Below are 264,822 nucleotides of genomic sequence, written 5' to 3' on the forward strand. Positions count from 1 at the left end.
GTCAGAACCAAACGGACAAGATGGTACCAGGGAGCAGGCGTAAACAGGTCACGGAGGGAAGCCAAGGTCGAAACTGGAATACCAAATGCAGTACCAGGAAGGAGTCTGGTCACAAGAAAAACACTGGGACACTGGTGTACTGGTTTGGGATCTTATACTTTGGCAACTGCCTAGTGCCCAGGGATTCCCTTTTACAGGGAGTCCCTGCTAGTGTGCCGGCTTCCTAAGAGGAAATACCAGAAGCTGGGACACTAGCAGCAGGCACTGGGGAAATCCCACCTGCTGCCTTACGCTGACCTAGCCCCAGCGCTGCCGGATCTGGTAAGTGAGAGCCAGGTTTGGCTGCGCTGTGACAGGGGTGTTCACTGAACACCTCACAGATGGCTTGCTAGGGATTTTATGATGACATTTTTGGAAAAGTTGAGGTGCATGGACATCTGATGCCTTGACCCAACAACATTCCTCAGGACCATATCCTTTCCAGTCCACAAACTCTGGAGTCCAAAATCTGTTTTACCTCATACTCCTTCTGATGATCCACTGGAATAGCTAAAGGAGGGTCACAGGGTGTTGAAAGTCTATTTAAAACCAGTGGTTTCAAGAGAGGAATGTGAAGACATTCAGTACCCTATGCATGCCATGTTGATCCGAGAAACACTTGGCTGTATATGAAATGGCCCAATGAACCTGAGCTCGAATTTCATTGTGGGTACCTTCAGTTGTAGATGTTTGGTTGACAACCAGACTCTGTAGCACTCAGTAAAGGAACCCTCCTCTTCCTGTCCGCAAACATTTTATACCTTGAAAGACTCTGCACAAATTCCTCTTTTTACCTCTCTCCAGATATTAAGGAGCCACCTCGCCATGTCATGGACAACTGGGAGTAATACCGACTGAAGGTCTGGTAATTTCAGTAACACAGGGTGCAGTCTGTACTTGATGAAGATAAGGAGAATGAACCATTGTCTAAGGGAACAATTTATTGTGGGCAAATTCAACCCATGGCAATAAGGAAACTCAAACATCTTGACTGGCCAACACGTACATTCAGATAAATTTCTCTGAGGGTGGTAGGCTGATGAAAAGCTCAGGTTAACCTCAAAACATTTACATAATGCCCTCCAGTATTTGGAGGTAAATTGCACCACATGATATCCTTGGGAAACCTGTACAGCCTGAAGATCTCCTTTATGAAAGCCTCAGTTAGCTTGGGAGCTGAAGGTAGGCCTTTAAATGGAACAAAGCAATTCACCTTAGAGAACCTGACCACTACCATCCAAATGGTATTGAAGCCTTGATATTATGGCAGGTCTGTGACAAACTCCATGGAAATATGGGTCCAAGGATGATCAGGCATGGACAATGGATGCAGAGGACCTGAGGGAGAGTGAGATGGGACCTTGTTTTGGGCACAGGTAGAACATACTGCCACGAAATTCTTAACATTGTGACAGACCATCGACCACCAATTTTCCTTAAGATTAGCTCCAGAGTTCTTTTCACATCTGCATGACCGGTGAAGCGTGAACCAAGTGGCCATTGAAGCAGTTTTGCATGGAGTTCAGGTGCTATGAATGTCTTCCCTGGAGGAATTTTGACCTTGGTGGTTACCGCTACAAAGCAAGCTGGGTTCAGAATAGGCTTATCCTCTTGCACTTCGTCCTCCTCCGCGGAACTGAATGCCTGGGACAATGCGTCTGCTTTGATGTGTTTGTTGCCTGGCCGGTAAGTCATCACTAGATTGAAGCGGTTGAAGAACAGCATGAATGGTCATAGGGTAATTAAGGTTCTTTTGTTCGGTGTAAGTCGTCACAGGGAATTTTGCCCCCTCCAAAAGATTTTTCCTATTCCTGCAGGGCCAACTTGATGGCTAACAATTCTTTATCCCCGACTGTGTAGTTTTTCTTTGAAGCTGAAAACTTGTGGGAAAAGAAACCACAAGAGTACCAGCGAAAGCACTGCCCCAACACCGACCGTAGAGGAGTCTACCGCTAGAAAGAAAGGTTGTTCACAATCGGGTAGTATCAGGATGGGGGCTAAGGTAAAACACAGCTTCAAGCAGTCAAACGTCTCCTCTGCTCCAGGAGGCCACACCCGGTTGTCTTGGCCCTTCTTGGTGAAAGCGGTGATGGGAGCTTCAACAGACAAATATCTCCTGAGGAACTGCCGGTAAAAGTTACAGAAGCCCAGGAAAAGTTGTATCTCCTTTAACCCCACCAGACAGGGCCAGTTGACAATGGCGTAAAACTTCTCAGGGTCCATTTGGAGACTAGAGCGCAAAATTATGTACCCCAGGAATGGCAGCTCCTTTTCATCGAAGGATCATTTCTCTAACTTGCAGAAGAGCAGGTGCTCCTGAAGTCATATAGAAAACGAACAAATAGATCCTGCACCAGTATGCAATAAATAATTAACAATTAACAGACCAACAATTGACATACAATCAATCAAACTTAGAGAAATCCATTATGTTGGTGGTGCTCCCAGGGAAAAGTATAAATCATACTTAAATACACAAAAAACCTCAAGATTGAGGCTAAACAAGAAATTCCCTACTTGGGGCACACTTTATAAAACATAAATGTTGAAATGATGGTATAATTAAAACTTAACCTTTAATTTAGTTATAAATAAAATATATAGGGTATATAAGAGACTTAAATTGTTAACCATATATATCAGTCTCCCCTAATGAAAAGTGACAAATTACAAATTTTTAATTTAGGCGAAAAAAATGTAGATTCTTACAGATAGCACTCTATAATTAGAGAAATCTGGGGGGATTCAATCCTCCCTTATTGAGTGCTATGGCAGCATACTCCTGTTGCAAATATATAGATAAAAAACTGCGTGTAGTCTAAATATCCAGAGTGTCTCAACAATTCATACTAAATAATCACAGAATTTATTGCACTTGACCCAATAACATATGTCTGCTTAAATTGCACCTTGCCCGGTAAAAAAATTGCAGAGGCAGGTTTAAACTAGGCAAATCCTGAAAGCCTGCAATCAATGCAAAAAATAATAATGAACAATCTCATTCTCTTCAAATAAATTATTGCACTTTGCCCAAATATCATGCACAAACAAACATCATAGGTTGCACATATATAATACATTACTCATCACTTGTCTCTTTTGTGATGTATCAGCAAAAATGCAAAAAGATTGGTAAATAGGGCAAAGTACGGCACTATTGCCCCGATCACCTTCTACTGTTAGAGGTCTTCCCTGAGCAGACCCCAAATGAGAGAGGGATCCTGGACAGCGCCGATGGAGAAAGAGAAGGTAAGTGGAAGGACACTGTCTCGTGTGCGGTGTTAGGCTGTCCCTGTTGCCATGGCAGCGCAGGGATAGGATTCGCCACCGAGAAAGTTACTATCCACCGGAGAAATACCTGAACAAGGAGATGGTCAGATCAAGAAGCAGGAGTGGGCTGCCACATGTAGCTCCCCGCTGTGAGGAGGAGTGAGTGCCGTAGGCGAAAAAATTTAGATTCTTACAGATAGCACTCTATAATTAGAGAAATCTGAGGGGATTAAATCCTCCTTTATTGAGTGCTATGACAGCACACTCCTGTTGCAAATATATAGATAAAAAACTATGTGCAGTCTAAATATCCAGAGTGTCTCAACAATTCATACTAAATAATCACAGAATTTATTACACTTGACCCAATAACATATGTCTGCTTAAATTGCACCTTGCCCGGTAAAAAAAATTGCAGAGGCAGGTTTAAACCAGGCAAATCCTGAAAGCCTGCAATCAATGCAAAAAAATTATAATGAACAATCTCATTCTCTTCATATAAATTATTGCACTTTGCCCAAATATCATGCACAAACAAACATCATAGGTTGCACATATATGATACATTACTCATCACTTGTCTCTGTTGCGATGTGTCAGCAAAAATGCAAAAGGATTGGTAAATAGGGCAAAGTACGGCACTATTGCCCCGATCACCTTCTACTGTTTGAGCGGACCCCAAATGAGAGAGGGATCCTGGACAGCGCCGATGGAGAAAGAGAAGGTAAGTGGAAGGACACTGTCTCATGTGCGGTGTTAGGCTGTCCCTTTTGCCATGGCAGCGCAGGGACAAGATTCGCCGCCGAAGTCATGACAATACTTTGCATACATGCTTACGATGACTCACTATGTCCTTAGAGAAGATCAGGATGTCGACCAGATACACCACTACGTACTTGTATAACAGGTCGCGAAAGCTGTTATTTATGTACTTTTGGAAAACAGTAGGGGCATTGCTTAAACCAAAAGGCATGACCAAGTATTCGTAATGACCATCCCGCATGTTGAAGGCCATCTTCCACTCCACCCCTTCTCAGACCCTGATTAGATTATAGGCCCCATGGAGATCTAATTTGGAAAAAAACCTTTGCCCTTTTTATACAAAGAGCTCTGAGATTAGTCATAGTGGATACCAATCCTTGACGGTGATGGCATTCAGACCCCAATAATCAATACATGGTCTCAGCCCTCCATCTTTCTTCTTAACAAAATAGACCAGCATCTGTGGGTGATTTAGACTCCCTGATTAACACGCACTAAAGGTTCTCCTTTATGTATTCAGATACTGCTTGGGCCTCAGGAAACGAGAGGGGAAACACTCTTCCACGAGGAGGCATTTTGTCCAGGCAGTAAATCTATAGAGCACTCCCACTCTTGATGAGCTGTGAGGGTTTTAGCAGCCTTCTTACTGAATACATCCCTGAAGGACTGGTATGGAGCTGGAAGAGGGTCCTCTTGAGAGATAGACAAACTCTGGATGACACAATGTGGAGGCCTAATACATCTGATGGCACTGACCTCCCCACGACAGGATTTGGGGCTTACTCGAATCTAATGTGGGAGTGTGCTTGCACAGCCACAGAAGACCCAGGAAGACCCAGGATAATCAGAATCTTGGCCTGATGGGAGTATGTAGAAGCATATGAACTGCCGATGGAGAGCGCCAACTTGCATGGTAACTTCTGTTGTTCAGGAGTGAATGGTAGTTGTGGGTAGTTTATTCTCGTCCACTCCAATGATACAGAGTGGCATCCGTAGTGGCACTCTAGAAATTCCTAACTCCTGAACCTTCTTCGCTGAAATGAAGTTCCCATCGGCGCCGGAGTCCAAGAAGGCCTTGAGAGTCTCCAGGATCTTTCCTAACAACAGTGTCACATCAATCTAGAATTGGAAAGGAATGCCCTCTTTTGGGGTGTGATTAAATGCACCTAACCTGACCACCCCTCGATCAGTTAGGGCTTCTCGTTTCCCAGACGTTTGAAACAGCTGGCATGGAGGTGACTCGGTTCGCCACAGTACAGACATAACTTTTTCTTGAATCTCCTTTTCCTCTCTATGGCATGGAGACAAGCCTTTCCAATCTGCATGGGCTCTTTTGGAGACTCAACTGGAGCTGTGAAACGTGGGGCCAGATTGAAGCTGAAGCTCCAAGACTGTTCCCTCTCTCATCCTCTGTCTGTGGTGAAGATCTACAAAGATACACAAAGATATTCGGTCATCCAGAGATGCTGGTAATTCTCTGGATGCCAGTATATCTTTGATTTACTCTAACAGACCTTGCATAAATGTGGCAACCAAGGCTTTGTTGTTCCACCCTAACTTTGAGGCAAGTTTTCGTAATTGAATGGCATATTGTCCAGCAGATTGGTTGCCTTGCTTCAACTGCAAAATCGCTGACACTGCGGAGGATACTTGCCCGGGCTCATCGAAGACCTTCTAAAAGACTGCTAGGAAATCAGTGCTGTTATTGATGAGTGGGTCACTCCTTTCCCATAATGGAGAAGCCCATGCCAATGCCTGTCTGAACAACAATGAGATAACATAAGCCACCTTTGTCCACTTGGAAGGAAAATTCACCAACTGGACCTCGAACTGAATCGAGCACTTTTTCAGAAATCCTCAACAGCCTTTGGGGTCCCCATCATATGTCGAGGGATTCAGAATCTGTAGTGGTGCGGAAGCACCTGTAGCTTGAATGGCCAACACAGGAGGTGGTGCTGGTTGTACCGGAGGTGGCTGAGCTACACGAACTCATTGCATGTGTCTATAGGCACTGAATAATCTGGACCTGGCTAGGAGGTTCTCCAGCAGATCTCGAGGTGAGAGGTTACCATTATTTTAGTTTCACCTACAGTTACTATAGGGCAATTGGAGTAGAATTCGTAAAATTCTACTCCAACCCCTAAGTTTTTAGTAATCAGATTGCATTTCCCATAATTGTAATGGGAAATGTGATCCGACCATAGTTACTAAAAATAAATTGTAAAAAAATACCAGGGAAAGCCCTGTGATAATAACGCCACCTGGTGTTTGCATTATCCAGGGTCTCCCCTGGTTACCGGGCTCCTACTCTGCTCTAAAAGGCAGAGCAGAGCCAGGAGCTGGCCCCAGTGATCAGCTGTGTGGTAAGTGGCGTAACTATAAATTTTGCTCCCCCATGCCAAAAAAGTTTCAGGCGCCCCACCCAAAGATCAAACACACCCAAAGACTACGTTTAAGGTTTGTGGTTACATGATACAGCAACGTGCCTTACACATTATGACACACTAAGTAATGCCACTTATAACACAGTGTGCCACACTGGAATGCCCCTTACAACACATTATGCCACACATCAATGCCCCTTACACATCCCACACAATAATGCCGCATATAACACATAATGACATACAGTAAAGCGCTTATAACAAATTTATGCCATGCTGTAATGCCCCTATTTCACATTATGCCACACTGTAATGCCACATACAACATATTATGCCACACAGTAATGCCCCTTACACATTATGCCACACAGTAATGCCCCTAATAGCACATTGTGCACACAGTAATGCCAAATACACATTATGCCAAACAGTAATGCCCATTACATCCCACCCTGACAGATCTACTTCACCAACCCTCCTTTCTGCTCCTGCCAGTCTGTCACCTCAGCTCAAGACAGGTTGCACAGTTTTTATGTCCGTGTAGAACCAGATTATTGGGAACATAGTTTATAACCTGTAAACTGTGTATCAAATTAGTGCCCCTTATACAGTGCCCTCTGTAGTTGTGCTCCAAAATGCAATACCCCCTATACTAGTGCCCCTTATGCAATGCCCCCTGTAGTAGTGTCCCTTATGCAATGCTCCCTGTAGTAGTGCCCCTTTTGCAATGTCCCCTGTAGTAGTGCCCATTATGCAATGTCCCCTGTAGTAGTGCCCATTATGCAATGCCCCCTATAGTAGTGCCCATTATGCAATGTCCCCTGTAGTAGTGCCCATTATGCAATGTCCCCTGTAGTAGTGCCCATTATGCAACGCCCCCTGTAGTAGTGCCCCTTATGCAATGCCCCCTGTAGTAGTGCCCCTTATGCAATGCATCCTGTGGTAGTGCCCCTTATGCAATGCCCCCTGTAGTAGTGCCCATTATACAGGGCCCCCTGTAGTAGTGCCCATTATGCAGGGCCCCCTGTAGTAGTGCCCATTAAAGTAGTGCCCCCTGTAGTAGTGCCCATTATGCAGGGCCCCCTGTAGTGCCCCTTCTAGTAGTTAGCTCCCTGTAGTGCCCCTTCTAGTAGTTAGCTGCCTGTAGTTAGCCGCCTGTAGTTAGCCCCTTGTAGTTAGCCCCTTGTAGTTAGCCCCTTGTAGTTAGCCCCTTGTAGTTAGCCGCCTGTAGTTAGCCGCCTGTAGTTAGCCGCCTGTAGTTGCTCCCCCCCTCCGTGCGCACACAAACAAACACACACACACAAAAGAAAAAAACACAAACACTTACCTTTATCCCCACTCCAGTGCTGCTGCTGTCCATACCCCGGCGTCCGCTCCTCGGCACTATGGGAGTGACGTCGTTACGTCACTCCCATAGTGCCCTGCAGGACCCGGAAGATGGAGGGAGCTCCGTCCTCCGGCTGCCGCCGGGGGTTTGAATAGGAGCCGGGCGCCCGCTGGTAACACACTCAGCGGGTGCCCGGCAGATGGAGGGTGCAGGGGGTGCGGCCGCACCCCCTGCACCCTCCATAGTTACTACTACTGCCCCCGTCGCCCCAAGCTACCCAGCGCCTCCAAGCCACCGCGGGGGCTGCGGGGGCAGTAGTTATGCCACTGTGTGTGGTCTAGACCGCAAGCTGATCACTGCAAAAAAAAAATTCATTTACCTGACTCCATGGACCGGTGGTCGGGGCTCCGGTGATGACTCCCCTCCAGTCAGCTGGTCTCCCATGCTGCACTGCGGCCCGGGAATCAGCTGACCGGGTCATGGTGCAGGATGGGAGATCAGCTGACCAAAGGACATGGAAGACATCACCGGAGGCCGGATCATGCAGGTAAGTGTAATTAAGGGAGAGGGGGGGTTGCGAGGGGTCCGCGATCGCGGGGGGCAGGGCTTAATGACGTGATGGGGCTTAGTGCCGGGGGTAGTAGCAGCGGTGGCTGGTCGACGCATGCGCGGGGCACTGGTCACAGTATTTTTTTTTTTAAATACCGTGACTAGTGTGCCAAGGGGCTTCGCAGGGACAGAGCTTTCTTGCAAGCTCTGTCCCTGCAAGGGATTTGTAGTAAATCCCTATGATATTGCCTGAATTCGCAATGCGAATTCAGGCCCTGAATCAGAGCCGGACTCTCTGACAGAGCGCTCGCTCTGAATCAAGGCCGTCCTTCTTCATTTTTTGAGCGGCCTCCTGGCCGCTCGTATAGCTGTGGGTGACCACCCACAGCTATAGCGAGCGGCCAGGAAGATGGTCGTGATGGTCAAGACCATCGCGACCATTGGGCTTGCGACGAGACCCTTGTGGTAGGGTCTAGTTGCCGCAAGCCCTGGAGTGTTTTCGGCTCTCTCTTGTGATGTCAGAGGGGCCGGCCCCAGATGGTAGGTGTTCCCATGGGAACCCCTCTGTCTGGGCAGCCACGCCCCCGGCATGCCCACCAGAGGAGGCGTGCTGTCACTCACCATCGACAGCACGCCCCCTTTGTAGCAAGACCCGGAGTGATGGCTTGCCCGTCGCTATCCGGGTCTCGTTCATGTGCACGATGGAGCCACCTCCGTCGTGCGCATGTGCACTGGGCCAACATCGACCCGCTTGCGAGCGCTCAGCGCTCGCGAGCGGGTCTGAATTAGGCCTTCAGTTGGTAATATCACACTACAATCTGCATTACTAATGCAGATTGTTGTAAATAGAGCCCTTAGCCAATATTGCAGAATTATTTTGTTCTAAGGATCTATTGATTGTTCCTGTGCAGCCATTTTCCCTTCCCCATTTCCCCATCATTTGTATTACTTTCAACAATTGTCAGTTTAGCAATAAGCAGAGCCTCCCCTGCCATACTCCTGAGATTTGATATAAAAATTATTGGAATAATACAGAGAAGATATTTATAACTTATAAACATCTTCTTTGTTTATTGTAATAATTTTCATAGTTAACACTCACTACCTTTGTGGAGCTCCCTGGGACTGCAATGCTTCTGTATAGTCAGGCACTGCTTGCAGAGCTGGGGGCGGGGTGGGACCACACCACAGGAAGTAAGCTGCACAGAAAGAGAGCTAATAGAGGCATGCCTCTGAGTATGGGGTGTGTGCCTTGAGCACTGATGGACACCTTGGATTTTTTACATGACCAGGAAGTGCATTGCAGTGTTTACAGATCAGAACTCAGTCTGCAGCAGTAAGAGAAGACACTGGGCCTGATTCAGACCCGGACGCTATTTGCGTCCACTCGCTGGCTAAAAGGGGACGGCTATTTAAATCATGTGCTCGCACTGCATCGCATAAAGTCGCCCACTAAGTAATAGCGAGCGGCCGCACTATGCGATCGCACCTGTATAAAGACGCCCCTTTGCCACTCGCAACACACGACATCTCCGACAGTTGTAGGATTAATCGGGAACATTGAGAGCCATCGGAACTGCTCGCAGTGCTTGTGGTAGCCTTTTCCCACCACAACATTGCGAGCAGTTCTGGCTAGAATACAACCCAGTCACGTGTGTAATGACGCTACATTGCTAATTATGCACACCCATTACACGCATTCTGACGGTCGGGCACGCCTGTGTTCGCACATCCACACCCCCATTTTCAAGCCCCTTCCCCTGTTACCACCCACAAACGGCACTATCTGTCACTCCCATCGCAATGAAAAATTGCTCAATGCGAGTAAGCGCAACATAGCGTCCAGGACTGAATCAGGCCCACAGTGATACAGGTAGGAAAATCAATGGACACTGAAGCTTAGTGTAGTGAAGGGAGAGTTACAGTGAGAAGGGGGTGAGACAGGCTCCCAGCACTCAGATCCATCTCCATGTGTGCCTCCCCAGCCATTGACCTCACCGCACATCACTGAGCTAAACATGAGGTACAGCACTACTTTTAACAGTAGGGGGAAATGGTCATCTATAACAAGTGCCATAAGTCATAATTCCATAGCATTTACATTTTTCTGCTTACATTCAGAAGCTTTGTGACTTATTTTGTGAAGTATATAACTTACTGTATGTATATAGAATGTTCTGTGCTTCTCACTCTTAGGACCTGATTCAGAAATGCATGCTATTGCTAACCCACTGGTTAGTGGACATCTCCAATGTTTATGGGTCTGCGCAGGTGCAGGACCCACTTCACATCTGCAGAACGGGTCCACTGATCTCCTCACAGTCCTCCCTCCCTGACTCCCTGATTGATATGCTGCAGTATTTCGGGGGTGGAGCAGGAGCGTGGCTGGCCGTCGCTCCCAGAAACAGGGACGAGTTGCCCCCGTTATCTGGGAGGAATGAGGCCAGGGTCTGCATTGGCGGACACAGATTTCCTGTCCTCACATTGACCAGGCACCAAGCAGGCTGAGATAAGTTTCAGCTTACGCAGCCTGACCAATGGAGCAACCATCGCGACCATCACTCACCATGTTTGTGATGGTGATCAGAGGCAGCATCTGTGGGCGCTGCTCTCAGATTGCAAATGCAACATGGAGGTATGTATTTTATACAGACACCTCCTGCTGCATTTACATTTTGTTGGACGGTATTGCACAGCCGCTTCAGTGCAGCTGTGCAATACCGTCTGTCTCTGAATCAAGCCCTGGTGTGTAATGCAGTACTCACAGCGTTCAATTCAGCTGGCACACATTCTTGGGCCTGTAGCAGCTTTGCTCTAAATGTGTAGTTAACTTGGCTGTGTTTGCTTCCTTTGCCACTACTAGCAAGTCAAACTCAGGTGTTGTTTTGCAGCATCACTGTGGCGATCTCTTCATCATCTACTTGAATTCCTAAAGACATTAGCTGCTGAGATATAGACATAATTCAGTCAATGTAGTCACTCATACTGCTGCATTCACATATCTTGGTATTATACAATACACTCCTCAGATTAATTCTTCTCATTAGAACCCCATCCTCATATTCTGCCTACAGTGCTGTCCATATGTCTTTTGCTAACACTTTGGCAAGCAAGCCCAATGGCAAAATGTGCGTCAGACTACAGAGAGACCCGCTGTGCATGGCAGGCTCTCCACTTCTACTCAGCTAGACAGGGATCCCCCACCAGCTAATACAGGTAGTTACAATCTGGTTGCTCTCTCATTGCTTCCACTGTGTGCAGCACCTTGCATTGTATTTATGCATTAAGGTGCCTTTCTCACATGCTGCAGCAATAGCAGAGGCAGCCACTACTCTATATTTCATTTTAAGCTGGTTACACACCTGAAAGATATATCTGCAGATCGACTGATCTGCAGATATATCTGCAGATGAAGGTTGTTCATACACACTGAACAACCATCACAGATCGTGACACCTCCACATTTACAATAATAGATTCCTCTATAAAGTTATCTTCAGAGGAGTCCATTTCAGTATTCTTATAACTTGATGCCATTCAAGACCGAACACCAAAAAAAAGCTACAATTGTGTGGGTGTGTAGACACTCCGGGTGCTACCATTCCCTGGCAGCTGGTGATTACCCTAGTCCTACCACCAAAAAAGGACTATAAGAAATACTATACAACTATATTGCAGTGGGTAGTCACACTAGCAAATTCCTTAATTACATACACATAACTGTACCAAAGATTAACTTTTCTGATGATAGTAGCTATAAATTGCATTTGGGATCGGTATGAATGACATAGTTCCAATGTCTATGGTTGGTTCAAATCCCGACGCTGGAAGACCGGCAGCAGTGAAGATCCCGATAGGTAAGTAAACTAACTATACCTAACCCTCTCCCCCCTAACCCTAACCCTCCCTTAGGGGTGTCTAACCCTAACCTCCACCCTAGTGCCTAACCTTAACCCCCCTGTAAGTGCCTAAACCTAACTAACCCCCCCATCCCCGCAGCCTAAACCCAACCCTCCGGGGGGGTGTCTAACCCTAACCTCCCCACTGGGGTGCCAAACCATGACCCCCCTCTTCCCCTAGCCTAACCCTATCCCTCCCAGGGGTGGTGACTAACCCTACATCCCTCCCGAGAGCCCCTAACCTAACCCTTCCCCCGCGGCTGTCCGCACCCGCCGTGCGGCTTACCTTCGTTCAGTATGCCGGGCATCGGGCTCCCGGTGTAGGGATAATGATAGGCATCAGGCATCAGGACTATCATTAGTCCCCTGTCGGGGTTGCACAGTCGGGAAGCCAGAGGTCGGAATTTTCGACCGTTGGCTTCTTGACTGCATACCATTGCATTTATTCCAACAGAAAATGAATGACATTAAAAGAAAATTTACAATTAAAAGATGATAAAAACTGTGAATATATATAAATTACCCTTCAACAAGGGAATAAAAACAGAAGGAAACAGATACATAGTCCTAAGGGGTCAAACACAAAAGGGTCCCAATGCTTAAACAGTTCCTGGATCACCGGTGTGGCTCTAACGCATTTTGACTTTCTGGTCTTCAGTCTGCGACCTCGTTCGCAGAGCTGGGATCGCAAATGCAACAGGGGTGTCATACACCTCCTGCTGCATTTGTATATTAGCAAGGACGGAATTGCAAAGCTGCTTGCTTGCAGCTTTGCAATTCCGTCCTAAGCTGAATCACCCCCCTAGTCCTTTTCTACAATTTGAAGTATTACCCTCATAACCTGTTCCTTTGTATCACTAGTATGTTTTTCAAGGGTGGAGACTATAGCAGTGTTGTCATTAATTTTAGCCAAAGATGCATCAAGGACAGCTTTATGCATGACAAGCTTTTTGTCTATGAGGGGAGTCAAAAAGGCCACAAACTCTTTAGCATATTCAGATGGGGGAATGGGGAGGGGGGATGTTTAGCCACATCTAAGGAATCTTGTTGGAAAAGTCCCAGGGATGGGAAGGGTTTGTCCACCCTAGGGGAATGAAATTTATGCTTCCCAATTTTAGTCTGTTCTAGCTTTTGTGTAGACTTTTTACCTACAGGTTTCAATCAATATTTGTCCATCATTTGGACATGTATGAGAGAAAAACAGGTATTGTACAATAACATAAGTTATGCGGGCCATACATCAGAGCCGCAATTCCCCAATCCTCCGACTCCAATCCGATCTGCTGGGCATCGATGATGGTGATGGGAAATCCGTCTGGGAATTGGGGAAATTCTGCATGTAAAATTCCCTGATTTTGCTGATCCTGGTCATTTTTTGGTAAGGAATGGTAAATCAGTCACATCCCCCAGGCATCAGGGGATCAGGAAATGGCAGCAATCAGATGCATATGTATGGGCCCCTTAAAACAAAAAGAAAGACAAAGATTCTTTAAAGGTGTATTAGTTACACCTTGATCACCCTGTAATCAGGAAGGTGTGGGCCAAACAAGTACAAGATAACCAATAAAAATTATATAACACCCAAAATGGTATTAAAGAGGTGAACAAACTGATGCAGGAAACCCTCTGGTCGCAACCACAGGGTGGTGGCAAATTCAAACTGAAAATAATACAAAAGACTGGGTCTGCACTTAAACAAAATACCCACTAGGTGGCTACAGTGAGTTAAAAATACTTTGGAATAAAACAATAGCAACGAAAAAAACAACACTACAAAACCAACAAGTGAAAATAATACTGTTGCAAGAATGAACAATATGAGATGGGTAACATCTCTAATGCAAAATACTTCAAATATTAAAATAAAAAGACAGTAATAACAATATAGTTCAATAATATAGAGCACTCTGAAAAGTGAAACTATGGTAAATATTAAAAGAAAAGAAAAGGGAGGTACCACACCTAACAATTAGCTGAGCAATATGGGTAAGCATCACAGTATGGCTCACAATTCCATGGCGTAAGGTCACATTAGTAATGATGTCGGAACATTTCTATGTATTCTAGAAGGAAAGCTGGTGAAGTGGAAGACAGGTGTAGCCAGATGCAGATTTGTAGATGTGAGAAAGTCCAACTACTGGGATACCATATCACCCATGAGCCGCCGCAGTGGAAAGATGGCGGTAGAGTGGAATTAAGAAAGTAAAAGTGTCATCCATCACAGCCTACTTACCTTGAGCAGGCTGCTGCTGCTCCTGGGTTAGAAAACCATGATCGTTCGTCCGGCTGCTGATAAGCAAATGCAGAAAGTTCAAGGCATATGAGCAGTAGAGCCATTCTGTGCAGGTTTGAACTCCTCCCCCACTGTTAAAATGTGCAGAGAAAGTACACTACTGGCGAAGGTAACGAGTATTAATCAGCAGCCCAATTTTGACATATATCCTGCCCAGGACTAAACTAGGGATGTGCACCAACCCCCGTGTTTTGGTTTGGGATCTGTATCTCCTTCGTGTTTTGCATCTGGATTTGGTTTTGCCAAAACTGCCCCTTGCGTGTTTTGGTTTTGGATCTGTATTTTTTTTTTTTAAATTGATAAAACTGCTAAAATCACATAATTTGTTTTTTTTTTGTTCCTACAGTATTATTAACCTCAATAACAATAATTTACACTCGTTTCCAGTCAATTCTGACCACATCACAGCTCACAATATTGTTTTCATCCGGTTTAGGCCCAAAATTTGCACCAAGCTAGTTGGCTGACTAAGCTAAGCGGCAGCAGTGGGTGGCACAAACACGTGATAGTTCAACTTCCAACAAGGCACATGAGGAAACATAGGTTTTCATTAATGAAGAGAAATATATAGCAAATCAGGATCTGCGCTTCAGCAAGATGGCACAGTCACTGTCAGAGGGTAATCCCTACAAATACCCCAACAAAATAGCATATACAGTAAAAGAGAAGACACTGAGCGCAAAAAATAATATGGTCTAAAGTGGGAGAAGACAAACTAAGGTGTATGGACCTATTAACATTGTATCCTAACACCGTGGGTAAATGTATCACTATTTCAAGTTAGAGATAAAATGTGTCCAATCCTAGAAATGTCCTCTTGCAGTATTTATTCAAGTAGGAACTTCTTATAATCCCACACAGAGCGAGCCCTAGCCCATTTGGTGCCCTAGGCAAAATTTTGAGTGGTGCTCCCTAGCAGATAATCTCACCACCAATCTAAGACCCCCCATTTATCAACGAAGCATAACCCCTTTAGCGATCGTTAAAGGAATTATGCTTTCTTTTCTGGATTTAACAAACAGCGATAATCAAAGATTACTGCTGTTTGTCAAGCATCGCTCTTGCTATCTTTTAGATGGCGAAAGTAATACGGTCCCCATTGCCTGCAATGAGACCCAGTGGTACCTTTACGGCTTCTGTGAAGCCTTTCGGCCACTGCCGGGTCCCCGTGTTATGCACATGCGCAGACGGACAATTTTGCATGCGCATAACACCAGAGTCCTGACGCTGGCAGTGTTAGGCAGCCAGCAGCCCAGCGGGGGAGGACTTCACGGGACCTAGCTGGAGGGTTAAGTATTGGTAAATTTTTAGTTGTTATCACAGTGATACTAAACAAAAAATTGCGCTGGTGTTTACCATCATTGATAAATGGGGGCCTAAGTGTTTACTTGGACGCCAAAAATATCACAGTGGCATATATATATATATATATATATATATATATATACATACATACATACACATACACACACACACACACATGAAAGGTGCAATTAAAAAGCATCTGAATATATATATATATATATATATATATATATTTGAGTCATTGGTCCTAAACACCTGTGGTGTCTGTGACACATGCACACACACACACACATATATACATATATTTACACACACGCATATATATCCACATATCTATCTATATATCCATATATATATATATAGGTCCAATCGGTCCGGCAGTCCCGTTTCCACTGATTATACTGCCTGCGTGCCCTCCTCAATGGTGAATGTAGACAGCAAAAATAGGCGGCACTGCAGGTCTTATTAAGCGTTGAACTTATATCATATCTATCTCTCTGTCTGATTTTTTTCTTTCCCTTAACACTGTGCAGAGGATACCTGACAAAAATCTCTTTCTCTTGATAAAAGGGGATAGAGTCTTACAGTCTCAGCAGGGAAGCAGGGATGGGAGAGGCTCCCGTGGAGGCTGTGGATGGAACAGCACAAGCTTCATTGTATATTTCTAGTTTGCAAGATCAATCTGAAGACTCCTCTTCCCAAGCCAGGAAGGCACAAAGGGTTCTCACCTCTCAACCCTTCCTCAGTTAGCTCTGACTACAGTCAGCCTCGTTCTCCCCACTGTTGTCTCCTCCCTCTAGGAGGAAGCTTAGGATCCTGCCGGTCACATGACCGGCCTGGCCATCCACTGCGCTGCCCGATCAGAGAGCTCCGATTGAGGCAGCACTTGGGGAGAGAGTCTAGGTAGCTGCGCCGGCTCTGGGGTAGGTGGGAGCAGTGGCTAGCGGCAGGTGGCGGCGGCAGCAGGGGGGGGACAGACAGACAGGCAGAGCGGAGCCCTGGATGGAATGCCCCTAGCATTCTGAGTCGCCCCTAGGCATTGGCTTATATTGCCAATGCCTAGGGCCGGCTCTTATCCCACAGTGTAACGATAGTAGAAGTGATGAATGCTTCAGGCTCCAATTATGGAATCACATGAAAAAGAAAAAAATGGAACTCCCATAGTGTATTACCACCATTTAATATCAACATATAAACACACAGATGAACAAAAATAAATGAATAAAATCCACCAGAAATAAGGATTCAAAGCGTACCAGATATGGTGGGTGTAACAAATTTACACCTAATGTCGCAAAATAGAAGTCCAGCACTCCCTGGGACCAGGAACATGTAGTTTTCTATAGCAGCAAATGTGTCCCTACCCCCTGGAATATGACTTCAAAAACCTAGACACCAACATGTTTCGACTCAGACATGGAGTATTTTTCAAGGTGTAATGTAGTGGTGGATCAAAGTGACTTAAATACCCAGCACTGATCTCCTTTTGGCTGGTATGTCAAAACATCTTAAAATAACACATATCTCCTATCTAAAACATTGATAGTTGAGAATATGCATAATGGCACAAAAGTGCTCATACCTTAAAAGTTTTAGGGGTCTATGTACTAAGCAGTGATAAGAGACAGAGTGAAAAGTGATTAGTAAGTGATAAGGTGCTTAAGTAATTAAGTAATTGTCAGAGCTTCAAGATAAATATAGTCATCTCCCCAAAATCAACTAATAGATCGGGAGCCTGAACAAAATATTATATATAAAGTGTAATACAACAAAAATAGAGGAACTCCCGGTTCCTATTAAAATCTCGTACAGATATCAGACCACCATTTTGGAAAAGGGAAAAGTGCAAATGCAGGCAATAATATACAACAGAGACTAATAAGTTAAAAATCACACAACTAGAGTGTTTAAAACCAGTCTTTTACTGGTTTTAAACACTCTAGTTGTGTGATTTTTAACTTATTAGGTGATCATAAGTAGGGAAGTTTAAAATATCATAAAAACCACTTAAGTTCGAAGTCCACATTCAGACCATTGGGTATAAGGGTTTTCAGATCAAAAATGTACCTCATTTGTGCCAGACAAAATTCCTGATCCTTCTTCCGCCAATGGCCCTCTACTGTTTTGATCCCTATAATACTCTCTATAAAATTACTAGAATTGTTGTGGTGTTCCTTAAAATGAGATGATAGAGAATGTTTATCAAAACCCCTCTTAACATTCCGTAGGTGTTCCGCCTATCTATCTTTCAAAGATCTGGTGGTACGTCCAATATATTGGAATCCACAAGTACACTCTATAAGGCATACACAATTTTTACAACTGCTTGTGATAAAATCGGGAATTTTATATACTCTCCCAGTTTTTACTGATTTATATATCTTCGCAGGTTGTTTAGTAAACTTCCTACATACTACACATAATCCACACTGGTGGAAGCCTTTAGTTTTAATCCTACCAGTTCTTTTAGGTGGAACAGCACTTTTTACAACCATATTCTTCAAGTTAGGGGCTTTTCTATATACAAATTTTGCTCGGATGGGGATAACAGGTTTTAAAACGGGATATCTAGTTAGTAGGTTCCAGTGCTTTTTAACACATTTTCTCTATCTCCTTATGTTGGCCTGAAAAAGAGGTAATAAAAGGTAAGATCAAATCTTTAGAGGTTTCCTCTAGATGTTGTTTAGGTTTTAATCAAGAGGCCTGAGGGAATTAGAGTATGTATGTAGTTGAAGGCAGGGACAAGAAGGATTGATTGGTAGTAAATTTTATTTCATTTTTTGATTCCAAAGCAAATTTATGAGGGAGGAGGGGAGAGCATGGGTGAACAATATGTCCCATGTTTTTTCCAGAAAATCAACTTGGTGGTTCAGAATATTTTTAAAAATTAAAGGGGCATGCAGGAGATGCTGTCTATGGCCATAAACATTTCTGGACATTTATGCATTCAGCAATAGCATGTCAAGGATTGCAACAAATGTTTTTATTACTCAAGAGGCCTGAGGGAGTTGGAGTATGTATGTAGTTGAAGTTGTAGTTGAAGTATGTTTAATTAAATTTTTTTTCAAAGCAAATTTATGAGGGAGGAGGGGAGGGGAGGCATTTATAAAAAATATTTTAATCATTCACATTAGTCCTTGCCCCAGAAGAATCCTTGAGCGCTATGCCTGCTGCTGCTACTGCTGGGAGTGTATTTTCATCCCAAAAGGGGACCAGGGAGACTAGTTGTACTTTAAAAAACAATTGACTGTTAAACAAACCTTTACAAAGGGGAGCAAGTATGACAGCAGTCACCCAGTTGCATAGCGGATCACTGATACCATAACATGTATGCTGGTATTAGATGTGTGTCCAATATCCACCAATCATGCTGTGGGTTTTGGACAGTTAATTGAGGTCCTGTGTCCCCGCTACTAAATCCCATCAAGATTCCACTTCACTAGAAAAGCAATTCCCAATCTGTACAGGGACATTAAAAAAAAAAACATAATTAGTGGCCTCCAAAATGCCATTGTACCCACTGTCAACTTAACCACAGAGCAAATGCATGATTTAAGATAGAAGGTTTAAGTCATATGGACACCGGGCCTGATTATGTAAGGATCATAATTGCAAAGCTGCACACCGGCGATCCTTGCAGATATGGTAATGCAGCAGGAGGCATCAGGCCTCCTGTGCATTACTTAACTGAGCTGCGTTGTTCAATGCAGAATGGGTCTGGTGCCTGATTCAGCAGTGTGTTCACAGCTGAATCAGGCCCACAGATCTGAAGAGATGCAAGGAGCTGTTGGTAAGCAAATTGTCAGCTCAAGTGGCACATGATGCAGCATTGGCTTCTCCTTCAGTTTCTCCAGCAAGTGCCAAGAAAAAACTATACTTTCCCAAAAGAACCACTGGTGATGCAGATGAGTCAACACAAAACACAAAACTTTTTGGATGGATGCACTGCAGATGACATAACAGGGAGGAGATTCCTAGATGGTTAAGGTTCCTACCTCTACTTACTCTGGCTTTACAAAGGGTACAGATGACTTGACAATTGTTGTACAGATTTGGGTAGAAATAATTCCACACATAAGAAGTGGATTTTTTTGTCTTGTGCCCAGGCTTTTCCTTATCATGGGCAATAACTGTTGCTTCCACTGGTGCCTGATTTACACAAACAACATCCTCATCAACAACATCCTTTTTAGCGTCAGCTACACAAATATCCTACTCATCCTGGTGCACTTCCACAGAAGCATCATTGATTTCTATGTCAGCATATTCACTTGTGCTTGCATCATCATAAGAGGCAGAACCACCAGTCATAAATAAAGGCCTTAGCCTTTCCTTGCCACTTCATGTGGTGAAAGGCATATTGTCAATTTTATGTCTTTCTGCAGCTAACTTTCCTTTGATGTTTTTTTCTTTACCATTGTAAAAGATTGGTTCTTGATTTTAGATGCCCTTACATAAGCCCTATATGCCCTTGGGCACTGGCTTTAGTAGATTATGTAGATGGACTAGTATCCATCATGACTGGTGGCACTGACAGCAGCTCCAGCACTAGTATGTGGTTCCTGCTCTTTTCTCAACTGATCGTTCTCCATATCAACAAACACGAATGAAGTGGGGTACAGCACACACGTCAATTTGTACCAATTTTAAATATTACACTGTGATATCAATGACCTACAGTGTCACAATATTTCTTAGGAATAAGAAAAGAATAACACACTGCACTGCCACTTAGTGTCACAAGATTATTTATGAATAAGAATAACACACTGCGCTTCCACTTACAGTGTCACAAGATTTTTTTTATGAACAAGAAAAGAATAACACACTGCACTGCCACTTAGTGTCACAAGATTATTTATTAATAAGAAAAGAACACACTGCGCTACCAATTACAGTGTCACAAGATTTTTTTATGAACAAGAAAAAAAGAACACACTGCGCTGCCACTTACAGTGATGTCATTATGTTTTATATATAATGCTATAATATTATTTAGCACTTTGCTGTGGTCTTGTAGTCAGCATGCATTTATTCTTGATTGAGGAAAGAAGTGAAAAGTAGCATTTTTTTATTTTAATTTTATGTTATTAAATTGTAAATATTACACTGCGGTTCCACTTACAGTGTCACAAGATTTTTTATGAATAAGAAAAGAATAACTCACTGCGCTACCACTTAGTGTCACAAGATTTTTTACGAATAAGAAAAGAATAACACACTGCACTGCCACTTACAGTGATGTCATTATGTATTATATATAACGTATGTTATTTAGCATTTGTAGTCGGCATGTAGGTTAATAATTTATTCACGATTGAGGAAAGAAGTGAAAAGTTGAATTTTAGACTGCACTACCGCTTACAGTGTCACATGATTTTTTACGAGTAATGCCACGTATCCAGTACGCAATTAAACAGAGCGATTGAACGATAACGACACCGTTATCATTCAATCGCGTGTTAATCGGCTGCAAATCGGGCAGTTTAATGTAAAAAATGACCAGCAATGCTCGCGTCCACTGGTCATTTTTGACATCTATCATCGCCCGAACATGCTGGTCAACCTGACAACGTCGGCAGCTGCAGCTCTGCAGCGTGGGAGTCAAAGGACAGGCGGCGGGGCCGACCAGGGATCAGCGACGGGGAGCGGCAAGTGGAGCAGGTGAGTGCACAGACGGGGAGCGGGGGCTGGACTCCTCCTGATGCTCCACTGTCTCTTTGCAGCCTGTCTTCAAGCTGTGCATGGGCGTGCAGCTCAGAATTAGACCCAATATGTCACAACTGTCTTAAAAGTTTGCATTTTTAAATATTTCTAAGCCCATATATTTGATATGATGGACCTTAAGGGTGACACTAATACCCCTTTCGCACTGCCAGCAATAACCTGGGTTATTTCACATGAACACGCAGCAACCCGGGGTATTGCTCAGTGTGAAAGGGCCCAGTTGAAAGTCTAGTGACCTGGCATTTCAACCTGGATAATGGGCAGGGTTGAACACATGTTCAACTCGGCTTACGGTGCAGTGGGAATAGATAATCTGGGTCAATGCGACACATGTCCCATTCACAGCATAGAAAGAGCCAGCGCTTGAAGATGATCTAATCTCCAAGTGCCGGCTTGGCATGTGACGTCGGTGACATAATCGACCCTGCAATAAACCGGGTTGGTCCACCAGTCTGAAAGGAGTCTCAGCCGGGTCACGCCCAGGATGGACCAGTGTACAAAATCCTGGGTGCGACCTGACAATGCGGTGTGAAAGGGGTATAAATTGCACTCAAATAAACAATTACTGCATACTACTGTACCTCTCCATATCACTAACACTTATAGATATCTTCTCCCAGTCTTTACTACTCCCAGTCTTTACTACCCATCTAGTATACTAAGATTGTAAAATATTTTTTTACTCTGTAACCTAATAACTCCAAACAGCCTTTTCCCTTGATACCTACCCTTCTACATACTTTAAACTGTTACTTTGCATTAAAATCTAAACCAGTCACCACCTCCTTCACACAGTTACCTTATCTCAATCACTCACATGCTAATAATAAACAGATAAACTGAGTATTTACTTAGAATTCAAGCAATAGTAAATCATCAAGTAGTCCAGAACGGGATGTAGTCGACGTCCCGACAGTCTAAATATCGGCACCGAAATCCCAACAGCTTGGGATCCCAGCACCAGCATACCGACTGCCGGTATCCCGAAGGTAAGTATCGGGCATTAGGGTTAGGGTGTGGGTTTAGGGTTAGGCACAAGGGGAAGGGTTAAGGTTAGGGTTAGGCACTAGGGGAGCGAGGGTTAGGTTTAGGGTACAGGGAGGGTAAGGTTAGGTTTTGGCATAGGAGGAGGTTAGGGCTAGGCACCGCGGAGGGATGGTTATGTTTAGGGTGCAGGGAGGGGGAGGTTAGGTTTAGGGACTAATGGGGAGGTTAGGTTTAGGCACCGGGGAGGAGGTGTTTGGTTTAGGGTACGGGGAGGGGGAGGTTAGGCTAAGACACTAGGGTTGAGGTTAGGTTTAGGCACAAATAGGGAGGGAGGATTAGGGTAGGGGTTAGGGTTAGTGCTAGCATACTTACATATGGGTGTCGGGATTCTGATTGATGGGATGCCGCTGTCGGTATTCTGACCAGCAGCATCCCAACCGCCGGCAACCCATACCCAACCAATCCAGAACATGTAAGTGGTTACTCTTGCTTTGAAGCATTTTCTGTATATGTTAGACCTAGATCTTTAAGAATCTAAATTATGAGAATTATCCTGCAATTCATTTAATAAGCATCTCCTCAGTACTAGGAGTCTCTCTATTTCTCTTATATATTTTAACTGTAGTTTATTCTTCATATTTCACGCACTGCTTTTTTTCCATTTGTGTCTAAGCTACATTCAAATTGTACTTGTATTGCTTTTTAACCTCCAATTAGAGATCCATCACAGTAGTTAAGCATACTATTAGATTTGACTAATCCTGCAATATCTCACTTCTCTCAATGCATATTTCCACAATGTATTTGCTAGTGGTAATGACTCTGGTGTCAGGTGTTGGTTTTCTTGTGGACCCGGGGTGGATACAGGAGGGGATACAGAATCAGAACTGTAGAAAAACTTGGGTTTTTTAATAAATGGAATTATAGACATGAAAGAACCAAGTCCAAGGCAAAAGTGGAGATGGGTCAGAGTCAAATAATGAGTGCAGCAGCATATAATAAAATCCAGAATGAAGGTAACAGGAGTGGAGCAATAATGTTTAGGTATGTCCAGAGGGAAACAAACTGTAGACAGGGGTCGATGCGGTAAGAAGGTAGTCTAGCTGGTGAGTGGGATTACAACAGTAGTGGGAGGAGGAGTTGCTGGTAGGTGCTGGGAATCCTGAGGCTACCTGAAACCGGCAGGGAGCTAGGCAGAACCGATGTCAGCTGCGTAGAAGAGCTCAGATAAATGTGACCAGACTCGGCTGATACACGTTGCACTGGCAAAGTAAGGAAGCTGTGAACTCCCTTAAATCCCCAACAGCAGAGCGCGATTGGCCGGACAGAACAGCTGACCTTTAGGGGATTGGTTCCCTAGGTCACATGGCCCAATGCAAGATGGCGGCGCTCATAGAACTGCAGCTTGGGAACGCTGTGCAACACTCCCATGCTGGCATGGCCTACCAACAAGGAACCACCAGATGCACCCCGTGCCAGTCTCCTTACTCCAGCACTGCCACCGGATGGCCCACACCAGAGCGCCCTAATGGGCAAAGACTGCAGACTTACCGGTAAGGAACCCCTGGTTGTGACATCTGGTATATGACTATATTGTAATGTCACCTCTATGGGTTTGGCTAACTTTCTGGTGAGGTGTATGTTGAGTGCAAATACCTTGTTTTCAGTCGATAGAAGGGATAATGGCAGTGCTAATAGCTCTCTAACCTTGTTTATTGGAAAATTTAATTACTCAAGCTAGATTTTTTTTACATGTATAATAGTCTAGAACATAGGAGCCAACTTGGTTGGGGGTGCATGTGTCCTCACTCCCATTCCCCACCCCCATCAGCCATATGACTAATAGGCATGCATCAGACAGTAGCAGCACAAATACGGTTGGTACTCAACCACCCTCAGCACCCACAGCGCTGGTACTTATGGACTAAAAAGAACAATATAGTTTAAAGACTTGAAATGTGTTTCCTCACTTCTATTCTACTTTTTTTCATATTTTCATAGAATGAACAAAAATACATTACAGGACAGGTTATAAATAGAACCCAGCCAATGTTAAATAATGTATCTAAAAATATCAGTGCTCAGTGTTACAGATGTAAAATGCTTTGTTGATATTACAAAACATTCCTTAAAATAACTCCATTCGCTGTAATATACCAGGAAATATCGGAACATATTCAGTGTCTGCTAAATATCTGTCATATTTTCTAGTCAAGGACTTGTGTGCTAAGTGCTCAAAATATAATATTTCTATATTATCTGACATGTTTGCTGTATAGAATCCTAGTTTCCTATCAAAGAAGAAAGGGAGAAAACAATATATATATCTTGAAAAGTGAAGGAGTAATGTGGAAATATGTTGGTGGATGATAGAAAACCACAATCTGTTACCATATAGGAACACTTAAAGAGCACAACACACAATGAAATAACATATTTTGACAGTGGGTAGAGTTGTTTGTAGGTCTGTTTTTTCGCTGATTGAACTTGGGGGGTGATTCAGCAAGGATAGCAATGGCAAAGCTGCACGCAGGCGGCTTTGCAATTCCGTCCTTGCTAATATGCAAATGCAACAAGAGGTGCATCACACCCCCTGCTGCATTTGCGATCCCAGCACTGCTACAGAGGTCGCAGACTGGGATCACCATCGCGACCATCATTGGTCGCGATGGTGGACGGCGCCGGGCCACCGGCCAGCTGAGTAAGCCTCAGCTTACTCAGGCTGGCCGGCTTGCAAGCCCAGGACACTTTGTCGACGCAGTCTCTGGCCTTGCCACTCTTGGAAAACTGGACGGGAACAACGGCCGCCTCCACACCACCACTTAAATGGCTCTGCCTGTCAATCAGGCAGAGGCATCGAAGGGGCTGCGTGCCACTACCCATTCTGCACACGCAGATTTCCGATAATCAGGAATCTGCGATCAGCAATGCATTTGCGTGCACTGCTGAATCAGGCCCTTGGTTTGCTGAACAAAGATCAATTCATAATTCAATTGCATGAGTGTTATGCAATCTTTCAGCATTTTACAATTTTTCATTAGGGGTAACAAATGACTTTACATCTTCTGAACAAAACACAAAGGCCCTCATTCAGAGCCGTACGCTCTGAGCAGAGCGCACTCTCTGAATGAGGGCCCGCCCTCCATAAAAATGTAGCGTCCTCCTGGACGCTTGTATAGCTGTGGGTCACCACCCACAGCCTATACGAGCGTGCAGTTTGATGGCCGCGATGGTCGTGACCATCGAAACTGCGAGCCGGAGCCTGCGGTTGAGGTTTTCAACCGCAAGCCCCGGAGTGATTTTGGCTCTATCAGAGCCAAAATCACTCCCACTGACATCACTAGTGATGTCAGTGGGCCGGCTTCTGACGGGAGGCGTTCCCGTGGGAACGCACCCATCAGGGAGGCACGCCCCCGGCACGCCCACCAAAGGGGGCGTGCTGTCAATCAACATCGACAGCACGCCCCCTTTGATCAGACACAACGAGCGAAGGAAAGTCCTTCGATCGTCGCGTCTGGCGCATGCGCACGACGGAGCTCCCGCCGTCGTGCGCATGCGCAGAGCACAACATCGACCCACTTGCGAGCGGACAGCCGCTTGCGAGTGGGTCTGAATCAGGCCCAAAATCTTTTCAGCTCATATTAAGAAAAGGAAATTACATAGAGGAATAAAAGTGTTTGTACAGAATTGATATCACAAATGTAGGAAAACCTAGAAATAAAAAGACTTTATTTAAATTAATGACACTAGTAAAACACAAAGACAGCACTCTGATACTTTTTACAGTTGATATTGATTACACTATGAACAACTATTACTATACAACTATATTGATGATGTAGCCGTTTTTATAACCTAGTGAAAACGCATGACAAAAGCAAATGTATTTCTCATGCGTTTGTATCAACATATTTTGCAGCTCAAAGTTTCTTTGCAAGCCAGCCTTTATACCCGCACTGCATGCAAGAATATAAATTTGGATTTCTCCTTCATCCACTAGGGGACACTGGAGGCTTCATGACAGTGGGGTATAGAAGTGTGCTAAGTGGGAGCTGGCACTTTAAATTTTAGAAGTGGGACTAGCTCCTCCCCCTCTATACCCACCTACAAGCCCAGTCTTAGATTGTGCCCGAGAGGAGCTGGTAGTGTTACCTACTTCTCCTACGGGTTTCTATAGTTTTATAGTAGCGCTACAAGCAATGAGGAATGACAAGCAGCATGTGCCCCTGCCTGTTGCAACTACTTGCAGTTCGCCTGGGGTCCCTGACTACAGAGACCACTGTCTCTGGGGGTACTGCATGTCACTGCACGCAGCGCGCAGTGAGGTCTCCCGTTAATCTAACCGCCGCTGAAAGCAAGGCAGTGTGTGAGTATTGCACCTGGCTCCTCGATTAGCGAGGTAACCAGGTTAAATAGTATCAGAGGCGTTTTTTTACACAGAAACAGATGCTCAGATTAACATAGATGTCAGGCACCATACAGTAGGGGCTGTGTGGGGTCTCCCTCACACAGCACATTACTACTTTGAAGTTGAGCGCCATAGCAGGGGGGGGCGGACCCTAACTCCGGAGTCCTGCTTCTGCTGAAGTGTGCTGGCAGCCATTACATGGAGGGACACTGTATACTGCCGATGCTGCGCTGAGACTGAGAGCCAGACCTGTTCTGTAAGTGCATAGTGGGGTTTAGGCTTGTTAGGAGAGCATTTAGGCAGACATTAACTACTGTTATTCTCAATTAGTTACTCGTTAAAGTGCCTAGCGTATTTAGCACTGCTGGAAGCGCTTTTGGGGGCAAGTGTGATACTCCTTTTCTGCCCTTCTCTCCTGTCTCTGCATATCTCAGTCTTGACCTGTTAACCCTTTCCACTACACTTTACCGTAATTTATGTGGTGTTTGTATGTACCATGGCTGGAAGGGGCTCTAAGGATCCTCAGATGTCATTTACCTGCACAAAGTGTGCAGAAAAGTTTACACAAGGGCAGTCATCTAAGTCCATATTGTGTGACAAGTGTGATCCAGACCAACTGGCTCAAGAGTCTCCACGGATGCTAGAACCGCCGTCTTTGGCTGACCAGTTTACATCTGTTATGTCACATCTCTCTGATGAGCTGGAGGCTTCTCGGAAAGACAGAGAAGTTTCCAGGTCAGCGACAATAGAAGAACCGGCATGTGCGCGGTCCTTAGCTACGTCTATGGAGGGGATCTCAAAAGCCATGTCATCGGGACCCTCACCGCAGGTCTCCAAAAAGAGACTGTTACCCTCAGTTCTCCATTCGGATGACTCGGAGGAGGAGGAGATGCCAGCTTTAGAAGGGGGTGAACATACTTAGGATTCGACTGAGGAGCTCCAAGAGCAACCTGAGCCTGTGTCAAAGGCCGGCTACTTATTTTCCTATTTCAGAACTAGATTCTCTTCTGGTTTCAGCTTGGGAACATCCAGGTAACATTTTTTCGATGTCCTGGTGGTTGTTATCTTCCTATCCTTTTCCTTCAAATAGCAGAAAATCTTGTGACTCCTCCTACAGTAGATCCTTCGGTCTCTCGTCTATCGAAAAAGACTATTCTTCTGGTTCCTGGTGCCATGTTTTTGAAAGAGACATCGGACTGGAGAATACTGTCAAGTCCATTTATACAGCTGCGGGTGTGACTTTGCATCCTGCTATTGTAAGCTGCTGGACTAACAAAGCTAAGAGGTTTGGGCAAAACGGTTAGCTGATGGGATGAGAGACCAGCTCCCGGTGGAGGAACTTATTCCTCTAGCAGAACATACAGGGGAATCTGCAGCCTACCTTGGAGAGGCATCCAAAGATGTTTGTAATTTCCCCTCCAGAACTTCAGCTCTGGTTTTTTCAGTGCGCAGGGCACTTAGGCTTCGTCAATGGCAGGCAGACGCGGAAATGAAAAAAGCTGCGTGTCGCAACTCTCGGATGGATTGTGGATGTGGCCCATATTTAGGGAATTGGCTAGACCTATGCCAGAGGCACGGAGTCTAATGTGCCGGCGGTATTCACCAAGGACCCTCGCATAAAGGTATGGACTTGGCTGCGTCCGACACACAGGTCACGGCCCTCAGGTTAGGTTCCCCTATACAGGTACTGGTGAACACAGGATGAGGTGCAGAAGAATAAACGTAGTCAACAGGCCGGGTCAAAACCAACGGATGAGACGTACCAGGGAGCAGACGTTATCAGGTCACAGGGAGAAGCCGTGATCAGAACCAGATATCAGGAGCAGTACAATGGGTCAGAGAAAATTCAGAGTCACAAACAAGCCAAGGTCAAGATCAGGACAACAGGTAAGTACTTTGGAACGCTGGAGTATGGTATGGAGCCTATACTCTGGCACCTGTCTGGTGCCAGAGACTTCCTAAATAAACTAAGTTCAAATTCTCGCGCCAAACGTGACTTCACTTTGGTGCGCCTGTCACTTTAAATCCCCCTGCAGGTCGGTGCGCTCGCTACTAGGAGAGCCGCGGCCGCCCGCACTTCCAGCCAGCGTGAGGGGGACCCGGAGCGGACATCACAGCAGCAGGCACCGGGAACTCCCTGCCTGCTGCCTACTGCCAACGGAGATTCCAGTGCTGCCGGACCCGGTAAGTGGTAGCCAGTGTCCGGCGCACTGTGACACTGTGGAAGCGCTTTCCTTCACGAGAAGTGTCTTATTTAGGGTGGAACATGATAAGTGGATTTCTCATCTTCCGTCGGCTCCTCCGCCTCCTAGAAGGCCCTACTTGGGACCCTCGTTTCGGTTCTTTAGCTCCCCGGGTCATTTCCGTGGTTGATCCAGAGGTGGACCTACTACTTCCTGTGGTTCCAGAGGTCATGGCAGATTCGCAACAACATCTGCTCAACAGGAGAGCAAGTTCACTACCAAACCTAGTGCATGACGGGCTTCCCTCTCACCTGGGAGACCCCAAGGTGGGAGCGCATCTTCGGGACTTAAGAGAAGTATGGACGGAATCTTGTACGGATGCTTGAATACAGGATGTCATCACCCAGGGATACAAGCTCAATTTTCAGATTCAAACTCCCCCTTGGTTTTTCACCACAGGTTTACCAGTTTCCAACGACAGGAGGGTCGTCTCACAAGAAGTAATCAACAAACTTCTATACACACGGGTTTTGGTCCAAGTTCCCAGGCATCAGATCGGACAGGGTTTCTACTCCAGTTTGTTCGTGGTTCTGAAGCCGGATGGCTAGGTCAGACCTATTCTGAACTTGAAGGATCTTAGGGCCTGATTCAGACCCGCTCGCAAACGCACAGTGCTCACAAGCGGGTCGATGGTCTCCCATTGCACATGCGTCGCCTCCGGCGTGCGCATGCGCGAGACCCGTCCAGAGATGGCAGCTCCATTGCTACGTGTCTCGCTACAAGATGGGGCAGCTGTCGATGTTGATTGACAGCTTGCCCCGTTTTGTAGGGGGGAGGGGGGGTGGCTGCACAAATGCAGGCATTCCCTTAGGAATGCCTGGTGTTTGTGGGCAGCCCTACTGACATCACTCGTGATGTCAGTAGTGGACTTCCTGCTCTATTAGAGCAGGGAGTCCACTCGGGCTTGCGAGAGCTGAGACCCTACAACAGGGTCTCCTCGCAAGCCCGATGGTTGTGATAATCGCCAGGCCACTCGCAAAAGCTGTGGGTGGTCATCCACAACTTAGCGAGCGGCCTGAAGGAAAAAAAATAAAAATTCCCGCCTTGATTCAGAGCGAGCGCTCGCCAGCAGCGAGCAGCTCTGAATCAGGCCCTTAATCCCTACCTGAAGATTTTCAAGTTCAAGATGGAGTCCCTTCAGTCTGTTATTGCAAGGCTGGAGGAAGGCGAATTCATGGTATCTCTAGGTATCAAGGACGCCTACCTTCACATCCCTATCTGGCCGCCTCACCAGGCGTTTCTGAGATTCGCCATTCGGAACTCACATTTCCAGTTTCAGGCCTTACCCTTTGGCTTATCATCAACCCCCAGGGAATTCACGAAGGTCATGGTGGTGATGATGGGTCTCCTTTGGAAACAAAGGATCACAATTATCCCTAACCTGGATGATCTCCTTCTGAAGCCTCATTCCAGAGAACAATTACTACAGAACATCACAGTGACTCACAAGCTCCTCATATGTCATGGGTGGAACCTGAACTTTCCCAAGTCTCATTTGCAACCAACACAGAGGCTCCAGTTTCTAGGAATGAGCCGGGACATACTATGTCAGTGGGTTTTCCTTCCTCAGGAAAAGGCAGCCTCCATTCAGGAGATGGTGAGGACGGTCCTTTGACATAGTCCGGTATCAGTGCACATCTGCATTTGACTCCTGGGAAAGATGGTGGCAGCATTCGAGGCCATTCCTTATGGACATTTCCACTCCAGAATGTTTCAGCTCGACCTCCTCTCCCAATGGTCAGGATCCCATCTTTTCCTCCACCAACGTATGAGGTTAAGTCCCAAAACTCAAATATCCCTTATCTGGTGGCTGAACTCGTTGCACCTATTGGAGGGCAAGAAATTTGGTTTGTGGTATTTGACTCTCCTCACCACAGATGAGGGTGAGGGGCAGTGATTCGGGAACACCACTTCCAGGGCCGCTGGACCTCACAGGAAGCGAGTCTGCCGATAAACATCTTGGAATTACAGACAGTGTTCTACACTCTTCAGCCAGCACATCACCTGTTGCGGGGCCGAGGAGTCAGAGTCCAGTGGACAATGCCATGGCAGTGGCATACATAAACCGACAGGGCGGCACCCAAAGTCGTGCGACAATGAAGGAAGTAAGCTGCATTCTACTCTGGGCAGAAAATTTCATGGTGGTGATTTCAGCAATTTTAATTCCAGGTGTCGACAATTGGGAGTCAGACTACCTCAGCCGGCAGGATGTGCACCCAGAGGAATGGGCACTCCTATCTCAGGTTTTACGACAACTTGTCCAATGGTGGGGTCTTCTGCAAGTCGTGGAATCCAGACAGAATCATCAACTGCCTTTGCATTGCTCTCAGACGAGAGACCCGGATGCAGTGGCAGTGGACCAACTTTCAACACCATGGTGGTTCCGTTTTGTCTATCTGTTCCCATCTTTTCCTCTTCTCCCTCGAATACTTGTCCTCCATACTTGGTATTTCACTCGGATAGGGCGGAACTCCGTACGAGAATGGAATTCCTTCCCAAGGTGGTTTCGGCTTTCCACATCAATCAACCGATTATGGTATCAGTTCTTCCACAGGATTCACCAAATTCAAGATCCTTGGATGTCGTTAGAGCTCTTCGGATCTGTGTGAGAAGGGCTGCAGCTATACGTAAAACAACACTCTGTTTGTCTTATATGATGCTACTCGTCCGGGTTGGCCATCTTCCAAACAGATGGTTGCCCGCTGGATTCATCTGACCATCAGTCAGGCATATGTGGCCTCCTCCAAGGAGCCTCCTTTTTCTATTACAGCGCATTCCACTCACTCACTGGGTTCCTTGTGGGCGGATGCTTGTGGGGTTTCCATGGAGTTGCTTTGCCAGGTGGCCACTTGGTCTGGCCGGCAAACCTTTATCCATTTTTACAGATTTTACATGTTCTCATCGCTCCCCCGCCGTGATGGGAGCTCTGGGACGTCCCCACTGTCATGAAGCCTCCAGTGTCCCCTAGTGAATGAAGGAGAAAAATGGATTTTAGTACTTACAGATGAATCCCTTTCTCCGATTCCATAGGGGAGACCGGATACCCACCCTGCACTGTTCCTTCCTGCCATGGTTGTAGTCATTATAGGTTATGACTATTTGAAATAACAGTAACACAAAAAAAACATCAAAACTTTATACACTTTCCGTGTTGTTGTTGTTGTTATGTGTACTTGCTTCTCCTCCTCCTCTTCAGTTTGTTTTTTTCCAGCTCTCCTTGGGCACAGTTTTCTAAGACTGGACTTGTAGGGGGGTATAGAGGGGGCGGAGCTAGTCACACTTCTAAAATGTAAAGTACCAGCTCCCACTTAGCACACATATATACCCCACTGTCATGAAGCCTCCACTGTCCCCTATGGAATCGGAGAATAGATTTTATCAAGTACCAAAATCCTGTTATTCCTCTGTTGAGTTGCACGCATCTATGCAGCTGCACCACTCCCATCTACCAATGTGGAAGTAGCCATCATCACTATCAGTGCGCATTTCCACAAGCTCTAAAGTCAGGGGCAAAAGTAAGATTTTTAAAGGGGGGTTTTCAAATCCACAATTTTGGAACAAATAAAAATGTGTGTAAGTGTATGTATGTGTAGTGGATAAGTTTAGATGACCAATGGGAGACTGTGGTGTTGCAAACAAGTAAAATTTTGATTCCAGAGTTGAAAAGGCAGAGCCAGTGTAATGGCTTCTTACATTAGGCAAATACGGTTCAGGAACAATTATTTAGCTTACATGAGACAGCAGTCAAAACGAGCAGAGTATTCACAGCAGTTATGGTTCAGATTGTCCATCATAGAAAGAGCTGCTAAAGGAGCAATCTCTATCTCACATTTCCACTGACCAACTAAACCTACCAGGTTTTCATACCTTAGTTGGTCTTAATTGAGGTAAGGGTGTGGTTCCTCCCTGGCTATAGGGAGGTTGACCCTTTCCTCAAAATGTATGAGAGACCTACTCTGTCACATACCTCCCCTGTTAAAGGGCGAACCTAAATCACCCACGCCGGTGGCCCGACTCTCCAGCCCAGGTCTGGACAGAAAATCTGCATTCATTTGTAAGTGTCCTCGTCTGTGCCGGACTTCAAAAGAAAAAGGCTGGAGTACCAGGTGCCACCTTGTCAGTCTTACGCTAGAATTTTTCATAGACTGTAACCATTTTAACAGTGCATGATCAGTAACCACAGTAAACCTGAACCCTCAAAGATAATATCTCAATGACTCAAGAGTGCATTTTATAGCAAGGCTTTCTTTTTCTATTACAGAATATGTAGTCTCTCATGGGAACAACTTTCTAACAAGATATAGAATCGGGTGTTGAATGCCATCAAACTCCTGACACAAAACTGACCCCAAGCACACATCTGAGGTGTCTGTTTGTAAGACAAACGGCTTGATAAAATCTGGAGACTTTAAAACCGGGCCTTTACACAAAAGATGTTTAATTTTGGTGAACACAGACTGACAGTCTCTAGACCACTCAAGTTTATTTGGAGCAGAATTTTTCAAACAATCTGTTAAGGGAGCCGCTAAGGTAGAATATTGAGGTAAAAACCACCTCTAATAGCCTGCTAAACCCAAGAAGGACCTTAACTCTTTCTTGATAGTCGGAACTGGGGCATCAGCTAGTGCCTGTACCTTACTCACAAGGGGCTTCAGACACCCACTGCCCACCACATACCCTAAGTACTTGGTTTTATTTTTACCTAGAACACATTTCTTCAAATTAGCAGTTAAACCTGCCACTCTCAAAGACTGAAGAACAGCCCTAAGCCTATTAACATGGACATTCCAATGCTAACTATATATGACAATATCATCCAAGTCTGCTGCAGCATAATTCTGATGAGGATGAAGCACCCGGTCCATTACCCTCTGAAAACAGGCCGGGGCACCGTGCAAGCCAAAAAGCATTGTTTTCCACTGAAAGAGTCCCAACAGAGTAGAAAAAGCAGTTTTCTTCCTAGCTTCCTCTGTTAGCTCAATTTGCCAATATCCCTACATAAGATCAAGGGTAGAAATATATCTGGCCGAACCTAACCTATTAAGCAGGTCATCGACCCTTGGTAGGCATCAATTTGGACACTGCATTAACTTTGTGGAAGTCTATGCAGAATCTTGTAGAACCATCTGCTTTCGGGACCAATACAGTGGGGCTACACCAGTCGCTTACCAGTCAATTACCCCTAACTTCAACATTTCTTGTATTTCCCTGATTACATGCATTTGTTTTTCCCTTGGAAGCCTATAGGGTCTTTGTCGAACTACTACTCCAGGTGGGGTTACAATGTCATGTAACACTAATTTGGTCCCAGGTTTATCAGAAAAATACATCTGAGAATTCATTATCAAGGTTCCCCAAGGGAGGCTTCAGCTTGTCTGAATTCAAAGGTTCAAGGAGTGGAGAGACCCCATCGAACTGAGGAATCTGTGGACCAAGGTCATTATGGCCACTACCAGGGTCTACAAAAAACACCTGTTGATCCTTCAATGCTTTCAACAGGTTAACATGGCAAATCTGCCTACCTGTATGGGAGTCAGGTTGAGAGACTTCATAATTTACTTCACAAACCTTTCTAATTACTTCAAATAGTTCTTGCCACTTTGCTATTTATTTACTTCCTTGAGTAGGTAACAACAAAAGGACTTTATCCCCAGGTGAAAAAAATTTGAGTTCAGGCATTACGGTTATAGAGAAGTTTTTGAGCCTCCTGTACATTTACCAAATATTCCCGGGCCAATTGACCTAGTAGGTCTATGCGATTAGGCATCTGGACCACATATTGAAGGATGCTTTTGCCCTCTATTGGTTGTTCTTCCCATGCTTCCCACAGAAGGTCGAAAACACTCCGTGGCTTCCTCCCATAAAGAAGCCCAAAAGGGGCAAAGCTAGTAGAAGCCTGGGGCACTTCTCTGATTGCAAATAACAAATAGGGTAGAAGCTCATCCCACCTATTTTCTGTCTCTATAAACCTCTTTAAAATAGACTTCAGTGTATGGTCGAATCTTTTGACAGAGCCATCTGTTTGGGGATGATATAATGAGGTTCTGACAGATTTAATTTTTAACAACTTTAACACCCCCTGCATTAACTTAGACATAAAGTTTGTCCCTTGGTCGGTAAGAATTTCTTTAGGTAATCCACCCCTGGAAAAGAGCTCTAATAACTTAGTCATTACCTGTTTGGCTGTAGCGACCCTTAAGGGAAATGCCTCCGGATAACAGGTGGCATAGTCAACCACAACTAAAATTAATTTATAGCCTCTAGACAGTGGTTAAATCGGACCCAGTAAATCAACCCCTATTTTTTCAAAGAGGACCCCTACAATTGGGAGAGGGATCAGCGGGGTAGGAGACGGTTGGTTCACTGTTGTCTTTTGACACTCTGAACAAGCAGAACAGAACCGTAAGACCTCAGCATAAACACCTGGCCAATAGAACCGGGAGGTTATTCTCCCCATCGTCTTATCCCATCCCAAATGACCACCCCAAGGAACTGCATGGGCTAAAACCAGAACCTGCTTTCTGAAAGGGCCCAAGATAACCAACTGTCATATCACCTCCCCCGTTTGTTTGTGCTTATCTAGTCTATATAAAACTTCTCTAAACAACACAAAATGGGGATATTTTACTTCTGTTACATGTGACAAAAGGACACCATCCACTGAAATAACCTGTTCAAAGCACCCTTTTTAAAGCAGGATCTTCCCATTGGGCCTTTCTTAAATCAGGTTGAGGCGCAAGGGGAAGTGTTAAGAACTTTTCATTAATACTACTTAATTGAACCTCAGCATTATTCCGTGAACTACGAGGATTGGGCGGGCTGCTAGACACCGTGTTCCTAGACCTCTCAGCAATACCATAGACATCAGCATGCATAGGCACATTAGTAACAACAGGTTCATCAGAATTATCAGATACATTGACATGAATAGGAACATCAGCATTTACAGGCACATTGCGAGCAGTAGCATCATGGGAAGAGACCTTTTTTCCAAAAAAAACATCACAAGCAAGCCAGTCTCTGTGATCCCTTCTCCTTTGTTTCTTAGAGTTAGGAGCTTTTACCCGAGATAGAAATAAATCAGGGGAGAAGGGAAAAGTCTCTATAAAGGGCTGTTGCAGGCACCTGTTCCTCCGGCAGAACAATAGCCCGGAAGTGAGGCCAGTCACAACCTATTAGCACGGGTGTCACGACCAGGATTTCTCGGCATGCCGGCTGGCAGGTAATACCTGTGAGGATGCTAGTGCATTGGCTGCACGTAGTCATGTGCGGGCATACTGTCACTCTGGTCTGGTTAGGCCTGGTGGTGTTTCCGTTCCGTTCTGGCATGGGTGCCGCCATCATGCCTCCGGACATGTGACCTAGTTGCCCTATCCTGGTGTGTCACATGCTTTCTCTAGCCTGTCACAGTGTGGCACTGGGTATTTAAGGGAGTACAGAGCTTCCTTTCATGGCCAGTGCAACGTGTTTCTCAGCACAAGCTGAGAGAGAGTTCCTGAGCTTGTCCGCCTGCCTGTTGGATCTCTGCCTAAGCCTGCTTCGCCTAACCTGCTCCTTACCCTGCTGGACTTCCACTGCCTTCTCCCACTGCCTCCTCCTTTTGCCTTCCCCATTGCCTGAGTACCTGTGTCAGCTGTTACCCTGCACCTTGCCTCCACTTGCACCTTCCTCTGGACATTACTTCTTCAGCCACAATTCTTTTCAGCCTCACAAGACCTGGAATACTGGATTACCTTCTATTAACAGTACCTGGACTTTTTCCCATTGCCTCACTACAGTTCCCAAGTGCACTTTAGTGCTATACCCAGACTTTTTGTTTTACCACCTTCATGTCTGTTAAGCCACTCATTAAAAACTCCACGTTTATTTTTAAATCTGCTTCAGTTTCTGCTCCTATTACCACCCCGGGTCCACAACAAAACCAGAACCTCACAAGGGGCTGGTAACCAAGGACACACACCCACATGTAGTTTGGCAGTCTTTCCCCTGATTATCAAAGGAACCATGGCAACAGGAAAGGCCCGAATATCTCCATGCACACAACAGATTCGGACTAGTTTGTGGGGCAACAACAAAACTGGGGACAACAAATCCCTTTGTATCAGTGTAGTAGCAGAGTCAGAATCCACTAAGCCCTTGACCAGTCTATTACCGACTTATATACGTACCTGTATTCTAGGCAGAAGAGGGCAGGTCTCTATAGCTGTAAAGACACCAGAAAAAGAGCAATCCACCTGTGGACATGCCCATTCTTGATGCCAACCTTAGCCACAGAAGGTACACACTTGAGCTGGAGTTATTGGGGAAGTCTGGACTCTGGACCTCCAACTTCTGGTAAACAGGCGGCCATCACCTTCATCATAGAATGACTGCTGGGCCGAAAACCCTCTTGAAGAGAAGAAGAGAAGGGTGAAGCTGTGGGCCTCAATTTCCCCGAAGCCTTCGCATGCGAGGGGCACTGGTACCTATCCGAATTCATACATGGGGTACCTTATACTGAGCGCAGAAACAGACAAATCTCAGGTGCACAACTCCAAATTATTAATAATATATATAAATGCAATAAAATTTTGCAATCAATAGAGGTTTTTAGCATAATCATGGCCAAGGTTATGGCCCTACCCACCATATCCAGGTAACCTCTTTCTGGTAGGTCCCTAACATACTAAGGTTCAAATCCAGAGCGCAGGACCCCCCAAAACTGGCCCAGCTAAGTCGCCCCAGGGCACCACCACAGTAAGAAAAATGCAGTGTAAAGAGATAGTTAGGAGCAGCTGCAACTGCATATAAAGAATGAAAATAAAAAAGTAGGCGGGTAGGCCCATAACCTTGGCCATGATTATGCTAAAAACCTCTATTGATTGCAAAATTTTGTTGCATTTATATATATTTTTAATAATTTGGAGTTGTGCACCTGAGATTTGTCTGTTTCTGTGCCTGCAATTAGTCTCATCAGGTAGCACCTCCCATATATATATATATATATATATATATATATATATATATGTATATATATAGTCAGGTTGTGCAGTCCAGAAATCTTTCCCATATACTCCATTTAATGTGCTTTACTGCACTTCTGAGGGAAAGGAGTCGCCCTCATTCAGGACTAGCACCCTTCCTTATTGGTTTAAAAGCATGGAGTATGGTAGTGTATATGCACACTGTATTAGGCACAATTCTAGGTAAGTCCTACAAGTTATATACTGTACTGCAATTTTGGTTAATTTTTGGGGCGTGGGTCCCCCTGGATTGCGTTGGTAGGTCTGTCTCAGGGCACTGCATTATAACACATTTTCCTTTATAACACATTTTAACCCTTCACTGTGTGTCTAATATATATGTACTTCACTTTTTTATTTTCATTCTTTATATGCAGCTGCTCCTAACTATCTCTTTACACTGCACTTTTCTTACTATATATAGTCAGGTTGTGCAGTCCAGAAATCTTTCCCATATGCACCTTCTACTGAGACCATGCCCGCTGTGGAGAAAGACGGGGAGACTCCGGCGTAATTAAAAAAGAAAGGTTCTCCATACCATGCTGCGACAGCAAGGGATTTTCTACTAGCCGGACAGTAGAATCCAAATTCTCAACTCGCTGCAGCTGGACCCAGCAAGCAACTTGGGCAGGGAGAAGTGCAACAAACTGTTACAAAGTGACCAAATCCACCAGTCGGGCGGAATTATGTAGGTCTGGCTGTAGCCATTTGACTGCAAGGTCGGCCAGTTTTCGGGCCAGATTGCATGACCTTCCATCAGGACAGGGCCGGCGCAACTGAGCTGCTACTGAGACACTTGTTACTGCTGCCGGTTGCCGCTGTGCCGGTCACACTGTATGACAGGCAACGGCAGCCTACTGTAGAGAAAAGTGCGGCTGAGCACTTCACACAGTCCCATCCATGGGGGGTGGGGGGGGGTAGGGGAGAAAGAGGCAGAGGGCTGATTAACTAAAATGATCAGCCGGAACTGAAGCCGCCGGGGTGGACTGGCAGCTGAGCTTCTGCTCCTCCTCACGCTTGTAGTAAGCAGGCAAAGTCTGCAAATCATTTGTCACTTTACAAGTGTATTCAAACATTGTTGATTACACTTGAATAGTGACAAGTAGTTTGCACACTGGAGCTCATTCAGAGCCGCTCGCAGCTGGTGGCCGCTCGCTCTGAATGTGGGCGTATTTTGTTTTTTGGTCTCCGGCTGCTCGCAAAGCTGTGGGTGACCACCCACCGCTTGTGCGAGCAGGCTGTGGACTGTCGCGACAATTGCGACTATCGGCCTTTCGACGAGACCCTGGGGTAGGCTCTAGCTGCCGCAAGGCCGAGTGGACTACCTGCTCTAATAGAGCAGGAAGTCCTTCACTGACATCAATAGTGATGTCAGTTGGACCGCCCATCAAACGTTCCTAAGGGAACGCCTGCGTTTGTGTAGCCATCCCCCCCTACTGACACACAAAACGGGGCAAGCTGTCAATCAACATCGACAGCCGCCCCGTCTTGTTGTGAGCCCCGTAGCGACTGAACTTCAGTTGCTCAGCGGGGCTCGCACATGCCGCACTCTGCACATGTGCAGGACACAAACATCGGCCCGCTTGCGTGCACACAATGCTTTCGATCGGCCCTGAATCAGTTCCACTGTCCCTGCTTGCTCCCAGCGTGAGTCCCGACCTCGCAGTCAGAGAGAATGTAGAGAAGGAAGACAGCACTGCAGCAGCTAGCACAGTAACTATTTTCTATTATAAATGTATGGGTGTAATGGGCAGTCAATAATTCAGTGAGGAGGGGGAGGGTGAGCATTACCTGTCATTGTATGTGTGTCTATTATACCTGTGCCCGCAGGGGCTGTGTTCTCCCTATGCTTTATCTATCGGATGGCTATGAAATTTCAGTCACAGGGTCGCCCTATTTAGTGATGCATTGTTTGACCAAGTTAACTAAACTAAATCTCTTCAATTGCTTCTGGAGAAAAAATATTGTCAGTTATTTTTTTTACATAAACTTCATGGCTTATTCGCATTGTCTTTACTGCCTAGTCTGTGCGGAGTACTGTTTTCATTCCCTTTCCCAATTACTATGTCTTGCTTACCTAACCTAGCATTTCAATTGGGATGGGTAAGGGATGCCAGCACTCAGGATCCTGGCAGTCAAAATCCTGACACCAGCATCCTGACAAGATTAGGATACCTACACCTGTCAGTCGGTATCCTAACTCTCCCACTCTCCCTACCCCTAACTCTCCCTCCCCAGTGCTTAAACCTAACCCTCCCCCCTAGTAGTGCCTAAACCTAACCTCCCCCTTCCCGCACCCTAACCCTCCTCCCTAGTGCCTAAAAGTAACCTCCCCATATCTGCACCCTAACCCTCCCCCCTAGTGCCTAAACCTAACCTCCTCCTCCCCGCACCCTAAACCTAATGCCAGGTACACACTAGAAGATATGGACATATCAGGCACATCAGCCAGTGTGTACCCGATATCTCACTGACAATGCGTGCTCCCGCACTTCGTCAGCAACATCGCCCATCAGACCTACATGCAGGTCCGATGGGCTATATCGTCAGCATGACCCCCGCCATTGCTGCCGGCATCGACATTTATTCAAAGTATTTTTATTTGGCAATCTAGACACCATGGGTAATAAACATGAAATGGTAGGAAAGACTGCGATGCAATGGAAGAACAGGATCACATGACTGAAAGCGCGTGTCACATGATTTGCTTCAATTCTGCCCTAAGATGACTCTCCATTGACATCTGAGCCCTCTACAATTATTTGGATGCAGCTGCGGATCTGGTCTCTTATCAGTACTACTGTGTCATGTATTTAAGGGGCACTACTTTGTAGCGTAACGTCACTAAGGGGCACAACTATTTGTCATAATGTGCAGAAGGGACACTACTATGTCGTGTAATGTGAATCGGGAACTACACGGTGTAATGTGAATAAGATTGTGCTGCGTGTGGGGTAATTTAAATTGTGGGTCCGAATGCGTTGTCAAGCTCCTTACTTGTAAGACCACAGCTTTTCAGGGGGCACTGTACCTTTATAGAATATGTGTGGGAGGGCGCACATTTATAGTTTGCAGGGGGTGCTGAACACCCTAGCACCAACCCTGCATCAGGATCATAGGACCTGAATTTCCATGGTGCGCCTCTGGATAGAGGCCAAACCGATCCGCTATGGCAGCCTTCACTCGTCATATATTTTTGCATCTTCCAGGGAGAGGTCAGTATATGCAGCTTGGGCCTCCCCCATTAACAGAGGGGCAATCTGTATGGTCCAGGAATCTTTGGGCCATACTTGCAAGGTACCAACCATTTCAAAAGTGGTAAGAAAGGCCTCCACGTCATCTGAGGCCTGCATTTTGGGGAGTACTGGAGCAGTTACCACTGCCTGCTGTTGTTTAAAAAAGTCCAACATTTGTAGCAAAACAGTTTACATGATGGTCTCTTTTGGATCCCTGGCAAAGGACCCACTTTATCCCACTTCTGAAACCTGTAGCATGTAAGTTTAGATGACCAATGGGAGACTGAGGTGTTGCAAACAAGTAAACTTTTTATTCCAGAGTTGAAAAAGCAGAGCCAGTGCAATGGTATCTTACATAAGGCAAACACAGTTCAGGAACAATAAATCAGCTTACATAAGACAGCCGTTCAAACAAGCAGAGTATTCACAGCAGTCATGGTTTAGATTGTCCATCATAGAGAGATCTGCTAAAGGTGCAACCTCTCTCTTACATTTCCACTGACTAACTAAACTTACCTCAATTAAAACCAGCTAATGTAAAAAAAACCTGGTAAGGGTGTGGTTCCTCTCTGGCTACAGGGAGGTTAACCCTTTCCTCATAATATGGGAGAGACCCATTCTGTCACAGTATGATATATGTGTCACGATCCGTATGGGAAGTACCTCAGGTGAGGACAAAAGCCAGAGGGTTAGGGAACAACAAGGTGAGTGACTAAGTCTCCCTATTGTGACCAAACCCAGATTTGGCTAGACCTGCCCAGAGGCACGGAGTCCTTTTCACTTGGTGGTCTTCACCAGTGACCCCTCCAATTGGGATATGGGTTTCGCTGCACCAAGTGAGCAGGTCGCAGCCCTCTGGACAGGTACCTGGGAGTGGCAGGAATACCGGTAACTCTATTTACAGGAAACCAGCACAGAGACTAAAAAGGTATAACACTAGAAACCAGCATAAGAGCTTAATACTTGAAAACAGGAGGTCACCATATGAACTGATCTCCTGTATTCAATTCATACTGTGACCTCCTGTGTTCAAGTATTCATTTCATACACTGACTTCCTGTGTTCAAGTATTCAGTTCATACATGGATCTCCTGTATTCAAGTATTCAATGTATGAGCTAAATACTTGAACACAGGAGATCAGCGTATGAACTGAATACTTGAATACAGGAGATCAGCATGGACTGGGAATTGCTAGAGGTTCAGGTGCTGACTTGCACAGAGAAATACTGAGAAATGTGGATACAGGCATGTACTGGGAATTGCTAGAGATCCAGCTGAGAGCTAACTAGTAATTAGCATGAAAGCTGACACCACAGTAACACAGGGAGACAGCTGGGGAACCGAACAGCACAATAATAACAATGCAAGAGCTTTTACATGAAACACTGGAGTTCTGTGAGAGAGCTAAAGTAACGTGCTGAGAATTAGCATGGGAGCTAATGCAAGTAACACTGGAGAACAGCGAGAAGGCTGAAGCAATACACTGAGGAATTAACACAGAGAAACACTGGTGCATATCACAGTCACTGGAACAGTAAAGTTGAATAGCAATTCCCTGTTCCTGCAGTCAGGCTAGATACCCCTGGGTAGCTGATCATTGGATCAGAGGATCAGCTGAGTGACCACAGGACTACCATTGGGAGAGGCTAGTCAGGTGTTATGGATCAACATGGTAGCGCCCATGCCCAGCACCCAGGGACCAGGACACATGCACAGAAGCCCTAGCAGACCCCAGGGAGAATACTCAGTCACCACTCACCTCCACTCCCAGCGACTGAACACCTAAGCCCAAGGATGTCGGCACAGAGGTGAGTAGTGGCCGATCCCAGGCTGCATCCGGACAATATGTAAGTGTGTGCATTATATATATATATATATATATATATATATATATATATATATATACATACATACATACATACACACACACACATTATATATATATTTTGATAGAAGCACTGGAGAAGTGTGGAATGGCTTCTATATCTGTCCCAGATTCCTGTCTTATGTATTTTAAAACCCCCAGGAGAAGTCTGTTGGATAAAGCAGACTAGAAGTGTCAGCTTCTGTGAAAAGCCGGAATGGGTCCTGGGGGTGTGGATGTGAGAAGAGGGAGGGCTCCATCCACAGGCCACTCCAGGTGTTGGGCCTTTCAGTCTGGTAGCAGGCTCATTAGGGCTTGCACCTGGAAATGGCTGATTTATGCTGGGTTTAGTTAGGGCTGAGTGTCTCATACCTGGGAGAGTAGACCCGCAGGTTAGCTTGCTGTGAGACACTGTTGGCTACAAACCAGAAGGTACTGTGGACGGGGATTTATTTAGTGTTCTGTTAGTGAGGGAACTTACTGGCTATTTAGTGCCTAGCCGGGCTGGGGTTTATTTTATGTTTTGTTTCTTTGATTATTGATATTGCACAATAAAAACTGGCGCCGACCAGCTTGTACAAAAATCCATGACTGGAGTGCTATTTCCTGGCTGCTGTGTTTAAGGTGGTCTCCATCTACCCCAGGAGAGGTACCCCCTACCCCGACCTTATCACAATATATACACACACATATACATACATACATACATACAGTATATATATATTGGATAGAAATACACACAGTATGTATATATACAGTATATATATATATATATATATATATATATATACACACATACATACATACACACAGGATATATATATATATATATATATATATATATATATATTTTGTGACAGGATCACCAGGGATCCGCCCACGCAGGGAAGAAAAAGCCAGCTGTTAGCTCACTTAATTGCTGCCCAGTGGATTCAGTCCAGGGAGGACAGTGGCAGACCAGTCAGACAGTCCAGGGGGGACTGCAATTGGAGACCAGTTTGTGCTAGGAAGCCACTGGTGGCTAGGAAGCTGGGGTTCAGACCTACAGGAGGTAAAGAGAACCCTAAAACTCTAAAAGACTGAGTTGAGACTGCAACTGTGAGGCTGTGGCAGCCAGCCAGCTAAGTCCAGGCCAGAGCCTGTGTCAGGACAGTTGATAATTATGAAGCCAGAGACCAAGTCAGGCCAGGCTAACTATCCCAGTGTTATTCTGCAGGAAGCAGAGACAGACTTTGGACTTTATTTGCAGACTAGCTGCCCAAGCTTAGTCAGGGGCAATGAAGTGAGTCAGTGCCCTGAATGGGGGCTAGGCGGTTTTTATTTTCTTTCTATGCTCAGTAAAGCACTTTTATTTTATTTATAAGCTAAAAAGCTGTGTTTGGACACTGATTCAAGCACCACTGACACCCATCTACCAAGTTAATTACCCCACGATATCACAATATGTATACATACACACAGGTTTAGGCTAAGGGAAGGAGGGGTTAGCGTTAGGCGCCCCTGGGGGGAACTTAGGGTTAGGCACCCCCCCGGGGACTTAGGCAGCGGGGAAGGGTGAGTTAGGTTTAGGCATTTAGAGGGGGGGGATTAGGGTTAGGCACTGGGGGGGAAGGTTAGGGTTAGGCACCCTTAAGGGAGGGTTAGTGGGTAGAAATAGGTAAGTATATACTTACCTTTGATGATCGGGATTTCCTCCTGTGCCGGGATGTCGCTGTCAGGATTCCAACCGCAGGGCATGGGTCTGGCGGTAAATCATAAAATCATACCGATTCCATATATATATAACACACACGCACAGAGTATATTGTAACAGGGGGTATAGAAATGAGGACTCAAGGCAGGCAGGTACTCGGTAAAGCAGTGTATTTTAATAGCAGCAGACACTGCACTTTAGCAGGCATAGCCTTAGGCCTGAACACACAGGCATATAACACAACTAAACAAACAGTAGTAAATGTCCCAGTGCTTAATAGTCAGTCCCTGGCACTACAACACTCTGGCCTACTAAACTGGCCACTAGCCAGTGCCATTGCCTAGCAGTGGGCAGATGAGAGTTTTGAACTCTTCCTGTTCTCCATTGATGACTCATCCCTTGCTGTTGCAAACTGGACAGGCTTCACTCTAGACTTGGAAGCCTTGGAAGGAGCTGATCCCACAGGAATGTGGGCAATTCAGGTGAGAGACAACCCCTCTCACCACAATACTGTGTTGAGAGACAACAGCTGCGTTAACACACAGTAGTGAAAAACATACAAATAGAACAACATAACATCTGACAAACTATATAAGGGAGATAACCAGGAAACAAACTTATAACTACTACATAAGAAACATACCTATAAGTATGTCCAGGATACTAATCGTAAAAGACAAAAAGATATCCGGCGCTAGACAAGCAGGAGGGTCAAGTATTAATGCAGCAGTAAGGATAAGAGGTGATTGTCAACCCCACTTGAAAAGACAAAACAATGAATTACTGCACTCTAATACTTATATTGGGACACTAGTAAACACAAATATTATCAGAAAAATTATAATTTGTATACATGTATTAATAGAAGAGAACTATAAAAATGATAAACATGCAAATATGAAAAATAAAAAGTGCAAAATAAAAATTACATGCATCAATTGTCATAAAAACCTAGCCAATAATGCAATAGGAATACATATTCCTTAAGCTGCCCACACACATAGCGATATTTTACCCGATCTGGCCGATTCCGACGCATTGGAACGACAGATCATGTAAAATATGCCAAAATCATGAGGAAATCGTGAGTCCCCACTCACGATGCGATGCCCGTCCCCGCAGGTTGCACATCGCATCTTCAGATTTGCCGTGCTGTAGGGCAGGTCTGACAATCTCAAGTCAGGATGCACTGGAGTAGTTAGGAGGCACGATAGATCGTGTGTCACATTGGCAGCTTTTTCATACCAAATCGTGTGTAGGACTGCCAGGGAGCTCACGGGGAAATCGTGTACATCGGCTGATCGGGAACACATCGCTATGTGTGTGGGCACCTTTAGAGTGAGGATGTGAATATCCAACATTAAAAAACAATAAAAACTACAACCAACACAGAGAGTTGATCAGGCTCTCTATAGATTGTGAATTGTGGAAAGTAAAAATATATGTCCCGTATAAAGCAGCTGTATCTGAACTATTGTAGCTATTAGTAATGGATATTCCAGATGGTGGTTAGATTGTATCCATATAGCTACTAATGTTGCAATTAACTCAGTTGTATTTCCTTTGAGATTCACTCTGCACACAAAAGCACACACCAGCTCTCCTTTGGATTATTATCCCAAGTACTGGAGAGTAGCCCGTCACCATAGATTGTCAATTGAACAGGCTGAATGGCTGGACAGGCAATCAAGCGTCCTTTCAGCCTATCTAGTGTAAAGTCCCGTACATATATAGACTGGTGCTCAAGAACGTGATTAGTGCACAGTCACTGGTAGCCTGTATGAAATGGTGTACCTGTAATAGCGGTCAGGGCACTGTGAATAGAGACGGCTTGAAGATGCAAAACGCCGTTTGAACCAGGCGGCTTCCATTCCCTTGACACCTGCAGCAGCGTGGATGGGATGTCAGCGGTCAGCGCTCACTGGTATCAGCACTGAAGTTGCAATCGGCTCCTATATCCACACTGCTCTAGCCGTCTGGTGCTGCGGTGAATAGAGGCTTGTTTTAGTCACTTGCCAGGTGGCCAGATGGTAGTGAGAGATGGACGGCTGGGCGCTGAAGGCAGATAGAATCTCAGATTTTTCCAAACAGAGGGAGCAGAAACGAGTTTCAGCTATCTCTATAGCCTTTTTCAAGCTAATTGTATTCACACCACATCAGGGGCTATATGAAGATGAATTCTTTAGCTCTCACAGAGCAGGCTAGAAAGAGAAGAAATGATGTAAATCATACTAAATAAAATATACAGATAAATGGTCAAAAAATGTATACATCTTCCAACAAGAGATTAATGATGATAATACTGATGTTAAAAAATACTATTAGAGGACCAGAGCAACCCGTGCTTCCCCACTGATAGGAGATAAACCATAATAAGCTATAATTACAGAGAGCAATCAAAAGACAACATCTCATTTAACGCATGTGGGGGTCACTGTATTGAGGATGAAAATCCATTTAGCTCCTAAGCCTTAGCCTTATCACCACCCCTTGGAGAAGGGGGAATGTAGTCAATGATTTTATATTTCAAGGTGGCCAACCCATGGCGTAGGTCTCTGAAGTACCTGGTCACCGGTTGGTCTCTTTCCCGTCAAGTGCAGCCCTGATGGCAGTTCAGTGGAGAGCCATCCGCTCTTTGAACTGCCTGGTCATCTTGCCCACATACATTAGGCCACAAGGGCACCGGATTATATAGACTACAAATTTTGTAGTGCATGTTAAGTTGTGTCTTGTATGATATCTTTTCCCAGAATGAGAGTGGACATACGTATTGCCTACTTCCACGTAGTGCGGGCTTGCGCAGACTTCTTTTTCATAAAAAAATAAAAAAAGTATGGAGGTCTGCTCCCCTTCATCGACTACAGGGAACTGAATGACATCACCATTAAAAACTGCTATCCTCTCCCTAATAGAGTTTTTTGACTGAATTAGTGGAGCCGCCATCTTCGAGAAGCATATAATCTCATACGAATTTGGGAAGGAGACGAGTGGAAGAATGCATTTAACAACTGCGACGGTCATTATAAGTACTTCGTTATGCTCCCGCAGTATTCCAGCACTATGTTTATGAGATCTTCTGTGATCTGTTGTACAAACATGTTGTTGTCGTCTATCTTGATGATATTCTCATATTCGCCAATGATCTGGAGGAACATCGCCGGCAAGTAAAGGAGATTCTGACACGTCTCCGTTCAAATCATCTTTATTGGAAATTAGAGAAATGTGTCTTCGAAGTCAAGTTTATTCACTTGCTGGGATATATAATTTCAGGTTCTGGTCTCAAAATAAATTCAGAGAAGCTCCAGGCAATTCAGGAGTGACCACTTGCTAATACTCTCAAGTCTGTTCAGCACTTCCTATCGTAAATTCATAAAGAACTTTTCCAACATCATTCTACCCATTGCCGCTCTTGCCTGGAAAGGTTCCAATCCATCTAGATGGTCAGAGGTAGCAAAGGAAGCCTTCCAAAAAAATCAAACAGAAATTCACTTCTGCTCCTGTCCTTAGTCAACCTGATGTCACACTGCCATTCATCTTGGAAGTTGATGCTTCTTCCGTAGGAGTCGGAGGTGTGCTCTCTCAACGCGCTCCTGATGGTCTTATTCACCCATGTGGATTTTTTCCAGGAAATTAATTCCAGGTGAGTGCAACTACTCTATTGGGTATCAAGAACTTCTCGCTATTAAGTAAGCCTTGGAAGAGTGGTGCTATCTTTTAGAAGGAGCTGTACATCTCATTTCTATTCTGACAGACAACAAAAACATTTTATACCTTAAGACGGCCCATTGTTTGAACCTGAGCTAAGCCAGATGGGCTCTTTTCTTCTCATGCTTCAAGCTTAAATTGTCTTTTCGTCCAGGGGTTCAGAACCGAAAGGCTGATGCCCTCTCTCGCTCCATGGAGCAAGTCAATGAGAATACATCCAATGAGAAGCATCTCATCATTGATCCAGTGACCTTCTCTGCAGTTGGAGTAGAATCTTCACCACTTGTTGGGAAAACCCTTGTCAAGCCCGCATTACGCAAGAAACTATTACATTGGGCTCAAGCTTCCCGCTTTGCAGGTCATGCCAGCATACATAAGACCTTCGAGTTCATTTCCAGATCTTACTGGTGGCCTTCTCTCAGAAAAGTTGTCCAAGATTTTATTGCCTCTTGTAACAAATGCACCACCATAAAGTGCCTCTACAGTGTCCTGCTGGACAGTTGCTCCCTCTTTCTGTTCCACATCAACTGTGGACACATCTGTCGATGGACTTCATTACAGATCTTGTGATTTCAAACAAGTTCAACACCATCTGGGTGGTAGTTGACCAGTTCACCAATATGGCTCACTACATACCCCTTAACCGGTCTTCCATCAGCTCCCAAGCTGGCTCAATTATTCATATCTTCACACTCCATGTACTGCCTCAGGCGATCATCTCTGACCGGGGAATGCAGTTTGTTGCCAAGTTTTGGCATTCCTTGTGTTCTTCACTTCAAGTCAAACTAAATTTTTCCTATGACTATCACCCCCAGTCCAATTGTCAGACGGAAAGAGTCAACCAAGACCTGGAGTAATTTCTTCATTTATTTGTATCCTCCTCTTAGGACAACTGGGCTGAACTGCTTCCTTGGGTGGAATTTTGTCACAACAATCAGTACCATTCTTCATCTGGTTCCACGCCCTTTTATGCCACCTTCACCCTCGAGTTCCTGAGTTTCAGCCTCTTACTGCCGCACAGGTTCCAGCTGCTGACCGCACCTTGCAGCACTTTTGCAAGATTTGTAAAGAGATCCGCTCCTCCCTTGTAAAGGCTTCTTAGTGGTACCAGAGGTTTGCTGATAGGAAAAGGAGAGCAGTTCCCAGTCTCAAGGAAGGTGATCAAGTTTGGCTCTCTACACGAAATCTGCAGTTAAGAGTGCCATTCATGAAATTCGCACCCCGCTATATTGGACCATTCACCATTGACTGTGTAATCAACCCAGTTTTATTTAAATAAACAAAAAATGGCAGCAGCTCAATCAATCTGGCAGTACTTTTAAGGTACATGAAAGGGAGAGGTCATACCAAGTAGAAAAAGGGAGGGTTATCCCCCTATTGTTCCTCAGCACACTGAATTATACCTGCAACAATATATGAAGACTATATGGTAATAGACGTGCTAGGCCACGTCATTGCTTCTCTGTCACTAGCAGTCCCTAGTGAAAGAGAAGCTGCGACGTGGCCTAGCAGCTTCCCATGTATTTGCAAATGCATGCAACTAATATCTCTGAATTTCTATTACCATATAGTCTTCATATATTGTTGCAGTCATAATTCAGTGTGCTGAGGAACAATAGGGGGATAAACCCCTTTTTTTTCTACCCAGTTTCATTTAAACTCAAGCTACAGCCCTTCCTGAGGATACCAAATTCCATCCATATTTCTTTATTGAAACCACTCATACTCAACCGGTTTCATTCTACACTTCCAAAGGCAGCCAAAGTCCAGACTCATCGTGGAGTTGAATATGAAGTGGCAAAGATTCTGAACTCTAGAATCCGTTATGGACATCTCCAATACTTAATTGACTGGAAGGGCTATGTCCCAGAAGAACGTTCCTGGGCTTTTGTCTCTGATATCCACACTCCTCAGTTGATCTGAGCGTTCAAGTTTCCACAGAAGCTTAAGAGGTGTACTGGGGTCACCCAACAAGGGGGGGGGGGTGCTGTCATGCTCCGGACACCTAAAACCACCTTCTTACCTATCTGGTGCCTCTCCAGGCTAGCACAGATGTCCGCTCGCGCTGTGCATCACTCCCGGATAGCACAGAGGTCCAAGGTACTCTGAATCTGAATGCTCCCAGGGCCTGATTCACTATGGATCACTATTCTGCTTATATGCACGCTACGCAGTTGCTAATATCAGTGGTGACATGTAAATGTTTGCATTCACATTGCAATCGCAGCCTGACATAAGGATGCCCACTTCCCCATACTCACATCCGTATACTTGGCCAACATAGAGAAACAATCGGTAACATTGGACAGTTAATGAAGCTCAGACCTCACTCAATAATTACTTACTTTGGCGCATGCTATGAGGCCTCAGGCGGCGTCTGGTACCGCAGAGGCTAATTTATGCATGCCCATGCAACGGCGTTGAAACGCACTGGAAGGTCTGCATTCGGCTGACAACCCCCCGTCACCACCCACAAATGGCACTTGCTGTTAATCAATCTCTGCCATGGGTCTGCATATCCTCTGTGATCGCTGAATGCAACAATCGACCGATTGCGTGCATATAAGCAGCTCCTTGCTGAATCAGGCCCCCAGTCCGTTATATCCAGTTCCTATATCTGGTAAACTAGTCTCCAATACCATCTTGCACACCAGTCTGGTTTTACCACTGATACATGTTCTTACACCCACCATCGTTTCCAGCGTATACCTCCAACCATAGGTGCATATTCTGCTTATATACACGCTACGCAGTTGCTAATATCAGCGGTGACATGTAAATGTGTGCATTCGCATTGCGATTGCAGCCTGACATAAGGACGCCCACTTCCTCTTACTCACATCGAGTAACATCAGACATTTAATGAAGCTCAGACCTTACTCAGGAATTGTTTACTTCAGTGCATGCTATGAGGCCTCAGAAGTGTATATATAAGGAGGAAGTGGGCGTGTATATAAGGAGGAAGTGGGCATCCATTCTGGAATAAGGCTGTAACATAACAAAATGTGGAAAAAGTGAAGCGTTGTGAATACTTTCCGGATGCACTGTATATATGTATATATATGTATATTTACGTATATCTATCTAAAGGGTTGGGTATGGGATGCCGGTACTTGGGATCCCGGTAATTAGAATCCAGACGCCAGCATCCCAACAGGGTTAGGATACAGACAACTGTCGGTCAATATCCTAACCCACCCCCTCTCCCTAACCTTAACCCTCCCTGGTGCCTAAACCTAACTTCCCCTTCCCCTGCACCCTAAACCAAACCTCCCCCCCTTAGTGCCTAACCCTAGCCCTCCCCCTAGTACCTAACCCTGCTACTTACCTTTGGGATGCCATCGCCGGGATTCAGGCGCCGGAATCCCCACATTCTGTATTATGACCGCATCCCTATCTAAATATGTGTGTAATATATTCACAATTCCATGGCCACACTCCCTCCATGGGGGGCCCAGGGAAGTTGCTGTACCAAGATTTCTCTTGGCAGTCCTGATGATCCCATACATGTCTCTCACAACAATGATATACTAAGGGCCGTATTCAAGTTGACTGTGAAAAGTCAGAATCGGCGATAAATTATCGCCGATGATATAATTTTTGCATTTTTCAATTTTCCCCGTATTCCATTTTTTTGGTGATACTTACCTTTTCGCCGGCTCTCATTTTCGTTGATTTGTAATTAAACACAGGGATAAAGCGGGCACGCGCCCAATACTTTACCCCCCAAAAAACTCTGATGTGGAGCGAAAAGTCCAGCACGGACTTTTCACTCCAAATTGAATACCCCCCTAAGTATGAAGTAGCATGGAAATTGCTCACCACAGGTGTGTGTAAGGGAGGGGTTAATCTAGACAAGAAAAAAAAAATCTTGTTTATCTTAACCCCTCCCTTACACGCACCTGTGATGGGTCAATAAACAAATTATTCCATTTCGTTTATCACAGTCTGAAGACAAAAATAAGCAGGTATAAAGAAGATGCATCCTCGATATTCTGTTAGCCTATAATGTATTAAACATTTATTTACTACTATTATTGGACTTTTGAATTTGACAAATGAAAAGGAAAGTTTTACCGCAAACAATATATTAAGATTAGTTATATAGAACCAGATTAACAAGCTATAATTGGTAAACTGTTCTGCAGTAATTGTCCAATATTTATAAAGAAGTTAAAAGAAATAAAATATACCTCAGTGACGTGCATTCCATATAGTGATACGGTAGTATTAGAAACAATGGAAATCCAGCCTGAACTATTTAGGAGAATAAATGTCTTTCTATTTATGACACATTCATCTCTTTTTCCAGGGCAGAGATTATGATCAGGTACAAAGTACAAAACCACTCTATGTTCCTGGAAGATATGACTTGCTTAATTATATTCTACTCTTGTTGGTCAGTGATGACGTGATTCCGGCCAGCTGATGATATGAGAGCATCTTACAAGTGAGAAATGTATCATAAGTCCAGTAAAAGAATTACTATGAATGACATCATTATAACAACATACGACTGTTTCATTTAACTATTTACTGAAGAACTCCAAGTATAATAATACAATCTTATTTTGTTTTATGAGCACAAGCATAAATAATGCACCTTTTTTTTATAAGACACAGATGTCTATTTATTATAGCAAAAATTTTGGCTAAAGGTATCAAAATGATAACAAATTCACTATTGTTGCTACTTACCAAAAAGCGTTTCTTGTCTCTAGTGAAGCTGCTGCCTATAGTAAATACTGCATAATGCCTTCCAGAGAGGATGATAAGTTTAGTGACCAAGCTGCAAAAATACAAGCTTTTCGACGCTTGCTACCGTGTTTCCCCGATAATAAGACACTGTCTTATTTTTTTTTAATGTTCAAAAAAACACCATAGGGCTTATTTTCGGGGTAGGTCTTATATTAATTAACATTGACAGCAGTGCCCCTTATGCAGGCCCCCCCCCCTTGCAGGCCCCCTTGTAGAAGTGCCCCTTATGCAGGCCACCCCCTTGCAGGCCCCCTTGTAGAAGTGACCCTTATGCAGGCCCCCCCTTGAAGGCCCCCCTGTAGCAGTGCACTTACCTGACTCGCTGCCGTCCGGGATGTCGCTCTCACTTGCGCGCTGACTGGATCTAACATGATCCAGCAGGCACGGCCGCACAGAATCCTCAGCGGGCAGGTGACGTCATGACGTCACCCGCGCACTGCATGACTGGGAACGTTGGTCTCTGCAGCGTTCCCAGCTCAAAATGAGATTCAGGTAGGTCTTATTTTCAGGGTAGGGCTTAATTTGGATCGGGTTACAAAATTAAGGGTAGGGCTTATTTTCGGGGTAGGTCTTATTATCGGGGAAACACGGTATATAGAAACTGCGCAGTCCACATTGAGCTCTATGGAGACAGCAGGGGTGTATCTAGGGGTCTGAGCGCCCCTGGCAAAGTAAGAGACTGGCGCGCCCCCCCCCCCCTCTTATATTCTAAATAGGAATGGTACATTGCAAAAATAAAGGTTTGGCCTCATGGGCACGTGGTGTGGCCACAAATTAGTGCCAATTCAAATTATGCCATATAGTAATGAACCTCGTTCAAATTACCACACAGTAGTCTCCTTAATCACGTTACACCACACAGTAGTGCCCTTTATTCACCATATGCCACACAGTAGTACCCCTTATAGAACCATTTATCTCCCAATGTATGGGCGCAGCTAGAACATGGTAGGGTAGTAGGTATTACACAGAGCAGAATCTTTGCCTCACTTTTTTTTTTAATAGAATTACATCCACCTGTTTAGTGATTTAGTTTATTATGCTAGACTACAGATGCTACATAATGCTAAACTACGCAGACATACAACAGAATATACTGAAAGAGTGTCTGTGCGTGTGGAGAACACGCTGTATTAGGGAGGTCATTAGCAGAGAAAAGAGCAAAAACAGACACACTCTCAGTCACTGGCCACATCCCCTACAGAAACAAATTGCAGCCAATTAGCGCCTCAGGCCATGTGCATTACACACCTCACTTCTGCCAGGACCAGAGCCTGATTTAAGGCTCCGAGGGGCACTTAAGACAAGGGGGCCCCTGTGAACTACAATAAAGTAACTGCAGTCCTTGGTGTAGTCAGCCCCTGGGTGGGAACAGACAGCCCCTCCACCAGGTGTCTGGAACCTGTATCTTATATCTTAAGAATTGTGTGTGTATATATATATATATATATATATATATATATATCTAAGGCACATACATTAACCTCCCAGGATACAAATACAGGAATAGGGGGGTTGACAAAGATAATTGTGGAAACAGAGGGGAGAGTTAGGACATAGCACAGGAACACAAACAGGGGCACAGATGCCCATAAACCCCAGGGTGGACAGAGACAGAGGGTGAGAATAATACACACTGGGAGAGGGGGTTTGCTAATACTACTAACACCTACCTATTCAGTGACAGCAGCACCGGGGAGGAGGTGGAGTAGAAGTCCAGGAAGTGCTAAACTAGGCAGCTGCTGCAAAGATCCTCACAGCATGCAGCCACATGAATCCCAGGGGGCGTGTCTATGCAAAGATCCTCACAGCATGCAGCCACATGAATCCCAGGGGGTGTGTCTATGCAAAGATCCTCACAGCATGCAGCCACATGAATCCCAGGGGGCGTGTCTATGCAAAGATCCTCACAGCATGCAGCCACATGAATCCCAGGGGGCATGGCTAGCTGACTCGCAGGCAGCTAGTGCCTGGAAGGAACTTTTCAATTTTCATTGCCATCTTCTATCCTCTGGCCCGGGAAATGAAGCACCCAGCTAGCCAGCAGGGGAGAGGTCAGGGGGCGTGGCATGCGCACGTTACGTGACGCCCACCAGAAGAGCTGTGTCTGTGTATTTCTGTGCTGTGCTTCCTGGCAAACAGAATGCAGTGAACACATATTCCCTTTATGGGAACAAGTAGTATGTCCTGTCCATCATCTCCTCTCTCAGTGTGGATGCTGTGGCCAGTGCAAATTAGAATAGTTTATTTGTTTTCTTGAAAAGGTATCTGCACTTGCCGCTGCCAGCGATTGACATAGACTGGGACTACCTAGCCCTGGGTTTAAGACGGGTGAGAGAGAAGGGCCCAGTCTAACATGCCCCCTGTGCCCGCCCCCTAATCCGGAACTCTGGCCGGGACACTCCCACCCAGCACTCTCCCAGCCTGATAGGGGAGATGACGTACACAGAGCAGAACACTGGATGGCTCGTTCTGCTCATCACTCGTGGCAGCGGACACTCGCCCTACTGAATAGGATGCTTGCAGGATCCCTGGCCGTGGGTGATACCACCGAGTGGCGCCCCCCCTTGGCCAGCGCCCCTGGCAAGTGCCATCCTGGCCAAGGGGTAGATACGCCCCTGGGAGACAGCAATAATTGATAAAAACTGTGTTGACGCTGGAAATATCAGTATTTTCTCCAACATTAATCCTTTTATAAATAGATTGAAGTGAAAAACTGAAGTTCAGGCCTTTCACAGATTTTTAAATAGACCCCACAGTTGTGTGTAATTTGGATATAAAAATGACATCTATTCAAGAACATAAAAGTGGTAAATGAGTAGATGATCCAGGGAACAGTGCAGTGTTCTAAGTATAAGACAGCATATCTTGGAGGCTCCCGTTGTCTGCTAATGTTAAACATATTAATTGTATAATTGTGTCCATTTAGGAAAGTGTTGTGTAGAAAAAAATGAAGTGACAATTGGAAATGCTTGAGATTTACTTCCATTTGCTACTACAGTTTTTCTTTGCTCCCCTTTTGTTTCAAATATGTAATATGTATTAGGGATATTGGTCGATTGTCGCCCTTTTATTGTCAACCATTCAGAAGATTGACACCAGAAGAACTACACATTCTGAAAGTCAACAGTAAAAAGGTCGACATGGTCATTAGGTCAACCATCATTCTGTAGACATTTATTTAGGTTGACAGAGTTAAATGGTTGACAGTCAAAAGGTCGACATTTACCATGTCATGTTGATATATGGGGTTTTTTTCCATGATTTTTAGGTTTAGTGTCAGGTTAATATGTAAAAAAATGTTTTAGCATTTTTGTGACGACATGTTAAATGTTGACCTTTTGACTGTGTCGGCTGTTTAACCCTGTCGAACATTTAAATCTGTCAACAAGCCCGGGCTTCGGTAATTAGTACACACTCCCCCTCTCTGTGCCTCTGAGCATGACTACACATACACAGAAGCAGCCTCACACACCCAGTAGTGTAGGTACATGGTGGTGGCAACGAGTTACCCACCCACGAGAAAGAGGCGTCAGTAACAGGCAAATGCTGGTCAGTCTCTGCTTGCAGTGTCCCCCTAAGCAGCAGCACAATCGACATGCTACTGCAGGGCCGGCTGCAGGGTTCGGAGCACCCTGTGCCGGCCCTCGAGATGGCGCCCCAACATCGAGAAAAATTAAATTCTGCATATATTTTTTGTGTCTTTTGCATGACCTCCTCATACCCGAGTTGAGAAGATCCAAAGAAAGGATCGATCTGGATACTCGTTCTATCCTCGACCACCAACAGAAGGGATGTATCAATATGTATTAACATATATATATGTATTTTCTATAATGCGCCTACTTTAGGAGTCCCATAAATTCTAGTTTGATATATTGTACAAAACTTTGGTGAAGGTTCTTTTGGTGAATCTAAGTTGGGCAGTCTCTTTTTGCGCCAGACATCAGGGATACATTTTTATTTATTTATTGAGCCCGGATACAAAACCGCTGAGATGATCAGGAACACAGAAAGCACAGTACACGGCATAAAGTACCGGCACACAGGAATACCAACAGAGTAACAGGAACCAGCATTCACACGAGGTAGAAACTATCATCAGCAATGTGGCACCGGTACAGATTAATAAAAGATCCTGAACCAATGAAGTGCGGGTGCACAGACTGATTGACAACTGACAGCTGGGACACTGCAAGTCAATCCGGAAGACCCATGGCCATTCAGCGTCTGGGTCTCCTAGCAACCGCAGGCATCGTCCCAGTTTGGCATCCATGTTGCCTGGCGACCGCAATGGGATGGGAGGTAGTTAGAGCCTGCGGTCAGAGGATACGGCATGATGGTAACAAGCTGTGACGGCGGTTTGTGAAATTGACCACTACATACCTCTCCATCATTTCCACAAGCTAGTCTGCCGTTTTAGGGTTCCCATGGTTCACCACTTGCGCAGAACTGCAGGTAAGGGTCATAGATATCGGTCCATAACAACCGTTTCCACAATCTATGGCCCTGTGTCACAACTCTCGGATGGTTAATGGACGCAGCCAGTATTTTGGGAATTGACAAGACCTATTTCCGAGGCGCGGGGTCCAATGTGTTCACCAGGGACCCTTGCAAGAGGGTATGGACTTAGCTGCGTTCGACACACACGTCGCGGCCCTCAGAATAGGTTCCCCTATACAGGTGCTGGTGTACTCTGGATGTAATGGAGAAGATTCTCAGCGTAGTCAACAGGCCGGGTCAGAACCAAATGGACAACAAGGTACCAGGGAGCAGACGTGTGCAGGTCACAGAGTATAGCCAAGGTCAGAACCAGATAACCAAACGCAGTACCAGGTATTAGACAGAAGCAGGTCATAAACAAGCCAGGGTTAGGAACAGATTTGCAGAGGCTGATTGCAGGAATCCTCCTATCAGTACAGCTGGTGATTGCACTGAGCTGGAATACAGCAGCACACAATCAGGACACAGGAAATGTGTCACATCTGTAGCTGACGTATGGGACGTTGTGGGTCTTAGTTGTGGGAGGAAGCGGAGTCGGGGGGCCTGGATAAATGTTCTCCTCATCCACAGATCTTGGGTGTTGGCAAGACCTGGGCAAAGGTGCTGAGTCTAACCCACAGGATGGTGTTCGCCAGTGATCCCTCCAATCGAGATTTGGGCTTAGCTGCACCCAGTGAGCAGGTTGCGGTCCTTTGACCAGGTACTGAAGCCCCGTGGGAATAGAGACACAGATAACCGTGGCCCTGAGACAAAAATGCCTGGAGCAAGGCACTAAACAGTATCACCAATAATGAGGTTTAGGATGTAGTTTAAGTACTTGACATGGAGATCACTAGGAATGTAAGATACACAGGTAAAGATGTAACTCACGGTTGCACGGAGGGTCACCAAAGACATTTGGGCACACAGGTGGAGGTGGAAACACACTGCTGCATGGAAAATTCACCAGAGACATTCGGGCACACAGGTGGAGGTGGTAACACACTGCTGCTTGGAGAATCACCAGTGACGGGAGGCACACAGGTAGAGATGGTAACACACTGCTGCACGGAGAATCACCAGAGACGGGAGGCACACAGGTAGAGATGGTAGCACACTGCTGCTGCTGACACAATGGATCAGGAACCTGGACCGGGAACTCAACTAAGGCACTAGGAGACAACTGTTGTCCAGGCAACTTCCTGTAACCTGTGGGATTATAATATACCCAGGGGAACATTGTGATAGGTGCACAGCATCAGCTGACCACTCACCTATCCAGGGACGAAGATACTGTTACATGGGCCGACTCTCATGGCGGCGCCCATGTCAGGAACTGCGATCCCCGACACCGGACCACCCGCATGCAGGGAGAATACTCAGCTTATCCCCCGCTGCCGCGCCAGCCGCTCGACCGCCCGGGATGTCAGAGGAAGCCGGCGGGACGGTAAGAGAGAGCCGATCCCCGTCTGAACCCTGACAGTAACCCCCCTTTCAGGGTGGGCACCGAACACCCATCAGGCTTATCCGGAAATCTCCTATGGAAGTTCCAAATTAATCGTGGAGCGTGTACATCGGAGGCTTTGATCCAAGCTCTTTCCTCGGGCCCATAGCCCTTCCAATCGATCAGATATTGGAGAGTATTAAATCTGTGCCAAGAGTCTAGAATCTTTTCCACCTCGAATTCAGTACCCTGCAACGTTTTTACTTGAGGCAACTAGGGGGAAGATTTTTGAAAACGGTTAAGCACCAGAGGTCGTAGAAGGGAAATGTGGAAAGGGTTCGAAATCTTCATTTGGGGAGGAAGTTCCAATTTATAGACTACTGGGTTGATCACCTTGAGGACATGATACGGGCCAATAACACGTGGAGCGAATTTCATAGATGGTACTCTTAATTGAATATTCCTAGAGGATAACCAAACCCTGTCCCCAACTCTCAGCAACGGAACAGCCAAACGTTTCCTATCAACAATTTTTTTATAATTTCTTGAGGATTGTTTTAAGGAATTGTGAATCTTACTTCAAAGGACTGAGAAAGACTGGATATCCTTGTTTACCGCTGGAACGTCCATTGGTGGGAGATCCTGGAAATTCCAAATTCGAGGATGCCTCCCAAAGACCGTAAAGAAAGGAGTGGACTTAGAGGAAGAGTGGTATTTATAATTGTGAGAAAATTCTGCCCAAGGTAGAAGATCAACCCAATCATCCTGGGAGGATGACACAAAGAGCCTAATAAAGGTCTCCAGCTCTTGATTAACTCTTTCTGTTTGACCATTCGTCTGTGGGTGGTAGGCCGAGGAAAATTTCAATTTAATTCCACATGTGTTGCACAGGGCTCTCCAGAATTTGCCCACGAATTGAACACCCCTATTTCTTTTGGGAGACTGTGCAATCTGAAAATATCTCGAATAAAAATTTTAGCCAATTGGGGAGCTGATGGAAGACCAACTAGTGGGACAAAATGCACCATTTTTGAAAAGCGATCCACGACCACCTATATCGTGTTATGCCCCCTGCACCGAGGTAGTTCAGAAATAAAGTCCATTGAAATATTGGGTCCATGAAGCAACTGGAATTGGTAAGGGGCGTAGAGGCCCAACCACCTTCCTACGAGGTGTCTTATGTTGAGCGCATTTAACACAAGATAGGACAAGTTCCCTGACATCCTCCTTCATAGTGGGCCACCAGTAGGACCGAAGTAGAAATTGATAAGTCTTGGTGATTCCGATGTGGCCCGCAAACAGGGACGCATGAGCCCAAGTCAATAATTTTTTACGTAAATTAGAGGCCACAAAAATTTTTCCAGGTGGCGGAGATAATACTTGAGTAGGAGCGAAGACAATTGGATCAAAAATGGGATGAACCTGCAAGTAATCCTCCTCCTCCAACTTGGTCACAAAAGAGCGGGATAATGCATCGGCCTTCTTGTTCAAGACACCTGGGCGAAACTGAAGTTTTAAGTTAAACCTGGAAAAAAAAAAAGCGACCATCGAGCTTGTCTGGCGTTCAGCCGATGTGCAGTTTGCAGATAGATCAAATTTTTATGGTCTGTGATAATAGTGACTGGAAATTTAGCCCCTTCAAGGCGATAAGGCCATTCCTCTAGTGCTAATCGTATAGCTAGAAGTTCTTGGTCGCCGATAATGTAATTCTTCTCTGCGGGAGAGAACTTACGGGAGAAGAACCCACAGGGATGAGTTTTCCCATCGTCAGCGATATGAGACAATACCGTCCCCACTCCAACAGAGTATGCATCCACCTCTATTGTGAATGGCTTCTCCAGTTGAGGCTGGCAGAGAATTGGGGCTCTGGAGAAGACAGTTTTTAACTTTTGAAAGGCTTGGACTGCTGGAACAGGCCAATTGGATGGGTTAGCTCCCTTTCTCATAAGGGAGGTGATGGGTGATACCAATGTGGAAAAGTGAGGAATGAACCACCTGTAATAGTTTGCAAATCCCAGAAACCGCTGAGTGGCTTTTAATGAAGTAGGCAAAGGTCATTCAGAGATGGCTTTTAATTTGTCAGGGTCCATTTGAAGAATCTTTCCGGAGATTATATGTCCCAGAAAAGGCACCGCTGTTTGATCAAAGATACATTTAGATAGTTTCCCAAAAAGACAATGATCACGAAGGCGGGACAACACCTCCCGTACATGACGATGATGACTCTGCAAATCCCCAGAAAAAAAATCTAAATATCATCGAGATAAATTACAGCGAATTTATAGAGAATGTTGCGGAAGATCTCATTGACATACCGTAGCCTTGAAATATAGCAGGTGCATTGCAAAGACTGAATGGCATTACAAGGTACTCGAAGTGCCCGTCTCTGGTATTAAACGCGGTCTTCCACTCATCTCCAGCCTTTATTCTAATTAAAATATAAGCACCACGCAGATCTAACTTGGTGAAAAGCTGAGCCCCTCGGACCTTGTCAAAAAGTTTGGAAATTAGAGGTAAGGGGTACCGGTTCTTTATGGTGATTTGATTTAAGCCCCGATAGTCTATACAGGGACGGAGCCCTCCATCATTTTTTCCTACAAAAAAGAACCCAGCCCCGGCAGGAGAAGAGGATGGCCGGATGAATCCTTTAGCAAGAGTTTTTTTATGTATTCTGGCATGGTGGCGGTCTCTGGAATGGACAAGGGGTAAACACGGCCACGTGGAGGAATCTTCCCAGGAAACAAATCAATGGTACAATCCCATGGTCGATGCGGAGGAAGTTTATCCGCCGCTTGCTCACAGAACACGTCAGCAAAGTCTTGATAGACCTCGGGTAAATAGGACTGAGAGGGGTTTTTAGAATTCTCTAAACAGGAGGATTCCCCAGCCATGTTGGTAACCATTGTTTGGTTACGTACGGGAATTACCTTAGTCAAACATCCCTGAAAACAATTTGTACTCCAGGATAGGATTTGCATTTTATCCCAATCGAAAACAGGGTTGTGTTTTTTTAACCAGGGCAATCCTAACACTAACTCATAGGAGGATTCAGGCAACACAAAAAACACTAGCATTTCCTGGTGCAGACATCCTATTTTGATAGATACGGGATGGGAGAGAAAATAGATGCCCCATAATAGTTTTACCATCCAAACCGGAGAGTAACAATTTATTAGGTAAGGAAACGACTGGGATACATAGAGTTTGGATTAACTTTTCTGAAATAAAGTTTCCTGCGGCTATGGAATCAATTAAGGCTTTGATCCTTCTTGTCCTGGACATATGGGAAAGCGACACTTGTAGAAGGCTATCTGATATTTAGGATAACTTGAGAATGACACCCAACTGAATGCTCCCTACTTCAGTCAGGGTCTCGTATTTCTCGCAAGCAGAGGACAATTCTTCAATATATGGTCAGGTGCAGCGCAGTAGATACATAATTTATTTTGGAAACGTCTATTACGTTCCGCAGGAGTGAGTTTGGATCTATTGACTTGCATCGGTTCCTCCTCACTAACCGAAGAGGGCAATGGCTGACTTGTTGAAGGAGAACGGGCTGGAAAACTTTCACCTCTTCCTCTACTAGCCCACCGCTCCTGGTGACGAAGGTCAATTTTGATGCAGAGGGAGATGACATCAGCGATGGATTCTGGCAAATCTCTGGAGGCCAGTTCGTCCTTCATCCTCTCAGAAAGTCCATGAAGGAAGGATGCCTTAAGGGCCTCCCCATTCCACTTTAATTCCGATGCCAGGGTCTGAAACTGGACAATGTACTGACCTACGGATCGGGTTCCCTAGCATACACGAAGTAGAGCTGCAGACGCTGAAGCAGAGCTACCAGGTTCATCGAAAATTCTTTTAAATGCTAAAACAAATTCTTCATAGGGGAGACCCAATCTAATGCAGCCCCAGTTAACAGTGAGATCACATATGCCACTTTAGCCCGAGAAGTGGGGAAGTTCTGGGGAAGGCATTCAAATTGGATCTCGCACTGATTTATAAATCCTCGGCACCGTCTAGGGTTGCCGTCAAAAATCTCCGGAGTCGCTAGCTGAAGGCGGGGTTTGGTTATCGGAGCCCCCTGAGGTAGAACCAGAGGAGGGGGAGCAGGAGCTGCTGCCGGGGGAACCAGGAGAATAGAGGCCAGCGAGGTTTGAATAGAAACCAGCTGTCTCGAGAGTTCCTGTAAGTACTGAGCCACTTGCTGTTGGGCCGCCTCTTGGTTGTCCATCAGAGAGGTCAACTCTTGAAGGGACCCAGTTCCTTGGAACCCCGCAGCCTCCATTGTCACATCTGTAGCTGACGTATGGGACGTTGTGGGTCTTAGTTGTGGGAGGAAGCAGAGTCGGGGGGGCCTGGATATATGTTCTCCTCATCCACAGATCTTGGGTGTTGGCAAGACCTGGGCAAAGGTGCGGAGTCTAACCCACAGGATGGTGTTTGTCAGTGACCCCTCCAAGTGAGATTTGGGCTTAGCTGTACCCCTTGAGCAGGTCACGGTCCTTTGACCAGGTACCCAAGCCCCGTGAGAATAGAGACACAGATAACTGTGGCCCTGAGAGAAAAATGCCTGGAGCAAGGCACTAAACAGGATCACCAATAATGAGGTTTAGGACATAGTTTAAGTACTTGACACGGAGATCACTAGGAATGTAAGATACACAGGTAAAGATGTAACTCACGGTTGCACGGAGGGTCACCAGAGACGTTTGGGCACACAGGCGGAGGTGGAAAGACACTGCTGCACGGAGAATTCACCAGAGACGTTCGGGCACTCAACTAAGGCACTAGGAGACAACCGTTGTTCAGGCAACTTCCTGTAACCTGTGGGATCATAATATACCCAGGGGAACCCTGTGATAGGTGCACAGCATCAGCTAACCACTCACCTATCCAGGGACAAAGATACTGTTACATGGGCCGACTGTCATGACGGCGCCCATGTCAGGAACTGCGATCCCCGACACCGGACCACCCGCAGACCACTGCATGCGGGGAGAATACTCAGTTTCTCCCCCGCCACCGAGCCAGCCGCTCGGCCTCCCGGGATGTCAGAGGAAGCCGGTGGGACGGTAAGAGAGAGCCGATCCCCGTCTGAGCCCTGACAAACTGTAGATATAGAGCCAGATGGCAGTGATGGTTTTCTGCACAAAGAAGCCACAGGATAGAACTTAACACTAGGAAGTAACTCTTTGCTCTGTCACCAGTGGGAATCTGCTGCCAGTCCCTGATAGGCTGCTGAGGTCAGCTGAGGCAGGAGCACTCCCACTGGTAGAATGCTAGCAGCTGACATAGTGCATGATGGTGATGTCAGTGACTGGTTCTCAAACAAGGTAAGGCAGAAATCCTGACCTGCAGCAAATGGCAAGGCATGTCACACAATTTGTGCAGAGTGTGACACCCTGTAAGAGTCTCTGGCTGTAGCCACTTTTTAGTGAGATGGATAAGGTCATGCATTTGAGAGCAGGGAGGTTTATTTACTTGGTATTTCCATGGATGAACTCGTTGTGCTCGAACAGACATTGTGAAACCCAAACGAGTCAGATGTCATGCTCTGGAGTGTAATGCCCTGATACTTACCTCACTGCTGCCTTACCCGTCTTTTCCTGAGCTCCTACGGTCACCACTTGGCCTCCGCTGACTGTGGCTGCACCCCACTCCAGCTCTCCTCCCCATTGAAGTCCTGCTATCTCCGGTGCATTGGCGTTGGAGCTATTTGTGACACCTGTGGAAGCATTTCCATAAAGGGCTGCTAGATACCACACCACCTCTTTTGCGACTTTGTGTCCTTGGTGCTGAAGTTCCTTGATCTCCTTAACATCCAACTGCTGTTGCCTCTGGGCCTCATCAATGGCCAATTGCTGCACACTGGAGCCTGTAACAAGGCCTTAACTATGTCCTCCATGTTATTTCTTGGTGCAGTTGAGAAGTACATTATATCTGGCTTTACCAATGGCCGTATTTGAGAACCACTGCTCTACACAGTTCCTAAGGTTGATTAAAACCTAGTGAATCCCCCAAGCAGGCCTATTATTTCTGCCAATGGATCACTTTATCAGCTGATTTCCATTTTCTTTTTTACTCCTATCTGAAAACGTGAGTTCAGGCTGAACCAATGATCTTGAAAGACACAACCACCCTGATTAATACATTGGAATCTCTTCCACCAGTTCCACCTAATTGTTTACTCTGTTGTGTGGTGTGGTCAATCTATATACCTTATCAGGACCCGAACACTTGTCAACTAGAGTCAACACTACGAGAGCGCAGATGTGGGACTTTTCATGGATATTTGAAATTGTCCCTAACAAGAAATCATTTTTATTTTGATGGTGGCTAATTTTTGCAATTGGTGGGATGTGCAATGGGGTCAAATGTAGCACCATCGTACGCCAACACCTTCATGTTCCAAGTTGAGTATGAGGTATTCCTGTAATCCTGATATTAAACATATATATAGTTCTTGCATTTAGAATACATAGATGACCTCCTGGTGCTATGAACAGACACCAGGGAGGAGTGATGTGATTTAATTGATCAACATAATAAGATAGACAGGCCTGTCAAATATACGTATTCAGTAAACGAATCAGTCAATTACCTTGATGTTAGGATCAGGAATACCCTTTAAAGTTGAAAAAGTTTCCATCCAAAAACACTTAAGGATGGTCTCCGCTACTCACAATATTTGCCAAAAGAATAAAGAGTGACCCAAGTAAATTTGTGGTGAAGCTTAACATTATGCTTGAAAAATTTGTTCAGCGGACATATGCTCATGAAAGATTACAACCTGATTCTTAGTTGTACAGTATTGCACTGCCACTGCATCAAAGGCTGGGTAATACCATACAGCTATTATGCTAATGCTCAGGAGGCATCTAAGGAGAAAAGACACCTCCTGCCATCATCGCAGATCCGAGTGCTGCAGTCGAAACCCATCGTGACCATCAGTCATCTGAGTAAGCCTAAAGGAACTACTACTGACCACCGGAACGCCTCTGCATTGGCTAAGAAATCTGTGTCAGAAGACACAGACCCTGGACTTAGCAAGCCTAAAAACCAGGGGAGACGCCTTCATTTGTAAATCAAACCACATCGCCGCCCCCTTCAATCATGCTGCAGGTGTGGGAGCAGTGCGAGCGATCTCACAGATACTGATCGGCACATGGGCAGTACAGATCCTGCGCATACGCTGATCAGTAACCATCGGAGATGTATGCAAACCATTGGGTTTGCATAGATCTCTGAATCAGGCCCATAATCAATAAAACATGTAAAGATCTGTGGCCTCTGGTTCAAACAAATCCAGCAAACGATTATAGGTGTGCTTGTGTATATGTCACGACTCTAGGGAAAATGGCCACCTGTGATGGAACTGGCAGCAGAAACTGAGGTGGTCTGAGATATGTCTTCCTCATAGGACGGCACAAGGCAAGGAAATCACGTCCCAGGGTAAGTAGACAAAGGCAGACTGTAGTGAAGCAGGGACTAGGTACAAGATGGTCCAGGTAAAGCACAAAACTTTATTTGATCATAAGTTGATAGAAGACTTTAGCAATAGGAAGTCTGAGCCTCATACAGAGGAGCATAAGCAAGACTAAGAGCTGAATCCGGAAGGATGAGAATAGGAGTTCTTGAGGCTTGGTAGTAACTGAAGACTTTGATTCAGATGCTTAGTACTGGACTCAGAAGGAAACAGCAGGAATCCGTAGTCTGGAGTACCGAGCAAATCCTCAGCTAGACAACTGCAGGAGACCTTGTTCTAATACTGAGAAACATTCTGTACTATTGTGGCTATTTACGCATTTTAAAGAAAAGAATTGATTATTGGTATTAATAAAAATACTAAAGTCTATACGGCTCTACTCTCTTTTTTATCCTTTTGTGTCAAACAAATCCAGAACTGGTCTCTTTAAAAAATACTTAACTAATGCATTGTTATAATAGAGGTCGCAACCTCAAGAACAGGCTTATCAAGGCCAACATTACATCATTGGGTAAATCATCTCCCACACATTTTCTTACACATTGTAGACTAGGGCCCGTATTCAATTTGAGCCGAGTTAACTTAACACGGCCTGGACTTAACGCTGGCTTCGCCTGTTCTCCAGGCATTAAAGTATAGCGCGCGTGCCCGCGTATCCCCGTATTCAATTTGAAAGTAGGCGAAAACGGGACCCGGCGATACTTGGATCGGCGGTAAAAACGGGAATTTTCGGGAAATAATCCTAGGACCCCCCTAAAGATGTCCAGATGTACTGTCCCTTGAGGATCACTATGGGTACCCCCGTTTTTGCCTGCAGAAGAAAGTTGGGGTTTTTAATTAGCCACGGCTGGTGTTTTTATACCCGACATTGAAGAAGTGATGCAGAAGAGCATTTAGCTTTTTTTTTTCATTTTTAAAAGTGGTCCCATCAAATTTGGGGTACATGAAAATGGGTACTAGCATATTTTTAAGTCCCTAAAGGTATTTTTTTAAATTCTGCAAAAATACACCTGCCGCTACTCTGCGCAATAAAAAAAAAAGTCACCTGCCACATACTTGGGGACCCCACCAGTATTAATTTCGTTAGTTTGGCTTTTTGTTTGACAATTTTTTTTTTCTTGTCACCCCAAATTTTTTTTTTTTTTTGGGGTGTCCCAATTTTATTTTATTTTTACATTTTGTTTGCAACATTTCGTTTTTAAGGGGGCATTCCCAAAAGTATAGGCTATTTTTTTTTATAAGCCTGCACCCATAAACCCCAAATCTAAACTTTATTTCACTTGCTATAGTTAATTAAAAAATTATCCCTTTTTTTTTTTAAATGACCCTTGACCCCATTTACAAAAAAAAACGGGAATTTTCGGGAAATATGCCTGGGACCCCCCTAAAGATGTCCAGACATGGGGGGGATCACTATGGGTACCCCTGTTTTTGCATGCAAAAGAAAGTCGGGTTTTTAAATAGCTTTTTTCCTGCCGTGGCTATTAGAAATCCTGACTTCCTTCAGGAGATAAAAATGGGGGTACCCATAGTGATCCCCCATGTTTACACATCTTTAGGGGGGTCCCTAGAATACTTCCCAAAAATGCCCGTTGATTGGCTCTCGGGACTGCCAGCTCCGTGGATGTGCCGTCAGCTGGCATTCGGGAGCTATGAATATGTGTTGCAACACACATACTCATAGCTCGTTCGTGGGTCGTGTAGTCGTTTTTTTTTTTGCCAAGTACGCGGATTACTGCGGAGACCAGCGCCAGGATATAGGTGAGTATGATTTCTTATTTGCAGGGCCATGTTTTTTGGATATTCTACGTGGAGAAGGGGACCGAACATCTGGTATAGGTAAGAATGTGTGAATGGGTAGGTATGTGTGTAATAAAGTTATACTGTCACGGTGTGTGTGTTTTGTCTTTTTTTAACGATTTATTTTAAAGTGAAATTACAGGTGCCGCATGTCTGCTGGCACTTGTAGTTCCACAAGTGCAAAATGGCAGACATGCTGGCACTTGTAGTTCCACTGTAAAGTACAACAGTGTTACATTATTTGGCCCCCCCATTACCCCATACCCACCGCTCCATGGGTATGGGGATGAGCCCCAGGCTTCAGAGTAAGCCTGTGGTGCTCGGGAGAGGGGGGACCCTTTTTTGGGGGGTCCCCGACTCCCCCGAGATCACCGGCTTGCACTGACCGACTTGGGGTGTAATGCTTTGGACCTGGAGCCCTGGTGATTGGGTCTCCAGGCTGTGGCATTACACCCCAGTTGGTTGGGACTGGTCTTAAATATAGGGGATACCCCACGTATTTTTTGCCCCCTATATTTAAAACCAGCACTAGTCCCTGCAGCCTGGTATTGGTTTCTAAAATACAGTTCAACCCTACACATTTTGTTCCCTCTATTTTTAGAAACCACCACTGGCTGGCAAGCCTGGGGCTGGTTTGGCTTTTGGGGGGGGGGGACCTTATGTAATTTTTTTTGTAAATTTTTACTAATTTTTTTTACAGCTTAAAAAAAAAACGGGAATTTTCGGGAAATATTCTAGGGACCCCCCTAAAGGTATGGAGACATGGGGGATCACTATGGGTACCCCCATTTTTTACTACTGAAGGAAGTCGGGGTTTCTAATAGCCACGGCAGGTGCATAAATGCGACTTTGCATAAGGTTATGCAGAAGAGCGTTTAGAAGGTTTTTTTGGGCAAAATGACTAAGGGCATCAAATTTGGGGTACTTGAAAATGGGGTTCAGCATATTTTAAAGTTGCTAAAGTGATTTTTAAAAAATCGTGAAAAACCCTCCTGTCGCAAACACCTGCAATCAAAAAAATACTTGGGGCATACTTGGGGACCCCCCCAGAGTAAAGTTTGCTATTTTTTTAAGTTTGTGCCCCAACTTTTTTTTTTTTTCGCCCCCTTTTTCAAAGTCAAATTTTGGGGTGCCCTTCATTTTTTAAAAAAAATAAATTTTTGACACAGATTACCTTTGGGGGACTGTCTGAAGGCTGCACGGGAGTTCCCGAAATGTTGCACCCCAAAACCCCAATTCTGCACTTTTTAACGCCTGCCATTCATAGGCGATACTTTACCGCCTATTACATTGAATTGACTTAACGCCTAGGCGGAAAGTCGTTCAAATTGAATACGGAGGAAAACGAAAACAGGCGATAATGACGTCATCGGCGGTAAATTACCACGAATCTGGACTTAATGCCTCATATACGGGCCTAGGTTGCTTACGCTGTCCCAACTGTCTCACAATATTTCCTAGAAGGTCTTTTTATTAATCACCCCATTACGGTGAAAAAATACAAAAGTAGGCATTATGTCACATGCACAACTAGGTATGTCATTTACTGCATTACTTGCCCTTGTGACAGTGTAAGGAGAGGATGGCTCTCCACAGGTCTGCCATCAGGTCAGTCATCCAAACAGGCAACAGTGATAAGCCAGTAACCATACATTTTGCCCAGGCAGGGCATAGTCTAGCTACTCTGAGATACACAATTATAGGCCACATACCCCTCCCCTACCCATTTGCTAGGGGTGGCGACAGATCTAAAAACTTATTAAGACTAGAAAGCAGGTAGATTTGTCTATTAAGGATCCTGGTTTCGAGAGGGCTGAACAAGACTTAGGCTTAAAGTGTTTTTTGTAACTAAGTATTATTTACTAATATTTTTAGCTGGTTTATCTCCTGGAAGTCAGATTGCCCTTTCATTTAGTAGTTTACACAAGTATTAGAAGCAATGAATGGTTTCTATAACTTATTACGTTCATTTTGAATGTGTTAACATATTATTCAATTTAAAACCCCATGATATACTGTGCTGTGAACATGACAGGTTTTGCAAATGTCATTGAGGCACTAGCTTATTTCACATGGTGTAATTTAATGCTATTCATTAAACCTGTTGTTCTGGCCTCTATGGTGACCGGTTTCACACTTATGACATCTCAGACTGGCGGCTCCAACGAAAAACGGAACTTCCTGTTTGTACACATGATGATTTCAGCCTATATATGGAGAGTAATTTGTTTTTGAATTTGCTCCTAAAAGTGTCATAAACACTGAAACGTTGGAATAATGTTTTTAGATAACTTGTGTAACAGGACTGGATTAGGGGTCCCTCTCCTGGGGTAGATGGACTCCCTCTTCACACACACAGCAGCCGGAAAATAGTACACCAGTCTGGGTCTCGTGCTAACTGGTCGGCGCCAGTCTTTATTGTGCCAAGTAAAAGGAAAAACAAAACATAAAAGTAAACGCTAGCCCGTCTGGGCGCTAACTAAACAAGAGGTTCCCTCTCTAAAGAAACAGTGGGGCCTACTGCCTCCACCATCAACACAAGCACATGCACATGCACAGACCTTACAGGTAGTTTCACCGAGTGTCTCTGAGCCAGCCAGCGTGCTTGCTCTCCCATGTATCAGACACTCCCTTACAATTAGACACAGCCTATATCAGCCAGTTCCAGGTGCAGAGCTTAATGAGCCTGCTAACAGGCCAAAAACCAAAACCTGGAGTGGGTTGTGGATGGAACCCACCCTCTCCTCACATCCACACCCCCAGGTCCCAAACCGGCTTTTCCAAAAGCCGAAATTCAAATCTGCTTTAGTGCAGACTTTCTCCTGTGGGCTTTTTAGAACACATAGGGCAAAAACCTAGGGCAAATGTATCTACCACTGACCACTTTACCAGTAATCCTATCACACTTGAAATATGCAGTGTTGCATACTGAGAGTCACCACAGCTACTTAGCCACTACTGATAAATGGACCCCTTGGTCTTTACAATCCTATTTCTCACAGTAGAGATAATTAAGGTTTTATGCATGTTGGTATACAATCATAGAGTTAATTCTAGCACCCTGCACCAGTCACAACTAGGGATGTGCAGGCTCGAACCGAACGGAACCGAGTAGAACCGAGCCTGCACATCCCTAGTCACAACCCGTGCAGTTCCTCTTTCCTGTTTGGTGTGTCGCTCTCTGCTCTGTTGGTTCTAGCACACACAGCTGATGCAAAAAACTACTGAAATACAGACTACAGTGTACTAGAAGCACCAGAGCAGATAGTGACATCCTAGACAGCAAAGAAGAACTGCACAAGTTGTGACAGGTGCAAGGTACTAGAATGAACACTAAATCATTTACTGCTTATTCAGTCACATCATCTATGGCATCACAGCTCCAAGTGCCTAATTGAGAAAACACTAAGGTGCCTATTCATCAAAGTCATTTGCCCAATTATACAAGAGGAATCATTACAAAAAGGGGTGTGGTACAAAAAGCCGAAATTCTGAATGTCAGCTTTTTGTACCACACATGCTAAGTAGTACCCAAGCCACCAGTGCTCCTTGTCTCTAAGATTATGGGCGGGATGCAGCAAAGCATATTTTGTGGTCAAACCTCCGAAAATGCCGTTTTCGGAGGTTTGGCCGCTTTTCGCATACACACCTAGCTCCGGAATGCGATACATTCTGGAGATTGGATTGGCTGGGCATCGCCATCTTTAGATGGCGTTACCCAATTGAAGCCTATGAGCTTCTATTCACATTTCCCCCTGAGAGGCATCCAATCATATACGTATAATCAATAGTATGACCTTGGTACAGATTATGGACCTCATTCAGAGCCGGACCCTATTTGCACTCGCTCGTTCAAAAAAAAGGGGTGGCTATTCAAATGAACCGTTCGCTCTTTGCGGTCTGTTCACGCCTCTAGGTCTGAACGAGCGAACAAAACATGCGGTCGGTTTTTGGAAAACTACGCCCCCTGGCCGCTCGCATCCTACGTCATGTCCGCTATTTATTAGATTAATCGAGTACATCGACCAGCGTATGAACTGCTCGCTATTCTTGTGGTTGGTTTTTCCTACCGCAATCTTGCGAGCAGTTCTGACTATAAAATAACCCAGTGACGTGGTCAATGACGCTGCTGTATTAATTATGCACACCCTTAAAACGCCCATTTTGACCTTTAGGCACGCCTGCGTTCGGATCTCCATTCCCCGTTTTCAAGCACCTTGGCCTGTTACCACCCACATACGCCTCCTCATGTCACTCAAAATAGCAGGCATTCGCTATTTAGCGAACAAACGATTTTCGGCCGCAATGACTGGTTCGCGCATGCGTATTAAGATCCGTACGCATGCGCAGTTGTGCAAACATTGCTCGGAACGAACGAGCGGCCGCTTACGAGCGGCTCTGAATCAGGCGCTATATTCCCACATTGTCCCCATACTTGTCTAAGCATTTGTTCCAATGGTACACAAAAGCATCTATCCCGGCATATTGGTTTTGTGAAATTCTGCGAGTTGCTTCGGTACCCAGCATGAACACTTTCTCCTATACTCCAGTTGCTCATGAACGATGTTGTGCACAGTACCCACTGAGATGTTCAGTGCCAGGCACGTATCTATAATGGGTGCAGGGTGTGTGGGGAACACGGGCCCCAGGGTAATGGGGGGCCCCGCACCGCACACCCTGCACCCATAAAATTACTTACCTCTCCAGAGTCCAACGTTGGTGCTGGGGTCCGGCGCTGTAAAAATTACTGGAAAATGGCCGCTGCGGCCATTTTCCCGTCGTTTGTGCATGCACAGTACAGGGAAAATGGGCGCCATGGCCATTTTCCCGGTGACCAGTGCATCCTCTCTAGACTCTGGGCACACTCTAGGCCGCACACAGCTCAGTGCACTGCCCGCCGCCGGACAGAGGAGGGGGCCAGTGTCGGAGACTGCACACGGGCCCCTCCTCTCTAGAAACGCCCCTGTTCAGTTCATCAGCAATATCACTAACTCAAATGCATCTGTCCTCCTGAATCAGACCTTCAATGCGGCACAAATATGCCCTTTAGGCAGAAATTTGATCACGCTGCGCATCTCAATGTGTGAAAATGTTTCCACAAGCCTTGCCATCTTACAGCTGATGTTGGGACAGTATGACTGATATGAGGCGCAGTGTAATGGCCGTTAGGGGAAGCAGTTGTCTACCTGCTCTGGCCTGGCAGGAAGTAGAGCACATTACAGTGAGAGATCTTGTTACCTTACTTAGTGAGCCACCCATGTATATTTAAAAGAAAAAGACTGAATATACCATAATAAAAGCATTACCACTTGAATGATTCAATTTGTTACCTGTATTTGTACTCATATTTAAGAGTGTTTGTAAACATATAACACATTTTTTTAGAATCAGTATTAAATAAAGTACTTATAAAAAAAATTGTTAATGAATTATACGTTCCTAGGTAACTTTACTTAAGAGGCAAGCACTCTACCACATAATCTAATTAAATATATTAAAAATCTGCTGCTGTTGCTATACAGGCCTTGTTAACATTCATTTCAAGAGTCTGCGACAAAGGGTTTTTAGGCCAAAGCAAATGCTTAGTCACGTTTGCTCTGTTTTTCACTTTAAGCAACTATAGTAGTTCAGAGCCTGCAATGGTATTTAACTGCTTGGTAGCTTGAGAGGACAAAAACAGCATCTTTGTGCATCATTGTGCTCGTCACATCAGCATAAATTGAGTTACTTTTGTGATGAAACTATCGGTTGAACCTTTCTGTTGAATCAACTCGTCTAAAGGCAGCCGCTTGTTTTGTGATCTAAAAAATAATGGATGATGTGTTGGCTGCTGCTGGTTATAGATGATGCAGTCAGGCAGGGGTGTTACTGCTGATGCTGATAGGAAGGGGGTGTTACTGGTAGTGATGAGGATGAGGAGGGTGCTCATTCTGGCAGATAGGGGGTGTTAATGCTAGTAATAAGGATAAAGAAAGTGCTGATGCTGCCAGACAGGGAATGTTATTGTTAGAAATGAGGATTAAGGAGGTTCGGATGCTGTCAGGCAGTGGGTGTTACTGCTAGTGATGAGGATGAGGAGGGGGCTGATGCTGTCAGGCAGGGGATGTTACTGATAGTGATGAGGATGAGGAGGGGGCTGATGCTGGCAGGTAGGAGGTGTTACTGTTAGTGATGAGGACGAGGAGGGGGCTGATGCTGGCAGGCAGGAGGTGTTACTGTTAGTGATGATGATGATGATGAGGGGGCTGATGCTGGGAGGCAGGAGGTGTTTCTGGTAGTGGTGAGGATAAGGGGGCTGATGCTGGTAGGCAGTAGGTGTTACTGTTAGTGATGAGGATGAGGAGGGTGCTGATGTTGGCATGCAGAAGGTGTTACTGTTAGTGATGAGGATGAGGAGGGTGCTGATGCTGGCAGGCAGGTGTTACTGTTAGTGATGATGATGAGGAGGGTGCCGACTGCCTAAATACCGGCAGCCGGCTTTCCGCCTGTCTTATCCTGGCATGGGTGAAATGCCGGGCGTCTAGATGTAGACGCCCGCATTTCCCCGACGCCGGGAGACCGGCGCCCGGCATCACGATCGTAGTGATGCCGGGCGCCGCGAGCGGAAAGCCGCGGGGGGGGGAAGAGTTAGGTTTAGGGCTCCCGGGGGGGACTTAGGATTAGGCACCCCCCCGTGAGGGTTAGGGTTAGGCTAGGGGGAGGGAGGTTTAGGGTTAGGCAGGAGGTGTTACTGCTGGTGATGTGGATGAGGAGGGTGCTGATGCTGGCAGGCAGGGGGTGTTACTGCTAGTGATGTGGATGAGGAGGGTGCTGATGCTGGCAGGCAGGAGGTGTTACTGTTAGTGATGAGGATGCTGGCAGTCAGGAGGTGTTACTGTTAGTGATGAGGAGGGTGCTGAAGCTGGCAGAAGGTGTTACTGTTAGTGATGAGGATGAGGAGGGTGCTGATGCTGGTAGGCAGGAGGTGTTACTGTTAGTGATGAGGATGAGGAGGGTGCTGACGCTGGTAGGCAGGAGGTGTTACTGTTAGTGATGAGGATGAGGAGGGTGCTGATGCTGGCAGGCAGGGGGTGTTACTGTTATGATGAGGATGAGGAGTTTGCTGATGCTGGCAGGCAGGAGGTGTTACTGTTATGATGAGGATGAGGAGGTTGCTGATGCTGGCAGGCAGGAGCTGTTACTGTTAGTGATAATGAGGATGAGGCTGATGCTGGCAGGCAGGAGGTGTTACTGGTAGTGATGAGGATGAGGAGGGGGCTGATGCTGGCATGCAGGAGGCGTTACTGTTATGATGAGGATGAGGAGAGGGCTGATGCTGGCAGGCAGGAGGTGTTACTGTTAGTGATGAGGATGAGGAGAGTGCTGATGCTGTCAGGCAGAGGGTGTTACTGTTAGTGATGAGAATGAGGAGGGGGCTGATGTTGGCAGGCAGGGGGTGTTACTGTTAGTGATGAGGATGAGGAGGGTGCTGATGCTGGCAGGCAGAGGGTGTTACTGTTAGTGATGAGGATGAGGAGGGGGCTGATGCTGGCAGGCAGGATGTGTTACTGTTAGTGATGAGGAGGGGGCTGTTGTTGTCAGGCAGGGGGTGTTACTGCTAGTGATGAGGATGAGGAGGGGGCTGATGCTGGCAGGTAGGAGTTGTTACTGTTAGTGATGAGGATGAGGAGGGTGCTGATGCTGGCAGGCAGGGGGTGTTACTGCTAGTGATGAGAATGAGGAGGGTGCTGATGCTGGCAGGCAGGAATGTTACTGTTACTGATGAGGATGAGGAGAGTGCTGATGCTGGTATGCAGGGGTGTTACTGAGTGATGAGGATGAGGAGAGGGCTGATGCTACTAGGCAGGGGGTGTTTATGCTAAAAATTAGTATGAGTAGGGTGTTGATGCTGGCACGCAGGAGGTGTTACTGTTAATAATGAGTATAGGTAGGGTGCTGAAGCTGGCCGAAGGTGTTACTGATAGTGATGAGATGGGTTCTGATGTTGCTAGGCAGAGGGTGTTACTGTTAGCAATCAGGAGGGTACTGATGCTGTCAGGCAGGGGATCTTACTGCTAGTGATGAGGCTGAGGGGGCTGATGCTTTCAGGCAGGGGGTTGTACTGCTAATGATGAGGGTGCGGAGGGTGCTGCTGATGCTGCCAGGCAGGGGATGTTACATCTAGTAATGAGCAGCTTATACTGGCAGTGAAGAGGTGTTACTGCTAGTGATGAGGAGGGTGCTGATGCTGACAGGCAAGGAGTGTTACAGCTAGTGATGAGGATGTGGAGGGTCCTGATGCACTCGGGTGCTGTTCATCCTGTTTGCTGCTTCTGCAGTCACGTGGGGCCCCTTTAAGTTTCCATTGAGAGTAGCTTGTGGTGTCACATGATGGACATGATATAATGTAACCACATCAAGGAGGGAGGCAGAGGGGAACCAGAGGCTACAGAAGGAGGAAAGTACGAGCGGAGAGCCGGAGACTGAAGCATGTAGCCAGCACACTGCGTAGAGAAGACCACTGCAGCACTCAAACCAATTAAAGCAGCCACTTAGAATGCTGCAATACTTTAGGTGTTGTGCTCGGTAAGGAATCTGGAGAAAGCTAAAGATTAATTTAGCTCATAATTACTACTCTTACAGAAAACCCAACAGCTATCCAGGTAAGAACCAGCCATACACCATTGTATCATATTGCGCAGAGCTTCCCTATATAACATTGTAAGCAGCAGCACTCACACGTACATACATACTGCATATACTAACTTGACTGAGGGCCAAAAATACACACGCACGCAGTAAAGGGAAGCAGAAACAGTGTACACTGAGTTACATGAGAACTTTTACTAGTAAAACACAATGCTGCTACCATGTTGAAAAGGAGAAGTGTCGCCAAGAGAGCCCATGTTACTGCAACGCAAAGTCCGATTAGCCAGAACTTTTGGAGAGAGCAGAGAAGCGTCGCAGTGCACAGCAGAGTAGGAATAGGGGGAAAGTAGGGAGCAGTGCACAGCACAGCAGTGATGGGGGGAAGTAGGGAGCAGTGCACAGCACAGCAGGGATGGGGAAGTACAGAGCAGGGAGTAGTGCACAGCACAGTAGGGATGGGGAAGTAGAGACCAGGGAGCAGTGCACAGCACAGTAGTGATGGGGGGGGGGGTACAGAGCAGGGAGCAGTGCACAGCACAGCAGGGATGGGGAAGTACAGAGCAGGGAGTAGTGCACAGCACAGTAGGGATGGGGAAGTAGAGACCAGGGAGCAGTGCACAGCACAGTAGTGATGGGGGGGGGGGGGGGGGGGAGTACAGAGCAGGGAGCAGTGCACAGCACAGCAGGGATGGGGGAAGTACAGATCAGGGAGCAGTGCACAGCACAGTAGGGATGGGGAAGTAGAGAGCAGGGAGCAGTGCACAGCACAGTAGTGATGGGGGGGGAGTACAGAGCAGGGAGCAGTGTACAGCACAGTAGGGATGGGGAAGTACAGAGCAGGGAGCAGTGCACAGCACAGTAGGGATGGGGAAGTAGAGACCAGGGAGCAGTGCACAGCACAGTAGTGATGGGGGGGGGTACAGAGCAGGGAGCAGTGCACAGCACAGCAGGGATGGGGAAGTACAGAGCAGGGAGTAGTGCACAGCACAGTAGGGATGGGGAAGTAGAGACCAGGGAGCAGTGCACAGCACAGTAGTGATGGGGGGGGGGGGGAGTACAGAGCAGGGAGCAGTGCACAGCACAGCAGGGATGGGGGAAGTACAGATCAGGGAGCAGTGCACAGCACAGTAGGGATGGGGAAGTAGAGAGCAGGGAGCAGTGCACAGCACAGTAGTGATGGGGGGGGAGTACAGAGCAGGGAGCAGTGTACAGCACAGTAGGGATGGGGAAGTACAGAGCAGGGAGCAGTGCACAGCACAGTAGGGATGGGGAAGTAGAGACCAGGGAGCAGTGCACAGCACAGTAGTGATGGGGGGGGGGGGGAGTACAGAGCAGGAAGCAGTGCACAGCACAGTAGGGATGGGGGAAGTACAGAGCAGGGAGCAGTGCACAGCACAGTAGTGATGGGGTGTACAGAGCAGGGAGCAGTGCACAGCACAGTAGGGATGGGGAAGTAGAGAGCAGGGAGCAGTGCACAGCACAGTAGTGATGGGGGGGGGGAGTACAGAGCAGGGAGCAGTGCACAGCACAGTAGGGATGGGGGAAGTACAGAGCAGGGAGCAGTGCACAGCACAGTAGTATTGGGGGGGGAGAACAGAGCAGGGAGCAGTGCATAGCACAGCAGTGATGGGGAAGTAGAGAGTAGGGAGCAGTGCACAGCACAGCAGTGATGGGGAAGTAGAGAGTAGGGAGTAGTGCACAGCACAGTAGTGATGGGGAAGTAGAGAGCACGGAGCAGTGCACAGCACAGCAGAGATGGGGAAGCACACAGCATGAAGCTGTTTCAGCAGCAGCAGCACAGTTATTAGGGGAGACACACAGTAGCAGCAGGCGGCTGCTCGGGAGTAGAGGGAGAAGCAGAGGCACAGCATGCTATTGGACAGCAGAGGGAGAAGCAGCAATATTCCCATCCAGCACAGAGAGAGGAGGAGCAGCAGCCACTTCCAGCACAACACATGGAGAAGGAAGATACACCCACCTGCAATAGCAGCAACGCCACTCGCTCACCTCCAGCACAGTCATCATGCTCAACACCTAACTGCTGGCAGCACCCCACACATCCACTCGTTGCCTGTCACTCCTACCTGGATGTATGGTACATTTCCCCCAAACACGCCTGGAAAAAGGGGCAACAGCTCATCTCAGGGTGAGTTATTTATAGGGAAAGCCTCCCGAATATGCCTGTATACTGTGTTCTATGCAAACCATTAAGACTATAACTAATTGAGCAGCATCGACATTTGTTTTCCATGCATACACCCATTAATGCGATTGTGCATTGCGATCCCATATATAGGCAACCACGCCCCCCTTTTGTTGTCCATTCGATGAGTTCGCTATGAGATGTGTTACATCTATAGTACATTTATAAATTGGTCCTTTCGGGATTGCACTAGTGTAATAGTAAGACCCTTACATGCTGTGTTCCCATACAGCACACACACCTCATTGATTTGTTTCACCAAGGTCAGTGCTACTACATGTGAGTCGGCATTAATGGTTATTAGTGCATATACCATATACAATGTTCGGGTGCTAGTCAGGGAATGGTGCTGTTGGTGGGGATATGAGGCGTAATGGGAGCTGGGACCAGGGCTGGGTGGCTATGGAGCAGTGAGCTGTGAGTCTCTCACTTGCCCCAAGTTGTTGCGTTTGTTTGTTGCTGCGTGTCTCCGTGGGTGGATGCGACTCCCATAGCTTATTGCGTGGTGTAATACATATGTGCTGTATGTGTGTGCAGGATGTTGTGGTGACTAGAACTCGCTGCATGCTGACAGTGTTTGTTATGAGAACTTAGTTCTCCTTTCTCTGTGTCCGCATTCCAGCTCATGTTGCGCAGATAAAATTCAGACTGATGTAAACAGAGAGGAGGAGCTGGCAGCAGTGTTGCCAACTCTGAAATGGAAAACAAGCAACCTATAAGTAAAAAACAAGCCCAAAACAAGCCCAAACCAATCCTAAAAAGCCCAATTTATGGTGTAGCTTTCTCCTCACTCTACCTAGTTAACTTCCTTTATACCCCCTCTTCTCTAAGCTAAATATTTTAGTGTATGCACAGCCTTATCTGCCTATATTGCTTTTGTCCCTCTAAATGTGCCTCCATATTTTTACCTCCCTCTTTTCATACCTCATTCCCTTGCCAGTCTTCAGCTGGGTGCACACTTGCCAATGTGTGTACCCAGCGATGCGATGCCCGACCACGCAATATATATTGGGTGGTCGATGCATACTGCAACAACTGCAAACGTCCGATATGTCAGGCACCTGCTCCATCCACTATGCCAGCGTCGGCATCTGGGTCATTCCATCGGCCGACGGAACGACTCCGATGGACGACCCACAGGAGTGCGCAGTGTCTTGCATAGTGGGTACACATTGGCCGATTTGGACGATATGTCAGCCCAAACAGCAGGATCAGGCGACATATCGTCTAGTGTGTACCCACCTTTTCTTTACCTGCCTCTTCTTCTCCACATTTCTCTCACCCCTCTTTTTTACCTCCCTCATTCCTGTCACCTGTCTAATTCCATTATCCCCTCTTTTTAACAGCCTCAGTAATTTTAACTCGTCCCCATGTACCTGCCTCATTTCTATCATCTAGTTTACCTCTCCTTCTTGCCTGCCCCATACAACTTCACCCTGTCTACTGCCCTCTATTCCCCAGACACAACCTTCCCCCCTCCCTCAGTCACTACCAGTGCAAAACACACACACACACACACACACACACACACACACTTACCTCTAGGGGTGCCTCTGCAATGCATACAAAAAAATAAGCCCAAAAACAAGCAACCTTAAAAAAATAAGCCCAAAAACAAGCAACAAGCTACTTGCAAAAAAAGAAGCAACTTGCAAAAAAAGCAAGCCCAATTCCGCTTGTTTTAAGCGGACTTGGCAACTATGGCTGGCAGCCGAGTCCTTCCTGTGAGCCCCTCCTCTCATCATAGCTCCCTGGTAGCATATTGGGCTGTGTCTGCAACCTGTCAGATGGGAGGAACGCGTGCTCAGCTCAGTATCCATGTCTTATTTACGGCACCTTCAGCTCAGGAATCCTATCACTGAATTCTTCCTGCTTTTCATTAATCCCATAATCAGCAATACAAATATAGAAGCAGACCCAAACTGGTTTCCTTTCCTCTACTACGCAGAGTGATCAATGCATCTATGTTTTGGTAACATATATACTTGTATACAAAAGAAAAATTGCTACAGTGATACCCCTGTATATAAATAGCAAGTCTTCTATTTACTTGACTCTGTGCTGTAAAGGGTATAAAATATGTAGAGAAAAAAAGCGATATCATTATGGGGCCGATTTATCAAAAAATATTTGTGGCTTATTCCCAGAAAACATCCCCCGACTGCATGACAGAGGTAGCGCAGCAGATATCTCCGATACCTGCTGCGATCCCGCCATTCCCGCAACCTCCATGGAGGTTATGGAGGATGCGATGCTGCTGTATTTACCAACTTTTGTAATGTGATGCATTCCCGCCATCTGCGTTTTTTAGGTTTAGGCACTTACCGGAGGGTTAGGGTTAGGCACTAGAAGGGACGGTTAGAGTTTGGCACTTACCCTGACTGTTAGGGTTAGGCACTTACCGGAGGCTTAGGATTTAGCTGCATACACACACAACGATTTTTTGAACGATTATTGTTAAACGATATCGTTTAACGATAATCGTTTGAAAAAAATCTTTCACTTTCTGAGTGAAACGATGAACGATTATCGTTCATACGCGTTCACGTTTGTAGTTCAGTCAGACTTGTCAACTCAACGATTTTCATTAAGGGAATATGCAAAAATCGTTTGTAGTTCAAAAAAAATCGTTCATTACACTTTAAAAAATCACACAACGATTTTGTTATCTTTCTGTCAGATTATCTGTCAGATTTTTTACAGTGTAATGAACGATTTTTTTGAACTACAAACTAGTTTTGCATATTCCCTTAATGAAAATCGTTGAGTTGACAAGTCTGACTGAACAAACTGTACAATCGTGAACGCGCATGAACGATAATCGTTCATCGTTTGACTCAGAAAGTGAAAACGATATCGTTAAACGATATCGGTTAACGATAATTGTTCAAAAAATCGTTGTGTGTGTATGCACCTTGAGAGTTAGGCACTTACCGGATGGTTAGGGTTAGGCACTAGAAGGGACAGTTAGAGTTAGGCACTTACCAGAGGGTTAGGCTCTAGAAGGGACAGTTAGTTAGGCATTTACACTGACTGTTAGGGTTAGGCAACAGAAGAGAGGAGGAGGGATAGGGTGAAAATTAGGGTAAGGTAATTATTGACCATTGTTTTGTCAGCCTTTTGTACCCGTCGACATTCATACATGTTGACCTTTTGTCCCTGTCGACCTATATTGTCTGACTAACATCTATTTTCTATCTAGACATTGTCTACTAAATTCCTGTCTATCTTTTATACCAAAACCCTTGCAAACTGCAGTAATTCTAAGCAACCTTACTTTTTTGGTAATTATTCTTATCATTGCAGCCCCACCTCTTTATTGCTGTGATTAGTGGCATCAGGCAGCGGATCAGGGCCATGGACCCTAGACCGCTCACTTCATTGGGGATCTCGGTGGCTGGCCTACTCTCTCGGGAGCCCAGGAGAGCTCCTCGAAATTCATGATAATCCTGGACATTCTGGGAGAGTAGGCAAGTATTAACAATGGGCTTATTCAGTAATTAGATTTTATATGATAGTGGTTACTCTATATACTTTATTTAGCCTTTTTGCAAGGCCTGTTTTTATGGATTAATATATTGCAATCGGGAACACGGGGATGCAATTGTCTGCTCTTGTGTCATCTTCTATATAGAAAATCTGAGACTGTTTACTAATTGGTGAGTTGTAAAGCAGCATTGCGTTCTGTAAGCACCTGGAATACTTGCAAGATGAACAGCACAAACCTGTCAACATATTTTATACAAGAAGCATTGGGTAGCCTCTGATGTATAAACAATTCAAGTAGCCTTTCCCTATCACACAAGCACTTTGACTTTCGGAAAGCAATGTTGATTTATTTGTGAGTTTTATTATTGAAAATAAATGATGCTAACATATGTCAGGGAAATGGTTGGTGGCGTTGGCGATAGATTGTCAGCTTAGTTTAAATGAAACCAATGCTTATAACAGGAGTAGGAAATGTGTAGCACTCCAGCTGCTGTGGAACTATACATCCCAGCATGTTCTGCAACAGTGTTAGCATGCCGTAACAGGAAAACTGTTACAAGGCTTGCTGGGATGTGTAGTCCCATAGCAGATGGAGTGCCACACGTTGCCTACCTCAGGCTTATAATCAGGTGGGTCAGAGATTCCTGAGCAACTCTTTCCTGTTATCTGCTCATCACTATTCCTGAGCAACGTATTTTTACAATCTGTAAGAAATACATGAAAAACGAATTTAGACAGGAACAGAAAAACAAATGGCAACAAATTAAAGTAGCAATGTCAGTTAGGGGTCCAATACGCTGAAGAATTTTTAGAAACGGGTCGTCATCACTGTTCAACCTTTTCCGCCACATAAATTCACATTGGTTTTGTTCAGGTTTGTTTTGTGCTTAAATTTTGTCTTTCCCCACATTTATTCCACTGACTGTGTCCAGATTTACCCGCAAAGATAAATAATCTTCATCAGATTGGCTCGCCATTCGTCAGATATTATCGTAGTGCCAGGACGAATATACTGTCTATTTCTACCGTCAGTCCTGGTCCTTCTATCAAAGAAGGATTCTTTAGCAAAGCAGTTGCACAAACCTCTCTCATGTAACTATTCCAGTCAACCCAAGTGTGTCTTGTTTATGTGTAGTTCATGCTCACAAATCGAAATTGTTGTGTCCTTGTGACTCCAGGAATACACGAAAACTATAGCCATTTTGAAGCTGTGAACCATGTATTAGAACATAAAGCTATTTCTTATTGGCATCCACATTTAGAACATCTCCATCTCTCTTCCCGTTAATCCCGATGTCATCTCATGACCTGAGGAGCAATTTCTTTACGCATGTAAAACTCTTTTTTTGTTGTAGGGAACGTATGGCCATTTCCTTACCTCCCAACTGTTGGATTTCAGCGAGACAGTCTCGTTTTACAGGCGCTGTCCCTCCCGCTTGTGGGGGGTAGTTGGGGAGGACACTATCATACCGCTGCTCTGGATTGCTGAGTAGTGGTGCCTGGATGACGCACGCATTTGTGCATCATCCATCTATACTTTGCTGGCACTGGAAGAGGCTGCGTGGCTGTCCAGGAGCTCCCTGAGTGCTGGGCAAGCCCCCAGCATGATGCAAACGGGGGTGTGACTCGTGGGTTCGACATTTCCCGTGAGGCCATGCCCCCTTGCCTATAGGCCACAACCCCTATCTTTGGATGTGCTATTTTTTAACACGCGCTTTTCGGCGTGCGCAAGTGTCCCTCCTACCATGGTTGGGAGGTATGCCATTTCTCTGTCTTTAACCGTTGTCAATAAATCAAGGCAATTCATTGCAGAGGTGAGGTATAGGACTGGCTCTATAATGAAAGTGTGGTTGAGGAATTGTTCGGGGATGTGACCGCATGACATCACTGAACCATATCGTTAACGATATCGTTCAGTGTGTATGCTGAATCGTTTGCCCAGGACAGCTCTGGAGTTCAAGGCCAAACACTAGACGATATCGCTCATGGAGCATATCGTCTAGTGCAGTGGTTCTCAAACTTGGTCCTCAGGACCCCACACAGTTTACGTTTCCAGGTCACCCAGCAGGTGCACAGGTGTGTTCATTACTCACTGACACATTTTAAAAGATCCACAGGTGGACCTAATTATTTCACTTGTGATTCTGTGAGGAGACCTGGAAGACATGCACTGTTTGGGGTCCTGAGGACCAAGTTTGAGAACCTATGGTCTAGTGTGTATGAGCCTTCAGACTTTGCCCTGACCAACTGCCGTTCACTTCCAACTGTCACTGGTCTCACCCCCTGACACTGCTCATGTGACCTACTCAGGATTATGGGCTGAAGTAATATTTATGTGAATGTTGCATACCAGTTATGTAGATAGAAACTAGGGTCTTAATTGAGGCACTCCATGAAAATGCAGCACATTAGTTTACCAAGTCGTAAGCAATTTACTGACGTATATATCAAAGCAGCAAAAGGACTCCCGACTGCTTTATCCCGGCGTGGGATAAATGACCGGCGTCTATATCTAGACGCCTGTCATTTCCCCTCATCCGGGAGACAGGTGCCCGGCATCCTGATCGAAGGGATGCCGGGCGCCGCGAGCGGACAGCCGCTGGGGGGGGGGGGGGGTTAGGTTTAGGGCTCCCGGAGGGAACTTAGGGGTAGGCACCCCTTAGCTTAGGGTTAGGCTAGGGGGAGGGAGGGTTAGGGTTATGCACCCCCGGGGGGAGGTTAGGGTTAGGCACTCTCCCGGGGGACTTAGGTTTAGCCAGCGGGGAAGGGGGGGTTAGGGTTAGGCCCTTAGAGGGGGGATTTAGGGTTAGGCACAGGGGGGGAAAGGTTAGGGTTAGGAACCCCTAAGGAGGGTTAGGGGGGTTAGGTTAGATTAGTTGATACTTACCTTACCACGATCGGGATTTCCAGCGCTGTCGGGCTTCCGCTGCCGGGCTCTGCTGTTTTGTCGGGCTGCCGCTGCCAGGATTCGAACTCCCGGCCATGCGGCAGCCGAACTATCATACCGATTCCAAATCAGGTATAGTAAATTGATTGAAAATGTTCAAGAGTTATGCTTTTATTGTTCTGGTATTTGAATGAAATGATAGTGTAATGATGTTTTTTTTTTATTCCTTTGGTTACCTGTAAGATCTTGGCTCAGGGTAACTTGTTGCACGCCAGGTGCTGTGGAACCACACATACCAGCATGCAATGCCACAATTTTAACGTGCCCTAAAAGCAAAACTGTCGCTGGATATATTGGGATGTGTAGTTTCACAGCATCTGGAATGGTACAGGTTATCAACCCCTGATCTAGGTAATTTGCATTCATTTACCTATTTTGTTTGGTGCTGACAGTTTACATTGGCATGTAAGGACATGGTTACTACAGTGAATTTGTTAAGGGTGACATGTACTTGAACTAATAGTTTCCATGTTCAGCTTCAAATGTTTATTCCAAACACTTTTTCAGCAAAGCTTACATCCCTCCCTAAATCTCCACTTTTTTCTTCTACCCCATCCCTTTCCTTCTCCCCAGTTCACCCTTTAGTTGTTCTCCACTCCTCTCCGTATGTAAGCATTCACTGGCAGGGCCCTCCTTGCTCCAGCACTACCCTTTCTTCCAGTGCTCCTTGTCTCTTGTCTTCTAGTCTTTTTCAGCGACTCTGTGTGCTTGCCCTTCGTTGGGTACAGGCTCATTGAGTGATTCATGTCTAAATGCAATAAGTTTCCCTACCCTCACCTCTAGTCCACATCCTACCTAGTTCGACTGTTTATTGCTCTGTTTTGTTCCAAGACCTGTCAATTTACAATTAATGTACCATTGTGTTATGTATGTTTAACTGTTACTGTGCATAGGGGGCAATTCAGACCCGGACACTAAGCTGCGCTGTCTCGCAGCCAAAAGGGGCCTTGTATGCAAATTCCGAGATCGCACTGTCTGGTGTAAGGACGCCCTCTGTCTTAGAGAGCGACGGCAGAGCGAACGCACACTGGACTAAAGACACCAACTTTTCTTTCTTAACACACGTCATCTCCAGGAAGTGTATGATATAATCAGAACCATCGAGAGCCATCGGAGCTGCACGCAGCGCTTGAGGTAGACCATACCTCGCCGCAAGCACTGCAATCACTGCAGGCTTAAATGCAATCTAGTGAGGTGTACAATGACTCTTCCATGCTAAGTATGCACACCCATAAAATGCCATTATGATGCCTAGACACGCCTGCATTTGCAGCACCACTCCCCCGTTCACAAGCACCTTCCCCTGTTACCTCCCACAAACGGCACTGTCACTCAAAGTAGCGTCCCGTCTGTGTACTACAAGCGCACGATTCCCGGATGCAGTGACTGGTTCATGCATGCGTATTTTGCTGCATGCGCAGAAGGGCGACAATCGCCCATAGTGTGCGTCCGCGGCTTAGCGACCGAGTCTGAATCGGGCCCATAGATCCTATTACGGTGTTGCAGAAATTATGTGGCACTTTAAAAAGAAAGGATAATGATAATAATAAAATAAAGAGGGTATCTCAGGGATGTAATATAATATACCAGAGGTTCCCAAACTCCGCCATTACAGTCCAGGTTTTTAGCATATCCATGCTTGAGTCCAGATAGTTACTGAGGCACTAATTAAGTTGCCTGTGCTCAAGCATCGATATCCTTAAAACATGGACTGTAATGGCGGCGTTCGGGAACCTCTTTACTAAACTATAGACTCAAACATGTATTTTAAAAAATTATTTTGTGCAACTTGCACAAGCAGTAAATTTATTTTTCAAATTAAAATTATTTTTTAAATACAAAGGATTAAGGGCCTGATTCAGCAAGGACTGCAACTGCTAAAGCGTACGCTCCAGCCGTGGTTTTACAATTGTGTTAATGAAAGGTTAATTTGTGGTATTGCCAAACACCTTTTTACTTTATTAGTATTTTGTTACATAGCACAATTGTTTACAATGCTGCCTCACAGCACTGGAGTCATGATATCATTCTGATATGTGTGGAGTTTGTATATGCTCACCATGTTAATGGGTTTTCTCCAGGTACTCTGGTGTCCTAGCATGCTCCAAACATACTGGTTGGTGAATTTGCTTCTGAGGAAATGACCCCTGGTTTGTATGCATGTTGTAGGGTTTATAGATTGTACTCTCCACTGGGGCAGATGCTCATGTGACTTATATAATATTGTTTGTGAGTCTTAACAAGAAATAATTATAAAGTAACAAAAATTAACAATACTGTCAATATTCAAGCAATTGTCACAGATCATGGTGGAATGTACCAGTTTAAAGTACCATTCTTAGTGTTAATTCTAGCTCCTTGTACCTGTCACAACCTATGCAATTCCTCTTCCTGCCTGGGGTGTCGCTCTCTGCTCTGGTACTTTTAGCCCACTCTGGTCTGTATCTCAGCAGTTTGTTGCATTAGCTGAGTGTGCTAGAAGCACCAGAGCATAGAGCAACACCCCAGGCAGGAAAGAGGAACTGCACGGATTGTGACAGGTGCAAGGTGCAGGGTGCTTGAATGCCATCCTGCAACCACCCCAGCCTCTCTTCCACTGCATATAATAGGTTTCTCTCATTACAATCGTTGAATATTTGGTATTAAGGTTCCACTCTTATGATACCCGGAAAATGTATGGGAGAAAATAAGTGATTTGCATCAACATAACCCGTCCCCATTGCAAAATGCTTTGATTCACATCATTGCGGAAGCAGGACAATAAATCCATAATTTGCAGCAGATTGTGGCATCATGGCCCTGACCACAGGATCAGGAAGGGTGGCCTACCTGAGAGATCTTCCACAAAACTTGGAAATGTTTGCTTGGACAATCCAGGAAAATACACAAGCATCCTAATACCACTTGTTGTATTATAAATTAACTAGTATGATGGACCCAGTATATGCCAGGTTTCTGCCACCCTGCCCAGCCCCATCCGCCGTTCTTGCCCTCTCTGTTGGATGCACAAGTAACGTTTAACAGACGTAATGCAACAGCAAGTTTGAAAAGTAGTTCTGGATGTTGGAAATAGTTGTATATGGACACTGCCTGATTCATAGTTGTACGCTATGTCTTTGGACGCAGCTGCTGTATGCAAATATGCTAATGCATGCGCAGTCCAGCCACCATCGGGTTTGCTTACAAGTCTGAATCAGGCCCCCAGTTAACAAATCTCTAGAGAGGGATGACAGTAACACAAATATAATATGTCTCTTGAATGTTCAAGATAATAGAATGAACTCTGGAACACCGTGGAATACCAGGATAAAAGCAGAATGACAAGCGCTGTGGTAATTGTCTCTGAAGTATATAGCAGACAGGCAGAAATACAGTGTGACAATTAGTCTCTGGGATGCAATATAATATGAATAGCAGGTTGAAAATATGGTAGTGTGAAATATAATGTAAGATGAATTTAATAGAACAGGGTCTGTAGTGCTGGTTAGTTTAAGGGTAATTGAAGTCTTATGGGTAAATTTACTAAAACTTCTAAACGGACAAGTGGTGATGTTGCCCATAGCAACCAATCAGATTCTAGCTATCATTTCTCTATTGCATTCTAAAAAATGATACACAGAATCTGTTTAGTTGCTATGGGCAACATCACCACCTGTCTGTCTTAGAAGCTTTGTGAAATGTACCCCTTAGCGTACAGGTAAAACAGAAATACATTTTGATAGAGAATGCCTGAAAGTATTGCAGAACAATAGAGAATCAGAATATCAGGCTGGCTGAAGACAAGAGATGTCCAGGTCAAATGCAGGCAGAAGCAAATCCAATACACAAACAAGAGGAATTCATGGAAACATGTCTGGAGCAGCCAGGGCTGGTGCAAGATTTCTAGGCGCCCTAGGCAAAACTTTACCCTACCGTCCATGCTTCCCCCAAAACCCTCTTCTAAGCCATATACATAAAACCTCACCACATGCATTTGACTAAGTCTTGGGCGCAATATTTGTGTGGGTTCTGTGGACAGTGGGGCCCACCAGGCATTTCCCTGACACCCTGGTTGGCTAGTCTGACACTAAGTACTTGTAATTTGTATCTCTGGCACTAATCTGAGGGTAGCTACTAAACACTATTGGACTAGATTTATTTTATAAAAAATGTGACCTTTACTCCTTCATGGCTTAGACTAATAATGTACTTATTACTGTGAAATTTATTAAAAATAAAATACATAAAGAAATGGGGTGTGTGTATCACCTAAATTGTAAGCTTCACTGTAGGGTATGCTACAAATTTAGAAGCAAGACTTTCACAGGGAGAGTGTGGTGTTGTGGGCAGGGCCGGTTAACGGGGGGCGACAGGGGCGATCGTTCCTGGGCCCCCACACGTAAAGGGCCCTACACCCATCGGGGTTAAACTGGGCCGGAGGAGACGGAACCATTTCCGTCTCCTCCGGCCCACCTTAGCCCGGCGCCGCAGGCAGGCTCAATGGGCTATTTCCCATTTGCCGGTTTTGGCCGGGCGGCAAAAAGCCGCCCGGTTTTTAGACGGGTGTGAAATCTAGTAAATGCAGGGAATCAGTGGGTCCTTTCAGATGGCACGGCTACGGCACGTTCGCCGTCCAACAGTCAGAAATATCTACTGTGCAGGGCGGTGCCATGCCATGCACGCCAGTGGTGTGCTGCGCAAGCCCAATTGGTTGCCAAAACACCCCCCCCCCCATAAAAAGCAGCCCAAAGCCGCTGCTTGTGAAAGGCACGCAGTGCCTGCAAAAACCCGGCCTGTTACCGCCTGGTTCTTGCCTGGCCGGCCAAAACCGGCAAATGTGAAACTGGACTATTTGAGATTGTAACCAGCGGGCACCTGGCTCCCTCCCCACAGCAGCAGCCGGAGCCTGGAGCTCACTCCTGATCTCCGACTTCCGGCTCCCGCAGTGCACCATGGGAGAGACGTCATGATGTCTCTCCCATAGTGCAGAGGAGCAGCCGAGCGAACTGGAGTCGGACGGCAGCGGGTCTTATGGTAAGTACAGTATTATTATAATTTTTTTTTTTTTGTGCTTCACTACTGGGGGTAATACTCGGAGGACATCACTGCTGGGGGCAATACTCAGGGGACATCACTATTGGGAGCAATACTCGGGGGATATTACTACTGGGGGCAATACTTGGGGGGCATTACTACTGGGGGTAATACTTAATCCGGCCCTGGTTGTGGGGTAACCTATTCAACCACCTGGTCAGCATCCATTAACTTCTTACTACTCATTCCTTTACAAATTTGGGCCTGATTTAGAGTTGTTCACAAATGAAGCATTTTTTGCCACTGCACATGCATCAAGGTACATAGTCACACTCTGCGAGTTTTTATTCACAGTGTGATTGATGGGCTGGGAGCATTTGGGGGGAGGCAATAGGGACTGTTGGCTAAAACCGAAGTAGCGTCTCGACCATTTTGGTAGCGTGTCACACCCTGCGTTTGCAATCCGTGTGCAGGAAACATGGCTCCGGTGTCTCAGTTACTGCAGCCATTCTGGTGACCATAGACTTCCTGAAGGAGTCGATGTTTGCTTGATCTGTGTCCAATGCTGCGTATGTGTACGCAGTTGCGGGCAGCTGTGATGGCCCAGGTGGGCGTCTCGGTACAAGTTCCAGTCACTGCTGCATTAGCATATTTTTGCACACCCACAGCTGTGAAAATCGCAGCTGTGGTAGTATTAGCATATTTTTGCACACCCACAGCTGTGAAAATCGCAGCTGTGGCAGTATTAGCGTACAACTTTGAATCAGGCCCTCTATTAATGAATTCCTCCCACAGCATCCATTAACCCATTCCAATAATACCTTATTGATTCACTCTCCCAGCACCCATTAACCTACTGTATTCATCAACCTTGTCTGCACCCATTAAATTTCTCCCACCCAGAAACCATTAAACCCTTTCCAAGCTCCCAATAACCCCCACTCAGCCCCTATTTATTCCCTCCACCGCGCGCGCACCAATGACTGATTAAGCCATACCCTCTAATAACCAATACAACCCAACCACTTGCTTACCACTGTCTGAGAGGCTGTCACTGTCAGTGTGCAGTTTGCACTGTTAATATTGTCAGCTCCTGCCCGGGAGTTCGCTTTTCTCCACAGGAAGTTGAAGAGAGTATGAGAGAGGAGAGAGCACCCGTGCTGTTACACATCACATCTGTGCTGACAGGCTGGACGCGGCAGAAACATAGCAGCACTGGCAGTGATGGAGGTTGGGAATAGCGGAGGCTGCAAAAAAGTAGACCTGCAGATGCCGCCAGCGTCTTGTGAAAGAAGGATGTCTTTCAGAGACATCTTTCATATTTTTTCTAAGAACTCAGCGGCACCCTCCAGTCGCCGGCTCCCTAGGCAGCTGCTTAAAGGCTATTTCACACCTGCCGGTTTTCACCGAATACCGCAAAAAATTTACCAAAGCCAGCTGTTTTTTTGCCGGCAATCCGTTCCTTTCACATTCAACGGCTGTGAGACGTTTTTAATGTTGTGGTTTTTTTCTTCATGTGTTGGGCATGCGCAGCAGTGGTAGATGTGAGAACCAACACAGCATTGTAATTTAATCACTCCAGTGCTGTACATCAGAGAACCAGGGTTGCAGCAGTTTTGGTGGTAGGAAAGGATATTATATAAACACAGTCAGAATATCTTAAGCTGGGTACACACTAGACCACAGGTTTTCAAACTTGGTCCTCACGACTCCAAACAGTGCATGTTTTTCAGGTCTCTTTACAGAATCAAAGTGAAATAATTAGCTCCACCAGTGGAACTTTTAAAAAGTGCAAGTGAGTAATGAATACATCTGCATTATTAATGATAGTATTGGCTCTGCACATACCCGACAGAAATCTGCCATTCTATTCTTGATCAGGATTTGTGGTACTTCAAGTGTATTATTTTTTATATTTGTAAAATCATTAATATAATAATATTACATTATAGAGAATAGTGAAGATTTGAGTATCAAAATGTTTAAGATATGGCACTTTTTTCAACCGAATAATGAGCAACTAGGAAACGCAGTTCCATCATTGCTACTCTTTTTTAAATATTATCAAATGCTTTCATTTTAATAAAAAAACTTTTTTTTACCTTTTTATTACCAAATATATATATTGCACGGAAAGTCTAGACGTATCAGTTCCTCAATGAGATGTTACTTCCTGTTTTTGTTGAAGGTTTAAGAATCGGAGATCCTGTAGTAACTATTGTATAGCAGATATCTTATATAGTGCATTTTAATGCTGAATTACAGAAATATATATAAATAAAATATATACTGTTTACAAAAGACTGAAGGGGTGATTCAAAGGTGGACGCAAAGCAGCAGCAGCTGTAACTTATGTCACAGCCACTACTGCAAAATTATGCTAATGCTGCTGCCTATTGAGACGCCCACTGTCTGCAGCTCTGATCGAGCTGACATCGGGCGCACCATTAGACTTCTAAGCAACCCTATCAGTGTTCTCCCCAGGCGCATCGCAGAAACAGCCTACTGCCCGGCAATTTCCCCCACCACATTCCCGGTCACACTCGCCAACTCCTACTGTCTAACGCTGGCCTCTGAAGCGACCGGAGGCTAAAGAAGCCTCCAATCGCTTCAGAGGCAAGCATTTCCAGTGATTCACTGCGCTGGTGACGTCATGACATCACCCGCGACGTGAGGAGCATGTCCTGCACGCCTGCTGGATCTATTAGATTCAATCAGAGCGAGGCAGTGGGAGTGGGAGCGTGAGCGCCGAGCATGTTAAGGAAAGTTCTGGGCTGGGACCAGTCTGGGGGCACTGCATAAGGGACACTATTTAAACCTGGGGCACTGCATAAGGTGCCAGTCTGGGGGCACTGCATAAGGGACACTATTTAAGCCTGGGGGCACTGCATAAGGGGCCAGTCTGGGGGCACTGCATAAGGGACACTATTTAAGCCTGGGGGCACTGCATGAGGGGCCAGTCTGGTGGCACTGCATAAGGGGCACTATTTAAGCCTGGGGGAACTGCATAGGGGCACTACTTCAGCCTGGGGGCACTGCATAAGGGACCAGCCTGGAGGCATTGCATAGGGGCACTTCTTCAGCCTGGGGGCACTGCATAGGGGCACTACTTCAGCCTGGGGGCACTGCAAACGGGCATAGCAAAACTACAGGTGGCAATGCATAATGGGGAAAACAACAGGGGACACTGTATAAAGGGGAAAACTACAAGGGGCAATGTATAAAGGGGAAAACTACAGAGGCAGTGTATAAAGGGGAAAACTACAGGGGGCAATGTATAAAGGGGAAAACTACAGGGGCAGTGTATAAAGGGGAAAACTACAGGTTGTAATGTATAAAGGGGAAAACTACAGGGGGCAATGTATAAAGGGGAAAACTACAGGGGGCAATGTATAAAGGGGAAAACTACAGGGGCAGTGTATAAAGGGGAAAACTACAGGGGACACTGTATAAAGGGGAAAACTACAGGGGGCAATGTATAAAGGGGAAAACTACAGGGGACACTGTATAAAGGGGAAAACTACAGGGGGCAATGTATAAAGGGGAAAACTACAGGGGGCAATGTATAAAGGGGAAAACTACAGGGGGCAATGTATAAAGGGGAAAATTACAGGGGGCAATGTATAAAGGGGAAAATTACAGGGGGCAATGTATAAAGGGGAAAATTACAGGGGGCAATGTATAAAGGGGAAAACTACAGGGGGAAATGTATAAAGGGGAAAACTACAGGGGGAAATGTATAAAGGGGAAAACTACAGGGGCAGTGTATAAAGGGGAAAACTACAGGGGGCAATGTATAAAGGGGAAAACTACAGGGGACACTGTATAAAGGGGAAAACTACAGGGGGCAATGTATAAAGGGGAAAACTACAGGGGACACTGTATAAAGGGGAAAACTACAGGCGGCAATGTATAAAGGGGAAAACTACAGGGGGCAATGTATAAAGGGTAAAACTACAGGGGGCAATGTATAAAGGGTAAAATTACAGGGGGCAATGTATAAAGGGGAAAATTACAGGGGGCAATGTATAAAGGGGAAAACTACAGGGGGAAATGTATAAAGGGGAAAACTACAGGGGGCAATGTATAAAGGGGAAAACTACAGGGGGCAATGTATAAAGGGGAAAATTACAGGGGGCAATGTATAAAGGGGAAAATTACAGGGGGCAATGTATAAAGGGGAAAACTACAGGGGGCAGTGTATAAAGGGGAAAACTACAGGGGGCAATGTATAAAGGGGAAAACTACAGGGGACACTGTATAAAGGGGAAAACTACAGGGGGCAATGTATAAAGGGGAAAACTACAGGGGACACTGTATAAAGGGGAAAACTACAGGGGGCAATGTATAAAGGGGAAAACTACAGGGGGCAATGTATAAAGGGGAAAATTACAGGGGGCAATGTATAAAGGGGAAAATTACAGGGGGCAATGTATAAAGGGGAAAACTACAGGGGGAAATGTATAAAGGGGAAAACTACAGGGGGCAATGTATAAAGGGGAAAACTACAGGGGGCAATGTATAAAGGGGAAAATTACAGGGGGCAATGTATAAAGGGGAAAATTACAGGGGGCAATGTATAAAGGGGAAAACTACAGGGGGCAATGTATAAAGGGGAAAACTACAGGGGGCAATGTATAAAGGGGAAAACTACAGGGGGCAGTGTATAAAGGGGAAAACTACAGGGGGCAGTGTATAAAGGGGAAAACTACAGGGGACACTGTATAAAGGGGAAAACTACAGGGGGCAATGTATAAAGGGGAAAACTACAGGGGACACTGTATAAAGGGGAAAACTACAGGGGGCAATGTATAAAGGGGAAAACTACAGGGGGCAATGTATAAAGGGTAAAACTACAGGGGGCAATGTATAAAGGGGAAAATTACAGGGGGCAATGTATAAAGGGGAAAACTACAGGGGGCAATGTATAAAGGGGAAAACTACAGGGGGAAATGTATAAAGGGGAAAACTACAGGGGGCAATGTATAAAGGAGAAAACTACAGGGGGCACTGCATAATGGGCACTTTTGACTGAGAGCCAGTGGGGGAGCAGCCTGAGACCTGTCGGGCATGGATCGTCATGCAGTTCTGATCTGCGCCTCTGGTGGTGACCACTGGGACACTTGCACATAAGTTAAACATCAGGTTCTTGCGTCCAGGACACTGCAACCTGCGGGTGTGGGCTGCACCCGCAGGTTGTTTCAGCGGGGTGCTAGTAATGAGCAGAGAGATTGTGTTGTGGAATTGTCGGCTATGCACAGTTGTAGATATGCTTCATTGAGAAAGTCAACAGACAAAACGTGTCAGCGGCCATCTGGGTCCAAGGGCAAAATAGCCGTACCACCATCATTTGGTTGTCTTCATTTTCCACCTCCTATAATTTGGCACATTGCCGCATTGCAGACTTTGTTTACAGCCGCAATTCTGGATCACTGATGTCTACAAAATCACTGCACACTAGCATTCTGAAAGGGAAACTACTATTTAGCTGGCTGACCACTCTGCCGCTGTAGTGTAGGCTCTGCAAAAGGCTCTTATCATGGCATTTGGATACATTCCATCCATAATTGTGGAAACAGTGTATCTAATATAGAATTCTTTTTCAAGTTGATATATATGCTGAGCGAGCAAAATTGTCTGTCTGAAATGCTTTATGAGTTCACAAGTTATTTTTTTAAATCTATTATCAACATTAGATAACGATAAATTAAGCTGTGCTTAACTCCTAATTGGTATGGTTAGCTGTGGACACAAGGAGAAATTCCCACTCTCCTAATTCTGATCTGAATAAATACAATATATATAAATCAATGTACTTATTTACAGATCCAGGTCTTTATATCAAAAGCTAATGTTGATAATAGTGTCTGCGCTCAACCAGTAGGTTTTGAGTTTTATTACTGCTGATGCAGTAATGTTTATAGACTTTGTCCATGTTCTGCAATGTTCTGTACTGTCACTTTCCTTCCTGTGTTATCTGTTCTTACAGTTTCTGTTACTGTACTTTGTAAGGTGCTGCGGACCCCTTGTGGTGCCATATAAATAAAGGATAATAATGATGTCTATGAAACCAAGCATATGGATGGGGCAGTCTGGCTGCAGAGCTTCATACAATTCAGGCAAATGTAATTTGTGCAATTTAATTTTGTGCATGCTAAATGGGAACAATTACAGCCGAGTCTATATTAGCTACATAATGAATAATTTACAATGATTCTACAAGCCTGCTTTATTCTCTTATATTAAAAGTTCATGTGAAAATGAACACATTAAGGGGCCTATTCATCATATGATAAATGGACCATTGACCATGTGGAAACGCTAGTTTCCATATATTTAGGATACCAGGCCATTCATCATCGGGTCCAAATAGGGCCACCTGAAATTGTTATCGTAGCCCTACTGCTTCCTATGGGAAGCAGTTCTGGGGATGCGAAGAGCGATCCAAGTGGATCCCTCTGCTGCCTCATCACTGGCGCCCCGCCAGCTTTACGCAGGCGTGACCTCAGGTCATGCATGCGTAGAAGCGCCGAAGGAGGAGAGGTAATTCTGTAGCTTTTCGGAGCAGCCGTCCCCACACTGGAGCAATGATGAATTGCTCCAGTGTAAAGTATCTTCCGCTGCGTGGTGGATACTTATTCATCAGAATCCATACAGCGCTCACTTTTTTATGTTTAACACGACGTGGCGCACAGAGGTAAGATGTATGCGGATGCATCTGTATCTAACCAAAAGTTACAGGTAAGGAAACAACCAGGGGTGTATCTATAATGGGCGCTGGGTGTGCGGGGCACACAGTTCCAGGGGGGCCCCGCACCGCACACCCTGCTCCCATAGAATTACTTACCTCTCCGGAGTCCCACGTCGACATGGGAGTCCGGCGCTCTAAAGACTACTGACATGCGCAGTACAGGGAAAATGGCCACCGCGGCCATTTTCCCGGTGAGCTGTGCATACTCTATAGACTCTGGGCACACTCTAGTGCCCAGAGTCTATAACTCGGGCGCTGGCTGCGCACAGCTCGGTGCGCTGCCGGCCGCCAGACAGAGAGGAGGGGGCCCATGTCGGAGACTGCACACGGGCTCCTCCTCTCTAAAAACGTCCCTGGAAACAACTCAGTAAATTATGCACCTACATTAATGAAGCAGTTAGCATCCATCACCATTCGGGACATTTAAAAGTGATTGGCTCGTGTAATGTTTGATAGTGTTCCCGATATGTCAACAGTAGTAGTGGGCTATTATTATTATCCTTTACTGATATGGTGCCACAAGGGGTGTGCAGCACCTTACAAAGTGTATTATCAGATACAGTACAGATATACAGTGCAAAAAAAACAAACCATACAATTCAAAGCATTGCAGAGCTTAGGGGGATACAAGCCATATAAACATAATTGCATATAGCGTTATAATACCCACAAAGGCAGCGCTGACAGCTTCCAAAGCTTCTGCCGCTTTTGGGAAGTGAGTGGAGGACATGGTATAAGTGAGGAAAGGGAAAGCACATAAAGAAAGAGGGCCCTGCTTATGAGTGCTTATAATCTATAGATAATAGAGCTAGGGGTATATTTACTTAAGTGAGCGTTTTTAGAAGTAGAGATGTTGCCCATAGCAACCAATTATCTTCTAGAACACAGGTTCTCAAACTCAGTCCCAGGACCCCAAACAGTGCATGTTTTACAGGTCTCCTCACAGAATCACAAGTGAAATAATTATTTCCATCTGTGGAACTTTTAAAATGTGTCAGTGTGTAATAAATACACCTGTGCACCTGCTGGGTGACCTTGAAAACGTGACGTGTGGGGTCCTGAGGACCGAGTTTGAGAACCAGGTGCTACTTAAATGTTAAGTAGAATGTGATTGTTTGCTATGGGCAACATCTCCACTTCTAATAACTCTCACTTTAGTAAATATACCGCCTTGTCTCTTTTCTTCTTCACTTTAAACTAGGGATGTACAGGCTTGGATAGGTTCGAGTTTGCACGCCGAGTTCCCTACTTTAAACAGCTTTCCTTCCCATACAGCCAAATATGTTCATTAGAACTTGGTTGTGTTAAGCATCAGGGGTCTTCGCATCAGACATTTCTTTATTTCAGTTTCAAAACATTGCAGGGATGCCTCCCTGGGATGATTGCTGCACCTGTTGTGTTCACCTGATCTACTAGGCCATTGGCGAGAGACCACTCTCTATTTAAACTAGATCCAGTGTTCAAACCATTGCCTGAACAGTGAGTTCATACCTGGATAGTTCAAGGCTCCATGAGTTCTCTATATCCTGTATTGTGTACTCCGTGACTTCCTTATTGCCTCATCGATTCCAGCAAGTTACCATCAATCGCTGAATATTGCTCATCTGTCAGCTTCACAGCATTCACACTGCTACAGACCATCAGCGTTCACACTGATCTGCCGATTTCCATCTACCGCTGTATTCCTATACGGTCAGCGCTGCAGCTTCCACACTGTGCACAGATTCATTACTTATCTGCCACAGTTTCGCCAGTAATACAGCTTCCACGCTTCACCATCTTGGAAACATCCACCGCAGGGCTCTGTTACCTGCCAGACCTGCAGTTCACATATTGCATACAAGTCAGCCTTATCATCTCACTCCAGCCTGCCAGTATACTCTATTTACCTGTGAACTGTACACATCCTCGGTTTATACCATCATACCGCTGGGACATTGCTTGTTGTTCTGTTCTACTCTTTGCTCATTAATTATCCAGGTATATAGTATACTACCCTGCTAGTGGTAGTGGTTTCCCTGCATTGCGTGCTGTTGTCTTGAGCTGCTTTAGAGAAGGGTGCTGGTTCCATGGCTGTGTTTCAGTGTGAGGTGTACAATCTGTGCACTGATGTGTTCAGTAGCTATATTACTTTTCCTAACATTAGGTTTCTGAGTTCTGCACTGGTTCCAGTTCCAGGTCTTGTGTCAGAGCTGTGCCAAGGTTACAGCTTTCTCAAGTTGTATGCTGGATACATAAGACTCCGATTCCTGTTCTGAGTTCCTATCTACCAGTACTATGCTATTCTGAGTTCCGGGGTCACCCTTGTGGTCGAAGCATGTTCCTGGCCTGGTATACATCTGTGGTCACTTGGGAGAGGGAGTGTCCAGTTACCTGGGAAATCACCCCTGTTCTAGTTTAACATCCTTGCACATCACTAGTCTGTGGTTTCTACACTTGCAATAGTGTCTAGCCTTCTGTTTGCTTATGAGCCAGAATGGATCAAACCATCTCATTTCACAAGCACGTTGGCCAGACCCAGGGGCCCCGAGCCAGATATACAAAATAAGCAGACTTTGACAGGTTGACCTTAGATCATGTTCCCATAACTATAGCTACTGGCTAATATGAGCACCTATCAGAAAAGACAGGAACTCGTGCTCCTACATGATGACAGGCCTGGATTTATAAAAGCACTGTGCATAAATGACAGTGCACATTATGTCTGCTCATACCAAAGTACATGTGACCACAAGCTCACAAAGCAAAAAGGATGAGAAAAAGGTAACAACTCAGGGGCAATTGCAGGATTTTTACACTGGGGGAGGGGGGTTTCTAATATATAATTACATACTGACATATGTATGTGTGTATGTATGTATGTGTGTGTGTATATATATATATATATATATATATATATATTATGATATGTCAGTTTGATATATATATATATATATATATATATATATATATACATAAAAAGGGAGTTGTCCCTGAAACGTCGATTTTCATAACGACTTGTGTCATGGTCATTTTTTGAAGCTGTCCAGTCTCACGAGTGCCGTCCTGATATATCTGTATGTTTAATCTTTGGAAAGGCACCGGAGCAGTTATAGTGTATTTAGGAGTGCCGGTTATCTTGGACATATATATATATATATATATATATATATATATATAATATTTTATGAGGGTGAGTCAAAAATTATCAGCACTCCAGTTATATTAAAACTTCTATTCGCCGCACTGTCTTATCAATGCTTTCCGTACTTGGTCACTGTCACCCCAGTCACTGCTGTGCAGGTTTGAGCGTGTTACAACATGTGTTCATTTGTGACTGCAGTGCACACACGTCACACATACATTACACAAACAGACTTTCCTTCATTGCATCTGCATGTTGTAGATGGGGATGGGAACAGGCACCATTTCATTAAGCCCCTCCTCCAACTGCAAAATGCTATGATTTGCAGGTCAGTCAGCTAGGGGCGGAGCCAATTGTGTTTCTAATGGAATCGCATCATTGGTTCCTCCTCATTGAGCTGCGGAGGGCAGGGCTTAATAACATGGTACCTGCTCTCGCCTCTGTAATAAAGTGGGGTTTTTGGGTACACAACCCCCCCCTTCATGCGCTATTGCAGTGGTTCTCAAACTTGGTCCTCAGGACCCCACACAGTTCATGTTTTCCAGGTCACCTAGCAGGTGCGCAGGTGTATTCATTACTCACTGACACGTTTTAAAAGATTCAAAGGTGGAGCTACTTATTTCACTTGTGATTCTGTAAGGAGACCTGGAAAACATGCACTGTTTGAGGTCCCGAGGACCGAGTTTAAGAACCTGTGCACTACTGTAATTTGTAGGGCTTAGACCTAAGGATATGCCAACCAGCGAACTTAATTTTTCTGGGTAGCATTAGTGGTGGAAACCGACGACAACGTTTTTGAGTGGATTTATTGTTAGGACAGATTTGAGCATTGCAGTGATAAATACTGCTCATCTTATTGATAAATAGTGGCAACAGTGATTGTCTTAAGTGCCACTCCAGAATCTCCGTCAGAATTTTCTTTCCACTCTCAGCTGATAGCATTTCTCTTGGAAAAATGGTATAGCATTCTTCCAACAAAGTTACAGCCAGATGTGGAATTTATGACACCGTAAATTAATACTGTTCTGGCGGCTCATGGTTTACTGATGTGTAATTAAGACACTTTGTTATGGCACACATCCACGAGACGACTAAATTGAGCGATTGAACGATAACGATATCGTAATCATTCAATATTCGTTTGAAAATTGTTTGCACATCGTTTGAAAAAATTTCTATAATGACCAGCAATGCACGCTCCCCGCTGGTCATTTAGACATCTATCATCGGACAAACATGTTGTACAACCTGACAATAACGTCAGGTTGAACATGTTAGCAGATGATTGATGTGCCTACACTGAATGACTGCTCGTTCAGTGTAGGCACGGCGTTCAGTGTTTGTACACTGACAAACGACTGCACGATTACAATGTCTTAATCGTGCAATCGTTTGCCTGTCTTCTAGTGGATGTGTGCCTTTAGTATATCTTTTAATTTAGTTGTTTACCTGTACTATATTATTATTCTCTTAAGCTATTTTGCCATTGATACCTAATCCTATTGTTAGTTTCAACTTCTCGCAGTCTCAATAGTTATAAAGCTTGAAAGTTTCTTATCTGGTTTGCTACCCTCTACATGTTCCCATTTATTTCCTGTTTTCTAAGTTTCTTAGAATAGATGTACTTCTGAAGTGGTTTCTGTATTTTTAAAGTATTTTCTAAAGTTTTTATGGGTGTGTTTTTGTTTTGCAGAATACCCTAAGCATGTTCAGTGTGTTTATATGCAGAGTTAGTTTCACAGTAAAATTTCAGCCAGTCAATAAAAGCGATAAAAGGTGAAATACTTCTAGTTCTTCACATATCATTGGAACAGGTGACGTGTTTATGAATGTCTCTTCTTTTTGACTCAAACATCATTGAAAATGTAACCCGTCCACAATGTAATCAGTACATCACTGAATATTAGAAATTAAAGTTTACTACAAATGTAACTTAGAATGGATAGCCCAGTTGTCGGCATGTATGTCCAATTCAGAAACATTATTTTCATAGTTATTAGTATAGTACCTTTGCATTTAGATAATATTACAACATTCCTTACAAATCATTCACTAGTGGCCTTTACCCACCATCATTTTATACTCGTAAATGTTTATGTACATGAGTTGGTATTATGGTCACAATGACATCTATTCTTGAGCTTCACCAATAGAAAAAGAACATGTATACTATAAAGAGTGCACAGTTTTCATAGAAACTTGAAATACCTATTGGAGCCAATATGTATTTTTGTAAATTATCTTAATTACTTTTTTGACAATCTCTACATGTGAGAATATATAATATCTATATATTATATCTATATTATATATTCTCACATGTAGATATTGACAAAAAGTAATTAAGAGTATTTACATTTAATTCAAATATTGCGTGTTGGGCTAATTTTAGTTGTTCCCTCATATAATTGCATTTAAAAGTAGGACCTGATTTTAGTGTAGTACTGTAGTGCCTACTCCTGTTTAAAATTATTTTTAATTATGAACCCATTTTTTGTCGATGCACTTTTTGAGATAATCATGATCAAAAATTTCAGTTTGAATTTGGAAATTGTTTTTTCCTCACAAAGCCTATTTGTGTTGTATATCATAGGAAAGGGCAAAAACACAGTAAAATGAAACCACTCCCACCTCTCTAGGTTAGTTAGGAGAGCTGCTTTGGTGATTTGAAAATATGCTGGATGTGCGTTTTTGACAGATTTTTTAAAACTTTACATAGCCATATTTTGGAAACGGCATGATATATTTAAATAATATTGTGTATTTTTTTTTAGACTACATATATACTCTCCATATATCAAAATCTGAGCTGGTGAGGTAAAATCAGTGTGCTGATTTGACACGGAATGACTCATTGCTATTATTGTATTGGCAATTTTGCGGTTTTGAATTGTAATAATTGTACTCCTGTCTTGGCCATTTTATGAACAGTTTTTTTTTTCCTGTGTATATAAAGGGAAACTGGTGTTCCCCATAAGGTGTGTATCTTTTGTGTATTGAAACAATTATGCATGTTTATGGTTGTGCCATCTCAGTGGAAGGTTATACATGGACTACATCAGGCCAACCTGTGGCTTTCTAGCTGTTGTGAAACCACAAGCCCCAGAATACCCTTCCACCAACCAGCTGGTAAAGCGTGCTGGGACTCGTAGTTTCATAACAGCTGGAGAGCCACAGGTTGGCCAGGACTGGACTACATGATTATGTGACATTTTCATAGTCTAGCAAGAAATCCATGCTTTAAAACTTAAAATATATCAGCAGAGAAAGAAAAGTAGTGTTTGAGGATAAATATACTTTAGTCCACATGAAAGCACAATCATTTATTGAGTCCAGGTTGCAGGCTAGGTTCAATTTCAACCATATTTGTAGCAATATCCCCAACTAGATGTAGTTTAATATTTTCTTCAAATTTGAACAAACCCCAAGCTGTTCAGACTAATGTATATTTCTATTCAATGTGAACTAGAAATCTGTCTGTGATTTATAATGCTGTAATGTGAATTGGCTCATTGAAGGTAAACTGTGCCTGAAATGTCACAGATTCATTTTTCTAATTTTTTCACATTTTGCTAGGTCATTCATTTTTTTATCAACGAGATACAGTATAAGGTTACACAGAAGCTCTGTGCAAAAAGTAAATCCTGAGTAATTTCAGCAACTCACAATCTGTGATCCTGATACCTAAAAGGACTTCAAATCTACCAAAATGTACAGGAGTTGGGAGATTAGGGAATGGGTTGTATGGGGAGAAAGGGCAAATAGTGAAACTAGGTCAACTCCAGACATAGTAAGGGAGAAATGAGACCAAAATCACTGATATTAATTAGATGAAAGCCCCAAAATTCAAAAGGATTTCAAGCTTCAAGTGACCCTCAACCTGATCTGCCCATTGCCTGCACAACTGTAGTTAAAGATGTTCTGATGGAAGCTTGTAATGTACTCCATATGGAAGGTATTCCATATCTGACTGACCATAGAGAAAAGTAAGGGTTGAAGTCTTTCCAGGAGACAGATAGTTGGCATATGGTAGTGCTGAGAAATTTAGGAAAGACAAAGGGTGTCTGTATCTAGTGCACTGAGAAATGAAAATATAACTTTTATTCTAATTGTTAAAATACAAAGATTACTATAACATATTGAGGCAGCATATATTAAAATATAGCTAGAAGATATGGTACAAATAGACAAAGCAACACAGCGAAATGGGTATCGTTGGCTTTGGCTGTGACTCTCCTATCAGACCCTTTCCCTCAGATATATAATCTGTAGCTAGAAATAGCTGGCTATTCCTGACCAGAAACTGCAAATATTTCCCTATAATATCTGCAATCTGATGGTACAATTAACCTCATTGTCAATTAGATACACATGCCTCTCTGTTAATATTGCACATAATATTTGTGTATCCACTACAATATCTACATTTATTAATACAACTATATTGATATATAAACGGTTCTTTATTGTGCGGTCATAAGAGGTATATGTGGATTACAATGTTTTATGAGATCTAATGAATCCATGTTGTACACCATGATCATTAAAGATTAAGGACCTCATTCAGAGTCGGTCGAAGCGGCCGCACGGTCGTACGGAAAAAGGGTCCGGATATGCAAATGATTCCCTCGCAAGTTGCGTCCCTAAGTTCGGATCGGTAGTTGGCCGACCAAGGGGAGGAAGCGGTCGGAAGAAAAAAAAATACGCCCCCTTCTCGTACGCATTGCACGTCATCTCCGGGCATATAAGGATTAATCGAGACCATCAGGAACCATCGGAACTGGTCGTAGAGCTTAAGGTTGACCATACCCTCTCTTAAGCTCTACGATCATGTCAGTGTAAAAACCTCCCATGTCACATGTGCCATGACGCTACTTTGTTAATTATGCACTCCCATAATCCATATGCACTCCCATAAAACGCTGTTCGCATAATTAGGCACGCCTGCGTTCGGATCTCCACTCCCCCGTTTTCAAGCACCTTCCCCTGTTACCACCCACAAACGCCTCCATCTGTCACTCAAACTACCGACCTGGCTGTGTTCAAGGAGAGAGAAGTTTCTGATCGTAGCAGCTAGTTTGCGCACGCGCATTGCGAACTTTACGCATGCACAGTATAGCGAACATCGTATGCGTACGACCATGCGGCCGCAACGACCGACTCTGAATGAGGTCCTAAGTGTGTAGGCACCTTTAGATTCCACACATGATTTAGAGATAGATACACGATTTGCCAGATTCTGACGCAACGTGACGGCAAATCTTGTAAAATATGTCCAAATCGTGAGTGTCCACTTACGATCACGATGCCGATGCGCGTCCCCTCAGGTCATATATCGCATCTTCAGATCTGCCGTGCTGTAGGGCAGATTTGCCAATCTGGGACATGATGCACTGGAAAAAAGTTAAGGATGCACGATAGATCGTTTGTCACATTGGACACTTTTTACACAAATCGTGTGCAGGATTGCCGGGGGAGAGTTCAAGGGAAATCGTACATGATGTCGGATCGAGAGCACATCGCCAAGTGTGTAGGCACCTTAACAACCACTACATTTTTATTGAAAACTGTTTTTCTACAACTGCCATAAGTATGTACTCAAAAAACTGCAACATGTGTATCAATAGTTTTGCTGCAATGATTTCAAATTGAAGATAAATTTAAACACCATTTCTCAGAACAGTTGAATTGAAGTGATTTACAGTGCATCCGGAAAGGATTCACAACGCTTCACTTTTTCCACATTTTGTTATGTTACAGCCTTATTCCAAAATGGAATAAATTCATTTTTGTCCTCAAAATTCTACACACAATACCCCATAATGACACCGTGTAAAAAGATTTTTGCAAATTTTATAAAAAAAAAACACTAAGAAATCACATGTACATAAGTATTCACGGCCTTTGCTATGAAGCTCAAAATTGAGCTCAGGTGCATCCTGCTTCCACTGATCATCCTTGAGATGTTCCTACAGCTTAATGGGAGTCCACCTTCAGTTGATTGGACATGATTTTGAAAGGCATACACCTGTCTATATAAGGTCCCACAGTTGACAGTGAATGTCAGAGCACAAACCAAGCATGAAGTCCAAGGAATTGTTTGTAGTCCTCCGAGACAGGATTGTCTCGAGGCACAAATCTGGGGAAGGGTACAGAAAAATATCTGGTGCTTTGAAGGTCCCAATGAGCACAGTGGCCTCCGTCATTCGTAAATGGAAGAACTCTTCTTCTAGAGTTGGCCGGCCATCTAAACTGAGCGATCGGGGGAGAAGGGCCCTAGTTAAGGGAGGTGGCAAAGAACCCGATGGTCACTCTGTCAGAGCTACAGCATTTCTCTGTGGAGAGAGGAGAACCTTCTAGAAGGACAACCATCTCTGCAGCAATCCACCAATCAGACATGTATATTAGAGTGGCCAGACGGAAGCCACTCCTAGTAAAAAGCACATAGCAGCCCACCTGGAGTTTGCCAAAGTGCACCTGAAGGACTCTCGGGTCTGATGAGACAAAGATTGAACTCTTTGGCGTGAATGCCAGGCGTTATGTTTGGAGCAAACCAGACACCGCTCATCACCAGGCCAATACCTACAGTGAAGCATGATGGTGGCAGCATCATGCTGTGGGGATGTTTTTCAGCGGCAGGAACTGGAAGACTTGTCAGGATAGAGGGAAAGATGAATGCAGCAATGTACAGAGACATCCTGGATGAAAACTTGCTTTTGACCTCCGACTGGGGCGACTGTTCATCTTTCAGCAGGACAACGACCCTAAGCACACAGCCAAGATGTCAAAGGAGTGGCTTCAGGACAACTCTGTGAATGTCCTTGACTGGCCCAGCCAGAGCCCAGACTTGAATCCGATTGAACATCTCTGGAGAGACCTGAAAATGGCTGTGCACCGACACTTCTCATCCAACCTGATGGAGCTTGAGAGGTGCTGCAAAGAGGAATGGGCAAAACCACCCAAAGATAGGGTGCCAAGCTTGTGGCATCATATTCAAAAAGACTTGAGGCTGTAATTGTTGCCAAAGGTGCATCAACAAAGTATTGAGCAAAGGCTGTGAATACTTGTGTACATGTGATTTCTTAGTGTTTTTTTTTTTTGCAAAAATCTCAAAAAAACTTTTTACACGTTGTCATTATGGGGTATTGTGTGTAGAATTTTGAGGACAAAAATGAATTCCATATTAGAATAAGGCTGTAACATAACAAAATGTGGAAAAAGTGAAGCATTGTGAATACTTTCCGGATGCACTGTATGTTTATTAATTAGCCACCTGTATTCATAGGGTATATTTTATACACAATACCTCCAGTGTACACATTATTATACAACTACTGCCTAATAAAGACCAACCTACATACAGTTTTGAATTATAGCTGTTCATGGGGGAGGGGGGGGAATCCAATTGCGGAGTAAAAAAACCCTGTGTCTTTTTTTCTCGCAACTCCAGAGCAAGTCTGATTTATTTTTATTTTTTTCCTAAAATCACTAAAACAAAATAAATGGTAATTCTGCACTGGTGTGTATATAATTAGAGAAGCATTTATTTATTAAAACAAATCAGATTAAAACAAAAACATGTATATAAAATATTTTTTTGCTAGTACAGCAATATAAGTAACATGACCACAATTGTACAAAAAGTATACAAAAATAATGAGAAAAAAAGGCCAAACCAGGATAAAGAAAAAGTTGTTAGCGTCCGTTGTCTGAGATCCACACTTAGAAATGTAATAGACTTCATTGTAGCTACTTTGGCAAGGGTTCTGTGCCAATTAAGTGTCAGTGAATGTAACTTGTGGATATATTCGCATATATTGGTGTAATGACCATATTAGAAGTTATTTCATGATATAAAGCAGATCATTTAGCATGTGTAAATACCTTTGGTGGATTTGTTGAAATTAGACCCAATTGTTTAATACTGACGGCATTTGCCTTGATGTCTGGGACCTCTGTGAGCTGTGGATGTCCTCACAAAGCGCACTTGTTCCCAGTGTGCATAGTCAGCAGCAGCTCCAGACAATATCTCTGTCTGAGCCTGCTTGTAGTGCCGGGCATGCAGGTAATTAGCCTCCATGATTGCCTAATAGCCGTCTACAGGGTGTACGCTGACCTGCAAAGGTCTGGTCAGTTGTGCCCAGGTATTACAAGTCCCTCTGTAGTGACCGGCTTTAATGTCCAAAGGGTGGATATATTCAGGAACTCTCCACTGCTGTTGTTGCTTGGCTTGCGATGTCAGGGTCTGTGAACACTGGAGGAATAACCGAAGGTGTGGAGCAACTACGCGTTTTGGTCACTCCAGTGATCTTTTTCAAGTTTTTAATAATTGGTGTAATTAGATTACAATAATACAGACCAATAAAATACTTTTATATGTGGTAACTGGATTTTTTGCAAATACAATTTTGGATCTAAGGACCAGAAATTCTACAAAACTGACGGACATAGTTTTTTTTAAAATAAATATCCAAGGCTTACATCATACCCTATACAAGGTGAGTACACTACATAATCTTGTAGAACTTCGTATTGTGTTTATTGATTTGCACTATGGACGCAAGTTATGTGTTATGAGGGTTATAAAACCATATAAATCACGTGAAAATGTTACATACCGGTGGGATAGGTATTTTGCATCTCTCTGTGCTGAGAGATTGACATGGTAGGTGTTTGGGTAAGAAATTGGTAGGGCAAGGCAAAAGTATTTAGGACTTGTGGTGCTATGTACAATGTAATTGATGGTCCTAACCTCAGACCAGAGGTTTTGGGACAATTCCATCAAATATGAAGGAAAGAGACTAATTTGGGAGTAATTTTTTCCAGTAGAGATTAGATGAAGAGAGAGAAAAGTATTAAATCCCATGGGGATCATATACTATCTGTACTAGACTTTGAAAGCGCATATGGTGGCTCTCAAAAAATTGTGACTAATAGAATCCCATTTACTCTGAGACAGGCAATACACCCTTCTCCTGTTACCATTTTCATTCATAAGAGAATTTTTCAGGGTTAGAAAGCACATTTAAGTTACTATTTAGTGTGGCAATTAGCTGTTTGGGTGTGGAGTGGAAAATACATGCTGGAGCTGTATCAAGCCTTCTAAAGAGTGAAGGTGTTACTTATAACAACCAATCTGCTTCTGGCTATGATTTTATAGACTGTACCTGATAAATGATAGGTAAAACCTGATTGGTTGCTATAGGCAAAACCTCCACTTGTCATCTTTAAATGTTTGATACACCTCCCCTAAAGTGACTCTAGTATTGTTGCAGATTTGAAAAAAAAATGGTTGAATTTATGTGGCAACTGAAACCTAGTCTATAAGTCTGAGAAATCACACTGGCTCCCCAGACATGTTAGATTGAGGGGCCCATTTATCAAAGTGAATTCTTTTACCTTAAATACTAAGTATTCCCCGGATGAATGAAGGAGGGACTGCACCAGGTATTGGAGATACCTGCTGCGATCCCTCCATTGCCGCTGGCAGCCGCCTCCCCCGTAGGTTTCTATGGAGGATGCGATGCTGCCAAATGTATCAATATCGGGAATGCGATCTGAAGAAAGCGTTAGGTGCTGTAGTCTGTGGCAACTTACCGTATATCAGCTGGCGGAGGGATCTCACGGAACCCTCCGCCGGCAATGAGAGACGCCCATGTGCAGTCCGACTGCCCTCCGGAGACATCGAAGGGATGGGCTCCTTTCGGAGCCCGTCTCCCTGCATGTCCCGGATAACACATCCAGCAGATAGGATCGCATTTTGCAATGCGATCAGGGGCGTTACTGGCATGACCTGATCGCATTGCAAAAGCGATCCTTGATAAATGGGGCTCTAAGTGTCTGTAATTTGATTTCAGCCATGACGCAAAGTATCTGGTGTCAGGTCCAGAGGAAACAGTGAGTTATTGCATAGTTGCAGATAATGTTTGAGCAAATAAATTCTGGTGGCCGTTTAACAAATGTAGCATTAATAAGGCATTGTTGGAAGCGACTTTAGCTATATCAGTCTTAGGTACTAAAATTATAGATATTGTGATTACATCCATTGAAAAAGACTAAGGGGTATATTTACTAAAGTCATTGTTTTTAGGCGTGGAGATGTTGCCCATAACAACCAATCATATTCTAGCTATTATATTCTAGAAGGTGCTAGTGAAATGTTTAGTAGAATCTGATTGGTTGCTATGGGCAACATCTCCATTTCTACAAACTCTCACTTTAGTAAAGACCCCTATATGATTTTCCAGGTTTTGTCACCAGCAATGGAGTACATTGTGCGAGGTGAATGGCTTTCTTCCTTCAAATGGAGATGAAGATTACTCTGCTGTATTCAAGGCTTCCTAACAGTCCACCAAGATACCAGTCTCTTGGAGACTGCATAGGACATTGATTAGCACTGGAACAAGTTAGGATGACATGGCAATGGGTTAATTTACCCAAATGTAATTAGGTCCATGGATGAGATCGTCTAATAGTAGATGAAAATTTGGAATAGTCCAACAGCGCTGTTGGACTATTCCAAATTCTCTTCTTTTTATGTTCACTGGTAAAGGCGTAGTGTGCTTTTTGGAATAGGACATAGCAGCAGTCCAGGGTGCTAGTTGCAACTACCCTTCTTTGTATATTGTAACAGTAGATGAAATTGACTAAAAAACAAATTCTGTAACATTTAGTATGAAAATGTATAGGTGTTTGAGTTTCTAAACTTGTGATTTATATTTGAAATTAAATTCTAAAACATTTAATGGGTACTTTAATACAAATGTATTGTACAGTATATACTGTTAGGACACTAAAACAAAGGCTGTGGAATCAGTGCACCAAACCCTCGACTCTTTTACTACTGTGAATCCATAAATGGTAAGTATATATTTTCATGCATTCTATCTAGACTACAATTTAAACCCTAAGGTAATTAAATATGCTCAATAGATGAATTCAGGAAGGTTCAAATAGTAGTTTAGGTAATAAGATAGTAGAAGAATACATGTAAACTAATAATTTTCACTCTAGGTCCGGCGCCAGTCCTAGAGAAAGGGGACTTTTGCGTGTGCCCGAAAAGGGGGCATGGCCAAGGAAATGGGGGCATGCCTTTATGACTCGTCCCCTTTTCGTCACTCTTGGGGACATGCCCGGCACTTACGGACATGCCGGGCAGCCCCCAAGCGCTGCGGTCACTGTAAATGGATGCTGGGCACATGCGCCCGGCATCCATTCACCAGCGGTGACCGCTGCACCACCTTTTTCCCCATCCATGGGACACTGCGGCCTGCGGGAGGGGACAGAACCCGCAAGCTGTTTCAGTGGGGTGCCACGCCGGAGGGCAGGGTGCTTTCTGCTTTTTAGAAATAGGGCAGGGCGCAGCACCCCAGTGAAACAGCCTAGCGGGAACGCTAAACTATGACAGCAGGATGATTTAATTCTATTGCAGTGTGACTGTAACAGCATGAGGTAATAATAATGGCATAATATAATCTTTTGCCACACTCTTCTTTGGACAGAAATAGTCCTTAAAATGTTGAGGGGAATAATTGAATAACTTTATTACTTGATTACTTATTATTTACTGTAGCGTATATGATACTATGGTAATTAAATGCAATACATGATTTCACTTAGAAGTCATTTTGTGGACATGCATGCCGAAGGAAGCATAGAGTTTGGACTTGAAAGATGCCTTTAAAACACATTTTTAATGTACACATCATAACGGTACAGTCCTCTACATTTAGGAGTATGTATGTCTAGAGAACAGGGTCTTAGATTAATTAGCTAAGTTGCTTAGGTCGATTGTTCATTTCACTTGTTGTTCCGTACTAAAACCACCTTGGTCGGGATGGATCAGTGATGGGAAAATAGCCTTGTCAGCAGGACTAACTACTCTCCCTACCAGTAAGAAGTGCAGAATGGAGTCTGGTGATGTTCCACATACTGGACACCCAATAATGCAGGCTTTTTCCTTGGTGAACATGTTATGAGGAACACATTTAGTTTGACATTACAGAACCGTAATCTTGTCCATAAATGGATACAAATTCTATGCCTCCTCTTGGTATCAAGTCCACTTTAAAGTTTGTAATGAATGAAGTAAGGGAAGGCAGGACCCTGAGGGATATTTACTTTGTTTACATTTGCACCGATTTGCACATTTTCAGAGTGCTAAGTGTCTAACAGTGGATAAAACATCATAGGAAAATGAAGTATAATATGTTTATTTACCTGTACAGGATAAAAGTTCTGCACAGCAGCAAGTGGGCTTGTTTGTTAAGTGGACAACTAGGTATACTTGCTGCTAGAGTATTCACATTAGTGCATTCAAAGTAATTCTTGTATGTTTTACAAATTAATGAATTAGCCAATAAAGTTTTGTCAGTATAAAAATCGGGATTGGTGAAATACCGCCGGAGGCATGTCCAGGGTTCAAATCTCGACGGTGGAAGACCGGCAGTGAAGATCCCAACAGGTAAGTATTTCTACTATTACTAACCTTACACCCCCTAAACCTAACCTTCCCTTAGGGGTGTCTAAACCTAACCCCCCCTTCCCCGCAGCCTAAACTTAAGTCTCCTGGGGGGGTGCCTAACCCTAACCTCCACCCGGGGGTGCCTAACCCTATCCCCCCCTTCCCCTAGCCTTACCCTAACCCTACTGGGGGGTGCCTCAACCTAAGTTCCCCACCGGGAACCCCTAACCTATCCCCCCCCCCCCCTCCCTTGTGGCTGTCCACACCCGGCTTACTTTCGATCGGCATGCCAGGCGTCGGGCTCCCGGCGTAGGTATAATGACAGGCATCGGGATCTCGACGCCTGTTATTAGACCCCTGCCGGGATTAGACAGTCGGGAAGCCGGCGGTCGGCATTTCAACCGGCGGCTTCCTGACTGCATCCCTAAAAATCCTATTCCTTTTATAATAACAGAATACAATGTTCTTGGTTAAATAGATAGGTAAATTTTTTTTTTCTAAACCAGATGCCATGTATTAGTAGGCAACACTGACCACTGAGACCTAATTTGTTTGTGCAGGAATTCTTACAAAAAATGTCATTAGTACTACTGGGACTTTTCATCAGTTTATTCTTTCAAATCTCTTCTCATTTTCATTCTTATTCATTTAGTTATAATGTAGTTTCCTACTTCCTCTTACACTATGTAGAAGTTTTGTTTGACAAAGGCTGCCTAATGCATTCATAAAAATATTGGCCAAGCAAAGTACCTATTAAGTGATTACATAATGCGTCATGCCTTCAAAGACTCTTTGTTCTCCATCTTGTTTTCATGATTTCACATTACTGTTGAAATATTTCCTTGTTGTTTACATTATAGCCGAAGAATACTAAAACCAGGCTGTTTTGTTTTCTGTATAAAGGAACTGCAAAGTTTGATGGAAACATATTAACAGTAACACAATAAAGTTGTTTCGTAACTTGTTTTGTAAGTAGAGATAGAAAGTACCTGGAAGAGAACCTTTTTTATTGTCTGATTCATATAACAGCAACATCCTCTTTATTTTATTTGCTTATTATAAGAGCACAAAATAGCAGTGTTTGTTATATAGCTGGAAGAAGCCATGTACATTTTAATAAACAAACATGTAAAACAGGATGGAGGACAAATGAGTGCTAGAATTTAGTTTCATTTTTAAAATTTAGTCCTATATGAAAAAAAACAAGTGATAGTCCTGTAAATAAAATTCTGTCTTTACATGGTATCCTATGGTGTGCTAATGGTGGCTGAAGGGGAATTCAGTTACATTGCTGACAGTTATCATGTCAACATTCGGAATGTCTAAACTAGAATGTTGACACCTGAAATGTCATCATGTGAAATGTGGACATTCTCAGAATGCCTACGATGGGAGGGTAATGCATAGGCACTGAGTACAGGGTGATTAGGCACTAAGGGGATGGTTTAGGGATTAGAGTTAGAGATAGGCAGAAAATAGTCACCAAAACAACCATTCTGTATGACAGCTGCACTGGAAGTAATGGTTGCATTACTGACAGGACCGGGTAAATGACCGTTGGGCTACCAGAGACGTTAGGCCAGCACTCTATCATGTCGACAAGTTATCCATGTGGATATGACGCATGTCAACATTTCGAACATGTCGACATTCTCATGTCAACCTGATGCATGGTCTCATAGCTGTTCTGAGTGTTCCAGCTGTGAGCAGGTCACCCCTTATCAAAATGTTTCCATCCACTTAAACCAGCAACTACTGAATCTGCAGAAAAACAGACCAACAACCGGTAAAGGTTGTTCCTATTTGTTTAGCAATGCTGCCTTTGCTGAACAAATAGGATATATGTGTTACTGAACACTAGGCAGTGGCGTCACTAGTGAGGGGTGCAGACTGTACCGGGTATCGCCCTCCAAGGGGGTGATTATCAAAATGCTGGCTCCTCCTCAGGGAGCTGCAGACTAACATCACAGCTCCCCATCACTAAGGAAGAACCAGCAGTACAGGGAGAGTCTCTGGGGGCAGCCTGGCATCTCTGGGAGTGCTGGGCAAGCCCCCAGAGATGCCAGTCCACGTCCCTTTTTTGTCCGTGCGTACCTGCGGCTTACTGGCCGCACTGGGTGTCGGTGACCCGAGTGCCGCAACTGACATGAGGTAGCATGTTTTAACTATAATTTGGGCTTTACTTGTTTAAAGTAGAAGTATAATTTGGATTCTGAGGCTATGGAGCACTATTTATCCTGGATAAAATATCTGATCTAGTTCCTTTGTGAAGATAGTTTTTCAGGCTTATAAGCTGACACTTCATCAGATATTTTTTTCCTTCATTGAAAGCCTTTGATAGTGCTAAAAAAAACACAAAGTGCACTCAAAAAATGTGTAATGACACATAGAAAGTACTCAATCAAAGAAGGGTACCACCAGCACCATAAGCTTTATTTCTAAGGCAAGGTCTTCAGAACTCTCTTTGCTCTAATGCTAGGGGGATCCCAGCCTAACGACCGCAACAGAGGCGGGCGGTCAGGATGCAAGCGGCCGCCCAGTTTCTGAGCGACCGCGTGCATCCTCCGACTGCCTCTGAATGAGGCCCCTTGTCCCTTAAGGTATAACAATCCAAACAAAATAATAAAAAGGGAATAAACTCTCTTTTTAATCTTTAAAACAAGAAAATATATATATATTTTTTTTACGGTTCCAAGTCTTCTATTAACAACTTTTTTGAAAAAGATCTTTGGCACACGTTTGAATCACAAATGTTAGTAAGAATTAATTACATTTCTGAACAATTAGAAATAATTAAAATAAATTTAGTCAATTCAGTCTTAATGAGATCACTCTTAGCTGACATCAAGGCAGTTGCTGAACCAGATGGGACATGAGATGTCTGTGATACACGTATATCGCTGTGATTGCACTCGCCGCACTAAACCGCTGTCACTATGCAAACTGCAACGGCGCAACTCCAGCTACACAAACTGCCACTTGTCAACTGCCACTTGTGCACAGTATTTTTTACAAATTATAGGAGTTTAAATGTTGCTGCGGTTTGTCACACCCCACCTAGTTCACTGAATGTTAATATTTGCAACAAGTTAATACAGCGACTCACACTCTGGGCCTGATTCAGAGGCGCTTGCAAAAAGCGAGCGATTGCTCTGAATCAGGGCGGGCATTTGGTTTTTAAGTTGCGGCCTTTTGGCCGCTCGTCTAGCTGTGGGTTACCACCCACAGCTTATGCGAGCGGCCATCGGGCTTGCGACGAGACCCTTGTGTTAGGGTCTCGTGGCCGCAAGCCGCAGAGAGTTTTCGGCTCTAACAGAGCCGGAAGCTCTCTCACTGACATCACTGGTGATGTCAGTAAGGCCGCCCACAAACAGCAGGCGTTCGCTTGGGAACGCCTCCGTTTGTAAAGCCACCCCCCAGCCACGCCTACAAAAGGGGTCAAGCTGTCGATCAACACCGACAGCCGCGCGTGCGCACTGGCCCACTATCGATCCGGTTGCGAGCGCACAGCGCTTGCGAACGGGTCTGAATCAGGCCCTCGGTCCTCAGGACCCCACACAGTCCATATTTTACAGGTCACTTAGCAGGTGCACAGGTGTATTTATTACTCCCTGACATATTTTAAAATATCCACAGTTGGAGATGATTATTTCACTTTTGATTCTGTGAGGAGACCTGGAAAACATGCAGTGTTTAGGGTCCTGAGGCCCGAGTTTGAGAACCTATTAATTAATAAGAATGATGCCAACATCTTTGATAAACTGGACTGTTATGTATTGTGAATGCTTATTGTATTATATGTAAAATAACCTGCTGTTGTACCATACTTCTGCTTTTTTTTTTATTGTGGACTTCACGGTACCTAGTCAGAAGTAATACAGTATGATCATTTCCTTTGGCTTTCTATGGCTTTATGACTTAGTCATATTGTTACTGCCAATATTTCTCCTATAAATGGACACGTGATTTATTTTTATTTTTTTTAGTCTCTTTGTATTGAGTTTGTAATATATAATCAAATTTGTATATGTAATGTTTGTATGTACCACTAATCAACTGGTCAGGAAAATTTAACTGAATATAATGTGCTTAGTACTGGCAGGGTGTAGCTCAAAACTCTTCCTCTTTTAGTCTCTATATATGTTCCACATACTGATCAGAAAACACAATGCCTGGCACTGCCTTACGTTTGTTCCTGTTCAGCACTGCTTTGTCATGCTTGGCATATCCACTAAGTCAATTTTTGACTTGCATGGCTGCCACCACATTTCCCAGATATTTTGTGATATCTGTGGTATCTGTTTTTCTGAGGGCAAATGCTATAACACAAACAGCTTTGAGACCAGTACCTTACATCTTGCAACAGTTCAGAAAAATCAATGAGATCTTCATAGCCATGATAAAACCATGCTTCTTGAGATGGTTAGGTACAGAATCCTGGCGGTTGGGATGTCAGCGGTCACAATAGTGACAGTCAGAATCCTGATGCCTACAGGTAAGTACCCCTAACCTAACCCACCTTACCAGCAGCCTAACCCCCCCCCCCCCCCCCTTCACAGCCTAGTGCTACCCGATCCCCCCTCGCAGCCTTAAAGCACGTGAATGCTAGCATAAGCATGAGAGGAGATAAGCACCCTGTTTTTTATTGTAGCAGTACTGGTTAGAACTGGGTTTGTGGTCGCAGTCATGTTATTGGTATTTGTATTGAGTCAATCAGAGTTTGACAGCCTATCAGGGACCTGTTTAGGCGGGCTCTGTTTAGGGTTATCAGTGCACTGGGAGGAGTCAGCTTCCTCTTTTCCAGTTGTGATCTCCTCTGGGATAAGTACCTCAGTAACTCAGTGTCATAATATTTATTCATTATTCTTGCCACTGCTTGTTTTTACCTTCATTTACTATCCCATATATATTCTGCCTCTCCTATCTTATATCTCCCTCCCTCTGCCGGCTCTTTCCCCTCTGCATTTACTTGATAACCCCCCCTCCTGTGCCCCATCCATTATGCCTCGTCCGCGCCGCAATGCTCCCCCCCCCCCCCAGCGGCTGGTCGATGCAGCCAGGCCGCTTGCGGCGCGGGCCCCGGCGTCCTCGCGCCTTCACCGTCGGGCCTCCAGGTTTGGCTGGCCCGCGGTGGGGGCCCGTCTTCAGGAGCCTCTCAGTCTCCAGGGTTTGGCGGCGGGAGCGTGTCGCGGTCACCGCGGCTCCCGCCGTTGGTCCTGCCCAGCAAACAGCGGCGGCCATTTTATATGTGCAGGGCCTTTAGGGCCTCTAGCCTTAGCAGCCGCCTCTCCTCACACACGCAGGGCACGTGCACTGCACCCGCGCGCGTGTCCTTCGGGCCGGCGGCACCCGCCGCGCCCGGAGCATTTGTTAGTGCACCCGCTCTGTCCCCATCCAGCCGGCAGGCATGGCTGGTGCGAGCGGGTGCTGCATCAGGCCCCCCTGCTCACCAGCCGCTTCCACGAGGCCGGGCAGCGCGGTGTCCTCAGACACTGCGCTAAGCCCCGCCCCCACAAGTAGCGGGCGCCATTTTAGGTGCCTGAGCCCCCATAGCCACAAATGGCACCGCGGGGCGCGCGCACTGCACCCGCGCGCGCGTCCTCCGGGCCGGCAACACCCGCCCTCCGGGCCGGCAACACCCGCCGCGCCCGGAGCATTGGTTAGTGCACCCGCTCCTTCCCCATCCAGCCTGCAGGCATGGCTGGTGCGAGCGGGTGCTGCATCGGGGCCCCCCCCCCCCCCGCTCACCAGCCGCTTCCATGAGGCCGGGCAGCGCGGTGTCTACAGACACTGCGCTAAGACCCACCCCCACAAGTAGCGAGCGCCATATTAGGTGTCCTGAGCCCCCATTGCTGCGAATGGCGGCGCGCACACTGCACCCGCGCGCGTGCCCTCTGGGCCGGCGACACCCGCCGTGCCCGGAGCGCTGGTTAGTGCACCCGCTCCTTCCCCATCCAGCCTGCAGGCATGGCTGGTGTGAGCGGGTGCTGCATCGGGCCCCCCCCCCCCTGCTCGCCGGCCGCTTCCATGAGGCCGGGCAGCGCGGTGGCCTCAGACACTGCGCTAAGCCCCGCCCCCACAAGTAGCAGGCGCCATTTTAGATGGCCTGAGCCCCCATAGCTCTCAAATGTCACCCTCCACTGCTCCAGGAGCGGGGAAGGTTTTTTGCTGCTGACCCCTGCCAATGGGCACCCCCTTTTCCAGGGGTCAGCTACTTGCCAGCACAGCTGGGTTGAACTATTCACCAATGAGCCACATTGCCGTGGACAGCCATCATAGTGATTCAAACCGCAATACCCCGTTAATTAGGTATTGCCCCGCCCGCTGCACATTGGTCCCCATATTTTGGTCAGGGTTTTAGCCAGCGGACACTTCCGCCTACCCTTCCTGTCTTTTCCCAGCGATTTATTAACCCTCAATTGCCCCATGCTCTGGGCTATTATGTACTGCAGGTGCTACACCCTTCGTGTGATCAGTAGTTTCTTTCCACTTCGGCCGTACATAACCCTTACCCATAATTTATTTAGCAGGTGCCCAGGGACATTTTTTACAGCCGAATCCCACCCGGCAGGCCTTCCACCACTCCGCACCCCATCCAAATTCATCCACATGCTCCTCTGTCTGCCCGAGCCGGAACTCCCATCCCTGTTGCTTTTCAGCTTCAATTTTGTCCATTACTAATGTTGATGTCCCCAGTTCGCAGAGCATAGTGTCACCAGCGTCTTTGGCTCCTGCTGCCAATGTCACGGAGGACGTTCCGGCTTTATCGATTCAAGTCGTGGTGGGCACATCTCACAGCGCGGGACAGGAATCGTTTTCCACGGTCGGGGCCGCTACCTCATCGATGTCTGGAGCAGGTGAGATCACTTCGCCACATAACACTGCCACGTCATCACACTCTGAAGTCTCATACGATTCATCTGGCTCAAGCGAAAAACCGCACAGGCTCACGCGCACAGAGCACAAATAGGTTCCGTAGTTATGCAGACAGCTCGGTTCCGGATGCATCAGGCGATGCAGTTCATTGCTCTAATACTGCGTTTTGTGGGGGTTAGATAGGTTTGTTAAGAGGTTTTTTATTGAGGGTTTCGTTTGCCCGTTGTTCGTCCCATTTTTTGTTTAGGCCAAAGGAACATTAAGTCAGCTAGGGATTACCCAGTGGTTGTGAGGAAAAAATCGTTTCCCCTTCGGGTGTTGTTCCTAAAAGGAGGCCGGTAAATTCCGGTTGATCCAACACCTGTTCTACCCGGAGGGAGAGTCCGTTCACGACGCTCTAGATCCAGGCGAGTGCAGCGTCATTTATCAATCTGTTGAGGATGCCTCTACGGTGGGTGCACGAATTCGGTGAGCCCCATTGGCAAGGAGTGACAGAGTCCGTTTTCAGGCTGATTCTTTCAGATACATGGGTTTCAAAATTGATGCGTCATATTGTGTGGATAAGTGTTTGCCAATGGTATTCTCCATTTCCTGCTCCTTTTTCGAGTATTTCAGCTCTTTCCTACAGTGGCGCATTCAGCCAGGTTCAGGGCAGTCAAGTATAGCCCATTATTTAGATGAATTCTTATTGGTAGAGAGGGCCACAGCAGGCATAATTTTTCTGGTGTGACAACCTGGGGGTGGTTCAGGCCATTAACGCGTTCCGGAAGTTGAAAACGAGTTAGCGGATACTTTATATCGTGTCCACAGCTAGCGATCATGGTTTACCATGACATGCTCATGTCTGGCAGAGCATCAGGTCGGCATCGGCAGACTCACTCTGGAAGCGCTGGCGCCGGGTACCCTAAGGTCCTATACGGAAACGTGGAACTCTTTGCTGGCTTTCATTAACAAAATAGATCAGGGTAAGAGTGTTGAAGGTAACAGTTTGCAGTTCAGTGGTTTTGGCATGAACAAGGACGGTCAAAAGCAGCAATGTCCGGTGCTTTGGCAGGCACTTCATATTTTTCACAATTGCGTGTCTTGGTAGACCCAAATAAGTCATTTATTTTTTCCAAAGCTCTGAAGGGTTGGGCGTAAGAACAGGCGCATTCAGACAATTCTCGTAGGCCAGTAGGTACCAGTTTGTTAAGGAATAGCGGCTTGGCAGCGGCAGGTGTGGTCCTTGGAGATTGAGGCGATGTTATCAGTTTGGCGTTTGTTTTGGCATTTTTCGGGGCGCTGCGTGTAGGTGAACTGGCAACTGCTAGTAAGAAGTCAGTGCGCACAGGAACTTTGTTGGAGAATGTGATTATGATATCGGACTCGATTTTTGCTGAAAATTCTGAGATCAAAGACCGACCAATTAGGTGGGGGATATTGGTAGTCAATTACTGAGCATCCGGACCCGAGCATATGCCCCGTGGCCATAGCTAAGCTTTACAACCAGCGTCGTCCGCGAAGGGGGTTGCAATGGCTAGTTTTTAAGCGATTTTTAAGCATTATTTGATAGCCCTTGATTTGCCGGTGGACATTATGGCGCACACTCATTCAGATTTGGTGCGGCCACTTGTGCAGCAGCAGGGGGTTCTTCAAGCGAGGCAATCAAGCGATTGGGTCGGTGGAAGTCTTCCGCTTATAAAGGTTATGCTAGAGGTGACAAGCTGCCTAAGTAGATAGCGCTTCAATGCGAGTTTGTTTTTTGGGAAACCCAGTGCCTTAAGCTACCTGCCGCTAGGGGGGATTGGAGCTCTTTTCACCTTTTGCCCTCAATGAGGTTTTGGTGTTGTTCACCTCCATCTGGGTCACTCAAACAACTCAGTTTTCCCTCCCTGGTTGGTGGTTAAAATGCTATGGTGTTTGAGCAATACTGTTCCTTTAAAAACTTTTTCCTTACAGGTCGTGGTAGGGTACCTGATAGGGTGTGGATTGTGGGACATTCATATGTGTATTGGGCTGGCAGGCACCCCCTTGCTCGAGAGACCCCCTGTAATGTCCGCTGGAATGGGGTGCGCGGTGTCAGATGGAATGGCTTTTTGACTCTTCTCTGGGATTCAGAGAAAAAATGGGGTGCCCCAGACTGCTTGGTCATCCATCTGGGAGGCAATAATTTGGGCACGTGTAGAGGTGTAGAGTTCATCATTGCTATAAAGAGAGACTTGCAAATAATTGCTCAGCATTGGTCCCAGGTTCAGTTGGTTTGGTCTGAAGTCATTCCCCGTAGATTTTGGAGAGGAGAACAAGGAGGTGCAGCTTGAGAGAGAGGGAGGAGACAACTGAATGCTGCGGTGTCTTGTTCCGTGGAGAGTCTCGGGGCGTGCTATCAAACACCCCCGTCTCCGTTATGAAGAGGTTGACTTCTATAGATCAGATGGAGTGCATTTGGTTGTGGAAGGTTTGATCTGGTTTGTATCAGTTCTTTTGGCTGGTATGGGCAGCAGTTAGCGGTCCTAGTTAGCTGGTGGCGGTACGTCGTCAGTGGACCCCGTATTTGGCGGAAAGCAGTGCTCCTCGGCGGCTCAATTTAGTGCAGCTGAACTTGGCTAGCATCCCCCCTTTGAGGAGGCGAGTCGGTCGCTGCCTTAGGGGAGTACCAGGTCTCCATCTTATGGAGGGATCAGCACTTTGCTAGATTAAGGGGAGATGGTACTACTCGAGATAGCTCGCACTTGGGGGTGGAATCTCCACCCCCATCTTAGTAATACATTCCGCTTATGGGCTGTAGCCGAGTTAGCACTGCTTTTTCGCCACCATGCTCGATGCTATTACAGATCAATTACAATTCAATTAAATAAATTTGGCTGCGACCTCTTTATTGCAAATCTATTCAGTTGTCAGTGTCGTTATTTTAGATGTTAAGTTTAAGTTAAGTATGGTGAAAATAATAAAACTATGGGTGACTTACCCTCCCCTAGTGCCTAACACTAACCACTGCCCTAACCCCAAACCTAATACTTACAGTCGGGATGCCGGATTCTTGAGCTGGAATCTGGACTGCTGTCGGGATTCCAGCGCAGAGATTGTCACCATAAGGAGGCATCTAATAGAGAGACAACTTGTTTTCCGAAGTAAGGTTTATGACAGGACCCCAGTATACAGTTCCATTACTTACATCTTCTGTACCTGTCCTTCATCTGCTACTTTCAAGAGCTGGGGTCTAACAGCTTGCACTATCATTGTGTGGTGATTTTGCCTGCCAGAATTTACTGCTAAAGATGCAATGAGGCATAATCTTAGAGAAGATTATTAGAGTTCCTGCAACAAGCTTGCCTCATTTACTTCTGGCAGTGATGGCACAGGTGGCCTGATTCAGATGTGGGCGCAATTCCAATATTTACACAGATTGAGCCATTGCGCATGTGTGTAAGTCACACTGCGCACGCACAGTGATCGAATTGCGATTATCCTTACATAGAGGATTCACTCACAAAGTCAGCATTTGGGGAGGTAACAGGTGGTGGTTAAACAAAAGCAGGCACTGTTTTCTGGGCATCCATAAATTAGCAACTGCATTCTTGCTTGCAGCAGGAAAGTCCTCTCCACGTCTGAAGACCCACTATCAGCCGTGTGCCCTGTGCCAGCTCTGCCCCTAAACCCATGACATTATAAAGGCACCCTGCATGCCACATGCGGGTATGCACCACTCACATACCTCTAGTTATGACTCTGCCTGCTATGTCTGTGAGAGCGGTGTGAGAGGGTTATTGGAGGGGGTCCTCATCTCTCCAGGGATCCCTGACTAGTGGTCAGGTGTAATGCTTTGGCCGGGGGACACGGTGAAAGGGTTCCCTTACTGTGGCATTACACCCCCCGCTAGAAAGAGTCCGGTACTGGTTATTGAAAATACAGGGGACCCCTACTCATTATGTACCCTGTATTTCCAAAACCAGGCCCTGCTCGCTGAGCCCAGTGCTGAAAAGTCTGGGACTGGTTGTGCTTTTAGAGGGGGACCCCACGTCAATTAATTTTTTTTATTTAACACTTTACAAGTTTTTTACACAGATACATGCCCGGATCTCACTGATCGTTGCATGCCTCTGTGTCTGAAGCAAGTATGGGGGGAAGTGGGAATACCTGTCAAGTGAGTGCTGCATTGTGCAAGTCTGAACGACATATCGTTTGTCGTTCGGTAGTGTATACACACTGCTTGATAAGAGGGGAATCATTAATGAGATTGAATCTAGGGTGTTTGCTCAGCCTAGTCTAGTGGGCTTTTAATTTCTAAACTCAAGGAAACAGTGGTTAAAAGATGTGTTTACCTCTTTACCAAAAATACCACATATCAACGATGGCCATTTTGAATTTGAGTTATAGTCACAACTACTGTAACTCTTTATCACTTTACTAATCCATTTTGTTGTCCTTGTGTTTTATCTTTTTATTCTCTCTTTGTAATGCAGGTGTGTGTGAGAGGGTAAGTTAGCACCCTTCACCTGATCCGTGAGCATGTGCTCCCCGCTATAAACTGTACACGTCTCTGGGCCTGATTCAGAGGCGCTCGCTATTTGCAAGCGCTCGCGCTGAATCAGGGAGTTTTTTCTTTTTTTTCCGGCCCCCGGGCCACTTGCACAGCTGTGGGTGACCACCCACAGCTTGTGCGAGCGGTCTGGCGATGGTCGTGATTATCGCGACCATCGGCATTGCGAGGAGACCCTAAGGTAGGGTCTCGGCACTCGCAATGCCGAGTGGACTTGCTGCTCTAATAGAGCAGGAAGTCCACTACTGACATGACGAGTGATGTCAGTAGGGCTGCCCACAAATGGCAGGCGTTCCTTCGGGAACGCCTCCGTTTGTGCAGCCACCACCCCCCCTACCCGCCTACAAAATGGGGCGAGCTGTCGATCAACATCGACAGCCGCCCCGTTTTGTTGCGAGCCCAGGAGCAAGTGAAGTTCTCACTTGCTACGGGGCTTGCGCACGCGCGTGGGCACTGGCCACCATCAAACCGCTGGCAATCACTTTGCGCTCGCGAGTGGGTCTGAATCAGGCACTCTGTTTCTGCATTTCTGGCAAAGCACATAGGTTTACCCAACATGGGGGCACATTTGCAGAGGTGCAGCAGCATATAGATGGCAGAAGTTCGGCACATTGAAGCAGTCCCTAGCAAAATATGGACACAAATGAAAATTGTGCTTGATGATTGACCCCTATAAAATGTTTCTGCCTCTGCACACAAGTAAGTGCTATTCTACTTTCTGGAGGTGGCTTCTGAGAGTGTTGCCTGGCACCTGCAGACTATTCAGAAACACTTGTGCAAAACTAAGGTGTTTATGTTGTGTGCATTGGGTGCACTTTGTAAATTGGTGTTTCCAATCTAGTTTATATTCGTTCTATAAGTAATTGCAAGTCTATAAATGTTTGCAATTGGGGCGACCTTTTGTAGACTCCTGTAACACTTCAATGCCTCATATGGTTAAAACATAAAAAATAACATATACATTTTTTAACTCTATAAAGCTAACGAAGAAATTTTAGTTTGATTCTAAAAAAGTAATTGTTTTCTGTATACCAGTGTCTTCACTTACACACTGTAGCTTATTGTTTATCCTAAACTGATGGTGGGTATTACAATTGTATGCTGTGGCTTTGTGGAGCTAGGAAGTGGAGTGAGACATGTGCCATCTGTGGGATACACTGCCAAGCTGAGAATAAGCAGGAGGATGGTGTGTAGTCTGGAGATACAGACCTGTTGTTTATTTTAGATGTAGAATAAAATTAAATGTGGAGTAAACAAAAAAAACTGTGATAAAGCTGCAGTAACTGCAAGTGCTTATGGACAGATGGGAGTTGATACCATATAAACTGCATGTGGGGGTTGATAGGCATTATAGAGGCACTTGGAGAGGTGTGAGGGCATGTGGTGCTTCTGATAGGCATATAAAGCATATGGGTTGGTCTAAAGACCTCTGGTTGGATCTGAGGGGTATGTGGGGAGGACTGAGGACATGTGGGTGGATTAGATGGCATTTAAAGGGCACTTGGGGAGGTCTGATGGAATGTAGATGGGTCTGAGAGGAATGTGTGGGGCATTTGGGAAAAGCTCATGGCATTCTTTTATCATTTAAAAAATAAATGTTACGATGCGACATGGGAACAGTGAATAGGAGCCCAAATTTTCCCAGTGATACATGTGAGCATGGTGCTATAATTGGAATACGGCAATTTAAAAAGAGAACATGTTTTTCTAATGCCCTATTGAGACAAATATAAAATATGCTTTGGTGAAGAATAATAAAAAAACTACTGTATACCTGTGAATTTGACACATCATCGAGTTTAACATGTCTCTATGGAAATCATATATGCGATCTTTCTTTTTAACTTCAGCATCCCATCATTGACCAATTGCTGCTGCTTTCACTTGTGCAACTTCTCTAAAATATGTCCCTTTCTGATAAATGGTGCAACCAAGATCTAAATTCATACATGTACAGTGTATCTCAGATTGATTACTTTTAACTCTCTTTTGGTTTCCCATCCACAAACCGTTTGCACTGTACAATTACGAATTTCACTGCCAGGCTTGTTTCCATCACCAGTCACAGAACCTCAGCTGACCCACTTGGCAAATCCTTATGCCAGCTCTTTATTTATCCCTAAGGATACGATTCAAAGTATATTCTTTTTCCTAGAAGTCCATGCCTAATTTTGCCCCTACACATACAGCCTCATAAAAGTACTTTCCCAAACATCACCATACTTGGCCCAAAACCTGTCGTTTACCACCCCTTCTTACTAATTCACATACACAAGTTGTGTGCCCCTACACTGCCACTTCTAGGGGATTGCAGACCCCCCCCCCCCCCCTAAAATACAAAATTACTTATCAACCATCACTAAATATTTCTTTGCTAGAAGCCATTTAAATAGTGTTCCAGCAAATAACTTTCCCAAACTGTATTCATTGTCTAAGTTATAGTTGCTATAATGGTTGTTTAATCATGATTCTGTGGCAGGCTGACTTCAAGTCATACTTTCCAACTTTATAAATATCTCCGGGAGAAGCCCAGAAAGCAGATGCAGGTGTCAGCTTATGGGGTTTGGGCCAGACTGTGTACATCAAATGCCGTGAGTCATGCATCTGAAGAGAGAGGTGGTCCGAAATAATGAGATTATCAGAATTGTCATACTGACCCCGCATCCTCTCTATGAATTGCAATTCCTGGCATTATTCTCCCCATCCTGTCCACGTCACTAGAAATTGGGTATTATGCAGAAGGGCTACATGGAGGTTCTGGGAGAGTAGGTAAGTATGCTTAAAGTGTGTATTTCACCTGGTTTTAATCGGCCACAGACCCTGTGTCCCCCTTATTAAAGGGATATTATAGCAACCCTAGGGACTTCTTTATCAACAAGTTTTATCACTCTCAACGAGTGATAAAACTCATTACGTATGATAAATGGCGCACCAGCCAATCAGCTTCCAACTGTCAATTTTTGAACAGATGACATTTGGGATCTGATTAGCTGGAGCACCATTTATCATATGCAGCGAGTTTTATCACTAGTCGAGAGTGATAAAACTCGTTGATAAATAAGGCTCCTAGTATTAAGCTGGGTACATGCTAAACGATGTGTGTATTCAGTGATGCGATGAGTGACCCCTTCCACCAACGGGCTGACATATCGCGTCCTCTACCTCGCCTATGTAAGAATGTTATTACAGCCCAGAAGATGCGCTACTTCAGTCTCAAGTGGAGATTTAATTAAAATGTGTACAACTGTGCATCACCCATACTTGCATACCAGAACATGCCCAGTGACAAACAGGTGTACATTCAACTTTGCACCAGGCTCACATTATTTTCAACACACTTATAATATTTTATCTTTATCATGGCATATCGCATAACAGGCTGCAACTACTTATTAAGAGGACTATTTTTAAGCAGTGATTACCCTCTTCTCTACTTCTTCCTGCTTAACTAGAGGGAAAAAAGCAGGTAAACCACTGTTTCTCCTGTGGTCCCTCTACTATTACATGGTCAGTTTTCTATGGAGATTGCAAAGAGGTTCAAGTTATAAAATTGTAAAAAGCTTAGTGCCCCATTTATCAACGAAGGCAAATACCAGCGGAATTTTTAGTTTAGTATCACTGTGATACAAATGAAAAATCCACTGGTATTTACCAATACTTACCCTTCCGGCGAGGTCCTAAGAAGTCGTCCTTCACTGAGCTGCTGGCAGCCTAATGCTACCAGCAACGAAGCTGCGGTGTAATGCGCATGTGCCACGGTCCGTCTGCGCATGTGCATGACACGGGGACCCGGCAGTGTCTGGAAGGCTTCGCCATCAATGCGGGACCGCATCACTCTTGCCATCTAAAGATGGCGAGAACGATGCTGTGACAAACAGTGGTAATCTTAGATTACCGCTTAAGGCTGGCGCCAGACCACATGTGGTTAAAATGGCGCCATTTGGTTAAAACGTGTTACCGGCACTGGGCTCCTTGTAATTTAAAAAATAAATTTTTATTGTATTATGCCGCGGCCCAGTCCCTCTCCAGCAGCCACGGCAGTTATGTGTGTTCACCTCCCCGGTGCATGGCACCGGGGCGCTGTATCGAAGTGCCGCAGCCCGATTTACCTCCAGCGTCTGCGGCAATGAAGGATGCCAACCCTCGGTGCTCTGCACTGGGGGGATGGTGTACAAAATGTCCCTGCAGCCAGGATGTGGTCAAGGGCTGTAGGGTGGAGTGCCGACTACTGGGGACCGGGATGCACGATTTGTCATTCCGACGCGTTGAAATCGGGCGAATCGTAAAAAATATCGTCTAGTGTGTACGCACCTTAAGCCTTGCGGGTGCACTTAACACAAATTTCTGTTCTCCCCTCTTGAGGTGCAAACAGAAATCCGCATTCAGTGCACCCCCTCAGGGCTTACTTCAGTCAGTAATTGAATAGATGTGGGCTTATAAATTGGGAGCAAAAAAGCCGTGCTAAGTCCCATAAGTAATTCGATCACTGGGGATCTATTGTATAGTTCCAATTGGTGTAATAATGGAATTGTATTCTTATCCTTATGCTGCATTGACCTGGAAATAGTGAAAAAAGTGCTTTGCCGGGCTCAGACCTCTTAATTTGCGCATGAGTGTCCTATATCACTGCCATGAAGCCTTTTGACTGACCTTTACTCTACCAATAAAGGTAATATCCAACATTGTATAGACCACCAGATTTTGCAATACATCGCAAGAGGACATATTTCGATAAATTACAGCAGTACAACATATATTGCTGTAACAAATTGTAAGCATAACTGCGATCAGCATGACAATGAGAAATAGACTCCTATGCCTTTTAGAAGGAATAGATATACTAACACATTAAAAAAGGAATGAGATTCGAGTGCAGCCTAATCATTATTCAATGAGTTGAATAGGATAGTATTTCTGATATATATGTTAGTTTCAGTGTCTTTCACCATAACTGTTGCTACTTTGTTGCATATGTTTAGCATTTAAAAAAATGTTTGTAATGCTTCTAAAAATATGATTACTTATTTAGACTAGCCGTGGCACCAGACACATGTAATAATGTGTACTTCCTCGTTTCAACATTCTGCTACTCAAGATTGGGTTTGTTCTTCAGACGTCATGTGGCACTGCTGGAGCATTACGTGTCAGGAGCTCCTTCCCAGAATACTAATAAAATAAAGTTAGTAATTGTTGTCATGAATAGTTGTTAAAAACGTTTGTGAACCACTGGGAATATGTTACTAGATACAGTATTTACTACACTTTTACAGTCCATTACATAGATGTAGGCTTCACAAAGACATTATTTTAGGGCTAATGTTCCTGTTGTTTTACTTTTTTGCTAATGCTATTTAAACATTAGGTCTATCAATTTTTGATGCACAACATTATTATTATTATTCAAAGGTTTTCCACTAACCTGGCGTGGTCGCATCGTTTGCTATCATACCAGGCAGTGTGATAACTGACATACTTGCAAATGATGTGACTGTGAGAAATGCACAGTGGGCAACTTACGGAAGTAAAGCTGGCCACACACACAGCGATATTTCACCCGATCTGGCCGATTCCGACACATTGGAACGACAGATCGTGTAAAATATGGCCAAATTGAGAGTAAATCGTGAGTCCCCACTCACTATGCAATGCGCGTCCCCGCTGGTCACACATCGCATCTTCAGATCTGCCGTGCAGTAGGGCAGATCTGACAATCTAGGACACGATGAACTGTGAAAGTCTGGATGTAGGAGAGATCATTTGAAGATTGGACACCATGTCGTGTGCAAATCATGTGGAGATCGTGTGCAGAGCTGCTGGGGAGAGTTTCAAGAGAAATCGTATACATCGGCTCATCGTGAACCAGCTTTAATCTTCCAGCAGGTGCCAATTGCAGAGGGACCTCCTTGCCCCTCTGCATCTCTGCACCCTCCCACAGTGTCTGCCTTTCTACCAATCACTGCTGATCAGTCAGCAGGGCAGGCCCCCCACCCGGTGGCTACAAAGAGGAGCAGCCGCCCCTCAGCCCCCCCAGTATGTACCTGGGGAAATCAAAGTCACGATGGTTGCAAACGTGATATATTGATGACCGATATAGTAAAAATCAACGTTGTGTTTCAATTTTTTTTTTCTTATTATAAAGTCTTGTTGGATAAGTATTAAATAGATGTTCTTGACCATTTCGGAGCACTTTTTACCCCGTAGTGTCTAGAAGTTGTCCACTGAAAGTAATTCTTAAGCAGTTTAGGACAGAGGGTTTCAGTTTGCTGCATGACCACATGCATGCTACATCTATTACACAGCAGAATGGGCAGTCTTTTGCTACAGGTGTTGCCACCCGATTACAGATTCATTTTTATCCTCCTGGATCTTGTGGTATTAGGGATTCCCTCTTATTGTCAGTAACCGCCTGTTACTGACTCCGCCCAATGCGCTGTGGGTGTGTAACATTGCTGCTACCACCAAACTCCTACCATCGGCGCTTCAAACCTCTTACTTACACCCAGGCTCTTACCACCGGCACCTGGAACCACCACTGCTGCGTATGCGTAGAAAAGCTGCGGCCACACCTCCTGATTGGTGTCGGCTCATACCTACTGATCCTTCGCAATGGACCAGACTCTGCACTGTAGCTGGCAGAGGTCTTGAGCTTGGAGACACTGGGCTCAATCCGGATAACGGAATAGCGTTTGGCGCAATTCTGTTGTTGCAGGATTCAGATGTAGTCGTTTGTAAAGACCAGATGTTTATTGCTCAAATAGGCCGGGATGTACTAAAGGAAAAATGCGGTAAAAACACAGTTTTCGGGGGTTTTACCGGATTTCCATATGTACTAAGCACCGGCCACCCTTTTATCAGTGCATAGGCTTCTATAGGGTAAGCTGGCATTACCCTATAGAAGCCTATGGGCTTCTTACTGTACCCCGTATCCGTTGCTTTGCCACCGCCCAGCAATGGTCCCCACTCCCCTGACTCTCCATGGTCACCGGCCGTGCTCCTCCTGGGTCCTCCACCTCCTCCTCCTCTTCCTTATCTTCCGGGTGCAGGGAGGAGAAGGAGCCTGGGACTTCCTGCACAAATCACCAGCAGGAAGTTCCCGGGGCTCGGATGGGGCGGGGTTCCACGGAGACCCCCTCACCCGGCGTTGACTGCTCCGCAAAGGGCAGCTTATCGCAAGAGCTGTCCTTTGCGACACTAATCGCATATGTTAGTACATATGCGATTTAGTAAGGTTGTGGTGACTGCCGGTAAGTACACCGCAACCTTAGTACATCCCGGCCATAGTCTTAAAAAAAGATTCTTCCCCTTAGCTTAAGGGGGTCAGCATACAGATGTTTCACAGCAGTACAATCCCTCTTGATGTTCAAAAAGATACCCGCAAACCAGGCTCGAAGGGCTTCTTTTATGTTACTCCAATACACATTACCACAGGGGGTAAGTCCGCCCTGTAGTTTTTACCCAATCAAATTAAGTGCATGTGCCTTGCATGCTCAACTTTAACATTGTCCCTTTGGACAGTGGGGAGTGGTCACTCCTGTGCCTAAACCCACCCGCAGGGCTCGTCCCCGTCCAGGCTCCATCATGTCTGGGTTGAAAAAACGTTCCCTCCAAAACGTACTTCCAGGAATCTGCTAAGGGGGACTTGGCTACCTCTCCCGAATCTGGGCTCCAGGACAAGGCAGACAAGACCCGCAGCCAGCAGTCTCCTGGTCACAGAGGGGAAGCTCTTTGGAGCTCTCAGAAATTAAATAGCTGGCTGCATGGAATCTGTACAACAGCAGCATCCCGGCAGAGGAGGAAATCCCGATCGTCAAAGGTAAGTATATACTAACCTATTTCTACCCTCTAACCTTCCCTTAGGGGTGCCTAACCCTAACCTTCCCCCCCCAGTGCCTAACCCTAATCCCCCCTCTTAGTGCCTATACCTAACCCCTCCTTACCCTAGCCTAAACCTAAGTCCCCTCAGGGGTGCCTAACGCTAACCCCCCCTTCCCTTAACCTAAACCTAACCTCCCTAACCCTAAGTCCCCCCAGGAACCCTAAATCTAACCCTCCCCCCCTCGCGGCTATCTGCGCCTGGCATCCCTTCAATCGGTATGCGGGGCGTCTGGCTCCCGGTATATGTCTAAAGTCGACAGGCGTCGGCATATCGACGCCTGTCTTTAGACCCTTGCCGGGATATGACAGTCTGGAAGCCGGCTGTCGGGATTAGGTCCGCCGGCTTCACGACTGCATACCGGCTGTATTGGCCAACTCCCCATGCACCTCCTCATACCACTTTCAGTCATGAGGTTCCATGGGAAGGCAGTTCATTTCCTGGAAGGGTCTGGGGTATTCAGCAACCCACACAGAGCCCTGGATCCCCTGAGGCTTCCAGGGAATCAAAGGTAAGAGCAATTTTACATTAAATTATACAGTTAAAATACATACATTTAATTCTACTATATAAAAGTGAAAATTTGTTCTTCTGTCTCTCTATACAAATCCACAGTTTAGAAGCCAAGATTGTGAAATTTTACATACGAGCGTATTAAAACACGGCGGAGGCAACTAAAAAAATTTGAAATCGAAATTAATTACTGTTAATTTTTAATTAAAAAACACAATTTTGGCTGTACACTCATTGTGGGGCCTCACGGCATATGGGTATGGCCTCGGAGCAAGCGTATGGTGTTGTCATGTTTTGTCATGATCTTAATGTTTATTATCGAAGAGAGCTTTAGCAGGCTTTACCAGCATTCTCAGCTGTCTGACTATACCAAATTACGCAACAACATTGACTTTTCTTCGAACTGTGTCAAAATGATGACTTTGCAAAGACCCTGCTGTACTGTGAGATGCCAAAATATTACACATGGAATGTTTCTGGAGAAGTTTTTATGTTCAGAAAACAGGAAGTCACTGTAGATGGTCATCCTGGTATCAGAGCAAAAGAAGCTCTTAGCCGTGTTTACGGAATGGGTATGCCCTTCTGCTCCACGGGAGGTTTCTGTCCTCCCTGAGCTCGCCTTAGGACACCTGCGTTACGGTTTGACAGGTGTACCGCCCCAGTCAAACTCCAGCAGCCCGACAGGAGCAGAGTCCGATGCAGCGGAAGCCCGACAGCGCTGGAAATCCCGATCGTGGATAGGTAAGTATCCACTAACCTAACCCTCCTTAGGGGTGCCTAACCCTAACTTCCCCCCCAAGTGCCTAACCCTAACCACCCCCTTCCCCGCTACCTAAACCTAAGTCCCCCGGGGGGGTGCCTAACCCTAAGTCCCCCCCGGGGGTGTCTAACCCTAACCCTCCCTCCCCCTAGCCTATCACTAACCCTCCCGGGGGGTGCCTAACCCTAAGTCCCCCCCCCCCGGGAGCCCTAAACCTAACCCCCCCCCCCCCCCGCGGCTGTCTGCTCGCGGCGCCCGGCATCACTACGATTGTGATGCCGGGCGCCAGTCTCCCGGCGTCGGGGAAATGCGGGCGGCTACATCTAGACACCCGGCATTTCACCCTTGCCGGGATAAGACAGTCGGGAAGCCGGCTGCCAGTATATAGGCAGTCGGCTTCCCGATTGCTTCCCGTGTTTACACTGTACATCCCACAAATTTTGAATGCTTCTATCTCTGAAGATTGTTTTACACCGTTATAGGTCCTACTTCCTTTGAAAACCTTAGGACTTTTGATGGGGAAGTTTGTCACACTTTTCGTGATGCCTGCCTAAGTAGAGGTTGGTTGGAGGATGATGTGTAAACAAACATTCTTAAAATCCCGGGCAACGCCGGGTACTCCAGCTAGTATATAAATATATTTGACATTTTATTTAACCTAGGTGTGTTACCAGCGCTCAGTACTGGGCTATACTGAAACAGCCCTGCAGTACTGGGGCACTGGGAGAAAAGCTCTGCAGCCTGGGACCATGCCCTGACTGCAGCAGCTTAATCTTTCATATTCCTCGGGGGTTGCCCTCTCAGCGCCATGGTTTCAGAGAGCTGACGCTCCCTTTTCCCCCAGCATGCGGCCACTCTGCCCTGTAGTGCTGGGGCTCCCGGACCCTAGCGTGGAGCACTCAGTGGCTCCTTACACTAGTCCACTGGGGGTTAACTACTAAGCGCCCGCAGCCTCCGGGCTGGGTGGCACCTCCACACTGTACTGGAATACCGAGTGTTGGGGGTCCCGGCCCCCAGTAAGTGGCCACTCATAGCCCTGCAGTCCTGACTGCAGTGGCCTCCCTGGAGGGCTGAGAGCCAGCGGTCGCCGTTCAGCCCCGAAGCCCTGGACCAAGTCCCGGCTGCAGTGACTCCGGTCCCACCGGTGCAGTGCACCAGGGGTTAACATGCCTCATTGGCGCAGCCGCCGAAGATGGTCTGGGGCTGCGGCGCTTAAGTACAATTCCCAGGTGCAGCGCACCGGGGGTTAACGCACACTATTGCCGCGCTTGCTGGAGTAGGTCCGGACCACAGCATATCAAACATATTAAAGTAAACATGGCACTGAGCGCCGACCATATTTACAATAGGTGGCTAGCACGGATAGTATATGCAAATAATGCATAGCAGCATCGGGGTTAACCACTTCAGTGCTATGGCCGCCATTAACCACGTGGGGGGGTGGGGCAGGGTGGGAGGTGGCATCAGGACTGGGGACCCGACCACACCATCTGTCACTGTTAGGCGCTATCTTCCGGTTACCTCTCAACTGCATACAAACTGTGCTTTCTCGAGATGCTTGTAGACACTTATTCCATTAAAAGTAAGGCAGAATAAAATTTGTTTTAACTCCTGTATGAATTTTAAAGCATCCAAATATATGTATATGTTGCTCTAACTACAGCTTAAGTAAAAACAGACACTTTTAAATTATTTTCTGAGTAGGCCTCTCATTTGTACAAGCAATTGATTATTTCAAAGTTGTATATATAAATATATATGCATATGCAACATTGGTAAGGCTAAATAGAGGGGATGGGGATGAGCAGATGACTTTGTTTATCCCGAGTCCTTTTTACTAGTAAATACATATTGTAAACTGGATTGTCTTCAGGAAATCTGCTCATTTCAGCCTGAATTTCACATTATCCACATATTGCAGTTTTCAGAATTTTCACTAGGAGGAGACAAAGATCATATATTTGATTTATTGTTTGCAACAGTAAACCTGCTTTTTGCATTTCATAGGAAGAACAAGGATTTTTTTTAGCAGCATGTCAAACATTGATGTGATTCAAATGTTATCACTTATGAAAACATAATGATTTGGGGCGAGATGTAATAGGGTCTGAGGGCCTGATTCAGAGGTGCTCGCTATTTGCGAGCACTCGCTCTGAATCAGCTTTTGCGAGCGGCCTGGTGATGGTTGCGATTATTGTGGTAGGGTCTCTGTTCCTGCAAGCCTGAGTGAACTTCCTGCTCACGAATGATGTCAGTAGGGCCGCCCAAAAACGGCAGGTGTTCCTTCGGGAACGCCTCCATTTGTCCAGCCACCCTCCCCCGCCTACAAAACGGGGCGAGCTGTCGAACAACATTGACAGCCACCCCGTTTTGTAGCGAGCCCCCGAGCGAGTGAAGTTCTCACTCGCTCCGGGGCACGCGCATTGCGCATGCCGCGCATTGACCCGCTTGTGAGCGCTATGCACTCGCGAGCGGGTCTGACTCAGGCCCTGAGTTTTATAAATGTGCGAGTAAAGAGCGATTGGTACAAAAAAGAAGAAACTGGAATCCTTTAACAGCGCTACACCTAATAGGAGAGCTGCTCACTGTCAGATTTTTAGTCTACCCTTGACTAATGAAACTTTGAGAACATTTTTTTCAAAAACTGACACAGGCCCTACCTTTTTACCAAATGGTCACTTGCTCTCAGGGTCTTAATGATGGTGAAAACAGAGTGTGGTAGTGATGATACCTATGTAATTATGTCTGGTACACTAAATAACAACCTTATGGAGTGTACACTATTTATTGACATAAACATATAAGTATAAAACACAAAAACATGACACACATGTAAAAATTACGCATATAACACATAAAAGTTCAGCTCGGTGACTCTGATGTCAGGTGGCCGCATTATCAGAATTCAGAAGATAATGGGCAAGATGTTAATTCTGCAGAGGTGGTCTGGCGTGCCAGAACGAATGTAAGCCGGGGCGCCCGTGTTAGCCGCTCGGGGGGGGGGGGGGGTTAGGTTTAGGTCACTTAGTGGGGTTAGCATTAGGTTTTTTGGGAGAGGTTAGGGTTAGGCACTACTTGGGGGGGTTAGGTTTAGGCACTAAGGGGGGAGACTTTAGGTTTAGGAACTAACGGAGAGTTAGGGTGCGGGGTGGGGAGGCTGCAAGAAGGGAGGGTTAGGGGAGAAGGGGGGAGGGGAAGTATACTTAACCAGCCCCTGTCAAGATACCAACAATCGGGATGCCGCTGTCGGTATTGTGACAGGATCCATCCTGACAGCTGGCAATACATTCCGTGATACAGACATGGGCTGGGGAAGAGGGGTGTGTGATAGACACGGGCTGGGAAAAAGGGGGAGGTGTGACAGACACAGGGGCTGGGGAAGAGGGGTGTGACTGTCTAGGAGAGGGGATAGTGGGCCCCAAAAACATGGGTGTACCGGGCCCCAAGATTTCTGTTGCTGGCCCTGTACCCTGTACATAGCAACTCACTTTTAGATTTCTCAGCATCCGTGGCCACCTATCTCTATTTCTGTGCAGATTTGGTCTTTCTCTGCTTTTGTTTCTTTTTCTTACTCTGCTCTTTCAGCCTCAGCAACACTGACAGGAATCAGGCGTCCCCATATGTCAACTTATTCTCCTCTGAGCTCTGACTGACTCTTAATGGTTAGTAGCTTATAGTTTTCACAGATTGCTTGTGCTGATCGGCTCTCCTGCCATGAGACTGCTAACTGTTATGCTGGGTACACACTACACGATATGTCGTCCAGTCCCATGGATCTGAGCGACATATCCAGTACATCGTCTAGTGTGTACTCATGATAAGCGTTGGCGATAATGCCCATCAGCCCTACTGCAGGGGCGACGAGGGATGTCATTGTCATGCTGCATAACACAATCCAATACCCCCTCCCCCCCTGTCGTAGCTGGCATCGGCAAGTGTGTATGCGCTTACCACATGCTGGGTCCCGCCGACGGTCGATGTTGCGCTGGGTACACATAGTCTAATGTGGGTCTTGACTGCCATGGCAACCTCTGCCTCACTTCCCAGATGGATTGTGAGGCTTGAAGTTCCTTGCAGCTGCTCTGCTGTTGTGAACAAGAGGCGAAGGTAAACACCAGCATTTTCGTTTAGTATCACTGTGATATAAATGAAAAAACCTATGGTAATTATTAATACTTAGCTCTCCAGCGAGTTCCAGCGAAGTCCTCCTCATCGGCGAGGTCCTCCGCTCACCTGCTGGCAGCCTAACGCTGCCAGCGACTGGCTCCTGTGTAATGCGCATGTGCGATAGTACCTGGAGGGCCTTGGTCCCCATTGCCATCTTAGATTAGATTACCGCTGTTTGTTAAATACAGAAAGGATGACATAACCCCTTTAGCGAGCGCTAAATAGTGGAGCAGCCCACATTGATCCTGAGCCTCCACCAGGTATATTCCATTAGCATCTTGCGTAAAAACATTCCAGCTGGGGGAGATTTATCAAAGTTTGGAGAACGAAAGTGTAGAGAGAGAAATTACTAACCAATCGGCTTCTGTCATTTTGCAGGCTGTTTGGAGAAAGACAGGAGCTGATTGGTTGGTTGGTAATTTATCTCTCTACACTTTGGGCGGGATGTATTAAACGTGAAAAACCCGTAAAACCCCTAAAAATGCAGTTTTCGGGGGGTTTACCGCTTTCCGCAAATGTACTAAGCACCGGAATGTGATGCCTATGGGCTTCTTTTCGGGATGCTCCACATTGGGAGGGATCCAATCGGAGATCTGCTACAAAATTGTACAAGTGTGGAGGCATACATTGAGTGTTGAATATGCGTCCAGTTCTCCAGTAGGATTGTGTTAACAGTCTGGTCTAGAGTTGGAACCCAGGAGGATTGGATAAGCGTGTACCCAACTTAAGTCATAGAGCATCATTTCAGAAGAATGATTTGCTTTATCCATTAATTTTTAGTTAAAAAATGCAGAAAAAAATAAGGGAGGTGTCTGAAGGAGTAAGGGTGACAGGCCAAAATTTGTTGTATAGTTCCACAGGTGTATCTAGGGGTCCAAGCGGTCCTGGCAAATTAATGGACTGGCGCCCCCCATATTTTGTGAATAATTACACTCTGTACTTATGTCTCCCCAGCCCCCATGTTTCATCAGCCAGCACCCTTCTGTCTCCCCAGCCAGCACCCTTCTGTCTCCCCAGCCAGGTCCCCTTCTATCTCTCCTGCTCCAGCCCCCCTTCTATCTCTCCAGCGCCTGGCCCTCTGCAGTCCACAGATATCTATCATATCTTTTATCTTCTGGCTGCGGCGTCTGGTCGGCTCCTCAGTGCAGCGATGTGGTGTGCGTGACTTCATGAAGTCACGCTCGATTTGTTTAAAAAAAAAAAAAAAACTTTATGCATTCCTTGAACCAGGCAGCCGCCAGCAAGTAGCTGCCTGGCCCTGGTCATCTGTGAGCCAGGGGCGTACCTGGGAATCCATTCCTGGCAGTCCCATCTTAATTGTACCTCCTGGCTACGGGTGGCATCAACAGAAAGCGCCCTTCCTTCCTCGACCGAGGCCCCTGGCGATTACCATCCTGGACAGCAGGTAGACACGCAGTGCTCTTCAAGTCCTACATCAGATACCCCACTCATCAGGCTTTTTGAGGTAATTATAGAGGCTTTCCAGCAGTCCACATTAATTATAAGTACATAAACGGACTCCAGCCACAGTTCCAATGTTGGGAAAGGGGAAGGGACTTAACATAATATTAACTACATGGATCCCCCCTTTAATCATTAAAAGCTATAGCATTATACATAAGCATTTAATTTAATAGCGGCAGACAAATAACAATACAAAACTATTTAGTAAATTACTGTTTATCATAATGTAGCTTTGGAGGGCGCATGCTGTTTCTTTTTGACAATACAAATTAATGGGTGGTATGAAGGCTTATGTGGGCTTTAGTTACTAACAAAATGTGACAGTGCAATAACTGTTTAACAAATGTGACAGTGAAAGCAAATGTCTTGCTGTAGTCTACTCTAGCATAATCACTAGTAACAAAGTGGCATATTTTGTGCTTAAGTGTGAATTGGTTATAAAAAAAAATAAAAATAACATTGCAATGAAAAAAATATACTATTCATAGCTGTGTGAATCTCTAAGCACATCATGTTTGTAATAGGACCACGTCATCTTAAGTTTTGACTTGAGGCAAACCAATACTTGTGTTTTGGTTGTTGAACCTATGTTTTTGTGTGAGTGAAGTGGGACAGCCCCTCTACCTCACATCTGTATTGCTAACACATAAAGTTGTCAGTAGGGGATTTCTATTAAACCATTTTCAAAGTGAAACTTGTTTTTTGTCTGTGTTTTATTTTTAATTACGCTTGTATAGGTCATAAGAATAGCCAAGTTTAGTAATATTACCACCTTTCTGCTTTGACTGTATTTAAATACTGCATAACAGTACAAAGCATTAACCCTTTTCATTGTGTCCTTTAGTAGACAGTGATACTGCAGGTATTTAGTGAATACTATTGCAAGTTTAAGCTAATACTATCTCATTTAAGTTATGTTTCTAGACCTGCTAAACTGATTTTCTCACAGCATGGTCTCCACAAAATTAAAGTGTTAAAGTGTATAGGGCATAAATATTTATATATATGCATGCATAGCACACATAGGGCTATATTTACTAAATTAGAGTTTTTTTTAGAAGTGGAGATGTTACCCATAGCAACCAATTAGATTCTAGCTATTATCTTCTAGAAGGTGCTAGTTAAATGTTAAGTACAATCTGATTGGTTGCTATGGGCAACATCTCCATTTCTGAAAACTCTCACTTTGGTAAATACAGTATACCCCTTATGGTGCATACACACGATCAGATTTTTTCTTCAGATATGGACGATAACGATTTAAAAATCGTTCAGTCGTTCATATCTGATGGAAAATCGTTCATATCTGACATGCCTGAACGATGGACGATCAACGATGCGCGTTCCCGTTTGTCAGATAACGATATCTGACATCTGATGGGTTTGCAGTCAGACTTGGACGATTCCATTCATTTTAATGCAGTCAAAAATCGTTCAATCGTTCAAATCGTTCAAATCGTTTAATCGTTCAGTCGTTCATCTGACAAATCTGACAAGTCTGACAAATCTGACCGTGTGTACGCTCCATTAGTGTGCCGGAAAAACATATACTTTAATTTGGTACATAAAACACAATAGTCCTTCATAAACAAGTCAGCGCCAACAAATCCACTCCTTCCCAAAGAATTGCTCTCTGTTTGACATAGCTTAAGCATGTAGTTCCATACACCAGCCAGATAACATCACTATGTACTGTAGTCCATATACTGCCATTTTATCTTCAAGATGCTAAAATTAGTTCTTGCTACTAAAATTTGCCTAAAGTTATGTGGGAAATACAACTTTAAAGCTGGGTACACACCAGACGATGTTGTTCCGACGGATCGGAACGACAAATCCTTGAAATTGTGTAGTGGGTACCCACTATGTCTACCGATGCACGCTCCTGTGGGGTCGTCAGCCGCATCGACAAGTCGGCCCTACATGCAGCTCAACCTGACGATGCGACTGAAGACCCCATGCAGCAGGATGCGGCAAGGGCCAACATATCGGGCGGTCAGGCAACCGGATCGTCTAACGTGTACCAGCCGTGCGATATGTCAGCCCGTTAGCAGTGGGGTCCATCGGATCGTTGGGTACACTTGTCGTTTAATTTTGAAACAAATGTAACTAAACACATTTTCAAAAGGAATGCTATAGAACGATCTTTTTGCACTTCACACGACTATATCCACCTATCCAGCTCCCACTTTTCACACCTCTCCATTATTTTCCTTGAGAAATTTAGTTCACTTAGAAATGTGAAAGAAAAATGGAAGAAAGTATGTAAACTTTCCATAAAGCCAATTCAGTGCTGCTCTATATATTAATGACCGATTTGACTGTAAATAGCTGATGGTGAATAGGAAAAAGTAAGTACTGAGAAGTTGTCCCAATATTTGCAGGAATATGCACCTTGACGATAAGTGCAGGTCAGTGAAAATTGTATATATTGTACACAGAGCAGAATAAGGTGACTCGGGACCTGAGATGGATGCAAACATGATATGTTGCAGTTGGCCGATGTTTTAAATACTGCGTATGCATTGGAGTCGCACGGTGCATGCATCCCAATGGATTACCATTGTCGCTCACAGAGAGGATTTACACACAGAGTGACTGATAGGCAGGGACCGTTTCTGTGAGGTAATAGGGGGTGGTTAGAGAAAGGCGTGTCACGACCGTTTTGAAGGCATGTCGCAGCTTGTGGCTGCCTCCTCGTACGCAGATTCGCTGGCTCTGGCATAGTGGTTCCGATGGCCATTCTGAGTAACCTAAAGCTGGCCACACATCTAAAGATTATCTGTCCAACCAGCCAACTAGTTGATTGGTTGGAATGAAAATCTGGTAAGGAATGGGAGTAACTGATGATCAGCAATTTGCTCCTAAATGCCAGAAAACAGATGAAAATGGTCGTTAGAGAAGCTTGTTAAATGTTAGATCAAATTTGTTCAAACAACAGTTTTTGTCCATTTTCCGGCGTTTGGGAGTAAATTGCTGATTGTCATTTGCTTTCATACCTTACCAGATTTTCATTCCAACCAATCAACTAGTTGGATGGTTGGATGAAAGGTGGTCTAGTGTGTGGCCAGCTTTAGAGTTTCTCAGAAGCTTTATACTCTTAAGTTTGATACTATTAAGTATATAGTTCGTTTTTAAAGAATTGTTGAATTAGAAAATATTAAGACAAGTTAATTCTTTCATGCATTAGAGAATTTTGAATAGAATTATTCATTAGAGAATTTTACATAGGATTGGCCTTTCCTATCAAATGACCATATATACCCATTATTAGTGTATTTATAAGTAAATAGACTGGAGAAACATGTAGAAGAATATTTGGGTTTTTGGCCATATTTGATAATTAGTAATTGGATATAGGGGGAATTCAATTAGACCCAATAAATTTCCAGGCAAATAAAACAGGATTTTTATTATACACACTGGACCCATGATAGGTCACGGATCCTATGTGTTAACGCCAGAGCTTGCATGACGACTGATAGTTATCGGGGATTTTTTTTCGGAGCCTGCTGAGCTTTTGAAAAGAAATGCCCGATAAGCAGCTGTCAGCAGCCCAGCACACTGCTGTATCCTGGGCTGCAGCGGGACCAGAGAGACTACTGCCACTGAGCATCATCATGCTCCTCTGCTCTGCCTGTGCGAGGGTGGGAGGGCGCAATCGCACTGATCGTGCCCCCCGGGACACTCACAGCGTCCCGCTCCTCAGCGCTGCGGGGCTGCAGAAAATAGTATTTTCCTTTTCCCTAAAGGGGGCTTGGCCATGCCTCCCACGATTAGGCCACGCCCCAAACAAGAGCTGGCTGAATTAACACGGGGGATCAATTAGCGGTATAAAGTACCGTGGCTAATTGCATTCCCCCCATCTTAATATATAATTTTGTCACCAATGCACATATCTGCCATATTAACAATTTTAAAAGCGGTAAATATTTTTTCTTGGGGACAGTATTAGACATCTACTGTAAAATGTTATGCAATATTTTTTTTTTTTTTTTAGTGTACAGGCTATTCTCCTCATATTTTTCTTTTTTTGACATTGATTTTTGCTGAAAAATGTATTGCACCTGTCAAATTTCTTTCAATCGCATGGCTGTAGTATTCAGAACTTTGCAGCGATAGCCGCTTTAATTTTTGCAGCAAAGATTTCATGCCAGTTGAATATGCCCCTAAAAAATTTTACATTTAGTTGTGTAATATTTAATCTTATTGCTATAGTTACATTATATGTGTTTTCATTTTTATTACAGCAACATATGTGAGCATAAGCCACAGGCATGTTTTTATTCATTACCGTGTTAGGGTGTTTTAGAATGCAATATGAAATATTACGCTTATTTAGTATCTTTTGCGTAATGAGACCATTTAATATGAAACGTTTTACTGTCGTCCAAATTGGTGGAATTCTGAGTGACCTGTCCTGTGGAAACCAGGATGCCTAAGAACCAATATACTGGCTTATTCAGTCCAGTCTGTCAGCTCATTAAGCAGATGTACTGTGGCATTATGTGTTATTTGCCCCTCGATTCTCTGGGAAGGCACTCAGTAGGTTTGACTTGTAAATTAATTAAGTAATATTTTTTTTTTATTTATATAGCACACATATTCTGCAGCACTTTACAGAGAATAATTGGCCACTCACATCAGATCCAAATGGATACCGCAGGTATTCGGAGTCCGTGTGCCCGCGGTAATCCATCATTGGTCGCAATGTCCGCGTAATTTTTTGTGGGCAAAACCTCGCGGCCAATTGAATATGCCACTATACGTTTGTTCTGTAGTGTAGTAGTATTTTATATTATTCTGGTTCATTGACTTGGATTAATATATTGGGGATGTAGTCAGCATCCTGACGTACGGGATGGCAACGATCGAAATACCGGTGCTGGAATCCCGACAGTGTCGGGATCCCGGTACCAGAATCCTGACCGCTGACGTCCCGAGGGTAAGTATCAGTGGCTAGGGGAGGGTTAGACACTAGATGGAGGGTTAGGGTTAGGCACAAAGGGGGGAACGTTAGGTTTAGGGTTTTGGAGGGGGATGTAAGGTTTAGGCACTAGGGGGAGAGGTTAGGGTTAGGCACCAAAACGGGAGGGGTAGGGAGAGGGGGAGGGTTAGCATACCGACCAACAAGTGTCGGTATGTTAACCCTGTCGGGGGTTGGGATTCTGACCGCCGGGATCCCGACTGCCGGCAGCCCATACCCAACATATATTGTTATGGTATAACATACCTTAGACAGTCCGACATCTCTGTCCTACACATTTGTCTAAAGCTGGATACACACCTAGACGATGTCGGCTCGATATGTCGTATCCGGCCGAATTGGATCGACATCTTGGCCGCATCGCTCAGTGTGTACGGCCAATATGCGCTCTCCCGCGGTCGCATGCGGTATCATCTGGTCGGGTGTGTTGCACGTCCAGTCAGACTATATCGCATGCGGCCCCGTTGCAGGTAATGAAGGACGAAACGAGGGATCATTCCGTCCTTCATTACCTCGCTTTAATGTGTTCCCGAGGTATGATATATCGGCCCGATATATCGTACTGGTACACAACGCTCAGTGTGTACTCGGCATTAGGGTCTGTCTAGTCAAAACATTGACCAGCTTTGAAAATGTGTTGCCTGTCTGAACTGTGAACTGTCTGTGTTGGCCTGTGCTCTCTGTCTTATTACACGCTCTGTAGTGTAGAGGATGAGTAGATGACTGTGACAAGAAAAGAGGACAGAACATTCCCAACCTGTGTTTCTGTTTTCAGATCAACATATTGGTTGCTTTCCAAGACTCTTTTGGAAATATACCAACTTTCCATGCCATCACAGAACAACAGTATAATTTTAGCATCCTTCTAATTTTAAAGGGTACGTACTTATTCAAATATAGATAAAGATAATGGATTTAGAGTTTAGTGTGATGTATTTGTACCTGTTTATTATAGTCAGAGCTGAGTTGCAGTAATATCCAGAATAGACTGCACTCTTCTCTGTAATGTGGAAAGCTTCTGTGCAGCTACAAAGGAGGACGGATCACCAGCTGTATTATATTACACTCTGACCGTTTGGATATTGAAGGAGACATTGTTAGTTCCTAATAAGTTTGGCTTACTTTGTGTGAACACATAATATTGAGGGCACTGTGCCTGTTCCCAGAAGACTAGTATAGATTTATGGTGCACACTTATGTAGTCTCCTATATCCAGTAAGCACCGTCAGGAGAAGACTATTCTGGTTCAGAATTATCATGATATTTAGAATTTTTGTGGTTAAATATTTAGTATTGCTAAGATTGTACTCTTTAGAAATCTCACATAATGGTATAATTGTTAGTTTATGCATTCTGCATTATATGAAGCTTGCAGATTTTCCTGGTTCAATTTTAACATCAATAAATAGTTTTAAAATATTTGTACTGTGTTGCAGACTTCTGGGATATTTTAGTATATAATACTTATGTATTTATGATTGATTTTAAATAAATCAATTTCCACCACCTCCTGAGCAGGTGAAAAGTTGGGAGAAATCCCTATTTCAAAGTAAAAATGTCAGGACTTGGTTCAGAGCCACTGTGACACTTAATGACTAATTAGGCAAAAATAACTTTTTAATTAGCTTAAATTGTCCAATAATGACATGTCATTTTTGGGGTGATAAAGTGCAAAGTGCAGGAAAATGGGTTAATGATGTGGGACAGGTATATGTATGAATGGAACGTGTTTTTAAGATTGCAAGTGGGTGTTAGACGCGTATTTTGAAGGTTTTTTTAAAAGTGTATTTAAATGACACATATATATACTTATACTGTAGGTATTTTTATGCACCCCCAATTTAAAAAGAATATTTATTTTGCAAAAGCAAACGCTATGAGCAAAATTTGCATGCGAGCGGTGTGAAAAATTTTCGCATCATCATGGCTCATTTAATTCCCCCCTTAAACTGTAAGAGAGAAAAAAATGTCTACTCAAATTGTGAAGCATTACAGTAGCACAACAGTAGTATTCAGGCCAGTGTGCCTTGGAGGTATGTGGAAGAAGAGCTAAATGGGGCTGGGGGTTTCAAGTATTCGCATACACCTTACTTGCTACAGAGTGGGAGGAGCCTATGGGTCACATAGCAAGCTGCTTCACAGCAACATTGATCAACTCACTTTTTTAATGGTGAGCAGTGTCACCAGCAGGTCGTGGATATTCTCCAGATTCATTTCACTATGTCTTTGGAATGGTAATAAATTATTTTTTACTATTTGCAGGCATCACGACATACGGTACCTCTTCAATGGACCGGTCTTCCCTCTCTAATGCATGTAGGACACTAGATTGTGGATTGCATCAAGCAATGGAGAACGGATTGTGGACATCCTCTTTATTCCATGACAACAACACATGGAGTTTTAGAAAAAAAGAATACTCACTTAATAGTTATCTTCAGAGGAGAATATCATATAAATAGTAGTGAGCAACATTACCAGGTATGGCTATATTGTTCATAATTATTATTTGCCAGTACTTGAAATGATATACTCTGTATATTATGTAATATGCATCAAAATAGCTGGTCATGTGATTGAATCAAGGCAATTGTTATATTTCATTGCATTTTTAATTTTGTGTGATGAATGAAAGGAATACAGTGATTATTATACACTTTACAATTTCTTGTGGGAAATAAAATATTGAACTTGCAATTTATTTCAATGTAAACATATGTATTGCTTCCCCTTCACCTCCAGTGTTTTGTTTAGATTGCTATTAGTTGAGTTATGGCTAATGCACACACTTGCCTTAATTGTAACCTATTCCTCTCTGGTATAGTGGAGTAAACAGCTGTGAGATGGAGCATGTCACATCATTAAGTAATAACTGGGATAGTGTACACTGTCAGGCTTGTCTGAACAACAGGACTGTAAAGATCTTGCACACCACAATGATGTTTGGGCACCTGCCTGCTGTTGTCAAAACCTCCACTGCCATACCTGTTCTGATTTGTGGTTACACATGCACAAGCCTTCATTACCAGAATCTAAAAAGTGCCTATAAATTTAATGTTCGTTTTTGGGGCTAAAGATCCGAAAAGCGTAGCCTGGTACATCATAGAATTTTACAGTCCCCACTGAAACCTGTGATGTCTGCTACAATACAATCTTAATACATTCAGGTAATAATGTATGTTAACATTTTCAGAAAACTACTATTTTCAGAGGATTTTCTGCAAAAGATGCTTAATTCATATGCCCCAATATTTTATACAACCCAAAGCATAAATGTCCAGCAGTACCCAAAAGCAGGCATGCTGTGTGTCTTACACCTACAATGCCAAATGTCCTTTATATCCAATGTCAATCTTCTATCAACACAGCTATTTGTATTCAGCATGCCCTGTGTCCTAGCTTCACATTCGTACATAGATAATTTGCATTGTTTTCAAGTTGTTTATATCCTGCAGGTATCTGGTTGCAACAGGTTGTTAGGGCAGCCTGACGTTGTAAACACTGCACAGATCATGGTTTTTAGGTTGTCTAGTTTCCTTTCCAGCAAGTTTTATTTTAAAATAACTAGCCCAATTATTTTCCCAATGGAGCACCAAGGAACAAACAAAGCAGATATATAATCCTCTCTGCTGTTACTGTCCTCCCTAATCCAAACCATATATGCTACAGAGTGCCTGGTGGTGGAGAGTAGACTGATTTCATTCCCTTTAGAAAAAAGAAAAATAGATGTGCTTGTAATTTGTGTTTTTATAATATTTTTTATTCTTTGGGCTATTATTGAAATAGATTTTGGCTTGTTTTAAACCAGCCTTGGCTATTTGCTGATTACAAATACAGCAGTCATCAGAAACATCAACAGAATACAGTACCCGTATGTATGGGGGTGTGGAATATTTTCATTTGTTATGTCGACACTGATGAAAGGTCGACACTGATTAGTATGTCGCTAAAACGTCCCTGGTGGTCTAGTGGTGACTTACCTGGTACGGCGAATCTGGTGCCTCCAGCTATCAAATGATGACGACTTTGGCGGATCCAGCGGCATTTCCAGCAGTGAGTAAGGGCCTCATTTACAATCGAAACGAAATACCAGCGGCAATTTTCGTTTAGTATCACTGTGGTACAAACGAAAATTTAACTGGCATTTAGTAATACTTACCCCTCCGGTGAGGTCTGGCGAAGTCTAGGTCCTTGGCGAGGTCCTCTGCTGGGCTGCTGGCAGCCTAACGCTGCCAGCGATGGGGCTCCAGTGTTATGCGCATGTGCGACGGTCCGTCTGTTTATGTGCATGACACGGAGACCCGGCAGTGCCTGGAAGGCTTCGCTGAAGCTGGAAAGGCACCGCTGGGTCTCCATTGCGGCAATGGGGTCCGCATCGCTCTCGCCATCTAAAAGATGGCGAGAGCGATGCTGTAAAAACAGAGGTAATCTAAGATTACCGCTATTTACTAAATACAGAAAGATGGTATAACCTCTTTAGCGAGCGCTAAAGGGGTTATATTTCGTTAGTAAATGGAGCCCCCATATCCCTAACCCCTAACTCTCCCCCTAATGCCTAACCTCCCCCCTGTAGCCTATCCCTCCCCCTCCAGTCCGTGCAGAATGTCAACATTTTACATGTTGAAATTGTGTATATGTTAACATTCTGTACATGTCGACATATTCAATGTCCACATTTTAACAATGTCAACATAACTGTCTACATTGTGTTGACATTATGACTACATCTCCTATGTATAATCAGAACTAATAATTGCACATTTACAACAGTAGACATTTTAATATTTAATTATATTTATATTAGCACATCATTTAGTAAAATAGTTATTTTATTTTGAGATATCTGATCTTATGCCGCTAAGGCTTTTCTTAGTGGATGAGGTATAAAAGCTGAACATAAAGAACAGGAAAGCAGTAGGAAGCATGTTGGCTTGTGGTGATGTTTGGCAGCAGCATAAAACTTGTTGGGAAATGCAAGATATTTTTAAATTACAACTAATTCCAAATTATGGAACACACATGAAATCACTTAAACTATGACGTGCTGATTCTTCTCAAAGTGAGATACAATATACACTGTATGAGTACAGATTTCTTTGCTCGCATTCTTTCGCTTCTGTTTGATGGTGGAACAGCTAAGAGCCATATTCATGGTAATAGCGTACGGAAGGTTTATCACTATAAAAGGTTTCTTTGGTGGATTTTTCATTCTCCCCCCACCCTCCCAGCTATTCACATATAGTTAATACACTTTTATGGGGGTAATTGAATTTGACAGGACGTGCCAGCGACCATTGCCGTGATGCTCCTTACATCTGCCTGTCGATACAATACTAGTTTTACAGACCATTTCTGTAGAGAAAACTTAGCGTTGTTGCTGGCTGCTATGTGCTGTTCCCAAAAGTACATTGCAGCCATCAGCAGGGCCGTAACTAGGGTAGTGCGACCAGTGCCACAGGGCACTGCAGGGCAGGGGGCTCTGTTTGCACCTGTCAATTTTCCTGTTTATTATAATTCCTTCTTGTAGCTTCCTCCTCTTTTATCCCCAGCATCTCCTGGCTGCCCCAGGAGTACCCCTATCTCTTCCCTGGCCCTTCCCCATGAAGCTTAAGGCCCTTTCTCAGGTGCACTATCTTACGTCCCTATTTAAAAATGGAAGGGGGGGGGGCGGCGCCCAATGCTCTCTCTGGCACAGGGCAAAAAAACATCTAGTTACAGCTCTGGCCATCACGTGTAACGAAGTCACAGTTAACATTTTTCAGAAAATCTATTGCCAAATTGTATTTGTTTACACACATTCTTTGTAAACCTGATTAAAGATTCATTGTTTTTAAAGACTTATTATATTCATAACTAAAAATTCAATTTTGGGTGGATTTCCTTGATCTCTGCTAACGGCAATGTTTTGTTGATAGGCAATACATTGCCTTGTCTCAGCAGGACTGAAGAGGTCATCGCCGGACTGTGACCGATGTAAGTAATATTCTAGATTAATGTAGAAACATCAAAATACTTAATACCGGCACTGAGCTACATATACTAGTATTGCTTAACAAATGGCTCTGCTGTGGTTTTAATAATGGAAATACCATACTACAAACAAAAAAAAGACAAAAGCTTTGCTGAGCAGATAATTAATTAATAATCTACATATAAATGGTTAAAAAAATATTGTTTTTGTTGGGGTATATTTAGACCGTAGACAACAAATGAGTCGGCTATAATAAAATAACATTTTATAAATAATAATAGTCATCAAATTGCCTTGATGGCAAAAAAAAAATGTTGTAAAATTTGTCAGCTATATTCACATAGAAGTCTACCTTTGTAATTTTTAGGGGAACATGCCCTGTTAATGAAATGTTCAAAGGTTCCAATACAGATGCGTCCTCATACACCATTGCAGCAGACTCTGATAGCAACTCGTGTCTTATTTGGACGAAAATGTGTCCTAGTCGCAATACAATGCGAATAGGACGCACCATGAGACTATGTATATCTATGTGCGACTGAGTCTGAATCTGTATACGAAGCGTTACGCTGCAGTGGCCGCTGCTTTTTCTTTATGTAGCACCCCTTCTTTTACATTTCTTTTCAATATTTCATTTACAGCTGTTCCTCTTAATTTACAGCTGTAGGAATAATTGTCTAAATGTTTAGAACATGGCAGAATTTAACTTTAAGAATAAAAAATACACTGAAAGAAAATATAAATATATATATTAAAAATTAATATGTACATATATATATATATATATATATATATATATACACACACACACACAGAAACACAACATGTATGGATTCGCAAAAAACAACTTGCAATGTATATTACAATGCTAGTTGTACTCATCATAAGCTCACTTAGAACGGAAGTGATAATACCAACACTTTTCTAGTCTGTAAAAAATATAACTGATGCATAGTTTGTGTGTGTGTATATATAATATAATCTACATACACAGGTTTGCATTTGAATACAATACTTAGCTTTGCTAAAAATATATTTGCAAGCTATTAAAACTACTAAATTTATATATAGACCAAGAGAGAGAGAGATGTAAATGTAAAAGCGATTTGATGATTTTATGTTTTATTGTTGAAGTGATTTAATATTAAATTGTTATTTTATTATAGCTGATTTATCTGGTGTCTACTATCCTATTAATATGCCAGACTAAAACAATATTTGCATAGAGTTTATTTGTAGATTATTAATTAATTGTTGATCTGCTCAACACAGGTTTTCTTCCTTTTTGCAGTTTTAAAAAGTCTTTTTTTTGTTTTGTTATTGAACTCCACCCAAAACTGAATTTTTAGATGTGAGTAGAGTGATCCTCCCCACTTTTATAAACCTTTGAGTACTCGTTATCATGATGGCCAATTTTTCAAATCAGCTGCATAAAAAACACCACATTTTATCATCAGGCACCACTGTGGGAGCATATATTAACTGGGGCACATTATTAACTGAGGCATTACTGTGGGGGCATATCATTATCTACAGGGCCACTGTGAGGCATTGTAATATTTTGCTTATATAGACTGGGAAGAGCCCTCCAAAAATTCCTCCACAGGCTGCTAGTAGACCTGGTCAGTTCTGATAGTTCTGCTCCTGAGCGGAGGTACATAGTAAGTTTTTTATTTTTATCAGTAATCCCATTGTTAGACCCTGCAAACAGCCTATTTTAGCAACCTTACACCACAAATTGGTAATCGCATAGAACAATAGTTTACAACAGGTATAATATCACAAGTTCTGTCATGGTATGAAAACTTTTACATATATCATTGCAACTGTTATTATTAGTGGTTATATACATTATATGTTAATTTTTATTTTATATTGAGGAGCTTCTTCGTATCGTTATCTCCAGGAACATACATAAAAATGCACCCTTTCACCTCTCAGCCTTTTCTCCTTATGTTTTATGGGGTTACCACTTTATTAAGCTTGCTAAACCCTTCCCAATTATAAGGGGTACCCTTTCTGAGACTGCCGCCATTTGTTCTATTTGTCGGAGCCTCTGGACTCCCTCCGGATGCTTAACCTGTTAACCTTTCTCCTTAGCATGGATAATCTGACACTGCAGCTCTAAGGTTTTCAATTATTGCTGCTGTATCTACACTCTGTTGCTGCAAAGACACCTGGGCAGCCCCAAACATGATCATCAGCGGTCTCAGAGATCAGGGAGGGTGTTCGGCGTATATGTCCGACATTCATTATGAAGACATGTTCCACAATACTCATGTTGACACTGATGTCATGCATATTTGCCGACATTTGACTTCTCCTTCCCGGGAGAAGCCCGGGGAGGAGAAGCAGGTGGGAGATATTGTGGGCGGGGCCGGACAGATTGCATCATTAAGTACTGCCCCCTCATGGCAATTTGCTGCAAACGCTACATATATAAATAAGGGGGCGGGGCCAAATGACGCAATTCTCATAGAATCGGGTCATTAGGTCACAGCCCCTACCCGCCTGTCCGCAAGAAAATTATTTTTATTCTGCCCACTTCACTAGGAAGTGGGCAGAAGGTAGGAGAAGTGCCTACCCTTCCTTAGGCATGTATGATGTTGTGTCGACATTGAGTGTCAACATACTGGTTCTTTGGTCATTCCCTAATATTGGCTCTAACAACAACTCTAACGCTAACCTGAATGGAAATGTCGACGTTAAAACATTTTGAAGGCATCAATGTTGACATTTTAACGATGTCGACATCATCACTGTCGATCTTCTGCTGAATGTCGATGTGTTAAAAGTTACAGTGACTCCCACTCCCATACACTCCCACCTACATACTTTTATTTTGAATGAAGGGGATTTTGTTAACACCTTAAATAAAATGGAAACTTCCAGTGTCATCAGGTCTGGCATGTGGTTTCCGCATACTACCAGCCAAGAAATACAAAGCACCAGAGCGTACCAACAAGCAACTGAATTTAATGCAGCCCACTCACTGCAGTCAACATTATACCCAGGGTTGCAGTTGTAGCCTAGAGGTGTGGTGCTTTTGTTAGCATACCAAGGCGGATATGCAAATCGTAATGCATGCATTTATAAATGTTGCATGCTGCATAGTTTTCATGCTTCTGCAGTATTTTAACAGTAGTACAATATAAATATATATATAATATACCAAGCAAAACCGGCAGCACTCAGGGATTTCAAGAAAGACGGCTAACGATTGATATTCAGTCAAGTCGACGTTTCAATACATAGGTATTTTCATCAGGACACAACAAAATATAAAAGACACTCACCTTAAATAGTGCTCCCCATCACCAACTGTTCCATGTGCTTCCTGTCCGCTTCCGACCAGAGACACGCTGGAAGGCACATAGTGATGACATCACCACAGTGCACCCGTCACCAAGACAACGAATATACCCAATAAATACACATGCAATACGCAACACCAAATGCACACCATGGTTTAACGGGAAGCAATCGGGAAGCCGACTGCCTAAATACCGTCAGCCGGCTTCCCGACTGTCATATCCCGGCAAGGGTGAAATGCCGGGCGTCTAGATGTAGACGCCTGCATTTCCCCGACGCCGGGAGACCGGCGCCCGGCATCCCGATCGTAGTGATGCCGGGCGCCGTGAGCGGACAGCCGCGGGGGGTGAGGGTTTAGGGCTCCCGGGGGGGACTTAGGGTTGGGCACCCCCCCGGGAGGGTTAAGGTTAGGCTAGGGGGAGGGAGGGTTAGGGTTAGGCACCCCCGGGGGGACTTATTGGTTAGCACCCCCCCGGGGGACTTAGGTTTAGGCAACGGGGAAGGGGGTGGTTAGGGTTAGGCACTTAGAGGGGGGATTAGGGTTAGGCACTTGGGGGGGAAGTTAGGGTTAGGCACCCCTAAGGAGGGTTAGGGGGGGTTAGGTTAGTAGATACTCACCTATCCACGATCGGGATTTCCAGCGCTGTCGGGCTTCCGCTGCTCGGAACTCTGCTGATGTCGGCCTGCCGCTGACGAGAATCGAACCGCCAAGCGGCCGGCGGTATTTCATACCCTTTCCGGTATAACAGTACCACTTCACAGCATAGTGCATTATATTACATTAACAAAACACGCCAACAGCATCTCGTGGTAAAACACCAACATACAATGAAGCTGTCGTATAAACAAATTTTAGACTGACATACTAATAATATAAAAGCAATTTATAAGAAACATTGAAAGCTATTAGGTTCATTCAAACAGTCAATCTATCCAGCAAAAAAATCCACTTGGCCTCTCTCTGCAAGAGAATTCTAGACCTGTTACCACCTCTAGCCAGTGGCGGAACATGGTCAATAATCACATTCTTTGACCGCTATGTGCCACATGATTATTGACCCATACCTCCCAACATGACCCTCTCCAGGAGGGACACAGTGCTCTGGTCCTGGACTTCCCTGGTAAGAGGCGGGGCAGCAGAGTAGTTCAAAAATCAAATAAGGGAACCACATCAACTGCCACCCCAAATGCTGCCAAACATCACTGGCTGGGACTCACTGGCAGTTGGTGTGACTCCAATATTTGAATTTTGGACTGTACTGCAGCCCCACCTCTGGAGCCTCCACCAATCATAAATTACCAGGGAAGTCCAGGACCAGAGCATTGTGTCCCTCCTGGAGAGGGTCATGTTGGGAGGTATGTTGACCATGTTCCGCCACTGACGAGAGGTGGTAACAGGTCTAGGATTCTCTTGCAGAGAGAGGCCAAGTAGATTTTTTTGCTGGATAGTCTGACTCCTAAGGGTTTGAATGAGACTAATAGCTTTCAATGTTTCTTGTAAATTGCTATTATATTATTAGTATGTCAGTCTAATATTTGTTTATACGACAGATTCATTGTGGTGTTTTACCACGAGATGCTGTTGGTGTGTTTTGTTAATGTAATATAATGCACTATGCTGTGAAGTGGTACTGTTATACCATGGTATATCAATCGTTTGCTGTCTTTCTTGAAATCCCTGAGTGCCGCCGGTTTTGCTTGGTATCTGTGCCACACCGTGCATGTGTTGTGCTTGGAAGGCAACGGGGTAAGAAGCGCTTTATGTTTTAAGTGAGTGCCGGATTCTATCTTGGATCTATCTAATATAAATATATATATATATATATATATATATATATATATATATATATATATATATATATAGGAAAAAAGCAGCGGCACTCACAGGACCTCAAAATGTGTCCAACGTTTCAGTCCAAAAACTTTTATCAAGAACACAAAGTGAGAACAGTAAAAACATACCTTTATAGAGCCCATGTGTTTGTGTACTGAGAAGCGTGTTCGTCTCTCCTTCCGGGCGCCGAGCGACTGACGTCATCGGCATGCGACCCGCGAGAAGACGGAAGCGTCCTGACGTCAGGTGTAGAATGCCGACGTCCTGACGCTGTCACCCGTTTATATAGTCTTCCTCAGGCATTCCACACTTATATATTTTATACTGATATATATATATTATATACTGATATATTTTGTGGATAAAAGCGCTATGTTCAATTCATGTCAAATTTATTTTTAACTGTAAATATCTCAGTTTTTTCTAAATGTAACATAACACTTTCATCCACTTGCCTCTTCAATTGTTATACTTCCCCACCCTCCACCCTTCATCCCCTGTATTTTCATGTCTTTAAATGACAGGTAGGTGATAGATGCCAGTATTGGTTTCTATATATGATGGGAAATCTTTATATAATGTGTACGTTGTCCCTTAGATTTATACTCCAATAGTGAACACCATTGGTCCTTTTGTTCATTGTTCAACAGCGGGAATTGGTTGAACCAGTTTCGTAGGGTCACCATCCAATAACTGGCTGACATTTTTGTTTGTCACCTAAATTTACTGACTTTACCAATAATCTAGAACACATTTAAATGACAGTCCTATTTTGCTGTGTAAATAAAAAATACATTTTCCTTTTACGTTCTGTATCTAAAATAATAAACATATCTAAAAAAATATATCTTATATTTTAGGTAACTTTATAAACTATAATTTTGTTTTTGCCTTAATGTAACAACTGTCTAGTTTTGAAAAATATATGATTGATCTTTTAGTAAATATCCATTTTGTTCTCTGTGTTCTTTAGACTCTGGTGAAATGTAATTATCAATTCATAACACTGGTCAACAACATTTGTTATTGTTTTGTTTCCTAGATTCATTTGTTTTCTGTATTGATTTGCATGTGGTGAGTTCAAAAATAACCATTAAAAATTGATTTACTAAAGTACTAAAAATACCTACTCTATATTTGTATAATATAAATGAAGGTACATGAACCTAAAATGAAACAAATAAAGAGTAGACAAACATATTTTTAATAATATGTTTATTAAAATGAAGTAAAATTGTGAGGGGGAAAAAAAAAATCAAAAATAGTATGTGAGAAAAATATTTATTTTCATAAAAGAAAAGTAATATTTTGCTCACATCTTTCAAAAAATGTCACATTGTCCCACTTGACTCACTGTATACTCTTCTTCTTTGTCTGCCATTTGTATTCCACATCAGGATCATCTCCTGTTACAGCCCAGCAATAATCTGCTAACATTGTAAAGTTCCATTTGCCTTGATATCCCTTCTTCATCGCAGAGGTGTTCTGATGGAATCTGTTGCCATGCTCACAATTTACTGCACCTCAATTGTCCAGGAAAAAGTCCAGATGACCCCTTTTTCCCTCAATCCCAATTCCAAAATTAGTTCCTGGATCCAGAGATTGAAGTTCGGTAATCCCTAAATCCCAGGATTACAAAACAATTTCAGAATTGGAATCCCTGCTCACAAGTTTTTTTATACAGTAGTTATCTGCTGTATTCCCCAAAGAGCTGGTTGTTACAAGTTGTAATGCATCCCAAGCCATTTTCTCTTGACCCCAGGTGATCTGGTCAATGTGCTTTTTCCTTGAGGATCTTTCATGTCTGTAGGCCTTATGAAAACACCATACTTCACAGCCCTCTAATATGGTCATAATGATAAATAAATAACCATGGTCTAAAAAACAGTTTACTAAAAAAAAAAACGTATTGAACCATAGAAATATACTATAGTTAATATAATATATTCATATATGAGGGCTTAAAGTATAGTGAATATAATTGTTTATAATGAGTTCTCACCACTAAAAATAACTGCACATTTCTCTATAACCAGAATATTATGCTAATAAATGCAGTTGCACTGCAAATAATAGTACCGGAACTAATTTTTATGAAATATGAACTTTACGCAGATTTCGGTATAGATCAGTGCTCGAAGTGTGCCGGTATGCAACGGTATGGCATACCGGCACTTCAAACACTAAACGTTTTTTTAAAACTAGCACACTTTGTAGCGCCCGCGGTCATTACTGCAAGAGTCCAGCCTGCATGATGTTCATGCTCCTAACAGGTCCCTGAAACAGTAGGAGCGGAGGTGCTGTCACTCTGTAGGAGCGGAGGTGCTGTCATGCTGTAGGAGCGGAGGTGCTGTCACATGCCGCCGGGCAAGACCATGGTGCTCGGTGGCATGCAACAGCATTACAACACCTCACCTCCTACTGTTCCAGGGACCGCCGAGCATGAACATCACGCTCCAATGCCTGTATCTAAAGCAGCCTGGAGGGCTGGGACCAGGCGCAGTGCACTTCAAATGTCCCTCCCTAGCTGGATTCACCGCTCCTGCCTCCTCCTCAGAAAAAAAACAGAGAGCAACCGAGGTTAGTTATTGAAGCATTAACAGGCAGCAGGGAGTAGAGGGGGAGGTTAGGGGTTGTTATCGATGCAAGGAGTAGTGGGGGGGATTGTTAGTGGTGCTGAGAGTAGTGAGGTGGGGTAGTGATGCTGGGTGTAGTGGGGGGTTGTTAGTGATGCTGGAGGTAGTGGAGAAGGGGAGATTGTTAGTGATGTTAAGGGTAGTGGGGGGGTTGTTAGTGATGCTGTGAATAGTGGGGGTGGGTTGTTAGTGATGCTGTGAATAGTGGGGGGGGATGTTAGTGATGCTGGAGGTAGTGGAGAAGGGGACATTGTAAGTGATGTTAAGGGTAGTGGGGGGGTTGTTATTGATGCAGGGAGTAGTGGGTGGGGAGGGGTGGTAGTGGTGCAGGGAGTAGTGGGGGGGGGTGTTAGTGATGCTGGGAGTAGTGGGGGGGTTGTTAGTGATGCTGTGAGTAGTGGGGGGTTGTTAGTGATGATGGAGGTAGTGGCGAAGGGGAGATTGTTAGAGGTGCTAGGAGTAGTGGGGGGTTATTAGAGATGCTAGGAGTAGTGGGGGGTTATTAGTGATGCTAGGAGTAGTGGGGGGTTATTAGTGATGCTAGGAGTAGTGGGGGGTTGTTAGTGATGCTAGGAGTAGTGTTGAGTTGTTAGTGATGCTAGGTGTAGTGGGGGGGTTGTTAGTGATGCTCTGAATAGTGGGGGTTGTTGGTGATGCTGGAGGTAGTGGAGAAGGGGAGATTGTTAGTAATGCTAGGAGTAGTAGGGGGTTGTTAGTGATGCTGGGAGTAGTTCGGGGGGTGGGTTGTTGTTGGTGCTGGCAGTACTGGGGGAAGTCCCAGGAGGTGTCCCCAGGGATGTGCAGCCTCTGCTTTCTAAAGATGGGCTTTGCATAAGAGGAGATTGCACGATATGCCTGCTCCTGGTGAAATCAATATAATTTCCATGTGACGGGTAGAAGCCAGTCACCAGGAGACAGGAAAACAAGACAAGAATTGCAGACAGGACTGAGGGCCTGATTCAGAGCGCTCGCTCTGAATCAGGGCCGGCCCTCTGTTTTTTTTTGAGCGGCCTCCTGGCCGCTTGCATAGCTGTGGGTGACCACCCAGAGCTATAGCGAGCGGCCATGATGATGGTCGCGATGGTCAAGACCATCGGGCTTGCGACGAGACCCTTGTGGTAGGGTCTCGTTGCCACAAGCCCAAGAGTGCTTTCGGCTCTAACAGTGCCGAAAGCACTCCCACTGACATCACTAGTGATGTCAGTGGGGCCGGCCCCAGACGGTAGGCAATTCCCCGTCCCGCCCACCAAAGGGAGCGTGCTGTCACTGAACATCGACAGCACGCCCACTTTGCTAAGAGACCCGGAGCGACGGTTTGCCTGTCGCTATCTGGGTCTCGCGCATGCGCACGACAGAGCCGGCTCCATCGTGCGCATGCGCACTGGGCCACCATCGACTCGCGAGCGGGTCTGAATCAGGCCCAGACTCCCCCGTTTCTCCCCACAGGACTGTGTGTGATCCTGGAGCCATACTGGACCTCTGGATCAGGCTGCAGGTCAGTCCCTTGCTCTCTATCCCCATTGCACTCGCATACTACACTACAGCCAGTCAGACACCAACCTGCTGTATTGTGTTAGACCAAGCCCTCATGCAGAGCGGGTAGGGGTGCGCAGAGACTAGGTACAAGGGGCTTTATACTGCCAGCTGACTTCTCCTTTCACCATAATTGACCACTGTCACTATAAAGATCATTACTCTCTATGGTAATACAACCTCTTTACTCTCACATTTAAAATGTACAGTATGTATTATTTTAGCTGGTGTACCCTGCTTTTATAGAGGCTGATCCCCTATAGTGACAGCTGCATAGTTTTGTCCATCATACAAAAGATCTGCTGGCGGGCCGCCAACTGAATACTGGCGTAGCGGGAGACATCCATGGATGGAGAGACAGCGCCTCCATCATTTCAAATCTGGTGCTGTCCGCGTGGTGGCATCACTTGTAAAGGGCATTACTGTGTGGGGCATTACTGTGTGGCATTGTGTATTATGAGGGGCACTACTATTTTTTGGTATAAGGAGTACTATAGTGTGGTAGACTACACTGCTTAAAAGGGGTATGACCCTTGTGAGTGGCCACACCACCTTTACCGCCGTGCGCATAGTTACAGCCTTAGATTTTCCATACCCCCACTTCAAAATTCCCACTTCAACCACTGGTATAGATATTAAATTGCAAAATATATTTATTGTTATATGTGCCACGTGGATAAACCATCCATAGATTGTGGGGATCAAAGTTAGTAAGGCAGCAGGAAGCAAAAGCTGCCGTATAAATTCCAAACAGTCAATTACCTCTTACAGCTTGTATATGTCGGCTGGTAGCTCCCTTATCCAGGGGCTCTGTGCTGGCATTAGTGAATCGGGGCAATGTCATACAAGATTCCGGTGTGTGCCGAGTAGCAAGGGTAGAGGACACTGCTGGAGCTGGTATTTTCAGCACGTGGTGCGTCAATAGTAAGCGCCTCAGCCGCCAGCTGGAAGCAGTGAAAGTCCTCCCTCGTGTGCTGGCTGAATGATTTGCAAAGGATACATTGTATATAGTTCCAGATACAAAGTATCACTTACTGCGGCAGTATAAATAATATTGTGGCAGTGCAGAAACTACTGGAGAAAAAAATAGGTTACTCCTTACCTCTGACGCGTTTCTTTTTTTCCGTCCAGCGGATTTCTTCAAAGGAAATGAGTATATGTTGGGAAACGCCCAACCTTCCTATATATGTGCATATGGTTTCAATTAATTAATTGGCACGTGTTCTAAATAACACATCATAGTAACAAACCATAGTTTTTGTTTTAAAATAACATTTGGATAACAAAAATCAATTTAACATACTGATAGGGGTCAAGGAGATTATTGTCTAAATAATTAATCAAAAGCAATATGTCTAAAAAAAGACTAAGGAGACCATATATTAATAAATATATTCCATATAAAATTAAATATATTAATTCTATCATGTATAAGGCTAATAATGACCTAATTGGAAAAACAACTACAGTAACAATCTCACTAAATGTGGAAAAAATTATTAATATGTAAAAATATAGTTCCCAACTATGCAATGATATATAACCCATTTAGTACTAGCTAAAGGGGTTATGTCATCCTTTCAGTATTCAAAAAACAGCAGTAATCTAAGATTATCCGTTTCTCACTGCATCACTCTAGCCATCTTTAGATGACAAGAACGATGCGGTCCCCATTGCCGGCAATGGGGACATGGCAGCAGCCTTTCTGGCTTCAGCGAAGCCTTCCAGGCACTGCCTGGTACCCGCCGGGTTAAACAGTCATGCACATGCGCAGACTATAGCGCATGCACATGACATAGACGTTGAAGGACCCAGCCAACGAGGAGAAAGTCGCTGGATCTCGCCGGAGGGCTAAGTAATGATGCATACCAGTGGAATAATCATTTGTATCACTGTGATACTAAACAAAATAGGCTGCTGATATTTAGGTTCCTTAATAAATGAGGCCCATAGTATATAAATATATTATAAAAAAATAAATGAAAGACACATACATATACAGTATATATTGAATAAGGATACCATGTTATTTTTCTCTGCTGGTAGAATACTTCGTTTTACAGTAGTTTCCCTTTGATGTTTTTTTGAAATGGTGCCTTTTTTCTGATTTTTTTTTTTTTTTTTATTGTTTTATTAGCTAAGCAATCTTTGCAAGTATAATATTCATATATTACAATACATGGAAATTTGCAGCCCTGACTGCTAATATGTGCTACTATATTTAAAAATTCATCCTTTAATACATTTTGCCTACTTTTAATAACATTTGTTATGTTCAATCAAAATAATTGTTTCATGGTTTTAAATTAGGTAAGTGAATTAATGATTTGGTACAATGAAAGGGTTAGGGAATGTTATGAATGGATACCAAGACGATAGAGTTGAATGCTAGCCCACTTGATCCCTGTGGTTTTTTATATCCTGTAAATAAATAGTATGTCAACAAACTGCTCATATAAACATATGTTGTGCTCTGACCATGGCTAGAATGCTGTCAAAGGTTTTTCTAACAAAGTGAAAGTAAATTATTGGAACTGCTTTGTTGTTTTGTCTGTGTGCTTTATATTATATATGGGTACTTGTGTACTTTACAGACTCACTGCAGGGAGAACCCAATGAATGTTTGAAATGGTACTTGTGTACTTTACGTACACAAGTACCGAAAGTTGTCCCCACCTAAAGAAGAAAGTTGTCCGCTCGCCATGCTTTGGGCTCGGTGGCTCGCTACGCTCGCAACAAGGTTATATTCCCCCTCTATGCCCACTTGGATGGTAGGGAATGACGCTGGACACTGGCTGATGATGTCAGGGTCCTCTCCGTGAAGGGGATTTAGACATTACCATGATTGATAATAATAATGAGTGTAGGACATCTGGGTTCTCTCTGCAAGGAGTCCGTAAAGTACACAAGTACCTTTTAAGTCCAATTAAAAGTATTAAATGGAATGCCGGTCATATGTTGTTGATTATTTATATATATATATATATATATATATATATAATATTTGGTAGGTAGTACTGTAATTGTCAATATTTTACAAGCCTTAAATCTATTAATACAGGGTGTTTCACTCAGTATTGGCCCAAAGTTATTGTTATAACTTTTAAAGTAATTGATGTGAAATGTGACACAGACCTGCCATGTTCTATGAGAAACATGAGGAGGTCATGGCATGTGTTGAGTGTTCGCTACTAGCATCAAGCCAGCTGTTCACACATGTGCGAAGTGAAAGCCAGCTGTTCACCACCCTAGTCAGCAGCACAGTCCAAAATTCAAATAGGGGAGCCACACCAACTGCCAGTGAGGATGCCAGTGAGGATGGCAGTTGGTGTGGTTCCATATTTGAATTTTGGACTGCACTGCAGCCCCACCTCTGGAGCCGCCACTGCTAGTCAGTAGGTATTCCTGCTTCTGACATTGGTGTTGTGTAGTGAGGCATCCACATTCATTGTGTCTGTGTGTTACGTGCAGATTGTGAACCTTTATCGACTAAGTTTTCCAGCAAATCTGGACAATAAATACGCATTGTTCAGCTGTGTACCAGTTCATATCAGCCTGTAACACAATGACACGAGGTGGGGCTGTGTCCAATTTCACTAAATTACGTCAATTACTTTAAAAGTTATAAGAAATACAATAGCAAGTGAAACACCCTGTAGTTTGATCAAATATATTTTATTTTTGTTTCTTGTAGTAGTATTTTTCCCATGCCTATACTAAAATAATTGTGTGTTAAAATAGAGCCATTTGTAACTATGGGGTCTATTTACTAAGCAGTGTTAGGAGACAGAGTGAAAAGGGATAAGGTGCCAGCCAATCAGCTCCCACCTGTCATTTTTTCAAACACAGTCTGTGAGATGGCAGTTAGGAGCTGATTGGCTGGCACCTTATCACTTTTCACTCTGGCCCTGATTCAGAGCCAGACCCTCTGACAGAGCGCTCGCTCTGAATCAGGGCCGTCCCTTCTCCTTTTTGGAACGGCCTCCTGGCCGCTCGCATATCTGTGGGTGACCACCCACAGCTATAGCGAGCGGCCAGGAAGATCGGGCTTGCGACGAGACCCTTGTGGTAGGGTCTCGTTGCCGCAAGCCCTGGAGTGCTTTCGGCTCTATCAGAGCCGAAGGCACTCCCACTGACATCACTTGTGATGTCAGTGGGGCCGGCCCCAGACGGGAGGCGTTCCCATGGGAACGCCTCCGTCTGGGCAGCCACGCCCCCGGCACGCCCACCAAAGGGGGCGTGCTGTCACTCACCATCGACAGCATGCCCCCTTTGGTACGAGACCCATAGCGACTGCTTGCCCGTCGCTATCCGGGTCTCACGCATGCACACGAATGAGCCAGATCCGTCGTGCACATGCGCACTGGGCCAACATTGACCCGCTTGTGAGTACTCAGCGCTCGCAAGCGGGTCTGAATCAGGCCCTCTGTCTCCTAACACTGCTTAGTAAATAGACCCCCATGTTACATAAAGCAAAAGGGCAGATGTTCTGTGAAAACTGAATTTTTATAATTTTTTTGTGAATTTATCAACACTGCCATGCTTTAGCAACTCAAGGCCTGATTCATCATGGATTGCAACTGCAACAGCGTATGCAGATCAGCCAATGGTGTGTACTGTTCATGCACCGAAGTGCGCTTCGCAGGTTAAGATTGCGATAGCACTGCGATCACGCGCACAGACAAAGTCATCGCAGAGTGAGTGACGGAACGTCAGTGTTTGGGGGTGGTGACAGGTGAGTTGTAGGAGAAACGCAGATGTGCCAGTCCGTTTGAACGCCGTTACATGGGCGTGCATAAATTAGCCACTGCGACGGCATACACAGCTTGAGTAGTCACTGCGTGCAATGAGACTTGCAATTTCTGAGACAGGTCAGACCTGCTGTAATTCTGCGTGAGGGTCTAATATTACCGATGTATATGCAGGACAGCTAGACCTTTCGGATGTGAGACAGCGGCGTCTCTACGCTGGCTGAGCGGTTGCAAGCATTATCATATTTTCGAAACAGAACTTCGTAATGAATCAGGTCCTCAGACAGTAATAGGACCATTAATAAGACATTAGTATAAAATTGCTAGGCGGAGCAGTTGGAACAGAATTTATTGCAATGAATAGTGCTTTGTGCTATGCTGATGCCTATTTGATTAGTTTAGCCTTATTAGCATTAAATAGCTCGGTATTCATATGAATACAAAAATATATTCTTTGTCATTGCTGTACTGCACTACAGTGTTGTACTAATTAAAAAGCGCTATATAAAACTCATTGTTTTTCAATTAAACATATCCCCTTTTAAAAAGGAATATGTTTTGGGATGCTGATCTAGAGCATTTCCACTGCTGAAGATCTGCTGCAAGCTGCATTGGACATGCTTATTTTCTGGTAGATAGCATTTTCCAAGGCCTAGTCTACACCTTCAGCCTGAATAAGAACAGTGACACTACAAGTTAGGGCCACAATGTAACATTATCTTTTCTTTTCTTAATTGCCTTTGATTTAATGTTTTTATTTTTTATGTATATGACTTTTGATGAATGTATAGAAAGTGTGCACTTTACATGATTCCTGTACAGTAGTGTGTGAATGTTATGTAAATGATGACAGGCCTGCCAGTGATGGGGGAAGTGTCATGTTGTGAGAAGGACAGTGGAGGCAAAGAAGAAGCTTAGACTGGGTGTTAGATAGTGGTTGGAGCACAGCCTTCAATAGCACAGAGTAGAAATGTTGGTCTCATGCCAAATGGAGGCAGGAAGATAGTGTTGTAAAAAGCATCTCTATATAAATATTAAGTTCTTAGATTCAAATTTTTTTTTTTTTTTGCTTTTCGTTGCGGTAATGTTGGAGATTTAGTACCACTTCTGTATTTCCTCTACAGATTAAATCTAGTTTGTGTTCTATGCTCATCTCTTAAATTGATATCCTGTTTTAAACTTAAGTACATTAAACACTATTTTGAAGACTGCTTCAATGTTGTGGTTTTTTTTTTGAGTTATAACGAAAACAGCCAAGCAGCCAATAGGATGACTAGTTTAATTAATTGTTTCAGATGAAATTGCACTATATTTGTGCCCAAACAGCTGAAAAACAGATGTTCATTTTGACCAGCAATTACGTGTTATAACTATGGTCTTGCAGTGTGTGGTCACTAGCTGGTTCACATAAAGTCAACAGATCCATATGATTTCGTAGTATGGGAAGCCACTAGATCAAGATCTGCTTCATGGGTTCTGAGGCAGGGTGACTCAAGTTGTGAAGAACTATAGTATTTGCAAGTTTTCTGCTCTTTATGGCAACCCACTCAAACTGTGCCATTTAAAGTAAATTAAATATTTATTCTAGTTTACTAGAATAATTGCTTTGAGGTCAGTCCATACAGGACCTTGGAAACTGCAACCACTCAGCATAAAAGCCTTCATACATACAGTATATAAGTACTAATGAAGACATTCTAACCCTATTGCATATTTCTTGAGTATTTGTCTAACAGAGACATTTAGAGACAAATATATAAAAATTGTCTTATTTTAGTTTTTTCTATTAGAATGTACTATTCTGCTTGGAGTACTCCCCATTCACTGAGGCTGCTATTCTTTATCCATTAGCTCATAATGCTTTATATCCTACCAAAGTCCTCCTGTCAGTCTTATTTATGAGTGCTGCTAATTCTCATGTTTCATATGGTTAGGGACATTCTGATCGGCATCATTAGGTCTGGACTGCTGAGGCTCATTGGACCTGATTCTGAATAACACACAACATGAATGCGGCCACATCTCCCAATTTTTGCAAACTCTGCATGCAGCCCACATACACAACTTGGTCCAGCTACATGAAATCGGACTCGTACCCATCTCAGTCACTTCTCAGCAATGACTGGTCTTCTAGTGTTCATTCTAGTACCCTACTCGTAATCAGTGAGGAGGGCATATATTAATTTTGAAGGGCAAAATTTTATACATTACATATTTCTACAGTAGCTATAGTGATACAAAATGTTTGAAATGTTGCCCTTTATAATTAAAATATACCCTCCTCACTGATTACGTTCTAGGTGCTAGAATGAACACTAGTCTTAACTGGGTTTAATGTGGGTGGCAATGGGGTTTTTGCACATAATAGATGCGTTTTGGAATTATCGTGGATGTGTAACTAGAGTTGCAACCTATTCTAAGTTATGCATATGGATTGAGCACATCTCTTTTAGTCCCATCTCATGCACTAAGCATGGGTAAATGTAAGTGCTGTTACTAATGATGTTGGCTATGCTCATGGTCAGAGGACTGGTGGCGGTGCAATCACATAGATGTAAACGACTGTGAATAAAGGTGGATAGTAGCCTTGGGATCTATGTAGGCATCCAAAATTGGTACCATATTACTTGCTATTCAGAATCAGGCCTAATGTATATTGCAAATAGATGGCAGACCACTTTTCTTTAAGCTGGTCACACTCTGACCTGATACTTTCCAGACCAAGTCACACACATTGGTGTTCAATCATTCGACAGAGGGTGAAGCAAGTGGGGTTCTATTGGTGCAGTTGGTCCACAGGTTCTGGCATTCCCAACAAAGATCCCATACATTTTGATAAGATTCTCAGCATTAGGTAGAAGCTAATTGGGTGCTATGGGTTTCTTCTCCACTGGTCCATTTCTCCATTCTTTTCACTGCTTGACACATTAACCCCTGTGTCTAGAATATGCTTTTCTCTTTACAAGTATCAATTAAAGTGAGGTTGGATGTTGGATGCGACAGACATGCTAAGTCTTACCAGGAGAGGTAGCAGAATATATATTCATTTACATTTAGTGATTTTTTTTTTATGGTGGTTGTTTGTACATACTACAAAGTTCTAAACTACAGTTGCTTCATCTTATTAACATGAGAGTTTTCTGAACGATATAATGGTTACGAGTTATTTTCGGAAAGTGATCTGTATGTAATAATTAATCTCATAGAAATTACTTGTGTGTTCACCATGAGGATAATTTACAGTATTAGGTGGGTGGGGGAGTTAAGATTACTGCAAAGACACTAGGCAGAAATGTTTGCTACTTGTCTCTTTTAACAGTATTTCATGAGGGGAATTTTTTTTTTCTTTTACTGAAGTATTAATGGGGTTGTCCACTTTTAGAAAACTTCCCGTAGTCATGGGCTCCCATGTATTTATAATTTCAAATTTATGGGACTCCCTCACTAATCTAGTTAACTATTTAACCAGATAAATATACCTTTTTTGGGTATTGGTAGGTGGTTTAATTTCCCGCACTGTATTTATATTTGGGCAGAAGACCTGACTGGTCCTAATTCTAATTGAGTCAGTAGTTAGGACAGGTCTTGTTTGTCCATACCACTTTTCAGACATGGCAGGCAAGTAGACAGTGCACATGTACTACCCCTACTGTTTTCACCATAACCACCAAATCACATGCTTAAATGATGCGCTCAAGACATCATGCATCAGCTGAAGTGACACTTAGATAGTGCAGTGCAAATTACATATTCTGTCTTTGAAACCCTTAGCTTCAACCAATAATGGCAAATTCATTATTATGACCATAAAATATCAAGTGAATTAAATTTTCCAGAGTACATATTGTACTCAAGGCTCAGATTTCTGTGGATCTCTAAGAAACTTAATTTGTAAAAATTTTCAAGTGAAATTTATGTTTTAAAAACCTGTATAGTTTAGCACCTGAAACTTTATAGAACTCTAGACAGGTTCTTATACAGTGTAAAACTTGGTTACATCATCGGAGCACTAAGTTTTATTACTTTATACTGATCTGATTAATGGAGCATACACACGGTCAGATTTTTCTTCAGATCTGAACGATAACGAATTGAAAAATCGTTCAATCGTTCATATCTGAAGGAAAATCTGACATATCTGACATATCTAGACAAGGAAAGATTGCGCTCTAATGTCTATGCTGGGACACCGGTCTCTCACATTATTAAATTAAATGTCAAGTTTATTGCATAGGACTAAATTAGCCACACTACATTAATCATTAAAAAATATTATATAAAGAACAATACATAAGGTATAAATTAGAGTTGATCAGACTCTCATTTAAAGGCCATATACATTATACAAACACTAATAAGACAATACAAACAAAGGTGATTCTTGATAGTCAATCAATCTAGTGTTGACTTCTATAGTAATAGTAATACTCTATAAAATATTCAAATAATATCAATAACAATACATAAAGAAGAGTCACTAACCATATTCCTATTAATAGCATTAACAGTAATGCCAATATTAAAACAGGTTGAGTCTCCCATATCCAAATATTCCGAAATACGGAATATTCCGAAATACAGAATATTTTTAGCATGACTGAGAAAGTGAAAACTTTGCTTTCTGATGGTTCAATGTACACAAACTTTGTTTAAAGCACAAAATTATTAAAATACAATATAAAATAACATTCAGGCTGTGTGTATAAGGTGTCTATGAAACATAAATGAATTTCACGTATGTACACAAACTTTTTTTTGGAACACAAAATTATTGAAAATATTGTATAAAATGACCTGCAGGCTATGTGTATAAGGTATATATAGAGCATAAATGCATTCTGTGTTTAGATTTAGGTCCCATTCCCAAGATATTTCATTACAATATGCAATTATTCCAAAATACGGAATATTCCGATATCCAAAATACACCTGGCCCCAAGCAATTTGGATATGGGAGACTCAACCTGTATTGATAATAATCAGAGTAGTATTACTATTAATAATAATAGAAGAAATAATAATAATACTTAATATAGAATCAATAACCATTCAGTAGGAAAGTGATCTATACACTACTGGTTTTGGATCTTAAATTTGATACAATTGTATCTCAAAAGAAAAAGTTCATAGGAAAGAGGAGAAATTGTAAATAAAATTAACCCATTTTTGATGGAATAGTGAGGGAAATGGAGAATGGAATATGGCCACTGACCCAGCCAGACAGCGCATGGGGAGCGATAACAGCCCTCCTTTATCTTCACCCCACAGATTCATCATAATATCGAACAACACAAACCTAAATAAATGGATAATATATTGATATGTAAATCTACACACACATAGACATACACACCTACATAAAGGTGTAGTACATATAAATGAAAAGAACCGGCAAAGATAACACATTGGATATATGCGGAACCCAAAAATATATATTAGGAATCCAAAACATGTATTCCAAGCAACATCTAAAAGGATATAACTAAATATCAAACCATAGTATAGCATGTAGTAAGAAAGAGATCCAGCTACCTTACTCCGGAGATAGCTATTAGTGTTCAGCCGGTACATCACGCTGGAAGTTTATTTGCCACAAGCAGCCCTCTATCTGCAATATGTGGGCCGTTGATAAAGGTGTATATACGTAGGGGATGTCAATGAGATTTCTCTGACATACCACTTGCACTGACTCATTGTACAGGACTCATTTTCAGTTTATAGAAATCTGACTGCTGTGTTCATGTCGTGAATTTCAGGTTAATGGTATTACTCCTGCTTTTCTATCTATGAAAAGAAACATTGTCACTTAGACCTGAATTCTAAGGATCTCCAGGTTTATTATTGCTACTTTTTAGTGCATTCTTATATAGATATAAGTCAACACTAGATTTACTATCAAGAATCACCTTTGTTTGTATTGTCTTATTAGTTTTTGTATAATGTATATGGCTTTTTAATGAAGTCTGATCAACTCTAATTCATACCTTTATGTATTGTTCTTTATATAATATTTTTAATGATTAATGTAGTGTGGCTAATTTAGTCCTATGCAATAAACTTGACATTTAATTTAATAATGTGAGAGACTGGTGTCCCAGCATAGACATTAGAGCACAGTCTTTCCTTGTCTATTTTATTTTATAAGGTTGACAATAACCTTATCTTCACTGCTGAATTAGTGTCTGATCCCTCTGCCTCACTAGCGCTGGGTTTATATATTTTTCTTATATCTGACATATCTGTCAGATGAACGATTTGAACGATGCGCGTTCCTGATGGTCAGATAACGATATCTGACATCTGATGTGTTTGCAGTCAGACTTGGACGATTCCATTCATTTTAATGCAGTCAAAAATCGTTCAAACAGTTCAAATCTTTGGTAAAATCGTTCAAATCATTGATCTGACAAATCTGACCGTGTGTATGCTCCATTAGTCTGGATTTTCATTCTTTATTATTGGTTGGATACCATGATTAATCCATAACTAGATTTAAGATGGGAAATTACTATTATGTTATCCTAGAGGCTGATTGAATTCCATTCACTGATTATTTTTTAACTTTCCAGTAATCTGTAAATGGTTGTTACTAATTTAAATAGTATTATTTTTAAATGTATTAATATGTAAAATAAGTAGCCTCTACTGGTCATGTAAAAAATGTTGCTAGCCACAACATTGCAGTTAATTGATAATTTAGTGGGTATCCAATGTACGTATGACTCACAACTAATTTTACATTTATGGATGAGCTTTATGGACATTTTGTTTGCATCTCTACGTCTGACCTCACATTTAGTTGGAAACCATTATTTGACTCAGTTCACATCTACAAACTTCAATATAGCCTCATTTCCAAATTGTACTAGATAGCTTTAGTTTCAGTTCACAGCAATTACATTCATGAACGGTTTGATTTTCCCTTTGAGAAATTGACCACACTGTCCACATCACTAATTGTTGTTACATGTCAACATTTAACAGAGCTGAGTCACTGGAACCTTTTTTTGTTCTATGGTACTTATCAAATACATGGTGGTCCATAAATATGAAACACCCTTATAAAAAGGAAATGAGTAAAGATATATTAATTCAGTGTCTACACATATGATAAGGGAAAACTTTTTAGGGCATGTCACCAGTATGGCGGCCACCTTTAAGTTAAGGATACTGCCTTTGAACCTCTATATACCCCTGCCTATACCTTCTAATATCCTACCTATAAACCTCTAAGGATGACGCTAATTTGCGTACGCAGTCATACAGTAAATAAAGACTCCAGACCTAGAATCTGTGGTTCCAAAGCACAAAGTATTATTCAAGTAAAAGTACAGCAGTTACACGCTATGATCCTCATATAATCTTAGCGCAAAGAGATTATACAGACCCAAGTACAATTATACATACGCAGCGCTCTCTGGTCCAGATGTTAGGCATCAGCAAGAAACCCCTCGTCAATCAGCATTCAGCACAAAGACTAGGAACCCAGGGTCAGAGCGCACATATTTATACCCCCCCAGAAATAAACAACACAATAGAGGTTTGTTGCTAATACCATTGGTCCTAAAGGAGAGGGCATATGTTACAAGGCATTTAACAGGTTGATTCAAATAGACACAACCCAGCCTCTAACAACTGGGGGTCTCTGGTTTCCTGCCTCATGCAACATCCTAACAGTTGTTCATATAATGTACATTTTGTTGCTTGAAGTCTCTGCGGTCCATAAGTTGAGAATGCATGATGCGATCTCCACACCGATGGTACCGGAATACTGTTGAAAGAGTACTCATCAGTACGATACCAATCACGGCTTACTTATCATGTATACAACCTTAGTTACCAAATAATCTTTATTTCACAGCATTTATGCTAAATGAACAAGCTTAAATCTTATACTTTAAAGCTTATTAAACCTTTTATGTGAATATGTAATGTGTAAGTATGCGGGGTGTGATGTAAAGACGCTAGTTAACTTGGGGCAGGTGCGTGCGCATGAAGCTAATAAACAGCGTTTTCATACAGGATCTTATGCATTCGCTAATATTCGACTAGTTAACAGCGCAATTGTGCGTATTAATGTGTGTATGAGAAATGGTGCACTTAAATCTCACTTAAACTAAGTGAACACCTAGCAGTGTGGAATGCTGAGCCTTATAGTTCCATGACTTGCTCATGCCCCAGCAGCCCCCACCCTTTTCAGGCTCCAAAATACTGGTCTTTGTTCTCCCAGGGCCTGTGTGGATGCAAATTAGCACAGCTACAAGACCCAAACCTCAGATAACACTCTTGGCTTTGAAGGTATTTTATTGTAGGAAGCCTGCTAATGTAAGGCACTACAAACGACCCTCTTGCTGTATTCGAGCAGGGCCACCTGGAGTGAGAGCAGACGTTATGTCCATGAAGCTTGTCTTCACAAGCTAGTTGTCACGTGGCCATTTGCTCTGTTTAGCTAATGCAATCCAATTTTGACATACTGTACAGCCATTTCTGAAATATATCCTTTAGGGGAATTATAATAATATACACACTTTATCCAGAGCACCCAAACTACGTAAAGTCATGAAATGGGCTTTTGATGAATCGCCGTAACTTATGGCGACGGTCACAGATGCAATCGCATGATGCTAATAGTAATATCGCCACATGTACTAAAGTGTGAGTTTATCTAAAATGACGCTTAGGTGGCCATTCGCAAAATGGCGTCTTGCAGTCTCATTTTAAACTGATCTTGTCTCAGCCAATTTTCCAGCTTCGACAAAGTCGACCATCTTGGATGCAACTCTAATTTTTTAATTAGGAAGGTAGTCATGTGACATCAAACAGAAGCAGAATGTCATAAAAAAATCAATGGTGTTCTTCATTTTAACATCTTTATTCATTCTTGAGTTTTAACATAAAGTTTATAGGATATGTTCGTAGTTCTGTCCACCATGTTGCAGTGTTAAGGCTATTCTCTTTTCCCATTACTGATGAACCTTGACCAACATGTCTGGCTGAATCTAAGCACAAGCTTCAAGTATTCATTGTTGCAGATGATAACGATCTTGTATCTTCACAACATAAACACATTCCTTCAGGTAACCCCACAGAAAGAAATCCATCGGAGTAAAATCTGGAAATCTTTGTGGCCACTGGACTGAACCTCTATAGCCAATCCACCTCTGGGGAAACTACATATCAAGATATTCCCTGACAATGAGTCCATAATGAGTTGGGGCACCATCTTGAGAAATTAGGATATGACCCGCCCTCTGATAACAATGAAGACAAAATCTCTTCATCTAACATTCTCTTAGCAACGTACTGCTGTTAATGTTCCATCAATGGGGAATCATCCCACAATATGGGTACCCCACAAACCACACCATACCAACTGTTTTGCTGAGGCAATAACCCTATAAGCATCCATCCAATGAGGTTTTGTCTCTGACCGGTACCTGTGGTTCTGTTTGTTTACTTTACCATTGATGAAGAAATTAACAATACCTGGTGTGGAAAATGAGGATTCAGTTGAAGTTGCTGTGTTACCAAGTGTGCAAACTACACCCGACAGTCTGGGTCATCCTGAGTTAGGTGTTGCAGCATCTGAATCATGTAGAGGTGCCATTTATGTGTAAACAAAATTCTCAAAATGGCTGTACGACTAACGAGACAGACTATGAGTGCTACGTTGTTCGCTCTTTTGTTGTTGCTTCTTCATCTGTAACAGTTTTTGGTTGTCCATTTTTTGGTTTATCTGCAAGTGATCTGGTTTCTTTAAATTTGGCAAGTAGTTTGGCAATGCATTATGAGAAATGGGTAGCCTGTTTGGGTCAGCTTGGTTGAAATCATTTGCAATAGCATGTGTGCTTCATTCTCCAGATATCAAGACAATCTCAACACATTTTTGTTAGTGCCATTGTCATTAATGTCACTACCAAAACTCAGTTAAAACTTGAGAATGAATAAAGATACATTAAAACTAAGAACACCATTGTTTTTCTTATGAAATGCATCTGTTTGATATGTCACATGACTACCTTCTCAATTAAAAAAATTAGAGTTGCATCCAAGATGGCAGACTTCAAGATGGCTGCTATACTGGTGACATAGCCTAAATTGTTTCCCCCCACTCCTATATCATATGTGAAGACACTGATTTCCTTACTCATTTCATTTTTAAAAGGGTATTTCCGCACTCATGGACCACTCTGTATTATGCTGAAAGGGTATATTATTTATTTTTAGTTTATATTTATAAATATATTGATTGAAATCAAATCCATTAATGTTGGATTATTGAACGCCTTATCCATTATAGACATTGGATTCTATTATTGTGAACCCTGACAGGCATTGGGTTTTCAAGTAAATGTCCAAGTCACATTTACATCCGACTGATGGTGAGTGTGTGTTGTATACTATTTACAGCACAGATATATTTTATACTTTACTTTCTTTACCCTGAGAATCTTAAGGCATAAGATGGAAAAACACTGTACGGCAACAACACCCAGTTTTCCATGTTGCTCACGCAAGCACTATAGGACAACGGTGCGAGTTTATCCAATGCCTACTATTTATTCATCAAGGGTGAGTTTATATGTACTCTCTTTAAACATAAGAACCAGTATGTTACACATCATATTGCATTTTCTCTTCCAAATAATCTGGCAAACCTATTTGGAGAAAATATAATTTGAAGAAATGATCCAAATAACCCATCCTCCAAGGATTAAAGATAGCGCCAGAACCACCTTCCTTATCCTTTAGACTACTTCTGATGAGCCCAGATCCTGCTGTTTCTGGTTGCACATCTATTGCCCCATTTGTTTCCCAAAACGTACTTGGTGCCAGTCACCCACATTTCCATTATACGTTATTTGGAATGTTTAGTCTCGTTCTCTGAAGGAACTCATCGAACACACACTGAAAAGAAAGTGGAATCCCCTATCATTCAACTATCTGTATTTAAATATTGGAATCACAGAGACTGAATTACTCAACATGGGAAGTGTCTTTGATAACATCACCACATTTGAAGCTATCAATGACTCCTTGAATCTAAATCTCACCTTCAGAAAATGGTAAAATCTTCTTATTTCTGAAAGACATATTGGAAAATAGTGACATTACAGAAATATGTTGAAGTCGAAAGGATCCCAAGGGGTCTAAGGATCCACAAGCAAGTCACTTTTCACATCTGATGATAGCACAGATAACCAGTTCAATCTAGATTGGGATGGGATCATCACTACACCAAACATGTTTTAGAAGAGGACAATAGGTAAGGAACAGGTTGTTACTACTACAAGAAAAATTATCACTAGCATTCCTGCTTAGAGTAAAATGCGACAAAGAGGGACAAGGGGAATAAATCTTTCATCCACCAAAGAAACAACTATGACAGCGTAAGCAATATGAATTTGAACCCCACTCATTTCTTCACTCAATATAGCTTTGGCATTCGCACCTTAAAAAACATTTATCTGTTTAATGCATTTATAGATGTCAACACGTCAACAAATACAGCATCACAGAAACTGGTGGCATTTCAGCTCTGTTCTTTGGGCGTGCCAAGGCCAGTGGCCCTGTCACCGTGAAAACACCTGCCCTCCTGAGTAACCTGAGGGTTACTCAGATGACCAATGTTCATGCAGATGATCTAATGCTGCTGCTTTGGATACAGCAGTGGTCTGCAGTTTTTCAACTACAGACGCCTCCTGCTGCTTTTACATATTTTCACACAGGGGCTGCATCCAAAGATGCAGCTGCTCTGCATTTAGTGTACATATCTGAATAGGGCCCATTGTTATCAAACTCGCTGACAAAGGGGGAGGGGTAGTTACAGATGTGTTCTAATACACCAGTGGTGGGCTCAGGTGCAAAAAAAAAGCCATCCCGCGGGAAAGGCAGTGGGTGGCTGGGGGTAGCAGTGGGTGGTGGAGGGAGGCAGGCAGGGGCAGTGGGTGAATGGGTAGACAGTGGGTGACAGAAGGCAGAGAAAGGCAGGGGGAGTCAGGTAGGAGGTGGATGAAAGGAGAAGGCTGTTGGTGGCAGGGGCTGACTGGGGAGGCATTGGGTGGCAAGTAGAGGCAGTGGTGGCTAGCATATTAAAGGCAGAGAGGTGCCTGCGGAGACATTGTCCAGAGAAAGGAGTGATGATGGAGGTACCAGGGGGCCTGGGCCCATGCCAGTACTGAGTGGCTGGCTTGGCTATGAGGTGGCTGACAGGCAGGGGCCCTGAGTTACACACTGACAGTCACATGATTTCGCATGTTTACTTACTGCAGAGGGATGGAGCTGGCTCGGCACAGGTTGTGAGATGGCTAGAACTGCAGTCAAGTACAGGGACGTGACCTCATCCTCAGCGTCACGAGCAGGACCACCTCACTCTGAGCAACACCCAGTCATTCAGGAGACAGAGAGGAGGAGCTGGGAAGAGATGAAGGGAGGTCCGCCTCATCCTCTGGCCGGACCGCACCATCATTTAGTCATGAGCCGCCCATGGAGCAGCAGCATGGCGGCGAAATAATTCAGATAGCCTGACTCATAAAGCCACTGGCTGCAGGCCCGCTTCATAGCAGCGGGTCCCGGCTGCACTGCCTCTAGTTCCGCCTTATGTATTACACTATTGCTGCGGTTGCGCCAAAGAGCCCTTCTTGACGTGCCAGATTCCATTGATTTCTGTTTGCGCCAAGCATCTTTTTTGTTTCTTTTTCACCCCTTTAGTTACAAACTGATGCGATAAACTGCTTAACAAGACTGCTTTGATTAATTTGATATGCAACACTTGTATATCTGTGTGCGACTGAGTCTGAATCTGTATAAGAAGTGTTATGATGCAGCGACTGCTGCTTATTTCACATCAAGGTCTGTGTTGTGCTTCGTATATAGAAGCAATCACACACAGATATACAAGTGTCACAAATCAAAATAATCAGTGCAGTCTCATGTAGCAGTTTGTCAAATCTATTTGAAACTGAGATGCATTTTCAGGTGAAATAGACACTTGTAACAAGCAGAGTCACAGAACTTTGTGGCTCACTTGCCACAGGTACCTTGTGCTGCATGGCGTATTGCGGCTAGGTGTATGAGGACACATTTGTTTCCTGGGAACAACTATAAAGAAACAGTGGCTTTTAAATTCTATGGAAACATATCAGAGATTGAATCATGACCCAATCATATCAAACAGTTGTAAATAATACACTATTTTAAAGAGAGCACTAGATCAAGGGATCCTACTGAAATCAGAGTTTGAATACCTTTACACTATCTACCACGTATTCCATATTTCTACATCTTGCCCAAGCTGCACAAAAAACAGCTAAACCCTACAGGTTGACCAATAGTTCCAGGCATTGAGTCTCTGACTTCGGGACTATCCAAATATGTAGTCATATTGATTCCACCCCTAGTGATCACTCTTACATCTTATTTAAAACACACTATGGAAATTATTAACATTCTCAGAAATTCAAAAGACAACTATGACTTCTGCACAGTGGATGTTGCCTAATTATTACAGGACAATTATTTTAAACTTCTAAATTGATTATCTACAGATCCAAGGTACCTTCATGGATACCAGGATAGTACCCAGTTTATTTATGGGTCATTTTTAACACGTAAACATATAGAATAATCCCTTTGAGGTGAACCTGGCATTATGGCGAAGATATATTGAAGATATAATTTTTATTTGGAAAGAAGAAGAGGACATTTTAAAATCCTTTTTATCCTATCTCAAAACAAATGCGATTAATCCTTGGTATGAATCAACCATCGCCAAAAACAAAAAAATATTTCTGGATCTAAAAATTTACTATGAACAAGAAGAAATAAAACTGAAAACACATTTATACCTTTGATTCCAGCAATTATCTAAATGCAGTCGATCTGTCACAAACCCCAGTGGTTCAAAACATTTAAGGATCTTGTCAAATTGAACATTAAGACTGATTAAAAAAAAAAAAGAGATTATAGCTCTTTTTATTACAGAATTTCATGATAAGTCTACAATAGTCAAGATTATTAGCAAACATTGTCCTATACCTCTATGTGACCCTATACTCAAAACCCACCATCCATACAAACTACAAGTCCTCTTCAGAAAGGCACCCTAAGATTAAGAGTATCTTAGCACCTACAGTTCCTATGATGCTTAACAAGTCATGAAACAATTGGCTAAATATCTAAAATATTTTTTCCCTTGTACATCATTCAAAGGCATGCAAATGTGGACAAAAAAACAAGAAGTACTTGGCACCAGTTACTCACATTTCCTTGATAGTAGATTAATAAAATAAGTTGGAATTGGATTCTAGAGTGCATCTAGAACCAGAGAGAAAGTCTCTTTTTGGGACCAAGCAAACTTAAGGTCACATGAATGTCCTGATATATGGAAAGTAATGGAAAGCACAAGCTTTGAGTGCCAAGATAGAGGCTTCTCTTTTACAACCCTTAGAACAAACCATATGCTACAGTATGTGACATAATTTGAATTGTGCAACATTGTGAATTATCACAGATAATTGTTTCTGCAGTCTTTGAATGGCTTTTATCTTCTAAATCTTATGTGTAAACTCAACATCAGTAAGCATACACATCATTTTCTTTTTATTTGGAACTTTGTGTTCTTGAATGTCTCTAAAATGATAGCATTTAGGTACCTTCTTTTGGATTTGATTTATACATACTCCTTTGAATGTAATTCTAGTTTATGATTTAAGAAAACACCTATAGTTTCTTATTCTCTGTTCTGTTTCATCTAACCTGTGAAACCTCACTGGCTTACTGTCACAGTACCTACATGACTTAGATGAAACTTTTTTTCACCACAATAGAACTTGCAAAATGTATAGTCGGCTTTTCATTACTAAATGTTCTTGAGACTGACAAGTGTTACTACTGGGATTCCGCTAGTTCTACTTGGACACTGACATTCTCAGATTTACTGGTAAGAGCAACACTTGTAATTTCATTGAAGTCATAATGGTTTGCAGACAGAAAAGAGTCCACGTTGACTTTACATTTTGTCTGTAGAATGTGCTTGTTAAAATGCATTTAAAGGATTTGAAAAATGTACTATTCGTTCCAAGACTGAATTATGTATATGTGGAGATGGTGAGGGGAATCTGTACTGAAACAAGGAGCATAAGGTACTAGCAAAAACCTTGGCATTTCCTACATCTGGTAAAACTCTGTTCACACTGTATATCTTGATTTTGATATATTGAATGTTACTATATTGCCTTATGTCTTTGTAACTTGTTAATACATGTATTAACAGCATGTTAGTGTTATTATAGTTGCATAAGGAATATAGAGAAATTCTTCATGATATACCTATCCTGTTAAAGTCTCTGTGGAAAACTGACACATAATTCAGGCATGCTAAAAACTCTATGAAGTACATTAGCTGCCATTCCACTTACTGGGAAATACTTTAGTTGATGATTAATTCCATAATCATGTATATAATACTTTCTAAAGTGGACGCTATCTTGTTATATCATGTTTCTCATCTGGTGCGGTTGCTTCATTTTGTAATATTTGTTGCTGAAAAAGTAAAGATCTGATAGTATTTAATATAACAGTGTGTAATATTTGATGGCAACTTCACTGCAGACATCTGTACATGTCCTAGAGAGGAGAGGACAAAGCGTACCTGTCCTTTTTTTTTTCTTTCTTTTTTTTATCCTTTATTTATATGACAGTACAGAGGTCTGCAGTGCCTTACCAAGTACATGTGCACACATGACAAGAACAAAGTGCAAAAGACTTACAGTACAAATGATTGTAGATCATGGAATACTAGTTATATAAAAATGTTTGCAATTATAGTACCTAAAAAGCAGCATCGGCTGAACCCAAAGATTGCTGTTTATTACATAAAGGAAATCATTGTAAATATATTTCAAAGGTTTGAAAGAAAATGTTGCTGTATCTATTTCTTACAAATGTAAAACTAATACATCAGTTTAATTTGTCAATATGAGATGATCAAATAAATATTAATGGCTCACAATAAATGTTTTTCAAACACAGAAAATGGATTAAATTCCAGTACAAAAAATGATGTAATTTTCCAAGAGTTCACCATTAATTAGGTGTTGCAACTCAAAGAGATATTTAACAATATAAATGTAACAGTTTTTGAAGGAGCAGATGTTCACCCAGCCTTGTCCTCTTGCCAATGAAATAATGACATTTCTACAAATTATACCAATTCCCAGATCTAAAAAATATTAGTAAAAATATGTTCTGGACATATGCTTTTTGTTTCCGGTACACAGACAACATTTTGTGCATATAAGTAAATCTGTAATTTGATCTATTCCTGTGATTTTATTCTTTAATTTACTTAACGGTATACTCCAAGCAAATATGACTTTTGTCCCTGAATTTATTCCTCCTTTCAAGTGGAGTTTCTGGGGCTCACCAAAAAAGTCATATGGTTTGGTAGTTAGTTGGACTTAGTCACTGTGACACACATACTTGTATACCATGATCGAGTTCCTGTGTATTCACTGATAGCATGACTGTAAACAATAGTCTGTGACTGTTCTTCTTATGTCTTTTAGTGGAAGGATTTTATTTTGCTTTCCAAAAAGTGAATGTAAGTTTTGATATCAGTAGTAAAGATATTTTTCCCCCCTGGTTTGTAATATTTGTATTATGCAGTTGTCTGTTCTTCGCTGCTATTTGCTTTGCCTCCGATGTGCAAAATTGTGGAAATGTAGGATATTTCAAATTATAATTCTTTCTGTGTATGATATGTATATTTGTACCTCTTTTAATGGTAAGTGACACTTGTGCCTCTTTCTCTGCAAGTCACTTTGTTAATTTTTGTGTTTAATAATTGATAATTTTTATTAACAGGAAAAACAGTTTTTGCTACAGTTTTCACATGAGGTGATGCTCCCTGTTTTTTGGTTTTCCTGTGTTTGTTGTATCGTCGTCTGTCATGCTGAGTTTCTATTTCAGCTGGTTATGAAAGGGTGATTTTCATGAAGGTTCCACTATTTGAATAACGATCATAAAGATTTAGCCTCTGCATCTTCCTTCCCTCAATGTAAACATGTTCCTCTTCATGGTACAGTGGGCAGCATGCATCACGCATTGCATTTTGAATGCAATGCATCCCGCCACTGATTGCATGCATAGCTGCACATTTTAACTTCGTATTCATGAAGATTTGCAATTAAAACCACCAAAGGCAGCTCTTCTACTAAGAGCTATGCTTTGCGGTGTGAGGACATCCGGGTTTATGACCGGGGAGAACGTCTGTGCATGCATTGCCTATTGAGACCAGGCTGCGGAAAGTTCTGCTTTCCCGATGGTGCTGCCTATGGGGAACAGGCTCCGTAAAGTTCCACTTTCTGGAGCTTGATGCATATTAGGAATGCATTTTTTAAGGTTTGACCACATTTTTGAAGATAATGCATCCCACACAGTATATGATAAGGTGTCTGGCATGTAGGCTTGTATGTTGCTTCTATTGTATTGTTCCAATAAAATTTACATTGGTTACTATACTTGAATCATAGATTTTGGGGTAAATTGTAAGAATTAGGGATTGCAACACTGCCGTGAGGCTGAATGCACATGTTTCAGAGCTACATCTTTAACAGGCAGAAGGTTTGGATGCATCCTATGCTGGAACTTTGGTACTTGGCAGTGATATCAAAGCCAAGTAGGGGAAGGCAGGGCTAGTTGTTATAGAGGCAAGTTGTTACAATGACTCTAAAACCACGCCCACTTTGCACCGCGACTCCTGTGTCTGGGAACAGGTTTGAACATGTTACCGTAAGTGGTCAGTGAAACGACGCTAACGCAGATGTGTTTATGTAATAGGTACCTAAATTTAAAAACCTTGTTTTTCTGGTTCCAAAGTAATATTTTTCACCTAGATTTGAAGTCGTTTCTTGGCTGGACTGTTAAAAGGTTTATCATTCATTTTGTTAGAATCACAGACCATTAGGGTATTTATTATCATTGTTCTAATCATGAATTGAAGCACGGAAATAGAACTATGGCCATCTTCGTTATCTGACGTCACTTAGGGCAAGTTGTTACACAATATTGGAGGCAAGTTGATCCTCCCATTAAAGACCAACTAGAACTAGGCAAATATAAGAAATAAAAAAAAAAAGAAGCAAAACTACTAAAGGTTAAGAAATCTATACTCTGGAATGAAGGCAAAAATAAAATGACTAAGACGATGACTTCAAAATCTAAAAAAAAAATAAAGTAGCCAAAACATCGTTGAGTGTTTACACCGACTCCCAATGTGTACAGAGAGTGATCAGCCAGTAATAGTAGTATATTTCTCAGTAAATGCTTCTGATGTCATGAGAAGCTATTTTTGATAAGTCCAAGTACTTTGTATGTCCACCCCCTTTCCTATTACAGAGCTCACAACCTGAAGCACATTTATTCCGACTATAGAATCAAATTATCAGAGAATGTTACTACTGTGTATTTACCTAAAAATGTTTTCTTAGACATACAAGTATATGAGACATTGATTTCAAATAGCGTAAAAAATAGCAGAATCAGTGAACGGGCAAAACTTTGTATCTCTAGTTTTGTTTTTTTGAACAGAACAACAGTGTCATTTCCTAGGCCGCAAAGAAGGGTAGGGAAAGTACACCAGTACTAGAACTCGTTTTGGTTACCTTCCATGAAACAACACAGGGCCTGATTCAGAGCCGCACGCAAAAAGCGTGCGCTCGCTCTGAATCAGGGCGGCCGTTTTTTGTTTTTTTTTAAAACGGCCTCCTGGCCGCTCGCATAGCTGTGAGTGACCACCCACAGCTTTTGAGAGCGGCCAGGGGATGGTCGCGACCATCAGGCTTGCGACGAGACCCTTGTGGTAGGGTCTCGTTCCCGCAAGCCCCAGTGAGCTGGAAGCTCACCACTGACATCACTCGTGATGTCAGTGGGGCTGCCCCCAAACGGCAGGTGTTCCTACGGGAACGCCTCCTTTTGGCCAGCCACCCCCCCTGCCCGCCTCCAAAACGGGGCGAGCTGTCGATCAACATCGACAGCCGCCCCTTTTGGATGCGAGCGCCGGAGCGAGTGATTTCTCGCTCGCTCCGGGGCTCGCACATGCACTGCCCGGCCATCGACCCGCTTGCGAGCGGGTCTGAATCAGGCCCACATTACGGCTTACATACAGTCAGTGCAGCTGCCTTCCTTATCACAATGGACCAAGCATATTTAATGTAATAATTTCAGTTCCACTCCTCTCTTAGTAAACTTTCACAATAATGTATAACATAACTATAAGAAGCATAAACTATTTTTTTTTTACCTACTAGCCCATATCCTGTAAGTAGCGTCCACTAACAATAGCCGTATGGGAGGTTTGTTTGTCTGGGAGGGGTGTGCCTGGCGGATCTGTTACATGTTTCCAGATTAGAGTTTGAACTTTGCTTTTTGCTGGGGAAAGTTTTAACAACAAGAAAATAAATTGAGAGAATTACTGTAGTGAATTCAGGTACTAAGGAAGGAATGTAATCTTATCAGTCACAAAGTTACTCATTGATCTGCAAATTCAGTCAGAGATATTGCTTCTTAAGTGTTTGAATGCCAACTAGAAACATGTAAAGGCGCACATCCACTAGCAGATATTAATGGACGACTGAACGATAACAACATCGTTATCGTTCAGTCATCCATTAATTGTGCATGAATCGGGCACTAAAATGTCGGAAACAAGCAGCGATGCGCGCTCCCGCTGGTCGTTTCCGAAATTAAATCATCGCCCCAACATGTCGGTCAATCTGCCGATAACGACAGATTGACCATGTTCGGGGATGATGGAGGGTGCCTACACTGAACGATATATTGTACAGTGTTGGCACTGCACAATTTAATGAACGATAACGATATCGTTATCGTTCAGTCCTTCACTAGTCGACAAGTGGTTGTGCGCCTTAACTCTAGCATGTGGCTACATTAATTATTTATTAAACATGGTAATTAATAGAATCTTTAAACAATTGCTTATCGATTTGTGTGCAAGAAGCTTTATTAGTTGAAATTTGTAGCCTTGAAAAATTTAGAAGGGAAATGCCGGGCATTTAACTCCCTCTCTTACCTGGAGCATAAGTCCCTCTCTTACCTGGAGCATAAGTCCCTCTCTTACCTGGAGCATAAGTCCCTCTCTTACCTGGAGCATAAGTCCCTCTCTTACCTGGAGCATAAGTCCCTCTCTTACCTGGAGCATAAGTCCCTCTCTTACCTGGAGCATAAGTCCCTCTCTTACCTGGAGCATAAGTCCCTCTCTTACCTGGAGCATAAGTCCCTCTCTTACCTGGAGCATAAGTCCCTCTCTTACCTGGAGCATAGCTCCCTCTCTCCCTGCAACCACCACTCAATGGATTAGAATTCTTGCTGTTGTCTTTTTTCCCCTAGCGTTATACAGTATTGAGTAGTTTACACCTAAAATCTACTACCTCTTTAAGAAAATAATGCATATTAGTGTGTTCTATTGTTATGAGCTGTTCAGTTTTGTTACTGAGTGTCAAGCTTCTTTAAATTAGAGTAGGTAATGCAAATGCACTTTGCAGGTAAATGTATACTGTATCGGTTGTATGTATCCATACACTAAGGACATTGACATTCATACACAAATTTCATTGGAAATTACTTGTGTACCAATTTTGAATGTGTAATATTTTGTCCTGTGTCAGCCTTAGTTCAAATGCTCTGGTATTGTGCACTTTCCTGTTTGTGATACCTCTTGACAGAAATCAACAGTGGAAAATTCTGTTAAGACTGTGAATATTGTGTTTCTGTGTCCTATGTGAACATGTTTTGGTTTTAGATTTTTATATTGATATTTAATTTTAAAGAATACAAGTTTTATTATATGAACATATTTGTCCCTTGAAAATGTATTTTATGCAATAAAAGTTAAAACTTTAAAGTACAATTGATTTTCAGAATTTATTGAAATTCCAGCTACAACCCTTATTGTTAACAGTTTTGTTGAACAGGCAGTACAGTATGTTCTGCCTCACTACAGTATGGAGAACCTCGTTGTATTGCTGTCACCTAGTGGAAACATTTAGAACTGCACTAACATTTGAAGCAACAGCCCACCTATTCCCATAGAGGAAAGATGAGTTGTATTCCTGGAATTGGTAAATAAATTCCAACAATTATTAAATTACATCCATCATTTGTCATAAATCACTGACATTAGTCATAAAAAGTCCACTTCAAAATCCATTCCGCTTTCAAGTATTTACAGAATTCACATGAAGATAGCTTGAGTCATTTGGAATGTGATTGAGAAGGAAATTTGATATATAACTCATTGTCTGACAATGACTGCCATGTGTTTTATTAGCATGTAGAGATGTATAGCAGTTTTCTGCTCCTGAAATATACTGCATTTGTTACACTGATATTTCATAAGTATAGTATATAACCCTTCAGAGGATGACCTGCCTACTGAAGTACACACTTTTAAACTAATTTTTCTCATAATTTAAAATTTTTGAAGGAACAATTAAGGCAAATAATGCGTGAAAAATAAAACAAATTAGGAATATTTTCTAACATTTTTGTGAAGCAGAATGATTGTCTTCCAACAGTTAAGAGATGATTGAATCATTTAAAACAGTTTAAAATTCTATGAAATTTGTCTGGTTATAGGTCAGTGAATTTTCTTATGGTGCGATAATGCATTTAAGCCATTTTGATTTTGTGGTTTAAAGTTTGCAGCTCACTTTCATATTCGCAATTCTTAAACTTAAAGATTTTATAGTAAACTATAAAATGTTAACTGTATTTCAAACCACCTTGGACATGTCTAGTCCAGGACTGGCCAACCTGTGGCTCTCCAGCTGTTGTGTTACTACAAGTCCCAGCATACCCTTCCAATAGTCAGCTCGTAATATCATGATGGGCCAGGCCTGTTCTCCTTTATCCTTTACTCTATCTAGTTTAAAAATTTGCAGTTAAATTTAGAGTAAATTCAGTAAGGCTGTTTTGAAAATAATTTTCAAATAATTTTGAGCATTTGTATCAATATTTTTGTGAAGATCAGCCAATGACTGGGTGCTTGGCAGGAGGACTACTGATGACATGAATAGGCATCATTAATTACTACTGATCAGCTTATTAGTCATGAAGACCTGATGAGAATCTCTCATGTGAAAATGTTTTAGGCAGCATCACTAGGTCAAGATGGGCCTTTTTCAGAATGATTCATTTCTACAAAAAATAAAAGGTAGTACTGAAATCAGTAAACTAGGGGAGTTTTGTGTATTGAAGCTTTTCATTTGCTAATATATTGATACGTATACAGAGGTGTTAAGCTCTGTGGCCAAAATAATTTTCCATATATTTTTTTTCCATATTAGCATTATAGAGTTTACTCTAGGGTGAACACGGACAGGCCGCCGTCCGAGAAGAGGGGCACATCTGTATGCATCTGAAACGGGTCTGTGGCCACTCCAGAAGGGGGCATGGTTCATGTCATGCCCCTTGTTCATCACTCTAGGGGGCATGCTCAATACTTATGGAGGTGCTGAGCTGTCCCCAAGCTCTCCCCTCACTGTGAATAGATGCCATGCGCATGACATCTATTCACCGGCCAAGATCACTAAGCCGCAACTTTTCCCACATGCAGGACACTGCGGTTAGGTGATCAGGCCTGGTTGCAGTCATCATTCCAGTTCATCCCAAAGATGTCTAATAAGATTGTGGTCAGGGCTCTGTTCAGGTCAACTTCCACACCAAACCTGGCAAACCATTTTTTGATGGACCTCATTAGCTGTATGGGGGCATTTTCATACTAAAACAGGAAAGGGCTTTCCTCAAACTGTTGCCTAAAAGTTGTAAGTGCATAATTATCTAGAATCACATTATGTAGTGATAAAGAGATTGGCTGAATGTAGAGCATTTCCAGCTTGTACACCTTCTAAGCATGTAGACCAACAACAGAGAGTTAACTAAATAACTCTACTTCCAGGCACTTATATAGAGTAATAATAAAGAATAAACACAAGTTTTAAAATTCATAGAGCGTATATGCGACAATAGCTGCTCCCCAATGAGAAAGTCTGTATTACTCAAATATATAGAAATAGAGCACTAATGAAATAATAAATGACTTCACACAGTGGGTGTGCATTATAGCTAGTGAGCAAAGACACAGATCCATCTATAAAATGCAATTAATTGTATATTAACACTAATATATATGTGTATATACAGTATATGTGTGTGTGTGTATATGTGTGTATATATATATATATATATATATATATATATATATATATATATATATATATTATATAATGTGGTGAGAGGGATTGTCTCTCACCTGAATTACCCACAAGGGAGGCTAGAGTGAAACCTGTGCGTTCTGCATTAGCAGTGGAGGTGTGGAATTCCAGGGTTTCACATTTACACAGACCCAGCTGGAATAATCACTGGAGCACAGGAAGGGTTTAAAACTCTCACACACTTGATGCTCATTGTCCTGATGCTGAATAGCAGCCAGGAACTAGGGACATAGGGCCTGATTGAACCGCACACAAGCGGCTGTGCAATTCCATTCATTTAAAATGCAAATGCAAAAGGAGGTGTCCCACACCTTGCTGCATTTGCACACTACCCTTTTAGTTAAACAATCTTTAATATTTTTCGGTGACAGACTATGACGGAGAGTGCTTTGTAAAAGCTGCTATAATTACCTGCTGCTACCGTATGTATCTTTCATTTTTCTTAATACAAATGCTGCTTTTTGACTGAGACACCTATGAATGTATCTATATCAATTTGGTTTATTCTTGTTGATTTTGTATTGCATTTAATGTATGTTTTATTTTTGTATTTATTTCTTTATGATTAAATATTTTAATTGATCTCTCTACCCCAGCACAGAATTTTGATTTTCTTATTGTTTTTTTGTGAGGTGGGCAACACTTCTTATTATTCTGAAGCAGGTGTATATAGAGCTGTTATCAGCTAGTAGTTAAAACGGGCGCTGAGATTTTTATATAGACCAGTGGTTCTCAAACTCAGGGCCTGATTCAGACCTGGATACTATTTGCGGCCGCTTGCTCTCAAAAAGGGGCAGTCTGTGCAAACATACACTCACTCTTTGCGGTGTAAGAATGCCTCTATGTCTTTGCGGGTGAGGGTTTATTGCGCTCGCAAGTGTTTAAAGATGCCCCCTTGCCACGCGCAACAAACGTCATCTATGGGAAATGTAGGATTAATGGGGACCTTCGCGAGCCATCGAAGCTGCTCGCAGCACTTAAGGTAGACTTGGCCTCCCGCATGCAGTGTGAGCAGTTCATGGAAATATCATCCAAGTCACATGTTCAATGACGCTACTTTGCTAATTATGCACACCCATTAAACTCTGTTCTGATGGTCGGGCACACCTGCGTTCGCACAAGCACCTTCCCATGTTACCACCCACAAACAGCACTATCTGTCACTCAAAATAGCGGCCCAACTGCGGGCTACGGGTGAGCACTTTCCCATCGCACTGACTGGTTCTCGCACGTGCATGGTGAATTATACGCATGCGCAGATTGAGAAAAATCACTCAGTGCGAGCGAGCGCAGCATAGCGAACTGGTCTGAATCAGGCCCTCAGTCCTCAGGACCCCACACAGTTCACTTTTTCCAGGTCACCCAGCAGGTGCACAGGTGTATTCATTACTCAGACACGTTTTAAAAGAACCACAGGTGCAGCTAACTGTTTCACTAGTAATTATGTGAGGAGACCTGCAAAACATGCAATGTTTGGAGTCCTGAGGACCGAGTTTGAGAACCTGTGATATAGACCATAGTGTTGTAGTGCCAGGGTCCAAGGGCTGTGCTGGGAGAGCATGCCCAAGTTGTGGCTGCAAGCCACTGCTGACTGATTAGCACAAGGAGTGCTGAGACTTTTATGTTTGTTTAATTACTTTATGTTATGTGCCTGTATGTGTGCAGGCCTAAACTCATGTGTGCTAAGGTGCAGTGTTTGCTGGTGCCAATAAAAGACACTGCTTTACCGAGTACCTGCCTGTCTTGATTACTCATTTCTATACCTTGTTACATGTGATGGCCCGCACGGGAACCTCTGCACTGCTTTGTCGCAGCGCATACGCCAGCCGCTTCTAGCATGGCAAAGGAACTGACAAGGCAGAAAGTTCGGTATACGCGAGTATGGTTGGCGAACCAGAAAAAATGCAGTTATATTAAGGACATTGTGTAACCTGCTTTACACTGTAACTTACTGTGCAAAACTTTGGTTTATGTGTACTGAAAAAAGAAGTTATGGTGCATACACACGGTCAGATCTGTCAGATGAACGATGAACTACGAACGACTTGAACGATTTTACAAACTATTTCATGAACTGCGAATACGAACTATGAAAGATTTTTGACAGTATTAAAATGAATTAAAATCGACCAAATCTGACTGCAAACACATCAGATGTCAGATATCGTTATCTGACAAACGGGAACGCGCATCGTTCATCGTTGCAGGGACGCATGTCACATTTTCTTTCAGATATGAACGATTTTTAAATACAAAGCTGATAGAAAATCTGACCGTGTGTATGCACCATTACTTTGCTTTGTTTTTTCTTAGGTTCTTGAGATATAACAAATGCTGATTAGTATCTTCACCAGATAGTATTCTGTCTAATTAAGTTCACCAGTTGACTGAACAAGAGCAAGGTACACATATTACTGAGGTCTAATTAAGCACTGCAGTGCTGAAAGTGAAAAAGCCATTTTTTTTAATGTGTTCTGTTTAACCCCTGCAATGCTGAAAAAAATATATATATTTATTTTTTCTGTTAAACGTGAATTACAATTGCTTTGCTGAAGAAAGATATATTTATTTGTGTAAACTAGGGATGTGCAGGCTCGGATTAGTTAGGATTTTCCTGCCAAATTCTGATTTTTCCTGCCAAAACTTGGGTCTCAGAGGCAAAACGTCATCTTTCATGGACAAACATAATCATTCCTGGACAAAAGTCCATGAAAGATGATGATTGTCCATGACAGATGACGTTTTGCCTCTTTCTGAGACCCGTATTTTGCAGGGAAAAATCTATCTGAATTTGGCTGGAAAATCTGAACTAATCCGAGCCTGCACATCCCTAGTGTAAACTGGCTTGTTATCTAAAAGTACCTACACTTGTACATACCCCTCCCACTATATAAATGGAGGAAGTTTTTTGCACTATAGTAAATTTGCTGACCTGTCACCAAAAGACGGAGGAACAAATGTTAAGGTGCCCATACATCTGCGACGGATCACCACGATGCAGGGCTGCGATCGGAAATCTCCGATCGTCCACCATCGATGTTCTGCGATCCGTTGCCGGATCGCAGACATTTCACATGTTAAGTGTCCATGATTTGACAATTGCGATAATTTTTTGATCGCGATCGTCAAATCACCGAAATCCAACATGTTGCAGCATCGTGGGATCGCGGCCATCCATCTCTGATGTATGGGGCCCATTAGTTAGTGACCCACTCAATGGGCACAACAGGTGCTGTGCATCTGAAGAAAATGTCTGCCTCAGGTGACCTGTGTATATGCTGATATTTGAGAGGATGGCACAGTGTTTAAAATAGCCAGCAGATACTTGGTCTGATAGACTTGCCCCCTATCTCACTGGTGAGGCTCAGAAAGCCTATACTGATTTGTCCTCTGCTGATGCAGAGAAATATGACTTAGTCAAAAGTGCTATTCTGGCCAGGTCAGGTCTCACTCCTTCTGGGAAAGCGCAGCCCTTCCATGAATGGGCCCTATTACCAGGGGTCCCTATTCGGAAGGTTGTGGAACTCGCCAGACAGTGCCGGTGTTGGCTCCAGCCAGAAACCCGGCATGCTGCTCAGATTGTAGAGATGGTGGTTGTTGACCAGTTTATAAGAACCCTAGGGCGGAATATGCAGCGCTTGGTCATACACATTTATCCTCAGAATTTAGAGGAGAATTAGTTATAGTATTGGAGTGGTATGAGACCGCAGGAAATATAACAAAAATGGCAAAAAAAAAACAGGAAATGAACGACCTGTTAAGATGGCACCCCATTGGCCTGTGACCCCGACCGTCACCCCTCCTCAAGGAAACACAGCTGGAGACACCAGGGTAGTTTTCTATGAGTGCATAGAGCCAGGTCATATAAGGTGGGATTGTCCCAGAGAAACAGAGCCTAAGGAGTGTGGGGTTGCTAGTATGTGTGCTACGTACCCCACTTTTTTCACGATGATACCCCTAGATTCCAGACCTCCATTAATGTGGGAAACTGTGTTACTAAATGGCTGAGAACTCCCAGCTATTATAGACTCAGGGAGTGAGCTAACCCTGATCTCGGGGGCTGTCCGGCCCAGGCCAGTGGAAAATGTGCCAGTGTTAGTTGAAGTACTCTGTGTTTATGGATCCACAGAAAACTTTTCACCTCACCATAAAAGGGCGCGCTTGTGAGGTGGTCACTTTCGTATGAGGTGGTCTCGATCGGTATGCTGGGCGTCGGGCTCCCGGCGTAGGTCTAATGACGGGTGTCGGGATATCGACGCCTGTCATTAGTACCTTGCCGGGATTTGACAGTCGGGAAGCCGGCGCTCGGCATTGCGATTCTTGGCTTCCCGTTATTATATACACTATTTAATTGTTTTTATTGATCAGTGCTATTAGTGAAGTGTGCAGTAGAAAATAAACTGATGTATATATGGCCATTAATTATTGCATTTAATAATTTTAGTTTGATATACTTTTAAGTCATGTTTTTTTTTCCTTTGTTTAACAAAGCTTTTTTTTTAAATTATATGTCCGATGCATCTGTTCATACATATGAAAAGCGTATCTGACTATAATTTGGTATTTTGATATCTCTCATAATTGGTGTTACAGAGCTGTTATAAAACGGAAGCAACTTTTTTAAACATAAAGGGGCTGTGGCTGCATTTAACATTTTTGCAAGTTAGCATATCTTAAAATGTGCTAACTGTTCTGCATATGCCCAGAAAAGAGACTGCATGCATATGTACGTATGCAGATATGTGTGGATAAGACACATTCATACGCTTGCGACTGGAGAGGCAGGGGAAAAGGGGCGGACAAATGACAGTATGGCCATGCTCATGTAACTGCACAGATGTAGACATGCACAGAGCCGCGTATATTAATATCAGACCTATCATGAGGGTGACCAATGGTATGGGCAAATGATATGATTATGATCAGCACTACCAAACTGCGTATGAATGCCTGCTTAACCATGTGTTTTCCATAGATTAGATAGAGAGCTGTACCTGCTGTATTAATTATTATTTTGTTTACATTTTATTGAAACATAATAGTGAATACATATTTCAGAAGAAAAAAAATTGTTAAGTAATATGAGTAGAAGTACATTTGACATATGTCTGATCTATACTGTGCACATATACAGTAGGTGCCAACTTTCAGGTATCTTGCAATATGTACATCTCTTGGCATATGGTCAGAAATGTTCTTTTATGTGTGGTCTTTTGAGAATAAATTGTGTCCAGCATCAAGCCCACAATGTAACAGGCAAAGAAAGCTAATGAAAGTACCATTATGAGATCTGAATTAATATTTTGCTATTCAAGGGAATAAAATACAGGGTTAGAATAAACAACTTATTGACCAAGTTCTTGTTTGTTATATGTGAAATATCTTTTTAAGCAAATCACATAATCATGATAAAAAATAAACAGTGACACAGAATGAGAAATTCATCCGTTTATGATTAATACAGCCCAAAGCTCAGGATACCATAGCACGTTATGACAAGCTCCTGGCAACAATTTAATAAATGTGGATCTTAATTCTGTGTTAACTCATTCAATAGATATAGCCTGCAAAGTTTTGATCCCTTATTTAATATCACAATCAAATATTAGCTTAGCTCCATGACTAAAGGAATTAGAGTATAAATGGGAGATCTATTGGGCTCTAGAGGCCATGGCCAAGTAAATATCGGTGCCCTCAGTATATGCTGTGCTGCCCACAAAATAGAGCATGGTCCAACCATCTTGTTGGCATGGCTGCACCTCTTCGGCAGAGCAAGTCTGACTTCTTTGCAAATTATGTAATTGCATACACTACATTTAAAGCACAAGTGAAGCACAAGACCTGTACATCATACAATACAGGGGGGCCACTAAGCCCTAAAATTTAAACATATTTGCCGACCTTTTGGCTTCTTACTCCAGGGGGGGGGGGGCAGCCAGGTCAGCACTGCAGAAGGCGTGGCATGGCTGAAGTCAATGGTGCCGGAGCCGTGATGATGCGACTACGTAAGTAAAATCCAGTGTTAACCTGACTTTCCACTGCAGTTCTTTAAATAATGCCCTTCGTACATGTATAAATCGTCAGATCGCCTGAACGTTCCGCCCACTGTAGCTGTCGCTATCGACAGCTACAGCCTGGCGATGCCCTATCCCCACAGCAGGGACAGCCGACTCCAGGGATGCACGCGGGATCTCGCGATACTTTCGAGATCCCGTGCATGCTCAGTGCAGCCGGCCGGGATTGAGACACAGCGCATCAGTACTAGGCTTTTGCGCTATGTCCTCAGGCAGGGATCGCCGGAAGGGGGAGTTAACGCTCCCCCTCTCTGGCCGATGAGATGTTAATACATCTCATCGTCAGTGTTTCCTGCTTCGCCTCGGTAAAGAATACAAGTGAAGTGAATACACTGAATAAGCATAGCGGACCTATTGTGAACTCCAGAAGGTTAGTAAAAATTCTTTAAACTGCTGTATCTGACATGCGATATTGCTGCTGATTGTACTTGCACTTGTCCAGTGGACGTTAAAGTGGGTATGACCACACACGCAATCTGAGTTTTTAGCAAATTGTTTTTATGACATTCACAGATCGCAGCAGTAATATTCCTGTGTTTGTGCGGTACTGACAAAATAAATTTTTATATGTGTGTCCAGTTTGTAAGTAATATGGATTGACTTATGTGAATGACTGAAATGTTCTCTGTAAAGTGCTGCATAAAATGTGTGCGCTATATAAATAATTATTAATAATAATAGCAATTGTCCTGGCTGCCAGACAGGTTTGTAATGCTGCTCTCCAGGATTTTGTCTCACCCCTTTTAAAAGACTGTATAGGGGGTGTATAAGTAGAAGCACAAGAAGCAATATCTCTGAGGTAGATGGAATAGATGGGTGGATAAACTATGGAGCCCCAAGAAAACCGGCTACACAGATCATAGCTTAGGGGTACCAGTGAATGTTGCTCTGGGTAGGGTAAATAATAATTATTCCTCCTATCTGGAAGCTCTGCTTTACTGCATAGGTTTAGAAATCATTTTGAAATAATCTAAAAATAGCACAGAATCCTAGATTATGGTTCCTGATTGGAACAAGTCTTACTAGAGCAGAGGTTCTTAAACTCTGTCCCGAAGGCACACTAAAGCTGGCCACACACTAGACCACCTTTCATCCAACCATCCAACTAGTTGATTGGTTGGAATGAAAATCTGGTAAGGAATAGGAGTAAATGATGATCAGCAGTTTGCTCCTAAATGCCAGAAAACAGATGAAAATGGACGTTCAGACAAGTTTGTTAAATGTTCGATCCAAGCAATTTGTTCAAACAACAGTTTTTGTCCATTATCCAGCGTTTGGGAGCTAATTGATGATTGTCATTTGCTTTCATACCTTACCAGATTTTCATTCCAACCAATCAACTAGTTGGCTGGTTGGATGTAAGTTGGTCTAGTGTGTGGCCAGCTTAACAGTACAGGTTTTAAGAATATCCATGTTTGACCACAGGTGACTTAATTAGTACCTCAGTCAATTTGATTTAACCACCAGTGCTCAACCATGGATATAACTGTTGAGGTGCCTTGAGGACCACATTTGGGAACCTCTCTATCAGAGGTTAGTTACTATTGAAATTACTTTATATGGTGATGGGAAAATTACCAACTGCTCTTATGTTGGAGTGATAAAGGTTTACATACAAACTCTTGTTGGCAATAATTTAGATTTGTCAATGCAATAAAAAGTTTATATTGCTATCCCAGATTATATGATCTTCAGACCAGGGATGTCCATACTTTTTCGATATAGTGTTGTCCCGTGCTCTATTTCCTTGTACAGTTGCATTGAATATAGGGCCTGATTCAGAGGCGCACGCTATTTGCTTGCGCTCGCTCTGAATCAGGGAGTTCTTTTTTTTTTTTTATTTCCCGGTCTCCAGGCCGCTCGCACAGCTGTGGGTGACCACCCACAGCTTGTGCGAGCGGCCTGGCGATGGTCTCGATAATCGGGCTTGCGGCGAGACCCTGCGGGAGGGTCTCTGCTCCCTCAAGCCCGAGTGGACTTCTTGCTCTAATAGAGCAGGAAGTCCACTACTGGGGTGCCTCGGAACACTTGCAGGGGTGCCTCAGGTTGGTGATCCAGCAACACATCTAATTCTTTATGCTAAATGTAATGTAAATATGTGCACAAACTGAAGCACAAACATGTCCACCACTATATAACCAAACCTAAGGATGACAGGTAAGCACAATTTACTTTGCATTTTTTTCTGAATTTCTGAAAAACAAACATTTGGCTTAGGGGTGCCGTGAAAACAATGCTGATCCTCTAGGGCACCGTGATTCAAAAAGTTTGGGAATCACTGCCTTAGCCTGTATTTCATCCTTGTTTACATACAGATGAAAGACAGAAATACCAGTGATACATGTAGAAGGTATTGCCCCATTTGCTGCAGCATGCAGCTCACCTCACAGGAATACAAGGAATGCAGCACATTATCAAAATTCTGTGCCTGTATAGATTTGCATAATTGTCACCTAGCCTGCCTGATCCTATATAGGTGGGACAGGGCTGTTCCTAGTCTAGGCCAGGAAGAATAAAGAGCTTGTTTACAAAGTTGCGAACAGATGCAGTCTGGGAAAAGATACATATATGCCTGAGAGCCATATTGTTTGCATGCGATCAGGGGAAAATAGATGATGGTGATGATGAAGATTGCCAGCACTAGCAAACCAACTGTGATTGGCTGTTTACCAATACTCCGGACACACTCATTGGTGCTTTCTTCATCACTCGGACGAATATCCTGCATACGTTAAAGGGGTTTTGTGTCTGCTGTATTAGAGAGGTAATTGCAATTTAATGGATTCTTAAAAGCGATATGTTTATTGCACATAAAATCATTTCTACACAACATGGGATGTAAGTGTGTGTCTGTGACCTGTGCCTAGCATAAACCATATGCTACTTCTGCTGGCCGGAATGCATCTAGAGGTTCATATGGGTGGAAATATGCTATTTTTGTGTGAAAGTTTTTAAAATAATAACAACACAATTTGCTGCCTTTTCTGCATCAGCCCCAATATCTGCCATTCAGCTCTCTCCTCCAAGCCTCCCTAGGTGATGTGTCTGTGTCCATGCAGATCTATAGCACATTATAGCGAAACTTCGCATTGTGACAGAGCATTATAACCCATGACACATATTGGGGGGAAGAGATGAAAGAAAATGCTAAAGTAAGCCTTCTTAGCTCAGGGTCTAAGAGGCCCTTAGTTTAATTACCATACACACCATGAGATTAAGGACTCCATGTAATGTTAAATACCTGATTTTATTGCCTAGTGTCTCAACAAGTACTAGTAAACTGGGTGTACTTTAGAATAGGGATTGTCTCTGTATTAACCTTTCAAGTGCAAACCGCATATTTATATTCATCGAGTCAGTTAACTATACTGTAATAGAATAATCCCATAGCTAGGAAATGGTTGGGTACCGTTATATAAATTATGTAAAGTTACACTAATATACTGTGTATATATAACAGTGATTTTACACAATAATTAAAATACATTAGTTGTGTCTTGTGTGTAGAATTATTCATGTAGCAAATAAATCAGGAAAATAACTGAGAGGTGAAATGGTCATCCACAGATTAGGACAGCATGCCGCCTTTTCCCAGCAATGACTAACATCCTCCTCAGAAAGGTTTGTAGGTGAATGTGTTTGGAAATTGACATGGAAGTAGGACATTTATAGACTAACATTCATTTCCAAGAGAGAGTGAAGCCAGAGATAAATAGATAGAAAGAAGACAAAAGGAAATGTCACAGGGGGCGACTCATCTTACGAATGGGGTGACTCAGGCACCATTTGTTCGTGGTAACAAAGACACGTGCCCCGTACATAAACCAGATCTCTAGTCACAATGAGATAGCTCTTATACACCAGCATGGATATCGTGATTCTTCGTGAGTGAATCACTTCCAGTCAGGAATAGCTGCACTGAAAGGAATGAAGGTTGTGTAATCACTGCTTGGTGCAGGCTCCTCAGATGGCTAAATTCATATCAGAATGAAAGTCTCTGATATAAGTAGTCATTTCAGAGAACAATATTGCTAGCTCTGGTAGCTAACTCGAATGCAGGCCGCAAGAGGGACACTGGGTTATTGTAGAGTCTCCCTTGATTTCAGTCAGCGTAGATTATGAAATTTCCTATACAGGAGATCAGCAGATGGAGTGTTTACTTCTTGTCCCACAAAGAGACAAAAACACTTTTGGTGGGGTATGTGTAGAGGCACTTCTGTAATCCTCATGTAAGACAGCAAGTTACTAACATGAGAGATAAAAGGATCAAGTACAGAAGTGTCCACATACATCTATCCTCCGTGTGCTGCAAGTTGCGTTATAGATAACGTGTGAGCCCCAATGCATCATGGTGGTGCCAAGCATCTTTTTGTGGGACTTTTTCCCTTTAAAATATATCTTTTTTTTTAACTACGTTACAGTGTCAGCGGTTGTGACACTGTAACGTACTGTAGCATTTCGCATGTAGATACAGTTGCAGTCACACACATAATATAGGCATTCCGCATATAATTTTAACCAGTCAACTGGCGGCGGCGCACGAGTGCAGAACGGATCTCTCTGATTCCCAGACCCCCCGGAAGTGATGCTGTGGTCTGTGACCATCGACATCAGTTCTGGAATCTCACCCCAGCTGTGCGAACGGTACTCTGGGACGCATGTACCGGGGGATCACACTGCGAGGAGGGGAACTTAGTTTCCCTTCAGCAGGGGGGACTGATGATCTGTTGCCACTGACACGTGCTCCACTGCGCTCTGCATATGGTGGACGTGTATGCCCCTGGGGGTGGGGGGACCCGAGGGGGGTGGGCGGCGATAAAGAGAAATATGGCTCTGGGGTAGGGGTTAAATAATAAAAATAGGCATTTAGAAAATAGGGATTTTTTTTTTTTTTTACTACTAATGGGTTGTGGGGAGTATTATTATTAGGATTTATGACCACTTTGTCGTCTATTGCATATAGGGGGAGGGAAGTTACAGTGGACCTGGTGGGGTTTGTAAAACACCCACTAGATAATATATTTAAATATTTTATTTAAAAAAAATATATATATTAAAAATAATTTTTAAACTTAATTAAATAATTAAAATAACCAACAATTTCTAAGCGGTTTACATGGAAAAAAAATTGTAACTTAAGTGGTTAATCATGATAAGCTCCTTGTGCATCCTATTCACATCGCTTTTTGAATAAGATGCATTTTAAGGAAAAAAGTTGCACGAAAAAACGCTCGGTGCTACCGAGTTGCACCACAGCATGGCGCGACTGGAAAGGCTGTTTAACGCACAAGGAGGCCAAATATATGTGGACACATCTGTATACAGTGGGGCAAAAAAGTATTTGGACAGCCACTGATTGTTGTAAGTTGCAAGTTGTTGCACTTTAAAAGATGAGAGAGGTCTGTAATTTCCATAATAGGTGAACTAGGTACATAGGTACACAACTGTGAGAGACAGAATCAGAACAAAAAATTCCGGAAATCACATTGTATATTTGTATATTCTTGCAGAAAATAAATATTTGGACAATCAAAAAGTTTAACTCAATACTTTGTAAAGTAACCTCGGTTGGCAATTACAGAGGTCAAACGTTACCTGTAGTTCTTGACCAGGTTTGCACACACTGCAGCAGGTATTTTGGCCCACTCTTCAATGCAGATCTTCTCTAGATGTGTCATGTTTTGGGGCTGTTGCCGGGCAATACGGACTTTCAACTCCCTCCACAGATTTTCTATTGGGTTGAGGTCTGGAGACTGGCTAGGCCAATCCAGGACCTTGAAATTCTTCTTACGGAGCCACTCCTTAGTTGCCCGGGTAGTGTGTTGGGGGTCATTGTCATGCTGGAAGACCCAGCCAAGTTGCATCTTCAATGCTCTTACTGAAGGAAGGTGGTTTTTCCCCAAAATGTCATGATACATGTCCCCATTAATCCTCTCCGTAATACGGATCAGTCGTCCTGTCCCCTTTGCAGAAAAGCATCCCCAAAGCATGATGTTTCCACCCCATGTTTCACAGTGGGTATGGTGTTTTTGGGATGCCACTCATCATTCTTTTCCCTCCAAACACGACATGTGGAGTTTATACCAAAAAGTTCTATTTTGGTCTCATCTGACCACGACATTCTCCCAATCCTCCTCTGGATCATCCAGATGGTTACGGGCAAACTTTAGACAGGCCTGGACATGTGCTGGCTTAAGCAGGGGGACCTTTCGGGCGCTGCAGGATTTGAATCCATGACGACGTAGTGTGTTACTAATGGTAACCTTTGTGACTGTGGTCCCAGCTCTCTTGAGGTCATTGACCAGGTCCCCCCGTGTAGTTATGGGCTGATCCCTCACCGTTCTCAAGATCATTGATACCCCACAAGGTGTGATCTTGCATGGAGCCCCTGGTCAAGGGAGATTGTCAGTGATCTTGTATTTCTTCCATTTTTTAATAATTGCACCAACAGTTGATCTCTTCTCACCAAGCTGCTTGCCTATTGTCAAGTAGCTCATCCCAGCCTTGTGCAGGTCTACAATTTTATCCCTGGTGTCCTTAGACAGCTCTCTGGTCTTGGCCATGGTGGAGAGGTTGCAGTCTGACTGTTTGAGGGTGTGGACAGGTGTCTTTTATACAGTTAACCAGTTCAAACAGGTGCCATTAATACAGGTAACGAGTGGAGGATAGATGAGCTTCCTGAAGAAGTAGTAACAGGTCTGTGAAAGCCAGAATTCTTGCTGGTTGGTAGGTGTCCAAATATTTATTTTCCGCAAGAATATACAAATAAATTGTTTAAAAATCATACAATGTGATTTCCGGAATTTTTTGTTCTGATTCTGTCTCTCACAGTTGAGGTGTACCTATGATGGAAATTACAGACCTCTCATCTTTTAAAGTGCAACAACTTGCACAGTCGGTGGCTGTCCAAATACTTTTTTGCCCCACTGTATGCCATGCAAATAAGATAATAAAAAAAGTTTTACAATCTAAATATTTTTTCTTTTACACACATTTTTTTGTGGTTTTTCTTGTTCAAAGCGTTCCGCATATGTGGACTAATATGTACTGTCTCTAAATTAGTTGTCTCTGAGAATTTGCTTTGAACATAATTTGGTGTTATTTTAGAGTAATATATGATATTGGACTTTAAAGAGGACTTGTCACCTTTACATAAACTGCACAATAAACAGATCTCTGAACAGACGTGTTACACTTGTATAGTTATTTTAGACTCAGCTTTTGCATGTCTGCATGGCGTTAACCATCTCCTGATCAGGTATAAATATGTGAGTGATGGTGATCCGACACAGCGTCTACAGGCGCTGCACTTGGATCGCATCGAGGAGGTGTCTAGTTAGGGGCGTATTTTTAATTGGTGCAGGGTGTCCCGTAACCCCAGACCCTGCACCCATATTTATAGTTTATACTTACCTTTTCGCAGTTTTCAGAGTGCTGCGAGCATCAAAAATCACAGGGAAAATAGTGGCGGCCATTTTCCTGGTGATTAGCACATGCACAGATAGGATGTCCCAGGGAGTAAGGAGCTGGCGTTATTTTCCCAGAGACTCACGCATGTGCAGTAGATTCCGACATTAAGCCAGAATCTACTGTGCTCAGGGGCTGACTCACTACCAATCGCAACTACGAATATGCACGCTCGCAATCTGATTATTGTTTCGCACTGTGCATGCTCGAACCGGCCGCGCCGATGAGGACTGCGGTCACGGCGGGTACGCTGACCCATCGCAGAGTGATTATGACAGGAAGTGCCATTTGTGGGCTTGTGCAAGTGTGCGTATGGGTCCGATGTTACCGATTATTTCACTATATTGCTAAAGTATACATATGTGAGTAAGGGGAAGTGGGCGTCCTTATGTTAGGCTGCAATAGCAATGCAAATGTAATTATTTACATGTCGCCGCTGATATTGGCAACTGCGTTGTGTGCTTAGCAGAATAGTGGGCCTTGCTGAATCAGGCCCCATGTCCGCTGCCAGAGAAGAGGGGGCCCAAATGGAGGCTGCACACAGGCCCCCTCCTCTCTTAAAACGCCCCTGTGTCTATTTCCTACAGACACCTCCTGCTGCACTTTACAGCGGTTGTGCAATTCCGTCTACATAATCAGGCCCACAGTTCTAGATTGCAGTTCAGAATACATTCTATGTCTCTTTGTTGATGTGAGGCCCCTGCAGTAACAGGTATATAAATCTATAGATCATTCTTGGTGCATATAATACAGCACTCATATATAAAGTCATACTTCTTTATTATTCATGGTTAACAGACAAATGGCCAAAACGGAGATTTAAGGTGCCACTTTTTGGCTGATCCTGCCGTTCCCATAAATGCGGCCTGTTGTTATGATCAGATGATGATAGTATCTTCAAGCTGATACTTATCATCATGATAATAATCAGATCAGTTGTTCAAATTACTCATTGTGGTTCTTTTGGGACCACATAGCCAATATTTGGGACCACATTGCCAATATTGCATTGTTCAGAGTAGTGTAATTAGAAGCAAGTAAATAAAATGCTAGGGTCATGGGCGTAGCTACAGTAGGTGCAGAGGGTGCCATTGCTATGGGGTCCAGAGACCTAGTAGGCCTCAGAGCCAGCCAGGTCAGGTCTATCAGGTTTCTGAAAGTGCCCGCTAAGCAGTTGGGTCTAGCCCGTTGCCTGGCCTTAAAAGGGAGACTCATCAGCGCTCATGTAAACAGCAGTCTCTATCTCTCTCAGTAAACATCCACACTGTTATGATCTATCTCCCGCTCTTCCATTTCGCCCTCACAGTTACAGCTGAGGTAATCCTTGAGTCCAGCACTGTTGGAGAGTAGGCATCTCCTTGATTATATCCTTTGTGAAGTGAGCTGAGGGGTGGTGGACGGTTTATCTCCAAGATTAGGTCCGTCCCAGAAAGGCACAGTTGGCCTGATTCAGCAAGGATCGCTATTGCGATTACGCACACAGATGGCCGATTGTTGCGTACTGCGTATGCTTCGCAGTACACATGCATGAAGGCTCCACTGCGATCGCAGTGACCATACAGACCCATCGCAGAGTGATTGACAGGAAGTGACCGTTTGGGGGTGTTGATGGGGGGGGGGGGTCAGTGAACCACAGATATGTCAGTGTGTTTGAACGCTGTTACAGGGACGTGCATTAAGTAACCACTGTGATGGTTAGCAATTTCTAAGTAAGGTCAGAGCCCGATGGTACTCGATGTTACCAATGCTTGTGGAGGTTTGCAAGGTATTGCGGATGTGAGATAGCGGTATTGGGAGGCAGTGAGTGTCTCTATGCTGACAGTGTGACAGCATTGCGATTGCATTCATTAGCATATTTTCACTGCAGACCTGCATGCGATTACGGAGCTGCGATCGCAATAGCGAAGTCTCCACTCAAGGTGAAATTTCCTTCATTAGGAAGTATCCCCCACAGGTAGGAGCTGGTTGGTCCCCACTCATCCTCCCCTGTCTTTATACTCACTGTACACAGAAATCTTCTCAGCTGTGGAGACCCTGCAGACATTGGGCTGCCATGTAACATTCAAAAGCTACATAGGGATGGAGCACTAGATAACATATTATCTAGTGACATTCCATTTTCAGTCAGTGATATGTGTAGTGAATGTCATAATGTTAAGCAGCGTGCATGTAGTGGAAGTTATAATGTATGTGCAGAGCCGTAGCTAGCGCCCTGTGCCAGCCCCGCCCCTTTTTGTGTGTGACGTCATGACGTCAGGCACAAGGGGAAGGGGCCGCCGGTAATTGAAGCTCAAGCAGTGCCCAGAGCGTCTTCCAGAGGCGCCGGGCAGCTGTAATTATGGCAGGGTGCTTTACTGTTGGCATGACACAGGACAAAGACTTTTGGAGGATGGCCTGGTGTCAAGAAGGGCAGCAAAGAAGCCACTTCACTTCTCTCCTGGAAAAACATCAGGGTCAGTCTGATATTCTGCAAAAGGTACAGGGATTGGACTGCTGAGGACTGGGGTAAAGTTATTTTCTCTGATGAATCCCCTTTCAGATTGTTTGGGACATCTCGAAAAACGCTTGTCCGGAGAAGGAAAGGTGAGTGCTACCATTAGTCCTGTGTCATGCCAACAGTAAAGCATCCTGAGACCATTCATGTGTGGGGTTGCTACTCAACCAAGGAAGTGGGCTCACTCACAATTTTGCCTAGGAACACCACTCGCGCACGCAGGGGGGGTTTCCGAGTACATAGAAACCCCCCCTGGCCGCCGCTCTATTAACGCACAGAGAAGGAGCAGCCGGCTTTTTGCACTGGCTGGGCTGGGCTAGCTGATGAAGGGAGAGCTGCAGCTGCAGTGCGTAGCTCTTCCCAGGCTATGCCGACAGTGCATCGTGGGAGGCTGCGCCCAGTGACTGTATCCATGGCGCTTTCCCCCGGCGCCCCACAGGTGTGTTTATTACATGTGGGGATGTGCGGGAGAGGAAAGGCGGTGCCGGCGGGGATGTGTTTGTGGTGTCATGCCAGCGCGGGGTGACTACCGGGTGAGGGGACGGGGGTTGTTGGTGGGGGAGGTGGGAATCTTTAATAAATTATGCTCTATTTATTTGCCTGCATTAACTTTTTAAGTGAAAGATGTGTGTGTAGTCTTTGTCAGTTTGTGTGTGTCAGTGTGTGTGTGTCAGTAGATGTGTGTGTGACATTGTGTAGTCTTTGTCAGTTTGTGTGTGTCAGTGTGTGTGTCAGTGTGTGTGTCAGTAGATGTGTGTGTGACATTTTGTAGTCTGTCAGTTTGTGTGCGTGTGTCAGTATGTAGTCAGTGTGTGTGCAATGGTGAACTGTCTATAAAAAAAAAATATATATATATGGTACTTGTGTACTTTACGAACTCATTACCTTATTATAGAGAACTTTCGGTGAAAGTTGTCCCCTCGCGGGCTCGCTGCGCTCGCCACTTGGTTATATTCCCTCTCTGTGCTCACTTGGATGGTAGGGAATGACGCTGGACACTTAATAAGGTAATGAGTCCGTAAAGTACACAAGCACTATGTAATATATATATATATATATATATATATTATATATATGTATCTCAGTCAGTTTGGAAACCCCCCTTTCAAAATCCTGTTTTTGCCACTGAACACAGCCATGAATAAAGAATGGTACCAAAACATCCTCCAAGAGCAACTTCTCCCAACCATCCAAAAACATTTAGTGAGGAACAAAGCCTTTTCCAGGATGATGGAGCACCTTGCCATAAGGCAAAAGTAATAACTAAGTAGCTCAGGGAACAAAACATGGAAATTTTGGGTCCATGGCCAGGAAACTCCCCAGACCTTAATCCCATTGAGAACTTGTGGTCAGTCCTCAAGAGGTGAGTGTACAAACAAAAACCCACAAATTATGACAAACTCCAAACATTGATTAGGCAAGAATGGGCGGCCATCAGTCAGTATGTGGCCCAGAAGTTGATTGACAGCATGCCAGGGCGAATTGCAGAAGTCTTGAAAAAGAAGGGTCAACACTGCAAATATTGTCTCTTTGCATAAACTTAATGTAATTGTCAATAAAAACCTGACACTTATGAAATGCTTGTAATATTACTTCAGTATACCATAGTAACATCTGACAAAAAAGGTCTAAAGACACTGACGCAGCAAACTTTGCGAAAACCAATACTTGTATCATTCTCAAAACTTTTGGCCATGGCTGTAGGATACTTACCTGCTTCTGTCGGGATTGTAACCCAGTTGGGATCCCGGCGTCAGGATTCTGACCACAGGGATCCTGAGCGCCGGCATCCCGTACCCAATCCCTTTTTAACATGCAGACTTATGTTAGTATTAGCAAGCACAGATGATGTACAATGAAGAGATCCCTAGCCTAGGAATAATATAATCTAATTATTTATCTTGGAAAATAAACAGTAAGGGGTATATTTACTGAAGTGCAGGTTTTTAAAAGTGGAGATGTTGCCCATAGCAACTACTCAGATTCTTCTTGACATTTATCTACCTGCAAGAAGATAATAGAATCTGGTTGCTATGGGCAACATCTGAATTTCTAAAAACCATCACTTTAGTAAATATACCCCTAGGTGACCATTTAGGGCATATATAAATCAGGACATAAAGTGCAGAGTTTAGGGGCCACAGGCTCCCATGGCTGCTCTGCTCAGCAAGTACTGTATGAAAGGTAGAAGTTGTTGCTGAACTACAAAACTTTCCCATCCCTGATTTATTGCAGTATAATTTTCTCAGGCTATTAGGACGTGCTATGATTTATGTGGGAAATCTCTTAAAGCACTTATTGAGAATAACAGACACAAATGTGTTATATAAAGGTGTACGTATTGTGTGGTGAGGGGGCACGGTTTAATATTCTAGAGCAGGTTTGCCTTTATTTCATGGAAGAGACAGTACTGGCAGTTACACTTCAGCTTCCTGTGCTTAATTCTTCCTATTGCTTAGTGCAAATGTGAGTAGGTGGAACAGCCGGATTAAGTAAGAGGCTGTTGCGAAATCATGAGCTGTTTGTTATATTGAGCAGGATTGGAGAGCTCAGCATATAAACTGACGGCACAGGCCTGACAGTCCTCTTGTTTAGTACAACAGGGAGGCGAAGCTGAGAAAAAGCATAAACAGAAGTTTATAGGAGGCAATGCAAATTCCTTTAAATACATGGAATAAATACAAATCTGGATTCATTTTCTTTTTATTTTACTTAATCGCCTTTCATCCATCATCATATTCTGAGGATCTAAAAACACTGGCATTTAGGTAGATAGATGCAGTTGATACCCAATACAGTGGAGGGGAAAACCGTGGTGCCCTGTGGCAATGGATGGCACAGACAGGATGGAGCCCGGATGCTGACATATACTAGAGTAACGCACATCTTGATGGAGATTTGTGGATGAGATAAAACACTGCTCCCCTCTGGATTGCTGGAGTTTTTGCTGTTTTACACAGACCAAGCATGCTGATGATGAGAGACTGACTCAGTTTCGAGGAATTAGAAAAACAGCTCACTGTGGTTTCTCTTGTTGACTTTTATTTCAAAGCATTTGGAGGAGGACCAGGCAGTTTAGGAGAATACCAGTCCTGAGGGTAAGCACTTGTCACACAAGATGTACAGAGGCACATTTCCACCTTCTGTCAGAACACGTGAGACATCCCAGCTAGGAAGGAAAGAGAAAGTAAGTTGATATGTATCACAGATTATTCACCCAGCTACTCATATCTCCTGACTGCTTACAACTGGATGGAGTTCACTTGTTATTACAAATAAACCAAGAGAGTGCTGAAGAAGGGCGATGTTATTAACAAGTCTCTACCCTCATTCATTATGGATGCAATGAAGTATTTTCTCCTGATCACATGCCTGGTGAGTGACTTTTATTGTTCATAGTTTATACCTTTTACTGTATCTAATTAATACATTGGATTTTTCCCCCATAAATGTTGATGGTCTTGTTTATCTTTTCATGGTCAGATCACTAATCGCTGTAATTAGTAATTAGAGATGATCATAACAATTCTGTAAGTGTCGACTGTCTACAAATTCTTTCATAGCTAGCGAATACGTTTTCAAAGGCTTTCTGATAAAATTTGTAATTTTATTGCCAATGTATTATATAAAGTAGAAGTAAAAAAAATAACTGCACACCCCTATGGGGAGCAATATCACTGGACGCACAGTGCCTTTGCCTGACCGTTCCAGAGGTTCTTTATAACCATTGCACTGAATTGAATTCCCCCCTAAAGTTGATCAGAGATGAAGCTTCGTTTTTGTGGAGGCAAAACATTTATTTTTGTTTTACTATTATATTTACTGTACTTCAAATTATATAGAAACCCTGGAAAAGTAATAACTAGAAAAATTATGATTCAACGCATATGGCATAGTGTGGTGCAATCTCCTTCTAGTGGCATCTGTCCTGTGAGTCACTTACATGAGTCGACCATTACTGTATATTGCTATATTACTCCTCACATTTCCAGCAAATCTAGAACACACTACCTTTTTATTCTGAGTTCATTCTGAAACGCAGCAAGACTTTCTCGTGGTTTTTTTATTTATTTTTGAGGGGGGGGGGGAATCTTTAGGCTAAAAACTTAAAAATGTAATAGTTTCACATTTATCACCAACCTGTAATCTTTCAGTATGACTCTTCACTTAGGGAAGTGATTCCCAACCTCGGTCCTCAAGGCACACTATCAGTCCTGGTTTGAGCGATATCCATACTGATGCACAAATGGTTAAATCAAAATAACTGAGGTACTAATTAAGTCACCTATGCTCAGGTATGGCTATCCTTAAAACCTGGACTGTTAGTGTGCCTTGTGGACTGTGGTTGGGGATCCCTGACTTAGGGTATCAGTTATTATGCTGTACCTTAGCTTGCTATACACTTGTTCCCAAGTATATGGTTACATTTAGTTAAGGTATGTAATTTAACCTACAAATTGTATCCAAATTTCTCAACTTTCAACTGTATTGTGCATTTTCTGCAAACTATTTTTATTTGAGCTTCTACTTTATTACATATGAAATTGCATGTACACAAAATAAGCAGTACATCCTGTTTAACCACATTTTTTTTTATAAAACTTTAGTTATTTTTGTGGTTGATTGAAATATAATGACAAAGTATCTAATCCGTCTTAATGCAGATTTGTAGCAGAATCTTAAAGCAAAAGTGTAGTAAATCTGAATAAAAACAGCTTTTGTGTAACAAGAAATATTTAAACTGAGGATTCTTTAAACAGGTGCTAAGTGTATTACAATATATATCGTCCCTATGCTTTATAAGTAACAGTAATAAAGATACTCTGCCTCCTAGATTTGAATGAAGAATCACTGTGATGGGTAGCACTTTTAACTTAATTACAGGGCACTACAGTCAGGCTCAGGTACCCTAGAGGAACAGGATGAAGTCACTGTTGCAGTGATTAACTATTAGATCTTACCCTTGTAGGCACGTGTAGGGTTTGGTAAAATATTTTTTGGAAAGGTTATTATAGACTGTAAACTTTTTAGTATTTAGATGTGCGTATATCTATTTTTTGCATATTTTGAAGGATCGCTAAGCCCCAAAAGTTTTAATTTTTATATATGTAGGTAGAATACATATTTCATATATCATTTACTTCACCTGCAGCTATGCTAAAAAGTAAAGTTGTACTGCTCTGCTCCACTACGAGAGCTGAAACTCCTCCCATATCATTAGGACAATCAGTCCTTATTATCATACAGGTCAAAAAGGGATCCTGGCAGCATTTCATTTACATAACATCAGGGGCACTTCTTCTGTGCAATCAACTAATCTATTTTCTGCACAGCAAGTCCAAAAGGCTGCCATGTGCCATTCAAACTTTGCCTGCTTAGTTAGAGAAGGACCTGCCTCCCAACCATAGGCATCTTAATAATGGGTGCAAGGTGTGCAGTGCACACAGGCCCCTGGGTCCAGGGGGGCCTAGGCACACTGCACACCCTACACCCATAATGAATATACTTACCTCTCCGCAGATTCCGATGTGCTGCTCCACAGTGCCGTATCGGCGCCGCAGAGCAGCAAAAAAAAAAATCACTGGCGGCGGCCATTTTCCCAGTGCATGCGCATGTGCAAAAAAAGATATCCCCCGGGAAAAAAGGCGTGGGTGCCATTTTCCTGGAATCTTCCGCGCTCAGTGCGCTGACGGAGAGGAGGAGGCCCAAACAGAGGGTGCAGACTGGCCCCCTCCTCTCTTAAAACGTCCCTGCTCCTAACATGGCAAACATTGCAATCTGGTAGGACCCTTTGCAATATGTAGCACTTATCCTCATGTATCAAATGACTATTTCTGTATAGACTGTAAGCTTGTGAGCAGGGCCTGCTTGCCTCTCTGTCTGTCTGTTTGTTACTAGTCAGTTTCATTTTATTACTGTTTTTTCCACAAATGCACAATGGAATATACTGGCGCTATATTAATATATAAATAACTGTTAACAAATAAATCAAATAATGGAAACCTGCTGCAGAGGAATGAAAATAAAGCATAAAGCCTGGGGTGCCACAGCGCACTTATAAGAGTGCTGTGGCCAGGAGCAATGGCAGGCTGGGCTGGGGGGCAGGGTGCCATCTGCTCCCCGGGCCGGTCCCCGCTGGGCCGGTCCCTACGTTGGCTTGCTGCCGCAATCGCAGCTGAGCTCCGATCGGGCAGCTATATTCGGCCCGCGGCCCACATCCGATCGGGCAGTACAGGCAGGGCCGTATCTAGTCAGCCCTGCAGTCTCTGTATTACCAGGCCGGAGCACCAGACGCCTACCGCAATACATCACACACGTGTGCAGCGCTCCCGGCTGTCTTTTCCTGTCCGTTAGTAACAGTAACAACTTGAGTTGCCAGGCGCTCGCTGCCGCGCTGCGTTGTTTGATAGCAAGCGGCTCCCAGCGTCGGCTGCCCCCGGATCTCCCTTCTTCCGTTCCTCCTTGCTCAGCCACTACCTCCTCCACTGTGTGGAGAGAAATCAAAACGTCATGATGTCTCAGCCCATGCGGCGAAGCCAGGGGGAAGTGTCCGTGAAACAGCAGCAGGCATCAGTCTCCGGGTGCCTGGAGGGCGCGGTCTCCATCCTCCCCACACAGCCCGCAAGACCCTGCAACCGACACCCAGCTGCTCCAGGCAGGCGGTGTTTGACATGCAAGAAGTTACAATACACTGGGGCCTCTCCTGCAGGTGTTGTATGTGCATACATTGCTGCATTTAGGGAAAAGTGCTCCATATATATATATGTTGCAGAAAATAAATACTAGCGCACAACCTTTTTTAACCTTCTGTGGATAGTCTTATAACAAAAATTGTCATTAATAAATTCTTTGTGGCACTTGTGAATGTGAAACAACACTCCTGATGATGACAGGTGGCCGCAATCTTCTAAAAATCCGTATGGCAAACGGAGAAACAAGGGTGCTGAAAAATAAGAAAACGTGCGCCTAATAGTGTAGTATTTAAATAAAAAGCTGATAGTGCTCAATATAAGTAATGTGCGTACCAAACAATAACTTTCAATAAAGCTTATCTGATGTCCAGGTCAACTTCCTATGGTCAGGAAACAAAACTGCCAATAGATTCCGGATAACAATCCAAGGACGGGTACCCTCTTACAGTGTAAGTATTTTCTATACTATAGTGTAGTATTTTCTTTGACCATTAGAGTGGCAAATAGTAATAATTTCTGCGTACCAGATAGAGCAAAATGTAATGCATATAACAAAAGGCTTCTTCCTGTTTTGTGAACTGCCAGAAGTCACCTTCTACTTTATATATCAGGGGTAGCCAGCCTCGAGTCATAAAAGGAGATAGAACTCCGTAAATACTTTTATTATCCAGACAAACATAAATAACAGAATTAAAAATATATATAGATATTGCTTATCTTAGGTAAAAAGCAGAATAGAGTCCACTCTGTTGGAAGTACAGGAGAACCAGTTCTGTCCCAACGCGTTTCGTCCTAATTGGACTTCCTCAGGGGTGATGCCCAGATGGTAGAGTGCCTCCTTATATACCCCTTAATATGGGTGTGCCCAAATTTCACATAGGAATAATTAGAAACGCCGTCTGCGCGTGTTCCGTTTCGCGGCGGCCATCTTGATGACGTCATCAACCTGTGTCATCTATCCCATTCACTGATAAACAACACACCGCTTCTGTCCATAATATGTATTTACCATAGACTTGCAGCACATGCATATCTGCCTTATATCCAACCAAACTTTAGGCTTCTAACTCCTTATTCGGTGTGTTACATCGTAATCCGTGCACCGGAAGTGTGGCACCACACTTCCGGGTTGGGCGCCATCTTGGTTGAGGATAATGTATTATCCTCTTATCCCGGACTCGCGACCACGCACTTCCGAGTTCGTCGCCATACTAGTGGTGCCTTAATGAATACCTAATCCCCAGCCATCTTGCGTGGGGCAGGGATTAACTCCGCTTATAGTATAGCATATAGCGGCGCTCGTTTCGCCTTATAAATTGCTCATGGTGGCCATTTTGATGGTATACATACCCCAAGACGGGGACTATATAACGTCATCCACCATTATTAGGTGAAATACATAAATGTAAAACCGGCAGCCATCTTTTTAACAATAACATATATATATATATTTGAATACACACTACCCACATCGACAGCCGCCCCTTTTGTAGTGAGCCCCGGAGCGAGAGAATTTCTCTCTCGCTCTGGGGCTTGCGCATGCACAGTGCGGCTGCTGTGTGTGCGCACAGCCAAACATCGACTGACTTGTGAGTGCTCAGGCGCTTGCGAGCGGGTCTGAATGAGGTCCTCTGTTTGGGGTTTGTATGTTCTTCCAATGTTTGTGGGGGTTTAATCCCACACTGCAAAAACATACTGGTAGGTTAACTGGTTTCTGACAAAAGAAAACCAATAACTGTAATGTGTATACGTGTGACAGGGAATATAGATTTATAAACTACGCTGAAGCAGAGATGTATGTGAATGATATTCTCTGTAAATCTCTGCGAAATGTGTGCGCTATATAAATATCTGTTAATTAATAAATAAAATAAATTATTATATAAAGGTTTGGGGGAGTTATAGGCATAAAATATATTATTTAAGAGTGGGGGTGTTGGGCATAAAAATGTTTTATATATTGAAAGAAATGTGATTACGTGCAATAATGTCTATAGAGAAGAGCACTGTAAATTAAAAGGGGTGTAGTAGGTATTACCGCCGGACACATGTCCAGCAGTTCAAATCCTGACAGCGGCAGCCCGGCAAGGGTGAAAATCCTGATCGTCAAAAGCAAAAGGTAAGTATGTTCTAACCTAATTCTACCCCCTAACCCTCCTTAGGGGTGCCTAAACTTAACCCACCCTTCCCCGCCGACCTAAACCTAAGTCCCCCAGGGGGGTGCATGACCCTAACCTCCCCCCGGGGGTGCCTAACCCTCCCTTCCCCTAACCTGACTTTAACCCTCCCGGGGGGGGGGGGTGCCTACCCCTAAGTCCCCCCCGAGAACCCTAAACCTAACCCTCCCCCCCCGCGGCTGTTCACGCCTGGCATCACTTCGATCGGGATGCCGGGCGTCGGTCTTCCGGCGTCGGTAAAATGGCAGGCGTCTAGATCTAACATCCCTATTTGAGCCATTGATTAGGACACGCTTTCACGGTCGGTCTGCACGCGAGACCTCGCAATCTCTATTTAAGCATAAGCCGTTGTTTATGGGCCAGTGCCCCTGGACTTGCGCCCCAGGCCAAAAGTTGCCAGCCAGCCCCTGGCCAGGAGGTCCAGAGTTTCTCTGGCAGGACAATGTATTGAATACATTTTTTTTTTTTTTTTTAATAAACAAGTTTCCGGGCATACAGCTGCCTGCCCGGCGGCTGCGGGGGTTGAAACAAACAAGATGTGATTGATTGGTTCCATTGCCTGCATGTGGAGGCGTGATGTGGGCGGAGTGGAAGCTGTGGGCGCCGACTGAGAGTGGAAGTGGGCTCCAGCAGTGATGTATAACGTCACCTACCCGCCCCTCATCCTACCCAAATGCAGCTGCGGAACATCGGAGGGGCGGAGGGGGGCCTGGTCTTCATTTCCATAGAGGTGCGCAGTTCCTCCTCTATGCTGTACATGCTGCACTCCCTGTGATGAGCTTTTTTCTCCAGGTTACAGTCTCTGCATTGCTGCTCTGCCCCAGCTTCCTATACTACTATACTAAATCACTGTACAGCTGTTTCCTTTCCATCCTCAAGCAAAAAGTACTGTATGTTATCCCCCCTGCCCAATTGTGTATGCCCCCTTGCCTTCCACAGGCTCTAGTGAGTGTGACCATGCCCCCTCCCCCAGCATGTCACCAAGCCCCCCCAGCATGTATGTTACCATGTCCCCCCCAAGGACCCAGTGTAAGAGTCTCACTACTCCACTCAAGGCCCCTGTATCCGTATCACCATGTCTCCCCCTCCTCAGGCCCAGTTGTATGCATCAGCATGTCCCCACCAAGCCAGAGTGCGTATGTCACCATGCCCCCCCTCATCCAAGCCCCAGTGTTTGTGTATATGTTGTCCCCAGTATGTATATTACCATGCTGATCCAGTCCCCAATACATGTATCCATGTCCCCCCACCACCCACCTTTCCCCTGTGCCCTTCACAACCCACTGTTCCTCATGCCCTGCACTTTCTCCTGCCACTCCTTTTCTTCCACTTCTTCTCTTTTTACCACTTACCTTTGTCCTCCTTTTCTGCTGAAGGCGATGGGAGTCTTGCTGGCAGCCAATCAGAAGCCGCACAGAGAAACCTGAGGATGGCAGTACAATCTTCTGGTGTGTTCACTTTCATACCCAAGTGACAGCTCTAAGGGTTTTGATTTAGATTTATGGGCCTATGTATCAAGCATTTTTTTCATAAAATTATTTAGAAATAGCAGTTTCTGCATAATTTTATGAATTGTTGCTATGTGCTAATGGCCTAATGCAGGAGATTTCACAGAAATCTCCTAAAAAAGGCTAATTAGATCTGCAGATTGTAGTCCACATTATTATTAATGGGGACTACAGTCTAACCCCTATGTACCAAACTCCGAAAAGCACAGCTTTTCAGAGTTTGGTCCCGCTAGCACCTAGGGGTGCCTTGGAAACATTTTGACACACTAAGGATGCCATGAACCAAGAAAGTGTGGGAACCACTGATATAGGGCATATTTATTTTTAGCATGTATATTATTAAGCTCAGTAAAATACAATGTTCTATATTAATGTCAAACCTTGCCTCTGCTTACTCTGTAAGAGAGTAATATAGAGATTTTCATAGGCAAAACTGTAAAGATGTGATCCCTTCCATGAAGATCCTGTGCATTTTGGGACACATCCTGTGCACAGTGAGGTGTGATTACCTGAACTATTAAAATAAAAGGTAATTATGAAATGCAGATTTTGACACTTAGCCATGGCGTTTACCCATGTTTTACTGCATAGGGAAATTGCTATTTAATTGAATAGCATTTCCCAGAGAGGTGCGGGTAATTCCTGTGGCTAATTGGATTCCACCTTAGGGGCAGATTCAAATACGCGCAAGCTTCCAGCTCACATAAGCACAATAATTGTTGCTGATGCGTGAACCTCCGGATGTAGGCTGCGAGCAGAAATTGCCTAGAAATTACACATCCTGCAAAGTTGCCAAAAGCCATTTTGGTGGCAGCTCGCGGGTAATTGAATCAGCCCCTTTTAAAAGAATAATTTCCAGATACAAAATACTGATCTATAGTGTATATAAAATTAGAGATGGTCCGTAACAGCTCCTGACTTAGACTGTAAGTTAATGTGAAATAACAAATTTATATCAACTCTTTAAATGCAATGTCTTTAGTCAAAATATTTCGGCAGCCCAATTGTCAAACTGGCCACTCTGTGGCCTTTGCATGGACATTGTATGTATCTATCCATAAAATTATTTCGTTTAAATCTAGAAATGAATGGGAAAAAAAAGTTATTGCAACTTAATTTTTATTAATAAATTTTAAACTGGAACACTATTACAGAGGCCTAGGCAATTCTCTTTTCTACATGTCTCCCATGTTATGATCCAGCTGATAAAGTGCTTGAATGACCCTGGCTCGGTGTCGGACTGGGGCGTGAAGGACCTACCAAGGGAATGCAGTGATTGGGGCCCATACTTAGGGGTGTGACCAGCCTGCAAATTGGGTCTGGGCCCCTTAAAATATATAGATATGGTAAATATTGCTAGTGAATGCATAATAATGTACCAGACTAATAACAGCAATACATTGTAGAAAATACACCAAAGTCCTGTGCAATATAATACAAGGGCACAGTCTGGAACCTGAGCCCTTGAGGAGGGGGTGGGCCCTCAGGCAGTGGGGTCCACCGGGGGTTTCCCCTGTACTCCTGTGTGCCAGTCTGACCCTGCCCTGGCTGTGCATGGGGTGTCACCTTCACACTGCCAAATGTATGGAGCACTTATTGCACTCAGTTAATTTGTCTGTTCATAGTTACTCAATAAAGTTACTCTGCCCAAATAGTAGATGTCACTTTGGAAACGTACCAAATAAAATTAAAGGTTGTGGTATATGATGTCACACTTACTGTCTTACCCCTATACTAATGGTTGCCAAACTTTCTTGAATCGCGTGCCCTAGAGTATCCGCATTTTTTTCACGGCACCCCTAGGTCAAAAGTTTGTTATGGAGACATTTGAAAAAAAATAAAACTAAGTAAATTGTATTTACCTGTCATCCTTAAGCTATGAACACACCATATGATATATCATCCCGATGCGGATCAGAGCGCATTAGGTATATGCCCGATCCTGGCCGTTGTTCATTGAATCATCCCATATGCTGTGCTGCACATCTAATGGAACAATTCAATGTACTACACGGATTAGTCACATGCAGCAAGTAACAATACAATGCGCCATCTTATGGCGCATTGTGCATTGGCCCTGATTCAGAGCCGCTCGCTACTGGCGGGCGCTCGCTCTGAATGTGGTCGTTTTTATTTATTTTTCCTCCAGCCGCTTGCAAAGCTGTGGGAGACCACCCACAGCTTGTGCGAGCGGCCAGGAGACCATCGCGATTATCGCGACCATCGGGCTTGTGACGAGACCCTGGGGTAGGGTCTAGCTGCCGCAAGCCCGAGTGGACTTTCTGCTGTAATAGAGCAGGAAGTCCACTACTGACATCAATAGTGATGTCAGTAACCCCTCCCAACAATCGCCAGGAGTTCCTAAGGGAACGCCTGCGTTTGTTCAGCCGCCCACAAAACGGGGCAAGCTGTCACTCACCATCGACAGCCCTCCTGTTTTGTAGCGAACCCCATAGCGACTGAACTTCAGTCGCTCAGTGGGCCTCGCGCACCCCGGACGTGACGCATGCGCAGTGCGTTACCATCGGGCCGTTTGCTAGCGGCTCTGAATGAGCCCCATAGTGTACGGCGTGCTATGTATCGTTACATCGTTCACTGCATCACTGGGTCTCACCATCGTACAGTGTGTACCCAGTTTTAGGGTCAGTTATGTGATGGGGACAGGATTGTGCTTCTATTTGTCCACACATGTTATGATTGACAGCCCCTTTTATTAGTTTTCCCTATCACATTTACGATAAATACTTTGATTTGGTCCTGTCCCACCAACCCGTGGCACCTCTACAAGTGCCCTGCGGCACCCAGGTGCAGAATCACTGCCCTATACTATTTTTATCATTAATGTACCAGTTTCTGGGCAAAGACTATTTATTTGTTCTCACGTTTATGCCACATATTCTTAGTGTTAACAAAATTAACTATAGTAAATTGATAAATTGTCTTCTTTTTTTTGTTGTCCGCTAATATTTTTTCTATATTTTAATGGTTACATTCAAGACACAAAAAGTCTAAACTATGATGCTATTGGGTAGAATAATTTTTTTATTAATTTTAATTGACAGTGTTACATTACTTGTGCATGAACACTTGCTTCTTAATTGCATCAGATATTAAAACATTTTCTTTTTTTTCTCTCGTTAGCCTAGCAGAACAGCCTGAATTGGTTCAAATAAGGCCCAATAGCACCACCTATGTGTCACATCAAGTAACAGCATTCCAGCTTTGCCTACTATGGGGCAGATTCAATTAGCCGCTGGATTTACCCCTCGACTAATTGCCGGCCTAAATTCCCGGGGCGCAGGGAAAAGCTATTCAATTAAATAGCCTTTTTCCCGCGCAGTAAAATCGGGACTCGCGTGCAGAAACACTGATTCCGTGTAAACTGCGGAATCCATGTACATTTTGCTCGCGCGTGAGGCCGATTTGACATGGATTTTACCTCGCACCTACATGAGATGCAAAGTAAAGTCCGACTGCGGGGACTCGCGCGCGGGCTCTCGGGGACTCCCACGCGAGGAATCCCCGCTAATTGAATAGGTCCAGTGCGGCAATTAGCCACTGGGTAAACCCTATGTCTTGCAATAAGAAAAATGCCAATCGACAAAATTAGAATAAACAATTTCAACATTACTAGGTTTTGGTTGACTTGCTGATGTAAGATATCTTCCCTCTGTGGGTCAGTTTTTTCAGATTAGTCTGGCTATAAGTGTTATGTTTTCTAAAATTAACACGCAAATTATTTCTCTATAAATGATTCTGGCAGTGTGCTACACTTGGATATGCTATCAAAGTGCATTTCTCTAGCTGCATAACGGAATTAGAGAACACAAGAGGTTACAGTGAAAATGATGGCATTCTATATGTTGTATTAAAGGTTGTGAGTTCAGAAATCTACAGGGTACTAAAAGAGACTTCATTCAACATAAGAGCATGGGCCTGATTCAGCAAGGATCGCAGTTGCTAACGTGCACGCAATCGGCTGATTGTTGTGTTCTGCGTATGCATTACAGTGCACGTGCTGGCCACTGCGATCGACAGTGAGTACGCAGACCCATTGCAGAGTGATTGACAGGAAGTACCATTTGTGAGTGGTGAGGGGGGGTGGTTGGCGACACGCAGGCGTTCCAGGGCGTTTGAATGCCGTTGCATGTGCGCGCATAAATTATCCACTGCGATGCCCTACGCAGCCTGAAGCCTCACAGCATGCTCTGAATTTAGCAATTTCTGAGTAAGGTCAGGCCTTGTGCAAGTGTGTGCGTGAGGCTGCGATGGTACTCGATTGCACCAATGTTTTCACAGTCTTGCTAAACATTACAGATATGTGTGTAAGGTAAATTGGGCGTCCTTATGTAGTGCTGCGACGGCATAGCAATCGCAATGAAGTAGCATACTATCGCAGTTGAACTGCGTGCGTAGTCCCAGCTGCGATCGCAATAGCGATCCTTGCTGAATCAGGCCCCATGTTTGTAACCCTATTTCATCTCACAAAGTAATTACGCAGCACAGAGAAGTGCAGTGTGTTTCACTTCATTACCTGCAAAGTTTAATAATCTATATACAAAATTTGAAGGAGCCAGGAAGTAGAAATGGGTCTTGTGTTACATGTTTAAACACACATATAAATCTCCGAGTAACTTTCTCCAGTGTGCCAGGCGTGGGCGGCAAGGTCAGAGGCAACTTTGTATACTGTAGTTGCTATGTGGGTGTAATAAGCTTAAGAAAAGGAAAGGGTGTGGAGTTACCATAAGGAATGGAGAGTATTTGTTCTTTATGTTTAACCCTTTCTTCCGAGCTGTGCAATGATCTCATACTCAATATAGAAATAAACGCAATAATAATAGTAATAATAGAGATAATTATGTTAGAAGGAATCTAGCTCCTCTGTTTATGGCCATGATTTGCTGGCAGGAGGTCATTGAGCATGAATCTGACTTAATTCATTTAAAGGGGAGACTGTGGGCCTGATTCAGAGCCGGACGCTCTGACCAGAGCGCTTCTCTGAATCAGGGCCCTCCTCCCTCAACTTGGAGCGGCCTCATGGACGCTCGCATAGCTGTGGGTTACCACCCACAGCTATAGCGAGCGTCCATGATGATGGACCATCGCGACCATCGGGCTTGCGACGAGACCCTGCGGTAGGGTCTCGGTGACCGCAAGCCCTGGAGTGATTTTGGCTCTATCAGAGCCAAAATCACTCCCAATGACATCACTAGTGATGACAGTGGGGCCGGACTTAGACGGTAGGTGTTCCCATGGGAACGCCTCTGTCTGGCTGCCACGCCCCCGGCACGCCTACCAAAGGGGGCGTGCTGTCACCCACCATCGACAGCATGCCCCCTTTGGTGTGAGACCCATAACGACGGCTCCGTCGTGCACATGCGCAATTCGGCACCATCGACCCGCTTGCGAGCGTCCTGCGCTCACGAGCGGGTCTGATTGACCTCCTGTGTTTCATGTGGTGTTTGTTTTAATAAAACTTAACAGTGCAAAAGGTCACACTCTTCCATGTCCTTGGTGGAATACTTGTACATGCAAGGTGAATAATAAGATTTATAATGAAATCAAACTTATTTAGTGTAACATTGATGTCATAATCACTGACCTTGTTAGATTTTGATATACCCCAATCTTAAATTGCCACCTAAATCTAGATGCAGGTGTCTACTGAACGGCTGCACCTGTGGTTGGTTAATGACCTACAACCAAACAATAATTAACTACATTTAATAATGCTATTTTATAAATCCTTATCATTAATCATGGTATCCCTTATAGCAGGGCCTGGGTCATAAACTTGTGACTGTTACTGTGCAACTTTGTCTGCCAACCAGATTGGCTAAGCAGAATACTTTCTTGTGCCTTTGTGACTTTAGTTATACAAATGTCTGAATGATTTTTGTCTGTTCATTGAAATTCAGTATTTACAGTTGGTTTTTAGATCAACTTAATAAGGCTAAACATTTCAGTAACTAATTATTTATTTTTTGTAAGCCACTGCTTCACATGTTCTATCAGTCAATATCTTTTGTCCCCTGTTCTGTACCCCTGTGTGAGGAGTTAACAATCTTGGGTTAATGTGTGTGACCTGGAGAGAGGAAGAGTGGTTTCCTAGAGGAAAGGGAAGCTGCCAGATGATTTACTAGTCACCCAATAAAACTCTCTCATAACCTGGTGTGTTGCTATCTTTGTAGTAGCAGTCAGTGGCAATTGCACCTCCTTGTGTGTATCAGTAAAGTTGCTTTCTATGTAAAGTCTGCAGAGACATTAGGGCAGAGCTGTACAACAGAGCAGTTTGCCAGTATACATTTTTGTATAAGCATCATTAATTACATTGTTTCAATCGTTTTTAGACAATTGCAATTCACGTTGGTGCATCCATAATCTCTCATGCAACACAGAGTAAAAAAAATAATGATGAGTCAGACTCATGTACAAGTAGAGGACCCCCAATTCTTATGTTCAAAGCACATGCTTTCAACACAATTTATTGTGCTGATATCCTCTCTTGGGTGTCCATGCTAAATAGAAACGAAAGATATCACAGTGAAATTTCCCACAAAGCAAATTTCTAGTGGAATAATTTTCAAGTTACGCTTTTGTTTTGTGTAATAGGAAAATAGAAGTGCATCAAAGATGTTCTTTTTACAATCACGATTTTCTTACACCGTTCTCAGGTGCTCTCGATATTTAGTCAAAGCCACCTGAAAATGTATCTAATTTCTAATGTGGTACATTCTAAAATACTGCTTGTTGGGTGGTTTTATAGTAGTTTGGTCTTTAGTAAAGCTAGTGGTTTGAAAACCATCAATAACAGAGTGCCAAATATCTTAGAAAACTACCCTATAGAAACTTTGTCTCAATAGAAATGTGCATAGTTTGGGTGGATCTGGGAGTCGTCCTTCCTTGATTATCTTAATAGCCTCCTCGCTGGTCTTTCCCTAATCAGAGTTCAGCCAGGGCCGTCAAGAGCATTGAATTGACGGCCCGGGTATATGGAGGGGGCTTGGCCAAATTAAGTAGGCGTGTCCACACCCCTCCCAATTAATTTTCTTTTAGTCCATTGTGCAGCGCCGCAAACAATGTGCAACGCCACTTTGCGGCACTGGGAAGGCTGGCAGATTTGTTCCTTGTGGGCAGTTCCAGGGGGGCAGGTGATTAGTGCGATCAGCCACCCCATGCAGCAGCCTCCCTGAACCCTCCGCAGCCCATCACAGAGCAGCGTGAGCTGGGCTTGATACAGAGACTGCTCCCACTGAGCAGCAGCAGTACCCTCTATCTCCCTGCCAAATGTGCTACTGAACCGTGCCCTCGCCGGGCCCTTCCTGCTGGCGCAGGCCCTGGTAAGTAGTACCCGCTCCCCCCTTCCTCTAGATGCCCCTGCTTTCAGTCCTACAATTTATTTTGAATGCAGCTGCTAGGCTGATTTTCCTCACAAAGCATTCTTCTTCTGGTTCCTACAATGGCTGCCTCTATCTGATGGAACCCAATATAAAATACTTTTGCTAACATAAAAGACCATAAGCAACACTACACTAACATACTTCTCTGCTTATGTCAGAATATCTCCCAGCTTGACCCCTCCACTTTACACGTGATCTGTGCCTCTCATCCACACGCAGTACCTGCTGCAATTCACTGTTACAGGACTTTTTTTGTGCTGTACCCACTCGTGTGCATGGGATAGCAATTCACAAAGACTTTTAGCTACCAAACATTCAGTAAAATCTCCATTCTTCAGGCAAGCTTACCAAATTCCTGATACATACACATCCCTCCATAGACTGTGCTATCCAACTAACTCCCCTCTACACAGTCGACGTATAAGTTTCCATATGTTTTTTTTCTACACTCGCACAATCCGCTGACCCGAGGCCAACATTGCTGTGTAGAAGGATCATACAGCCCAGTAAGAACCTCTGCAATCTGGCTGGACCGATACATAATATGTTGCACATATCCTCTTGTACCAAATTTCTATTTGTAAGATTGTGAGCAGGTCCTCCTAATCTCTCTGTCTTATTACCCAGTCTCGATTTATTATGGTTTTGTTCCCAATTGTAAGCGCAACAGAACATACTGTCACTATATAAATAACTGGTGATAGATAAATAACCTTTTGGGAAATTGGCATGTTTTGTCTTATCTCTTTTATAGGCAATAGTTAAGGAAATAACATCTAAGCATATTTCTTAACAACTACATGAACTGCATCTTATCAGATACTTGGGGGCTGATTCAGTTGTTTGAGAGAATTAGCTCTTGTCTAAAGTCGCCGGGGGCTAATTCAATTTGTGCAATGTCCGCATCCTAGCTTCCTAATACACAGGATTAGTCGCATTAAGTGGCTTCTCCCATACTAAGTGCCCGGCATGCTGCAGTTAAGCTGTGCCCGACACTCGCATCCAGCCCCAAAGCCCTACTATATGCAGATTTCTGCTGACAATCAGGAGGGTGTGAGCAGAAATCTGCGATAAGTGCAGCCTCATGGCTGGTCACACAAAACAGTTGAATAGCTCCCGGTCACTTTAGATGGGAGCTACACTACACAGAAGCAAATAAATCTCCCCCTTGGTGTACCGCTATTGATTGTATCAGTAACACCATACCTTCTAATATTGTGCAGTATGTTTTGTACAGCTGGAGTAGTTTTATCGAAACATTATAAAAATTGGTAGAAGTGCCAGTCTGAGACAGCCTGTAAGTTGTAACCATCAATTCTCTGATTATTTGCATCATCACTTATTTATTTATATCTTTAAAGTCAGTAGACCAAAGCAGGCGAGTGACCAAATTAATCTAATAATATGAAAAATAAATTAAATGCCTCCTGACAATTCTTTCCTGTATTAATTGTTAGTCATGCCCTTATCCAGGGCTGCCATCAGAAATTGCAGTCTCCGCACAGATGAAACAGACAGGCCCCCCTCCGACCCCGAGTATGCACCTGTGTTTACCTGTTGTCTTTTGGTTCAGTAATGTGGCATTGAACATGGTCTTTCTTCTAATTGTCCATTCGACTTCTGATCAGCATCCACCAGCAACGGGGAGCAGAGTCAAAGTGACAGTCAAGGAACAGTCAGGGAGACCCGGGGAGTAGAATCACGGTGAGTCGGGAGGGGGGGCTATAATAGGAGATGGACGAGGCGGTCACCAGAATGAAGCTGAGATGAAAAAAAGCACTTGCAGCACCTGTTAATAATGAGTTGCATCCATGGAACGCCTAGTGGATTGGAAGACCACCTAATGTTGTATTGCATGGCGATGTGTTGTGTTTAGTGGTATAGAAGTAGATAAGTTATTATAAAACAGTGAATCATTAGACAGCATTTGTGTTTGATTATTAGTATTTCTGGCTTTATGTCCCTTGCACCTCCAGTGATCATTTCCCCATTCCTGTATGAGAGGTACCAGTTGTTAGTGATCCTATCAGCAGACATCCTCCGCTCCATTGCCCACAGCCCCATCATAGTGTGGACTAGTCTGTTCCTCACTCCCCTGCCCAATCAATAACCTGTCCCCACTCTCAGGATACCCATCCTTATTAGATTACATCAGTCCGCCTCCTCCGTTCGACACCTCATCCAAGGACCACAGCAGTCCTTGAATGAGCAACGAGGAAGAGAGGATCCAGCCCAAGCTCACCAAAGCGCACAGCCTTCACCCTCCTATGAGAAGTAGGGGCCCAGTACATACCCCCCCATGCACACAACCTGCGTGCCTCCATCTAAATCTTCCTATTCTGCATCTGCTATTTGTGAAATTGGCCCGCAGTGCCAATGATCCCTTTAGCAAACTCCTTCATTCTCTCAAGCAGACATCTGCCTGTGAAGACAAAGCAGTTCACAGGTGGGATCATTGGCATTGCGGGCCCCCCTGTGATCCTGGGCCCGGTACATTAGTACTAGCTGTACCCCTCTAATGTCGGCCATGCCCTTATCTGATATTTGAAAAGACACCATTAAATGTAGAAATGGCAGGTTCCATTTAAATCTCTGGCAGTTTTTTAAACTTAATTAGGAATATTTACCAAATTATTGATTTTAAGTTGAACAGTCTCCTTGGAACCCATCTTGGTGCTTTTTATGGGCAAAGCTGGAACATTACTATGAAGTAGCAGTGAGATTCTGTCCTGCTTGTTTTCCATGAGCCTTGGGCTTTTCTCACATAAATTACATTTTATTTTACTCATCTCTGTCCTTACAATTTACAGTCATAGGTGAATTTAATTTCAGACGATATGAGCCACAATAAAGCTGGTCACACACCAGACCAACTTCCTCCAACCATCCAACTAGTTGGTTGGAATGAAAATCCAGTCATGTATGGGAGCAAAGGACAATCAGCAATTTGCTCCCAAACACCAGAAAACACAAAAAAGGTCATTCTGGGAAGTTGGTTAAATCTGTTTGATTTAAACATCTTGTTTGAACAACAGCTTCCGTCTGTTTACCTGTGTTTGGGAGAAAATTACTGATTGTCAGTTGCTCCCATACATTACCGAATTTTCATTCTAACCAACCAACTATTTGGATGGTTGGAGGAAAGTTGGTCTGGTGTATGGCAACCTTAAGAGCAAGTGGTCTTAAACTGCACACTTTGTTATAATAATTAACTTAAATGCAAACATTTAATAGAAATGGACTGTGAAACATTACAAATGTAGCTTCTACTTGTTTTAAAGTACAGCCAGAGCTACTGTATTTTTTTTAACATTAACTAATCCCAATTTAATCAACTTTTGATAAGACAGATCAGTTGATGCAAAAATAATATCCAAGTTTTAACCATAATTAATCCAGACAAATTTTTTTATTGTGGTGATAGTGGGCCTGATTCACTACGGATTACGGACGCGGGTCTGTTGCGTAAAATATGCAAATTAATGCCATCGCACAGTCAGCATAGAGACGCTCACTACCCCTATCTCACATCCGTAATACCTTGCAGTCCTGTGTATATATCGAGTAACATCAGCCCATCACGCACAATTACAACAGGTCTGACCTTACTCAGAAATTGCTAACCCCATCGCAATCAGTGAGTACACAAGCTGCATATGCCATCACAGTGGCTAATTTATGCACACCCATGCACTGGCGTTCAAACAGACTGGCAGATCTGCGTTTTTAAAACCACTCCCCCGTCACCACCACCAAACGCTAACGTCCAGTCACTCATTCTGCGATTACTTTTTTGCTGCATGTGTGATGGCAGAGCTATTGCAATGCTAACTCATGCACACACCATCGGCCGATCTGCGTACGCTGTTGCAGTTGCGATCCGTAATGAATCAGGCTCAGTGTTCCATCTACGGGACATATGTATTTGGCTATATTATAGGAAGACTAGAGGTACAACACATCCAACTCATATGGGTCTATTTAATAAACTAAAAACCTATTTTCTCCAGCATTTATGTGGAGAAAGCTCAACATTTTGTTATCTCTGTTTAATTAGTTCAAATGTGTGGGCAAATAACAGATTTCTATGGCTTTACATTTCTCCTTTCTTATCCAGCAGCCCCCATAGATTTTAAAGGGGGAATGGTACTTAAGGAATGATACTGAAATAGATGAGAGAACCAAAGCATCTGTCATCTTTTCTGACAAACATAACTCCATCTCTAGATGGCGTTTTGTGTCTTTTTGCCTACTGAAATGGAGAAAAGCAGGGAAGGGGCGTTATACGCTCACGCGGCCAGCTCTCTGCTCCACCAGCTGGCTCTCACAAATAAAATGGCCTGCAGATTGTAAAAAGTGCCAATATTTTGGCGATTTAGCTTCAAGATTTAAAATGCCAACTTCTTTTTTTTTTTTCCGCACAACAAGGTTGGATTTGCCTTAAACAAATATTAATTAAAATGGCACTTTAAATCTTGCGGCTAAATTGCAGAGACATCAGCACATTCTACAACCTGCAGGCTATTACAATTGGCCCTGCATTCGCTTCAACCTCTCTAATGCTGCAAAGCGTTTTCCCTTTTGTGATAACTCCTGTAGTTAGAGGCTTCTAATCACTGTAATGTGCATTGGAAACTGGCCTACTGGCTTGAAATGTGAGTATAAAATCCTTAATTGCTGTCTGCATGTCAGTATTAATGATCAAAAAAACTTCCAAGATTTGTAAAAAAATGTATGCACTGCAGTGTCCTCACCTACAGAAAGTCAGAATGCATTGTGGGCAAGTGTCAATGATACCAGATATAATATTTTAAAATGGGCTTCTTAGGAAGTCGAGGAGTTCTTTCTGTACTTGTAGTGCTGAGAATCACTACTCTGATATCTGGACACCATGTCCTAGGCTTCCACTAGCCGTTACACTGGAATCACCAGTCACTTATTGTGCTTATAGCAGCAATCTATCTTTTAGGCCAAGCCAGGCCAAGTGGAGGGTGATAACTAAATGAGTTCACCCAGATAACAATGAAGGTTGCAGTAATTCTTGGCACCACAACAAGTGTATAGATAACAAGAAATCCTAAGTTTCTTCCAGGCAAACGTTAGTACCATCCATTGGGGAAAGTTGGGTGTATACAGTGTGTTCCCTGCCAAGTGGTGATTACAAGCACAAATGCGCTTTGTTTTCCACAAATGTGGAACATCGAGATATAATTCTGCATGACGGGACCAATTACATGGGAGTAGAGAAGGAGAGCGACCATTTAAGGAGGTGTTAGCCTTACCTTCTACAGCGGGTCAGAGGTGCGAGTAACCCATCTGCGTTCCTATACCTTTAAGTAGGAAGTGTTTTGCATCTTCCATTTGTATTTTTTCTTGAAAGCAAATTTCTAGGCACTCAACTGATTTCACAAATGTGACACGTTATATACGCAGGAATTGCTTACATTCAAAAATGTGTGACTATCCCAAACATTTCAGGAGAGTAGGAGAGTGTTCTGTAATGGTGTGAGGAGATAATATTTTACTTTTTAATGGAGCTGCCAAGTATTGTCAAAGACTCAGCAGTATATTAACAGATTGTTTAGATCTGCAAATTTTGAATTTAGGATATTTTGGTACTACACTACATGAGAAATTGTGGGGCACAATATAAATGATAGACAGGACCCACCTCCTCTCCAAAATTCTTCCAAATGCTTCAAATTAACCCACATGCATTCAGATTCCACATATATTCCAAAACTTCCCACATGGCATTCAAACCTTTTCACATGCCCTTTACTCCTACCCACATGCCCTTTACATGCCAGTAAAACCGCACAGAATGCCCCCAAAACCTACCATCAATTCACATACACTGCCCATTTATCTGCCTTCATTCTTCCTGTCTTGCTCTTACCTTTCCTATTTTGATACAGCACTTCCCAAAAACTGATCATCTGGGAGCACACATCATTGTGATGGCATGCACACCATGCTTGCTGTTTCCTAGTGATTGGGAGCCACTGCATTGCCAGATGAAAGCAAATAAAAAAAAAAAAAGAGGTCAATTTGTGGGGACTGGGGTAGGCAAGTCATGGTGGTCCCCTATTCAGTCCAGGCCCCTTCCCCTGATGGTGGCCAAAAATAAAGTTACAGAATTGTTTACAACTCTAATAAAGAATAATGCACCTGGCAGTGCTAGTTACACAGTTTAAAGCAGGATAAGACATGCATTAAAATCACACAGTAGAGGTTGTAAAGTTTATACCATTTTAAATGCTTGGATGGCATAGTTGAACATAAACCTATATACCTTAAAAAGTGAGTAATTAGTCTTTTATGCTGCCTCATATCAGATCTATATTTTAGCCTTTGTTAAACTCTCTCTCATTGTTGGTTGCACTGTGTTGTATATTCTGAGAGCAAATAAAACAGTATAATACTAAAAATCCATTGATATATATTTTAACAGGCAAATCCCGATTGGTATATAATGATGTCAACAGTGCAGTCTGTATAAGTCGCTGACTCTGGATGTGGGACAGAGATTCACAATAACATGGTAACTGGAATGAGCAACGTTTGAATAATTGGCATAATAAGTTGGAAGATCAGTGTAAGGTAAGTCAGTACATTTCACTACTTTTTACATATACATCTTTATGTTGTGTCCCTCATTTCTAGTTTTATCTGAAATGTTAAAACTATAATTTAATCCAATAGTACAGTGGTTTTCAAACTCTGTCCTCAGGACCCCATACAGTTCACGTTTTCCAGGTCACCCAGCAAGTGCACAGGTGTATTCATTACTCACTGACACATTTTAAAAGATCCACAGGTGAAGCTAATTATTTCACTTGTAATTCAGTGAGGAGACCTGGAAAACATGACCTGTTTCGGGTCCCGAGGACCGAGTTTGAGAACCTGTGCAATAGGAAAAGACCTTTCCAAATATTCAGGGATGTGTAAAAGTTCCCATATGATGACAAAATATTAGTTGTTGATGAGTATCAGCCTTTATGAGCACAAAATTACTTTTCTCTTTCATCCACTAGGGGACACTGGAGGTGCTTACGCTGGGGGTATAGAGGCGTGGATAACTGGAGCCGGCACTTTAATTAATTTAGAAGTGTGAAGTTCCTCCCCCTCTATGCCCCATCAGCCCTCAGTTTAGAAAATGTGCCTACTAGGAGCTGGTCACAATTTGCTGTGCTCCAGCAACACACATATTTTATTTATTTAGGTTATTTTATTTTTTTGCATCTTTTTAACACTTTTAGGTACCCTTCGCCACCTCTTTAAAAGTGGGGTCCGGGTACCTGGCGCCCTATCCTTATAGAAGGCAGGAAGGAGTGCACAGCGCTTATACTAAAAGCACTGACAGCTCCTTACCACCAAAGCACATTCTCAACAAGGAAGAAGAGAAGTGCTGAATGCTGCAGAGAGACTCCATCGGGGACCACGCGGTGAGTAACCACCTGCGCATCCCCCGGCTCCCGCACCCGCCGCTGTCCAGCGTTCTTACAGAACTTAGTGTGCTGGGCAGCTAATGCAGACGGCTCCCTGCTCTGCTGACTAAGTGCGCTCTCCCTCCTCCCGCTGTTAAGGCGCTGAACCCCACTCTTACAGTGGCGCAGGGCTGCTAATGCAGAGTCTCCTTATCTCCGCTCTATTACAAGGTGCGGAGCTGATGACTGAGCGCTACAGCGCGGCGGCACCCGGCTCTCCCTCTCCCTGCTATTACAGGAGGCGCGGGGCTGCCGACTAAGAGCACTATAGCGCGGCACCCAGCTCTCCCTCCCCCTGCTATTACAGGAGGCGCGGGGCTGCTGACTTAAGAGCGCTACAGCGCGGCACCCGGCTCTCCCTCCCCTTGCTATTACAGGAGGCACGGGGCTGCTGACTAAGAGCGCTACAGCGCGGCACCCGGCTCTCCCTCCCACTGCTATTACAGGAGGCGCGGGGCTGCTGACTAAGAGCGCTATAGCGCGGCACCCGGCTCTCCCTCCCACTGCTATTACAGGAGACTAAAGCGCTATCTCTCTCTCCCCGCTGATTAAGTGGCCTGGGGCAGCTAATTAAGTGCGCTACCGCGCGGCTGCGCCTGCTCTCCCTATCCCCGCTGTACATGTGGTGAGGCATGCAAGGTTAATGGCCAGACATCTTGTATAGCCCTTTAGGGCATAAAGAAGGGGCAGAGCTTAAAGGCAGCGCGGGTCTCTCTCCTCTACGCGGCTCTGGCTGTATAACAGCGGGGCTGTCGTTCTCTCATACACAGCAGCTCATACTGCATCTCCATTACAAGACGATTGCAGTGTAAGAGACACAGAAGGCTGGACTCCTCTGCTGCCATTCCTCTGCTGCAGGACAAGTACATCTCCTGATTACATCCTGGTAGAGAGGCTGTAAGTAACTGAGGTGTAAGTGCAGGGGAGTCTGATCTGTGGGAGGGGGGTTTCTCCTCCTCTGTGTCCCACAGCCTTCTTGTTTTTTATCTTGTCTGTGTCTTTTCTGTTCTATGCTGTGTTTCTCTGGGTTACTGTGTGTACCATATCCAACAGAACCAAGGCTTCTCTAAAGCTGTTTGTCTGTTCCAAGTGTAACAACAAACAGACCAAGCCACATGCCACGGGGTACAGCCTACGGCCACACCACCCTGAACACTCCCGATCTCGTCTGATCTCGGAAGCTAAGCAGGGTCAGACCTGGTTAGTACTTGGATGGGACCGCCTGGGAATACCAGGTGCTGTACGTTATGTGATGCTAACACAATGGATCCACAGATGGCGATTACTAACTCTCCTACACCGCCATGGGCCACTGACGTGGTAGGAGTTATGTCAGACTTAGCAAAGTTGGCTGAGGCGCGCAGGTCTTGACCTCCCTGGATAGCTGGGTTAACCAAATCTCCAGACACCCTGGGTCAGGTAAGGGGTGCAGCGGTGCCTGCACCCTTCACTTCCTACCAAAAAAAACCTGTCACAAAAGCGTACTCTAATGCCTGTTCTCCAGTCAGAAGAGTCGGTCAAAGAATTCCTCGATGCGCGCTACTTATAAGACAGCATCTGTTGAGCAATGCAGCCAGATAAGTGGTTCCAAATTCCACGTAGGTTTCCGTCTAGCTTCCCTTTTCCATCATTCATGATGGAGAAGTGGGAAACACCTCCTCCTATAGATGTCTGTTTCCCGTCTCTCTAAGAAAACAGCACTTCCGGTGTCTGTAGCTACTGTTTTAAAGGACCCTTCGGATCGTGGGTTGGAGACAACACTAAGATCTATATATACCGCAGCGGGAGCTCAACTTAGACCTACCCTTGTTACCGCCTGGGTTAAGGCTGTGGTGTGCTGGGCTGACAAGTCAGATTAGTGCTCGCATATCTGCATCTGCTATTTCAGGATCCCAGAAGACCTTACACTGGACCTTCGTTTGATTCTGTTTGAGCGCCTCATTCCTTTCGTGGTAGAGCCAGAAAGTTCCCATTCAACCGGAGGCGGCAGAGTTAAAGGTCGTCCTCACACGGTTCCATGTAGACCAGAGCCTAAACCAGTTGAGAAACAGGTGGCATGACGGTCTTCTGTCCCACCTGGGGTCTCCTGTGGTGGGAGCCCGCTTGCAAGAATTTCAACAGGTTTGGAACCAGACCTCTTCAGAACCGTGGATTCACAGTACCGAATAAACTTCGAAGCCCCCACCTCCACCTCGATTCTTCACTACGAATTCTACAGGAGGCTCTCAGGTCTCTAGTGGTGTCATCTGTGCTAGTTCCGATTCCGGAGCATTAGCAAGGTATGGGGTTTTTACTGAAACCTGTTTGTAGTGCTCAAACCGGATGGTTCGGTCAGACCCATACTAAGCCTTACGTCTTTAAACCTGTATCTGAAGATGTATCGTCCAAACTCATGTCAGTCATGATCGCTCTCCTTCTCCTTCGGTCATCAGGAGTGAACATTGTGAGCTTGAAACCAGGGGAGTTCCTATTATCCCTGGATATCAAGGATGCTTATCTCCTTGTTCCCATTTGGGAACCACACCAGGCTTTTCTGCATGTTGCCCTAATTAAGATCATTGCCAGTTTCAGACATTGCCGTTCGGGTTATCCTCGGCTCCCCGCATAATCCCTTATTTGGACGATCTGTTGCTCAAGGCTCCATCGGTATCTCTTTTATTAGATATGCCTTACTGACCTATCCCACTCTAACCCAACACGGTTGGATAGTCATCTTCAAGAAGTCAAATCTCAATCCGTACCAGAAACTTCTATTTCTGGGCATGATATTGGATACGGAATCACAGAGGATTTTTCTTCCAACAGACAAGGCCAGGGATATCCTGTTGTTAGTTCAGCTGGTCCTCAGAACAAGGAAGGTGTCAATGCTTCTTTGTCTGTGTCTCTTAGGAAGGATGGTAGCTGCCTTTGAGGCACTGAAGTTCGGACGGCTTTTCAGCTGGACTTGTTAGCACAGGGATCAGGGTCTCATCTGCTTCTACATCGACAGATCCGTCTGAGCCCGGTTACCAGAGTGGCCCTTTTCTGGTGGACGCTATCCACCAATTTTTTAGCGGGCCGGAAATTCGAAAAGTGGGAGACTGGATCATCGTAACACGGATGCCTGCCTCCGAGGATGGCAAGCAGTAGTCCTCGATTTCCACTTTCAGGGTAGATGGTCTCCTCTAGAACAGACGTGGCCCATAAATGTGTTGGAACTCAGAGCGATTTACAATGCTCTGATAGAGACAATAGAGTTTCTACAGGCTCGTCCTGTAAGAGTTGAGGCCGACAACGCGACGGCCGTCGCTTACATCAACCACCTATGAGGAACTTGGAGTCGCATGGCTATGCGAGATGTAACTCAGATCCTCCAGTTGGCTGAGAACCAGTCAGTAATCCTGTCGGCGGTATTAATTCTGGGTGTGAACAACTGGGAAGCAGATTACCTAAATCGACAGGATGTCCATCCCGGGGAATGGATGCTTCATCCATCGCGCTGATACGTCGATGGGGAGGTCCTCAGGTGGACCTCATGGCGTCATGACTGAATTGTCAGCTCCCGGTATACGTGTCTAAAACTCGAGATCCGCAAGCGGAAGCAGTAGACGCTCTGACAAGTCCGTGGATCTACGACTTCGTTTACCTTTTTCCTTCTATTCCGCTTCTTCCTCGTCTTCTACAAAGGATAAACAAGAGACAGCCTCTGTAATTCTCGTGGCTCCGATCTGGCTTCGGAGAAGTTGATTGTCGGACCTTCGGTCCCTATTGTCGAATGATCCGTGGCCCCTTCCTCAGCGCCTGGATCTTCTACAGCAGGGCCCCTTTTCATACACCCCAACTTAGCACAACTGCGTTTCGCGGGGTGGCTCTTAAAACCGATATCCTAGGATGCAGAGGCATACCAGACGCGGTTATTCCTACCATGATACGTGCCAGAACGCCAGTTTCGACTGTGCATTATCATCGCTTCTGGCGTGCTTATATCTCAAATGGTGTTCCAGTCGGTGTCTTCCGTCTAGGACTTTTCGTTCGTCTCGTTTCTGCTTTTCCTTCGGACAGGTCTGGATTCTGGCCTGGGAACCTTTAAAGGTGCAGATTTGTGCCCTTTCCATTTTCTTTCAAGGGAAATTGGCCCTCATTCCTGAGGTGCAGAAGTTTCTTCTAGGGGTCTTGCGTGTGCAGCCCCCTTTTGTACCTCCAATAGCTCCCTGGGATCTAAACTTGGCGCTTCTGTTTCTTTAGTCGACCATGTTTGAACCTTTGGAGGAAGTTGATCTTAAGCACCAGGATTGAAAGACTGTCCTCCTCCTGACTCTCGCTTCGGCTAGTAGATTTTCAGATTTGGGTGCTCTGTCTTATAGCCACCTAGGGTGGAACTCCGGACGGTACCGCCTTCCTTACCAGGGTTGTGTCGGCTTTTCATTTCAACCAGTCTCTTGTGGTACAGTCGTCGGTGAAGGACTCTTGTGGTTCTTCTACCTTGGATATGGTTAGGGCTTTCCGCATCTATGTTGCCAGGACAGCGTCCCTTCGTAGTCTGAGTCGCTTTTTTGTACTCTATGTTGTTGTTCGGAGGGGTTGGCCAGCGTCTAAGCAGATTTTGGCATGTTGCATTCGGCTGACTATTCATCAGCCTTATGTTAGTGCTGACCGTGGGCCTCCTTCATCCATTTTGGCTCATTCCACACATTCTGTGGGTGAGTCATGGGCGGCCGGTAGAGGAGCCTCCACGTCACAATTGTGCCGTGCGGCCATTTGGTCTTCAGTTCTCACGTTCATCAAGTTTTACAAATTTGGTACGTTTGCTGCTTCGGCATTCCGTTTTGGCCGTCTAGTTCTGCAGGCGCCGCAGAGAGCTCCCGCCCATTGGGAAAACTTTGGGACGTCCCCAGCGTAAGCACCTCCAGTGTCCCCTAGTGTCCCCGGTAAATCCTTTTCTCTGATTCCACAGGGGACACTGGACGCCCACCTCTGCGCTCTTTGCCTGCCTGTTCGGCTTGTTCCGTATGTTGTATGATTCAGTTATTGTGTGTTCTTTACTCCTTTTTATTACTCAGCTCGTTCTCCATCTCCTCTCGATCTTCCATTTTCTAAACTGAGGGCTGATGGGGCCTAGAGGGGGAGGAGCTTCACACTTCTAAATTAATTAAAGTGCCGGCTCCAGTTATCCACGCCTCTATACCCCCAGCGTAAGCACCTCCAGTGTCCCATGTGGAATCAGAGAAAAGGATTTACCAGTAGGTACCAAAATCCCATTTTCACTATGGGGTCTATTAATGTAGCAGTGAAAAGGCCTTTATCAGTGATAACAGGGCTTTTCACTGCTCCTCCTTATTCATAGAAGGGGTCACCGTGGAGAAATCTCAGATTTCCCCAGCGGTGCCCCTGATTAGTATACACATCGCTTCTCCACACACTAGTATGGGGAGAGCGATTCATAGAAGCATGGAAAGCTCAGCTTTACGTTTCACTTCTAAAAATGTATTCTCCATTTCAGGACATTATAGACAGCCTCCTGAGTGGAGAAGAGCAGGGAGGACAGCTGCTTCCCTGCCTTCTCCCCACCCCCTTCCCTGACACTGGCCAGGGAGAAAATGTCCCCTGCTCCCTGAGTGTTACAGGGACGTTCCCGGAGAGTATAATAGTGAAGTCGCCCAGCGTATGCCGGGTCCCTTCAGACTGTTACCCCCATAGCCAGCAACTCAGCCTCACCCCGCCACAGCCCTGCCCTTTGTATTGCTTAATGAAGTGACTATACTCCTTGCTGCCCTAAGACTCCGTCAGCCCCCCCAGAACAGCCGGTGTAATTCCTTTGCTCAGCTCCCCTCCCCCCTGTCCCTGTTCTGCCAGCGCATGCACACTAGAGATCCTGAATTCAACATTGCAGTCTTCAAGAACCACAGCTAAAGACTGGATTGCCGTTGCCCTGGATTTTGCATCGCTTCGCCAGAAAGGTAAGTATATATGAACTGCTACTTAACTCCGCTATATATCGCATCGCACCGATGCGATATATAGTGAAAAGTAACAATTCATACCGCAAGATCTACATGAATAGACCCCCATGTTCTTCAATTGGCTTTGTGAACAGAAAGTCTGGTGTACAAAGCAAAATAAAGTGCTTTCTCCACAAATTATCACCTTGAAATCGCTCTAGTATCTGATACCTTGAGCACGTGCTTGTAAGATATAAACATATTAGTTTTGAGTTTAGTGGTTCATTTTCATTTAAGTTCATACAAATGATGCCAAAGTTGGACATTACCACGGTAAGTCATAGTAGTCAGACTTTCTGTAACTCAAGCCCATCACAGTAGCTTCATGCCTCTGTGTATACATCATTTTGTAACTGTTTGCACTTCATGAAATCTTACCCTACATAATGTTGGACTGAATGATGTACGAGTATATAGAAGAAGCTGAAGATGTGCAGGTTTGGGGTGTGTGTTGTCTAATATTTATTTTTCCCGTGACTGCGTCATTAGACTAATGGGTATTGCAGAGTTTGATCCATTGCCATTCTTTTCTTTCTAGGCGTGAACTATTATCTCACCGCTCCCAGCACGTTTTCTCTGTCACAGTGCATCTCCTGATGCAAGTAGAATCTCTGTTTCCACCCGTTCTCTTCTGGCCTGTCCAGACAGGAGAGGACAGGAAAAGTATTGCCGTTCTCTGAGGTATTTGGTGTGCTGTCATTAAATGTAGGAAGCATAGGTAGTATGAGATCGTAGGTTGCATTTTGAGGTGTGTCATTAATAGGGCATCTTTTTTTATATAAATATTTTTTTTTAATCCATTAAAATTCCTCACATTCCAATCTCATGTACCGAAGTTATTGCAGTTAACTCATTCAAAACTTCAGGTAGAAATGGCATTACAATGTGGTATTGCTTGGTACTGCATTTGTGCTATAACATCATCATTATTATAAACCAGATTAAAAATAGTCATATTTAGTAAGAGCCATTAACCTGAAAGCACCTTAATTTTCTTTACATGAGGTTTTTAGGTAGGTTAGTGAATAAATGATAAAGAGGTATATTAATTATTTCTACATAAAATCTGAAATATTTTATACAGCACTTTCCCCCCCATCATTTGTTTCATGTACACTTGTTTCTGTACAGTATATTGTATTTAGGGGGCATGATAAAAAGAAAGTGTATGCTGTTCCTCATTTCAATACACATCCTGGCTGACCATCAATCAATGAAAGTTGCATGCAGTAATATTTAGTTTCATAACCATGCAGATGATTACACAGTTACTGCTGGTACAGTCCCAAGAACAGGCATCAGTGGTAATGTTTCTTAATGGATAAGTAATATTATTATTAAGAAAGCATTTATACAAAACACCTAAAGCTGAGCATTTCAGTTCTCTAATAAATGACGAGAATTATACAGACTGTACATATTATTTTAGGCTGTACAGAAATATAACACTGACAAAAATATAACACTACAAGTAAGAATGGGTCCTTTGTGCAGCCAGTTCCAACTTCCTGTTTGGTATCATTACCCAATCCATTTTATGAACTTTATTTGCTTTATTATAATTAGTTTACTTCTATAGCTCCAACATATTCCGCAGATTTGTTTAACCAATTTTATTCAACTTTAGTGGCTTGAATACTTGTATAATTAACTGTGAAAGATATCTTTATCTTTGTCATTAGTAACATCACTAGTCATCAAATATAATTCTATTTTTCACTATGGAGTCTAATTTATGGCATACTGCAGACAGTACATCAAGGAGTAACAATAGGAATTCTATTTCAAATACCTTTATATACTACTTACACAATACATACAGTTTCTCTGCTCCATTCTAGGCTTGCAGAGGCTATGTGGGCACAGCTCTCCCCTCAGATATTGCACTACCCACCACACACTTATTTCTGTAGTAGGAAGGATGAGGGGAGCAGCATCTTCTCCTCAGGCAGGAAGCATGGTGCCGGGCTGAGACATAATGGGAGATTTCTCAAACTTTCTAAAGAGGACAAGTTAAGGTGTTGCCCAAAGCAACCAATCAGATTCTTACTATCATTTTATAGTATGTACTAGATAAATAAAAGCCATAATCTGATTGGTTACCATGGGCAACACCTCCATCTGTCATCTTTACAAATTTGGTAAATCTGCCCAAATCACAGTATGTCCCCAACATGAGGTCCAGCAGCATCACAATGAAGAACTTGATAGCTGCTGCTACATCATGTCATCAACCAGTGCTCGGTATGGGGATAATAAGGATACTGAATAAGTGTCACTATGTCATTCGTTTAATGTGTTAGGCACCCTAAGCAACATCCAAGGTTTGCCTAATGCCTTGTCTACTCTACCGGAACATCCGGGAGGCTCCCGAAAGTCAGGTGTCGCTTCCGAACGCCCGGGAGGGTGAACAAGTCTCCAGGATTGGTTGCTACTGCTTTTCTCTGAATTGCATCATTGTGGCCCCGTCCCCCGCTTAACAATGTAGGTAATCGTGGCATTGTGTAGTGGGGGGTGGCGCCACGATGACATGATCGTGCCATCACGCCCTCCGCCAACTTTGCTGTGGAGAGGGCAATCATTAATTGGCGTATATGGCCTAATGGTAGCACTGGCCTTGACCCCATGCTGTACTCTGGGCCTGATTCAGAGCCGCTCGTAAGCGGCCGCTCGTTCGCTCCGAGCGATGTTCGCACATCTGCACATGCGTATGGGTCGTAATGCGCATGTGCCAACCAGTCAGTGCGGTCGGAAATCGTGTGTTCGCAAAATAGCGAGTGCCTGCTAATTTGAGTGACAGGATGAGGCGTTTGTGGGTGGTAACAGGGGAAGGTGCTTGAAAACAGGGAGTGGAGATCCGAACGCAGGCGTGCCAAACGGTCAAAATGGGCGTTTTAAGGGTGTGCATAATTAACAAAGCAGCGTCATCGACCACGTCACTTGGTTGTCTCTTAGCCTGAGCTGTTCGCATGATTGCGGTAGGAAAATCCAACCACAAGCACTGCGAGCAGTTCAGACGCCTTTCGATGTACTCGATTAATCTAATAAATAGTGGAGATGACGTATGATGCGAACGGCCAGGGGGCGTTTTTACAAAATAGCGAGCGCATATTTCGTTCGCTCGCTCAGACATAGAGACGTCAACAGACCGCAAACAGCGAGCGCTCTATTTAAATATCCGGCCCCTTTTTCTGAACGAGCGAGCGCAAATAGCGTCCGGCTCTGAATCGGGCCCTCTGTCACAGGATTTTTTCAAACAGTTGTATGACTGTGAGAGAACACACTTTAAACCCCTCTCATCCCATACCCTACCTCATCCTTCTTTGCCATCCCACTGACCTGGTTTGCTTACATTATAGGGATCTTTATGAATATGGCCTCCAAAAGTATCAACCTGGATTAGTTTCATACTAGCAACTCTTTTATTATCATGAGTTTCAGTAGATTTATCTTAAAGATTTCTCATTAATCATATGAAATGCTGGGAGCCATTCATATCTGGATACGTGAGCCAACTTCATAAATGCTAGAGTGTTACATATGGTCACTACAGTAGGTTCCGTTCACAGCCAGACTGAACAATAAGGTTGTGATACAAAACTGTCGACACCTGAATGTCGTCATGGATGTTATGTTGGCGTGTGCAATGTCGATATACAGTAGCATTTTTAGCTGAGCCCTAACAGTAAAATGAACTATTGATATTCACAATGTCGACATTATGACCATGATGACAGTTTGAATGTCGACATGCTGCATACCCTGCACTACAATTGCTATTTGTCTTCTACAACCTAGGCTCCCAAGCCGTGGTACAGTATGTATACCCCTAGGGATGTGTCAGATGTGTTCAAGAAGGACATCAGTCTGTTAAATAGAACTCAAAATAAAAATAAATCTTTTGAAAATTATAGTACATTGAAAAACTAACCAGTATTTGTATTTTTAAGCCATTTAAATGTATATGGTATGATTTTACTCTTGTAAGGGGGTACTTTGAATATATGCACACAATTTTGGGGTTATTTGGTATAAATACAAAAATGAGGGGGTACTTGGTATAAATGTTCACACTTTAAGGGGTATATATGCACATTTGGGTCTAGTTGTTATATATATTTACACATATATTGAGGGTTACTTGATATATATAGGCACACACATTTGGGGGTACTTGGTATAAGTATACCCACTCAGGGGTACTTGGCATGAATATATGCTCGTCCTCTGCTACAAAGGGGATACATTTATTGATCCTCAAAGTCTGACAACTTGCTATCTTATCCCCAGGGTTTATATATCGTCATCACTGGGCAGACCACTCAGAAAGTGAGTCCAGATTCCTATAGCTTGTAAACTTAACTTTGTGATTTCTACATAATGATGCTAACTACGCACTATAATTATGTAGCCATGTGAATTTATATACTTTCTGTATTAGTCTGTAATTATGTATCCTGTAGTCAGTTTTAACCCCTTGAAGGCGCTATTGTACCCTTTTAGTGCCTTATAAATAAAAGATAATAAAAAAAAAATTATTTTATGTTAATTTAAGTATAATACAGAACTTTAATCAAACTATGCAAATCAGGGGTATTCAAAAGTGACCCTCCAGCTGCTGTGGGACTACACATTGCAGCATACCCTTACAGCAAAACTGTGGCAGGGTATGCTGGGATGTATAGTCCCACAGCTAGAGGGCCACATGTTGAATGTCCCTGATGTAAATGTTGCCCAGAACCTTCAAGGGTTAATATTGCTTAGTCTTTGTCGTTATGGAATCTTTTCCTATTTATATCACTGATGTGTGACCCTGAGGAAATAGCAGACACAAATAGTAAGTATGATAGGAAGAACAGTGTTATCTATTAGTCATAGTTGTAATACATAGTATAACAACATGCTGTTATAGGCTCTACTCGCGTTCACCATGGACTTTAGAGGAGTAGGACCCCTTGCCCCGTATTCATTTCTACACTTTATACAGATATGTCCTCATACACCTATCTCTTTTGCGCCATCCCTTTTTCCTTAACTGTGCTATTTTTTTCTCAATTTTGCTACTTTTTCCTTCATGGTGCTACTATTACCTGAATTTTGCATCTCAATTGGCAAATCAGGCATAGGGTGAGATCAACTAAAGGAGAAAATCTGTTAAAGCCCCGGAAACTGAATTTTCGGGGATTTTACTGCATTTTCCATATGTACAAGGCATCGGAGGTGGGTAACGCCTTCTTCAGGTGGCATTACCCAATAGACGGCTATGGGCTTCTTTTAGAGGTATCTCCCCTGAGTGGGATCAAATCGGATCCCTCCCAGCAACCCCTGTTGCCTTCTGCACATGCGTAGAAGGACGCTCGAGGGACTTCTGGGTGTTAAGCCCGGAAGTCCCTCTATTTAGGGGCAACGCAAAGGACAGCTATTGCGATATTCTAGGTACATACAGCGGTAATCAACCATGGTATGTACCCGATGAGAGGCAGGATGTGTCGCATTTTGGATGCAATGCTTAGTACATCACACCCATAATGATTCATGGCATGGGTCACTCGTATCGGACCTTTCTTTTGCCTGTTTAGCCTGGATTGTGTTCTTTCATCAACTTTGCTACTTTTTCCTCATTTTTGAAACTTTGTTCTCTCATAGTGTACTAGATACTTAGGATTAGTGTTTTGGCGCAGATAAGTAGCAGAGTCCGTGGCGCACTATACAAATCGGTTTGGCGTGATTTGTGGACAGGTGTATGTGGGCACATCTGTATGGAGGCAATGTGTAGCCGTGCACATTGCAGTAGCATAGGGTGCCCCACCACTGCCAATATTCCTGCATACCCCTATGGGGTGTAAGGGAAAATTGGCGATTTAGAATGATGCAAAGTGCCGTCGTCTGTAATTTAATTACCCACTAAGGGGCAGATTTAATTAGCTGTGGGGCTTACTGCGGGCTTGTCGCTCCAGGCTTTACCGCCCGGAGCTGTTCAATTACAAGCCCATTTGCTTTCGCTGTAAACCTGCGCCTAATGTGTATTAACCCATAGCTTCCGGGCTAAGTGCCTGGAGCTATGGAGGTACCCTATGTGGAAAGCCCAAGAGGAAGCACTTAACACAGATTTTTCCTAGCAGCTCCTGAGGCTGCGAGAATAAAATCTGCATTTACAGAACCCTCTGGGGTTTACTGCATGGGGTAGCTGCAGTAAGTGAATGGCTCGGGGCAGAGCTGCAGCTGCACAGTAAGCCCTATGGCTAATTGAATTTGCATCTGCCTGGAAGATGATGGTCATTCAGTGTATATGAGCGACCATCATCTACAGATATCTATGCAGATCACTCGATCTGCAGATATATCTGCTGGGCATGTACCCACCTTTAGTGTCAGATGCTTTGGGAGGGCTACAAATAGGTATATTTTATTTAAACCTTCTATTCTGAGCACTAATGACTTACTGCCAGTGTTCAGAGGTAAACCTAGATCAGCTTGTTTGCACAATGATAGATGTCTAAACGACCAGCGGGCACGCGCATCGCTGGTCGTTTTAGACATTTTTGCAAACTATTTGCAAACTATTTCTGAACGATCGTTATCGTTCAATCATTCAACTTAATTGTCTAGTGGATAGGCACCTTAAGTTGGGAGAAGGTAGATGGGACAAAGGGTTAGCTTTGCACATCACTATATGATATAAAGGGATGGAGAGTGCATCTTTTTTAGAATGGTCTTTGAAAATGGCATCATTCCACACTCTAAAAAGTGCTGTAGTTCAAAACCAGCTGAGATCATGTTTCAACCTAGCCTTCTATTGGGGCATATTTTACACCTTTCCATTAAACTTCAGCAGAAAAACACATTTTGAAGTGTACTTTGTAATATATATATCTTTTAAACAGTGCTGCCCAATGTTGCTGATGTTGCGAAATACATCATGCTGAGGGGATGGGCAGCGCCAGGAATTACAGTGGGAAGCTCTGGGGGGCTGTAAGAGTTGCAGTGTGCAAGTCTGGAGCACCCAAAGGATACTCAAGTAGCACTGCAGCAGCGATTCTGGCTGCGCTAGCCAGATGTAGGGGACGTGGGTGAGTGACGGTGCCGTCCAAAAACCTAAACCTCTGTATTATGTTCTTGCTATCTGTTAAGCACCTTGAGACCTATTGAAGAAAAGTGCTATATTAATAAAATTATTATAAATATTATAGTCTTCTAATACGCTGCAGTCTTACAGCACCCTCAAGTGGCAATTCCTTGTTGTAGCACCTTGTGTTGGATTTGAAGCTCTGACACAGACAGCATTACTGATGATGATGATAGAATTTTTCTTTGTTGTTTTAAAAACAAACAAAACTATTATGGATATGCTTAATGCCAATAAAAGCTATATGCCAGCATTTTAGTATTGCTCGTTAGCTGAAACAGTGAAATCAATGTAATGAATTCACTTCTAACTTTAGTGTTTTCAGATGTGGGATCCTAAAATCCTGATCCTGACAGGCTCTTGGCTGTAAATATTATGCTTTTCTTTAACATTATTTTATTTCCCAATGTTCCCAACTTGTGCACAAATAATATTTTTACTAGACACTATATGCAAAGTCAGAGCCGTAACTAGACATTTTGGTGCCCTGTGCGGGAAAGAGCATCATCACATCCAGTAATAGGGAAACTATGGCTTGCCAGGAGATTTGAAACTACAAGTAACAGTCTAACCTATGTCAAGGTATATAGGGACCTAGTGTAAGCTGGGGAGGTGCTGGCTGCTTTATATAAGGCCACGCATACACTGACTATGCCTTCATGGCAGCAGGGATAATGGATTAGTATAGTCACAGAGATATAATTTCCAGTAGTACATTCCGGCTCATCTTCCCTACTAGCTTATCTTGTAATGACCACTCCCACCACTAATGCATACCTTTGTCTAATTACAGTACCTCCCACCACTAATGCAGACTCGTCTAATGACCCCCCCAGATCGGACCATAGTCTAATTATCCCACCACCCATAATGCAGACATGTCCAATAACCCCCCTACTCATAATGCAGACCTGGCTAAAGACCCTCCATCCGTAATGCAGACCCCTTTCTAATTACCCCCACCCTCATTGTAATGATCCCCCCCCTGCGCTCCCCTAATGCAGACTATAGTCTAATTACCCCAACCCCTAATGCAAACCTCTGCATTGGGGTTGAGGGTAATTCTGAACATTCCTAATGTGCCTAGTAATGACCCCCCCCCCTGTAACCTGCTATACAGACAGTCTCATTACCTCCTATCTCACTCATCCTGCTGACCAGCTGCTGAGCATGGGGGCTGCTCCCCGGCTGTGTTGGGGCATGTCAGAAAAGAAAGTCTGCAGCCGGGGAGAACGGCAGGCATCAGGCTGGATGTGGTCCTCCTGCTGCTGCAAACTGTAACTACGTACGTGCGGCTCAGGAAGAGGGGAGAGGCCAGAGGGGCAAGAGCAATGTAGCAGCCTGGATCCCACTGCTGCAGCACTGTCTCAGCTAGGCAGGGAAAGGCTCAGCTTACCACGGCACAGGGGAAGAAAGGGGATTGCTGCCTCTCGCGTCCAGCTGTCTGGGAGCATAGGGCTTTTCTCATGCTCCCGGCTGCTGCACTTTTTTCTCACAGAGGAGTGCAGGGGGAGGACTTTGCCGGGGGCCAGCACCGACAATGGCAAAAAAGTAGTCAGGTGCGCCGCTAGCGTAACATGCTAGCTCAACTTCACAGCGGGTGCCCAGCAGATGAAGATCGTGGCTGCGGTCGGTTCCGCCCCAGAGCATTCTGAGCTCTGTGCGGTTGCACCGGCCGCACCACCCTAGATACGGCCCTGTGCAAAGTAAAGATTTTAATTTATTGGACCATTTGTAATGAGAATGCTGGCTTAGGGTATTGTGCAAAAAAATCTTATTTACTTTTTTCCACTTCAAACTAATAGCTAATTGTAGAGCCTTCCAGTATTTTTCTTTGTCCCTAATATCCCTTTTACACTGATCTGAAAGTCCCGGGTTGATGCACATGATGCGCATCAACCTGGGATTTTGCCAGTGTAAATGAATCCACCCGGGTCCAGGGACCCGGGGATCCAACTAGGGTAGTTTGCAGGGTTGACCATAGGTCGTTGCCATGTCACCCTGCAGTGTAAACGGCGTGATCCAAGTCACAAAGACCCGGATCGTGCCACATGCCGCCTGATTGGCCAGCTTCAGTGGTGCTTGGAAATGACATCATCTCCAAGAGTCCACTGCAACCAGCGCCGGCCCGAGCAGCACGAAGCAGCGCACCCCGGGACTTTAGTATAAAAGTGGTATTAGTTACACAGTTTCTGATAGTACTGGTCGCTCGTACTGAGCTCAGGATAGTGGTTTGCAACTACTATAGCTTTCTGTGGTATAGCTAAATGCCCCTGGGTCCCAGTGCAAAGTCTGATCCAGGAACAACTAAACTTGCCTGCTACTGCCAAGGGTATAATGCAGCCTTTAGAAAGTCAGAAGCTGGCCTTTGCCCAGTGACATTCCTTATTCTATTCTGTATATCCATCAGTGGGGTGCCTCCTATTTCTTCTAGTGCTGTACAGTACTGTGTGGAACAGCTATTCCTCTGCATGACTAGCATTATAGATGCTCATGGTATAAATCATAACCCTATCAAAGTCTCCATTATTGGAGACACTATTCAGGGGCTTGGATGCGCCACATTGATACTGGTGGTTTCAAGCAGAAGAGAAGGTCTTACACCACTGGGACTCTGGGCCTGATTCAGACCCGGTCGCAAGTGCTGAGCGCTCGCAACCGGGTCGATGGTGGCCCAGAGCGCATGCGCATGACGGAGCCGGCTCCATCGTGCGCATGCGCGAGACCGGGATAGCGACGGGCACTCCGTCGCTCCAGGTCTCGTACCAAAGGTGGCGTGCTGTCGATGTTGATGTTGCCCCCTTTGGTGGGCGGGCCGGGGGAGTGGCTGCCCAAACGGAGGAGTTCCCATGTGAACGCCTCCGTCTGGGGCCGGCCCCACTGACATCATGAGTGATGTCAGTGGGAGAGATTTCGGCTCAGTTTGAGCCGAAATCTCTCTGGGGCTTGCGGCAACGAGACCCTATCACAAGGGTCTCGTCGCAAGACCATCGCGACCATCTCCTTGGCCGCTCACTACAGCTATGCGAGTGGCCGGGAGGCCGTTCTAAAAAAAATTCAGTCTGGCTCTGAATCAGGGCCTCTGTCAGCAGGTCCCACTCTTATACCTGATAGCAGTTAAGGTGAGGACAAGGGACAGTTATCAGCAGTGTGGTGTGTTGTAACAGAGGTGTCAGATAAGCAGGCAATGAAGATGGGGTAGCAGCTGAGGCCTCCTGTTTTGATGGGGCCTATTCTGAATTGCGACCAGTAGCGGTTCCTACCATTAACTCCTGGAAGGTTTTGTACCCACTGCCGGTCCAGTCAATGTGCGGAATTGCGATCCCTTGGATGCGCACACATCAACAAGCAGGCTTCTAGGGACAGCATCAACTGGAGCCAGATAGGGCTGAAGTTATAGCAGGGGAATGGCTTCCCATTGGAAGCGCTATCTGCTAATTGCAGTTCGGACTTGCTGTCCCAGTGGGAAATAATGCCTCCCCCTGGGTCTGCCTGTCCAGCTGTGATTAGCAGGGAGCACTTCCAATGGGAAGTGGGTGGCAGATTTTACTGGGACTGCAGCCCCTAGGTAAAATGAATCACTGATTGCGACCATCACGAGCCTGGTTTCTAAAGTCAACCACAACCTAGCCATATATTTCTTCTCTCACCCAGAGTTTATTGAGGTGAATGGTGCAACATGGATTAAGTGTGCCCTATCTTGTAACTTTGACAAGCTTATATGTAAAATGCGTGTGGTATTTAATTGCATAAAAAAGATTTTGTACATTGCTTTCTGTAATAAGCTCTGCTTCATGTGTATATTGTTTTGAACAGACTATGTAAACAATAACTAAATGGAACAGACCGTTCCTCTTCGGGCTCTGAGTAACTATGACTTCATAGGGAAGGGCTGTGGAAAAACAAACCAATAAGGAAAAAAAACAAAAACATTATTGTAAAATTTATATATAGTATATATTTCGAACAAAACAATTATAAAGGAAAAGATGTAAAATGTATATACACCAATCAGACTATAACATTAAAACCACTGACAGGTGAAGTGAATAACTTTTATTATATCATTACAATGACACCTGTCAAGGGGTGTACTATGGGTCTGATTCAGAGATGAACGCAATGGCGATTCCATACACAGATCGAGCGATTGTTAGAGATTGCGTATAAGCTGCACCGCACGTGCGCTTCAATCGCATTGTAATTATGGACGCACATGGGAATACATCGCACAGTGATTGACAGGTTGTCAGTGTTTGGGCGTGGTAACGAGGGGGTGGTCAGAAAAACGCAGGCGTGTCTGATTGTGATCACATTAGCGTCCATCTTTGAATCAAGCCCTATATTATGTGTAAAGTGAACCCTAACTTCTTGCAGTTGATGTATTGGAAACAGATAAAATGGCCAAAATGGCATGTCTTGTCAAGTTTTCCTGGTATGTTAGCTACCAAAAGTGATCTAAAGAAGGACAACCAGTGAACCGACAACAGGGTCATGAGCACCCAAGGCTCATTGATGTACAGGTGGAGTGAAGACTAGCCCGTCCGCTCCTATCCCAGAGAAGACCTACTGAGCACAAGTTGCTGAAAACGTTGATGCTGGTTATAATAGAAAGGTGTCAGAACACACAGTGCATCCCAGATCAGTAGTCTCTGTTATATTACATGTTTAACAGTATTTGACATCCATGCATATAAATATAATCTAGATGCAATCCTATTAATTGACATATTGTTCTACTCTGGTATATACAACAGTTGTGTTACAGTGCTGTTTTGGTGCCATTGAATATAAACTACAGACTTAGCTAGCTGCAGGGGGTTTCTGAAGGGACTTTGCTTTTTATAGTAGCCTGGCATTTGTTGATGTTTACCTTCTGTGCTGAGTCACACAAACACTGTAGGCAGGGATATTTACTGTGCAGTCTCCTGACTGGCATGTGCTATCCCAGCAGCATATGTACTTAGCAGCCAAATGCAATGAACACATTAACCCTTTTATTGCCAGGAACTTACAGTACAGAGCAGCTTTTCGTTGTTTCCAACTGATGACTGAAGTAGAGGATTTTGCTTGAACCCCTGAATATTTTTGCATATACAAAAAGTTGTCATCTTAAAGCTGGCCAGGAGCCTCAATCTGTAGCTCACAAGGCTGAGGAGTTTTAATGCTTACCACTTACCACCGTTCCTCATTTTCAAAAGAATTTTGTAGAAAGCAAATTTGCTGCACATTATAAAGTGAAACCCGTTTGTTTAATCATCGCCTTTTGCCATTGTTACAATTGCAATACCTAGCAATGATATGATCAGTATACAGAAGCACTGTGTGATATTTGAATTTATACATAATTGCATACTAAACTGTTCCATTGTTTTCTTCTTAAAACTAATATTAGATTAAGTTTGTAAGAAGAAACACAGTACTGATGGAATGGAATGCAGTGGAACTGCAGGCTGGCTCTGGAAGCAGCGAAGTATTGAAAGGACTTGATGACATACATTATAAGCCTATGGCCAGCTCACTGAAAATGGATCAAGATGGGAGCAGTGTCAGCCAATTACACGTTCTCAGGAGGCTGGTTTCATGTGGTGGTTTAGATTTATTTTCGCAATGTCTAGCACCATATGAAATCAGTGTCCTTGGAAGGAATAATTCTTCACAGAGAATACACTGGAAAAGCTGCTGAATGCATTTGTCATTATTATATGTTTAACCTTTGAACAGTGATGTGATATCTTTGTTAATATCCTTCTCAGTGGGACACATTACACAATGTAAACTTTGGACAGTTTTTGCCTTAAAAGAGTAGTGTCATGCCTGTTCCCCTTTCCAGGGAAAGCTGTCCTCTAATTATGGCCTTGCCTTACAACATAAAATATTTGAATTGCCATTTTAACAAAGGAAATAAGTCCAGGAACAATGCTATAAAGGAAAAACCAGCTGGATGCATGAACTCTATTACACACCTGCCTCTGTGCATGTGTGTAACGGACACAAGGGGTGGAGTTGAGCGCTTTCAAGACTCTATTCTGTTTATTATGAATTAAAAAAAATGCATGAAACGCTTTGGGAAGATACTTTTGGCTGGATTCCATTGCATTAAAAAGAAGTCTGCGTAATACACATTATGTACATATACTCAAATTTAATGCGCTGACACCTTAGTATATTGTACCTAAGAATAAAATGCTGGAATGAGGGCTGCTGGGAGTAGTTTGTCTTGGAACCAGCAGTAAAAGAAGTTGGCTTATAAATTAGTTGTAGGGATGAAGTTCCCTTTTAGAAATCCAAATGTTAAAGGGCTAGTTTCCATTTAATACCATAAAATGCTTTGTAAATCTGAACAACAGTCTGTCCAGTGATTTGTTACAGGTTTGACGTCAGAAAATAACTACTATCCCACTTAGAGGCACTTGTACTGTATAACATGTCTTATTATTCTCATCCTGTATCGTATGGTATCTTGTTGTGTATAAAAAGTTACATTGATGGGTTCTCTTTGCAGCTATTGTACAGTGACATCCAAATTGCAAAAAGAAAGCACCAATAACATGAACCCCTTTAAAAGGATGACCGATTTCTTCTGGTGTTCAGAGTCTTCTACTTTTTCTAGCACCATTTGAAATCGGTTATAATGACTGGGGAAAAGGTCAGCTGACATGTTCCATGGATCCACCTTATGATACAGACCCTGCACCTGGAGACCAGAGGGTAACACATTTCTGTAAGAGTGCTTAGTATTATCATCTGTAATTTGTGCATGAAAATAGAAAATGGACAGATTGTAACTCACTCAATGTTTCCATTATAAAGTACTTCAACAGATTCATTAAATAATACATATATTGGTGTGGAGATGGATGGGTGTGTGACATGGAACACAGAGATATGAGATTGTGCTTTGTGCTGCAGATCCATCCTATGGGCTGCATTTATATGCATTATTTGATACTTCTCTATGAGTTAATGTGAGTGTAAAAATAATAATGTCAAACCCCCATTCCCATAACAGATGGACTTCTCATTTTTTTTTTATTTGTAAAGCCACAAGAGTTATCAGAATGACACAAGTATTGGTTTTCACAAAGTTTGCTGCTTCAGTGTGTTTAGACCTTTTTGTCAGATGTCACTATCGTATACTGAGGTAATATTACAAGCGTTTCATAAGTGTCAAAGGCTTTTATTGACAATTACATTAAGTTTATGCAAAGAGTCAATATTTGCAGTGTTGACCCTTCTTTTTCAAGACCTCTTCAAGACCTCTGCAATTCACCCTGGCATGCTGTCAATCAACTTCCGGGCCTGACTGATGGTCGCCCATTCTTGCCTAATCAATGCTTGGAGTTTGTCAGAATTTGTGGAATTTTGTTTGTCCACCTGCCTCTTGAGGATTGACCACAAGTTCTCAATGGGATTAAGGTCTGGGGAGTTTCCTGGCCATGCTATTACTTTTATCTTATGGCAAGGTGCTCCATCATGCTGGAAAAGCCATTGTTCGTCACCAAACTGTTCTTGGATGGTTGGGAGAAGTTGCTCTTTGAGGATGTTTTGGTACCATTCTTTATTCATGGCTGTGTTCTTAGGCAAAATTGTAAGTGAGCCCACTCCCTTTGCTGAGTAGCAACCCCACACATGAATGGTCTGAGGATAGTCTTTACTGTTGGCATGACATAGGACTGATGGTAGTGCTCACCTTTCTTTGGACAAGTGTTTTTCCAGATGCCCCAAACAATCTGAAAGAGGATTCATCAGAGAAAATAACTTTACCCCCGTCCTCAGCACTCCAATCCTTGTACCTTTTGCAGAATATCAGTCTGTCCCTGATGGTTAACAGAGGAAGAAAAATGATTTCAAGCTCCATCCTCCTTTTAAAGCTTCCAGTCTATTATGCTAACTCAATCAGCATGTCAGAGTGATGTCCAGCCTTGTCCTCGTCAACACACTCACCTGTGAGGGCTGAAATGCAGTGGAAATGTTGTTTTGGGATTAAGTTCATTGTCATGGCAAAGAGGGACTTTGCAATTCATTGCAATTCATTTGATCACTCTTCATGACATTCTGGAGTATATGAAAGTTTCCATCATAAAAACTGAAGCAGCAGACTTTGTGAAAACCAATACTTGTGTTATTTTCAAAACTTTTGGCTTTGGCTGTACATAGGCAAATAACATACAGGTTTACATGGGTATACAGTTAACCTTACAGACATATACAGACAAGAAACAAATTGATATAGATACATAATTACGAAATGCATAGTTACATAACAAAACAGTAGGCGATAGGTCCCTTAGGAGGAGGTGTGGTAGGCTTAAGTGAAAAGGTGAGTATAAGGGAATGTTTAAAGGCTGGGAGACTAGGTGGAAGTCTGATGGATTAGACTAGTGGTTCTCGAATTCAGTCCTCAGGAGCCCAAACAGTTATTGTTTTCCAGGTCACCTGTGGATCTTTACAACGTGATAGTTGGTGATACACCTGTGCACCTGCTGGGTAGTCTGAAAAATGTGACCTGCTAGGGTTCAAAAACACAGGATTAGAACATAAACCCATTTTTTAGGAGAGGAGCCATTCTACCTCCAGTTTTATTTACTACTTAATTTAACAGGACATTTCATCCAGAGAGGTTTTGTAGAAAAAGGGTCAATTATACAAATAAAAATCCTTGTATACAGTCATGAAAATAGAAAGACAATTTCTGAGTTTTACATGACCATAGCTCTTTTATGAAAAAGTATAATTTATCACTATGAGAGCAATCCTACATGAAGTAATGCAGTGTCCTCTTGTATTAATTTCTCTAATTATACAATTTATGCATTGCTATTAATAAGACTTCTGTTCATTTAAAACTCCTAAATGATGAGGGACAGCAAAATAGAAGAAATTTAGACAAATCCAGTCTGCATTAGGTAAGAGAATTTACTGTGTTTATTTTCCCTCAGTTTTCTAAAAGTTTACTTCTAATAGTTCTTTTTGATTGTTAAAAGTAATATGCATAATAAAAACATCAATCTGATCCCTTACAAAATTTATTTTTTTTCCACCACAATAGTGATGTAAATGTGATGAAATATGGAGCACGGAAGTAACCAAATGATAATGCAGACACCATTTAGAATGTGCCACAAACATTAATTGCCAGGGAACAGCAGCTCTAACAGTGTTAGCGGTAGGTTTACAATCATTGAGATGTTGTCCATAGCAACCTATGACTTTCTGGGGTATACTTAATTTGGTACATTCTAAAAACGGATAGAATTTGATTGGTTGCTATGGGCAACACCTCCATTTTTGTAAACCCGCATTTTCGTAAATCTTCCCCTTAGTATTAATGATTTAAAAGAAGAAAGGAAAGATATATATTTTTTAAAAAACTCCTACACTACCTACACAACCAAACCCCTAAGATCCCCCACTTGGGACCTTACTGTGAGGTTCCTCAGAATTTGGTGTTGGACAGACACACAGAGGGGTCGATTCAGAAGTGGACGCAGTTGTAGTAGCCACTACTGCGTCTTTATGTTGACTTCATGGTCTATGGGTGCCCTATTGAGATGCCCACAAGCAGTGGACCATCGGCACGCCATCAAACATTGCACTGAGGTACCATGGGCTAACAAAGTCCTGTCTGCATCAAGACAATGTAAAAAAAAAAGGATAGAAAAGATTTTTATTCCAAGTGGAACTAATAAGAGTGCATACACACGGTCAGGTATTACAGGACGATAAGAACGATAACGATATTGATAATATCATTATCGTTCATATCGTCCTGTTTTTAGGCCCTTCCAACCCCCAAATGATGGTCGATGCACGGATGATTGATATCGACCATCGTCCGTGCATGCAGGCCAACCTGGTCGATATTGACCAGGTTAGCCTTGGTTACTATAGGGATCCGTGATCGTCGATCGCGGGTCGTTATAGTTGTTTGGGGGTTGGTGCATGTGTTGGATGTTCAATATCGAACATCCAGCACATGCAGGATGATCAGACAATGATATCAGATCATTGTCTGATCGCTCCGTGTGTACGGAGCTTAAGACTGAGCACCTTCCAAATTTAACAGTTTTAAGGCAATGGGGGAAATGTAACATGCTCAGATTTTGAAAAAGCAGATTTTGGGGGCACTTTTTGTGTAATCAATATTTATTTGCAGTCACAAATGTACCAAAAACAGTAACATCAATAAGAGAATAAACAAGTATAATCATAGTGTGAGTGCATTTTTCAACAGAACGAGAAAGAAAATAAGAACAGATACACAGACATGGTGGGGGGTGAGGAAAGGGCACAAAGGAGGGGGGGGGGGGGCATTTTCATTCTGACATTCTGTTCCAAAACAATACTGATAAAGAGAAGGAAAACTATCTCAAATCAGATAAGGACAGCAGTTATCTGTTGATTGGATACTCTGGCATATTGCTCCCAATGACCGTTTACATCAGCCCTAAAAAGTTCAGTATTTTTATATTTTAGGCGAGAAATGTAAATAAACAGCTGTAGGAAGTAGTTGTATTGGGAGATTGAATTAAATGTAAAAATTGGCACATTAACATATAGGCAACAATGTATCTGCACATTTGTGTTTCCATGTGTGTTTATTTTCAGTTGTATTCATCTTAGATACCTCAAAATAAAGATAAGAATCATCATCAACAAAATTTCCACCTGTTTCAAGAATGTAAGAGTCAGTGCGAACACATTTTATTATTCATATAACTTATAATAAAGTTGCCTTACAGAGGACATGCTTCACTTCTGTCTTCACTACCTCGGTATACTGCACAGGACTTGGGCTGTTTTTCACTCTTTCCAGATTTTAGAGTCTAATTTATGAAAGCTGGCAAGATGGTATGTATTGAGACTGTTAAGAACATTGCCCAAAGGCTTCCCATCACAAGTCTTTGAGTTGGGCATTCAGTGGTAGGTGATTGTTTAGCGTGCTCCTTAGCTAGCTGCTGGTCACTGCTCTCCAGATAGATTCAGTTTACTGATTCTAGCTTCCTTATTATCTTCTCTGGCAGTTCCTTATACTGGTTGTTTGCATTGTGTGCCAGACCACAGAACCCTTGATTTATTATTATTATTATTATCGTTTATTTATATGGCGCCACAAGTGTTCCGCAGCGCCTTGCAAGGTACATAACCAAAAAGTGACTTACAGTAAAATACAATACAATGAAGGACAAGGACATGGATAATATACATTGATACATAGGTGGCCATAACACCCAATTAAACAAAGGATAGGCACCAAGTATTAGGTGTCCTAGTGGTGAGTAAGAAGTAGATGAACATAAAGTAAGGAGAAGCACAAAAGGGTAGAGGGCTCTGCTCGCAAGAGCTTACATTTTCTGCGTAGTGTACAGACCTCTGTTGTGGCAACTGATCATGCATGACTTATTGCCCCTATTGTCTATCAGACACCCAAAATTGTCCTTAACCACATTGTGTGCCTACTCATTTGCTTCTGCCACAATTTGCTGTGTACTGGAACTTGGAATAGTCTAGACTAAACTTATTGGGGGCATTATTATTTAACTAGTGGGAATTTAGCTTCTAGCCAAGAGCTATTCAATTACTTCCCCATGCTGCGCTTCTCGTGGATTTCTGCTCACATCCTCCTGAGGTGCCAGCAGAAATCCACATTAAGTAGGGCTTTGGGCCTAATTGTGACCTGACAGCTGCGTCACGCCCTGGAACTGCTGCTTAACGCAGTTAATTCCGGGCATTATCGCAGGAAAATGTGTCCATCGCAGAAAGTAATTGAATAGCACCTACCTCTTAGACTGGGAGCCTAAATTCATGCAAAATTATTGAAATGCCCCCAAAGTGCTCCATACTATATAATATAGTATGCCTGTGTTACCGCTATCAGTATTGAAATACCCTTACGCCTCTGTACTTCTGTTGTCTCTCCTAGCTCCTATTATTTGGGTACTTCTCTGAACCAACCTAATCTTGTGACCGTTATCACATTAACATCCCTGACCGGACACTCCAATGCAAATAAGTAATAGAAAAAAGGTATTTTCTCCAAATGCGCAGGTGACCTGCAACTCACTGACAGTAATCCCAAGAGTGCACCCCACACTCTACATACATGAATCACAAATTAAAAATGAGAAACCATCTTGTGAGCGCTTTCACATAAGGAACCTGAAGGTGTAAGTTTATAAAGTCCACCAATGTTCATCAACCGTCCACATGAATATCGTCCTCTGTGGTCCAATCTCTCTCCTCAATAATCATCATGCTTATGGTGTATGGTAAATTCCAACCCAAACGAAACAGAGAAAAAAAATTAGTGCAGTACAATATTTTAATCATGTGTCTCAGCCACACATGTAATATGGACAATAAAAAGATTCACATAAAACAAAAATTGCGAGCACACATCAAAATGTCAAATGTCCTTAGTGGTGATCATGAGGATAATTACCAGCGGCTGGTGAGAACTGACAACGGGGCCAAATGTAATAGGGTGAGAGTTTAGAAAATGTGAGAGAAAGCTGTCATATTTTTAAATTCAGCCAATGTAATAAAGTCACAGAACAGGCACATACATGTTTTTCAGACTCAAAAAACTATCAAGATTTAAGCTCTCATCCAGGTGTTTCCTGTTTTGAAAATACAACTCAATCAATGTATTAGTGTGAATGTTTTACTGCTAAACTCTCACCCTATTACATTTGGCCCCATATCTTTGGGTCCAGGGTCTCCCACTTCAAAAGGACGATATTCATGTGGAGTGTTGATGAACATTGGTGGACTTAATAAACTTTATACCTTCAGGTTCCTTATGTGAAAGCGCTCACAAGATGGTTACTCATTTTTAATTTGTGACTCCAATACAAATGTCCGCAAGGGCAAGATAAATGCACCTCTAAATATGGACATGATGTGCACCACTAATTCAGGCTTCCCAGAATAGTCCAAGTCAAATATGTTGTTGGGAAAGCACAGCCAAGCAGCAGATTATCATTTCCAGTGTCCCATGAAAGCATTCCTTTGCTTTTCAAATAAAAACATTCTTTCATGTGAGATTAACACAATTTAGTGATATTCACAAAATGTCTTGGACAAAAATGCATCATTAGCAAATTACACATTATTATACTTTACCAACGTCTTTGTAACGGTCACTTCAATGCACAATCTCGATAGCCAAGCCATACTTTTCTACCCAATGTCCTCCTGCTTTAGCATGTCCACAAGAAAGCAAAGACACTTCCCTGGCCACAGGTCTGCTAGCACCCTGTGCGAGGATTTGGAGTGCCCCCCTTCCCATTGGCACATATTGTTCCCCACCATAACAAAAAACACACATTGACCTCCACAGTAAAAAAAAAAAAAACCTGCACGTGCCCCCATAGGAAATTGACTTCATCAAAGTAACTGTGACTTACAGGAGTGTTAACCACATTAGACCATTTGTAGTAGCAGAGTGAGGATCTCGACCTTTCATATCCATATTATGTATAAAACAGCACACTTTATCAGAGCCGTAACTAGGGTAGTGCGACCAGTGCCATGGCACAGGGCACCGCAGGGCAGGGGGCGCTGTTTGGGCCTGTCAATTTTCCTGTTAATTATCATTCTCACTTGTAGCTTCCTCCTATTTTATCTCCAGCATCTCTCTTCCCTGGCCCTTCCCCGTGAGGCCATGGCCCTTTTTCAGGTGCATTATCTTATGTCCCTATTTAAAAATGGAGGGGGCGCCAATGCTCTCTCTGGCACAGGGCACCAAAAAAGTCTAGTCACGGCTCTGCACTTTATTAATGGTGTACTTTGGTTTGCAGTGTATGTTTCTATAAAAATACCTGATTGCCAATCCAGACCCCTCCCCCCATTCTGGGCCCTGAACTACACCGCTGGCAGAACTGCTAAATGATGTAAGCACTACAGCCAGGAGCCGCTGCACCGCACAGCCCCGCATCAACACGAAGGACTCTACACGTATAAATAATATGTATATAATACATACACTTATCTGCTGCATTGGCCAGGACTGACTACTCATAATTGTCTATATAAGCCATGTGTATGTTTTGTATAACAAGTACAACATAAATAAACTGTAGTAAATGTTGTACATATGGAATCCTATTTTGAATATGTGAATACATATTTGTTCTTGGCAAATGAAAAGTCTCATGAGGGTTTAAGAAGTTCTAATTGAGAAAGACTTCTGAGGAAAACAAGCAGCGTGTTTGTTCATTTGCTTCAAGGAATCCTACGTAACATAGCAGAAAAATGTTCTAGAGAGAATCTCAGTGACCTCTATGTTGCATAATAATGTTACAAAGTTTCACAAACAGTCCAGTGTTGCATCAGATTTTATTTCATGAGAACATATTAAGAAGTTAACCGTAATGAGCCTGTGCTGGAAAATAATGACTCAGAGAAGCTGTTATTCACAAGAATGAAAAAAAACAATATCACAACACAAGTTTTGCTCCCACACATTGTGTACAGTAACAATGATTTAAACAGGTGTTTTTTGTTTGTTTACAAATTGTCACAGTATACAAATGCCTTACTTATTTTTATAACTACCTAAGCCCAGGCTATTTGTAGACAGGACACATAGACTTAAGTATGTATTGGACTGCAAATTCTATTGTAATTACATCATAGGTCAGTTTCACAATCAAAATGATCCGTTACATGTAAGTGTAACAGTCTGTGATGAGGTACTTACAAGAGAAGCGAAAATAGGTTATATAGTAAAGAGGTTTGTGGGTCCCAGGTGCAATAGCACAGCGCACGTTCTAACTCCATGATATAAAACATCACCATAGAGAAGTAACATAATGGATGAAGATGAAATTGGGGGAAAACTGTGCTGATATACAGTCAGGTGCATAAATATTGGGACATTGACAGAATTTTCATATTTTGTCCTCTATTCACCACCACAGTGGTTTTGAAATGAAACAAACAAGATATGCTTTAACTGCAGACTTTCAGATTTAATTTGAGGGTAATTACATCCAAATCAGGTGAACGGTGTAGGAATTACAACGGTTTCTATATGTGCCTCCCACTTTTTAAGGGGCCAAAAGTAATGGGACAAACTAAACAATCCTAAATCTAACTTTCACTTTTTAATACTTTGTTGCAAATCCTTTGCAGGCAATTACAGCCTGAAGTCTGGAACGCATAGACATCACCAGACGCTGGGTTTCATCCCTGGTGATGCTCTGCCAGGCCTCTACTGCAAATGTCTTCAGTTCCTGCTTGTTCTTGGGGCATTTTCCCTTCAGTTTTGTCTTCATCAAGTGAATTGCATGCTCAATCGGATTCAGGTCAGGGGATTGACTTGGCCATTGCATAACATTCCACTTTTTAGCCTTAAAAAACTCTTTGGTTGCTTTTGCAGTATGCTTCGGGTCATTGTCCATCTGCACTGTGAAGCGCCGTCCAATGAGTTCTGAAGCATTTGACTGAATATGAGCATATAATATTGCCCGAAATACTTCAGAATTCATTCTGCTGCTTTTGTCAGCGGTCACATCATTAATAAATACAAGTTAACCAGTTCCATTGGCAGCCATACATGCCCACGCCATGACCCTACCACCACCATGCTTCACTGATGAGGTGGTATGTTTTGGATCATGAGCAGTTCCTTTCCTTCTCCATACTCTTCCCATCACTCTGGTACAAATTGATCTTTGTCTCATCTGTCCATAGGATGTTCCAGAACTGTAATGGCTTTTTTAGATGTTGTTTGGCAAACTCTAATCTGGTCTTCCTGTTTTTGTGGCTCACCAATGGTTTACATCTTGTGGTGAACCCTCTATATTCACTCTTGTGAAGTCTCTAGATTGTTGACTTTTACACTTATACACCTACCTCCTGGAGAGTGTTCTTGATTTGGCCAACTGTTGTGAAGGGGTTTTTCTTCACCAGGGAAATAATTCTTCTGTTATCCACCACAGTTTTCCGTGGTCTTCCGGGTCTTTTCGTGTTGCTGAGCTCTCCGGTGCGTTCTTTCTTTTTAAGAATGTTCCAAACAGTTGATTTGGCCACACCTTATGTTTTTGCTATCTCTCTGATGGGTTTGTTTTGATTTTTCAGCCTAATGATGGCTTGCTTCACTGATAGTGACAGCTCTTTGGATCTCATATTGAGAGTCGACAGCAACTGATTCCAAACGCAAATGACACACCTAGAATCAACTCCAGACCTTTTACCTGCTTAATTGATAATAACATAATGAGGGAATAGCCCACACCTGTCCATGAAATAGCTTTTGAGTTGATAGTCCCATTACTTTTGGCCACTTAAAAAGTGGGAGGCACATATAGAAACCGTTGTAATTCCTATACCGTTCACCTGATTTGGATGTTATTACCCTCAAATTAAATCTGAAAGTCTGCAGTTAAAGCACATCTTGTTTGTTTCATTTCCAAGCCATTGTGGTGGTGAATAGAGGCCAAAATATGAAAATTCTGTCAATGTCCCAGTATTTATGCACCTGACTGTAGAGTAATAAGGAGTGTATTGGTATAATATAGGAGGCAGCTGGGACCAGATGAAAAAGAGTGAAAAAATGGACATTTAAAGGAGAAAGAATACGGGATCAGTAGAGTGAGAGAATAAAAGTGGAACTCTAAATGGGACCTTTAATGTCGACCTATTGACTGTCTAACATCTGGGGGTAAATTTACTAAGATTCGTGTTGGTCCCGATTTGCATTCAAAGTCGGGCGATTGTGTTTTGAGTTTGAAATCGGGTGGTTTAATGCCACTAATTCAGATGTCTTTTGCAATAGAAATGATATCACCATTGGCTCTATTCGGAAGTACTTTTCACTCTCATGCCTAAATCGGGAATTTACCATTATTTGTTTTGCTCAATTTGGCCGTTTTACACTCAAATTGGGGACTCAATAGAAGATTTAAATGCACCACCTCCAGAGCTGCGAGTTGCATTCCAACATGCACAAATCCGTGTGATTTATGAATGGCCAGTGTGTTGTAAGTGTTAAGGCTAACCAGCCCCGATCTTGCCAGCCAGTCCTGGTTCTTAAAATTACGGGGAATAAAATGAGTAGGGTTCCACCGTAATTTAAGAACCAGCACCAGGCTGCAGGGCCAGTCCTGGTTTTAAATATAGGGGGAAAAATTGCATTACAGCCTTCGGTTTGGGTCCGGACCTGGTTTTAAATATACGGGGAACCATACGCATTTTTTTTCGCCCTATATTTAAAACCAGGACTGGCCCTGCAGCCTAGTGCTGGTACCTAAATTACGGTGGAACCCTACTCATTTTGTTCACCGTAATTTTAGGTAGGACAGGCTGACAAGTCCAGGGCTGGTTAGGCTTTTGAGGGGGGGAGGGACCCCACGTAATTTTTTCAAAATAATTTAACCCTTAAAATATATTTTTAAAAAAACAAACAGTCTCCACACATTTCACTGATATGTGCAGCCTGCTTGTTCGGGAGAGAAATTCAGGCGGTTAAATCGGGACTTCAAAACGGACAGAATCTACCAAATACATCATCAATCAAAACGATCCTGTCAAAACCGGGAGCTTGCTAAATTCCAGACTTTTTAAGTGAAATAAACGGACACTTTTGATCGATCCTATCTGAGTTGAAAAACGGGACCAGATCGGATCTTAGTAAATTTACCCCCTGGTGTCTATTTAGATGGGATGTAGTCAGGAAGACGGCAGTCGAAATGCCGACCGCCGGCTTCCCAACAGTGAAAGCACGGCATGGGACTAATGATTGGCGTCTAAATACCAACGCCTATCATTAGCCCCACGCCGAAATCCCGACACCCAGCATACCGAACATAGGTAAGCCGGGCTTCAGGAGCTGTTAGCCCCGGGGGGAGGAGGGTTAGATTTAGGGACTCCTGGGGTTATTAGGCATGGGGAAGGGGAGTTAGCGTCAGGCAGCCCCGGGGGGAGGTTAGGGTGCGGGGAGGGGGGGTTTAGGCATCCCTGGGGGGAGGTTAGGGTTAGGCACCACTAAGGGAGGGTTAGGGTTAATACTTACCCTGTCGGGATCTCCATCTGCCGGCCTTCTGGCATCGGTATGTCATCCACCGGGCTTAGGTCCGGCGGTATAATTCCTATTTAGACATTGTATACCTTTTTACTGTCTATAGTCCTGGTACCAAGCGGGAGACATGGGTGATACAAATAAATAATTCATAATTGTACATATTGGGGAATCAGGGCCAGTGAGAGTGACAGTGAAGATATAGGTAATCCTGACTTGGATGGCACTAAGCAGCTCACTTTTGTACTACTGTAGGCCAGACTTGTCAGGATAGGACATGGCACGTGTTTTTGGTCATTATAGAAAACTTTTCAGGAACATCGGTCTTCACCTACAATCCTAACCATCTAAAATCCTCGTCACAAACAGAAATAAAAGGACCCCAGGACCAATTTTGTCAGAAGCTAATTATTGAGTTTTAGGTCATTGGACAAAAACAAACCAACTGGAGAAAACCCTCACAAACCCAGAGAACATACACACTTGCCTACTCTTATTGTTGGGAATCTCCCCTGGACTCCCAAGTGGGTAGTCCAACTTCCTATCTCCAGACCTTTCATCAGAGAAGTGGGAGGTCCTAAGGCTCAATAATGATGTGTGATGAATTGTGTCGTCTTGGTCCCTGCACAGTGCCGCAAATAACACCACTTGGGCTTCCCACACCAGAAACTCCCATCCTGTATGGCCTGGGTGAAAACATATCACGTAGAAAATAATTGAACAATAGGGTAATTCAGCAAGGATCGCAATTGAAAAGCTGCACACAGGCAGCTTTGCAATTACGTCCTTGCTATTATGCAAATGCAGCAGGATTGCAAATGCACCCCCTGCTGCATTTGCAATTCCAGCGCTGCGACGGAGGTCACAGACTCGGATCACCATCACGACCATCGGTTCTTGGTCATGATTGGTGGACGACGCCGGGCCTCTAGCCAGCTGAGTAAACCTCAGCTTACTCAGGCTGGCTGGCTTGCAAGCACTGCGTGTCCCTGGGTTAGCCAGTCACGGAAAACGGGATGGTCACGCCCCCGTTTCTGGAAACGTGGGCTGACCCCGCCCCTTAAATGCCTCTGCCTGTCAATAAGAGAGAGGCATAGAAGGGTCTGTGTGCGACTACGCAGAACCCATTCTGCACATTGCGTGCACTGCTGAATCAGGTCCAATATGCCTAACTCTGTAAGCAGTGCTAACCACTATGCAATTTGGTTGTAGGGATGATTACTGACAGCCTGGCTCTTGCGGTGTATAGTATTCAAGAAGGTCACAAAGATGCCAATACTGCTGACTCAACATGAACATTTGGTAAAAATACCAATGTACAATTTGGTCATAAACATTGGGGTGCAAATTGATCAAAATCCAGTCAATCACCCCCCTGAGTCAGATTACTCCTAGTATGACTGAAGCTTGCTTGTAAGGTTGCAGGATAACCACACACACAGACTGATATCGGTAATCTCTGTTATCTTTCTACCGCATTTATCAACATGCTTTATAATTAATCTTAATAAGTTTGATATTGGGCATTGGGGTTGTTTTCTGACCACATACACTGCAATACCAGTGCAACTGTTGGATGTCTGCTGCAATTGTGCAGCATGTGGGGCCAGTATAAAGGTGACAGAATGGAGTTACCCTTATGCTTAATCTCCGGCTCTCTGCTCGGCCCTCCATTGCCATATTGTGTTAGTGCACAGCACATAACTATCCTTCATGCAGATTCTATTGTTAGCATAGCAGACTCTGCACCAAGATCTGCTTCTCGATAAGAGAAATAAAATAGATAGATGAACTGCACTAGATTATTCATATATCAAAATCTTTAAATAATATCTGATGTATCAGACACATAATGTAAATTGATAACGAATGTAAAAACAAATGCAATAAAATAAATACAGCTGCATTCAAATCTCATGCTTCACCACAGTTACTATATATTCAAACACTATTCCACCAATGTACTTTAACTGCATCGCCCACATTCCAGTCCAACCTCCTACTCAGTGCACTTCTCTACTGTGCAACTTCTCCAGAAGTATAGAATCACTTAGGATGGAATGTACTAAAGCCTACAATGGGCAGTCAAAACTTTGAAAACCACAGTTTTCTGAGTCAGTGGCGTAACTAGGGTATTTGGAGTCCAGGGCAAATTTGAAAAAGGAGCGCACCCCCAAATGTGTGCGCATGGCAAAAAAATGGGCGGGGTCACAAGGGGCGTGGCTACTGAAAAATGGGGCGTGTCACATTACACACCTCTTTCTTGTCACTGGGAACATTTCTTATACAGGCCCCCAGTAATGATCCCCCATATGCAGTGCCCCTTACACAGTTCCCCCTGTAGTAGTCCCCCTTATGCAGCCCGCCATTACTTCCCCTTATACAGTGCCCCCAATAGTGATCCCCCATATGCAGCCCCCCAGTAGTGATCCCCCATATGCAGTGCCCCCTGTAGTGGATCTCCCTTTTCAGTGCCCCCAGTAGTGGTCCCCCCTGTGCAGTGCCCCCAGTAGTAAGCCCCTTATAGAGTGCCCCAGTAGGAGTGTGTGTGCAGTAGCAGCAGCAGCCAATGAGAGTCATCTGACTCTCATTGGCTGCTGGTTAACACACACATCGCCACTAGTGCTAGAATCTAGACGCCCATAATTTTACCGACGTTGGGAGACCGGCGACTGGCATCCTGATCGAAGTGATGCCAGGGGCCGAGCGCGGACAGCAGTGGGGCTGTGGGGTTAGGTTTAGGGCTCCGGAGGGGGGGACTTAGGGTTATGCTAGGGGGAGGGAGGGTTAGGCACCCCCTCGTGGGTTTAGGCGGCGGGGAAGGAGGGGTTAGGTTTAGACACTTAGAGGGGGGATTAGGGTTAGGCACTGGGGGGAAGGTTAGGGTTAGGCACCCCTAAGGAGGGTTAGTGGAGGGAATTAGCTTAGTGAATACTTACCTTAGGGACGATCGGGATTTTTCACCCATGTTGGGCAGCTGCTGTCGGGATTCCAAACGATTCCCCGGGAATCATACTGATTGCCAAAAGACAAACCTAGGTTAAGGACAGCGTGTTCAGTTTCAGTTAACGTTCTGGAGGAAAGATTAAAAGACTATTTCCTTTTTTTTTGTTTTTCGCCATCCTTTCCCATTGTCCCCCTCTCCTGGTATATCTGTCTGTACGCCATCTGGTACTGACCCCTAAAGGGGGTTTCTGAGAGGAAATTGTCCGTATCCAAATGATTCTGTCTAGGTCTGTATTGACTACGTTTTTTTGGCGCTGTTGGTAAGAATTGTATACCCAGCTATACACCTTATTCTCGGTGTAGTCCCTATTAACTACATTCAATTTTTATTTTTTTAATTTAATGAAATCTTTTTGGTAAGTATCCAGTTGAGTGGCACACTCAAAACTCGAGATTTTATCTTTTGTAGCAGCTAATTCTCTAGATGTTTCCTCAATCATTAATAATATGAGGTCGAAAGAGGCACAAACACAGCCTATAAAGTGACAGGAGCTAATTGGTTGGTACTTTATCTCTCTGCAAGGCTTCGTACATAGACCTCTAAATACACTGCAGCAAGACAGGTGTCTTAAAGTGGGCAGTGGTTTATTTCAGTTCTGTAACAAACACCATTATGACATAATGCTGACTACCTGTCCCTGTTTGTTTTTGTTAAAGTTTATATTGCTGTAAAAACAAAATAAGAGGTTTCATTGGTACTATGGGGAATATTCAATTAGCCGTGGGTTGTCCCCACGACTAATTGCCGTCCTTAATCCCCGCAGCGCGGGAAAAAGCTATTCAATTAAGTAGCCTTTTCCCCGCGCCGGAAAATCGGGACTCACGCGCGTAAATGCATTGATTCCGCATAAGCTGCGGAATCAATGTGTTTTTTCCCCGCCCGCAAGGCCGATTTGATTCTGTTAACGAGGATTTTACCTTGCACCTCCAGGAGCTGCAAGGTAAAGTCCAACTGCGGGGACTCGTGTGCGAGGAATCCCTGGCAATTGAATAAGACCGGCACAGCAATTAGTCGCAGGGACAACCCTGCAGCTAATTCAATATGCCCCTATATTGTTATCTTTATGAATAAAACGTCGAATTTTATTCAGAAAAAAACACAAACATTGGTCCCCCTGAATCTCATGGGTAGTTAACCTCTTCATTATGAAAAGTATGGAATTTGCTGAAACAGGCAAAAAAAATAAAAATATGCTACTGTAGACATAAGCTGCATACACACACAACAATTTTTTGAACGATTATCGTTAAAAGATATCGTTTAACGATAATCGTTTGAAAAAATCGTTCACTTTATGAGTCAAACGATGAACGACAATCGTTCATGCGCGTTCACGTTTGTAGTTCAGTCAGACTTGTCAACTCAACGATTTTCATTAAGGGAACATGCAAAAATCGTTTTAGTTCAAAAAAATCATTCATTACACTTTATAAAATCTGACAGATAATCTGACAGAAAATCGTTCATAAAATCGTTGGTAACAAAATCGTTGTGTGTGTATGCAGCTATAGAAAAAGCAGCTTAAAAACTTTTACTACATACTACTGTACATCCTACAGCAAGTTACCTGACACTAAATGTCACATCTGTCTGGTGAATCATGTCTTATGC

General features: G+C 43.7%; 1 long non-coding RNA gene and 1 pseudogene across 1 annotated transcript; both read left to right on the forward strand.

Moving 5' to 3' along the window:
• The first annotated feature begins 79,055 nt into the window (after window positions 1-79,055).
• LOC148529158 (uncharacterized) lies at window positions 79,056-235,810 on the forward strand. The gene is made up of 4 exons (XR_015877842.1): window positions 79,056-79,439; window positions 146,702-146,920; window positions 228,037-228,185; window positions 235,589-235,810. It is a non-coding gene; the product is annotated as an uncharacterized LOC148529158 (long non-coding RNA).
• LOC148529159 (5S ribosomal RNA) lies at window positions 230,203-230,319 on the forward strand (annotated as a pseudogene).
• Window positions 235,811-264,822: the final 29,012 nt, after the last annotated feature.

Source organism: Taudactylus pleione, unplaced genomic scaffold (genome assembly GCF_031769625.1).
Source record: "Taudactylus pleione unplaced genomic scaffold, aTauple2 ptg000086l, whole genome shotgun sequence".
Lineage (NCBI taxonomy): Eukaryota > Metazoa > Chordata > Amphibia > Anura > Myobatrachidae > Taudactylus > Taudactylus pleione.